General features: G+C 40.0%; 2 protein-coding genes and 1 pseudogene across 2 annotated transcripts; all 3 read right to left on the reverse strand.

The window, feature by feature from the left end:
- Positions 1–50,546: 50,546 nt before the first annotated feature.
- On the reverse strand, positions 50,547–196,632 carry SMOC2 (SPARC related modular calcium binding 2). Its single transcript, XM_075707679.1, has 13 exons — positions 196,558–196,632; positions 150,175–150,346; positions 135,441–135,547; positions 134,223–134,322; positions 126,616–126,663; positions 122,159–122,242; positions 121,258–121,332; positions 94,936–95,122; positions 87,750–87,832; positions 57,060–57,162; positions 55,872–56,146; positions 53,373–53,416; positions 50,547–50,570 (listed from the first exon to the last, which is right to left on the reverse strand). The coding sequence occupies exons 1-13, from the start codon at positions 196,630–196,632 to the stop codon at positions 50,547–50,549; spliced, it is 1,377 nt and encodes a 458-aa protein (XP_075563794.1).
- Positions 196,633–236,258: 39,626 nt separating this feature from the next.
- LOC104031875 (sulfotransferase 6B1-like) lies at positions 236,259–241,140 on the reverse strand (annotated as a pseudogene).
- A 6,671-nt stretch (positions 241,141–247,811) lies between these two features.
- LOC104025468 (sulfotransferase 6B1) lies at positions 247,812–254,480 on the reverse strand. The gene is made up of 7 exons (XM_075707860.1): positions 254,279–254,480; positions 252,662–252,801; positions 250,855–250,944; positions 250,100–250,226; positions 249,213–249,307; positions 248,537–248,693; positions 247,812–247,942 (listed from the first exon to the last, which is right to left on the reverse strand). Exons 1-7 carry the CDS (start codon positions 254,478–254,480, stop codon positions 247,812–247,814), a joined length of 942 nt encoding a protein of 313 aa, XP_075563975.1.
- Between the last annotated feature and the right edge of the window lie 23,339 nt (positions 254,481–277,819).

Consider the following 277,819-nt stretch of genomic DNA (forward strand, 5'->3'; position numbering starts at 1 on the left):
AATGAAGTACACATTTATCTCCCTTTCCATTTCATGTGAAAAGAGTTAATTGCATCATTCCTTTCTCCTGGACCACAGCCAGAGTTTGTTTCCTGGATTTCTGAGTTACAGTGTTGTCTTCTGTAGAAGAGCAAGACCAAGGGCAGTAGTTCTAATATAAAGATGCTCTATTCTGTGGGAAAGAAAAATGGAAAACACATTTAATCAAGACAATTCTAACTTGCTGTATCTGATATAGTATATGTGGCAATATGGCACAATGTTAGTTCTCAGTTGCTATCTCTATAAAACAGCCACACTAAATAAATGGTTATAAAATTTTGGTACTTCACCACAGATCATAATCTGTCTATATATTTTATTTTATATGAATGGATGTGCATATGTACTTATGTATTGCCAGACTTTCAGCATTTGACCAGTATGTTATCAAATAACTACTTATTTGGGGCAGTTGAATTTATGACACTTTCCACATACCTAATTTTCAGAATATGCTGAGCATCCAGCGTTCAAGGCTGTAAGGCAACATAATAAATTCAGCACTTAGAATTGCCAGTCACCTCTACAGATCTTAGCCATACATTACCAAAAGAAAGGCTTTTTTGTTGTTTTTTTTTTCTGACTGAGTGCAAATAAATAGTGTCAGCTGTAAAAACCCATTCCAGAGTGATTCCAAGGAGGAAATGGACACATGCACTTCTGTTTTGAAAACATAAGGATGTGAAAACTGATACTTACAAGGGATTTCTTGCAAAAGACTGAAATTTAGAAAATGATTGGAGCGTCTCTTACATAGTTACGAAAGAAGATTTTTGTAGGGCTCAGCTTTTTTTTCAGAATGACCAAATGTAAAAAACACTGACACATTGATTCACATATCCTGTTGTACAGCTGTCATTGGTTTTTTCCAGCTATGTTTTCTTGCTGGAGGAATAAAGATCTGGGTTTAAGCTGGCACTTAAATACATGTGCAGATGAGAGTTGCATATTACCTATCTCTTTCTCCTGTGTTTGAAACAGGACTTTAAATTGGTCTTATCCTTGTTGTGGACCCTTTGCTGCAAGAAGTATTTTGGTAAAGTTGTGCATCTTGCTAGGAAGACAGAAGACATGGCTGTCCAGGATTTAAATGCAAGTCCAGAGTTCAAGCCCATCTCTGTGTTTGCCTTTCCCCATCACACTACAGAGTCAATCAGACCCATAAATTTATGAGGCCATTCAGGCTTTGGTAAGGTTCTGTTTTATAGGTTCTTTTGTCTTTCTGGGAGAATTTAAAACAGATCAATTCTTTCCCTTCCCTTTGCTTCCCTTCCTTTGTTTTGGTTCTGTCAAATATACCATATTTAAAAAAAAACTTGGAGACAAAGCATATCACCATTTCACATTCTGGTAATTTTTATCAGAATGTGATTCACAGCACATCCAGATTTTTCTACACCTTAATTCTACATGCATGCTGTATAACTGGCCAGCTCTGGGAAGAGGCATTCCAGTGATGTTAGCTGGCTAAGTCCTAACAGCTGATTTAAAACATCAGTGAGGTAATGGCAGCCAAAAATCCCCCAGTAGGTTCCCTTTAAGCAGTTGCTTGCTATTGTCCACTGCTCCTCCTGAGCTGGTAGTGTGCTGAGAGCCAGCAACAGAGGTCCACAAAGGCATGGGTGCTGCCTGTGCTAGTGTCTCTGCACAGCCTATGTGCCATTGTACTGACTCTGCTGCTTCATTGTGCCTCCCACGTTCACTGACACCAAAGAAATTATGATATGGCCTGGTTTGGTCTAAATGGAACACCAGTAAGTGGGGGACAGGCTTGACAGTAAGGTTGGTTTTGTATCTGCCTAGGAATATCTTTCCACCTGCAGCAAGTATGTTCAAACTGTGCCTTGTACCTACTCACATGTGGATCCCATCTCCACAGACAACTAGCAGCAAAAGCAGCAGGAGGGGTGAGGCCAAAGGAGTGGTTGACTGGGTAGAAAAATGACCACAGCTGAAGAGCCTCTCTGCAATGAAGGACGGCAGGGTCATGATTTGACCTGCTTTTATTTCACTTGTTCAGTATTTTTGCCAGGTAGGTGAGCTCCCCCAGGCTCACAGACCCCCACAGCCTTTCTGGCGTTGAGGGCTTGATCTCAGACTGAGTCAAACCCCTTGTGTTCAGTCCTGGGGTTTAGCCCAAGCATTGCATAGCTGCAGAGCTGGCCAAAATGTGTAAAAAGAAATAATTAGCAGCTCAATGCACCTATGGGGATGCTTCTGAGCCCTTGAACAATGGAAGAAAAAAATATCCAAGCTTTGTTCTCCATGTATTGTATGTGTATTCTGGCAATAACTGTAGTACTATGACTGCTTTGATGGCTGAATGGGGTATTACAACAGCTACAAGGTAGCCTTAAAAATCTCTGCATGGGTCTGTATTACGGTAACTATTAAAGAGTTGACAGCATCTGTAGGAACAGGCTGTATTGGGGCAAAGGTTCCAGAATGCAGAGGGAAAAGTATGCAAATGTGCTCATTCCTGCACTTAATTTCTATATAACTCTTTTCAGGACTATCATAGGCTTTCCACTTTGGATTTAATTTCTGATCCACACGTGACATTACTCACATGTTAGTGAGCTGCAGACTACAGACAGAATTTCTTCACACAGCAATACCAGTGCATTCAGACAGCTTCCTCTAGACTTCGCATCTAAAGCCAGCTTGTCTGCAGTTGTATGTGAATTAAATTAGAGGAACCATCATAATTTCTGTTGCTTTCCTGTCTGGCCATGGTGTTCTTGCATTCCTCTCTTCAGTAAAATATAATGTAACCTGAGGGTCATCTTGGTGCTACTCTTGCCACAAATTCACTAGTGGCATTTTAACTGTGTGTCCCCAGATTCTGGTTCTCTACTCTGCATTCAATCATTTGCAGCTACTGTTACCCAAAGAGACAGTCTTTTCTAGTGATACCCCTGCTTAAAGGACAAGTATGTACTGTGTAGGAAAAAGGAGTTCTATTAAAAGGAGGAGGAAGATCATTGATTTGAGCCACATGATGAAATTGCTTATGAGGCTATTAACAAAGCATCCTCAGAATGTTCCACCAGCACCTATAACAATTACAAGGTCAAAAAGTTAGGGGAAAAAAATCTAGAGATAAAAATAAATTATTCTCACAGTACTCTAAAAAGTTGTGTTAACCCAAGCACCCAATACCTCATAGACACAAAGAGAATAAAATCCAAATTAGTGCTATATGGGGCTTTGACACTACCCCTTTCAGAAAGCTCAAAGAAGTTTTGAACAAGATCAGCTTGTAGGAATAATTTTAAGTAGAAAAGTATGAACAATAATTGGGAGTTGGTTAAGAATATTTTCATTTGTTAGTCAAGAAGCCGCAATCCCATAATCTGAAAGGAAGGCCACACTGTTTAGAAAAACAGCCTAACTGAGAGTGAAAAATTAAAGCAGCTTTTTAAAATATATCTAACTATTGGAAAATTAGGTAAATTGGCAGAAATTAAAGTAAACCGGAAATTAAGATTTGAAATTGATTAGGGAAACTAAATACTGGAATGAACAAACATAATCCGTGCAGTATTAATCCTTTTCTAGTTGTCAATGGTAGAATTGTTAATTGTAGTAATGAAAAGGATAGAACTTTTCAGGAAATATGCTATCAGGTAAAGCTTGAATAGAATATTAAAATGAGAATTTCAACATTTTTCCACATTCAGTACACAGGGGAAAAATAGAGGCTCTACTCATACTTTAGAGCTATCACAGAAAAATCATAGAAAAACATTTTGATGTGATCTTAAGAGGTTATCTAGTCCATTTCCTGACCCCCAAAATGCCTTTGTCTTTCATGACAGCTGTTTCTCTAATGTGTTTTTACAGACCTCCAGCACTGAAAACTCTGCAGTCTCTTTTGGCAATTTGTTCTAGTGTTCTACTATTCTTGCCCATACAAAGTTGTTTCCCATCTAACCTTTCCCAATATCTTTTATTTCTTGCTTCAGATTAAGCCCACTGTTTATTGTCCAATCCACCATGGTCATTGAGAACAGATTATTCCTTTCATCCTTGCAAAACTCTTTTACGCACTTGAGCACTGTTATTATGCTCACTTCAGTATTCTTTTTGTTAGGCGAGACAAATCCAGTTATTTCATTCTCTCATCATAGGTCATGTTTTCTAGACCTCTCATCATTTTCGTCACTCTGATTTGGGTTGCCTCCAATGTTTTCACATCTTTCTTGAAATGCACTGCTCGAAACAGGACTCCAGCTGAGGCTTTAACAGTGCTAAGTGGAGCAGAAGGATTATTTCATATGTCTTGTCTTGTTTATACATCCCACTGTGATGTTAGCCTTTCCACAGCATCAGAACATTTCTGACTTGTGTTCAACTTATGATTCACTCAAACCCACAGATGAGCTTCTAAAAAATGGCCACCATCCTGGGTTTTTGGTGTTTTTTTTGTTTTGTTTTCCCCCATCCTGTATCTCTGTGGCTGATTTTTTTTCTTACACTTGTTACTACTGAATTTCATCCAGTCTTTTTTTCAGACCATTTCTTCAGTTTACTAAGCTAATTTTGATTTCTCTTCCTATCCTTCTGGCCTCCACTCAACTGTAAACTTAATCAGCATGTTCTCTCTTCCCTCTTGAAAGTCAGTCAATCATGAAAATATTGAGCACACCTAGATCCAGGGCAGCACATGACTGGACATGTCCTGTCACTGACTGTGGACCATAACAACTGTCTGGAACTGTTATCCACCTGATTTGGTGTGCAGTTTTTAGTCAACACAAGATTTCCCTAGTATCCTCATCAGATGGTCAAAAACTTCATTAAAAGGAAAATATACCACATCTTCTGTGTATTCTCTGCTCTGTTACTGTGTTAGAGAAAGAAATCAGGCATGATTTGTTCTTGGCAAATCCCTATTAGCTCTTAGTCTGATGAAATAGTTTCCACTTTGACAGAAGATACTAAACAAAAACTACTAAAACTTGACATTTCAACCAGTGAATAGAGGTTAACTTGCATCCAAGATTTTAAAAACAGCTGGTTGAGTGTCCATTTAAATTGCGAATATTATTTTCCAGTAAGTTTGGAAAGAGGAGGGAAGTTCCAATAGAACAGAAAAATCCCAATGTTATGCCAGTATTCATCTAAGCTAAATAGGATGAACCATTTATAATCCTGGTCTTCCCAAACATTAGTCCAGCTAACTAAACAGTTGATGGAGTTCATTAATAAAGATTGAGAAGTGATAAAATAGAAGTCAATTAACATGGGTTTTATGCGATATTGTGTTTTCACAAAAACTTTGTAATTTAGCCATAGTAACATTTTGATTGATAAAAATTCAAGAATTCATACAATATTGTCAAACTTTTGTAAAATGTTTGACATGATAATGTGTTCCACTTTATTAAAAAAAAAAAACCAAACAAAAAAAACAAAAAGAGAAAACCATAATAGAAAACTAGTTAATTGAGTAGTAACTGAAATGTAATTGTTCACAGGAATTCCTCTCTGAGTGGGTAGGTTTCTGTGGGGGTCCAGAGAGGATGATCTGGCACTAAATTGTTTTCCATTTGTATTGCTTTTCTGGAGAAGCATGTGAAGTCATTTCTGACGAATTTTCAAATGATAATGGGAGTCCTGATAAGAAAGAAGGGATTGCCTATGAGCTGGGTGCAAGGAAACCATAAAACTTTTTAAAGATACTGCATATAAAATCATGCATTTAAGAGAAAAAATGTATCTCAGAATTATATCAACGTGCCAAATGTCTGATGAAGTCCTGACTTTGATCAGCTGGAAGCCATGGTGGTGAGCAGACCGTATTGCAAGACTATGGGTAAAGAATAGCATGTTCCATTACTGCATGAATAAGAATATATTGACCTGAAATAAGGAGGTTTTTATTTCTGCTCAAGGAATTCCTGTATTTGGCACAGTTCTAAAAATAGTGTGTCTGATTCTGGTCATTACAAGGTTGGTTAATGCATGGGGTGGGGAAACATGCCTTGTTCTTAGAGTCTCAACAATTTCTGAGATTTATTTTTACAAAGAGATAGTTCAGAAATCACTTGACTGGAGCAAAATGTTAAAAAAATCCCTACTCGCCTACAGTGCAGATTGTAAGATTATTATCCTTTGAACAACTTTGTCATGTTTCAGTGATTGCAGATGGCAGAAGGAAAAATGGAAATGTGTAAGTATATAAAATGTAAATATGTAAATAGTGTGTCTGCATACTAAGGGGAAACTGGCCAAACTTTTCATAGGTTTACAAAACTGGAAGAAAGTGGAGAAGATGAAAAACTCTACATTTATATTCCCTAAACTTTTGTGTTTTGTTATATAATGTGTAATAAGAAAGGCCTGAATTTCAGTCTCTGCAAAATGGAAATAACCTTTTATTTTCCCCATTTTTTTCTCCATATTACCTCCCTTTTTTTCAATGAGTTCTGCCACAGATTCCTACCCACTTTCTGATATTCTCTTTTACTGTTAACATAACTTAATTATCACAGGTTTATTTTGGTTTGTTTCTGCAGTTTCTCAGATGTGCCTGCAGAGAAGGGGAGAAAGCTGGCCAAGACACAAGCTCACTGGATGTATAATTTCTACGTCACTAATACATGTCTTGCACAATCTCACACAGAGTGAGCAATCAATCTCAAGTTGATTTTTGAGGCCCCTCAGAAATGAACTCCATGCCTACCTGTGAAAAAATAACTACAGGGATGAATAGTGATGGTATTTGCGCTCAACCTGTTAGCTCTTCAGGACAAGAATGGACAATAACACCACCTCTGATGAAACCACAAACAGTGCAGCCCATTTGTTTAAATAAACCACAATAAGTCATGTAGAGAAGTACATTCTTTGGAAACAAAAATGAGCTTGCAGTGTTTTCTAGCCTTTTGCAGACATAAACATTAGTCACTTTCCGAGATTTTCCTGTAATCTGTCCTAATTATATGTGTACAGTATGTTTTCATCATTAAGAATATGAACTAAACTTGCATAGAGGGTTTTTTAAGCTGCCAGTATTGAAACAAAACCACATTGATATACTGCGAGTGTTGTCTCTTTTGAATTCTACTTCAATGCTCTATTTATGAGGGGCATATTTTTATGAACACAACCTGCACAGGATTGTTGTTGTTCATTGTGACTTTTTCCTTTTGATAATTTAGAAGGGTATCAGTTGTCAATTTTTACAGTTTCCATCTCAACAGTTTTCTTATAAGACATGATACACCCAAAAGATACTTCTCTCATTTACAGAGAGCTTTAAAACCAATAGATGAAAAACACTGGTTCTCTTAGAACTCCCAAAGGTTGCTGAGCTGGCTATAGCTCTGGGAACAGGAGATATCATTGACTGATTAATCCAAAAGACAAGTGATGCATTTTCACAGCACAGATAATCCATTTCTGTGAATCATGAAAGAGGTATTAGGTTTTGTTTTCAAAGACAGCTGCAAAGGAGATGAAAGGAAAATGCAGGGTTGGGCTGACTGACAAGATGACAGTATTTCCTATGCTGCTTGAATAGCATCTCATAGCTGTAATGTTAATCTTGGGAGATCCCTCTAGTAATATGTTTGCAGTAGAGATGACAACAGAGTGCCAAATACATACCTTAAGTTAGGCAAAGCCTGCTGAAGCTAGTCCTTTATGGTGTCTATTCTTAATAGTTGATCATCCATCTAAAAACTGAAATCCATCAGCACAGAAACCCTAGAACAGGCAAGAAGATCTGACAGGAAATGTCTTCATTTTCACTACATCCAGGAGCTAAAATTCACCACAAAGTAATAGAAAATACTAAAAAATCTGGTTGTCTAGGCTTTGGTACCTCTGAGCTGTTCCAAATATTTTGAATGAAAATGAATGAACATGCACGCAGGTCATTTAAATGTACTTTCATATTCTGGTATGCCATGTTGGGTTATTCCCAAAAGATGCCTGACTGTTTTAGCAGATGAGAGGCTACATGATATATTTGCTGTTTGGGGAAATAGTGCATCTTTAATACATGCCTATCCTGGGATGTCTGATATACACTGTATTAGATTAAAAAAAAAAAAAAAAAGTTATTGCTAGTAGGTTATGACTTAGGTTGAAAAGTTAAATGCTAGGAAGCCAGGAAAAAGTAGATTTACACATGTCTACAGAACTTAATTCCCTTCACTTGCACATGTGAGGCACATAAATATGTTGCCATGTAATTAAAACCAATGTGTAATATGTATGTCCACGACAATACCGCTAACTTGACCATGCTGCTTTTGGTGCCTAGTCATACCTCCACATTATGCCATATGGATATATCACTTGCAGCTGTTGCTGGCCTGTGGCATTCTTTAGTACTGTCCATTCAATTTAGTATTTTTGTATTCTCATTCTCTTGCTGCTGATGCTTCTGCCTTAAAGCTTTGTCTGTTACAGTGCTGTGTTCTCTGACAGTGATCAGAAAAAAATTAGCATTGGGAGTTTAAGCTCAGTCTTATACATAACAATGATCAGGTTAACAAATGCAAGTGGTAAGAGGGACACAGAGCACTTCTATCTTGGAGATAACTCACTATCTTAACCTGGTCAGAAAGGGTCCCCCAAGCCCAGTGTCCATCAGACTCCAAACCTGACTAATGTCAGACAGCAGGTCATCCAGTTGTGCAATGAGTTTATAATCCACACCCACCCCTTTAAGACCTTTCACTTTTCAGAGAAACATTTTATTTTTTTAAGAGAACTGTTAGTTTATTCTGTGGAAACAGAAGGGGACCAAACAGCCCCTTCCTGCTTTGCTGAGCTGTCCCTGGGACAAGAGCAACAACTTACAAAGAGAACAGAGAGAGAAAGCAGGTGGCAGATGCCTCGTACTGCTACTGCCATCCCTTCCTTCTTCTCTAGCTATTGCAAGCAGAACATTTGAATTTCTGCTGTTTACTTAGTTTACATGGTACTCCAGTTTGGTTTGTCCACTTTAGATTGCATACTGTTATTCATTTCTCTCCTCTCCTCTCCTCTCCTCTCCTCTCCTCTCCTCTCCTCTCCTCTCCTCTCCTCTCCTCTCCTCTCCTCTCCTCTCCTCTCCTCTCCTCTCCTCTCCTCTCCTCTCCTCTCCTCTCTGTATTTTGGTTTCTACAGAAGCAGATCTCTACTATCCTCTCTCATAAACAACAATGAAAAAAGGCAAAGGTTTGTCTTATGAATAAAGAAAACATTTGCCTTTAGCTGTATGTCACCCTCTTTATTCCTGAATGAATTTTTGTAAACCAGAGCAAACAATTAACAGATTTTACAAAAAGTCCTTTCACGCCTACCCACAGGGCTAGACTGCTAGAAAAAATTTGTCAGCATGGTATTGTAAAGTACATTCCTGGAAGCTGCTGGGCCCCTAATCCCACCATTTAAAAGTACCAAACTGCAGGGCTGAAAGACTTGAATTAAACAGTTTAAAGTTGCAAGGTTTTAAATTGCTACAAACTAAAGTGCAACAACTGAAGAGAAAAAAAATCATCAAACCCTCCCTCTTCTGTTTACACCCTTCCTCATGCCCGTCTATGGCTCTTATCCACTACAATCTCCACATCTGTTAAAAAGGCTTTCTGAAAATGTCTGTACTGAATGACTTTCTACTGTAGAATACTTTCCACATTGAAAGGTATTTCTGATTTGAGCTAATCATATACATGCACATTTTCCGGAATGAACTTAAATATTGGCTATTAAAATGTTTCTGTTAAACTTTTTGTTTTCCAGATGCCTTTTTTATGTAAGACAGATTTTATTTTATTTTTTAGAAATAATTACACTTTTCAATACTTTCTCTCCTCAAAAGCGTAAAAACTTAGAACTACTGGATCAAATTTAATTTACAAATAAAAAATGATTCTTTAGCAAAAGAAAAAGGGGATGGGAGAGGTAGGATCACTGTGAAAAGCTGAAGAGAGGGTAGAGGGGAACGGAGGATGCAAGTTTGAGATCATCCCTGATTATTTTCTTTTGCTTGCATTTGAGTATTTTGAGATTTTGGCCAGGAAAGAAGTGCTGAAATGCCATGACCAAAACTGAAATTGTGAGTATTTTTGGACAGAGTGGAAACAAGAAGGATTAATAACCTTGTGAAACAGCTCTTTTCTCTTGAGACTTCCAGCTTAATTTTGTAGTTCCAAGTCACTATATTCTTTTCAGCTTGAAGATATACAAGACTGTTGAAAGACTATTTCATATTGCAAGTTAAAGCAATGCGGTTTTGCATAAGAACAATGCAAAACATATATGTTCTTACATGCCAGGGAGATGTGGCTGTGGTATGGCAAAGCTCTGAGAGGTTACATCTCAGCTCTAATTTGAGAGCACATGCCTACAGAGAAAAAGAAGCTGGCAGCTCATGGCTTAGAAGGGTGTACTCTTCGCTGGGTAAAAAACTGGCTGGGTGGCCAAGCCCAGAGAGTAGTAGTGAATGGAGTTAAATCCAGTTGGTGGCTAGTCATGAGCAGTGTTCCCCAGGGCTCTGTTTTGGGGCCAGCCTTGTTTAATATCTTTATCAACGATCTGGATGAGGGGATTGAGTGTGCCCTCAGTAAGTTTGCAGATGACACCAAGTTGGGTGGGAGTGTTGATCTGCTGGAGGGTAGGATGGCCCTGCAGAGGGACCTGGACAGGCTGGACCGATGGGCCAAGGCCAACTGTATGAAGTTCAACAAGGCCAAGTGCTGGGTCCTGCACTTGGGTCACAACAACCCCATGCAGAGCTACAGGCCTGGGGAAGAGTGGCTGTAAAGCTGCCTGGCTGAAAAGGATCTGGGGGTGTTGGTTGACAGCCGGCTGAACATGAGCCAGCAGTGTGCCCAGGTGGCCAAGAAGGCCAACAGCATCCTGGCTTGTGTCAGGAATAGTGTGGACAGCAGGAGCAGGGAGGTGATTGTACCCCTGTACTCGGCGCTGGTGAGGCCGCACCTGGAATCCTGTGTCCAGTTTTGGGCCCCTCACTACAAGGAAGACATTGAGGTGCTAGAGTGTGTCCAGAGAAGGGCAAGGAAGCTGGTGAAGGGTCTAGAGCACAGGCCTTATGAGGAGCGGCTGAGGGAACTGGGATTGTTTAGCCTGGAGAAGAGGAGGCTGAGGGGAGACCTTATTGCTCTCTACAACTACCTGAAAGGAGGTTGTAGTGAGGTGGGTCTTGGTCTCTTCTCCCAAGTAGTTAGTGATAGGACGAGAGGAGATGGGCTCAGGCTGCATCAGGGGAGGTTTAGATTGGATATTAGGAAAAATTTCTTCACAGAAAGGGTAGTCAAGCATTGGAACAGGCTGCCTAGAGAGATGGTGGAGTCACCATCCCTGGAAACGTTCAAGAAATGGGTAGACATGGCACTTTGGGACATGGTTTAGTCTAGTCTACCCTTAATTTGTTTAGTGTGGACTTGGTAATGTTACGTTCATGGTTGGACTGGGTGATCTTAAAGGTCTTTTCCAACCTAAATGATTCTATGATTGTATGATTCTATGAAATATTCAGGACTGCAAAAAGATGATCAGGTTTCACAGGGTCCTCAATGAACTACCACAAGAAGGTGAACTCTGCAGAAATTTTGCATCCTCAAGACTGGGAGAAGTTTGGGACTTCTTTCTCTCCAGCAATACTTATTTGACCCAATTGCTTATTTAGTCCCCAGGTCATGCCCGTACCATGCAGCACTCAGTTGTTGGAAGCCACCAAGAACTACGTGGAAAAGAATTAATTTCAAGGACACATGCATAAAAGTTTTCCTGAGCACATCCCTTCTTAAGATGTGTTGAAATCCACAGCTGAGGTTCTAGTTTTCATACATTTCTTTTACTCTTCTGGTCTCAATTTCTTGACTAGCTTTGTCCTTACAGCACTAGAGGGAATAACTCAGCTGCTGTGTTACCAGCCATTTTGCCCAGAGCTCCATCTGGTTTGACACAGCCTGGCTTGATATGTTGTGACACATCTAGGTGAACAGAGATTTGAAGATCCTCCTCTTCCCTGGACATGCAAAACCTTTGTGGTTACACGTGTATTAAAAAGTTAAAAACAGCTCGGGTCCATTCTCTGGCCCTGAGACCAAGCTGGCTAGACCAGCCGCTCCTATACTTCCAAAAACAGTCTGGCCACATCCAACCTGATTATTACTAATGGTTGCTGGCCTGTGCTTGCTTCTGACTGTGGCTAGTTATGTCCCAGGAACTGTTCTAACAATTTCACAGCACAGATGATCAAGGTCCAGAGCTTGTGCCTATCCTTGCCTACGCCTGTGTGATCTACCCTGTGTGTTCTTTCTTAAGAGCAGAAAGTACATCTGATGGAAATCAAAATGTCATCAATGCTAAATGATGGCATCTGCTACATGCATATAGTCATATGATTTAAGGAACTTTGGGGCAGCTGAAAAAAAAATTTAAATATATTTGGGTAAATGTTAAGAATTTTATTTGTTTGTTTCTTTGGGTTTTTAGATATCTGGGAAGATCAGAGGAAAAAAATTATCCCCATATATTTTTTAGTTCCGCTGGAAACAAAATGTTTTTTCTTCTGGGCACACTTAGTGAAAGCTAAAGATACAAGCTGCAAGAGAACTGAAGCACTTCTTACAGAATAGGTGTGCTCTCCCTTCCTTCCTTCGATAGCCCCAGTTAAAGAGATTTGGGTTCATCTTTCTTTGTTCTGTGATCAAGAATAGCAATATTTTTGAACTAAGGCTTGTCATGTGCTAGCAGGGTGCCTTTATCCAAGGCTGCTGAAGCTATTCCACCTATATACAACATTGAGATGTTTTGTTTAGGTCAGGGTGACTGTGAGCAACTGTGTTCTGGTTGTTAGGATAGACTTTGCTGTTAGGAAGGCCCAGTTTGGAGTCCCTGTTCCAGTTGGATATTGACATTTTAAAAAGGTTATTTTTGCAAATGTAATTCCTTTAAAAATGGATTACTAGTAATCCTTTGATGCAAAAAGTTTGCATTTGCATGAAATTACTTTTCTGGATTGAACACATTTCTTCTTAGCCCAATTTCATCTGAAGATAGAACCTGCAATAAAAGTCCTCCTGTTTGCTGTCTTAGACACCATTTCTTTTCACTTGCCTGGTCACACAACATCCCTGAAGGCACTGGAGCACTTGCTCATGTGAGAACCAATCTGGGTTTACTGTGGCGGGTGAGCAGGGGTAAAGGGGCCCAGGTGCCAAGTTATGAACATGGTGTACAATGTGGCAGGTGGCCCCAACTTGTTCCTTGTACCAGGATTCATCTCTGCTACTCTACATCACTGAATTACACATATATGTAGCTGTCTTTAATGCAGTGCAGCATTGGTAAACATGGGCAGTCAACAGCATGAGGCAGCAGCTCTCTGCAGACCACTCCCAGTGCATGGACCATAGTTTGGGAACCACTGAACTAGCCAATGGTTACAAAGGGCTCTGAAGAGGTAATTGCTATGTCAGTGTTAAGTATTATTATTTTTTTGCTAGCTAGCAAAACCCAAAAGATAATGATATGATACACAATACATCATACTATACGGGAAGACATACTTGTCCTTGGTTTTGGTTACAGTTTTGTGGAATCAGAAATGGAGGGGAGCCATATCTTTTACTGCCCATAAAATGAGAAGAGCAGAAAGAGGGTTCAGACCTAATATACAACTAGTAAAGAAACACACATGAAGATGTCAGGGGAAAGAACACTTGTGAACAGTACCTGACCAAGATTTGGATCCTACTGACCCTGGCTTGTCCTCCAACAGCACAGGACCTGGGGCATCCCCCATGCCCTCACATGCAGAAGCACTTGCAGAGAAAAGCCATGCTTGGGGAAACACACAATCTCTGTCTCCTCACATGGCTGCTCTTCACCCTGGAGACAGTGACCTTCACATTTACCAACGTATACTGGTATGCCAATTAAGTTAATAACTTCTGGATTTCTATTAGTTGCGTATAATTTCTATTCCCAGAGGATTCCTGCACCGGTAGGCTTCATACCTCAATCCTGCCTTGAACTATGTGAAACATGAATGGTCTACAAATCTCACTTTGCAGAAGAGGAATTGCACCACAGAAACAAAGCATGGATTTTCAAACTGGATTAGGTATCTCATTCTTTGCTGGATTCCAGTGGGTGTTAGGTGCTCACATATCCCTGAAACATGAGTAATGAGCTGGGGATCACACAGAAATCTACTGGGACCCCTTGGAATAGTTTCCAACTTTCCTAAATCCAGACTGAACAATCTAAGCAGTGGGATATCTTCACTGTTCCCAGCTTCTGATCTTTTAAATTCATATTAGTAAGCTTTTATTTGCAAGCAATAAGGCCAAGGAACTCACCAGTTTTGAAGATTGATAGCAATGATTTTACTGTAATCACAGAGCTGCATGCCCCAATGCTATAAGGAATATATAAAAAAAGGTATGACCTGTGATGAAATTATTAGTGTTGGCTCTGGATATGTGGATATACAGGGCAATATCAGAAATGCTGGTTAAATGTTGTTTGCATACTGCACCCCTCCCTTAAGCACCAACCTCTAATAATATATCACAAGACAGCAAGTCAGCATACAGATGTCTGATAATCAGTTATTTTGTGGGTTGTGCATGGCTTTGCTGAAAGTGGGTCCAATCCCACACAGGCAACACTAATCCTTGCAAATAAAGTCAGCATCTATTTGCAGATAAGGGCAGGAGAAGTCAGTACCAGTTCAGGTTTTTATGGTTATTTAAATACCCAACAAAGAATCTGTAATCCCAGTTCTGCAATTACCCTCACATGAATGGAATTCAGTAATAATACCTCATTCTAAAAGGATACTTTCCAGCAGTGCATCCTGAGTGGCTTTGCAAAGGGAGACACATATCTTCACCCTTTTTCGCAAGCTGGGAAACCAATGTACACAGAGATGCAAGAGTACAAAATGAAAAGCCAGGAGCCCAGACAGGAATAAACAGGCAACCTGAGCCTGATGAGCTCTTCTCCAGCTCATTGGGGGAGCTTTGAAGAGCCATGCAGGAGTGGAGTCATGGCTTCTGCTTTCAAATCCACCATAAAACCCATTGTATTCATAATAATTTCATTCTCTGTATCATATGGGCTCATTTATGTCACCAGGAATTGCTTTTCAATCAGCAGCTGTGAATGTATTTTACCTCACTTTTTCAAAATCTGCCTGTGGAAGAAAACAGCATTTACAGTTACAGAGACATCAGAAGTGGAGAGACCTGAGCTATTCCTTCCCTTACTCTTAGGCCCTGATTCTTCCCACATATGAGTAAGCTCATACACTTTATCAGGGTGTTTCATACTTCAAGCTAAGTCAGTGTATAAATGAGGAATATTCTTATAACTCTGCTTAAAACAGCATTCAAGTATTTCTGAAGTCACTCAAAATTAGGGGTACAAGATCTACTGGAATTTGGAAGCTGTGCTCATTAACACTTTTCCGCCATTTGTGTGTAAAAAAGCCACCCATGATTGCATACAAGGTGGAAGACCATGAATCATTTATTGGAATTATGTTTTGGGTGAGTAGATGTTTTGTCAAAGAGGTACTAAATAGTGACTTCTGAAAACCACATTCTCCTCCCCTGCCCCATGCCAATGTTACTAGGATTTCTTCCAATTGTCATTGTAATGTCTGAATGCTCAGGCTGGCTAAAAAAATTCAATGGGAGCTGAGTGGCTCAGACTCCAGGGAGAATGTAAGCTCTTATTAAAGTACTTAAATTGTAATCTTTTCTAGGACTTGGAAGCATTAGCTCTGACCCATTTCCCATGAAACTGGGATGAAAAGTCAGCTTTGTCTTGCACTTTTGCAGTGCCATCTAATCATCCCATGTCTCTTCTGTGCCCAGGACTGCAGATACAGTTTTTTGGTGATGGGCATCCTTCCACATCTGGCTGCATCTGTATTAGCTACATGGGTCAACTCATCCCACTCACAGGTGTCAGTTAACTCCACTCACACCACTTCTCCTCCCTCCCTTCCCATACCACATACCCGCAGCTGGAGGTTACTGCTACATCTAACCTTTTCCCCTGAGCTGGTTCAAAAAGGAGTGACCTTTTCAAGGAAAATGAATAGTTCTGGTTTAGGAGGTGTATATAGCTGTTCTTTGCCAGTACCTGACTGAAACAAGGCACAAGGCATTTACAGCCGTGCTGTCAGCACAGCTATGGAGTAATGGACTGGAGGCAGCAATTTTTTAGCCTGCACAAAATCAGCTGCAGGTCACCATTCCCTTGATACTTCACTTATCTGTTAGTCTCTGTTTTTCATATGTGTACAGTTTACATACATATATGCATGTGTATCTTTTATATATATATATAAAAGATATGTCTGTGTGTGTGTGTGTATATATATACACACGTATATAAAAAACATGTATATTATGTGTTTTTCAGTACACCAGTCAGGAAAGTTAGCCACAACAGAATTGTCTTTGCTTGATGAAAGGAAAAAAAATAAATTGAAAGAACTCAAAATTGCCAGGCAGAATGGAAAATCTCTTCAGAAGACAACACAAGTGCAAGCCCCCAAATAAAAGGGTGTGTTGCCAGGAAAAATTACCTTCGAGCCAATGTAACAATGACAACAACATGGAGAAAACCGAAAGAAAACAAATACAGAGAGAGTAAAAGACTCTAAAGACTCAGAAAGAATAAGGGTGCAAATAGAACTGAAAAGCTAACTGCTGTTTTGTAAACTTCTGAGGTGAATAATTCAAAGGTAAAACTGCTAAAAACTGCAGATGTTTTAGCATCAGTTCGTTAACCTCTCTTTCCACACACTCTGACAAAAGATACAGAACTAACCTTGCTCCCTAAATAACATGAATATCATCAGCTGCAGGGAGTATCTTAGGAAGACAGAGATAAAGAACAAAGCTGTGGTCGGATTCACTATCTTCTCTGTAGGCTGGAGGTAGCTAGCGCGTGGGACTTTACAACAGTCACCTTGCAGTGAGCTTTGAAAGAAGGGTAGCCAATGTTCAAAGATCACGCCTGAAGGGTCTACTGCAAAAGGGGGAAGTTCCTACAAGTCCCGCTGGTCTCGTACCCAGCTGGACGCTGCAGATGTCTCTCCAGAGGCATCTGAGCTTCAGTCCCAGTGGGCACTGAGAAATTGGTCTGGTAGCAGGGAAAAAAGTGGCAATGCTGGCAAAGAAATCAAGAGCACCTCTTATCATGGTGTGCTCCCTTCTCCCCACAGACAGGCTGTAGAGAGTTTGCCAAGCATCCTTATTGGCATGCTAACCTGACCAGCACGCTCAGGCCTGCAAGATCCTGTATGCTCTGGAGGGTGTGTTTAAGCCTCTCCCTGCACAGACTATGAGTCTGGCCAAGGTGATGCTGACCTATCCCCAGTATATTCCTTTTTTTTTTCCTTTCCCTTTTTTTTTTTTTGTGTGTGTGTGTGTGTGTGTGTGTGTGCTGTGAAGACTCTCCTGAGGGGCTACACAGAGGCTTAAAAGGTGTGCAGAAATACTGAGAGAATCTTCTGGAGCAACAGAGAGACTCAAGGGGAAAATTTATTCCTCAGGCACCAGCCAGAGCCAGTGAGGCCCAGCAGCTGGTGTCTATCCCCACAGACCCCTAAGCTCCAACAATGACTCTTCCAGAATTTCTGGCTTTTTCCATGCTGAAGCAAATACAAGCTCCAAAAAAAAATGAGGAAAAAGACAGCTGTTGAAAAACCCCAATAGGGGAGAATACAAGGTTTGGTATTCAGCTTTAGTCTGAAGAATTGTATCCTTATCTGAAAACCTTCTGAAGGGTCTAACCCTTTTGTGTCTGCACAGCTGGTCTGGAAAGCTCATCTGTTTTTTCATTAAAGTCTCAGGGATTCTTGCTTATCTCAGGCCTGCATACAACATGATGTTTCCTCATGAAACTGTACCCTTGTGTCAAATGTGTCGAATGCCTCCAAACCTCAATAGCTACTATTGGTTTTGGGCAAAATCCTTAGGGATGAGGGATAGAAAACCTCCAGTTTTCAACCTGAATTATCTCCCCACCAAATCCAAACTTCCCACAGCCTTCAGCCATTCAGCCGCTTGCTAAGCACAGCTTGCCTGCATCAATGCCCAGTTCATCCAGATTATTGTTATTTTCTGTTTGCTTTTTTCCAGACTAGTTTAGATTCTCCCCTTCTCTTAACCATACAAGCAGACTCTTTTTCCTTCATGTTTTGGTTGGCAAGTGGTATGGAAATCTTACACACCCAGCCGCTTCTGAGCAAGCCTCCAGGATAGGTTGTCGTTGCCACTGGTATTTAACTGTCAGTGACAAATACTATGGTGATACCTGAGGGACAGTACATACTTAATTTGACATAAAACTTTACTCCAGGAAGGTGCTTGACATTCTGGCCCCCTCTGTTTGTGCCCTGGTAGATGAAGGCCCTGCAGAATTCTATATTTTCCTTGGAGTTAGATTTAGGAAGAATGTCTGGCTCATAGGCTGATCCAGGCTTGTTTTCCAAAGTTAACTTCATGTCATTTGTAATATATTATTCAAAAAATCACTAGTCTGAGAGAAAGAGAGCCTGAGAATAATTAAATACTTTTAATAAAAGAAGACAAATAATGTGAGAAACTACCACTAGCTTAAATTTTACTATCCATTACATTTCATATTGTATGATTTAATTAATGAACTTGTCTGCAGCTAGTTCCACACAGAAAACGTCATGAGTTTCATTATTTATTTACTCATTGGTGTGGTTTCTTTGTTTTGATTTTGTTTTGTTTAATTTTGTTCTGTACCCCCAGCCTACTGAAGGCAAAGCATGATGTTCAAAAGACTGTTTATATTAAAAAACAACAACAAAGAAACAGACCAAAACCACAGTCCTGTGCTCATCTATAGCTAACAGTTAATAATAGATAAACAAGGTCTAATAAAATAAAAGCCTACATGGCCATTTGCCCAAAACATGGAACAGTCAGATTTGGAGGTTTGGAAAAGCTGAGTTGTTTATTCTTCTGAGCACACCTCTTGAGCTAATATAGTCACTAAGGAAGGGAAGTCACAGACCATATTTTGTAAAGAAAGTCATCCCACAAGATTCTTGAATCAGCCAGGAAAAAGCAGAACCGATTACCAAGCATACAAAAGAACAGCTATATATTTCTGTTAAATTACTTTGTATTTACCCTTAAGTTAAAAAATATTTTCAGAAGTAGCTAAGTGATGTCTTAATTACAAATAGGTAATCTGCTAAAATAAATTAAAGGTTAAATGTATGAAGACTGAAATCTCCAGGCCAATCTAATCTCTTCAGTCCATTTTTTGCAGAATACATTATATTTTGAGAATAGAAGCCTGGGAGTTGGCCTATATAAAGCCTGAATACTTATTTAGCTAAATCAGTCTAGAGTTTGTATGAGAAAAGTGAATCAAATAAATACCTATTCTGGAATAATTTCCATTAGAAATATTACTCTGAAATAAAAGCCTCTTTATTAAACAATCATTTGGATGCTGTTGAAGTGGAGGGTCCTGGTCGCATTCCTCAGTGCCAAAAAGCACTTAAAAACCTTACCTTGTAATGTGCAAGAAATGTGAATCAAGAGAAGTGGTTTATTGCTGAAGATCGAAGACAGATTGCAAACATCATTCTTTATTTGCCTGTTAACAGTTAATTGTCTATAAAAGTATCAAAATAATGAAAAATGTTCTATATTTTAATAGTTGTTGCTACATGGAATTGATATTGAGATGCAAACATACACTTCTCAGTCTTCAATACTAAGCCTAAACTGCTTCACTTCTAACATATAGAATTATGACAAGAGAGTCACAGAGATGCACATCCAAAACAGGGAACAGCTTAAACTGTCTCTACCAACATAATTAAACTGGTTCTGAAGCTGTGCATGAGGATGGTTGCTGTTGTGTTAGGAAATATGTGGTCTATTGTCACTGCTCCTGACTCGCTCTTGCTACTTCCGCTGACTTGTTCTTCAACCTTGGACTTCATACCTCAGTCTTCCTGTTTCATAAAAATGTACTTAACTGTATGAAATAGTTTAAAATTGCTATAGGAAAGATATTGCATTAGGACAAGGTAGTCCATATTATAAAATCTTCTTTTAGTAATAGCCTAGCCAAATGTCCTGAGAGTACTGTAATTTTTTCTTATTATTACACAGGGGTGCTGGGAGGGAGGGAAGTGTTTCTTAGCCCTGCTTATCTCAGCATTTCTGTTTTAATGCTACCTTGAAACAAAACAAAGGTGGCTGTGAGCCCAGGGATAAATGAAGCCAGACACAGACCATGGACAGTAGGTCAAGTCATGTCAAAGACCTGATAATAATAAATGCAGGAGAGAAGAGGATTTAACCTGTTCTAAAATACTTTACAATCCAACTCTAGGTTTGTATACTTTTGTCTCTGCAATGTGAACCACTGGGACCCATGTTCACGCCACCTCTATCCAGTTTCCTATTATTGATGTATTTACAGGGATGGTTTCTGAATGATACAAACCACCATAGAAATTACAGAGGAAAGAAGAAAAAGGACATGCCCTGTCCTTCCCCATCAGATGATGTTTCCACTATAATGTTATGGAGGTACTGCCTTTCTGTTAATTCACTTATTTTTTCATGTATATATGTCAAGGAATAGATTTTTTGCAGACAACAGCATGCTGAATTCATCAAAAAGTTATGCTGTGTAATGCAGCATTTAAAACTAGAAGCCTTAGGCTGTATATGAGGGACAAATATTTTGTGTGTAAGTTTTAGAACAAAGGTACACTCAGTCCTCCCTCATGCCCCAAGACTTCATTTGTCTTCGAAGTCATAACAAATAACAGTCAAAACCATCACTGCCATCTTTTGCAGTGGCACCAGAATTATTCAGGAAAATTCAATGAAATAATATAATTGTAGTAAAATATTGGAATATATTGTGCTGGAAAACTACCAGGTGAAGCCAGGAAGGGAAAATGTGAGAGGAAGAGAGAGAGAGGGGCATATCTTATACCGTATTCAGTGCATCATGATAAAAAGCGACATTCAGAGACCAATACAATTAATCTAAGATTATTAATCTCTAAGAAGAGATACCACTTATGGAAATAAGAAAGAAGTAAATATGCTTGGGACAAACAACACTAATTTTGACTCTATTAAAACCAATAGCAAAACTCTTATTGTCTTCCGTGGGTTTGCTTTTCATCCAAAACACTCTTCCATGTCTGCTAATGTGCAAACCACTTGGGCATGTAAAGAAAGCTGAACTAGCAGCCTGTCTTTCAACATTACAAAACTTATAGTCTTGCTGAAAGTGGAAGGCAGGTAAGATGAGAGGAAATGGCAATTAATTTTGGAGGAGGGACTAGTTAGAGGGAAATAAGAAGAGAAGGCAAAGTGGAAGAGGAATATTTAGTTATGATTTATGACAACACCATAAGTAGATAAGCAGCTCATGATGATGAAAATAAGGGGCTGGCAATACACAAAGTCTTCACTGAGAACAGAATTGTCGTGTGTGTGTGTTCAAATGACCTATTAATGAAAGTGTTAGAAGTCAGCACCTACAGTATCTGGTGTTCATGGTTTAAAACCAGTTTATCCATGGTGCCTCTTTCATATTGCCAGATTAGAAAAATGTCAAAGTGACATTTCTCAGATTTCTGTTTCCCAGCAGAAGCAAGCTTTGCCATATAAGCAGTCACCCAGACTCCAGAGTAGAAGGTAAGGAGGGTGGTTGAAATTGTTGTGAGCCACATAAAAAATTGTGGCAATGTTCACTGTTTGTGTCATCTGCAGACATCAAAATGCAATCAGACCTTTTCTGAGTCCTTTATCTTCATATGCTTCTTTAACAGCTCATAAATACTAGTCTGTACATGTGGATCCTCTGTGGAGGGCAGGCTTAGGGATGATGATGAGGAGTGAAATGAATGCATCTGAGTAATTCACAATAAACTTTGGGATCAGAGAGCTGGCTGTGATGGAGATGCCACAGTTCCCAAACCAAGGGGGAATTCTGCCTCTCACTGCCTCTCAACCAGGGTCAAGTTGGCTAAAAGAGACAGACCTATTTTGTATAAAGCCACAGTGCTGGCACAGTTTCCTTAATTCTGGATGAAATTTTCTCAGGAAATTTCACTGATGTGGACAAGCTCCCAAAACACAAAGGCCACACATTAAAATACCATCTGAAAAGTTAAGATTGGGCAAAGAAAGGAAGAATAAAGATGAGACACTTCCATTTGTCCTAAATGTATCCAAAGGTAGCTTTGGGTTTTTTTTTTGTTTTGGTTGGGGGTGGTTTTGGGGGAGAGGTGAAGGGGCAGATATTGAAGTATTTTATCTGTCCAGAAAAGACCAACTACAATTCAAGTCGCAAGTAAAAACACACTAGTTATAGCAGCCGTTGGGATGAACTAAGAACTTCTGTCTTTCCTGAATTTTTTCCATCATTGCAACTGATGGTTCAGCTCCTCTGATAGGAGCTCCATAACAGATATAATGCCACTTTACACTATGTGCAACAGTATCTCACTATGCTCAGAGGAAACAAGAATAGAAAAGATATTAAAGCTCCAGTCCCAGCCAGTGCTGTATCTACACTAGTACTCCAATGGTAGCACTATAATAAGAAAAAGAAAGAATTATTGGCGTAAAAAGCCCTTTGTCTACATAAACCCTTGGAGATTTCTGCATTGATGACATTTAGATGTGGTTCTGGAGACCACCAGCAATGCCAGTTCTGGAAACGGACCATATACCAATATGCAATAAGTTGCAGAAGCTGGAGACTGGGAGTCGAGTCAGATATGTTTGTTCAGGGGGAAAAAAAAAAAAGAAAAAATCTCAGCAGCCCCCAAAAGTTAAACTCTAACCATCTGAAAGATTAAAGAAAAACTTTCATACAATGGTAGAAAAAGAGGCTACAATGGAACGTGAAATGATGTTTGCTTCACCCGCTTGCCCAGGTGTAAATCACTCCTGCCTGATTCTTGTCTACAACATGTACAGTCTGCTCTTTAAGACCCTAAGCACTAGCCTCTCCTGCAATCTTTAGCACTTCACTGTCTCTACTACTGGAGAGGTTTTTGTAGTGCCAAACCTGAATCTTCCGTGCTACAGTTCAAACTCATAATTTCTGTTCCTTTCCTTGGTGGAAGCAAGAACAATGCTTTCCTCTGCAGCAACATTTTAAGTGTGCGAACATCATTACAGTGTCTCCCTCCATTTTTTTCTAGTCTCACAGTAAATACACACAATTCTATCAACCTTCCAGGCAATTTACAATCTAATCACTTTCATCTAAATGAGCTATAAGTAATTTCAGATACTACACTGATAAGGTATGCCAGACTTTTTTCTGATGGTTTTACATTCACATTTTCCCTATTGAAAATATTACAAGAATAACAAACCCCCTCTCCTTGTACTTTGGAAGGCCTACATAAACAAAAAAGAGAAATGACTAACTGATTATTCACACACAAAAAGAAAAAAACAGTTCAGCTGTCTCATTAAGTACTGTTGAGATGCAGGGAAAAGTCTTTAAAAGCCTTTTACATCATTTAATTGTTTCAAGTGGGCTTCAGATAGTGACTTCCCAGGTCTCTCGTGCACATGTCTGGACAGCAGTAACCCTGTTGCCTCCAAGCCTGCCTGTGTTGCAATGGGCAGGCTCACTGCTGCCAGGCACAGCAGATGGAGATGTCCTTCCATGCCCCTTTGACAGTTGAAGCTAGAAATGCCCAGGGCAGCAGCAAGAAATTGTGAACTTTGCAGTGGAGCAGAGTCTCTGGGCCATGGGAAAACAATGCTGCCACTGTGGTATTTAAACTGTCTGGGTCTCATACGTTACTCTGGTACCATATGAATTACTAAAATCTCCATTTCAGGCCTTTAAGAATCTATTTTTCAAAACCTGCTTTCTCCCTCAGGGTCCATATGTACCAGCACAGACAGCAAGTATGTGTGTGGCTTTTTTTAACTCTTTTGTGATTCTGTTTCAAGCATTCTCATTCCCAGGTCTTTACAGGCTGCTTTTGCCATGAATTCTCTGTTTCCCTTTAGAAACAAATATTGAACAACTCAGGTTGGAAGAAACCTGAGAAGATCATCTGGTCCAACGTTTAAACAACATTTCTTATTCCTCCCTTTACCATTTACCAGCATTTAACTGTCATTTTGCAAGCTGTCAAATGATTACGCAAATCCTAAAACCCCCCCTAAAAATTTCTGAAGGCTTTGTGGCATTTTAAATAGGTAGTGGAAAATTTGTGGCAACTTGACTATCTACCACTGTGCAAAAGGCAGTTACAATTCCAACTTTACTGATTGCTGCTGAAAGACTGGCCAAAAAACTTTCAAGTCCTCTAGCTCCTGGTCCCATTAACCCAGTTGGCAGTCTGTTAACACAGCAGTCAGTTGAAGAACAGCTTCTGGCAAGTGCCAGCACCTTCGCTACAGTACAGTAATTGTGCTTACCAGCTCTCAAAAATACTTGGCTTTATAAACAACTGCTTCACTAAATGCCTATAATTTCTTTATCTGAGTTTGGGCAGAAACGCATCTTTGCACACAAACTGTTGTCTCACATGACAGCTCAGAGCCCTATGTCATACAGGACAGGGCTTCATTTGGAAAAAGTCTTTCTCACTGTACCGTGCCCTGGCTAGGGACACCTTGCAATGAAGTGGTCAAGAGGAAGCTCATCTGTTAATATCCCCAGCCCCTATTTCGGTCCGAGCCTCCACCAGACCTGCAGTCAGCTGATAATTGCTGTTTGATTTCCTTGCTTAGACACTTCCAATGAAGCACACAACAGAGGTGACCATGGCTTTACTTGACACCTAAGGAAAAACAGTGTTAGGAGATCTTCTATGCTAATTTAGGGGTTTGTGACCTGATACCCTGGTCAGAACCATATCTGAACATACCCAAAGTTCAGCCTAAAGCCCAAACATGAGCCAATAGGTGCACAAAAATTCACTTGGATTTAGTTGAATGGAGGTAACTGTCCATACAGACTTGCGACCAAGATATTTCATAATATTTTTTATTTGTTTCTGATACAGGGAAGGCCTGATTTAGGCTGGATGGAAACCAAGTTTAAACCTGGAGCAGGACAGGAGATCCACAGACTGTGAGACCATAAACGCCAGAAGTCCATGTCGTCTGACTGAGCTTACACATTTTCAACAACAAAATCATACCTTCTGGAAAAGTCACCCAGGATTCATTTGAATACTACAAAAATAGAGGATATTCTACTTCTTGGGATGTACTGGGCCTGATCGCTCTTTCTGTTAAAACATGTGTCTTATTTCTCCATGTCAGCTTCCTAAGGAGCCATGACCTTACTCCTCCATGTCCTTGCCCACCCCCAGGACTCCCCCCACCCTGCCCACAGCCCAAGACCCCGTTTCAGCCCCCCAGGGCCATCAGCCCCTGCCCCTGCGATGCTGCAGCAGGGCTGGTCCCCAGTTCCCCTCAGCCCTGCCCTGCCCGGACACAGGTCCTGCAGAGCTGGGCCTACCTGCAGGCCTACATCCCAGCCCGGCCTCGGCCTGTCCCCATCCCCAGGGAGGTGTCCAGTGCCCGGGGCTGGGGCTGTGCCGGTGCCCGCAGCTGCCTTGCTCCTGTCTGGGGGTGGGACGGGCCCTGGCTGCCAGGCCCTGCCCCGACAGACACCCATGGGGAACCCCCACGGCCCTGCAGGGCCCTGACACTGGCAGATTCAACAGAGTAGTACTGGGCATTTTTTCCCCAGGAAGATACCCCATGCTCATTAAATTGCTTCTCTGTTTGATTATCTAAGCATATTGTACTGCTTAGTTTTCTCCTTGTAAGGTAATTTTATGAGCATTCAGCTCAAACTCTTTTCTGCACCACCTCCAGTTCTGAAAGCCTTTTCAAAGCTGTCAATACCCAAGCACACCCCTGCTTTCCTACAAACTGTATCCGTATCAGAAACAGACATAATATTACCTCTCTGTTCATCTTTGCAGGTAAGAAGCCAAAGGTCTTTTTGGAAATGGCTTCACCCAGAGGCTCATATTGGCCTGTTAGACCAAGGTAATAAATAACCACCCTGACATTCATGTATGCTTGAGTACTGTGGTTTGAAAGCCATATTGTTACATAAAAAGGTGCATTTTGCTGTGGAGACAAGGTCCAGACCTCCATTTTCAAGTCCCTTTTATTCTGATGATGCCTTTGTTAACTTTAATGGTGATGGCCTGAGGCTCCTAGACTGGGCAAACATGACCAGCTTTTCATCTTCATAAAAATGAGCTGAGATCGTTCACTGACTTTTCCATTGTTTATCAGCCCTAGTAAATATTTGTGGGTGTCCCTATCCGTAAACTATTTCATATTTGCAAAGGAGTCTTTCCAAAAAAAGAGAGGGGAAAAAAAAATGGGGGGTTATATTGGGAATGGTGGCAGTAGCAGCAGCCAGTGCAGTGAATGCAAGGCAACTGTAAAGTTCTCTGTGGTGGGTCCGCTGCGTCTTCCTATCCCATTCACATTGCGTTTTCTGTATCAAGGACAACACTGCCAATTAAAACAAAGCTTTTACCTTGCAGCTCTATTTGCAAACAGGGTTGACTGAAGTTTACTTCTGGAACAGTTTAAAGTAGCCAAGAAACAGGCAGACAATCCCAACTGTAGTAGATACTGTTTAAAGGCTGAGACACTTTTTCTTGGTCATGACCTTCCCATCACATAAAGGAGAGTTGAGCTGTTTCAAGAATATGCTTTTGTTTAGTATGGAGATTCACGAGTATGCCATTCATAGTATTCTAGTCTCTGATGGAAATTTGAAAGCACTGACACTGCCTTTGCCAAGGAAGCATCCAAAGAGTCCCTCAAGTCTATGCTCATTTCTATTTCTAGGGCCTTTTAGCTACAAAAGTGTTATGCTGTAGGTGGAAAGAGACAAAACAAGTGTTACACAAAGATTTGATGTTCAGTTTGGTCCAAAAATCCATAGTAAATGTGAATATTGTTGTTGGGAACTGTCATCTTGATGTATTATTTCTGATGTTTCATTTGCTTTCATCATTACTGGCCAGAATAGATCTCCAGAGCATAAAGTGGTATACATCATACAGGATCCCTCCCTCATGCTGCAGCCCTCATGTTGGCCAGGGAAGACCAAGGTACCTGAACCACAACACCTAAGTGGCAACAACTCCAAATCTGATCTTGCTGGATTTTTTTTAATAGAAAGTTCATTTTTCTGTGCAAAGCAGATGCTTTTGCTTCATCTGCTCCAGATCATTTCCCACCCGCACCCCCCTCCAAAAAAAAATTGTTCAAACAGAATATTTTCAGCTAGTCTCCACTCTTTGCAAAAACCATTATGCTTATGTTTATTCTTTTCTGGCAAATACAGCTAAACTTTGGGTAAATTTTTCCCCATTCCCTTTTGTCCGTGAAAATTTGTGTGACATTTCTTTTAGTTTCTATTTTTTAAAATTCTGCTTTTCTACCTATAAGATAGCTCCAAGGGGGAGGCCCACAAGAGTTTATAAAGCCAAACTAGTTTTGCCAGTCATTTTAAATCTTGGGTAGTTAAATTATTACTACTAAATTATTACTACTGTTTTAATTCATTTTAATAAAAATTAATCCCACCTATGGAAAACAAACTGCTAAAACAAAACCAAACAGAATAAGCTAGAAAGACCTTTCAAGAGGCAGTAATAGAAACCATTGTTACTTTTTTCCTCTTAACCTTCTGTCACTCAACAAAACCCCCACGATGTGGTGTTCAGCATTGGTCCATACTGTAAGTATGAGCACACTACTGCTACCAACTCCTTGGTAGCTCAAGTGGTTTAGGTTTATGCTACAGATTGAAAGATCTTGCATTCTTCCTTCTCATATTGTTCAAGTTGGATTCAGCATATTTTTCTTAGGTGGAAATGCAGTTTTCAGCTTGCTTTTACTGAACAAAAAGAAGTTGGAGATCCATGTGAAAAAAATAAGTACTCAAAGGATATAGCAAGTGTCAATCCCAGTGCACTCAGAATTAATTACTATCATGTCTTGACCATGGGACCGAACCATGGCCTTCTGTGCATACATGCACAATTACATGGTTTTACATGACAACACACATGTTGCTTCTTAGAAATCTGGTTTTATCCACTGCACAGACAGCAGGGTAGAAGAGAACGTATTAAAAATATATATGTAGATGTAAATGATATTTTTTATATAATATATAAATATTTATATTTTAAAGCACCGCTCTGGGACTCAGAGGAATTGGTTTTTCTCTCTGGCACTTCCACAAATGTCCTGTTCAGCAAGGCTGTAATAATGCCAGTGTTTGAGGACATCGGGGTAACAGGTTGCATACCAACCTCAACCACAGTATTTCCTGTTTTTTGCAATCTGTACGTGGTACTAATGCTTGGCATTTTTGCATGATTCTAGGGAAGGTGAGAAGGAGGGAGAGATATTGGGAGACAGAATTTTGGCAATAGGTGTGCAAACTCAAATTCAGGAAGGTAAAAATGAGAAGCCCCAAGTCCCACTGTGGGTCAGAATGGGAATAAAACACATGCATCCTATCCCTTTTCTATTTATGAAACAAATCTAAGTCTCACCTCTAGCTGCATACTCTGTCTGCTTGGGAATATAAATTATTGTCACAGCTTATGTTGGCTTAATATATTTTGGTTGCTCATGATGAAAGGAGTCTTTTTAAAGAAGCCTAGGTAATATTGCTCTTGTTCATTATGTTCTTCTCCAATCTCTTTCCCAAGATGATAATATTTGTAATAGAACAGTTGTCATTCTGAGTTTTTCATTACTTCCCTTGAGATAGCTGTCAATGCAAACAGCCAAAATCATGTAGCAGAAACTGCATTGCTGTTCTCCAAGAGATCCCAAGTTACCAGCATGTGGTTCTCATTTGGAAAGCCTGAGAAGGAGCAGTGTTCTCATAATAGAGCCAAACAAAAAGCATTTACTTGAAACTGAAGAGTACAGTGAGAGGTGATGTCCTCAGGAATACTTTTTTCCATTTTTAAGCCAAAACTGGTACAAAAAGATGCATTCATTTGCCAGCCTCAGTACCTGCCAAGATACATAGAGAGGACTCCTATATGACCTCAATTAATTGAAGCAGCACAACTGAAAATGGGAACATTTGCATCTGTGCATCATGGTATCAGGTTAAATCCATGTCCTGATTGAAAGTGAAGTGTATTTAAAGGTTGATAAATTCTAAAGCATTATTTAAGTTTAATATTTTCCAGGCTGCTGCCACACACAGCAACATTAAAACTATACTCATCTAATTGTCTTACCTACAGCCATGAAACCACCTACAACCTTCCCTGGTATCTAAACATGATGATAAAATCATAATAAATTTTATCATTCTAATACAATTGATTTTTTCTCTTTGACTTTATTGTTTATATGTAAAACATCAGCCATAATTCTGAAACATCTGCAACACTACTGTTTAGCATAAATGTAAATTCTCTCTGCTACGGAATATCATACGTACAAGTTTCATGTGCCTAATCCTTTTCTAGAATAACAAATATACATGGTCTGAGTTAAAAGGATTGTATTGGCCAGCGTCAACATCTGAAAGATTCAGGTCTCAGACCTAACTTGGCTTTGGTTTCCTCTTAAGTTATAGGACTTCGAAAGCAGAAATGATCTGACAGAGTAAGTAGGCAGAGAAGTTTATATCATAGGTAGCTTGCTTTTAATAGAAAAAAAACAGTGGCTGTGAAATCTCTTAAGGAAGTTTGGCTAAATAGGAGGAAGTGTAGATCAGAACAGATCATGGGAATTAAGTCTAGGACATACTACTGGTTTAAGCTTATGGCACTAGAATGTATGAAAGACATGGTCTTGCTGGACATGATATTATGATTTCCTGATAGCAAAAGACAGAATCATGGAGATATTAGAGGCGTAAAAGGAAAGATTTATAATATGTGGCAAACAGTCTGGCTTCTTATGAAGAAAAGGACTCCTGTCCTGGGGTAGAAGTAGAAGCAAGCCGTACTATTTTTTAAAAGAGCCAGATTTTCTGCCTTAAAAAATTTGGAAACTCAAAAAAATCTAACTTTTGTAAAGCAAGTTTGTGTTTCTGAGTAGGTGTCTCCTTCTGCATTGAAGTTAAGTTAATTTTTAATAAAGTCTTCTAATAAAAAAAAAACCAACCAGATCTGCCTTGAATGACTTAATAGTTTTTTTATTTTTTCCTTTCTCTGTGAAATTTCCCCCAATTGACCCAATAAAGGATAAGAGAGTTTAGAAAATCTCAACTTCTTCTTAGAGAAGAAAATTGTTTCCCATGCCATTTGTCTTCCATGTTTTTATTTTAATTTGGGTACTTTGTAGTTCTTTGATTATTCTGAAAAGGAAAGACTTTCAACTCGCACAAAGATCAGAATTTGAAGTGACCATGTTGCTATTTTTGTTAGCAGTATTGTTGGTTACTCAACTGATTAATCCCTTTTGGAACTAGTATAGGTTATTTCCCAGGGCCATAGCTTGAGACAGGGAGTCAGAGAAATCCATATATTCTCTATGACAGCAGGCGGGAAACCTCTTTTTCTTGTGTGGAGTTCCTAAAAGCAGGGACAAAAAATTGTACTCAAAAGCTTTCCTGAATGTGTTGAGGGAGGGTGCAGATTCAAGGACATCCCATGCAACTGAGATTGTCTAGTCAACCACCCAGAGTCTAACTTGCAGATGTCAGACTTGTAGATGTTTATGGGGAGTTAGGCACAGACAAGGGAAACAAGGCAGGTAGGGCAAATTAAAGCAGATCAGTAGCTACTCTGCCTACTCTGTGTTTGATTTAACTAAAACAAAGCTTGAAACACTACAGAACAGCTGTGCAAGAAATGAATTACTTTGAATATGAGAAAGTCCAGAATTTCACCCTTTAGATGGATTCAGTACAGTATTCCTTGGTCATTCAGGTAATTTTGCTTTTCAGGAATGCTGTAAACTATGACAATCATGCTACTAAACCATGTTTTTACTACTGAATTTTCTCTCAGTGTCTCAATGCAATGTACAGTCATGACTTTATTATGTTTCTGACACTCCATGAGACAGTATAAATTCAGTTATCCCGATGGCATACAAGGATGGGTACAGAAGGCACCTTCAGACTACTAGGCAGGTACTCAGAGGAGAAATCTGGGCAGAAGGAGCAAGAAGTACACATAACTAATTACAGTAATGATAAAAAACCAACCCTCTGCATAGGTTCCACTGGGAGGTAGAATAGGATGGGGTGGGAGTGGCAGCAGGGATTTCTGCCAGATGTGGAAAGCAGAGAGAGGACAATACTGGCTCACTGCAGGATGCCTGTTTTCCTCCTACCAGTTTTGAAAAACTGCCAGGGAAAGAGTATACTAAAGAATATCTCTCCCTCGAGTGCCTGTGTTCCTGATGAGTATGAAATATAGACAGGAGGGCTTGGCTATACCTTCAAAATGTGAAGCAGAACTAGACAAAAAGTTGAGTGTAATCTTTCTGCTAGTAAAGGGGATTTTGTCCAACAGTTATCATGAAAAATTGTCTAGTTATCTTGTTTTGAGTTTTCCAGCAGAAAGACAAAATAACAAATTAGGTCTCAAGGACTCCAAAGTAAAACTTTTTTTTTTTCTTTTTTTATTTTCTGGCCTAGTAAAATGTTTGCGATATTTTTTCCCTACCTTTTACTTTGTTTTTTTCTCCAGTGTGATTCCTCCTTTCTTTTGTTCTAGTAGTTGAAACAGCAAAAGGGAAATTAATTCAGTTTCCAGTCAGAAAGACTTTTTACATCACCTCCACTCCCAAAAAATCTTCAGATTAGAAAATAATGCTCCATTTTATTATTTGTAATATTTCAAGTGGAGAAAAACAACTCCCTAAGAAAGCAATGCTCTGACTAGAACAAGAGGAGCCAGATTGTCTGATTCTTCCTAATATCTGGAGAGCCCTCACAGGCTACCGGTGCTGTTGTGCCATTGCCTTGAAGGAGGGACTAGGAAAGCGACTGTGGCCTTTTCCCTCTTTCACACTCCTGCCACCCATGGTGCAGAGTTGAGTTAGGCATCTTCAAAGAAAAAAGGTTCAGACAGAGGAACCATAAATCTATCTGAAATTGCTCTCATGGTGGTAGATTGTTAGTCTACTGGCACGCCACTGGGTTTGGCTTTGTTTAACAACTTGGCATCCTACAAAAAAAAAAAAAATCAGGCCTTTAATTTAGATGCTAACTTTATGCCTTCAAGTTTCAATATTTTCATCCAAGACATGTAAAATGTGCCCATTATTTTTGCAGATCACACAATCAGATAGTACTAATAACAATACCACCTAATTGGCTTTTCTTTTGGCTAGAGCATATTTCTCTAGTCCTAATGTTTATAATAAAATATAATATAGAATAGAATCACAGAATCATAGAATCATTTAGGTTGGAAAAGACCTTTAAGATCATCCAGTCCAACCATTAACCTACTACTGCCAAGTCCACCACTAAACCATGTCCCTAAGAATCACATCTACATGTCTTTTAAATACCTTCAGGGTTGGGGACTCAACCGCTTCCCTGGGCAGCCTGTTCCAATGCTTCACTACCCTTTCAGTGAAAAAATTTTTCCTAATATCCAATCTAAACCTTCCCTGGCTCAACATGAAGCCATTTCCTCTTGTGCTATTGCTTGTTACTTGGGAGAAGAGACCAACACCCACCTCACTACAACCTCCTTTCAGGTAGTTGTAGAGAGCAATAAGGTCTCCCCTCAGCCTCCTCTTCTCCAGGCTAAACAACCCCAGTTCCCTCAGCCACTCCTCATAAGACCTGTGCTCCTGACCCTTCACCAGCTTCCTTGCCCTTCTCTGGACACGCTCCAGCACCTCAATGTCTTTCTTGTAGTGAGGGGCCCAAAACTGGACACAGTATTCAAGGTGCGGCCTCAGCAGTGCTGAATACAGGGGGACAATCTCTTCCCTAGTCCTGCTGTCCACACTATTCCTGAGACAAGCCAGGATGCCATTGGCCTTCTTGGCCACCTGGGCACACTGCTGGCTCATGTTCAGCCGGCTGTTGACCAACACCCCCAGGTCCTTTTTGTCCAGGCAGTTTTCCAGCCACACTTCCCCAAGCCTGTAGTGTTGCATGGGGTTGTTGTGACCAAAGTGCAGGACCCGGCACTTGGCCTTGTTGAACCTCATAAAATTGGCCATTGACCCAGCCTGCCCAGGTCTCTCTGTAGAGCTTTGTTATCCTCAAGCAGATCAACACTCCCACCCAGTTTGGTGTCATCTGCAAACTAACTGAGGGTGCACTCAATCCCCTCATCCAGATCATTGATAGAGGTATTAAACAGAACTGGCCCCAAAACGGAGCCCTGGGGAGCACCACTTGTGACCGACTGCCAACTGGATTTAACTCCATTCACAACAACTCTTTGAGCCTGGACATCCAACCAGTTTTTTACACAGTGAAGAGTGGGAATGTAGTATGTGCCAACTGTTACACAGGAAAAGAGTTAAAGAGCCTTAATACTGCAGTGGAGTTTTGTTCCTGCTTAGGTATGAAATTACTTATTCTGACACAAGTTTGTGGAGTTGGAGTTCAGTGTAGTCCCAATTAAATTAAACCTGCCATAACTTCAGCAGAGCAGTGTTTGCAAGTGACTGGCTTTTCTCCTTGGAGCAAACATGGAACAATGTTTCTCTCATACTCAAAGTCTGGATTTGACTCCCTATGGATCTGGTTTCTGTGGTTGTTGTATCAGGCCCGACTCTGACAGTAGCGAAAAATTCACATTCTGTGCTATATATGAATCATAGGTCTCAGATTAGACTGTATCTCTGTTCCTCATATAAGTGTATTGTATCTCCATGGGAACGTAACAATTCTTGGCAGATTAGTAATAAAAAACCACGCTGTGCATGAATCCCTCTCTAAATGTGTCCTGGGAGAAGACCTGGTAGTTAAGAGCAAACACACAACAGGAAAAGATTACCATCAGTATAATACCAATGCAGCTGGCATCTTTTCTTTGAGAAAATGCTATGCTCTTCACAGCACAAATGCAAACAAGTTCCTGAGCAGTTAATTTATTATAGTTCCAAAAAATTGTCTTAGCAGATTACAAACAGAACGACAACAGAAGAATTAGGGCAACTGTTCAACACAAGGTGTGGAAAGAAAGTATGGAGATCTTGGAAAGAATCATTTTGTTCATCATCCTTCTGTCCCAACAGAAGAAAGCTAGCATGCAATTTCTTGAAGCTTATTTTGGCTGGGAAAGAATAATTGTACTGTGTTCTCCATAGGCTGATTATGGTTTCAAATTAATTTTCATGTGTGTAATGCTCCCTAAACAAATATATTTACAGGAATTAAGCAAACCACACAGAAAATCTATTAATTAGAATTTGTCCAAGAATGAAGGTGATATTTTCTAGCTCCACTTAATTATTGAAATGTAATAAACATAGGCAGGGGGGGAGGAAGTTAAAGTGGACAAAAGAAAGCTAGGCTTCCATTTCATGGTCTCAGACTTATTCTTTGGGCAAATTCCATACCTACTTGTTCTTTGCTTCTGTACAGAGTGTAGCTATTCTCTTCATTGAATTCTGCTGAGGTGCTGCAGGGCTTAATTGTTTTTTTTAAATTTATTCAGATCTTCTGATGGTATTGCAGAATAGCATGTATTAAACTTGGTTTGGAAATGCATAAAAATACATACTCTCAGCTTACATGCACTCTGTCTTAAGACTGGAACTGTCTTAAGACTAGGCAAAATTTGGGAGTGAGGTGGACCTACCTCTTGGCAGATTCCAATTAAATTGTGCCAGTTAATGTCATGTCTGAATTTGGTCCACTGTATGCAGAGGCCTTCAGTACACTTGTCTAATTATATTACAAAGTCCTAAGAACAGCACCTTGTGTGTAATGCAGAACAGACCCACCCATCTTGGGGGATGCTGAACCATGCCATTAAATTTTGTTTGAGGTCTGGCCAGACCCACCTAACACAACTTAAACAGGTCTCACTATGAATTACACCTGGTTCTCCCTTTCCTGAGGGTCAAGCTTGTTGCCCTTCTACTCTTAAACATGGCAGTTTTGTGGGATAAATTGTCCTTAGTGCTCAGTGATGGAATGAAGCTTGGAAAAGAAAAGGAGAGACAAAAGCATAATTTATTTGTAGCAAGAAAACCATCATTAGGCAACTCAAGCACTAAAGTAGGTTTACTCCAAAGTGTTACAAAATACTCAGCTTTGAAGCCCAAATTAACATGTCCTTTCCAGGTGAAAAATCTCATGCCATGAATCAACTTGAAATTGCTACTTCTCTCTAGCCTCCTTTGCTTCTCTAGCAAAGTATGTTCTCAAATAGTCCTTACTGAAGGGACAAACACAAAGTGCAGGTGTTGTCATTTAAGAGAAATGACTAATTGCTATAGAGAAGATTCTCTCTCCACTGGAATGGGTGTGTTGCTAGAACAGATAGCAGACATAGGATCTATCCTTAGCATGGAGAGTTGACATTTCTTCTTCACAAATTGAATTAGATACAGAAGAGTGATCAGGCACTCCAATTAAAACTAAAACAAACCTAGCTCCGTAGGAGGTAAATCACTGTAACACTTAGCTGAATAGCTGAGTTCTGCTGCCTTCCAGTGGGTAGAAGACAATGGATCATTTCAAGTGAAAGAGTTTCTCATGTCACTGGCTCAGTACCTTTAACCAAAACTATAGTGGCATTGGGTGAATGTTTCTTAGAACTTAGCTGAGCAGATTCCCTTCACTCTGGTTTGAGAAACATCTTGTCAGCTACTAGGAAAGGTAACAGTGGCAGCGATGTTCTGGAAATGCTGTTATAGTCTAAATGCTCATTGATTTTTCAGGTCTGTGGGATGGTAGGACAACAGTCATTTCCACTAGCCTAACAAGAAAAGACTGTTATCTAGAACTGTTTACAGATTAACATACCAGAAGTAAACATGGAAGCCGTTTGTGTGGTGCGGTAGCTGAAGCACAAAAACGCCCCATCCAGCCAACTCCCTGATGAGTTCATTTCATAATTAACACAGGCAGGATTAGAAGCTAGATCTCACTCCGACTGAAACCAGTGATCATTTTATCTACTGAGCAAGAAAGACAATTAGCACAAGATGAAGACACTTAGCGCACAAGCTGAAACTCAGCTCTCTACAGGGCCAAGTGGAAGAGCTATGTTTAAGTCCTCATTGAAGCCTTATGGATTCTCATGAGATCAAAGTTGTTGATTTACATCCTGTCAGTCCTGAAATCCTTAAGCCTCAGACACAGAATCAGTCCGACTCTCCTGGGTGTAACACAGCATAAATTTGTAGATGTGAACAAAAGACTTGGCTCCATGAAAGTTAGGAAAGTTAGGTATCTTGTGCTCCTCATAATTATTCACAGTATGACAGTAACAACATAATGCTGCTGAGGTGGCTAAAGCCTCTCCAAGGAAGCCCTATGCAGTGGCCCCACTGCTGCCATGGGAGAAGAATGGGATATTCCATCAAACGGCTGGATATAAGGATGTCCATTCAGGTGATGTATAGAGAAAGTACACATCTAGGACACACTCATCTTTGGAGTCTTAACACTGAAGAAACGCATGCTACCGACAGCTTCTCTATTTTTAAGGGTAAAAAAGAGAAATACAAAGGATCCAAAATAACCATGCAATAACTTTGTAGAGGTTGCATTGAACAAAGCCGGGAAGGAATGTTTTATTAACCTAAACTGATCATTGTATGTCAGATGATGGGTAAGGAAAAGAGAAGAACAGAAAAGAAACTGCTTGATTTTTCTTTTTTTTGTTGAAAGGTAGAACATTGTATCTTAATATTGGTTAGGAAAAATAACTCACTTGAACAGTATATGATTGCTCCTAGCCAAAGACCAATAATAAAGTTTTTCTTTAGAACAACATATTTATTCCAGAGTTGCTAAGTAATCATTACAAACATCTCTGCAATTCTGATGTTTTAAAATAATAAGATACTAAGCAGCTTGAACACAGACTGAATTCTGAAGAACTGCTGTGTTACTGTCCCCCCTACAGTACTAACAGTAAGCTTGGATATAGTGCACAAGCCAGCTCTCATTTATTAGTCCTGTTTGGGAAATTATGCTTAATATTAATAAATGAAACAATAATCTAAACCACAGCAGTCTTCTGGTTTCATTTTACATAATAAAAATCCTTTGTGAGCTAGTGATAGTGTTTTATAGACAATGGGACAGCAGCGGGGGGACAGATGGTTCATCTGGAGGAAAGCTTTGAAAGATGCTATTATCAGCACTCTCTGGCTAGCTGAGCTTTGATATTTTGCTATAAAATCAGTCAGTGAATGTGAGTTATGCTTTGGGACAAAGAATTCATATTTGTGGTGCTAGGCACTGCAAGAAGAGACCTGATTTTTTTAAACAGTACTCAATCATGCCTTTTGCAGAAATGGTTAGAAAACCTGAGCATCACAGCATGTCTTTAGATAGTTGTTTTAAAGTGTCTAAGTTTAAAACTTTTTGTTCCTTCCTATGAATTGTTAGCCAGGTCTCCTAAGCAAGTGTGCTGTGTTTATGTGTATTCCTAATAAATTTTGAACTTCTTAGACAATTTCAGGACAAAGGAGTGAGGATTGTCAAGATACTCTTTCCACAAGTCTTTTTAAAGTTGTATCTTATTAGATACCAGGAAATTCAATCACACATGTCAAACCATCAGAAATCAGGCCCTATCTACTGCTCTTAGATACACTGGATTTTTTATAAGCCTCCTTCCAGTATTTACCTGGTTCTATGTCTATTTATACTACTAGCTTCATGAAACTTGTTTAAAATTCTCCATCAAATGTCAGGTCCTCATTGCATTCCTGGGAAATGCATAAACGAGTTAATGTAAGATGTGGGGTGAGATTCCAGCTAGACACACATGGGTGAGTCCAGATGTAGGATCCTGATTGTTTACATCTGCAAGCCCTTCCCAGAGTGTCTCACTTAGCAAGTGCTTCAGTAAATTTCTGTTTGGTTTGCTGAGTTGCAGTGATGGGCAGCTCTCAGTAGGGTCCAGGGCAACTTTGACTGCTTACAGACAGGGAGCAGAAGAACAAGCAGAGTTTCTTTGGCCACCTCCATCTCTGTTGGTCAGTAGGTCCAAGGCCAGTCTCTCGAAGCTTTCATTCCAACACAATTACATCTCATTGTGCAAAGGTAGATAAAATGAGAAGCAAACCTAAGATTCACAGTATCTGTCGGAACAAGAATGGTTAGTACTTGTTTTTCCTACTTCTAGCTTTCAGCTAACAAGAAAAAAAGTGCCATTGGGCTTTAGTAACAACCAAATGGCATGATACTGTGCAAACTTTTAATCTTTATTCACTTTAAAGAGAGGATGAAACAAACATGGAATCTAAAGTAGCATGCCTGAAACTAAATGTTGGAGCCAGTATTTCCCTCTGGAAAATAAACATCAGTAAAATTTGGCAGATCCAAGTCCTACAAGTTAATCTCACCTCTAATTAAAAGTTATGTTGAAAAGTTCATTTTAAATGAGTGGCATTAAAGGTACTTTACCTTTCTTCCTCTGTATTACACGTCTATTTTGAAATTCACAAGCTGTGAAAGCCAAGAAGAACCACATAATCCACAGTCTGACTTCCTGCTGTATGCATCTACACAGACCCTCGTTCAGTCACTACTGCTCCAGGCTCAGCGTTCTGGCTGAGTCAGTGAATACCTTCAGGGATACACCAACCTTGATTTGAGAAGTGAAATTCTGTCCCCACAGAAGCATATGGAAAGTCATCCTTGCCTATATAATTACTACCTAAACATTTGGCTATGAAAAATTTTCAGTAAATATGAAGCAATACAGAGGAATCTGGTGATACTTGCTTTGCACATCTCTGTGTTTGAGATCTGCAGTGATGTTATTTGATGAAGTGGTTGGTCTCTAGAGTTCTGAGTAATTTTTCATTTCACTATATGTGACCAGAGATTCAAAATGACATACAAACATACTGTAATCTAGGCAATCAGCAGTGCTGCTACAGATACTAAAACACAAACCAGCAAATTTACCAGGCTGCAGTATCAGTTAATTTGCAAACTGGGAGAATTCAGATTTTCCAATAGACCTCATAGCAGAACTGATTCTTTTCCAAGGTGCAAGAATAAGCATTAGCAGATGAAAATGAGAAACGAAAAAAATTTTAAAAAAGATTTACAAACTGAAAAAGGTTAGGAACTACTATTTTAGGAGCCTGTTGTCCTATTCCGTGCATTAACAAATAGGACAGTTGGATCCCTGAAAGAGAAGACAAGCTGAGACAAATGGAAAAGAAATTGAAACAAAAAAGAATTGAAACAAAACTTGCTTCAAGTCAGCTGAGACATAAGTTGATGATCCTTCATTTTTATTTTCTGGAAATATTTTTTTCTGTCTTCTGGTGGCTAACACTGTTTGTCAAACCTGACCAGAACTTGTGCATAGCTTTTTGGGGGCAAGTTTGCTATTCACCACCAACTTCACTGCAACTCTATGCAGTCAAAAAGCCTTATGGTAAGCCTTCAGTCTCTCTACTTTTGCTGAGAATTTCAGTATGAAACTGTTTTCAGAGTAACTAACTAAATTAAAGCTGAAAACCATTATAAAACAACCCATATTAATATTTTTTCTTCAGAATCAGTGCCCAAGGTTTTCCAGAACATGTGCAACCCAGTTCGTGAAGCAAACTGCAGATTTACCATGCTCCTGGAAACAGATGTTTGTATAGCCTGGGCTGCCAACCTTGTTCTGTTACTGGAAACAGGTTCTCAGAAGACTTGTACAAGGATGGTGAAACTCAACTAGGATATAAGCAGTGCACATAACTTCTGTGGCTCTATTCAGCAGGACAGATTTTATCCACTATTAGAAACAGTGGATAAACCTAATTTGCTGATTGACCCTTAAATTTTAGATTACGCACTTGCTCCTAACTCAACTTTCTTAAGATCCCTAACGTTAAAACTTACAATTTGCTGACTTTACACAATACATGGATCAACATTTTTTCTTTCTGATGATAGCCTAAACCATTACATCAGTACAGATGTCTGGATTACACATTAGATACTTTGATCCTAGCTTCACCCTTGAGAAAAAATAAAATTAAAATTAAAAAATGTATCTGGTCCATAAAACCAGCATTGCCATGTTCTTGAAATCCCTATCTTGGATTCACATACTCCTCGTTACTCAGAAAGTCAGCCAATAAGCACAGATACATTCCTTTGTATCTGGGGCCAACTATGCCCTTGTCTAAGGTCTTAGCGTGAATTAAAGTTGAACTAATGGTTGCCCTAACTTGGTGCTGGCAAACAACCATTTCTCCTCCCTGCTCATGGAAACTGGTCCTTGTGCACTTCAATACAGAGTAGGTCCCATCTGTTTCATCTGTTTATTCATGCCCATACTTATTAAGCCTGACGGAAAGGCTGCTCTGAGCCTGGCACCGTTTGTAGGGATGGTTCATGCTGGGGCTTGTCCAGAGTCTCGCTCAGTGTCTGAGCCCACAAGCCATGATCTGAAGCGACTAGAGCCCTGCTTTGAAATGGACCCAAGCACTACCTTTAAACCTGGCACCTAACCGCATGTGCATTTAGCCTGTCTAACAGCACCCTCCTGACAGGTTTTTAAGGCAAAGAGCATAAGGAGGAACTCCACAGTGAATGCAGTATCACAGAGTAACACACTGGCTGCACTGCAGGCTGAGATGGAAGGGAAATGGTAGCAGCACTTTGCAAACAGGTTAGCTCACAGCCTGCACGGGTTGCACTGTCAGCCCCTGGTTCTGGGGAACTAGGCATACTTGTATTTCAGAGCACCTTAACTCACTACCTGTGAGAGCATTTGTATGTTGACTCTCACAGGAACGAGACGTGATAAAGTGATGCTTCCATTCCCCTCTCAAATCTGTCTTACTCTTTAAATCCACACCATGCTCATTAGAGTCCCAGGCTCTGGTCTTGAAGGCTGGCTTAATGTTCCCAGGGAACCAGAGCACAGCTCTTCTGCACAGCATTTTAGAGAAAGGTAGGGATCTTTATGTGGGAACAGAAATCTGCCTGTGTGTTAGGTTGTCTGAATAAGCATAGGTTTTGCTATTAACCACAGCACTGAGTGTTTATTGGAGGCAATTCACAAAGGATATTAGACAGAGGACATTATCTTTATATGCAGAAACATCTGTATGCATCTTCCTGTAGCAAATGTATCATACTTCACTATCTATTAAATGTTGTTCTTTAAAAACAGTTGAAAGTTCACCAAAAGGCAAGCTTAAGAATAGCACAAGAAGGCATTTTACAAGTTTCTACATGTAGTTTTGCCTTTGCACTTCCACCTGGATCGTTTGTATTGCACCCCTTGCTATCTTTGAAACAAAGGCTGTCAGCCACATCCAATTATCTCATAGTTTTGTGATATACTACAACCACATGGGCATTAGGATGAAAATACTCAACTCCCTTATATTTATGGCAGACAGTCAAGCAATAGGAAACTCTTGTGAAATCCTGTAGCATGATAGAACCACGTAGTAGATCAGCACGAGCTGAGTTTTGCTTATGGAAATGTGTGTAAACGATAAACATCAATTAACCTTGTGATACAATGAATTCCCCGGCAGAATTTAATTTTGCTTTTGCTAAAATAGATGGATTTTTTTTGTTTTCATTGTTTCTTATTTTTTAATTTTTAATTAATAGAATTATGATGGAAGCTAAATATAATCTAAATGCATGAAGAGAAAAATGTGAAAATACCATCAGCAAAGCATTGTCACCAATATAGTGATGCTGCATGATCTGTCCTGTTAGGTCTCTCTCAACTGTGTTTTCTATTGTCCAGAAGAAAATTGGCAACACTATTCAATATAGATAGCAACTGGTACAAATGCGGTGTTCTGTGGTGTTTCATGGTTTGAAAAACTGTTTCAAGCCCATAAGAAAAAGAAAAACCCAAGATAAAATAATTAAATAAAAGATGCACTAACAGTTGCAATCAACCAAAGCTTCTCAAGTACCCATTACTTGCCTCTCCCCTGTGACAAGACCTATATACTAACAATGCAAACTAAAGCAAGACCTATAAGGGAAAACATCTCTGAAACTTACTTTTTCATTTCTGTGGTTCAGGCCATAGAAGTAATGATCATTTTCTTAAGAAAAATCCATCAAAAGTGATGTTGAAAATTAAAAGAAAAAAAAAGGAGGAGGGGCAGGATATGTGATGATTGCATCTCTGTGCTCCAGTATTCATTTATGTGTTTAGCTTCTAGTTAAAAACAATGCTCAATGCTTCTGACTAAACAGCTGTGGCATTTGGACCATTTCTTCACAGAGACACCTGGCTCATACTGGTGCCTTGATCCCTGTTTCTCACTGTGAAGAGGATGCTGAGTCCTGGGAAGCTGCATGTCATAGATTTCAGTAGATAATGAACCTTTCTTTCTATTTTAAAAAAGTAAAATGGAGTAGAGGCTCCAGAGTTTAAAACAATCTTTCTTTCACACATACGCACCCTCCTGTGTGTACTGTAAGCAACCAGTAAATCTGTGCCAGTTGCAAATTTCTTGCATTTTATAGCTGTACTGCCTGGCTTAATGTGAAAACCTTCCAGGCAGAAATTGTCCTGAGAACCACAATATGGACAGGCTACACTGCTTACTGCCAGGATGTAGGTTCTGGACAGCTAAAGGTCTCTGCACTTTAAGCGATGCAGCGGTAAGACAGGTTGGCTGGGCACCCTCAGGGTCAGCCTTCTCCTCTTCACCTTGTCCCTCTCCCCCATCCTCCTCCAAGCTGTGCGTGGACATGTGGCTTGCTCTCTCCCTCTCTCCCAGCTGTGCCCAGGTGAAGCCCCTTCACAGCCTCTCCTGAGAGCTGTCCCAGCCTGTGTCAGTTTGCTATTTGCATTATAACAGCATGTGATGAACTTGCTCCTTTAGCTTCTCTACTGGCCCACTGAAAATCTGAAGTGTGAGGCATTTCTTGTCATTAGCTATTTTCCAAGCCATTTTCCGGATGACTATTCAAGGCTAATGAAATCAAGCTTCTTGTTATCAGGTCATCACAACATTTGTTCCCTTGACTAGTCTGCTCCAAAGTTTTCTTGAACACATTTCTTGCACTCTGTTTCTCTGCCTTTTTCTCTCACACATAGAGATACAAACCTTTAGATTAAAGATTAAAGATTTTGAGAAGTATTTAAATAATTAGTTTTTAGCCACCCCAAGAGTGAACATAAAGGCAACCACAAAAAAAGACAATGAAAAGCCAGCACTCTCTTGTAATCCTTTGCCATCAATATGTTGATTAAAGAAAATACTGAACTGTGGGGTATCAGCCAAGCCTGTAGAGGATCTATTGGTACAATGAATGAAATCAAAAACTAAAAAAAAAAAAAGAATCTAATTACACTTTGCTTGCATCTTTACTGAATAAGAAATACAAAAGGAAATTTATCTTTGTTGTGGTTCAGATTTCCTCATCGGGCTCAAATCTGCACTTAATTTAGAAATATGCTGGTTTCTGCTTTCACATTTTCATTAAATGTTGCTTAGACTTCCTGGATCTAAACGAAACCTTGGGATTGGCCATGAAAACAAATGTCTCTTGGAACAAAGCGCTGGAGCCACTGGGATACAGAGGCCCAAATTCAGACCTTGTGCATGGACAGGGAACCAATCCAAGGGCAGGCTGGACCTCTTGTTCAGGTCAGAAAGTGATGCTGTGTGAGAGGGATGCTGTGCCCAGGAAGAGGAAATTTGAGGTCTCCTTTTCACCTGTGTCTTTTCTGTTCTTCCCTCCTGGGTCCCTCAGACTTTCCCTCCTCATGGAAGTCTTATAGACAGTTCTGTTTCTTTCTGTCTTTACCAGTTCTATCCTTGCTTTGTTTCCATTCCTCTCTCCTCTGTCATTCCTCCCTTTTTACCCTCTCCTCCCATTTCTACCTGCTATCTCTCCTTCCTTACTTGTTCTGTCTCTTTGTCTGCTCCTCCTTCACTCCCACATGTGGCTTTAGCACAGAGCTCTGACCACCCTCTTCACTTCCCCTGTGGTCTCTCAATGATCCTCCTTTCATTCCTCTCCTCTCTCTATTCCTCTGCTTCATTTATTCCTCTCTCTCTTTTTTAAAATTTGCAAGTTTTTTTTTAATTCCACTTCAGCACCTCATGCTTCATGTATTTTGTCTTGCAAAATATTTCTTGAAACCTATATAAAGCAGCAACAATACAACTCAGGCTCCTGAGATAACAGCAAGAGACGGGCTAGAGAACAAGCTTCCTCCCTCAATGCTGAGCATTTAACACAAAGAAATACACTACAGACTGAGAGAAGCACACCTCCCATCTGCAGAGCATTAAAGAGCTGATGTGTGCAGACACTGCTCCATCATATGGTGCTGAGCAGAAAGAGGAATTGTTAGGTGGGAGTTAACTGAGCACATGCATCTGTTGAGGGGTCACAGTATTTCTCAAATACTCCTTAGCTGACACTCACATTGACTCCCACTCAGTCGAAGCATGACATTCTGTCACTCGGTACTGAGTACGGATTTGATGGATTAAGAAGCAAGAAGTTAGGGTTTGTCATTGATGATACAGGGCAGGAGTTTTCAGTGGATCACAGCCCACCAGGGTAAAAAATCTGAGCTATGGAGTAATATCCTGTAATTTACAGTATCTGTCATTGTGGTTTTTCTTGTGTTCTTTGTTCTGGGTCTTGGTCCCACTGGTATCCCAGCCTGGGGTCTCAGAAGACTGAACCCAAGCTGTGGGTTCAGGAAGACTACCTGGGGAGCTACAAGCCAACAGAGCTAGAGCTGCTCCTCAGGTAGTGGTCAAAGTGGGGTTTGGCACACATCAGCCTTTGAGTGCAACGACTAGTAGAAGATAGAGATATGCTAGGATATTATTTCAGGTTTGAGGGTGTTTGCATTCAGTCCCATGGCAGGCTTGTTTTGCAAGCTGGAAAATTGCCCTATATATTTCTGCAGGTCACTAATTCACACTGCTTCAACTGTGCTGCATAAATACAAACTAGTATAAGTACCCTTACCCATATTGCAGTTTTCTTCATGTTCTGTGTGCATACAGTGCTAAATCCATCCATTCATCAGGTTCCAGTCCTGTTAAATGAAAATGTAGCATTTCTTTGCCTCATACAGGGATAGCAAGGTACTCAAAGACTGTAAAATGAGACTGAGATGAAGTATGACAAATTAATGTTTGGAAAACTGACTTCTTTCAAACAAATATAATTTTTTAAAAAAAGTTGGGGGAAGAGCAACCTTTCACAATATCTGGTTTTGGGATAAAACTGGTGTCAAAACGCCCCTTTTCAGTGTTGACACTTCATGCTTTTTAGATAAAGGAAAAGAAGTTTCAACATAAAAATAACCACTAAACTAAAAAATACTTTTAAAAGTGAAATTTAATGGAAACCCTCAATCACATGAAATTGGTCAGTCATGGTTTAGTGAAAACAATGTTCCTCACTGGAAACTTTATTCACCACCTTTTTTTTTTTTTTTTTTTCCCCCCCCCAACTACTTAAAAAAAATATAGGCATCTTCATGGAAGTTCTTCAGGTACTGAGTGGGCTTTATAAATCTTTATAAACTTTTATTTGTGGTGTAATAAAAAATTGTGGCCTTCCACCTACAGTCTCATAGACTGTGCTAATCTTTTATGAGTGTCCTGGTTTTGGCTAGAATAGAATTAATTTTCTCCCTAGCAGCAGGCATAGTGCTGTGTTTTGGACTTAGTAGGAGAAGAATGTTGATAACACACTGATGTTTTTAGTTGTTGCTAGGTAGGGCTTATGCTAGTCAAGGACTTGTCAGCTTCCCATGCTCTGCCAGGTACACAAGAAACTGGGAGGGGGCACAGCCAGAATAGTTGATCCAAACTGACCAAAGGGCTATTCCATACCATATGATGTCATGCTCAGTATATAAACTGGGGGGGGTTGGCTGGGAAGCAGCGATCGCTGCTCGGGAACTGTCTGGGTATCGGTCGGCGGGTGGTGAGCAATTGCATTGTGCATCACTTGCTTTGTATATTATTATCATTATTATATTGTTATTATTATCATTACTATCATACTTTATTTCAACTATTAAACTGTTCTTATCTCAACCCAGGAGTGCTTCTCACTCTTACTCTTCCGAATCTCTCCCCCATCCCATCAGGGCAGGGGGAGTGAGCGAGCGGCTGCGTGGTGCTTAGTTGCTGGCTGGGGCTAAACCACGACAATGAGTTTTCTTCATAAAGTATCCATCTAGCCAAGAATGGATTCCATGCCTCTTCAAAGAATTTTGTGTTTGATAAGAAGCAAGCAATCCTACCCATTGAATTGATTTCAAGCGTAAAGAGAGTGTCTAGGGAAAGGATGCCTCAGATGACTGTATTTGATGATAAAGATTGTTCACATGCACAGAATGCACCCTCATTTCATTATCTTCCCTTCCAATAGGCTTTGTACTCCATCAGTGACATTAGTCAGACAAGAAAGAGTATGACGAAATAGGGAAGATGAATGTAGGAAAAGCAAAATATTGCATATATTTTTATCCCTAACCTAGATAAAAACCAGGTAGACTTCTCTCCCTGTCACCTCCCTCATTGAATGTTCTAGAGAAATGTGTTTTTCTGAATGCTTTCCACATGCGCTTTTGTTTAAAGAAAAAAAACCCCATGTATTTTTTATGCTTTGCAAACAAAGGGCATATTTTCACTTATAAAACTTGAACTGAAACAATTAAATGGGACAAAGAGTACAGTTTGTATCAGTAGTTTACTATAATCATTCTAATGTTTCAGACATCAATAACCTTAGTTGCTTGGTATTTAATGTCAAAGTAATTACTCCAAAATGACATCAATTTGCCATCCTAAAGAAAACAAAAGTAATAAACCTTTCACTTTCTACATTAAAGACTCTTTCACACTAGTTTCTATAACCTAGTTATATAACACACTAGAGTAAATATTTAAAAGGGACAACTAAATTATCTTTGCCAGGGAAGATTTCTTAACCTCTATTAATCCATCTTTTATTACTACTGTAAAAGGAAAATATTAATTAAATCCATCAAATCTTGGACACACTTAAATGTCTTCAATGATGCAATCTATATTTTTGTTTCTCCTTCCAGCTTTGTAAGAATTCCTGCTTTCTCCATTGGCTTATGGCACTTATGAAGGGCAACAGCTGGGTCCAAGTTCAGCATATTCCTTGATTTATATTCTATGAGTATTTTGTTTAAGTCTTCTCCCTTACGCTCATATGAACTGATGTTTTTTTGCTCTCTTATTATCTGAAATGACATTAGCAAGAAAAATTGTAATTCTGAGCAATCATCAAGGTCCTAGTTTTGCAAAATGAGTATCTGAAAGTTAGGCATTTTGTTAGACTGGGAGAAGGCTGAGAATTAAGTGATTTTGGTAAAACTGGAACTATGAAGTTCGCCTACTTCTAGGGCTGGAAACAAGATGAGAAAGTTATCTAAAGTGTTGACAATATATGGAACATTTTTCACTGTGTGGCCTGTTGACTAATGGACATTGCAACAGTCTGGACAAATCATTGAATGCATACACATTTTTAAAACTTAATGGTCTTCTACTTACAACTTTATAAAAGCTCTAAATAAATCTGTTCAGCAATAGCTGGAACTAGAACAAATATTGGTCAATGAGCAGCAGAATATAAGTTGTGCATTCAATAAGAACAGAATTAAAATTGAAACTAAATTGTTGCACATGGAATAGGATAAAAACTAGAACTAACTAATTGCTGTGGAACTCAATAAACACTGGTACTGTAGTGGGAGCCTAAGGCCCTATCCACATGGATTCCTTTTTGGTATCAAGGCCATGCTTGGTTACAACTAGAAGGGCCAAGATTTATCCAAGTTTAACTATCCTGTGGATATATGGGAGATACAGGAACCCAAGGTGAATTTAGCAGGCTTTCAAGTGTGTTCCAGTCAGGGATCTGGACTCTAACTGGAACTATGAGAACTCAGTACTGCTTATAGCCAAGTGGTATAATGGCTGGAAATTGAAATGAACCATAAATGTGACGACACAGAAATATGTACAAAGATGGAATACCTCATGTTTCAGTCATTGTAGTCATTAAATTACTCTATGTTGTAGAAGCCTTTGGGTACCTAAGAGAATGCCTATAGCATTTATTTGTGTTTTGATACGCATTTAAGGCTATTCATTACATAATCAAGTGGCTAGTCCAAATTTGCCTCCCCACACACCCTCCCAGTTTAAATGGGCTGCCATTTCAAACCATGGACATGGCAAAATATTCGATTGCCTAAATTTATGTTGTCTCTGAAGGCCACAGTGATGAAATTAGATGCGTCTTACAAAATGTTGCTAATAACCATACTGTGCCCACCTAACCAGGGGCTGAGTATTCTCAGGGTTTGCCTCTCTTTCCTCATTATTTCCAGTCAGGTTGAAGGTTGCCCAGCAGCTCATACACCGAGGGGAAAAGGTGTGATCTCTATCTATGCCACGTTGCACTTTGCTGAGAAGAGGCGAGAGACCAAGCTGAAGCTATATGGAGATAGTAGCAACAAAGGATCTGGCCTCAAAACCACTATTTAGAGAAAGCAATGGTATGAATAAGGCATGAATGACCTTAGGAGAGAATTCAATAAAGGTGCAAGGAAAGAAAAGAAGACGGACACAATGTGAGATCATGAGGTTTCTTGTAAACTCGAGGCAGTGGTGAAGTCAGCACTGTGTGTACCTGCTTCCAAAAATGGCTATCTGTGTTGCAGAAGAAAAACCACCAGCATAGTTTGATAACATACTGATCTTTAATCTATAAAGAAGATAAAATTCGAAGTTTAACAGTGTAAAAGAATAACAAATACTTTTTAAAACAAAAATACAAGATAACACACAGTTGCATCTTGGTTCCTCCTGCTGCCAAAGCTTAGAGTACACAATTTCTGGGGTACAATTCCACTGCATACAGTGTTTCCTATCACTTCAGCATATGTTGAAATTGAAATGAAACATTTTTGTTTGCAAAAAAGCTTTTCCAAGTACAAGCTCAAGCCAGGTTGCTATTATGATTAGCTAGTCACATGTCAGATCCCACACGTTATTTAAACAAACCAGAATGAAATCACTGCTAGTTGCAACATTTCTGCCTTTTCATGTCAGTTCCTAGATGCCAGCAGTCCACCTACCACTGCATCGATCAACCCAGCTGCTTGTAACTCACAGTTGTTCAAGAACTGAACCTTTTTCACTTGGGTCCCCTGCTCTAAATTCACATCCGCAAGTTCTTATTCCCCTCAGGCACACATACAAAAAAGCACTGGGGGGAAAATGACAGAGAAGGTATGAAAACTTGTGAGAACTTCTTTCAGACAGCAAGGAAAAAGCCTCAGGCAGGGGTGATGTGAGTAGCCCCTCCTGATGGCAACTGTTCATAATTTGTTCAGCTTTACCTCTAGTGGACCCCAAGGCAAACCAAACAGTTGATGGGGGCAGCCAGGTGTAGGGGAAGAAAAGGTTGTTTAGCCTTCCCTGTCTCTTTATAGTTAGATTTACAATTCTGACCCATATAAACTCTGCTCCTGCTTTGCACTGACCACACATGCTTTTAGGCCCAGGCTGAACCAGACTGGAGTGACATTACAATCCACCTTACCCTTTGTTGGTTTGTTGTATTAATAACCCAAGTGAAACCAAACAGGGGAAAAAATCCTACCAGAACTTACAATGGAAGGCGCCTTAAAAATGGATAAAAGGTTACATTTTTTCTACAAATATCCCAATTGTTTTGAATCCATTAGTGGTTGCATTCTCATTGCATGATCTTTGGGAAGCATAATAATAACAATAAAAACAAGTGAAATAAAATATTGCCACCGATGAAAAATCTGTTCAGTTAAAAACTGCAAAACCAGGTAAACAGCAATTTACACACTTCCCTCAGTCTTGCAAACCTGAAACATCCAACACTGCTTGGACAAAACTGAGAATACAGTAGACTTTTCAGCTTAACTCTACTTAAATGAAAGTATTGATTAAGAAAAACAAAGCATACTATTGAAACCAAAATACATAGAATCAGGTTTCTATGCTACTCTTTGCCAAAAAGCTATTTTTTAAAAAATGGTTTAAATGCAAACTTTTACATCTCCAACACGTTTTACATATTTCAGACAACAAAAGAATACACATACATTGTATGTGATAATTTTTCAAAACTAGCCATTATATTTTCACAGATTAAAAAAAAGTCTGTTTAAATATTTCATTTCTACAAAGTGAATTTACATTTTTAAGTACAAAGTGCAAATACTACAGTTGTTTTTATTGCCTTTTGGTGAGGAAATCTCCCACGTCAACGGGATCTGCCTTGGATGAGTAAGCTGTTCAACCTTGCTTCTTAGAAACTTGCTGAAAGAAAGAAAGTTGGAAAAATGTGCATTATTAGTGATGTTTTCAAGCAATCAAGTATAAACATTTATTGATATTTTGCAGCAGTGTCCACATGCCACTATCAGAACTAGCGTTCTGCACAAATATGTATGAGGAATAAAAAAAAATCCCTTCCTGGTAGTCCTTCATGACATCTGCGAACAAGGGTATGAGCAACATCTTTACTATTTCTTACCTATGGCCTCTTTAAATTTATACCTGTCAAACACACAGTTTTAGCAACTGCCTGGGCAAGTCCCTGGTGCAATATACCTTTCTATGGCATGTGATGTATAAGGAATGGGCTGCTGGCCAAAGTCTTATGAACAATCTATAGTTCCTTGTAAACTTTTTGCTAGGCTGCAAAAGACCCTCTGGGTCTCATTGACAGCGTGTGTGCACATATGTGTATGTTTGTTGGACAGGGTGGAGCTGAGCAAGGGAAATATACCTGGCCACTACCCCAGTTCTGTCAGATCCATCATGTATTTGACCTCTTTTGGAGCAACCACAGCTCTCAGAGAGACTGAGTTAGCATATTAGTATATGTATCTATATCTACTTTCTTTCAGTAAGCTTGTATGTGTGTGTACACATACAGATATGCACATATGTAAAAAAAAAAATATGCAGGAGTACATGCCTAAGCACACATAAACATATATATAACTGAACTACCACAATAAACTAGCAGAAAATGAGCTCTTGAGTGCCCATCTCCTGAGTGGTGCAAATCTGATCACTCTTTCTTAGATGAGTAGTTTCCTTTGAGTGGCTCCTACCCAGCCCAGTTGCTCTTCAATAACTTTCTTTCAAGTGAAAACTTTGTGATGAAAGCCACCTTCTGCATTTGCAGCCTTGTATTGTTTGAGTATGAAACTGCCAACAGATGGTTTGCTGATCCAGCCTTAATTCAAGGCTATCATTTGTCAGCAACAGCTTTTAAAATAATTGGTGCTGAGTCAGCAAAATTATTGGACAAAATTAAAAAACATAGACTCTCTAGGACACTTTTATTACAGATTCTGCAAGTAAGGATCGGACTACAAGAAAGGAGAGAGGGCTTGCCATGCTTCAAGTGTAATGCACGTGTGCCAGTAATTGCCATTATATAATTAAAATAACCCCTTTGAATGTTTTTGAGTTCCGACAGGATAATTGTTTTCAGGCTGCCTTGTTTAAAGCATGTGATTTGTGGGGGGAACTTGAAAAGTTAAGACCACAAACATTTGTTTAAACAAACAGAAACTTATCACATCCCTCTAGCTGTAAGAATATTTCATATTCCATCAAAGGTATGTAGGAGGTCTCTGGTAGAACCCACAACCAATGTTGAACTTGCCTTAGGAAGTGTGAACCTAACATCAAACAAATCAGAGATAAAGTAAATTAACAAATTGACTAGCAACAATGAGAGGAAGATTTCTCTTGGCTTGTGGGGAGGTTCACCCTGGGTTAGTTTTTAACAAATTAATCTAGCTTTCTGATAGATGGGAAGACATTAACCACAACTATGGTTTTGGGATATTTTTAGCCAAATTCCTATTTTCCCAGCTGCAGGGTTACCTGAGCTGTTTTTATAATATGTTTATATGAATATATTTTTAAAAAATCATCATTTACTGATGCTTTTGTGGGAGTTAATAATTTAATTCCTCTAACTAATACAAAAGTGAGGCAAGAATGGTATGAAGATGATTCTTTTACTAGACCATTCAAACAACTAGCAGACTCACAAGTCCTTCTTCAGACTCATACAAAAGTGCCGGGAAGTTGTACTCATGTTGTCCAGAAAAGCGAATCTTTAGGATTAATGATTACAAAAATAGACATGCACAAATGAGAAGCTCTTTTTTAACCTTTTTCCTGAGCTTCCATTTGAATCCCTCCTTTTTCAATGTGTATCTTTCCTTGATATAAAAATTCTGCTTTTGTGCCTTTTGTAGCTCTAAATGCCTTGAGTAGCCAAAACGCCATGAATGACACACATTGGTGTTATTCAGAAAAAACAAAATCAAGGCTCTGCAGAAAATTGATGCAAAACCAAATCATGGATTATGTTGTCAGGGCACTTGACATTTTATTTGCTACAATCGTTCTGCAGACCTAACCAATTTTTGTTTTAACATACATCAGGAGACTGATGCAAATCCTAGTTCTCCAGCATCATTTTGTTCAGCCAACAAAGGCATTTGAAAATGACAGCTCTTTTCTCTACACTAAGATTTTAAAAGGTGTTTAAAACCACCATACAATAATTCAGTGGGGTTTGTGAAATGTATAGATTTTCACAGGGCATGGGAAATGCATGGCTTTTTTCACAAAGAGTAATTTCAATCGAAGTTTGTGTCTATAGTATGACCCACAGGAAAATTAATGGAATTCAGTTAAAGGTAAATACAGATAAAGCAGTGCACATTTAAAAGTGTATGGGAATGCCAGCATTCAGGAATGCAGAAGACTTGTTTGAGGGCTCAGTTACACTCATCTAATTATCACTAACCTAGATGCCAATTACACTTTACCAGGAAAATCCACATGCAGGCATAATCCACTTTGCATTTATGCACATTTACTCTGCACCTGTAGTTGACCAATTCAGCTTTCCTTAGATAGAACTTGAGTTAAAATTTGTTAATCAGGATGCTGCTCTGCATTTTCCTGGCAAGTCTGCAGAATAGCAGATGAATGTAGTTTGAAGATGCAAAGATAACTACTAAAACCCCAAGAAGTTCATCTGGACAAGACAGGAATGGAGATTTTGCTCTCCTCAGTGCTCACCTGCCTGCTGGATGAAGTGCTCTCAGTGTTGGTTTTAGGGCCTGCTAAAGGAGGGAAAAGAAAACATGAATATAGTTTGCAAGTTTTATGTAGCACCCTGAAGAACTGAAGCCTTCATCTGGTATTATTTAGAGCAAGGTAACTGCACAGCTTTCAAGAAATGAGATAAAATATTTATGATCTTTCATTGAAACATCTACTTTTTTCTTTCCTCAATACAGGTGTTGCTTCTGTCATATTGTATGGAAGTTGAATGACAACATTTCTTGCCAGTTAATACATGACATTTGCTTAGGACAGATTGCATCTAGTCAGCGTTGAGCATTTCAAACTTATTAAATCTGCAGCAGTAAATTTAGCCTATTATCCTTGGTGGAAAGAGGCATGGACAAACAGAGTGGAAAGCATTCACTTTGCTTGAAGACATTGCACAGGAACAGCTCTACCAGCCAAAGACATTGTTCGCATTTAATCTATAAAGCAACAAGATTATCTCTGGTTTTTAAGTTTTTTAGTGGCAAAGTCCAAGAGAGTGCTCTAAATGAAGGAAAAAAAAAAAAAAAAAAAAGCCAGCTACATGATCCTGCTGGCCCATTCAACTTCATAAGCAAACTTGGGAGCCTAGGGAGGAACTCACCCTCCCAGTTTTCCGTGTCAGTTTGTTAGTAAATCAAGCTGCACTGGGACAAAGGGGAACAAAACTGGACCTTGAAAAATACTGCAAAAACTACCATTCCCCTTGCTCTTATATTGCCTCAAATGATTCTCACAACACACCTGGGACTCACACAGAATGATAGCAAGCAGCCTCCTTATCTCAGGTTTCACACTTAAGGTGACAGGGTCTCACCTATTCCTAGAAATATAACTCTAGCTTTAGTGGAGTGGCAACTGATTTCTTTTATGCAAGTGAAAGGATTATCAGAAAGGAAATTTTAATTATCAAGCAGGAGAAACTAAACAGAATGCTGATATTCCAACAAAAGCAATTTTTATTGTCTTGTCTTTAAAAATATGTATTTCTAGGAAAGCAACCAAATGATTTAGTTTAGAATTTTTTTCCAATGCAAAAGTTCTGAGGTATTTTTTCCTTCCAAAAGTTAATTTTCTCGTTATTGACTACCTTGGGGTCTTTTTGAGAAGCTCTGTTAAAATTATCAGTTATGGACAACGTAATTTTTTCTTCAGATAAATCTATGTGTGATCTTCATATAATTTCATGCCTCTTACAACTTTCTTTTCTGAAACAGGCAGCTTATGTGAAGCAGGAGAATCCCAATCGTCCTTTTTTTCACTGAACTGGGCACAGGAAAAACTGGGTTTTGGGTTAAGCCTTGTTATAGCTTTCCTTTATATCTACAGTAAGACCAAGGAGTACCAGCAGACGTGTCTGGATGTTAACATACGGAGTGAACATAATGGCCTCTGCTTTAAGACACCAGTCTGCCAAACAGTGTAAACGAAAAAGGTGTTACACTTCAGTTTCTACATTTATAGCATAAAGATAACAACAGTTATCCACCTTCTTATACAGTTTTTTCACCTCTCTCACCTAAGTGAAAATTGCAAGGTATTCTTATTAGGTCCACAAAAAACCACAGAAAAAAACCAACCCCTGCATTTGATAAATTTATTTCAAGACATCTGTTTCTGTAAGACATAGACAATTTACTTTATTAGTACAATGTAGAGCTATTCCTTCTTTCTGCGGTATCCCCTTTCTAGGCTTGAATACAACCAATTTTGTGGAAACCATTTTATTTCTGACTGCATTTCCCACTTGACTTGCTTTTCATTTCCTATGACACCTTTGTTATTCTGCCCTGGTTTCATTTTAAGGTCCCAGGCAAACAAAACAATTTGCCTACATTCATGTTCTACAGCTTCTTACAGTATGGGGATCTACTGTTGTTGTTTACAATTTTTTTAAAAAATTCTTCTTAGTTTTCAGGAATTGTGTAATTGCACTCTGCAGGGACCATTACACGCTGTAATTAGTTGTTCCCCTTTCTACCAGTCTGGCAGCAAAGTAAGGTGGCTGTGTACCAGCAGTTGGTCCACCTGTTTGGCAGATGACCGCATTCCTCACTGTATTTCTAAACCACATTTGGGAAATGAGAAGTCATTAGAAAGCTCAACAATGTGCTTCCTTCTCAGCAGGAATTCAAAAAGCACAGGTGTGATTCTTCCACTCATTCAGGACATAGTACTGTAATAACATTAAACTGGCTTTTTGATGACTGTTAATGTTATCATATCCTCTTAGGTTTCCTACTGTAATACATTTAATGGTCAGAATCAACGGGAAGTTTTTGATTCTACTGGAGCAAAGTGATGATTTGCCTACACAGAAGCAGCTTTCCTGCCATCCGCCCTAAGCAACCGCTGCATTAGCTACAGACAGGTGTATTCTTTTATTTTGTATACTTCTGGCATATACAAATATCAGACTTCGTCAGTTTTGAAGAATCTAGTGAACAAGGTAGAAAAGATTCTTACTATGGCGTTTCTTTGTTTCTGCTTTACCTTCTTCTTTTGTTACTCCCAAGCAGCCCATTAATTCTTGAACCGATAAGGACTTATCGTTGTTCACATCACAGTATTCCACAAACTTCTTCACACATTTTTTTGGTTTTGATTTCTTTCTTAGGAATCTCTTAAATGGCTTGATTTCTTTCTTGCCAATGTCACCACTGGAATTTTTATCTAGCTGTTTGAAATACCAATGGACCACTCTCTCTTCCAGAGTATGATTTGGATCAGGCTCTGAAACCCTGAAACAGAAAAGAGTTTAGTCTTAATTCTGATACATAAGCCTCAGTTTATACCTTTATTTCAGACTAGTTAAATCACTGTCATATACTTTGTTACATAAATCTCCCTGCTTTTGGCCACTAGCTTCTTATAGTGAATCCTTCTTTTTTCACTTTGGCCAACTGTATCCTAAATTTTACACTAAGGGCTGGAATCTGCTCTTAGTTAACCCTCTGAAACTGTGTTGAGGTCAGCACCATACTCAGAAACAGTGCTTTCCCCTTCCATTTCCTGAAATAGAGAAAAGTGAAGAGAGAAATAAAAGAGAAACAGACAGTTTCATAGATGGCAGACACATTAAAATGCGTAATATACCCAACCAAAGTAGGTTAACAGTCAACATCACCAAATACCTAGGCTCCAATTACAACCCATGATGGATGCTTTTAGAGATAAAACACCTAAATGTACTGAACTACAGGGTAAGTTATACAATAAATGCCACCTCCTCTTCAGATGATAAGCACCTGACTTGCAGAGACACAAAGTTTGACAGCACTTACTCATTTTTAATTCTGCCTGTGACTGTTGATAGCATTGGTTTGGTTTACAAGCAACTAGGCAAAATATGAACCAGGAAGGTAGCATGCATTCATCAAGTAAAGCCTGAGAGGAGAACAAAGACTGAGACACAGTTGCACCAGCAGCTACAGATAAACTGTAAGCTGTGCTGCTGCTGAGAATTCAGCTATCAAGTGCATCTCTGTTTAACAGACATAGTCCACAGTGGTAACTTTGAAGTAAACTCTCCTAGATAGGCCTTGGAAATTTATCCTTTGTGAAGGCAGAAGAATTACTTCTCAAAGCCCTCAACAATTAATTCTCCACTGCCAGAATCCTTTTAAAGACACACAAAAAGGATCTGAAACCCACCGGCTAGAAGACAATGATGGATCAGAGACTGCATGCACCATATCCGTGGACAATGCATCCAAAACACTAGTCAGGAACTCATTCTTCTTGGCCCCAGGACAACCTAGAAAACCAGATTTTTTTCTTTTCTTGTTTCTTGTTTTTGCAGCATTTAAATTCCGACAATAGTTCAAACTTAGAGACAGATGTGACTCCCTGTACACAAATTCCCATAAATTGTGGAGAAGTTTATAACATAATTCAAAGACAAGTATCTAAATTCAGGTGCATATCTGTAACATAAAGCAGGAATAGAAAAATACACTTTTGAACTCAAGTAAGTGGGAATCTAATTTGCATACCTTGGGTCCCCTTCTTTCAGTTTTGACCATTATTTTTCCTTCTTTAAGATATTTTTTCCATGAGTGTCACAGTTTGAAAAAAACAGCTTTGAAACAACAGAAGTTTGTACGTGATACAGACCGTTGGAAACACGGCCTAGAAGCCCATAGTACACCATTCTTTCAGATTTCCATTTTTGCTTCTCTGAAGTACAGGGCTTTCTCAACACACATTGTTTCAGTGCATTGGTTTTCCTCTCTGTGAAATGGCAGTCAACTCCCTTCCTCTTTCACTTTTCTCTTCGACAGGGGTTAACTCTCACTATACAGCACCTAGCCGAATCAGATATTGCTAGTTGGTACTTTGGTTTGTACTGTGGGATCCTATGGTGATGCTAGATCATCCCCATAGTTACTTTCCCTATGCCATGAAGTTCTTCTCTGAAAGAAACTGACAGCACATTTCAGACAGGTAATACTTCAGATAAATATATACTCTTAGAGCAGAGCAGCTGGATCAGATAAATTCATCTGACAAGCGCATGGATGTTGACACATGGAGGTTTGCTTATACAATACACCTGCTTCCTCTCCTCTTCCCTAGAGCCCTGAGCCAAACACCAGGTCTTCCCTTAGCCCTGTAATAGCTCAGTTAGACTCTAGGATGATCCACGAGCAGTGACATAGAGATTACAAGCTTGAAGCTGGAGCCCATGGTATGACTTTCACAGACAATTCTGTGCTGGAGGCCCACTTACCCACAGGTCTGTTCTTAAGTGAAAAAGGGAAACACTTTGAAGCGTTGTGGAAAAGGAAGATTAGTCAATCAGTAGGGATTCGTTATTTCATTACACTTCTCAGCGACCTCTGGAGCAGCCAGTAGGACTATCTGAGCCTGAAAAGCCTCATCTTGCCCAGAAAATTATTTTTTAATACATCCCATGTTGATCCAAGGAAATGAACCTGTGTTACATTAGCCCTTAGCTGTGTTGCAGTAAGAATAGCTCTGCTATTATGTATAGCAGCAGCACCCACTACATATTATTGTCTAACACATTCACGCAGTTATGAGTTCCCTGTCTCTTATGTGTTTGCCTTCGGCACCAGGGACATTTTATTCCAGTAACTGTAAAAGGCATATAACAGGAATTCACTGAAGCAAGTTTCACTGCACTAAAAGTACACATCTGAAACCAGATGTCACTCTCCTAGATATGTTCTTCCCTTAGACTTTAACCATTTTTCTTTTCCTGTAACAACTGGGAAAAAAATAAAAAGAAAGGAAAAAAATCCCAACCCAACAGCTATGACTATAATCCTAAGTTTGAGTTCAGTGAGACAAGCACTTGAGCTTTCTCTGTAAGGCACAGAAATGAGAAGGGTGGCAATAGATTAACAGGACAGAAGACTATACCAACAGGTTCCTGGCAGCATTCAGTGTGTAATTCAAAAGTATATTCTCTAGAGCAAAGAGCTTGCTGGTAAATAAGGCTCAGACACTGTGACCGTGTAAGTAAATTGTGCATTGTGACTTAAATGAAGCCACGTAACTTTGCAAGTCACAAAAGCATGTTTTCCCAGAGATGAGCAAGCAGAGCCCAAGCAGTTCCCATGCAGAAGGCACATCCAGCCATGTTAGCATGACAACGTGCCTGAATCAAGCAACTGAGTCTCTGAGCAACCTGCCGAACTCAGCACTACATCTTGCTAGCAAGAATACTTGGCCTGTGGACTGGAGCTAGTTCTCTTCAAAAGACAGGCAAAAAGAGGTCTGTCTGAGGCTCTCCATGTAGACCTATCTTGAATGATACAAGCTTTAGCCATTTCATGATGACATTGTGTTACTGTCATCAGGCAGAAGGCTGAATCCTGCTCCAAACATGAGTTGTGAATTGATACAGGGCCCATGCAAAATGCAGACAATAATACCTCAGCATATAACAATGCAGTTCAACATGGAGACAAGATAATTTGACTTTTCTTTCTCTGTCCTTTTTTGGATAGATAATAACATTAATATCCAATTTGATTTAGGAGCTCCACCTGAATTTTTCATGTTAGTTATGAGTGTATTCCTGAAACATCTGGAAGAAACAAAAATGTATGCTTTAGGTAGTTTCCACTGCTGTCCAGGGAGCTGCTGAGTGTACATATGCTACGGATGTAGAGATCAGAATCATGACTTAGCTTGCTATTTATGAGATACAGCTAGGTAGGGGAAAGTATCAATTTCTAAATTCACAAGAAATCACAGGGAAAAAATCCCCTGGTTTAAAGCCTGTCTCTGACAATTTTCCCTAAGATTAAGAGAGGTTTCTAAATGTGTATTGCATAAAGTTGCAATAGCAGCTGACAGCAATAGAAATCTTCTCATAGAAAAGAACTCTTGCTGTTAAAACAAACACAATCGGTTGCTGTGAAACATTCTAAATTATAACTCTACTACTTCACGTAAAATGACACCCTACAAAATCTTCACTAGTTAAATACAGAGAAAATATTCAGTTTCTCCCAATTATAATTTTTGCTGATGTCTGGGCAATCATACAGCAATTTACCTCACAGTGAAATCGCTGTTCTTTGCAGGTGTTATTAACTCAGAATAATTCTCTGGAGGCTTCACGCTGAGCTTTAATTTTCAACAAACTTGCAGATGAAATGGCAAGACCTGGGGAGCTTTAGCATGATTGTAATGAATAATTCACTCTTCGTGGACTAAATACAGAAAGGGAAAAACCAGTCTGTTATGGGACACTTATGCTTCTCACTATGGTTTATGTGCTTCAGTTTCTTCTTGTGCAGCTGCCTGTCCTGTGTGGATTTGACAGCTTACATAAATAATCATTTGTTGTTAAAGGGTTGAAGTTGAAACCACATGGAGTTAACCTATAGGTTCAGAGATGTAACATAGAGTTGAGTGTTTGCTTTAAGGATAGTTTTACCCAGAGTAAACCTTAGACCAACAAATACATAGCACAAATGACGGGAATATACAAACACCTCATTTCAGCTATAATATAAAGGTAATCAAAGAATCATCATTATACATTATATATCTCATATGTACACGTCTCTCTATAAATATATCTACCTTTAGTACTAAGGATGGATTTTTGGAGTTAAATCTGTGGGGCAGCTGTCTGCAAGCCTTCTAATATATGCACCCAAGTGCCATGGAGCTCCCTGCTTGGTTGATAATAATCTACTACTGTCAATCTTGGAAGATTATCTTTTACAGCACATCTGAAGTCATGGCTAGAAAAGTATTTTGTTCATTTCTGTGAAAATGTGAATACAATAGATAAGATTACTCACTTTAAAAGGGAAGCTACATTAATCTTTCTGCAAGAGAGAAAACTGTCTTGAGTCAGTGACTCAAGTAATTAAAGGCATGATAACTTCCAATTAGCAAATCTAAAGCTTCTTTTTTATTCCCTATTTGTTAATATGAATATCAGGCTTAGCAGTGCACTCAAATAAAATGACCACTGAAATATCTCTGAAGAGTATAAATAAGTTTTGATCTGACAAAACTCAGAGTGATCAGAACTATTCATGTTTCTTTTGCAGCTTTGGCTTCACTGAAATATAGTGGTATACAGGAGAAAAGAATTTAACAAAGTTTGTCAATGCTACTGGTTATGCTGGGAGAGCAGACAATACAAGGAGAATATTTTTTCTTGGGCTTTTATTCTATACAAACATATATGTACAGTTCATGAGTTTATTTCTGTTGATCCATATAAATCACAAGTTTGTGTTTGTCTAGATATGCTGAGGGCCCTGCTCATTTTTTGGAAGACTTCCTGAGGTCTTCCTGAGCCCCATTCCAGAAAAAAAGCCCTTCAAAAGATGAGCCTGGGAACTGAAATTTGTAACTCTGCTGGAGACTAAAAATCATGGACTCAACAGAGTCAGTGGTTTTATGGCTCATTGCAGTTTTTCCCTCACTGCACCTCATGGTAACCTCTCACAAACAGTAATTATCTACCTCTTAGTCTCTAGGATAGAGGGGTTGAGGACTTCATCATCTCTCCTTGTTAGCATCTCTCAGGTATTACTCTTTTTTTTCTTTTTTTTTCTTTTTTCTCTCAGATATTCTTACCAATTAAAAGAATTAAGTTAAACTCAGTGCCAAAACCTCTTTTATCTGTGCTTACCCAAATTTCAGAAATAATAAAGTAGACTAGAACAGATGTTAGCTGGAGGGGAGCTACTTATCCATCGCTTTGTAGCCCCAGATCTCTATGTCTTACAGGGAAGAAGTATTATTTCTGGAGAAGGGTAGCAAGCAGATTTCAGTTCTCAACATAGGTTTAACTTTATATTTGCTACTATCTTAAAATGATCTTTCTGTTCTAATTTCAGGGTGGGAAAAAACAAAAGAGTTAATGAAGGATGGTCTTTCAAGGACCTACCCTTCAATCCCAGGCATTCATATCATACCAAAGTGCATTGAGTGGGATTTGTTGAACTTGAGCCTGCTGAAATGAGGTGTCTCACCCGTAACAGTTATTTAAGCTCAGTATAAAGGAACCCATTCAGAAGGCATTCATCCCAGCTACCTTAGATTTTTTCTTAGAATAGGATAGGATCTCTCTTAAAATGTATCTCTTCTTCCCCATTAACTACTGAGGAAGCCCAGACAGCTAATTTACACTCCCAGGTGGTGTAAAACTGCTTGAGATGAATTCTATATGTATCTGTTTTGTAAGTTCATTTAGGCTCAAACTACTCTGTTATTCTTTGGGTAAATGTGGTGGAAAGAAGGGATAATGTTCATAGCAGAAACACATATGATCCTATGAACAGTTTTCACAGGCAACTGAGTGGCAAAGTTAGGCTAGGGCATTTGTTGATGGGAAAAGCAGTTCATTACATTTATTTCAGTTCTTGTAATATTGTTAAGCAAGAAAAGGAGAATCAGAACATCACAGTATAACACAGGCAATGTGAAATTACTAACTTTTGATTAACACTTTTTCATTTGCTTTTTCCTCCATTGAGAGTTTGAAAGGGTTTTGAGAAACAAATTTGCAGCTAACAGTTCAGAGATGTCACTGTGAGAACAGGCAGGGCTGAACAAGCTAGAATACTGTAATCCTCTCAGATGCCATCCAAAACTCAAAGCAGAACTTGAGAAGGTCTATGGACCTTATTTGCCTTTTTTAAACATTCTCTTGTGGACTCTTACCTTTCTAGTTTTGACTGGGAAAAGGGAAAAGGTCTGAAAACTCAGATGATAAGGAGATCTTGCTCCCTTGCTGCCTAACTGGACACAAGGAAGCTGATGATTTTTTAGGTAGCCACTGCCTACACAGTATCTACCCCAGTTCTGGAGGCCAAAGACATTTCAGTATGTTGAGAAGAATCTGAAATTCTCACCATTTAGGTTCAGCTTGTGCCAATGCAAACTCCTAACCTTTAGAGGCTTGTCGCCTTATGTTTAACATGACCTGCAATATAGCCATGTGGGTTCAGCTCCAGTGTAAGAAACACAACGTATTTGTCTGAAGTGTGGGACAGTGACACAAGTCAATCAGGACACAGAGAGAAGAGTTTCAGGATTAAAAAGGGTCCCAAAAAAGTCCAGAGGAGAAAAACAACTGGATCTGATTTTCAAAAGGTTATACTTCTGCTTTACATACCATATTTCATGACCGCCTGTCCCTGAGATATACAGCTGGTACTTCTGACTGCAGTAACACTTTCAACAACAGCTTATTAAATTCAAATATTTTGGAATCAAGTTTTGTATAGTATGGCAGGTGTCTGAATTGCCACATTATCACTCTGAGGGTCTTAACAATTAACAACCAATATTACTTAGGGAGTCAAAATGCAGTCCTTTTTAGTCCATTTATTACTTCTAATTCACTTGTGTTTTCATCATGCTGTTACGTTTCCTCTCAGGAGATGGGTATGAAATAACCATATTCAATTACCTCCATTTAAATATCCATTAAAAAGGAAAAGCTATTACAAAAAATATATGTTGTTGCAATTATGGAAGTGACCTCAGAAATAAGGTGCATAGTTCTGGTCTCCTGCTGGAAAAATTGAACTATGGGGACTTGCTTAGTGGGGATGTTTTTTACATTACTTAATTAATCTAAGCAGCCTGCTTCTTGGAAAAGTGCATGAAAAACAGTCTTTTCTACAAACTGATGTTGATGATGATGATGTTCTGGATATCTCTTACTGAGACTTTTACCATTGGAGGCATCAGCTGAAAATCCCAAAAGCATCCACTCTCAACCCCAGCCACAAAAAAACCTCAGATACTAAGGACCAATGGTCATTAAAGCAAAAAGATGAAGTAAATTCAGAGCTAAGTTAGAAACTGCCAGCCCAGCAGCATACATTTATGTGAGAGCTATTTTCAAAGAGTCCCTGCCCACAGAGTGATACCAGGTTTTCAGAGAGAAGAATGGAACCTCATGCCAGTCTGTGGTACTTATACTGTCATAACACAGGATGGATGGAGATATAAAGCCAGCACTCCTTAAAGATACCTTTCAGCCCCTCAAAGGGTGTTACATACATGGTGGGTTTTTTCAAACGTACCTTTGAAACACTGTGCTTTTTTTTTTTTTTAAATCCAAATGTAGATGGTACAGAGCAACCCCAAGCTGTGGTGCACAAATGGGGAGTCCCACAGATGCAGTGACTTGGTGTCTCTCTATCCTGGAAATGAAAGCAGTGGCAGAACCACCAATTACGAAGCTAAGTCACTGCTACAAGGGCACAAAGCAGATTGTTGGATGGTGTAGGATGAGCTGGAAAAGGAGATGGGGAAGGAGGTGCAGAAAGGAGGCAGAAGAACTAGCTATATTGCTGCAAGCAATAAGGTGAAGTATTAGAATACTGACTCATGCTTTATTTTGCATGCATACCTACAAGCACTGAATTTGAATTAGAAGACAAATTTTCATCAATGTTATCTGATTATTTTCTCTCCCTCCCTCCCATAACAGGCAAATGAAAGATTTAGAAATTGGATTTCCAGCACAGAGGGGAGCTTGGAATAAGGGGAGGCGGGCATGGCTATTTCTTGGAACATTAACTACATACTGAATTTTAACTCAGAATGAGTTTTTACAGCAGTGATTAAAAGATGTTTATAAAATGGAAATTCTGGAAGTAACTGATGTGAAACAAGAGTCAGCAAGAACCACTAAAGCATTACTTGAACACTATGGAATGAACCAGTCCTTGGAAAACTGGCATCACAAAAATCTATCTCTCTTTATGTAGTATTTAATTCAGGATTGGCAGTTGCGTTACATTCCTGGACACCTTCCATTAAACATGACAGATTTCCTCTGCAAATACCATTTCAAATCTCACTGGATCATCCTTCGCTGAATAAAAAAGCTGTAAAATCACTAATACAAAAGCATAAATACAGCCTTACAATTGCTCAGTATGAAACTTTTACAAGGTATGATATTATGCAAGAATGAAACACCCTTAGTTCCTGCTGAAGGAAGTGGGCATACTATGACAGGCTGAAGGCTCAGGCCTTAATAATTAGACACTATTTATTTAGTTCAAAAATGAAGGTCTACTCCCAATTCACCATTACCAGCTCACTTCTCCAGGGCTGACAGAAAGACATCTCTGTAGCTACAGCAGGTTTCCAAACCAACTTTCTTTGCAAATTGACCTCTATTTGGAATGGATCCCCCAAGCTAAATATAATACTGTGTACCTCATTAAACCACAATAAACTGATGTTCAAGTAATGATGAGCTTGACTTCATCCCACAAAAAGCAGGGCAAGTCAGAGTTAATCATGCCACTCTTAATTTGCAATTTACAGTAAGCACTGAGGAAATGAACACATAGCACTTGGTAGCAAAGATCCTGGAATGACAGAAGCACAATGGAGTAAATTAAAGATAGAGATGAATGCAATTATGGTTCTAAAGTGTCTGTCAGGAAGGATGCAATGCAGCTGACTTCATGTAAAATAGTTTACAGCATGTGGTTTGATTACAAAGTGCCTTGGGTTGTTTTACAGCATGGAGATCCAATTACATGATAGCACTCCATTATGGATTATGAGGACGTTTTCCTGACTGGACCACTATAGTGTATGCTAGTTTCATTGTGTACAGTGTGGTCTGGTTTGCTCGTGTGCTGCACATCCTGCATTTGGTCAGGAACCCAGCTAGGAATATACTGCAGCCATGCCAAGGCCTGGATTTCCTTGTATTTGTGCAGAAGCCCACCCTGTCAACTTCAGCAGAAGTTGTGGAGTTTAATGCTAATCAAGTTGCCCAGAGTCAGTCACTTGTTGTTAATAGGGCTGAGGAGAGAGGTTATTGAAAAGTGAAAACCATCTCAGGCTTACTGAGCATGGGACTCAACAGGAAACAAAGAGATAGAGAAATACCCTATCATACCCCTCCAGCAGTCAGACTTGTTCTGCAAAAAACCTGAGCCCATTTTATACACAGGCTAATATGACATGGACTGCTGCAAGACTGAGTATGTGTACACAGTTATAGCAGCGTGTGTGTCATTTCTGGAGCAGGCCATGAAATCTCATTTGTTGATAACACAGCAAAAGCAACACATGATGGAGGTTCCCACATCCGCTGCTGTGTAAATGGAGAGAGACGGAAACAAGACATCATATTATATCTTTGTGCCCTGGGCATTGCAGGGGATAGGGGAAAATACCATCTGAATGTACAACAGCAGCATCCCAAATGCTCATACCCAGCAAAATTGAGTCCCTCTTGTGCATGTATAATAATCTGATTTCCAGCCATGCATTTTGCAACAGTAAGTGCTTGCCTGTTGGTGAATGGAACTGAAATAATTATTCTGATTATAATTCATACACCCCATATTTCCATTCTAACTCTGCTGTGAATACTTCTTTGGTATAAATATGCATACTCTAATGTTGATTTAGTAAAAGCAGTCATTTTCCATCCCAAGTGAATGACTATAAAGCACTCTTATTCAAAATTAGAGGTCCATGCTCCATACTTGGGAGATACCTAACACTGCAAATTCCAACAGACACAGACTTTCAGTCCATGAACTTTACATGACTAAACTAAGCCCTTTGCAGATGGCTACAAAAGGGTTCACATGCTAGATTGTCAAAAATCAATAGGTGGTCTACTGCTGGTTAAAATCAGAAGGCAGAAGAGAAGGTAATCAGAAAAAAGATCCTTCAACCTTTAAAAATGCCTGGGATTAGATTAAGAAATTCAATATGTATGTGTGGATTACAAGGACAAGATAAACAGTTTAAACCCATCCATTCCTGTCAACCGATATAAGCACATTCACAGAGGGTTTTGCAGCAGTGTTCAACTACGTGTGCCGTCACAAAGACCAAAGCTTAAACCAAAACAATTTCTTTGTGGGAAACAGAAGGACATGAATATATGGTAAGGGTAGTGAAAGGAGGAGACAAGCATGGAAACTAGAGAGAACTAGGTAGAAAGCCAAGGAAGAGAAGAGAGGCATGGAAACCAGTGGGGAAAAAAGCTGCTTGAAGCTTCAAGCAAACTCACACAGACAGCCTGTGCTCTGACACAGCCACCTCTGACAGCACCGACGCTGACAGAACATTAATCTTTCTCCTTCATTCTCCTCCAAACAAAACTGTAGTTCACTGAGATAGCTCTGGCGTTCACATGAGTAGGCTTCTGCTGGTTTTATTTTCTCTGCTTCTGCCAAAGCCATGTGGATAACATGGCCAAATATCTGCATCTTTAGCTGCATTTACAGAGACAGGATTTTTATATCTTCCTATTGCTTCTGGCACTCTCGGTATGTGACCATGAAGTAGCTCTCCCTAGGCCTGGCCAGGAAACAACCATTCCATCATGTTGAAAGTGTCAGGATTGGGTAATTCAGATTTTACCCTGGTGCAGAATGAGCTTTTTTTTGTCCTTTTTATTTTTTGTATGAACAAAACACCCCATCCCATCTTGGCCAAATAGCTCAGTGATGAGGGCACGCAGCTGAGAGGTGGGAGACTGAAGTTCAACTCCCTGATCCAAACCAGACAGAGCAGGGAGTTGAAACCTGCCTTGCAGTTATCCCAGCAAAGTACCCTAATCTCTGACACTAGAGAGTCACATTCAATTCCCTGCTCTGTCTGGTTTGGATCAGGGATTTGAACCTAGGTCCTTTCCTCTTCAGCTGAGTGCTCTAATCATCGAGCTATTGTGTCTCCACAGAAGGGTTCCTTTTGTTGTGAGCAAACTCTTCAGAACAGAGTGTCAGAAACCACTTCTATTGCTACATTAAAACATTTCTTCAGAAAAATAATAATAATAGCATCAGATTGGACAGCATGTTCTTTAAGTTAGGGCTTAATCCTGCATGGTGTAGAGAGATGCAACCAACATCTTCCAAAAAGCCTGGCAAGACAACAAACAGTGCTCTCACTAGATCAAATGAATTCATGAGCTTCAAGAAAAGCATGGGTTTCAGTGCTTTGCTGGATCAAGGCCACTGCACTTTGCACACTGAATAGTCAAATTCTCAGTAAAATAGGTTTTTTGCCTTGCATGTTTTGGACTCAAGGCTTTCTGCCTTATGAAACAACAGAGTTGTGGGAACTGATGCTTAAGCAGCACTTTATCATTCTGCCATACTATAAGCCACTGTTTAAACTTTTTTTCAGCAGTGCATATACACAAGAGAAGCCTGTTGTTTGATATAGGAACTCATTAAGTCTGTTGGATTTTATTTTCTAACTTTAAATCCATTCTATTTAAAACTGAGTATTTAACTTGTCTATTATTCAAGACAAATGCCTCACTTAGGAGACATAAAGAGAGTAGACAATACAACTTCCAGTGGGATAAAGTTGAATTCAGAGCACAGTGGAAAAAATAGGGGAGCTGGAGGGAATCAAACATTCAGACATCATGGGAAACAGCAAAAAGGAAAGATCATTCATAGGGGCAACAAAAAGCATAGGGTATTTCAGTGGTTCTGTCTCAATTTGATAGTTATATTTCCATTCACAACATAAAGCACAAGCTTCATTTCAGTCCCCTTTTTTTCTATTAATGAAAAAGCTTTCATTCAATTGTCTAAATTTTAAATGGAAAGGGAACTCAGGGTTCTCATGCAGTACCTTCAAAAACATCACCAAACTTTACGCTTAATGACATGACTTAGCAAAGCACCTAGGATTGTCTGTAATATTAAGTGTATCTTGGGTTTTTCTGATGCCTGTGATCTGCTGGAGCAGAATCAACATGATCTATGAATTTGATGGATGTATAAAAATAGAAACATCTATCAAGACAAGGGGAGAGGATGGGAGTTCCAAATTCAAGTTTTACAATAATTTTTCAGTGGCCTTTTTTTTCTGTTTTCTGATTTTTCTGCATGAAAAAGATCACTTTTCATCTCTCAAGTATTTGAGAGATTTCCTTAATGCTGCTGATGTGTTTTGAAATGGTTACCAGGAAACACTGCAAAAGAATATAACTGCCTAGCTATCAAAGTACATTTTAAGAATAAATTGCTCTTCTTTTATGACAGGCATTTATCTGTAGCCTCTACTGAAAATATAATCAGTATAGAATGTCCTCACTTTATCTGTCCTGTGTTACAGTGTTCTGCTTTATCTGTAAACAGAGATAAAACACAAAGAAGGCAACTAGGGGGGTAGAGGGGTTGGGGAATGAATCTTTTGCTGTTGAAGAAAGGAGTTAAAATTTTGGTTCGGTTACAAGCAAATTAACCCAATTAATTCCTACTTGTCTTCAAATTACAAAAGTTGCTAAGGGAAAGTGCTGAAGCTAAACAACTGAGAGGAAACAAATCTGTGAGGCGAAACTTGAGCCTATGCACAGGATGTGAATCCTTACTTTAATATAAAATACATTTGTAAATAAATACTTCAAAAAAACAAATTTACTCCTCAGTATTAGGACTGAAGATGGGCCCACTTACGAGTGCCATCTGAGATATAAGGCATAAAAGGTATCCTCCTCTTTCTGCACAGTTGAACAATTTTCTGAAATTCATTGTGGAAGGAGGGAAAACTTCAGCATCGAGACATTCACTGTACTCCACAATGAGATCTCTTTCTGTATATCAGCCATATCTTCCTTAATTAAGAAAATGGCATAACATTACAGTTAGAGTAAGATCCAGTGGGTCTAACGCGTTTTTTTTTCACTCTCCTTCCAGAAGACCAGGTTTGATGTGGAACAAGGAGTCCAGATTTAATAGAGTCATAGAACTATTGTTCTATGATAAGAAATGCATGCCTCCTCTCACATAAACCAGAATTTTCTGACTTGCTTCCCAGGGCAACTTTCCTTGGGCAGATTGTAAAGAATCAGAGCAGTGTGTATCTGTTCACATTCCTCCTCCCCGCCCCAGCCTTCCACATGAAGTGACTATCAAGTGAAGCCTGCCCACAAGATACCCCACAGCCAGATATGAACGAGAGCTAGCAACAACAAAGCATTCACCCAAATGCTTAGCTAGGTCTCCAAGCTTAAAGCTCAAGCAGCTGAGGAATTTGACAAAACAAGGTTTCACTGTAGAATAAACCATACAGTTTTTACTCTCCCAGAAGAGTCCTGCTTTCCCAAATAACCCTAGTTTCACCAAGCCACCTGCCTATGTCAGGGAAATTAATGAACTTCAAAAGTAAAAACAACTCGCGATGAACAGTGAGCACTGTTTTTCTAAACATCAGAAATGCCAGCACCACAGCAGTGTGCCTTCTTTTTTACCAAGCCATACAGGGAGCTGTAAATTAAAGTCTGATTCCCAGACCTTACATGTCCAGCCACTGCACTGCACATTAATCTTTTTCCTTGATTCAGTTGCCAAGTTTGCAGTAAGGTTGTGTGATGCGTGCCTTGAACCACAAGCTTGGCTCCAAGAGAATTGTGCACCCTGTTAATACAGGGGTCAAAATACCTGTCTTAAGAAATTGATTTTTTACATGAACTTCAAATGAGTGATCTTTTGTAATCCCTACTGGATTAAACTTTTCCTATTGACAAACACATCTAGTGAACAAAATGTTACATATAAATCCTGCACAGCTCATAGAATGAATGAAATGGGCTTGTAAACATATGACACACAGATGTTGTGGCTCTGTTTGCCTTGATTTTTTTAATCAAGAAGCAAGAACCAAAGAAAAAGAAACACAGAAGACAAAGGATGAAATCAGCATTGTGTCAAAGAAAGTGGGCATTCAAAACAGAGAACATGACTTCAAACCGCTCATAACAGACTGGCATTTTAATGTTTGCAAAAAAACAAACTTAGGCCAGCTTGCAATAGGAAAGCATTGGAGTTTCATGAAAAAATAGTAAAAATTAAAGTAATTCAGGAAACAAAGTCACTTTTGTTATGAGAGACTAGCATCCTTTGATTCAGTAGGAACCAGACTAAGTCCAGTCAGAGAAACGTACTTCCTTTCAAAATCTGACATCAGGACTGTATATCTAATATTAATTATTTTTATCCATGACTTTGGTTCAAATCAATATGGCAATGTCAATGACATCTACAGCATGAACTCTCTGTAGGTGTTGTTTACGTATTTTAAATAATCCTAGCCTCTACAGCCCAGCTGGTGTTCTAATTACACTAAAGTATGCTTTGCACAAGCAGATAGGAAAACTTGGATTCCACTAAACAATTAAGGAGGAAGAGAGATATTTACCAAAAGTTCATAATTAACTAAGTGTCCTGGCTTGCCAGGGCAAAAAAACTCATACTGTATACAGAAAGTAGTCCTTTGAAATATATACAGTATAAAATGCATCAATCATATTTTTTCAGAAGCAATCTTCTTGCTTTTCTAAGAGAAAAGATGTTGAGACACAGTTGTAAGGGCTAGAAAGTTAAATTTTCTCTCATGCTTAAGTAGACTCCAATTTGTTAATAGGTCTGAATGAGAAATCTAAAAGACCGGGGTGAAAAATGTGGCCATTTCTACGGGTGTACTTGGTAACCTACCACTCAGTAGCTTTAAGATGCATGGAAATCATTGATAAATGGAGAGTGTGGATACGTTCAAGGAGTAACTCTTCAGCCCTGGAGGAATATGTCACACAATAACCTCTAGGCAAACAATGCAGGCACATGTATGTGCCTACAGGAAAGGTGGGCTGGCCAGAGCGATTCATCCTACTTCTGGTAAGAAAATAGTTCAAAACCCCTGCTAGGTCTCACTGACAGGAAAAGATACAAAGAGTTCATTCGTCACATCTAGCCCCCAGCCCAGACTCATGCCTGAACAAGCTGGCCTCTGCCACATGTGGAAGGAGTTGATTGTCCCAACTCATCTCAGCACAGGGGTGCACACAGCTGGTGTCACCCCAGCCTCACCTCCCACAGCCCCTCTAAGGGGCATGTGAGCTGCCTTGCTCTGGAGCAGGAGAACAGAAGCATAGGAACGAACTTCCACTCAGATGTTGGGAGAGCAGAAGACATGACATCTACACTCCAGGTCCCAGCATCACTCTCCAGGAAAAGTTAGTATTGGTCAGAGGTACTTGGCTTGTAAGACTGACACTCCCTGAAACCTTCTAAGAACCCTTGCTACCGAACCTCACTTATTTCTTCCCTTCTGTGAAATAAAAAGCAATAAAAATACTAATGAAAATATCAGAGTTCTCTGTACTGACGTCTTTGTAGGATTTGGTAGGTATACTGTCCCAGTTACGAGTGTCATTTGTACCACTTTAAAACCTAACAGAACTGGTTACAATGAGATTATTTTCAATTCAAATCAATGAATTAGAAGCAGAATTTGAACCATATTTTTACAGATTAAATAAAATAAAAATCTTCTTTAGAGTAAGTAACTGCCAAGCATAGCAATAAACTATTATTTACTAAGTCAATTATAAAGCTACTTTCAAGCAGTTATCTTTATAATCATCTGGATGATATCAATTAACATTAGAGGAAGTATTGACATAATACGTATTTACTTTTTTTTCTTATTCTTAATAAAATGACACAACAAATTTTAAAATTCTGATAGCAAAACCACTGTTTTCTTAAATTTGAATAGTACACTCAACTTGAGTGAGGCAAAGGAAAATTGTAATTTGTTTCTCTAAAGTATGTCACAACAGTTCATTACAAACAGCAGAAATAGGATACAGCTCACTGAATGGGTTCAGTTCCATTCAATACATGAGAAAACTCTTTATTGAGCTGGCTTCAAGATATTCAGAAGTTTAAGACCCTTTCATAGGAGGGTGAGTTGAGAGGCATAAGAGGATCTCTGTGTGTATACATGTGCACATTGGTATAAACACAGCTTTACATTTAGGGCTATGTAAAGCTATAATTTAAAACTTTTAATCTGCATAAATCAGAAACACATTATTCCTGCATGGTGAAATTACAAGTGTACATCACTCCAAACAAACACCAGTAGAAACTATACCCCAATGTACCTTCACAAACTCTGTAGAAGCACATGTTATTTGGGGAAAAAAGAATCCCAAACTCTCTTGTATAAATATTTTAGAGAGTTTTAAAACATTTTATTAGGAATAATTTTTGCATCCTTCCGGCTCTTTCTTTGATACTGTGAATTCAGCTATACAGATCTCAGAGGGAGATAAAAGTTCTAACTAATAAAATATTTCTCTAAATAACTTAAAATTGACTTTCTGCATTCAAAGCCTAACGGATCAAGTACCAGATATGTTGAAAAAATTCCAAGGGTGGAAATATGTGCTACATATCTTAATGGAAAACCAGGAATCTTTTCAGTGGTTCAGAGGTCTTGTTTCATGATGATTTAAACATTACTTCTCCAAACTGAAATTAAGTGGATGGAAATCTCCATCATACATGAAGGAGTAACTCTTTTTAGTCACTGGTGATTATTTAGATGCACACATATACACATACATACACAACTAATGGAGCTTTTTATGATGCCTTCCTGCTTGAAATATTGAAAATGAGACACATACAGGAACAATGGCAAGTGGGATTGTAGAACTGAGTGCCAAATGCAATTTATGTGTTAAATCCAAAATGTAGTATATTCTTTTCACCACTAGATATATAGTATATATAATACAGCTAACTACATAGTTGAATGTGCCAGTCAATAGCTATGCCTAGATTTTGCTTTTCTCTTCAGAGAGCTAGCTGAATTTTTCAAACTCCATGTTTATTTTCTGTGAACAAATCTGCCCAGTTCTAGTGAACATTTTCTGTTATAACTGTGAATGGCTACAAAACCTAGGAACTCTTTGCTCATCGGTACTTTTCCCCATTATAGAGTTCACAGCACAGAAGTGTCTGTATTGATGAATAAGTCATAAAAAAAGCCAATGAATATTTGCTCTGATTCTTAAATGAATTTGATTCAATAACCTTTGCTTTGCATTTAACTGTGTTCCAAAGCTAATTTCAGGTTGGATCACTACCAGCAAATCTGGATTATGTACTCAAAGAACGCAAAATTCAGACTCATAAGGATGGATTCTGTAACTCTCCAGTTAGGGAATAGGAATGGTGCCCTGGGACTGAAAAACCCTGACTTTCCACAGGTTCTGAGTGCCTGCATCTCATTTAGCAATCAGAGACTACATAGCACATAGAATATCAAGGGTTATGGAACCAACCTAAACCTTTGTCCTACAAACACTTATGCCTGCGCTTAGCTTTACAACCACATGTAAAGGTTCCTTTGATTTTAGGGACTAATCACAAGAAGAATGTGAGTAAGTGTTTGCAGGATGAGGGTTCAGCAGGTCATGAATTGTATTTTAGGAATATTTACAATTAGTTGCTTGTGGAGGACTTACAGAGCAAGAGGCTTTACCAGAAGTCATTTCATGATAGCAAACAAATTCAAGAACTTCACAAGCATAAAGGTCAAAACTTTTGAATAATTTATTTCCCAAAATTATTCATGGATTTTTGCCATATGCTAACATCAGGAATCTATGAACAGTAGCATTCCTGCTGAGCGTAGAGAAGCGAATTTCTGAATCTTGTGAAGCATTCTGAAACCTTTGAAAGAATTGCCAGATGTTTGTACAGAGTAATTTCATTTCCTCCTTGAGGGTTTTCAGTTGTACAGGCCTACAGGTTGTATTGAACCCAAGGAATAACATCATGTATTTGAAAATCATTGAGATAGTCTTGTATACACTGGCAACTTTGTGAACAAGAATATTTGTTCTACATCTCTTCACTGAGCCCAGAGAAACACGTTCTCTGCTGTCCAAATACCTGATGCAAAAAGGGACCTGGAGGAAAGCCAGCTGGCTTAAGCTCAGCCAGTGTGAAACGGAGGTGACACGTGTTGGCAGACTGAAGCACTTTGAGGAACTGGCAGGAACTTTCACTGCCCCTTCAGTTGATGGCATCTGTCCACCCATTGTCCAAGTGGCTCTGCAATCAGCTAGACTGTAAATTTGCCAGGGATCAACTTGTTATTCTGTGTTTGCACAGTGCCCAGAACACTAGGATCCCAGACTCCTGCATGACTAGGAGGACATAACCTAGCATTACCTTTGAGCCTCAGCTGGAAACTCTGCTTAATAGTGATATTTTAATTTCTCAAATAAAATCAACCTCAGTGAGAGCATGCAACACTGATTTTGTCTCTTACACTGGTGACCAGTTCCACTGGTCTTTGCAGGTAAGCCATGCCAGTATCTAGAAAATGTGAGCATCAAATATACTCTCTGATTGTCAGAGATAGCCTTTTTCTCAGAAGTAAGTGACCGGAAAGATTAATGCAGCAAGCTAAAATCTAAATATTTTCTTCAGAAAAATATACCTACTGATGTGCGATCAGAATATCAACAATTTCTACTTCATCTTGCTCATTTTCCTTGACAAGTGATCTCAACTCATTGCTTGACACTTTCAGTCATTACTCAGCAGCCAAACCCACTGTTATTTCTGTATTATATATTAACTTTCTCAAAATGTTAGGAAGTGGGAAGTCTTGCACTGGCTTAATTTTTTCACAAGCCCTGACCTCATAACTCTGCCTGGATTTCAAAACATCACTATTTGATACCAAACAAAAATTACTAGAGTGGTTCATTATTGGTACAGGGTATTTTCAAAGCTCCTGGGAACTGAAAATCCCACTGAACTCACTGGCAACTAAGGGCTCATTTTGTTTGAAAACTGCAACACTTCTGCAAGTGATTAAATACAAAGAATAAATGCCTAACCATTGTTGTTCCCTCTTGAAAATATAGCTGCAGAATATACATTCATTCAGAAATGAAAATATTTACTTTTCCCTGCCCACAGATCAAACATGAGAGCCACTTCTGCCAGATAATCAAGGAGAACCTGTATCCAAGTATGAAAACACAACAAAGCAAGATATCCATTGTGCAGGGAACAGCCTTACAAATCAATGGCATGTTTTTATTCAGTTTATACTCTATCAGATGAAAAAGGAGAAGCCCCATACCATGCATCTCAGAGGAAACAGTGTCTTATTATGTGACTCCCACTGACTGTTATGATAAGGTTCAGGTGTCATTTTTCGTTATGATTACAGCCCTGACAAACTAAAAGATTTTCACCTTTTCCATGCAGTCATATGAGTTTTTCCTGACATCTTTCAGATTGTGAGATGATAATGATTGCAGACATTTGGGCAGAAAACACTGAGCTAATTCTACATCAATCTTCCCCTCTTCTTATGTTGTTTTTTCTACTCTTCACCCAAGAACTGCAATCCAGTTGCACCAAGTTATTATGAGATACCACTCCCATGTCTTCACTGTACCAGAAATTATTTCAAGATTTTTTTAAATGCATTTCTTGAAGCTTAGTATCTTTAGGAATACAGCATCAAAGTTTGTTCAATGAGGGCAAATATTTTAATCCCTTTTATGTGATCAAAGTTTCACTCTGCTTATGCTAGAATTTTCTAATGGGCACAGACAATACCTCAGTATCTATAGTCATGTACTTACAAGCAGCTGTTTAAAAAGGGTCTGAGGTATTTTCATTATAAACTTCAGACTTCTTTTAAAAGACAACAAGTATCTTGACTTTCTCAATACTCGCATATATTTTCTGCAGAGCCCTTGCTAAAAGAAACAAAGCTGTTTAACCTGCACTGTTTTGCACCTTCTTTTGGATTTTTTGATTAGGCTAATATCTGCATCAAAACATTTTACATAAATTCATTTTCTTCTTCTTTTTGGTATTAGAAAAAAAATAAAGAAAAAAGGATAGTGAATGTAATGTTCAGTAGAAAGGAAGGGCTCACAGCTCTCAATTCTAGAGCATCTCTGTTTAGCCCCAGGGAGAGCTAAATGCTACGTGCTTTTGCACAGCTGAATGCTGACTGACAGAAATCTCTTGAAGTACAGAGCGTTAGTCCACACACAGATGCTGGGGGCTTGTCATCAGTAAGCAGGGCTGAGCAGTCTACATGAAATGCTAGTTTAAGGAGAATTAAATTTCAGATTTCATTAGACTAAATTGGTTTCAGGGGGCCATTAGTCATTCCTCTTCCCCTCCCCCTGACCTGATATCCACAGTGTAGGTAATATTCCAAATACTTTTCTTAAGTGAGATAAAGGAGTATCTGAAAAAATGCCATTTTTCAAACAGATGCTCTCATACCCTATTAGTATTGTCAGACTTATTTCTCTGCTAAAAGCACTTCAGAGTGGAACAGTGCAAGAAAAAATGTTGCTTCATGATCCAGCTTCAGCTGAGTACCATTGACAACAGCAGAGACAAAACCAGGCTGTATCTCACTGCTTGTGGAATACCACAGCTGTTCATTTTCATGATCTGTTCAGGTGAGGTGGGAATTACATCATTTAACTTGAGCTATCAAAATACATTCAACTACTGATGTTAGTCATACTTGCTCCCTCTACAGTCAATGGAGACAGGCACTTCCAGAAAGAGATTCAACCTAAAACAGATACCAATGAGACACAGAGACATAACTCTAGCATAAGGATCTGAAATAATTGAATATTTATATATCAAAATCTCTATTCTACTTCTAGATATTGCAAAAATGACTATTTGCTTGAATGGGTAAGAATGAATACCTTGAGGATTTTTTTCCCCCTTTTTGGTGTGATGACTACAAGCCCATGACAGATTTTCCTACTCTGCTGAGTGTGGTTTGACTAGTAATGCACTCTGAGTTTCATCCAGGAGGGCTGCGTATTATATCTTCTTGTTACAGGCTAATCTGCTATGGCATTACAAAGTCTGCCCAAACTTTCACTGACTTGCAAGACAGCATTTGCTTTTAGGTAGGAAGATCACTGTTTTGATTGTTAATGGGTGGGCTCCTTCCTATAAGCATTTCAGAGATATCCAAGCAAAATTACACCATGTGAAGGTAGAGAACTGCTAAATATAAGCACAGATTTATAGAGCAGTTAGAAACTTTTCAGTAAAACACACAAAAAATATTAACCCTCTCTAAATCAGCTTCATGAGTTAATAATGCTCATGATAATGAGATTGTTATCCATGATGCCATTCTGCTTTTTAAAAGAAAAACATATGTGTTCATCCAAACCTTTTTCAATGCTGGATTTAGAACACTGTATGTATTAAATTATGGATTAAATGTATGGATTAAAATATATGGATAAAATAAAGGTAAGAATTAAAATATCTTTCTGAAATGTCTTTTTTCAGCTTTACTGAAGTTTTATGGTGGAACAGGCTTCACTTAGTTTATTACTTCTCACTGAGGGGAAAACAAATATGTGTATTTATATCTATATATGTATGTATATATACATTCACTCCAAAATAATCATTTCCCTAATAAAGATGGAAGAAAAGGGTCCATCTTTAACAGAACCAATGGCAAAATCATCAAGTGCAGGGGGCAGCTTTTGTCTACATATTTACACCATCGACGAGTGTAAACCAACACAGGTTCATGAGGGTCAGTGGAGGTTTTCTGTGCACTCAGACTTAGAAAAGGCATTTCTGGGGGAAAGCATTCTCTCACTTAATCATTCTTTGGCCCAGAAGAAAACAAAAACACAACCAGAAACCTATTTGGAGAGCGCTGGTACAGAGACAGTGACTATAGCTGCTGGGTGACAACCTCCCGGGAAGCCAGCCAGACACAGGAGAACATGCCTTTCGGGGCATGTGTCCCCTGGAGGTGTCCCACCGCAGGGACTTTCCCAGCTCCCACTGAGAGCAGGACCCAATGGCACAGAGCAGCACAGCAGGCAAGGCTGCTGTACTTAACAAGGGATTTGGCTGGAAAGGGAGGATGGCAACAAGTGAGGTGAGGAACAGAATTTATATTCTTTGGCATACCCTCCAGCATTTTTCTTAATGCTGAGAAGCAAATGAAGTCAGTGTTTATTAGTCTTAATATAGCCTTTTAAAATAAACATAAAATTATAGGTTAATATTAAATAGTGCAATGAATGAAAAGTTATTGCTGAGCCAGTAACATCACCTTTAATTAGCCAGCTTTTCTCTTTTGCTAGTTGTGACACAGCTGTGTCTTTCGCTGGTGCTTTGCTAGTAGCTCAAATGCTTTCACTGTAATTGTTTTAGACAAATTCACACATAACTGGAAGTTACAGCAGCTCTTAAGTTATGTGCTTGAGCATTTTTTTTTTGCCTTGGATATTAATATTTCTGCTTTAGGTCGGGGGGAAGATATTGTTTTGTTAAGAAATGACTACAAATGAGGCAAAAATAAAGCAATATGAAGAACTGTGGCCAGACCATCAGTAATTAAAGACAAGATGGGGAGATGGACAGAAGAGGGTGTGCCAGGAAATAAATGTGATCTGCAGAGCCTTGAAAAATAACTTGCAGGCCTGCCTTCCTCTGGAGCAAAACTGCCTGCTGGGAGACTACAATATAACCATGTAGCCAGACAGTAGGGTAACAATATTGAAGCTACTAAATCCAAAAGCCCAAGCAAATTGTTGTAGGTTAAGGAGACAGAGTCCTCTCTGGAGGTTCAGCTGCTCTGAAGCTATGGTAGTGGCCTCAGGACTTACTGCTGCAGACCTCCCTCTTTGTATGGAGGTTTGACAAGTAGACCTATAGAATCATAGAATCATTTAGGTTGGAAAAGACCTTTAAGATCATCCAGTCCAACCATTAACCTACACTACCAAGTCTACTCTAAGCCAATCAAGGGTAGACTACACTGAACCATGTCCCCAAGTGCCACATCTACCCGTTTTATGAACACTTCCAGGGACGGGGACTCCACCACCTCTCTGGGCAGCCTGTTCCAATGCTTGACTACCCTTCCCGTAAAGACATTTTTCCTAATTTCCAACCTAAAACTCCCCTGGCACAGCTTAAGCCCATTTCCTCTCGACCTATCGCTAACTACATGGGAGAAGAGACCAACACCCACCTCACTACTACCTCCTTTCAGGTAGTTGTAGAGAGCGATAAGGTCTCCCCTCAGCCTCCTCTTCTCCAGGCTAAACAACCCCAGTTCCCTCAGCCGCTCCTCATAAGGCCTGTGCTCCAGACCCTTCACCAGCCTTGTTGCCCTTCTCTGAACACACTCAAGCACCTCAATGTCTTTCTTGTATTGAGGGGCCCAAAACTGGACACAGTATTCCAGGTGCGGCCTCACCAGTGCCGAGTACAGGGGAACAATCACCTCCCTGTCATGACCTATGCAGTCGTGAGAAATACTGCCTTAGCCCAACATCCTCCCCAGGCCACCACTACTCAGCACTCAAATAACCTCTTGTGTTACAGTGTGGGCAGCCTGACTGAGATGGCGCTTGTGATACTGGCCTGTGTGCTGCGTGCACCTGCCTCTGCCCAGCCACCAAGGCGCTGGCATTGCATTAACCTTGCTGCACTGCGGACGCGCGGATCTCCTCTTTGACACCCACATCGTCGCCCAGTCGGCATGCCCCATGGCCACCGTCTCTGGCTGCCAGCACGGGATAATTGCGGTGGACTGTAACATGTGGAAAGAGGCCTTCGCCAAGCTGCCACTAACTTATATGAAGCCTACGGTATTGGAAAGGCATCCAGCTGCACAGGATAGCAGAGGGCTGGAAATTCGGGCTTCCTCCTGCAGCCCCGTGCATTAGAGGAGATAGCCACTGCTTTGGAGGGGGAAGCAGGCATTCCCCTGCCTCCCCCAGCACTACGGGGCTGAGGAGGAGCAAGCCTGGCCCTCCAGCACACCTCTGCACCTCACTGTCGAGCGTCACCTCTCCTGTCCTCCTTGTAGGCCCTGCCAGGCTCCAGGCAGGCCCCCTCCTTCATCCTTGCCGTGCAGCTATTCAGTTCTGCCATCGCTGCTGGGAAGGTTCACACCGGCTTTGCACCAACATTTCCTGGTCACAGTTCAAACATTTAACCAGGCCGGTCTCCTCCATAAAGAGCCTTTTTGCCAAGTATCTCTTGGTAAATAAAGCAGTATAGGGCTCAGGACAATAGTTACAGGCTCATTCAAAACAGCCGGCAACTTCAAATGGCTGTTTGACAACTTGGAACTTTAAGATTCAAAAGCAGAAAGGGATGTTTTAAATATTAGCTCATCAGCCAAAAAGCTGGTTACATCATAAAAATATAATCCTTTTAGATCACAGCTCAGTGGAGAAAGTTACATGCCAATTGACCTAACAATTTGAAGCTCATGGGAAGGCAGGCATATGTATATAATCTGCATTATGATCAGAAATACTCAATTACTTAACTGATACCTTTAAAAGCAATAAAGTTTTAGTCGTTCAAATGTTTAAGAATGTGTAGAAATGTAAGATTATTTTCTACTTGGTGCCGCTACCAGACTACACAGAGGAAAAGAAGAACTGTGTGAAAGTACAGTGAGCAAGACGAGGTAGACCAGTGGTGGTACCTCAGTGTTTTAGCTGAGAAATAGTCTGGTACCTTATGAAATCTGATGTGCTCATGGTCAAAAGCGGAGCAACTGTAAAAGTATAGTGGAACATACCTCAAACAGAAAAGCAGTTAAGCCTCTATCACCTTCTTTTTTTGAAAGATGCCTTTGAAGTAAGACACTTTACATGATGGCTGTTTGGCTGTGGGTCTTGCATCATCGTGGTTTGAGCATTTCCGATTATTTCTCTTTAACTTTGGAAAAAGAAGCTGCACTGCCAACAACCAAAAGCAAACTGTACTTATCCACACATAACTCACCCATAACTTAAATCATGAGTTTTGCCCCACAAAATATAAACTGTTCAGGGTCAGTGCTGGATTATCACATCAGAAACACAGTAAATAAAGTCATTACAATAGGAAGAAAATTGGGCAGTTAAATACTTTTGATTCTCTTAAGTAACACAAATATGAAATAAACAAATGAGTTAAACAGCTCTCATGCATGACTTCCAGGAGAAAATATTAACTGCTTGAATGCCAAGGTTAAACTAAGCTTATGAAGACCCATAGGATCAAAAAATAGCTGAGAACAGAGTCACTAGTAGTCTGTGAAATCAGAAAACAACCTCTAGTTCAACACAACCATATTTAAGGAAGACTTTCAAGGGAATTTTTTTGTTATTAAGCAAGTTGACTATACAAGGGGCATACCTCAAGACATTTCAATTAGGTAATATTTTAACATTCTTAGCTTGACTGAAACTGTAGACCATTACAGTACCAACACAGCTATCAGGAGAGCTTAAGCCCTGGATGGAAAGCACTGGTTTTTGGTTTTGGGTTGCAGGGAGGAAGGGACAATGGTCTATACTCTTGTCCAGACTGAGAATTCAAAATCTGCCTTATAGAAGCTGAGCAAACATGCCAATTTTTCTAATTTGGCTCCTTCTTGTGTCACTGAATAAACCCTAGACATTAAAAATGGAAATCTTTCAGATGCTTATTAACTCAGTGTTATCAAAACCACGAAATACTCATCTTTTTGGAGAAATGCTCTAGGATCAAAAATTGTAATGAGAAGCATCTGAAGTGAGGCTTTTCAGAGAGCTTCAGGATTGCCAGGAAGGACAAAAATAAGAGTGAAATTCTGATCTTATTTCACCAGTAGAAATCTACAGTAACTTCAATGCAATTGATGCATTCTACTGGATTCCAGCTGGGTTAACTGAGATCAGCATCTCAGGAAAAGGAAATGTTCAGCAGTGAAGAGCTATGCTATGTTGAGAAGATAGAAAGGGAGACTTTCAGGACTTTTAGTAGATGGACATACTGAATCTGCACATTCATCCAAGTCAGTAGATTGTATTACTGTTACAGTTTATAAGGTACTGTCATTTCTAAACTACAGTTTCCCCTCCCAAATTATCTTTTTGTATGAGAGGAAGTATCACAACCATAGGAACTTCAGAAAACATACTGTGCTAAAGAAAAAGAGAAACTTAAACAAACCAAAATGAAATGTAAACAAAATTAATGGTCTGACTTAAAGCCACAAAACCATAGAAACCCAGTAAAGTCTGAAAATCCAGCGTGACATTGCGTCCCTCTCTCAAGTTTGTGTGCCTTTTACTTAGTTGGATTTTTTCTTTTTTTTTTTTTTTCCTTCACAAAAGATAAGGGTAATTCTAGTTAAAGAATGTTGTGTGAGCAAAATTACATTTCCCATAATACTTTTCAAATTTTTCCATTTAATTTCAAATTTCAGGTCTTGGTAATGAAAATTATATCACAGAAAAAACAGATAAATTCCCAGGTTAAGTAAGAATACAAAAATCTTAAACTATACAAAGGATTATCCAAAGTTTATACAGCCCTCACACACAGCAGAGCCTAGAACAGAGCCTTCTTGCATTCAGTGCATACTTTTTAAATAAGAAAAAGATTTGCCCTTGAGGAAATTAGCTGAGTGGTCTGGCACTGTCTCAGTAAGCTATCATGTCTGCTCTTTTACATATCCAAGTCCCTTTCTTCCAGGTTGCTTATAGCAGAGGCAAGACTGGCTTTATGAACACATAGCTTATCCATTGTCTAAGGCACTGGTCTCCAAAGTGGGGTGCCTGTACCCCAAGGGAGGCACAAGACAATCAACTGGAGTGCAGCAAGAAAATATTTTTTGTACTATTAATAAATAAAATTTAAAAATTAAAATTGTGTTTATTTTATCCTTATTTCATCCTTTTTAATATCTAAATTTGGGTATATTTTACAATGTACTTAATATGTTAGTACAGTAGTACATCTATCTAATTTGTAAATAAATATACATCTATTGATGGTGTGTGCTGAAAAATATTTTACTGATTTTTAAAAACTAGTGAATACATATAATGCTTGAAAATACCTTCACCCATAGACCCAGCCTGAAAAAAATAGTTCCAGGGACTGATATTTTTTCAGCTTGGCTGAATTTGACCTATTGCCACTCATGATTTTAGGAAAATAGAGGGGCACATACACCTCATTCCATCATACTATAGGTTCAGCTTATCTAGCCTTCATGCTATACCCTTTTAAATACTCTTGACCAGTTTGTGTAGAAAACTGAATTTCTGTTTACGACAACAGTTATCCAGAAGTCTGAAATAAACCATTCAAGACTCTTTACAGAATATCTCGGTTCACCACAGGGCTTCCATTTTACTGTATAACACAGAGGAGAACAAAAGGTCAAAATACGAACATTTGAAAACTCCGACCATGAGAAAAGTAAAAAACCCTTCTGTTTCCCCATTATGTGACATTCTCTAGACGCCTTTTTGGGTTCATTTTCATTATCTCGCAATAACTAGTTTCTGGGAAGGATCAAAACCACAAATAACCTCAGAAAAATGCTTTGGCTTTAAAAAAAGGACTAGAAATCTAATGGGAAGAATTATTATTATATAACTTCCAGTCCAATCTCACAGATACAGGTGGCTTGGGTCATTCTTACAAACATTAGATTAGCCTTCAATTTCAGATGCTTTATATTAAGTTACCCTTAGGACGTGAGGATATATTCTTAGCTCAGTTTAAATCAGTGGGAATTTTGCCATAGACTCCAAGGGGCCCTTACCTTCTACAATTTTGCCTTAACAAGATATCAGTGTTTGCCAAAAACTGCATCTTGATTTATTTGCAAATTATTGCTAAAAATATTTGGATTAACATGCAATGGGTTCAAATTTTCAGGTGGTATAAATCAGCGTGGCTGCAGAACTATGCCAATTTAATCCACCTGAGGATGTACCACTGGGGTTTATCCTATTTAAGATCATTCATAGCAGTAAAGTAATTGTTTTAAAATCTTTCTGGTTTTATACTGCAAGCAGTCACAGCAGTTTCACCCAGGGCTACTGCATTTTTGTGTGTGTAAACTGCAAATCAAGCAAACCCATCCACTCAAAAATGTATTATTCCTTGAAAGTAAGTGTACAATTAACCTACATTTTTTTATTCAGTCCTGGCACCACTCAGCAATCAGGTGCTGTATTTAAATTTAGACAATACAAATGCAAGCATGCCTTTGCAACACTGCTTACAGTAGAGAAACTTTGAGTAACAGTGGTTCATTTCTACTAAAAAGTTGATTTGTATTAGCCATTTGTGCAATTTTACCTGTTACTTGTTAACAACTAGCCACACATGTGCAAGATCCTCTTTCAACCTCCTTTTTTCAAAGGCTATGTAAAGTAAACTCAAGTCATTTTTGCTTGATGTAATGTTTGTATGATAAGAGAAAAATATGCCAGTTGAGGACTTGAGCATTTAGTCGACTAGTCAAGAGAGAGAAAAGAGAAAGCCTTAAGAAACAGAAAGAAAAATAAACACTGTAACACAACTGCAACAGTGAAGCAACCTCTTCCCCCTGTTACTTCTATAGGCATGTACTTCATGCTGCTGCAGAGTGGAAAAGAAAGGTTTTTCTAGCTACCCCATAAGTATTTATGAAATGTTAGGAAATTTTGGTATTTGCCTTATTTTAAAATAACATAAAGCATTTGGAAGTCAAAGGTTAAGCAACGAGAGCAAATCCATGTCATATATAATAATTTATGATAAATATGAGCTCACATTGCTTCAGTGGGTTGTTGGACTAAAGCTCACATAATGCAAAATACCATCAAGTAGAAAGACAAAATCAAAAGACTGTTGCTTAACTTCATGAAAATGAATTTATCAGGCAGGAGTTTACAGCATGGGAAGTTCTTGCTAATTGTTTCACTGGCAAAGTATCTTGACTTTGGATAAATCTTTATTACTGTACTGTGCTACCAGTTTGGATAAGAAATAGAAAACTTAAAACCCTCCACCTGTCCATCCTCCCTCTAAGATTCCAGCTAGGAAATGCTTCTTCAAAATTTCTAGCAAAAGGTAGGAGTGACCAGCAAGTGATATCTCTTAGTGCAAAACTTGTTTTGTCAGCTTCCGCTCTGCTATACACTTTTCTGCAAGTTCTTTTCACTCAGAAAAAAACACACACAAAATCAAGTAATTATCCAAGTCTGTTCCTATGCAAGTGCTGTTTGAAATAAATTGTTGAAGATAGCCAACTTTCCATTGGCTTTCATGGAGTAAGGATTGTAAAATATGTCCCAAATTAACCCTGAAATACCTGCTAACTTCCCTGAAGTTATAACAGCAGTAAGTAACTTCAGTAAGCAAGTACTGAGTGACGAAATGATGGATAAACATCATCAGTTTGACTGTCAACAGAGGTGTATTTATGACTAAGTTTCACATATCTGAGGATTTATGTGGCACATATGGTTCTCGCTGAACTCTGTGAGCAGCTAAACAGCAAAACAGCAAGTCAGGCATGCTCCATCCCTTTTTTGTGAAGGAAGAGAAATGGAGACAGTTTGGTAAGAGCTGTGAAATTCGTGCTCCAAGGTGAATTTTTAGTGTGAATCAGCTTTCCGTCTCTTAGTATATATCATGTTCATTATCTTAAGTGATAAGCCATAATGTGGAGTACCTCACTCATTTGACCCTGTCTCCCGCTGTCTCTTTCATAAAGTAATCAAGATCTACCTAAAAAACTAACCAGATTTTCTTCTCCATTACTAGTTCTTTAGCAGGCTGTTGCCTCAGTGCTTTAATATTAGGAAACCACTTTACAGCTCCTGGGTGAAATTCATTCAGGGTAGTTAATATCTATTATTCTTGTGCCAAAATTGTCATGGAGGAAAACAGTTTCTCTTCCTCATGGTCTCAAAGGAACAATATCACCTCCAGACCTTGTCTTGTCTAAATGAAGCAAATGCTAGCTACCTTATCTTGGAAAGTTAGCTGTTTTCCCCGACTGACACGTTAGTGCTAGCTAACTTCTCCAGTGTATCCATTTTCCTGAACACAGATGACCAGAATTATACCCATGGTTTTAGATAAAATCCAGAAAAAATAATAGGGCTATCTAAAATGGCATGAATGTTTCCTTGCCTTCCTTCTCTGTCCTGTTCCTGTCTGTCTGCCCCATCATACTTAACCAGATATGGTTTTGGGTCACACTTGCCATTTTTACAGCCACAGTAATTGGACAGCTTACAGTTAATCCTATGATTGACTTCTTTCTATGTAGAACACAACATTTAATTATATATGGTATAATAACATTCATATTTCTTCTTTTTTTTTATTATACCTTGTAATTAAATTTGTTTCACGACAGAGCATTAATGTGTGCTTCATTCAATATGCATTTCAACACTGATGGGCATGTTTAGTTCAGAACTATTGTCTAGATGTTTCTCTGGGTGGCTAAACTGAAATATTTTTCATGAAACAAAAAATCTGCCCACATTATTTGCTTGTTTCTGGTTCTTTACTATAGCTGACAGTGATTCATAATTCCCTCATAACGTGCAATATCACTAAACCTGCTACACCTCAAGTTATTCAAACATATTAAAAGGCCATTTCATGAAGCAAGTCCACTGACTTCTGTGTAGCTCTACTATCCAGAGATAAGATCTCTCACATGCTTATAAGAAGTGTGAAAAAATGAAAAATCTAATAAACACTAAGGTTTGTTCCAACAACAAAGAAGAATAAAACAGTATTATTCGGAGGTAAACTGACAAGAGTACTTTTGGTAAAAAGTAAGTAGAAGATACATTTTTTAGACTGATTTGAAGATAGAGGCCAATTTCCCATGGATTTTTCTAGAACAAGGATTATAAAGTACAGGCCAAGTTATTCTGGACATATTTGCTGACTTCTCTGGTATCACAACAGCCAGGAATAATTGCAGTAAGTAAATGTGACTGCCTTTAAACTACTGAGAAAAAAGAACCTTACTTTCTCTGACAACATCCCAGGACCCATATTTACATACACTGGTCCAAAGTCAAGGACTTCAGTCAGTGGCAAATCAATACAGCGATATCTAAAAGATACATTGTTTTGATACCGGGTAAGAAATTGCTTCTAATTTATTGCAGCGAATAAACAAAGTATTGGAATGCATCAAACCAAACTTATCTATTTCACTGACCTTGAAGCTGGCGTCCTTTGTACAAATCCTTGGTTTTGGTTGGGTGAGCTCTGGCACCATTATCACACTTAGGTTGTTCATACCTGAAGAACAAACAGGGAGAGAATAAAACCAGCCAAGATTAATTTGATTTAGAACTCATTTATTTCCAATTTTGTAGTCCAAATTAAACTTCTATCTTCTTTTACGCAGGGAATAAGCTTGTTTTTCATTCAGAAGGGGCAATGCAAATTCATTTGCCTATTTTCCATTTACCTCAATGAGGCCAGCACATCTTTATTCTCCTGGGGATGACACCAAACTAAAAAATTATTATCTATTCCAAAGCCCATTTTACAGGGAGGAAAACTGAGGAAGGAGAAAACTGTGGGGAACTGCTATAAAATAATACATAATAAAAAATAATTTTGAAAAAAACACCAAAAAAACCATAAAACCAAAACCAAAGTCAGGCTCTCCTCCCACCTACCAAATCAAAAAGCCATAAACAATATGACAGATTCTGACATCTGACACAGTATTCATGTTGGGAAACACCAGAGAAGCAATTTCAAAATCACAGCAAGGCAGGAACTCTAGTTAGTTACTTCTGCAGCTCTAAAGCCATGTACTACTGTATCCTCTCCATAAAAACTGTTAGTTTACATAAGAAGGGCTAACCATGAACAGCTAACATTTTGAACAAGAGCAAAGAACTGACAGGGTTTCCAGAAGGAAGGGAATTGGGCTGGAGCAGTTTGAAATGGATTGGGAAAAAGACTGAATCCCCACCTGCTACTGGAATATTCTGGTTCCTCTGTGCTTTCTGAGTTTACTTAAAGCCACATTGTTAGTCCAGCTGCTAAGAAACTCCATGCTATTTGTACTTCTAACAAACATTGACTTATGCAACACTACTAGCAATATCTTTTATGCAAGATTGACTGGGAGGCATGGGAGGATCTGCTGCTGAATCTGTTCAATTTTCTTACAATCCCACTATCAATGCATGGTGGCTTTTCACTCAGCTTGACATAATTTCTTTCTGAGAAATTTTACTTTCTCATTCTCCTAAAGTAGCTTGAAGCTGCAGAATTTAGTGTGCAGCATTTCAGAGAAAGTTTCAATTCTCAGTTAAAAACCCTTAGTGATATGACTCGTGTCCACATACATGCATTTGCACACACATACCTGTTCACCGAATCTAGGTTCTTTCATATTTTATATAACTGCTCATCTTTCTTTGAAATTCTCCTATTCTAGGAGAATTCCCCAAAATGACATTTACTGAGTAGCATACTAAAATGTCTAATTAAAATACACTAATCCAAATTTTTGGAACAAAATATTCTTTTAAAAAGAATTAAATGGTAGCTATGTCCTGGGTCCAGGCCAGACTGCCCCTAAGAAAAATACTTAAGTATTCTGAACTTAATTACCAGGCAGGAGAAGAAAAAAAAAAAACAACTTCTTTTTCCTTTGAGTGCTTAATTTATTTCCACATCGTCTAATGAAACTGTCCACTGGCCCATCAAATTTTGGCTGCTTCAGGAAGGTCCAGTGCTGTTTCATGGACATGGGAGAGCTATAGGCAATTTTCTCCCTAAAGAATGGCAGGAAAAGAAGCTGCTTTGACAGCATGGGTTGGATTCAGATACCTGATGGATGACCACTTCAATCAGCCAAGAAAAGAGTGAAAGGGAAATCTCTGAGCAATACTCACTAATGCAGTATCTGGCAACCAGCCTGGTCCCCAATTAATCTGATACCTGACCTACCTCCCCCTCATCCTCTTCCACTATTGTTACTGCTCTGTGCCTACAGTTTCTGGTTTGGCCTCTACTTTTCTACCTTTTTGTCTTATATTTTTGTTACATACATATGTAGTTCATTGTGTACAAACTAATTCTATTAAAGCCCAATAGGTGTTAAAATGCTACAATGTGCAAAGTCCATGTTTAACTCTTTAAAGCAACTGAAGAAAGATGAAATGAATCATTAGAAATCTACCACACGGTCACAGCCATACTAAGAACTGATAAGGAAAACATATTTGCCTCAGTTTTCATGGGGAAAGAGTGGGAAAGGGATAGCATGTCAGAATGGAGCATTGTCAGGTTAAAAATAATGTAGTCAAAACACATCCCAAGTTACTCTCTTGAATTTTAAAGGGAAAGAACTCCTAGCAGTATATCTGAAGTCATCAAGAGGTTATGAAGGCTGCTTTATACCTCTGAGCAGTCTGCTGGGAAGCACTGAGATTTACTGAGGTGTACAAAGCAGTGGAGGATGGAGAGTTTCACAGGAATTCTACAGTGTAGGCAGCCTCATGAAGCAGCTGATTTATGTTCTTTTTTAAGTTTAGAGAATCTTGTGCAAGTGGATTGGGAATTACTTTGCCCATAATCCTAGCTGCTAAAAAGTTGCATGTGAGAACACAGACTTATGGCCTTGCTGAGCAAAAAGGCTGAGGGTTACACTATGTTGTCCATGAGGCATTGGGAGCCAGTTGGCAAGGACCATATCGATAGACTTTCAGGGGAATGGTTTTATAGCCTTTAAATGCATTACCTCCTTTTAGTCAAATGGATGTTTCCTCTAGGCTTTCATAAAACCCAGCTTTATAACACAATTTTGCCTATTTCTTGCCAGTTTTACTGTCTTAAATGTCCTAGAGTGGTGCTTCAGTCACAAATCTTTATTTTAACTTTAGAATGATACTTTTTTTGTGGAATACTTTCATTAACAAATGATTTATCTTTGCTTCAGATGACAGGACATTAGAAGGTCAATGAGTATTAATAACTTCCCTTTATTTTGGGCATCTAATTTAATGGGACTAATATTGTGGTATTCAGAGCCTGATGACATGACAAATTTCATCCTCATTAATGTATTCAAAACAAACAACATGCAAAATGCTAAGCTGTTCTGGCAACAGCTTCCCAGATCTGTCTATCCTTTCACTGTTGTCCCCTAGTGATTCAATGCAGATTTGCAGAACAGAGATTCCAGGATGAAATGCATCCATCTTGCTACCAGGAGTACTAATGCTATCGGTTCTTGCAGTAGAGTTTTAACAACTACTCTTCTCATTTGTATTTTGCAGTGGAAAGCTGGAAGATAGCATACACCAGTTTGCATGAGCCACTGGTTCTTTAAACTAGGAAAGATTCACATGTTCACTCTTTCCATTCTACAAGAAAGAATTAAAAAATGACAACTGCATATTTCTCATCATATTCTTATCCCCTATTACTTCCCCCTGCTAGGGGGAAAAAGGTTTAATTTTATCAATATAGACTAAAAAAAAAAATTAAAATCAAGAAACAATTAATGGGATTCCAGACCACCTAAATCTTTCCCAGAAATGAGGTCTAGACACTCCTCTTAAACTCCAGGCTGTAATCCCACCTGCTTGTTTACCAGGACTGCAGATTCCTAAATACACCAGTCATTCTTTACTTGGTATGAAACTCCTAAAACTGAGTACTCTGCTTACCCATCTGTGCTCAGAAAGGTCTTCTCTGGGGATATTATGAAATATTACTTCCTCAGAGCTCCATTGAGGACTCCCCATAAGTCCAGCAAAGCTGAACAAATTAGAAATGGTCAAGACCACAGCAGTTGATCTTTTGAATATTAGTCATCAGGCACAGCACTCATCAAGCAAAAGGAAGATTTGTGTCTAAATCATATATGTGAGATTGAATCCAACTTGTCAGCCTTCCAACTTTGGAGAAATGCAGTACAGTGAAAGAACTCCCTGCCACCTCTTCTCCCACAGCTGAGTTACTGCATACAAAAGGCCAGCAGACCAAAGAGGAAAAACAGAAGATGGAGACTGTGTCTAGATCCATAGGTGAGTCACCAAGGTGTTGGGAAGACCTAGAATTCCAGTTGGTGTGACAACGGAAGCCAAAATCATGTGCACTGCATGCACACTATAAATATGAATAGGAGAGCGAGCTGGTTGGTTTTCAAAGATCACGACTTCCAGTTTCATGAATGGTTCATTCCAATGTGCAGGATGTGGCAGGAAGCCTGCACAGATGAACAAAGAGCACCTCACAAAATTTGGATATAAAAAGGAAGCATACAAGAGGTGGAAGCAGGATCAAGAGATACAGGAGGAATGTGCAGACACTGTCCAAGTGTGCAGGGATGGCATTAGGAAAGCCAAAGCCCCCTGGAGCTAAATCTGGTAAGGAGCATCAAATGCAAGAAGAAGGCCTTCTTACACATATATCAGCAGCAAAAAGACTAGGGAAAATATGGGCCCGCTGCTGGGTGGGACAGGGGACCTTGTGACAAAGGACATGGAGAAGGCAGAAGTACTCAGTGCTGCTGCCTTCTTCATCTTTACTTGTAAAACCAGTCTTTAGGAATCCCAGGTCCCTGAGACCACTGGTAAAGTCTGGAGCAAGGAAGACTTACCCTCAGTGGAGGAAGGTCAAGTCAGGGATCGCTTGAACAAACGGGATATACGCAAATCCATGGGACTTTATGGGATGCACCCACAAGTGCTGAGGGAGCTGGCTGATGGCATTGCAAGGCCACTCTCAATTATATCTGAAAGATCATGGTGACTGAGGGAGGTTCCTTGGGACTGGAAGAAAGCAAAAGTCACTTCTATCTTCAAGAAGGGCAAGGAGGAGCTGAATAACAAGCCAGTCAGCCTTACCTCAATTCCTGGGAAGGTGATGAAGCAAATCCTCCTGGAAGCTATTTCAAAACATATGAAGGACAAGAAGGTATTGGGGAGTAGTCAGCATGGATTTATGAAGAGGAAATCATGCTTAGCCAAGCCTGCAGCCTTGTGTGATGAGATGATTTGCTCAGTGGATGAGCAGAGAGCAGCAGATACTGTTTATCTTAATTTTAGCAAGGCTTTTGACACTGTCTCTGATTACATTCTCATACACAAACTGATGAAGTATGGGTTAGATAAATGAACAGTGTTGAAAACCAGCTGAACTGCCAGTCTCAAAGAGTTGTGATGAGCAGCAAAAATTCCAGCTGGAAGCCAGTCACCAGTGGAGTGCCCCAGAGTTCAATACTACAGTCAATATTATTTAACATCTTCATTAATGACCAGGATGCTGGGACAGAGAACAATTTTAGCAAGTTTGCAGATGATACAAAATTCGGAGGAGTGGTTGATACACCAGAGCTGCCATTCAGAGGGACCTCAACAGGCTGGAGAAATGACCTGGCAGGAATCTCTTGAAGTTCAAAAAAAGGCAAATGCAAAATTCCCACATCTGGGGAAGATTAACCCCCTGCGCCAGCATGGGGTGGGGGCCAACCAGCTGGAAAGCAACTTTGCAGCAAGGGCCTGGGGTTTCTGATGGACACTAAGCTGAGTATGAGGCACCAATGTGCCCTTGCAGCAAAGGCGGCCAACAGCCTCCTGGGCTGCATTAGGAAGAGCATTGCCAGCAGGTCAAGGGAGGTGATTCTTCCCCTCTCCTTCACACTGGTGAGACATATCTGGAGTGCTCTGGGCTCCCCAAATGAGAGAGACACAGGCATACTGGAGTGGCTCTAGCAAAAAGCCATAAGTATTATTAAGGGACTGGAGTATTTGACATAATAAGGAAAGGGTGAGAGAACTGGGACAGTTCAGCCTGGGGAAGAGAAGGCTCAGGGAGGATCTTATTGATGTCTATATCTATTCAAAGGGGGGAAAATAAAGAAAATGGAGTCAGACTCTTCTCAGTGATGTCCAGTGACAGGAAAAGAGGCAATGGGCACAAAATGAAATACAGGAAATTTCATTTAAATGTAAGAGAAACTTTTTTTTTTTTTAACTGTGATGGTGATCAAACACCAGAGAGGCTGTGGGCTCTCCATCCTCAGAGATATTCAGAGCCCAACTGGATGGACATGGTCCTGAGCAATCTACTCTAGGTGACCTTGCTTTGAGTAGAGGGGCTGGACTAGAGAATCTCCAGAGGTCCCTGCCAATCTCAACTATTCTGTGATACTACAATAAAATAATACTCATAAAGAAGGACTACAAAAAAATCAGAAGTCCTATTGCTTGACGAGCACAAGAAGATGATTTGAACTCAAATTAGAGAATATGAACTAAGGCTCCATAAAATGATTTAAACTATAATTCAAAGAAGGATTAGCACTAAAAACAAGACACAGTGAACAAACCTAGGGGTGGGAGAACAGAGGAAGAGCAGAAAAGGGAGCCTCTGGAATCTCTAGAGGACATCTCTAGGTCCTCACACGGATCCCACAGTTTCAGGGCCAAATTTGGACTATTTTGTTTGTCGTGTTTATGGATTTCAACTTGCCAGAAACAGCAGATCAACAGTAACTTTAAGTCATGCTCACTTCAGCTGGTACTGTAATTGGCATGGTCTAGACTATGGTATAAACAGCCATCAGTAAATCAGCACTTGAAGAATACGTGAAAAACACTCCCCAGGAATATAATACTTTACAGCAAGTGGCTTATAATGTTTTTTCACAAACTCTATGCATATGATAAAAAATTATTTTGGCTTAAGATTGAAAAGATTTATGATTGCATCAAAAAACCCATACTACCCATCAGCTTTATATGAGCTTCTATAGCATTTCTTTGAGAGCCAAACCTCAATAACCAGCCTAAATAACATCTTTTGGAACATGATACTTGCCTTGCCTACATCTGCTCTATGTGGCTAACAACACTTTACCATGTATCCGGCTCAGCTGAGACGACTAACTCCAAGCTTCTATTAATAACACACTAAAATGATATTTCCTCTCCATGGGTTCCCAAGCAGTTGTTCCATCAAAGCCAGTCATATGAAATAGTTGAGGAGGTTTCTGGAAGAACAACTGAACATTTGGACGTGGTTTCTGTCATAGACCATCTTAGCTGGTTCTTCTATATCCAGGCTAAAGAGTGTGACGTTTCCTCTGGGCTTATTCATTATCTGCTCCAAGCCTTGGCTTCCCAGCACAAAATAGAAAGCAAAAAAGAGGACTGGGGGAGCAAACTGCCTGTGACATTGCAATGAAACCGTCTCTGGCTATCTGGTCGTAACTTCTGATGGCTCTTAGAAATATTTCACTTCATCTTCATAGTGGAAGAAACCTATATGATATAATTCCACCAGCGATAGAAATCTACATGCTAGTACATGCACACTAAGGCATCTTCTCACTACAGATTTTGAGCACTGAATGCATATTCCCTTACCTCGTTGATGTACCAGGGATGGGACGTCCTGTATCCACCAGAACACACCAGCAGTAGCCTGTGGAAGGATGGCACTGCACTGGTTTGTAGAGGCCGCCCTGAGCACACTCTGGAATGAACACATTGTCTTTCTGGGGTTGTTTAGCTTCCTCCAGGGCTGACTGAAGTTCTTGATCACATGATGATGCTTTTGGAAGGAAAAGAAAAAATACTGAAGCTATACGGAAAGGATCTACTAGATTTATCAAACAGTTTTTATATCTTTCTTTGATTGCATATAAAGATTGTATTTGAATCTCTTCTGGATGTCCTGGATTTTCTAGTGCATTTGTAACAAGTTTCATCTTCAGTCTAATCTCATTTACTCTTATCCACAGGGTTCAGAAAATGCTTTGCAAATTGTAGGCAAAAACTGACAGAAAGTCACTAGTTATGTCCAGAATGCTACTGCTCCTTGCCAGCTTCTTGCAAATGCAGATGACCAAAATCAGTAAGACTTCTGTTGCAGAGGAAAAGGTGGCAGGAAGTTAAACACCTTCTTACTTTAAATGACACACAATTCCATTTATACAACGGCCTGGTTTCCAAAACAGTGCATTTTGTCCCAATCCATGTAAAAGGTTTAAAAAACGAGCATGTCGCTTGCTAACCTGATTAGAAGGCATAGATGGAGTGTCTTTTCAGCTCTTTGGTTGATTTTTTTTTTTTTTGCCTCTTTTGTTTTATACAGTATTTGACCAGGACAGCTAGATAAATTGATTGATTTTGCATGTCTTTGTCTTGATCTACCCACTGTCACAGTCAGAGATTGAATAGCTCTGAAAGCACCGGTGTTTAGATAATAAACTGTACAGAATCAGTGTAGTAAGGACATAAAGGCTCCTTTATAAAAGGGAAATAGCTAATTATTTGCATGTTAAAACCTTCACAGAAATAGCTATGGTTTCACAAATTAGAAAGCGATCACCAACATCCTCTTAGATTCACCAAAATAAATCTTTCCCTTAGTGAATCTGGATTATGATGATTATCAAGTTACAAGGTACGACAACCCTGGAAAACACATCACTTAGCTTAGTAGTTCACTTTTTATGTTCTGTATATAATCAAGCAAACAGGAGCAAACGGGGTGAAGCAGCTGCAGTGAGAGGGAGGAAATCATTAGTCCTCTTTAAACTCCACTAAATTCTTTTCTCATTCATACTGATAAACCTTGGGACCATTCCATTAGCTACTGTGACCTTCTCTCATTTTACATCCTTGTAACTAGCAACATAATCTGGCAGATGTGCAGGTATTATTATCTCTTGCAAACCCAGAGAAGAAATACATTTTCATGCTCTCAGCTTTGTTTAGAAAATACATTGGCATATAGGGACTACATAGTCAGGTCATCCAGAGAGACAAAATGTTAACAGCACAGAGAAGGTGTGATGGAGAATTCCCAGTGCAGAAGCAGATATGGACTGTTTCAGCTGTGAGCATAAGCTACACCACCTAATTTCTGCACAGCTCTATTTTCCACTGATTGAAACAACCAGCAAAGGACTGCACTGCTGGCTCAAAACCACTGGAGTCATGGGGCAGTGCAGTCACCTGCACAGTGGTGATTTAGGAGCAGGTGTTACAGACCTAGACAGATCGTCTGCTCTCCTGAGTGACTTGCCAAGGCAAGGTTTTCTACAAGCTGCTGCTCAAGCTAGAAATTTGACTCTTGTGCACTGTCATGTTTGTTCTGGTCCTTCTTCTCCCTTATGTCTGGTTTTAAGTCTCAGAGGTACAGAGAAGTAGCATTATGGGAGAGATGTCAAAGGAGGGTTGCAAATGCGGCTTATGGCTGTAGGAGGGACAGTCAGAAGACTGGTGGAACTTAACATTGAAACTGAGAATGGAAACAGGACAGCCAGTGACAGTAATCAAAGGAAGGTTTAAAGATAAAAAGGAATGTTCTTAATGGCAAAAGCATGAAAAATAGACAAAAAAAACAGGATTCATATGAAATGCAAAAAAAAATATATAAAAGAAACTATGGTATTTTCAGGAAGGACTTCCCCCTTCTTGGAACCTTTAATTTCTTACTCTTCCCCTACAGATGGGAAACTGTAACAAGAGAAGTTTATTATTAGTTGTAAATAGTTGTCAGATAAAATGTAGATTATTTTTGACAAATTGGAAAGAATATAAATCAGTGTGATGGATGTTATGTCTATCAGTTCTCTGGCCAAATGACTGAGCCTTATCATGTATCTGCTGAACCCAGTTCATTCATTTTATTCACCAAAAGTACAGAATAGTTTATTATTTCCCTTCCTTACACGAAGGCTAATGAGCTATCAGGCAATATGCTTAGTGACTGCCCAGAAAAGTCATTTCTGAAGAGTCCAATGCTTTTGTACACTTTGGACATGACCATTTGTGCTACCATTACTACTTCCCTGTTTGCTTTCCCCACTAGAACACCATTCCTACATAAAGTAAATGAAAACTGCTCTAAAGTGCTTGCCTATAATCTTTCCTGCTTTTCCCAGAACCAGAATATTAGTCCTCTGTGTAATTTCCTCTCTGAGGGAAACATTCAAACTTTTATTTCAATTATTTAGAACAGGAGTACTGGAAAGATGAAATTGTAGCCTGTGATGACTCTTATCACAGAGCTACCATACTGCTGCAAATAATTGCCTTTGTAATGTCAGAAGAGCCATGGTTAACAAATGTTCATTTGCCAGGAGAACCAGTGATAAATGTCATTAACTTAGAAAATGCCTGACAGTTTGTCCAAACAATCTGACAACAACTATGATCTGGAACCATAACAGATGGATGCCAGAAGTTCATAAAGTGAACAGAACGGAAAAAGATCTATGTCACAATAAAAGCAGGATAAATACCTTAATCATTAAAATACATCAAACTTTCTATGGAATGTGTTACTACAATAACATTCCTTCTGGGAAGAGAAAAGTACTGACACTCCAGCTTCATCTTTTCAGGGAATATGTTCACACTATTGTTCTTTCACTCAGTTCCTTCAGTTTTATCCTGCTGGAAAAAAAAGAGATGCTTTTCCAAGTGTCTTAGTTCAATAAAGTAGTTAGACATGGCTGTAGTTAGATATGGCTGAAAAATCCTTTCCACATAGTCTACCATGTTAGCCAGCTACACTGTAGCTCAGTTGGGATTCTTCATCTCAGGTTGAAAGAACTTCCTGCAGTTTCTACCCAAAACTATATTTTATTCCAGGTTCATAAGCATTAGGGATTCAACACACAAATTTCAATCATGTAAGGAAATAGGTATATTTTGCTCAGTTTCACAAGAGCCTTGTACCACGCAATGACCACCTACTTACTCTGAAAAAGGAATTTCTGAATGAGAATGAGTGTAAAAACCTGCTTTAATGGTAATGTATGTTGCTTTTCCTATGTCATATTGCTATTCTATTTCTTCCCTTTTTAATTTAAATGTTAGTTACTAAATCTTGTTCAAGATTCCTTCGTAGTCCATTACAAATAACCAGCTGAAATGCTGCATCTTCTGTCAATGCAATACTCCAGCTAATGACAAACTGTGGATAAGTTTCATGTTTTGTATAAAAATCTTGTCAGTTCTTGTTGCTAATGATGAATTCTCCCTTAAAAAACAGTCTGCATTTCAATGTATCAAGTTAATTTACATGAACAGAAAAATACCTCAATAGTAGTAGGGTATAACACTTATTACAAAGTGTTATATTGTAAGTTTATAATGTATTTATTATAAATGAATCCTTATTTATGAAAAACTTCATTTATTAATCTCTGACAGGTTACTTAAACTGTTAATTAATGTTTACTAGGGGGTGTCCTGGAGGAGAAAAGGTGGCTTTTCTGAAAAAGTCATCCTGAACAAACTGTATAATGGTGCCTCTGTAGCATATCTGAAACACCAAGCACTGTATTATGTACATTATGATAATCATCTTGTTAGTGTTGTAGCAGGAGATGTTTTAGGCTCTTGTTTCAGAAATTCTGGCAGTTGTTGTGCTGTTTCTTAACACAGCTTCTCCCAACATGTGGCATTTTCATGATTACAAATAATTTTTTTTGTTGTTGCTTAAATGTGAATCACTGTATTTATGTCTAAATTTCACTGTGTTCCACAGAAACAAGTTTCTAAATCTGCAGAAAATTACAAAGGCGTCTGTATGCTACTTTAACATTTCCTGCCACTATACAAACATTTCCCTCCAATTTCTTCAACCCCACAATGTGCATATGACAAACAGAATCCATTCCAAGAAATTCTGGTTTTAGTTGGTTCTTTCTCCCTCCTTTTCTCATTACCATAATGGTCCATGAAAGGACAATTCAGACAGCCTGGTTTCCACAGTAAAGGGATCTTTTATTAGGGCTTGAAGCAAAATGTTCTCTATAGAAAGCAGGTAACAAGAAACCTGTGAACAAAAATACTCTGAAAATTGATATGCATGCTCTGGAGGAGTGCAGTCTAACATTAGAGACAGTTAATGCAGTCCTCCCATGTTTCTGAGAGGATATACAGACAGAATATATACATGTCCAAATTTCAGTATAGAGAGACTTAAATTGTATGACAATCTCTGCTAATTAAAATGTTATGTAAATCATCTGTCTGTCCTAGTAAATTTAGCCTAATTTAGGCACCCTTTCAGAAGACTTCAAATATTTATTTACACAAGCTCTGTGCTAGTTTATTTCAAAAGCATAATAATTAGGATGGATAAATAGTCATCCTATTAACACCCATGCAACCCTCCAACAAACTCATATCTCACGGGAATAAGAATTTGATCCATTTGCTTAGGATGAACCGTCCTTGAACCAGTGAAGTTAGTAGGCCCTGAGGAAACTGATTGCAATGTGTTTTTATATTTTCAATTAGTTTTCATAGTCTTCAAATTTCATTGAATGGATTTCCACTTACACTACACCAAATTGTATTTCCACATATGACCAAAATATTCACTTCAGAAAGGCAGTGGGAAATGGGATGATTTCTATTCAAGCTATGCTCTCCCTGCAGAAGAATTTACGTTGACAGGATGGCAAAATGATCCATTACAGCAGTGGCCCTGTTATTCCTAACTCCAGCAAACATGCACCTTCAAGGTAAACTAGCAGGTTCTTTACCTGTGAACCAGGTAACATGACCAATTTCATGACCCAGAATCCATCACATCTGTTCCTGCTATAAATGCAGCATCCAAGGAGGCATGTTAGCTAATATAAATGAAAAGAATTCCTTAAATTATTTCATTCTAGTGAAGGAGAGGTCTAACTCCATGGCTTCATATTCTTTCAGGGTTTCTAGCCTGAGTTTAGACCTTCTCTAGCATGACAGATTCCTTCTCTGAAGAGGTAGATGAGGTGGTATAATGTGGCTTAAGATGCCAACCTCATACCTTTTATGTACACAAAATTATTTTCTCATCCCTTATGGCCAGAGTATGGGCATCTCACACCAGTCTTACTTAAGAAGCCTTGTTCTTACAAGAATTTGCCTGCCTGCCCTCTCTTGACCATTTAAAATAAACTTCTCTCTGCTACAAATCAAGTGCAGCTCAATGCTACAAACAAATGCAGGAACAACTTTGCTCCTGCTACTAGCTTGTTATAAAGACTATTCATAACCTAAATCCAACAAAGAGTACTTCTGTGGCCCAATCTTCCCTCAGTAGAAATCCATGGAAAAATACCCACTAAATTCAATGGATAATACATCAGTCTTCAGCTGAATATATTCACATGCAAGTATGTTTCCAGTTAAGCCTAATATTTGCTCATGGACCAAGTACTGATTGTAAGGAATAGGTAACATTAATAAACACTCAACCTTAGTCCCAACATCTAGATGCAACCAAAACCTAACACTAAATTACAGTATTAATACTCATCTGGTGCCACATGTTTTGATTTACATTAGGTTCAGATACGCATCAGCATGAGGCTTCTCAAGGCCTGGAGAAAGCTGGCAACATTCCTACCCATACTTATTTTTGTTTGCGAAAACTTGTGGGAACTAAATATTTCAGGCCCCTTGTGTGCATTTGCAGAGTACTCTCAATGTACAGCTGATCACTATTTTGCACTTTTGGAGCTTGGGTAGATGATTGCGGCTAAACACAAAGCTCATGGCTCCAACACAGCCCTAAATATTAATTTATGTACTTTACTCCACTGAACAAAGCAGGATAAATCACAGACAGATGCTCTCATTTATCTATGTGGTTTCATATGCATAGACACTGCAATACACAAGGATGATCATCTGGAAACGCACTGAGCCCACTGAAACAAAGATCCAGAACACAGAGACCACCAGCTCCCATTTCACTTTACCTGAAAAGAACATGGCCACAGCCAATCCAATCTACCTGAATACACCAGGATTTTCTCAACTTTTACCCTGGGTTTGAATAGCTAAGTGGCACTAGTTCACATCAACATTTCTGCAATACACAAATTCTGGTTCTACCAACAGGCGAAAGTTTGGGGACCCATAAGACAAAGATCTCAGATAAAAATAGGATGACTTGCTCTTTAACCAAAATCCAAACCCACTTGTCTACTGGATTTTTTGAAAAAGTTTCTGGTTTAAGCAAGGTTTTGCACATACCTCTGCAATTTTCATTTTTCTTAGAACTTGAAATACTAGGAGTGCTGTAAGAAAGACTGTAACCACAACACTGTAAAATAAAACTGGTTTGCCACAAAAGCCTGCTATTTTAGCAAATTGTTTGTTTGCTTGCTTGTTTGTTTAATTTTTAGCCCAACTTCTTGGTTAAAGAGATGAGAAATATTATGTAAGTATTCAAATTTTTCTTCTCACAGAATTATAACTAATTTAAATTACTCATTTATTTATAATCTTTTTTCTCCTTCACTGAGCTCTCACACTGCCATTGTAGAGATTATAAGGGATGAAGTACCTGGTTTTAAACAAAATGGAATTCTAAATTTTGCCATTCTTATTTAGATTGAATAAACCAGTAGTGTGAGATCTGTCCACTGACTTGATGAAAACTCAGAGAGGCTAGTCTTCACTTACAAGTGTGACAGAATCTGGCTCTAAATATTTAAGTATTAGCATTTACTCCACCTGTAGATAACTAACATGAAATTAGTATAAATTAGATTCTAAATCTGAGTTATTTCAAAGATGCATTTTGCATTAGAGCCAAAATGTATATCTTGAACATCCTGAATCAAACATTTATTATACCATCTATGAAATGTGAGAAAACAGTGAACCAAGAGTAGCACATTTTTGTTAAATATTTAACAGCAGTGTGTGAAAATGATAGCAAGCCTTTGCAAAGTGGATTGCATTAGCCAGACTTGATCCAAGAACTGTTTACATCCTATCCTCTACACTGGATCTTTGAATGCAACCTTAATACAAATTAAAAATCCTTTTAAGCCAGTTGGTCAATCACATAGCATCAGGCTTCACAAACAGAGTGAAAAATCTTCTGGTCTTCTGAGGAGATGAGGTCCCTCATCCCCTTTTGTTCAATGAGTTGAGGACATTCACTCAATTACAAGGCTGAGCAGGGATGGATTATCATCTCCAGGTGCTCTTGCTTGACTGTGTTAACTTGGCTCCCCTAAAATGAGAGAGGATACTGCACAAAAGACTGCCCCATCCTGCAAGGATACAACTGAAAGCAGTTATTTGCCAAATGGAATTAAAACTGGTTTTCCTACATAAGAGGAATCGTCAGTTCCTATTATTGTTAGGTATGGCTGCCTCACCCTGCCAAAGCAGAGCAGCACCGTAGCGTTCAAACTGCAAGCCCAACCCAACAAAAAAGCCAGTACCCAAAATTACAGCAAATAAAAATCACTGACTTTTCCCAAACACAGTGGCTAGCTGGCCAGCTTGCTATAGCAATCTAAAGGCTCATTCATTAAACAAAATTGCACAAAGCTACCATTCTTGCTTTATGAGTATATTGACCAGCAAATGTCAGTCTTCTGCCAGTGGAAAAATCTCTCATTTTTAAAGACATATTTGAAATGAAAATAAAGCTTGTTCACTTTTTCCACAGAGCTGTGAAAATGAAAGTCTTTGCCAGGTGAGCTGAGGGTAAGTATTTGTTTGAATAGCTCTACTAAAAATTACAAAACAAAATGTGCAAGCTGGGGTGCCTAAATTCATACTTTGGCACTTAAATAAGCCAGCCAGCTTGCAGGAATGTTTATCTACCAAGCACTTCCCCTCACTGAAACAGGAGTTGTTTCTGTTCACTGTTTGGGAAACTGAGATACTTACATCAGTCCCTGGATATGACTTTGGATATCTGACCTTAGGAACCCAAGTATTTTTAATTTCAGAGGTGTACGGTGGCATCACTGGCTGCAGTTTGTGCCACATTCCTACCATTGGTCCACACAGCTAATTGTTGGCACCGTGCAGTGTTTTCCAGCCTTATTGCTTAACTCCTGCCTGAGATGGCTGCTCTCCATCTACACTATCTCCATCTACTACTACACATCTACATTTTCTAAGTTATCAGCTCATTTCCAACTGCCTAACCAACAGCTCCCCTCGATATATACTTACTCAAGTTGTAAACAAGATTAGCATAAGAATCAAGCTGGTTTTTTTAATTCACATATTTTTTTCTTTTTTTCATAATTCATGTAATTGTTGCATAATTCATGAATTTGTTTCATTACACCATCTACTGTGGCTGTGGTTCTTGTGACGTGGGCTGCACAGTCAGTCCACAAAACGGCAATCTCAGCTCCCTGTGTTGTCATGTGAGACACAAGTTGCTTCCTCATGCCATGCCAGGACACCTGATTGCTCAGGTGAGCCCTGGGAAAACACAAGCAAAGTACCTATTGCTATGATCTGCCACAGTTTCTCCACAGAAGAAGGAGTGTAACTCTAGCCTGAGCTAGACTTCCCTAGGTTCCCCACTCACAGGGCTTGCCCTGTGCAGGCATCCCCTGCAACCTGCTCATGCACTCTGCAGCCCGTCCATGTGTGTCCCACAGAGTGTCTCATTTCAGTGGTGCTGGTGGAAGGCTCAGTGATAAAGTGTAGTGCTACTCCTGATCGTTATATCCTTTCAGATTTCACTGTAATAATCTCAGACCACAGGGACATGAACCCTGGCTACTGTCGCAGAAGCCAGCAGGAGCCAGGAGGACTTCTGATTGGTTTACGGGAATGTGATCTGAGGTGCACAGTTAAAAAATACATAGATATATTGAAAAATAAAAGAACGTTGTGTTGCGTTTAGGTAGTTCTCCTTTACGTGTCTCAGAGTATCTTACAAAATGGTCAATATAGTATGCACCTCCGTCTAGCTCATAGCAGACTGGATGGACATTACAAAATGGTAAGGATTTGGCCCTCTGACACTGAGCGAGAATACAGAGATTGAACAGGCTGTTGAAACAGAGATTCTCTTTTCTTCCTCAGTGTTTCAGGGAGTGTTACTTTGACAGCCATAATGCAAAAGTTTATGCTACCATCATTCTCACTTGTCTCTTTGGCCAAGCAGAATGATTCCACCTCTAGGGCTCTCAGATATGTACCCTTCAAACCTACTTGATTTAAAAAACCCCATCATTCAAAAATCATACTAATGCTCAGAATATAATTGCACCCTTAAAAGCTAATTAATGACACATGAATTAAAAACTGCCCACTTTTATACTGACTTGCTCTTCTTCATCTTGTCAAAGAGAAGGCAGGAAGCAGGTGAAAAATGAGCATGCATATTATTGCTCATGCCTCTAATTACAAGAACTGTGTTGTGCAATGAAAGGTCTTCTAGCAGAGCAAGAAGCAAATTCTGTAAAGTGCCATCATCTGTTGAGTCACACTGCTCCTGGAATGCATTAACTCTTGTCCTCAGTATGAGATTCAACAAATAACGTGAACATGAACCCTCGTGAAAAGGTAACTGCACTGCTTTAACCCTGCACAAATCCGAAGGCCCATCTTAGATTAAATACTGTTCAGGCCTTTCACCCTTGGCACATTATATCCAAAACACACTATTTATATAGCATGTAAGAAGTCAGCATTCATAACAGAGAGGTACAGGATTCAGATAGAAGACCGTTTACTGATTTTGGCCAAGTTTTGTGTGCAATAAAGAGGATGAGCCAAAGAAGAGTAAAAGGCAATAGGAATATTCTAATACTATTTCTTTCAGCTCCAACAACTTCTTAATATATTTTTATGTAGCTCGCACTTTTTTTTTTCCTTTTCTCATATGGCCATGGTTAAACAGCTCAGCTTGTGCTTTGGTTTCAAGAGCAAAGCCAAATCTTTGGTTTGGCTCTACCTTCAAACTTTGGAGAAAAACAAGGGCAATGTGAGTTAAAAATAAAAATGATAATTCCACCCCACTTTAATCTCTGTTTTCAAATAGAAATAGTTCTCTGAAGTGTAGATAATGATCATTATGGTGTGAAATAACCCCATGCTTCTGAAGGATCGAAGACCCCCTATCATAATGAAAATCCGAGGCCACAATTTCTGCTCCTGTAAACAGGAACAATTCCACTGTACACAGCAGGGATCACCAACAGAAAAATCAGTTCCTAGCATACCCAGAACAATTTTAAACGCTTCTTACATGATGCATAGTAGCAAAGACTTTTTGAACCAGTAAAATTAGATGTGTAAACTGTGACTAATGATCCTTAATCCTTTACAACCCAGTGTCATATGGTTACCTTAAGTGCTCAGAAGATTATTAGTTTTAAGTGTTTAACGTACCACAAAAATGACCTGTATCAATGGGAAAAGCCTCACTTCCCAACAATCCATTGCAGAGAGTATAGAACAGGTTTCAGAAAGTGTTATTTTTTGAAGTGTTTTCTTACCGTGTTGCCCACAAATATTTTCAATCCTTTCAGACCTGCTCCCATCCTGTCTCCCTGCACACAAATGCACATCTACCTCAGGCCTCATTTATTCTGAAGCTCTCTACAACAAACAGAGAAAATCCAAAGGACTGTTTTTGGCAGAACTGTTCAAATAAAACAGATTCTAAATATTTAACTTTTCCAGATAACCAGCATCACAGGAAACAGCAATGTTGGCATTCAGTCACCTAATAAGGAAACATTTTTGTTATAGCTCATGTGAAGAAAGTTCTGTTGTTTTTTCTACATATTATACATTGTATGCTTTGTTTTCTTTTTAATTTGGGAAGATTAAAGGTTGTTTGAAAATAACGCAAAAGGAAGCTCAGTGCATGATGGTCCCAGGAGGTTGTGAAGCTGTTGCAACCAGAGCTGTTGCTGATTAAATCTGTCTATTGTTATAAAGCATTCTGGGCCAAACCAATCAACCACTGGCATAATTAATGAAGTCCACAAGGGCCTTTAGTGGGACTTGTTTTCATCAATCAGGAGGAACAAACACAGGCCAAAGCAGAGCAGAAAAGCCTGTGTATTTACAAACCTGTTTGCCTTGGGTCACACTTGTGAATAACTACAGAACAGTCCCATAGCAAGTACCACCGATTACTAGAAATTCTGCCTCATACATTTAGGCTCATTTACATAAGGATAACATAGGGGTGAAGACACAGGTTGCACCAAAGTCACAGGCATCCTCTTTTTGCTTTTGTTCTACATATATATTTATTGCAACTATGCAATGGCAGCTACAGTTTGCAGATAGGAGGGGAGGAATCTTTGAAGTTGTCAGTCAGTTGCAAGGAAAAAGGGTGAAAATCCAATGTCATTATTTATGTGACTGAAACAAAGAAACCAACAAACAAAACAAAAAGGCAGGAAGCCTAGATGCAAAACTGAAACTGAGAGAAAGGGTTTAGGTTGAGTCTTTTCATTTAGAGAAATGCAACTATTTCTACTACTCAGGACAACAGATTTTTCTTCACTTCCATCTCCTATATTATATGTCTGTAAAGCTCCTTGTCATATTCAATAGTCCTAGACACTATCTCAACCATCTCTCTGCTGAAACTTTTGCTTTTTCTTGCATTGATCTGTCCAGACTGCAGCAGCCCTCCCAGAAGCAGAGCCAGGGTTAGAGCCCTGGAGTTCCTGGCTAGCTGCCCCAAATGTAAGCAATGAAACCACACTGTCTCTCTGCACTAGCTGACGTCAGATGCTTTAGAATACAATACTTTGTAGGCTGCTTAAGTCTCCCCAGTGACATCCTGAGGAAGTAAAATTGGCACAGAATGTAGGCCAAGAATCTGAGCACTGGTCATTCAGACTAACAGTTGATCTTATGACACTTACATTGAGTTTTATTTGAAAAATACAAATGAACTTGCACAGCCTTGACTACAGAAACATTCTTACCTAGAAAAGCACTGGATTAATGCCAAAAATATAACTCCGCTAGCTTTAGGATCAAGCACCTAGCTGCTCCCCCCCATTTGGTATCCTTCAGTGTCCTGTAGTGTAGATACCATAACTGGACAAGGTAACCCTGAAATGGCTTCTGAAATCCTACATAGACAGGTAATGACACCTTTCCATGCTTACTCAATCTAGGAATCAAACTCTCTCTCCTATCCATTGCGTTATTCAACTGGTTGCTCCTAAGAACTCTCAGCTTGGTTTTGGAGTCACTGCATTTTCAGAATACAGCCTGCAAATTCATAGCATGATCTACAGCCTTTATTCCTTTGTTATTCTCCTCATAAGACTTCCAGTTTATGCCTTTGACTGCAATAGTCAAATACAGAATGTGGAAAAATAGAGAAATGAGACGTCAGTGTTACAAGAAAAGTCTAACACAGCAGCATTTGAGATTGAAGAATGATACCTAGGCAAAAATCAAGAAATATGCAGTGAAAATCAGCTATTGACAGAAGAGAAAGCAGACTGCAAAGAAAGGACTGGAAACAGAACAGGGAATTCTATGTGTGCAACCAACAGTGAGGATGATTAATTATGCTAGAGATAACAGAGACTGTGATAAAATTGCACAAGGCTCCAATAAAAGCAAGTATGAAAAAAGGTGAATTAAGCTTACATATAGTATTCTGGCCCGCAAACTTTCTTACTCAGTTATATGGGGGACAAAAAGATCTGAAGCAAGGCATTTTTCCTCTAGCCTTGCTGTGGACAGGGGACGATCCCTATAAAAGTCACACAGGGTCATTTTGACAAGTGTATTGAAAAGGTGACTGCACCATGACACCCTTGAGGCTAGCACTGTGGTTAGTTATGTGATATTATATTCTCAGACATGCATAAAGGTAGTCATGAATATTCAGTGCTTCTGAATATGACTTCAATGTGCAAAACACATCACCTCATCTGAAGAGAAAGAAGTTGTACAGAAAGGTAATAAAGAGAAAAAACTTTGTTCACTCTTTCAGCTGGCAATACAAGAGGAGTAGCTGAGCCCTTGTGCTGACAGCACATCCATTAAGGTTGAGAGGAATTCCAGCTATGCAATAGCAGCAGGACTGGGGTCAACTGTCCTATTATCATTGATCCAGCAGACTGATATACCATATACTAGCTACTTAAAGAAATGAGTGTGCACTGTGTTTCCAAGAGAGGCAGTAATACCATCATCAGTCCTGTACCACTAATGTCCCCATTTAGAGGAAAATTGAAAGAAAACTAAAAAAACCCCTCCAGGTCTGATTCTCTTCTCTCCTCATAAAGCTTCTGGTGGCATTACCCTTCTAACTGCAGTGGAGTCCCTCCTATTTACACTGCTCTGAGTAAAATGAGGCTTCATGCCTGCTGAAACTAAACCATCTCCTCCTACAGTCATTTGCTATTATTATATTAGACTGTTTAGTTAAAGGCCTGAACTACAGCATGTGTGACTGCATTAGAAGTCACTGTTTCATACTTGGGATGTTGATAAGGAGAGGGGGAGAAGTGACCTTTCAAACCACTGACATTTATACTGATATTTTTTGGCTTTGCTGCTTCTCTGTTGTATCAACTCAAAGGAACTAAAAATCATGTCCTAAAAATGATCTTAAATTGCTTTTTAAACCTGATTAGAAACCACAAGAACACTGAAATGGTAAGTGCCTTAAGCTAGGCGGCATGTAGCCTTTATTCAGCCAAACGGAAGAGCAATGAGAGTAATGATTCTGTCATTACCTTCAGGCAGTAAGGGCTATTGAGATTATGGTTTTAGCTACATGGTAGAAGTTTTGGCAAAGTCCAGGAGGAAACATCCGAGATCAGAAGTTACTTACATTTCTGCTCCCCAAACCAATTAGGTAAGTAAACCAACAGAAACGATCCCTACCTCTTTGCCAGCCTGAATAACTGGGCACAGTGCTGTTGTGAAAGAAGGGTGAACTGCACCATGACAGGGTGCGATGGTCATGAACCTCTGCAACTAATCACACCCCTGCCTCTGTTAAGAGTCTCTATTGTAAAGGAATCTGTGGATGAATTCACTAAATAACAAGTAAACATAATCAAACAAGATCAACCCTTGTCAGCCCTTACATTGATGGGAGTTTGCCTCAATACAGGCCTGCAAATTTGGCCTAATGACTGAGAGGGAGCATTGCAGATACTCAACCCTTCCTACAATTTGAACCTGGACAGATCTTGCAATCCTGAAATATTTTCTACTTTCTTGCCAAAACTGTATCTCAGCTTTTGGGGGCACAAGAGATGTTAATTTGAGTTTGTACTCCTCTGCTCCCAGACCAAACACCAACCAGTCTGTTGCCCTTATCTAACTGAGTGCACTGGAAAACAATTCAAGGGCATTACAGGTCACCCACATTTGAGGACTTTATGTATTTATAATGCATTCTAGTCCAACAAAAAATGCATCTAAGCAGTCATCCAAATAGAGGGCAATAAAAGTCTTTTCATTTTAATAAGCTGTCTTTACTCACTGAAGGACAATAGAAGTGGTAAGTTTAAGATCTCACTGGAAAACAATGGGACAAGGTAACTCACTGTTTAAGTGGCGACAAGGTAATTTTTTTCATAACTTGTTATGACTGTAATAGGATTGGTTGAAAAATTTCATTGTGACTGTCTTTGTTGGAAAAACAGGTCTTTAAATGAAAAGATGTTTTTCATTCAAAGTGTTTGTTTTTCATAAAAAACCATGATTTTTAATGACAACAAAACAAAAACCCACAACAAGTTGTTTCTTTGTGATGAACTTCCCAGAGAACCACAAAATCCAAGATGCTTACAAGTCCTCAGATATGAGGTATGAGGGTACCTCAGAAATGAGGTACCTCTGAGTTTTTAAAAAGGAGAGACCATTATTTCCTGCATGTACAGTCAGCCTAAGGACCCTAGCCCCTGAAAAAGAAGGAACTAATGAAGTTGCAAAATTACAGGTCCCACAAGGCATTACAATGGCCATTCAAGATGTTGAATTTTGAGCAAAAACTATTCAGCTTTTTGAAGTTTTTTTCCGTTGTTTGAATTTTCATCGGGAAAATACAATTTTTTAGCTGAAAATGCATATCTTTTCAAAAAAGTTCCCTAAGAAGTCAGTTTTTCCAGAGAAGGCTGTGTTTTCAACCAGTTTAGTATATTAAGATTTGCCCTCTCTTTCCTCTTGTGTTTTGTAATGTACCAAGAGAATTTAAGATTTGAAATTTAATTTACAGCCTTAATCTTATTTAAACATAGTTTTATTTGTGGTTGAATGCAGATACTTGGCCTGCCGTTCTTAAACTAAAACAGGTATTAAAAACAGCTTAATGAAAAACAGTGGTCTGTCTCTTCCACCACTGCTTCTCCAGTAACACAGAAATCTAGTGCATTATGGCAACAATAGTTGATGTTATTTCTAATATTAGGCAGCACAGAGTGCAGGGAAAATACAGTGTCCAGCATTTATCTGGAACAGTCTGTTATGAAAGAGGACAGAGCATGATGGACAGGGTGGAGTGAAGAGGAAAACAAGCCAGTAATAAAACAGTACTTGGGGTATATACAGCATCTTGCAGATGAAAAGATCTCAAAGTGGTTTTACATACTTTAGCAATGTAATTTGACTAGAACAAGTTCCCTTGTGCCAATTATAACCCTTGGTGTGGCTTTTCATGGAAAGGAGACTCTACACTGGTCCCAAACAGAAAAGCCAGTGTATTGCATTAAGGGCAGGCTAGGGGAAAGGATCCATGGATGACAGCATTAAACTGGGACCTTAACAGTCCGGAAAAGCAGACACTGCAGTAAAGGCTTGGACTGATGCAATAGCTGCATTGCAGACATGTGGCCAACGCACAGGTTTTGGAGTGAATTCTACTCCTCCCACAGAAGTCCCTGTAGGAGTTTAATTTCACTTGCTTTTGTATCAAATGGAAAATGCTTGATGAAGCCTCAAAAAGTTCCTGCATCACATGGCAATTTTTTCAAGAATTAAAGGAAAAAGCCAAGAATTTATTGGAAAATAATAAAGCCATGCATGAGCTGTAACACAAACTGTCAATCTTTTCAGGGAGTTTCTTCAGAGATACATCGTTTGGCAAATAAGAATGTTGGAAGTCATATGTGATAAATCATCCCATTAAAAATCCTTCCAAATTTAAACCACTGTGACTGCTAATAACCTGATCTACCAGGGAACATCTAGAAATTAATTCAGGCTGTCAGAAATGTGCATGTCAGGAAACTAAGGTAAAACTTTGACTCCAGCCACCGGGGCTCATTCACATTACATGGCTACTGGTCCTCCCATGGTCCATATTTCCATTAACAGCAGTCAGAGTTTTTTGTGCAGAACATGGCCAGATCAAGCAGTAGAATTCCACAGTTCACATAAGACATTAACAGGGGAATATTTTGCCAGAACTGGTTTTGGTTTTTTTTATAACACTTCTTACTCAATTATTGGAAAGGTGGACAGTTGGTCATTTGACTTAACCTCAGGAAAGAAAGAGAAAATTGCTTTCCTCAGAACAGTCTAGTCTGTCTTATAAAAACAGAATAATCTTTCCAGAACAGCTCACTGGATGACTCTGATTAAAATTAAGAGCGAAACTTAAAATTTGGTTTTCTTAACACTAGCACTTTCAAGAGTTTTTATCAGCTCACAGATGAAGACATAAGGAGTTCTTAACCTTGCAAAATGTTGGAGAGAGATTGGTGGATATCCTTGGAGTGATGGAGTAACTTTCTTCACCATCTATATTCCAAACAGGGTTTCTTCTTGTTCAAGAGCATAATCACCAATTTACTGAAGTTTTAAAAATATGAGTCTCAGACCTCTCTGACATTGCAGGTATTTCTTTCATTTTGTAATATATTTTTTTACTGGCTTGACCTCAAGAGTAGTATTGGATTCTTAGTATTTCAGAAAAAAACAGGACAATTGTTTAGATGCCAGTTTGCAAATTTAGATGCCTAATTCTATATGCTCACACTTGACCTGGGCCTCTTGCCCAAGAAAGTGCATCAGAATCAAGAAAAATTTTGCCTTTACTGTATTAACAAAGATATGCAAATGTTACTATCTACGCACATTGCTTTTAGGGTTGTTAGCTGGGAGGGGGTGGGCAGGGAAGGGAAGGCATCTCTGCATGGTACATGAATATTTTCTCCTAACTATCAGGTCATTGGGATGACGATGGAAGGCCTGGAAGCTCTTACTGTCAACCCTGCTAACTTCTAATTGCCTCCAAAATTTGAAAGACCTATGTTCTCTATACCACCCAGCAATCATAGTATAGACATAGCCAGATCCATACTATCTTGACTGGAAGATTTATCTATTTCCCAGAAAGATTATGTCTTTATATATAACCCAGTCCAATATGTTTCTGCGCATTAACATGATTTACATGATTTTTTTTGCATCTACCATTAAAATATAGACTGTTAGCCTGACATCCCTCTTAGGATTAATGAAGCTTATTGATGCTGTCATGATTATGCAATCTGATGTCTGGTAAACTGTAGAAAGCTACGGGTAGGTGGAGGAGTGCATGTCTAAAAACTAAAGGAGAACTTCAAGCAGGACTGTTGTGTCATTTACTTGCTGCAGAAAGTAATGTGATATAATTAAAAATAGTCAGGAAAGATTACTATCTTTTGGCATCAAATTTTAACACATGCAGTAAAATAGAAATTATCAACGTTGCATAAAACAGATCTTTTTTTTTTTCTTTTTTTCTTCTTTTTTTTTTCCCCACAGTGGGGGTCCAATAAAACCTTGGAACATCCTGAGCATAAAGAACATCAATTGGATGTAAAGCAGAACTCCATTTTTTTAACGGTTTAGGATGGGAGGATCTTCCCTTGTAGTGGGAAGAAAAAACTGGAAATGTCAGTGCTTGATCTTTATAAAGATTTTGAACTAAAATGTAAAATTAAAATTCAAATAAATGGAAATGCTTGTGAAAAGGATTATTAAAGATAGGACAGTACTATAATAAGCATGACCCAGCAGCCTGCAAATGAAGAATGTATCATAATATACAAGCACTGTGGGGAGGTCTGGAAAGTTTTATCTTCTTGGAAGAAGCTGAAAGAACTGAAAGAAAACTGTAGTTTTCCTTTACCAATTTAGGACAGGCAAGGCAAGGCGAGGCAAGAGGCCCAAAGAGTATGAAGAGTGATTTTCTTCACAGGTGAAGAGGGTGGTGAGTACTGTTCTCTCTTTGTCTAATAGCTAAATCAAGACTAGGATATCAGTAAAAATTGCTACTGAAAAGTAAGACAAAGTTCTCTATTAGGAACTAAGTCAACCACTTACTGATTGGCCCTAATGGTGTGAACAATCAGTAGTTTCAAACCCACCAGTTTTTCAGCTGCCAAGGAGTATCTTGAAACCAGTATTCTAAAAGAATACTACTTTGAAACTATTTCTGAAACAGAAAAATAACAAAAAATGGAAGAGGAGAACTACCTCCTACTCTTCAAAATATTTAAAAATAAAACAGTAGGGGATATAACAAGATGTGACAGTGCTTCACACATGTCCCTCCCCCACAGTTCTTAACTATGCTGGTTTTATAGTAAAATACAAATCTCAAATTATAGTTCACTCCAAATAATTGAGTTCATTCAGGAAATCTAAAGGGAGCATTTAGTGAATTAACAACCAGAGCCATTCCAAAGAGTCTGAAGAGGCCATAAGACTGTTGGCCTGGAAGCTTCCAGTCCTCCTCTGTATCAGCTTTTCTTACTTAACTTCCTCACAATGTTTTCTCTTTATCTTCCATGCACAACTTGCTGCAATAATAGGCCAAACAACAAATATTCTACCAGCTGATGTCTTCTAGCACCCACAAATTTTACAAGGCCCAAAATCCAGATCTGTGGCCATCACAAAACATTCAGACTTCAGCTATAGATGTCATAAAAAAAATGCTAGTGCCTTTTCTTGTGTAGGGAACTGACCTGCAGATGAGTCCAACCTACAAAGTTCACATTAAAAATATCTGGATTTGAGCTTGTCCAAAATTTGGCAGAGACTGACTGCCCATCTGTAATAGACTGTGCTCCCATTGACAGAATCCTTGTGTGGACTTAACAGCCAATTTATATGTTTGAAGAGTCATTTCAAATTAATAGTTCTGCCTTCTACTTTCCTTTCATGTATTGAATTGATGTTCTTAGGGCTCAGTTCAATGGCACTTCAGGTACTCTGGACTATCAAACTGACATGCCAGAACATCACAGACTTCCAGCAGGCTGTCATATCTCCTAGCCCATGCAGATATCAGATACCCTAAGCCATATGAAGGCACAAGATGCCTGTATTTCAGCAACTTATTCCCATGCTCTTGGTTTTTCCAGCTACAGCTAATGGCTGTATTTACAACACAAGTTTGGGAATGTAAATCCTATCTTTGGGTGTGGCTGATACCTCACCAATTGTTGGAAGGAAACACTGTCTTTAGGGCTGAAATTAGGTAATAATGAGGGAAAAAAACACTGTTTTTCCTATGTAATTCAGTAATTTGAAATTAATGAACCACTCCTATTCAGGCTATTTTCCTATGCAAATCTACTTTATATATTCAGTTAAACCCAATTTCTGAGTGTCCAATATAGGTGTAATCCATTTAGAGTGAGTAGGACCCTTTGGACATAATGTGCACATTCTGCTCTAAAGTCCTCACCTGCTCCTCATTTAATGCTGAATACAAGCAAATTTGAGAATAGAAGATTGGCCAGGGTTCTGCAGGCCAATACACAACTTACTAGGAATCCCTGTTTTAAAATGGAGGCAACAAGCTTTTAGAACACTTTTTCCCCCCTCTTCCCTGTGTTCTTTTGTCGGTTTGTTATATCCATTTTGATTTCTGTCTGATATAACTGGTTTCATATCTCAAATCTTCACATTGCAAAATAAGCATAATTCAAAATAGTTCTAGAAAACTTCTAATTAATTTGTAATAAATATGTAACTGGGAACATGCGACTGGATCTTATTTTTTTCTTGCTATCTCACACATCTTCAACTGCATGTAATTTATCTTCAGTCAATGTTAAAAGCAACATCTGGAAAATGCAACAATTAATGAGAATAAATACAAAGTCACTGAGCTGTTACTCATTTTCCTGTCTGTAAGTTACTCATTTTCCTATGCTTAGAGAGGAACAGCTCTTCGAATTGATGTGATTGGGCAGACACACAAACTCTTACGTTTATTTCCTTTGAAAGAAAATGCTACTTTTGTTTTTTCATGAAGGCTTTTTTAACTTCAGGGCTGAGTTTTGCCAGGATAGGCATAGCAGGAGGACATTAACCAGCTTCAGTTTGAAATGAACGTGAGCATTGGAGTATGGAACAAGGTTTGTCTTGGTCCTTTGTAAGAAGGTGACTTTCAGGGAATAATCAGTGCACAGGAATCCCACTGAAACAATTAGCTCTGAGAAACAAAACTAAGCAATCTGACAACCAACATAGTTTCCATGTGAGAAAAACTTCTATGTACAAATACTTTAAATCAGTCAGATGACAAGGCGATAAAAACTGCATTCAAATCTTAGAATGTCACTCTGTCACATTCGTCAGTCTCACTGGTAGACTTTGCCAACAGGTTCAGACTACACGGACATATAAATGCAAGCTGTTTGGTATAGATACAGACACATAATTGCTGGATACATTATCACTTTACATTCCCTATTTCAGTGTATTAAGAAAGTATTCACAGTAGACGTTATACTGACTGTTTTCATTTGCAGTCAGTCTATACTACATTACTGTATGTGCACGTCAGTGTTCTCCCAGATGGTGTTTTGAGAATGAAACTCCTGTTGGACTGAGTCCTCTGGGGCTAATTGATAACATCTTGTAACAGATTTTTAAAGCCTTGAAACTGATGGTCTGTAGTAAAATGGCAGCAATAAAACACTACTCTGTTGTGTCAGAAAATTAAATAAAAAGCTATGTGTTCCTTTCATGTGCGCACAGCCAAATCCAAAAATGAAACTGAAGATGATTCTACATTACCAGAATATCCAGGTACAGTGGCTGAAATCTGGGCACTCCTGAAGTCACTAAAGCCGTAGTTTGAAGAGGCAATGAATTCTGATTTAGGATTCTCCGTTCTGGATGAAAAATGTCATGATCACATGATCCACTACTTTTTGCATAGATGTGTCAAGAATTTTGACAGCCTGACCCTGCCTCATCAGGCTTTATGCCAGAACAGGGTTTCCTCTGGGCTGACCCTATTTTATGCTGGATCATGTATGGCTTGTCCTCTAGCACCTGCTTAAAGCATATAAGCCTAAAGCTGGCAGAAAGCATGAAGCTGGCACAAGCACTACATCATGTGTCTGTGTCTGATCCAGATGAAATGTGAACTACTGGGTGAACTAGTAGCACATAGTCAGAGTATGAATGGCTGCTCAACCGCTGTCTGGGAGTTCTGCCATTGACTGACAGGGGCCCTAAATGTCTACCCACACATTTCATGTGTTTAAAATTTAACACATGAATCAAAGTCTAGTTCAGTGAAGTACCAAGAAATGCAACAACTTCTTCCTGTCTTCTATTTTGCCAGTCATACTGGATTATCAACAAAACAAACACGTTTTTCAATCACTTTACAATGCTCATTAAATGAACTACACAACTGATCAATGAACATATAAATCATTAGTGTTAACAATACCACACTATTCAATCTTTAAGGAAACAGAATAAAAAATTATTAATAATAAGAGAATAGAACTGAATAGTAAATACATGAAAATGTCCTGTGTCTTAGCCAATGAGACGTTCTTTGACCCTGGCTCTTTTAACTTGAATTATATTATCACCAGAATCTCTAAAGACCTTAAGCACATATGTAAGTATATTCCAGATTATGGAGGACTTTTTGCATCCTGCATTTGCAAAATTAATGAAATTTTATACTGACTGTTATTTATTCTCATTTGTGTGGTGTACAAATTGCACTTAGAAATTACTCAGTACCTTAACAATTTTTTTGAACATTAACAATATTGTCAGTGAAACTCACCCTACTTATTTTTCATGAAAGTGCTCCCACAACAAACTATTAAAAAAATTTGGCTTTCAGATTCAAGCTAACAAAATGAATCCTAAACTTCACTGGCCACTGTGAAAAGGATTAAACTACCTTTCCTTTGTCTATACTTAAACTCAAAAAATGGCATACACCCTCTGAAAAATGTTGCACTTGGTTCCCAAGAATCCCGCAGGGATATAAACTGCTGGTAGAGCACATGTAGCAAGGAGAACCTAAGAGATCTACACTCCAACCTGAGCTCTCCTCAGAGAACTGCATTTTCCATGTTATGTGATGGGAAAGTATCTGCGCTGTCACATAGTGTTGTCCACCCACACCAAGGCTGCACCTAGCCCTGAAGCTACAGTAACTGGCAACGGCTGAGGACACAGTCCAAAATATCCAGTTTCTTCAAGGCAAAAAACTTTCTGTCCTCTGGTCTTTACAAAACATAAAAGCTCTAAAAGAATACTACCTGGATTTTAAACTGATACTGGGGTGGGATAAAGTTCATCTAAAGCACAGATATCTTCATATAGGCTAGAGAGCTAAACTAGTCACGGCACTCAGTAAGGTCCAGTTATCTAGTTAGCTGGCCAAGGGCAGGTGTCAGCTTTATGATGAGGTGGGCTGCTCTCTAGGCTCCACTGACCACACTGACTGCATCTCCACAAACTACAGCAGGAGTTTAGACACTGAGTTCACATACAGACAGCAGCATGTAGGCTGCCACATTTTGATGTCTTAATCAGAACCCATACAGTTCAGTGTTTTCAATGCATTTCTGTTGATTTTTGATAGCTGTTGCTATAATTATTTTTTGTCAGTCTGTAGCAAACCCACAATATTTTCTGTGAAAGGGAGGAAGAATTGAGGAGTGCGGGGGTAAAAAGAAATCCAGAGGAAACAAAAAATTCACAAAATACTTGCAAAGGCACCAAGGCATATGTAGTGTATGTATAAAACATAATCTTAGCAAACACTATGTTATTTTAGCAACGGGATGCATACTTTTTTTCTAATTCTGGAAAGAAAAAGTATTTTAGAATTTTTTGAAAATCATCTTCAACATACAAAAAGAGCTAAAATAGAGATGTTTCTACCCAAATCCACTACTCTAAACAGAGCTATTATTACATGACCCGATGTTGATGGGGTTTTTGCCAGCAGTAGCATTTTGTCGTCAAAAGCTGATAGGTTAAATACCACTCTACAAATGCCTTTAGTGAGCAGCAAGGGCTTATTTCTCTGAACCAACAAAAAGAATATGCCCTAGAAGTCATTACAGAGCATGAATATAATGAATATATAATCCAGTGATTTCATGCCCTGCATCTGTAAGTCTCCCAAATGGCATTACTCTGTGCTAAATTAATTTAGGCTGATTTAATCAAATGAAAGTACTGGATAACTAATATAAACTAGAATTTTCTGAGCCATTATTTTCTATCTTCCAAAACCTAAAAGCTTATGCTGATTTTACTGGCTAATTGTAACATTATTAGCATTATGATTATTTTTCTTTACTTATTTTCTACAGGCAGGGTTAGGTCATAGCGTTATTTGCACCTGAAGAATTTCTTTGAAACCACTTGGGTTACTATAGAGCAACAAACGAAAATTTAGCCCATTATCAATAAACTGGATTTCATCTTTGGTTTTATAAACACAGTTCATATGCAGACATAAATTCTCCTCATTTTACTCAGACAAATACATTTCAATAAGCTTTCTGGTGTTTCTATGACCAAGTCTGAATCAGAGTTTGCTAAGCAAACTGAGTAAAGAAGACATCTGTATTTATGCCTTATATTAAACCCTGGGTGTCCAAAGGTGGTTAGTTTACAATGCAGTGGATTCAGTCACGAGGTCCTTCCTATTCTGTACACATAGCAGCCTAGAGTCCATTCTCCATGGATGGTCCCAAAAGCCTTGGCACCACTCCAAGAGGTAATAAAAGGAAAATCTAACCCTTCAAGACCTTAAAAGACCTGTTTACAGAATATCAGCGAGGCCCAGCCATCAAAACAACTTACAAATATACAGTCACTGGCACACATATTTTTGGAGTCTGGAAGAGAGATACTGCCCAGAACAACTGGTGAAGACACTGGTTTTAGCACCTAGATTCATCTTGATTGATTATGTTGTATTACATACACAAGAGAAGTTAGAGCAGAGAGAGCAGTGGTCCTTTCTGGCGCATCAGGTACACCTACAAATTAAAGCAAAACTGGCTATGTAGTGTCTGCTGACTTACTTCTGCTAGTCTGGGTATGGCACCACAGACTGTAGGATGTGCTAGCCCTCCAGAGATCCCCCGCACATAGTACAGTTGTGAGAAAGTCTTGTTAGCAAATCCAACACAATCATCCTTTTGATGTTAATGTACCATGGGCTAGCAATCATAAGACAGGTAGACTACGTTTCTGGTTTCTCTTCCTTTGTAAATATGTCTTTAGATGGACAGGAGGTTACAAATTTCCAGTAATAAACCCAACTTTTCTTGGGTGTTTTTCTAATTTGTCTGTGTGTGTGTGTGTGTTGAAGCTTTGGCTTCCAGCAGCTGCACTGCAAACTCAAGAATTCTTACTTAAGATCTAGTCTCTAGCACTGTAAAAATTAAATAAACACTCCTAAAAGTGACATATTTCTATACATGTATTTTACACAACAGAAATCCCAAAGGAATTCTGTTCTTGCTAACACTGACTACACAAATGAGAAAATAAATCTCCAGCACAGAAAGTGTTTGCTTCAAACTCTTGTTTACACTCTGTTTAAGGTCCTTTCCTTAAGTGCCTGCTGGAGCATCAAAGAGAGGAAAAAGCATTAATAATTATTGCTTTGATGTTAAAAATAGCTTATATAAAGGAATCTGTAAACCTCTTAGTAAGAATATGTCTGTCTGTCTCTCTTATAGTGATTGCTTGTCTTTTTAAAACCTTTTGGGCCTCAATTCAGTAAAATACTTAAGCACAGTACTTAATGTAAAGCACAACCTCAGTTTTCACTGGATCTGAAGTGTGCTTTTGGGTGATTTACTGAGTCATAGCCTGTATAATTAATGTTTCCTTTCAAATTAAACATTTTTCCAGAGAAGAAGAAACCAGGAAGCTCAAGAAGATTCTCTAAAGTTTATTCCACTGAAAGGAAGGAACAGTGAGGAAGGCATCAAAACTTATAGTCCACCAAAGCACTGAATGTATCTGAATATTTTAGTCTTAGGACATTCGCCTGACACTCCTAGTCCAGGTTTACAAAGCTCAATTCTTAAGAGTGGTGGAAAAAAGTAAAGCCAAAATTCAACAATTATAAAAAAAGCAACATAATTAATTCACACTAATTGGCAATCAGTCTGTAAGTAGCAGATGAGTGATGTAGCAAACAGCAGGTAACACTGTCTTTCCAATTTCCCGTTACCTGACAGCTGTTTTCTGATGGGAGATTGCTTCTTTTCAGGTTTGCCTCCTAAGATTTACCACCAAACATATGTAACCCACACTGTCATTTTTCAAGCACCTTCTTGCTACACATCACCCAAAAAAAAAGAAAATACAAGTAGATAACAAAGAGGCAGAGAATTAAAGAGGATGCAAAAAATAAATGTCAGATTCACTCACAGCTGCAAACACATGTGAGCCAGAGACCTTAGTGGAGTAATGTCAATTTACACCTAGTAAATCCTGGACAAAAATATTTCCATATAAAAGGACCATATGACATATGAGCCTACAAAATCATCACAATGCAAATCACTAAGTTGCTATCATATGATGAGAGTGGAAGCATTATGGTTATTAAAACGTCTTTCATTTAGATGGCTTCAGTTACAACAAGGCTTAATGCATGTCTTCACAGGAGCTTTGCAAAGTAAGGACAACACAAATTCTTACCTGAGCTTTTATTGGTTTTGTTTTGTCTACTCTTTACTTGCTCAGTCCATAATGTAGGATAACGAGAAGCTATATCTAGAAAAAAACCAACAGAACAAATTTTGTAAATGTTACCATTTTTTTTTAAAGTTACTATCAGCTGAATAGTAAGTGGTTAGTTTTAGAGATACATGGATCTAAAAAAGAAAAGGGCACATTCTTTTCTATTAGGACAGTTAAAATCTTTATTCATGTAAAGGCATGAATAGTTTGTTCCTTATCCCATTCTTATAAAAAGTTGAAATAAATATTTTTTGTTATAGTGTGTATATATAATAAAGACTAAAATTATGTTTAATCAGAATAAAAATCTCCCAGTACAGACCCAAAATATGTAATAACTTCTGATCAGATTCTGTGAGATTTGCAGTGAGTGGTAAGGCAGCCACAATATAGGACTATCACTGCATGTAGGCCTTGAGCTTTCCATTTACAGAGGACTGAACTTCCCCAGAGGCAAATAAGTGTGACAAAATATCGACCTTAACATTACTAGGCAATATGCTGAGGACAGTATTTACCCTTTAACTTCCTTATTTGGCCATACAGTTTTAATCTGCGCTCTGGCTCAAGTTTATAACCTCTCTCTGCCCTGAGTAGTGACAATTAAAATTGCTAATGTCAGACTCCAAAGCTACAGCGTCACCTCAAAGCTATCACATGAAATTCATTGCTTGTAAGTAAAGACTCTATTGTGTTTGTTGTCTTTATCTGGAAAGAGGTACAGATGCTTTCAATTTCTTGCAATTACTTGCAACTGCTCCAGCAGTTGCCCTAACTCTAAAGTAGCATTTGACGTTGTGAGATACAGTCCATACTGCATAGTTCAGTACCACTCTGTTAAATTCCTTTTGATGCTCACCTTCTTCATCACCTTGAGGCTGAGTCTCCAGTGCGGGAGCTGAGGCATCATCTGAATTCAGAATGGAAAAGATTTGCAAGGAGACTACAATTATGAGAGTAAGCTAAATAAGTGTACATACGTGATTGATACTAATGATTTGCACATAGCCCCGGCCGGTAAACAAACAATAATTTAAGCATTATTTATAGGTACTACACAGCATAGATATATTACATCTACAGACTAGGGATTATAAGTGGATGGCTTTTGAGGTTATGGCCAGTGAAACGATTGCAGGGTCTTTGATGAGGCATGAAGTGATCAGGTCGCTCCGTGGACAGTAAATCCTTCATTTTGAATGCTGTACATTGATACCTATAGATTATAACTGATCAAATCAGCATTTCTAAAGAAGTAATTACATAAATGTATAGAAAGGGTAAGACCTGTGAAAGCAAAAGCAGTCTGGGCCAAATGAGTGGCTGCAGATACATTGACACCTTAAAATGAAAAGAAAGTTTCTTTCGGCACAGCAGGATCTATTTAAGAGTCAGGCTGATTTTATAAGCAAGATTCACAGACTAAAGAACGAGAATATTGTTTGTGTAATTCTTATCCTCCAGTCAGCCATCTCCATCCTTCCACTACCAACTGTTACTGCAAGAAAAGAGGGAGCAAAATTTACAGAAATGGTAAGAAGATGCGGGTAATTTTAGGTTCAGTAAAACACAGTGGAAGAAGTGCTGGAAAAGAAAAATTCAAGATGAAAAATTATTTGTTAGCATTCTGTAAGAAAGAGCAGTACCCAAAGGCCTATCTTTACCTTATTAAGTTTTTGTTATTTAAACTTATTTCAGATATTGGTTAAATATAACTTAGTAGGCCTTGCTAGTACATATTTTCCAGTCATTGCTGTTTCCTGTAGCATGGAGCTAACTCCAAGACCAAGATGTCCCGCAGTAAACAGCAACTTTCATGTAAGGGTTTTATTAGGATTTGTTGCAGTTTCACAACTGGATCTCAGACCAACATAGTTTCCAGATTCTTTTCCTGGCATTTTCATAGGAACTAGAACTGAAGGTAATGAGAAGCTTCCTCTTGCATGTGGCTCTACCAGGGTAACAGCAGCTTTAAGGTTAACACAATACTTGTTTCCATTTCTTCTTGCTACTGCAATTCAAAACAGCCACCTCCTGTTCTCTTTGTTGTCACCATCACAGGTTTTTTTGGAAATCTTTATTGTCTTTATGCAAATCAAGCAGAGGATTTGGAGGCACTCTGACCTTCACTGCTCGAGGCCACAGCGTAGTTCACAGCAAATACAGATACCAAGTAAATACTGATAGCAGGTAAAATCAAATTTGCAGCCACAGAACACTAACCTCCATGCTTTTTACAAAACCAAAGCAACAGCAATAGAAACAGCAAAGAAATATTTTCACTGCAAAATGTTTTAACCAAAGCATAAGGAGACTTCTTTTAAGAGTGCTCATTCTTCATGTCCATGCAATGACAAGATACTTTGCTCCAATGTCATAACAGACTGTCACTTCTCATTAGTTTTTCTGGCATTCTTGTGGTGTCCTCTGGGTGGTGGAATAAGACCATCGATTAATTTCAAAGAGCCATCAAGTATCCTAGTGTACTGAGAATCAAGACATACATTTAGATCATCAATCAGTATGTGATTCAGAAAACCCAGAATTTCAGAGGGTATTTCAAGGTAGGTAAATATTACCAAGAGCCTAGTCAGAAACTTGATTTTGGGTTTAAATGACATTTTCCTAATCATCTTTTTGTACACTATTTCAGTTTGTGACATATTTGATTTTATGTTATTACCTGAAATTCAGATATAATGCTGCAACTTTAGCAATTATCAGTCCAAACAAAACTAGCCTCTTAACTTTGTTCAAGCAGCATTTAAAAGTTGTTTTTTTTTTTTTAAAAGAAAAAATCAACAGATGTTTAACGGTTGAGTAATAAAACTGGCCTCACATCCCCTCCACACAAAAGAAAGAAAGAGGTTTGGTTTTGGTTATCAATGAATCAAACATTTGGAACAGGATATCTGTATAATCTAAAAGGTATCCACTTCACTCCAGAACTGGAGGATATACAACAGCTCCTGAGCTGCCCTTAATCTGTAGGAAGACACCCACATTTCTTTTCTGTTTGCACTCTGTCAGGTACATCATCTTTCCATAAAAACCTTTTGTGTTAAGAATGAAGAGGCATGTGACATTTCATCGTTAAAACAACATTCAATAGAGAGTCACAACCATAGAGCAGTTCATCTTCATGTTAATTGGATATCTTACAGGTTAACTTCACAAGTCTTCCTGGCGGCTGCATACATACCAGTGCATATGTGCATACATTTAAAGAGAAACCATTCTGTTTTCTACCAGAGTTCAGTCACCAAGAACATAGTCCTGCAGTCAGCTAAGAATCAGAAAAAAAGGGATGTGATCCCATATCTGACACCTGTGCTTTTCAGATAGTCTGAATATTTGCTTGGATAGAGGAGGGAACTGGGGGACCGGGGAAGATACATTATTGATTATCTTTTAAGCTTTGTTCCTGTTCGATATAATGTGCAAATTTGTGAATGGAGCTCCTGGCCTCCAAAGTCTGCAGCTGGAAATTTTCTTTCAGTATTGGAACAGCTGGAGAAAGTGGACTGCACAACTGCAACAGATATGGCCTGCCAGGTGATCTCCTGTGAGTCTGTGTGGGACATCTTGGATAAGAGGCTATCTCAGGCTAAGTCTGTGCTGTCTCTTGATTAGAGTCCTCAAGACCACACTTGGAGGTCTGGAGCATGTCCTCTGCGGCATTGAGAACGTGGTGAACCTACCTAAGCTTGCTGGGTTACAATACGGGCAGGTACCCCCATGCAGGCACCCCTGGTTATTCCACAGGAACATGCAGAGGAAAGATGAGCAGGGAGTTTTATGGTTATTTTGAAAACTACTGCTGTGCCCTTTCAAGCTGAGCTACAAAATATTTTTACTACACTGACCGTGAAGCCAAAGCACAGCTCTTTAATTCAGACAGCTGATCCTGTTCACTACTCTGTGATGGTCTCTAAATAGGTTGTGATGTCTCTGACAACATTACTTTAAATAAAGCATACAGCAGCAACTGGCTGGAAGAAGGGTCGGGAGATGAAGTTAGCAGCATCTGAGAAGAGCCAGGGACCACCTGGGAACCAGGTCAGTGGCCCTTTGTGCTGCAGGCTTGCACTGGAGAATAAAAACAGGGCATGAGTAAAATGCAACCATGTCACTTTAGACACGAATATATGTGATGCGATGGGAGACTTGATAAGTTGTGTTCATTTAAGCTCCTTGTTCTATGATTGTTCATTCAGGGTTCAGCAGCTCAGCCGCCACAGTCACAAACAAAAATGAAGGATTCCAGATCAGTTTTATATATGGGATAGTTCATTCAGTTCAAAGCTAAAAATGAAAGTCCTGATCTAAAGCAAATGGATAACTTAAGGTTAGTGGAACCCACAGTTTGTCTGGAAATACATGAAGGAAAAATTTTTCAGTACTTTGTAATTATTAGCCTTTAAAGAAGAACTGATTTTCTTAACCTAACAGCACACATGTTGGCCATACTACAATGCTGCAAAAGTTCCTGTAAAAAAATATTTCAGTTATATTTACAGTGGACCAAACTGACAGTCATTAACGTTAGCACAAATATAAGTAACTTCTTTAAAATTAATTTATGCCACTGTAACTGACAGCGACATTCAGTACATTATTTTCAGCTGAATTTAGAATTCTTTTAAGTGTTTGGAGAGTGTAAGCTTTAATTTTGTTTAAACCATAGACATCTCCCTCATTTAAATCTACCAGCTTTGTTGGAGTCACATCGGATTTTGTCCTGCCAACAAGATATACACCATGATCTATCTCTAACAACAACCATCTGGCCATGAATGCAAGCCATCAGATGAATTAATCACAATATAGAGCAAAGTGCTGGGTCCAAGATGACTCAAGCACTGATTGCTATAGAAATAAAGTGAGGACTCCAGTTGCTGAGATTTTGAGGCTGGAGAATGCTGCCTTTATCAAACAGACAGAATAATCTGTCCTCCAGGGCAAGCAAACAGTATGGGAAAATATTTCAGAGTATAGCTATAGGAAAAAAAGTTATTTTCCAAACAACACAGAATAGCTAAGTCTGTAGGGCTGAGACTAGAAAAATACAATGTCTATGCATATATAGACAAATACATGCATACCTACTTATATACATTTGTACTCATAAGTTTACTAAATATCTACAATACAGACATAAAATGAATAGCATGTATGCATGTATACATATTATATATGCATATATAATACATGATGAATATATAATGATTATTTAAACCTATGGAAAATTACAGTGGTGTATCCCACAGCGATTTAAAGGCCATTTTCCATTTAAAGGCCAACTGAGATATTTACCTGTTTTTCCTGCACCTTCTCGTTGTGGCAGCTTCTCACTCACTGAACCTGCAATTGGAAAAAGGAATTAACCAGAAAAATATTATTTTCACTTTTAATATGTTTTCTAAGTAACACAATTCAGCTTTAATGATCCATTTTTGTTTATTACAGCAATAAATATCAGCAAATTCTTCCCTTGCAAACCAAAGATTTTAGCTTTGCCTGACTTCTGCATTTGTATACTATTGATTTACTGTCAGATGCTACTTGGCCACTGCAGGACCTGAGAAAGAGATAACATTAAACACTACATGGACACAAGTGCAAGAACACCCTCACATGCTGCAGAGTCACCATCTCCCTTCCCCACTGACCCAGCGAGGACAGGTCCTGCAATAAGATGCATCGCCCCGGCGCTGCTTCCTCGCCGTTCATTGGGTAGGGCAGCACCCTTCCTACACACGGAGCCTTGCCCATGCACCTCAGCTGCTCTGTGGGGCTTCTTCAGCCTCTAGCCCCATCCCGATTAAAAAATCTGAGCCCAGCTCAGATTAAAAACTGCCCCTTTCTGCTTTAAATACCTCATACAAGGCCCTCCAGAAACCCTATGCTAGTGTGGAAAAGTGTGAGTGTTGGGGGAGGCAGGGACAGTGCCTAATTCTGAGTCTGAGCCTGAACTGGTTGCAGGAGATGTCCTCAGAGCTGTGGCTCTTACGAAAGCAGACAGCAGTGGTGGGAAAGGAGTTAAGAAGTTCACAGGAGGTGAGTTTTAACAGCTTATTCTACCAGACTGGGCTCCAACCCAACCCAGCATCCAGTCTCGATTTCAAGAAATGGAGAATCTGCTGGTTTTCTTAGTAGTTTTTACAGGACGTAGTTGTCCTTAGGGTTTAAAATAGAAATACTTCCTTATTTCTTGTTTATGTCTCATTATTACAACCATCTGTATGATTCTAACTTCTAGCCGCTTCTCATCAACATATCTATCTCTGCTGCATTAAAAAACACTTTTAAATGTGGTAGCTTTGTCTCTGAAGAGCCACATGGAGTGATCAAAAATTAAAAAGCATGTCTACCAATTCTTACCACATCGTCTCTTCTTACATATACCTGTTTTAATGAAAAAAAAAAAAAAACCAAAACCCAAAACCCCATATCTGGGAGACGCTCAGAAATGTGTGAAATAATTTGGTTGCCTTAATTTTCTTATTTCCTTCTGGAATAACTAAATACCTTTGGTTTAAAACAAACAAACAAACAAGAACCCCAAACCTTGCAGCACAATAAATCTGTTCTAAAAGGACAATTTAAATAAGAGAACCCATTAAATCACAGGCCTTGTTTACCATGCTGAACTGATGGTTACTTCAGCATGAAGTTTAGACACAGGAGTCTGGCAGAGGGAAGAAAACCAACATCACAAATCTGGCATGCTGATTTTAAAGCCTCCATAAAACACTGCATGGCAATGCAGCCAAGCTGGTGTTACCTTCTGAAGGATTCAGCTTTTAATACAGCTTTTATACATCCATATAAAAATATTCTAGTTTAGACTTGTTTCCTTTTTTGGTGGTAGTGTATTTTTATTGTATCATGTTTGAATCACCAGAAACTCAATATACTCAGTGATCCATCAGTATTAATTCAGACAGGAAAAATAAAACCATTATCACTGTAGGAATTATATCCAAGGGTGTTTGGGACAGCTTGCTCTAAATACATGGCAATACTGATCTGTGTTGTCCACTCTGAAGAGGAGGCAGATTGTTGCATTTATGCTAGCCGAAGCCAGAAGATCTGAGCTTTTTGGTACTTGGCTTGAATTTGATAAGAGGCTCAGCTTGAACTCAAATAAGATGTTCCAGTTTTAGGAAGTACTGCATACAAAATTACAGGTTTTTCTAATTGCACTAAATACCAGTGATCCAGTCTTTCCTCAAATTTCATCCAGTTACAATTAACTCTGTAGTTTCTCAATTTAATTTTGATGCACAAGAGTATAATAATAATTCTCTTGCAAATACAGAGATTTTAAGTCTGACTCTCATCCACACTAAAGTGTTTTACACCAATTTGTGAGTAGAAATGAGGTCTCAGCATGGGGAATGTGTACGATGAACTGCCACTGGTAGCCCCTTTGCACTAAAAAGAGTGTTAAGTAAAGCCTCAGTTTGACACCAGTGTTGTCTGTCTATATACATTCAGAACCACTATTATAAATTAAACTTAAAATTCAGTTTACACCCAAGTAATTTAACACATTGGTGAAATTTATATAATATTTCACATCTTAAACCAAAAGCAGAAAAATCTTTCCAGATTTCATTAACACCAAGATACCTTCAGATTACTCCAGCTGTATGTGAAATGGTGAGAAATAATGACTACATGATATTCATGTACAGCCAGGGAGAACTGAATTCTTTTTTATATGCTTTGCTTTTTTTTACCCTAAATTTTGATGGAAAATTGATGGATGGAGGAAGAGAGTGGCATTTACAAAGGCTAATTTTATCATAGTGAATCTAATTTCACTATAAAATTAGATGAATGCTAGGAAAATTAGGTTCACTGGGTTAATATTTATTTTTTTAATAGTCTTAGGAAGCTAACAAATATATTCACAGAATTTCCTACAAAGGGAAATCTGCATCCTTCACATAGTTTCACCCGAAATTTTCAATTTATGCAGCAGAAACTTTTCTTGTTGTCTCCAAGCTGGAGGTAAGGAGGGGTTATTGAGCTTGTATCAGTTTTTTCTACAATTTTCTAAATATATTTGAGGTAGAATCACTTCTAGCTTACGTAGTGACAGGAAGTTGTATTTGCAAGTTTTTAGGAAATTGTATCTTCAATACTCACAATGAATGTTCACATTTTCAGCTAGGCAAGAAATAGAAATAGCAATTTATAACTTATCTAAAAGTTAGGCAATACAATCAGCTTCTAAGTTTTCAGTGCACTGTAAACAACTGAATCACCACATAAAAATACTTATGGGAGAGAGCAAGGAGATATATTAGGTTCAGCAGCATTTTAACAAGAAGAATTTAGTACCATTCTAGCTTGTATCTTTCCTTAGCCATCTATACATTTACGGTTTTGATGAATTAAAAAAAAAATGCAGAAATACACCTTAGTTTATTGCAAAACCCACAATTCTGCCCGGTCTCAGCCTAACAGCTTCTGAGGCACAATAAATCTTCCAAGGAATTTGATGCGAGTTTTGTGGTTTGTGATTTTAGCATATCCATGTCTATAGTTCTGATCATATGCAACTGGGCTTTAAAGGAGAACATGAAAGTCTACTATTATCCAGTTTAGATAATGATTTCTGATCTCCTGCTAAAGAATATTTGCTATGTAATCACTGAATGAAAATATCAAGAAACAGGACAGTAAACTTCCCATGCTGTTCTATATTTCACATATGCATGTATCTGACTGTGTATTTGTAGGGAAAGTACTATGTACTGGGACAGAAGAACTAGATAATTCATGGATGAATATTTTTCCCAGCTAATAAAAGCAATATAATGTAAACTAAAAAAGTTCACTGCCTTCCCAAATATATTAATTTTCATCATTGATGATAATACTATACAGACAGGAAGACTTCCGAATTTTTAAAAGTCCTGGCATTTTGGCTTTAAAAGATGATCATGGCATCTTAATTGTAAGGTAGCAAAACTACTTCACAGGATAATAAAACATGTGTCCATACCTCTGCAATCTCACTGGCAGAAGACCGGAAGTGTTAATATGGCATAAAACCCCTACAATAGGTGAACACTGTATTTTCCAATGATAATTTAACACCTGCTTCTCAATTTCTGCCCCATTTCCCAGGACTCCATGCCTGTGGAATTTCTGCAGTTCCCTGCAGTGCTGGTAACAGAGATGGGGAGTTGTAAAAATGTCTTTCTTATGTCTGGTGTTCTTTAGTGAAAGTATTGGGGGACATTCATCATTTTTAAGAAGGTTTCTTTTTAATGCTGTCATGGGAATGTGTTTGATTTACTGTCCTTCTCACCACTGCTCCTGCAACAGTAGAGATTATTTCCATGGAGCGGAATGGCATTTGGAGATTTATCATGTGTGTTTTAGCAGTACCAAGTGTTGGTGTGGGAATAACTGGAAATGATTGAAGAAGAGCCTCTTTCAGGTAAAGATGTAGTAACTGAAGCGAAGGTTTTACATAAATCAGTTGGACAGTCCTGCATTTTTTAATGCTGCTTGTAACCTTCATCTTTCCACACCTTGTGTCTCTAGCAAATAAGACAGCTCCAATAAGAGCAACCAGAACAACACAATGAGCACAAAATTGCTCATACAGCTATTGTAGATACATAAAAAATATACACGTGACACTTTTCTGTCCCAGGACCTGCGATAACTTTAGGAAGCATCACGTTATGCAGCTAACCTATATTAACAGTTAGATAAACTTAGAGGTTGATTGTTTGACCTATCTAATATTGTGATAATGCCAAGTAAAGGTGAAGCACAGATAGGGAATAGAATCGAGAAACCAAACTCCTAACTGCCCATCCTAAATTCTGTTCCATATTTCCATTATTAAAATCCAAGTTCTTCCAGGCTGCCATGCTCTTCTTTCCTATTTCTGGATATTCCCCAAAGTCAAAGGTGGTTCTACTGGGAGAAAATGAAAGGCAAGAAATTATCCCATAATTTAGGAACAGCACAGTTGATTAGACATTTATTCAAACCTTATCTGAAGTTACTGAAGAACTAACCTAGAATTTAAAAGAAACACTGAACATTTTCATTAAAAAGAGAAATTTTCACACATTCCATGGTATCACATTTCCTATAAGAAAATCATTGCAAAAGCATGTTCACAATTGACTCTACCTGCCATCTTGATTGTCTGTGCACGCTCTGCTCTAAAGGGAAAAGGTGGCAAAGGTGATCCTGGGATAAAAAAGTCTGGCACATGCAAACTGAGAAATCTGCATAAATGTCTTTGAAATAACTATAGCATCATGCCTGCAGAATACACAGAAGCAAGTGAAAGAACATAAACATGCTGATGTCAGGATGCCACCGCTGCAGGAGATCTGCCTGCAGTATCAAAAAATAGCAAGGCAATGCCTGCAACAAGGTTAACAAGGACACGATGCATTAGACTGACTGGGGACAATAGTGTTGAAAGAAATGGCATCCCTGAAATACTAGTTAAGACAGGGGTACATCTACTTAACTTCAGTATACCCACCAGTATTTTGATCATAATTCCTGTGCATAGTGGTACTAAAGAAAAAGTGTATAAGAGAATCAATGGTGATCTGGAAAACATCAACAGTCCTGGGGGAAAAAAACCTGTGTTATCCTAAACAGATGGCAATTTTGAAGATATACTGGGAAATGGGAGAGGGGTGCAGTTGTGCTTCAGGCTTTCATTCTGCAATATAAGAGCAAAGATTTGCCTTATTATACCACATAACTTTCTGAGAAAATCTGTAGATGCCTTCTCTGCTGAATGAGATTGTTTCTCCAAGACGTCTTAAAACCGAGGCCTTAGCCACTACTACTGCAAAATACCCTAGCACTTCAAATCTATTTCCAAACTTTGCTGTGGCTGGACTTGTTTCTTGAGGGACAAAGGAGAAGTGGTGAGCAGTAAAACATGAGAGCACTGACACAAGCAGCGGAGGAAATGTGTAGAGATAATCCCAAAGGGTTTCATAACAGTTGGAAAATTACCCACGATCTTCCAGGGAGCAAAATCAGATTGCATCCTCACCTGGGCCCTGGAGCAGTCTATTTACCTCTGAGCTCCTAAATTAAAATCGAGTGCTATTCTCACCTTCTCCTTAGCATTTCTGTAAAACTAACTTCCCTTCCCACTCCTCCAAAAATGAGCTGAAGCAGTCTGGCAGTTTATCTGCTAGGCACATGAATATACCTTTGAGAGGAACTAGGGTTTGGTTCTATGGAGATAGAATAATTCTCGTATTAATCTATTAATTAACCTGGAACTACACTGCAGCTTCTCCTTGACAATACTGAATACAAATAGAAAAAGTGAAAGTACAGTAACTAACTCAGTAACATTTTGAGCCAAACATAATTCCATATGTTGTAACACATCTGCCAAACAATTACTCGTTGAACTTTCAGCACCAACATAACCCCTTTTTCACTGATGTCAGTGAAAGAGAGGAAGCTACAAATTGATATTGCAGAGAAAGCAATGAAGATTTCAGGGAAGCCCGGGCTGTGGACATGCAAAAGCACCTCTATTCAAGAATACATTGAAGCACATAAATGCTATCCTAACCATGTGCCTTCTGAAGATGTGATCCAGTTATAAACAATAAATACATTAAAATGAATGCACATTTTTCTCTATTTTAAGGCTTCTGAACATTTTATATTACTTTTCACACTTGACTGTCATTCTACAGTGACTTTTCAGACTGGATCAAACGGATTAGTCTGAAGAGTACTTCCTGGCTGAAGTTCATCTACAGGCAAGATGCATGGAAGATTCTGCATCTCATTTAAACCAGACAGACCTTAAAAGTGGAATTAAATTTTTATAATTTTTATTGAGGCTTTCTCAGTGTTTTCTTCCTTTCTCCATCTATTTATTAAAAACACCAGTATTGTGCTTGAATGATTGAAGTAGATCAAACCAGGTGAATTCCCTCAAAGGCTCTAATTCACTTTTTTTCAGCTTCATTTATGTTACAGGGTTAGTTTTTAAAGCTATTTGTTCCACTCTGACAGAGAACAGTGCTGCAGCACAAACAAAAATGCAATACATAAGCTCAAGTATTTCTGTGCAATTCTGTCGGCCTCAAGGAAGGTGAATAGCAATTCTGATAACCGTTCATATACTGGGGATTTATATTTATTATCAATGTCAATAAAATAGGGTCAGAAGCAAATTCCTAAAAAACGGTGAACCTGTTAATTGTCCTGATAAAAGATACATGGCAATGAATTTGATTTGCCAATTAAGTTATACAGACAATGATCTCATTTTCTTAATGTTTTGTTTCATTTTTATTTCTCCTCTGGATTTGGTCATTCATGGGATTTGCTGTGGGAGTTCTTTCACTGGGCTATGTTACAAATCAGGACAGTCACACTTCATATTTTGGTGGGGGGGGTCTATACTCTAAATACTTAAAATAGGGAAAAGGCAAAGCCCTCTGAAATTTTTTGCAATGAGTTTACGTGCAAGAGAGTTTCAACAAAAAGAAAGGACTACCTCAGCAAGTCAGTTGCACAGGCTTATATATTAACACTTAAATATCATACAAATAGCCACTACAGAAAACCCCTTCAACAGCTAGATTATAGTACAAATAATGTAGATGGATCATAGAATCACAGGAATGTTTAGGGTGGCAGTGACCTCAGAACTCATGCAGGGCTAGCTTAAAAGCTAGGCCAACTTTCTCAGAGCCTCATCCAGTTGAGTTTTGCAAATCCCCAAGGATGGGGAGCCCACAGCTTCCACCAGCACCTGTTTCTGGGCTGAACCACTCTTCCTGTGAAGAATTTTTTTCCTCAAGTCTACTCAGATGCCACAGATAAACTCTACTGTTCATGAGACAATCTCATAACCTGGCCAGCCAAACAAGTCTTACCTGGACACCGGGGAGTTTTGTGGGCCACAGCAGTACCACTGATAGGACGACCGTTGGGAGTGACACACCAGCAGTATCCAGTGTAACTATGGCACTGAACCTATCGGAAATGACATGAACCATGTGTAGTTTGTCAGACATATGTCTGTTACCCCACAGCATTCATGACATGAGTACAAAAGACTAATCCAGCAGACTATATTGGCAAAAGCTAGAACAATAAACCATAATGGACCTAATCTCAGTCCTACATATGGTTCTTCAGCATAAATAAGAGTTTATTTCAAGCAAAATGTGGTAGGTTCTTCAGAATCCAATGGAAGAAAAAGCTATTGAAATATGTGGTTGTTTACTCCCTATTTCAGAAGAGTGAGGTGCAGGTGTTACAAAAACCTCACAACGAAGTTCCTCAAGGGACACATAAACTCTTCCTGAAGCAAGCAATCTCGAGTTTTTTTTCCACATAGAGAACATATTGTTCCACCCACTGAAGGAGCAGGACAGAGTGCTTCTGCCAGCATTATTCATATCCCAAGCTGTCAGAAAGGAAACTCTTGGAATTCCTCTTAGAAATCAATTGCATTGTATTTCCTGAAGGCCAATTATCACTTCCCTCACCATGCTTAAAACGAGAAGGATTGTCTTCTGCACAACTCCACAACTGAAACACAGTACAGAGGTGGCAGAAGGTGATCTTGATTGGGATATATATCACAGAATAAGCTTCTAACTGTATCCCTTCTGAATTCCATGATCTAACCTAAGTAAACAAGTCTCGGACCATATGCTTGTGCAGAAATTCAGCTGAGAATAGGGAAGAATCCTGTATGATTCATGCTTTAGCACTAAGATATGGACTCTGGTCACAAGATTTCTGGTTGGGATCAGGAACAGATCAGAAATTCCAAGCATTTTACCATCTGATGAGTATTCAGGGGGCTACAAGAATGACCCAGCTGCCTCAGCCTAGAACAGGGAGTGTATCACATGAACAATGGTAATGTTTGGCTCTTTTGCTGGCCAACTCTGAAAAAAAGAACAAGGACTGGGCACAAAACATGAATTTTCCTTCCATTTTTTAACATGAGTGTTAGCACAAATTATATTTCATTTTGAAATTACATTTCCCTTCATTACATTTGTCTCCTCTTCATCCCCTGCAAACACACATATTCTGACTTTCCAGTCAGGCAAGATACTGAATGAAAAATTTTCAACCTGACTATATGTGCCATCATCATTGCATTCTGGGATGAACACTTGTTGAAATTCCTTGCGAGCTTGTTCCTGGGTATACTTCCTCTCAGCCACACATCTGGAAACATCTAGAGAAAGAGAGAAGACAATGCAATGGATGGTGCAATATAAAGAAAAGACAGATGATAACCTAAATTAAGAAAAAGGAAGAAGGCTCTGAGACCCACATAAAGAGAACCAGAACTGTAATCAGGGAAAATGTACAATCACTTGCATTTTTTTTAGGAAACAAAAACAATGGAAGACAATAACTTCAATATTGTCCTAATTCAACTCATTCACCTGCATGATAGCAACTTTTTTTGCCAATTATCATGTGTGAATCTCTAGTAAAATCATGTTCTTCCAACCTTTGACTGCTTGTCTAACCTGTGAGTCCTTTTGGTTCACTCAAATGTGCTCATGCTACCAAGCAGAGTAAACAACACTTTTTTAAACAAAATAAAAAATTTTGTTTAGTAAACAAAAATTTTGCTACCTCAAAGATGAGAAGCCACAAAGTGAAGCACAGAGGGGAAAGACAGAACTGGGAGATGTGATAGAGAGATACTTGGAGAGACAACCTTGCTGCTCCAGCTGCTGCCAAAGGGCAGAAGGCCAAAGCAGGCTTCTCCTATCAATTTACCACAGCAGTAGCTGCCACTTTGTGCCCCACAGTATTCTTTCAGTGCCGGTGGCAGCACTAGCTTTCTCGTGCTTCAGGAAAGGCAAAGCAGGCAGCAGGAGTATAGCTGCCTTGTATTTCCTACTGTGAGTTTACATGCCATTTACTTCAGTTAGGCACCAATCTCAGTTGTGACTACAGATATGCCGACCAGGCTGGTAAAAAAAATAAAATAAAATATACTGTACAGCAGAGTGGCTTGTGAGGGAGGTGATTCAAGAGTAATTTTGGACTTGGTTAATTCATGTTATGCTAACATTTACTGTAACAGTTTATGATTTAGACGTGGCACAAGTCAAAGCCTACCACATGGTCCTTTTTTGTCCACTATGTGGTTTCTTGCACCATCTCCAGTGTTACTTGGTACTGGTCTCCATCCAAGACAAGGTAGCAAACTATACAGCTTTAATTCAGTAGAATTTCTATAGTTTAATATGTCATATTGTCTAATATATATGCTACATTTCAATTAGGCAGCCAAAGGGTGAGAAAAGACACCTACCATCTACTTTTTTTTGTTTAAAGCCACCAAAAATTTTAGCATGTTGCTGATGCAGAATCAATACTTCAGGATCTGCTTGAGCTAAGCAATTTCAGGACAAATGAGAATACCAGGCAAGCCTAAGGTAGTATTAATGATTTCAAGATGCGACTGTAACATCTGAATTAGAATGATCTCAAGCATAGAAGCAGAGAAATTTGCTGCTTCTGATCCCTGCTTTGTTTAAAGACTGTTTCACAGTAACTGGCTAGTTCCTTTCTAGGGCTAACACTGTCCAGCGATTACCTGTGAGACAGGGGTGTTGTGCTGATTCATGAATGTGCAGTTCTTAGAAAGCACGGGGATAGGCTTTCTCGTCCATGCAAGTTGCACATTGAACAGAATCTGAACACTGAGGTAACAACACTTTTATTTCCCTATTTGATACCAGTGTATCTTGACAGGGCTTTGGCATCTAACAATCCTCAGGAGCATACAGGTGAGCCACATAAGTTCCCAGTCCCCCAAGCACCTTCTCTGTGCCAGTATCATCCAGACATACATGCACAGAACCAGCACGGAAGCTTGGGGCAACTGCAGAAGTCCTTTGTACAGGATGAATCCTTCATTGGGCATCTCTACCAAGCTTTGGACAACTCACCTGGCAACATTAGCATAAAAAATTCCCTTCAAGTCCTAGGCAATCTGTTGTGGAAGTGTAGCATAATGAGGACAGAAACTGGTCCTCAGCATCTGCATCCTGAAAACAAAATTGGGGCCCCTTAATTCTCATCTTTGTATTGATTTCCCTTCTGGTCTTGGATTCATGTGCACTACTTCTGTGCCTTAGTTTACTCTTCTCACAGGAGCATTATGAGAATTCATGTTGGTAAAATGCCCAAAACACAAGTTGTTTCGCTTTGAAAAACTATTTCAGTCTTAACAACCTTAATCGCATTATGCTGTGTCAGGAGGGATATCCACAGAGATGCAATGTTACCTAAAATGGACAGAAAAGTTCAACCATCCAGAAATGTGAGAAAAATAATAAGGAACTGAATTAATTTGTACTCTACTACTTTAATAACTTGTTTCGTCAAGGGAAAATTATAGCCAATGTACTGTGCAGCTCAGGTAAAGTCTCTTAATGTATGCACTGCCAAAGTTTTTTGGGGAAAAAAAAAAAAAGAAACATTTTAAGCAAGCTTTAGTGTTGTAAGCCTTCTTCTGAGCATGGTTTGGTTATACAGTACTTAATAACATGTGGTTTTAATGTAGCTAGTATTTTAACTGAAAATAAATCACTCCTTTGTTGGACCTCTGTCCTCGTTTTTCTAGAATGACATGTGGTTTAAATGTCTAAAAGGAAAAGTGATATAAATTCCATCACATAAGGTCTCTGGTATAGTACCAGCAGGGTTGTAAATTATCTCCAATATTTGAATTATCATAAAAACATGCCAAGGAGAAAGAGAAGTTCTCCAAAACTGTCCACCACTTGTTGTTAAACAGCCTGATGCTCTAAAGGCCTCCTATTTGTAGATGATCTAATATACTTTAAAATCAACAATGACCAAATTTAGCAGAATATAGAATTCACGTTTGAAGCCTTATTTTGTTTTATATAACCATGGGAATATTTTAAAGCTGTTGGGAATTACTGTGCTTCAGTATACACAAAATAAACCCATGAGGAGTATTTCTTATCAAGTTAAGCATCTGAAACTGTGTATAGTCAAAACATTATTCCTAGTTCTGTTTTTTTTATTTCACCAAGGTACCACAGGGGAATAACTATGACACAGAGATGTGGTCCAAACCTGATAGAAGAAATCTAATAGGGTGGTCCAGATAAAAAGAAGACATATAAAAACATTCTTCCTCAGAATACTAATGAACATTAGATTATTAATTTGGAGAACCTAAGTTGCTTCCAAATAAAACATGACTGAAGCCAAAAGAAGTTATAATATTTTTTACAGTAAATTTATAAGATTACACCATCTGAGCATCTGCCTCTGTGTCCTGGTTGCAATACCTTCTAAATCTATTGTCCAATTTCAAACAATTTTTCCAAAGAAAAAGAAGTAGTCAAGAGATTTAAGTGCTAGACATTTATGTAAAATAACAGCTGAAAAAGGACAAGAAAATTAATTCTTGCCATGATTGGGAGAAAGGCTGAAACAGAGGCTCACATCAAAATATCAGTCATGAGATAGATGTAGGGAGACCTTGCAGCTCCTAACAGGCAAAAGTCAGTGATGAGTAAGATCCTAATCCACAGGGAAATGAACCTTCCACATGGCCATTGCTCACGCTCACTAAGTGAAGCCAAATCTGGGACTTACTGTGCAAAGTCCTGTGAGTGCACCTAGACAATTCTTGTCTACGGGTCCCTCTGTGCACCTTGCACAAGTGTAACTAATGAAGATGGCTCACACGAATCTCAGCTTAGTAGAATGAGTCCAGGCTTAAGTGTCTTGCCAGAAGGAGGTTTATAGGAATACCAACATCTAAGGGGATACCAGTGAAATCTCTCACATACAGATTCAACTTTCCTCTTCATCTAGAGCAGGAATAATTCAGATCAGGAAGGATGCTAATTATTTTGAAATGAAGACCGAGAATGAAAGGTGGTGGAACTTCCTGGTACCTCTGTGGTGATTAATCAACCCACAGCTTTGCTTTTGATCATCATGAACCCTGACCAAAGCAGGCCAAACTCTTTTGGGATGAATGGCATCACACCGGTGACAAACAATCTGAGAGCACAAGGGCCTCCAAGTCTGCAAGGTGTTGGAAGGATGAAAAGCACTGTGCAAAGCTGTGCATCACTGGAATAAGTCAGCCATGTTTCACTGCTGTTATACTGGATTTCTAGCTCAAAAAAAAAGTTGGTTTTTTTTCTTTAAAAAAATCTGGTTTTGTTTAAACTTTTGGAACCATCTAGCAGAAAAATAAGGGGCTTGAAACTTACTGGTTTCTGACTAGAATTCCCACTACACTTCTCTCCCTAGCTTAAGTATTAATAAGGGAGCCAGCAGGCTCAAGCTGGAATCTGGTATATGACCTGGTGAAAAGACCATTTGGTTCTAAGACCTGTAAAAAGCTGACTGAAATGAGGCCTTATTTGCCTATACTCAGACAATGGGAAAAACTAATTTTGCAGATATGTATGCCCAGCTGTAATTCTGAATTATGTCAATGACTGACTCAGCGAGACTTTATCGTCTCAACTCCAGGGAAATGGGCTTTTACATCCCAGAAGCTTGCTGGGAAAAAAAATTCTCCTGGTATATAAACTGAGCATGAAGATGCATGAGTTTACCTTAAATTAGCTCACTTGGACTATATTAGTTGTCAAACTGTGTTCGTACAGCGCTCGATGCATTTTAGCACAGTACATCAGGGTTGATTGTACCACTGTGACTTAGCACCAGGACTGCAAAGGCAGCTAGAGGTTTAAGACAAATACATCTTGGGGTGTATAATTGAAGACATAAATGGGTGCATGGGAGTGGACAGAAATCCACAGAACTGAGGAGATTACAGAGTTGTAGCTGTTTGGGCAGGTCTGTCTGAATTTCTCTGGTGACAATTCTAGCTTCCAGAGGAGACCAGTGTCTGGAAGGCACAGGTGAAATATAAAGCCATCTTAATTCTGTGCTAAGCTTCGATATGCCATAGGCAAGACTTTCATCTATGAAGCGAAGTGATGCCGGTACACCACTGCAGGATCCAGAACCAGATTCTGTCATACATGGCACCTGGGAGCACAGGACTTCCTGCAATAGCACTGAAGTCAACAGGAAATTGCAGTACCCAAGGAAATTCTGGAAACAGAATTAGGGTCACAAACAGCACAGGACTGACTTGGAACTAATCTCATTTTATGCCTTATTTCCAACAGTACAGCACTGAAAACACTGAGCTTCGGAAAAAAAAAGAAAACATCCATCAATTTCAACTCTGCTGGCTAATGCTTGAATAATATATCACACAGAGAGAAGTTTATTGCTGCAAAGTAGAAGTTTATCTTTAAAACAATGACACAAACTCATCAAGGGTGTAAACACCATCTCTAAAGTGACATTTAATACAATTGAATTTACAGCAACTTTGGGGCTCCAGCAGGGAGACCTAACCCAGATTCTCTCATGGAAAAGTACATAGCTTGCCAAAAGAATAGATAAATCTCCTGCAAAGATTTTGATTTAGTTCATCCGGTATTTCTTGGTTTGCTATATATTTCAGTGAGACTAAAAGTACCTTTCCCAGTCCCAATACACTGAGCAGTCTTTGCTTGCTTTCAAAGAGATTACTGTGTGTGACACGGGCTTGTTATGTATTTATGCATAAAATGCACTTCACAGTTTATTTTGTTATTTTATTAAAGATGGAATATCCTGCTGAACAGATCAGAAACATTTACCACTTTGTTAAAACTACTTATAAAGTGGTTAAACTTAATCATTTGAAGAAAAAGTTCCCTTGAGGGCTTTCCACAGATACTTAGCTGTTCTTACACTAAAGAGAAAGCTTTTCTAAAGTCACATAGATGTGAACAAGCAGACCTAGTATAGACACACATAATCCAAATACGTCTCACTCTTTCTCTGTAGGTTTCCCTAATTGTCCCCCCATTATGCCAGAATACCTATATACACTAACTTGTCCTTAAATTTAGGAATAAACAGTACAACAAGCTGTTTAAAGTTAGCTATCCACCTGAACACTTTACTGAATTGTCTTAACAATGAACCAGAATGTTTTTCTACTTCTGTGTTTCCTTCCTACTGCTATAACCTTTTGCTAGCTGGTAATGATATGATAAAAGTCAAATGGTCTTAATTAGTAGTTAACTTAGCATGAAAAATGTTTTATTCAGAGCACAAGACACCATTTGGTTTATATGACATAAACTACTCATAACATGAAAATTTTCTATGATATTTGACCTAGTTCAATGTATGTTCCAAAGAACTGATCATGTCTACCAACAAAGTATATAAATAGCTGTAGCCTCTAGTGATAGGAAACACATAGCAAGCTATACGTGCTCAAAGTTTCAGTTTCAAAGATGCAGATTATTAGCCTCTTGGGTTGGAAGGGATGTCTGCACAGACATTTAGCCTGACACAGCCATAAAATAAAGACTTGCTGCTTCGTGACCAGGGCTGGCTGACTCTTTCACTATTTATTTTTATTGCTGCATTCTGGATTCAAACAAAACAGCAGAACAATCTTAGCCTAAACTCTCCTCTATTGGCATCTAACGGAGGCAGGCAGCGTGGGGTTTCTTTGTTGTTTTCTGGGTTTTTTTCACATTTTGCAACCACCCAGCAATTTAGATAGCTAAGCTTTAAGATAAAATAAGGAATGCTGTGCTGGATTCCTTCTTGGCACAATAATATTTCTCTCAATTTGCTAACAGTCACATTTGGAGAGATACAGTCTGACTAGAACTGAATCAAATATTTGCAAGAAAAACTAAAGCTACAGCTTTCCGATTTTTTACATACCAAAGGCCAGACTAGGTTTTCTGAGCCAAACAGAGATTTGATAAAAAGTTTGGAGAAGTCTAACATGGGCCAGTTTATAATTCTTTCACTGAAAATCTGAGAAGGCTTTCAACTATTTGTGGTTCCTAGTCTTCGGTGCAGTATTATTGCTTTAGCACTAGTAGTTTCCACTTCGCTTGCTTTAAGATGTTCATTTTATATTAAACCTGAAATTTAAATTGAAAAATATATAAGCAGAAATGAAAACTCCACAAAATGAAAAAATATTACTTTCATACAATTGCAATAGTGCACATTTGATTCTAAAACAATACCTTTTTTGTGCCTAAGAATGCTCTTTATGCCTTGTTTCAGTGCAGCTGGCTTTGGCAAATTTTGCTTGGAGAAACATTATCAAGAAATATTTAGTATTTTAAAAAGAGATAAATACCACCTCCAGCAAATTATGGATATTATTTCAATGTTACTTGTCCTGTGTTCCAGGTACCAGTAGACACATTTAAGAGAGCAAAGGATATTCCACAAAAAATATTCCAAACATACTTAAAACTTTATCCACCCCTGTTAAATACCTAACAGAAAGTATAATCAGAAGTCAACTCCTCTTGCTTTCAGAGTCTACCTAAATTATAACTTCTGTATGTAGACATCTTTTATTCACAAAGATGTTGACTATTTTGTTTCTCAGATTAACACTATTACCACAGTGTAACACATAACATAAATGAAGACTCAAAAACAAAATGAGGTTGAGGCTGAACAGTGTGTCTATCAGGATTGCCAGCATTACAGTCTAGAAACTTGCAGTCATCCTACAGATTAAATGCAGTGTCTAGCTAAAAGTACTTTAAGATAAAAATCTGCCTTATAATAATTTTTCCCAGAAAGTTTATTTTCAATAAAACCCCAACTGATACCACTTGTCAATACATTCTCATTTTAACATATTTTTTCCCAAATAATTAAAAAAAACCCTGTGTCCCTCTTTTTTTTTCCGTTTTTCTTTTTCCTCGTAAAATATGAGGAAAAAGAACAGGGACAGGAGAAAAAGGAGAGGTGATGAGGACAGGTGAAAACTGTTCTGCTTTCAATCTGCAGACAGTGCAAGCTCTCAGTGTACGTTCAGGTTTATTTTATAGACTCACACCTTGATCCAGTCCTACTTTCACTCATTTCAGTTAGGAAAAGAACCAAACCTACTCCCTCTGTCTTTCTCTCTCCAAACGAAATACCTTGGGAGCATGTTCTGCCTCCCAAACACAGCCCACAGGGCTGCCTTCCAGGCAGCAGGTGGAGCGGCCAAGCCAATGTCCCTGCCCACACGCTGACCTAAGGGATGTGCTCAGACACCGCGAGCACACATCAAGCTCACACCCGGCTCGCAGGCAAACCTGAGCTTGAGGGCAGCCTCTGTGGGCATAGAGGATAAGGTGTGCACTCAGAAACCATGTCCAGCATTTACAACCCAGTTCTTTACCTAAGTAGAGGCAACAGTAACATTTCCCCAAAGGATGCTTAGATTCATGAATTATGGGACCAAGATTAATTTATGAGCCCAAGATTAATTTATGAGCCCAAAACAACTACTGCCCAGCAATGTCCTCCTTTCTCTTCACAAAGGGAAAATCACATCAGCATGTTTATCCAAGGACAGAAAGGTACCTTAATTCATATCATTTCAAATTATTCAAGCACATCCTTAATACATTCATTAACTCATTGTACTAACAGTTCAAATGAGTGAAACTTTTCACTATTGCTGAAAGCCCCATTTTAATGAAACAAATGCTGGGTGTTTCTCTCTTTAAGGAAAGTAAATAGCAAATAGTAAAATACCTCTTTATGGGAAATTCCACTCATATTTTGATGTGCTTCAGTTCTTTATGTGAATTGTGAGAATGAAGATAGTACCTTTTGTTATGTCTATGATAGCCCATAAAAGAATGGCGTTTTTAAACAGCCAGGCTCTTTAAGATACCATAAATGAATTAAGCTAAACATGAGCTATCTAGGGTTTCTAATGGAGAAAGGGGATCTACATAGTTATAGAATAACAACGACACTACTGTGTGTGATGGCTATCCCTGGTGTGCTCACAGAACAGCAAGGCCCTGCCGGAGCCACCTCTGCAAATACTAAATATGTACTCTGAGTGCCAGCCAGACTAAATGCCAAGCCAGTCACAAACTAAATATCACTCCATGTTAAGCTCCTTACATTGCCATTTTGAGTATGGACCACTCAGAGTTGTGTCCCAAGTCCAGTTTAACAGTTCACTGTAAACCCAGGTTGCTGCTACATGATAACAGTGAAGTAAGGAAATGTGATGTGAGTTGGCAGTTGCAATTTTACAGTGATCAACAATTTGTATCAAACCTCCAGCCATTAGAGAAGCCTTATTTCAGTGAAGTAGTGGTAGAGAAGCCAAGAAATCCAAGCACCTCAGTTGGGATGTTTCAAGAACTTTATGTTAGGGCAGAGGTATGCTGGCAGGGCTGTACAAGTGAATGTGTTTTTCCATTGATCACAATGTCAGAATACCAAATATTATTACTGAGCCACTTGCTTAATACGTTCAGAATATTAGTCTCCAATGCCCCAACTATGGGTCTGGTACATTCACTTAAAAGCAAAAAGAGAAAGGGAACAAGTATTCTTAATGTTATTTAAGGAACAAGAAGAGAAAAAGAAAAAAAGAAAAAGGTATATTTGAGTGCATTATCCTGCAATGCCTGCAGACCACTTTCAAGGCAAACTTTAGTTAAACCAAGAGGAGCTCCTCTTAGCTAACTCTAAGATGTACATCTCCATGGGAGATGGAGACTTTATTGTTCATGTGAAACATTCCCAGTAGCCACAGACATCCAAAATTCAGTCACAGGCATTGCACATGCTCTTCATCTTCCTCCTGACAAGTTGCCTAAATCTCGGCAAATATTCATATGAAGATCTTAATGCCCAAATAAAGTTCAAACTACCCCAGATGAACTACAGTGCCCGTGCCACCTGTTCCAATTCACCCTTACACCACCAGCAAAACTGCTAATTGAACTGCTGTTGGCCACCAGTCACTGTTCGCTTGATGGTCCCTAAGAGAGAAAAACTGTGGTCTCTCCACTAGACACAACGTTGCAGATATTGCTCGCTTTGAACAAGATGGCAATCACCCAGCAGACTTTCTACGCTTGGGACCTCAGGGTGATGTTATTTACTGTCGTAGAAAACTACTTGAAAAGCCTAACATTATTTGAAAACTGCTGCAGGAAAAATATGAGTTCACATTTACAAAGTTCATGGGGAAAAAACTTGTTCAGTAGTGGGGAATAAATAGGGTAGCTAACCTGATAGAAAAGTTCTGTTGATTTTAGCATAGGGGAAACTGATAGGAGTTTGCAGAAATGAGGTGAAGCATGCTCTCATAATTTTTGTATTTCTAATGCAAAATTTTCATGACAATAGAAAATGTGAATATTCTTTGTACAATGCCATTCTACAGTGATAAGACTAAATTTTACAGAGTAATTGTAAACACTTATAGGAAAAAAAAAAATCAACAACAACAAACCAGACTTCTTCATATGAGAGGTACAAGATGCTCCATGAAAAAAACAAAACAATTAGTTTCAGGTAGTCCCATCTGCTGTGATTCATGACAGATATTCAACCTTACATTTATAAGATAAAGGATATATCTTCACTTAGCAATGCCTCTCCTGTTTCTGCTGCAGAAGATGCTTTTAGCTGATGTCTTGTGCATTTCAGTTTCCATACAAGCACAACCTTTTGGAGTAACCTATACCATGTTCCAAATCATGTAAAATCACCATTATATCTAAAACTGTAGCTACTGGCCCTACAGGATACTGCAGTGCTGGGCAACACTCCCTACCCATAATGGGCAGCCGCATTGTTCAGGGATATAAACGAAAGGGGTTTTTTTGGGTTTTGGGGTTTTTTTTTTTTTTTTTTTTTGGTAGACGTGGTACTTCTGCATGGTTGGTCTTATTTTCAAAACTAAGAAACTTCAACTTCTATTTTTCATATGCACTGACAAAGAGTATCAAAGGCTCAGTTCTGTAAGTTACAAAGCCTTCCTGTGTGACATCCAGAGCCCTCCAGTCCCATCCTCACCAGCTGTAGTGGGGGGAACAAGGCTGAGTGCTAAAGGACTCATGTCCAAATTTACATTAGTCATTGGAATAGATCTACCTGGCATGTATCAGGGCAGACCTGTAAGAGTAGTTAGGTTCAGTTCTCAGGTTGAACAGTCTTAAACCCCTAAAAGAAGGCAGCTCTGTGCATGCTGCCTACTGGGAACAGTCCCTGGACCATCTAACCCTTGAGCCACGCAGATAGTGTCCCAGGGAAAGTGCTAGCTGGCCCACGCACAAAGTGCAATAGGGAGCACTCTACCAGCTTACCTGTGTAGGCAGGCATACTGTGTCCTGTCACTACTTAATTAATTAGCGTAGACATAGCCTCTGCGTCTTTCTGACCAGCTTAAAAGTAATCATATTGCTTTTCCACTTCTTGTATGTTTTGTTTCTTTGGTTATGCTGGGCCAGATTTACTGTGAAAAATTTGCGTGTGTGTGTGTGTAGTGGATCCCCATCACAGCTGATACTTTAACTGTCCCCCTAATACAAATAATATTCCTCAGCTATCAACATATATTTATTTATTAGATTCATAATCTTACTGCACAGTAAATGCCTGTGCCAAGCAAGTGGCAAACCTCCAGAACTTCAGAGTTCAGATTTTGTTTGGAAAAGTATCCAAAAATGTGGATGTTCATCTACAGTGTATGCAGATTATTTGAGATCTTTGAAACTGCAAAAGCAGGCTGGAAATTTTACAAGATGTAAATTCTTATGGCATTTCCAAGCTTAGTAATGGATTCCAGCACTGCCTGGAAGTGGACTGCAAAAAAAAAGAAATATTATAAAACTTTGTAAGGTCGTTAAAAAAGCCCACTACCAGAACAGACTACTTTGATGCCTTTTTTTTTTTTTTTTTTGTCAAAGGTGAGTTGTTTTTCAGAACTGAGAGGAAGGTTCAGGGTTTGTTCATTTTTGGGTTTGTTTAAGCTGTTTCGGTCTCTGCTACAGCCATCAGAAGCTAGAAGGACAGGAGTGCAAGAAAAGAAAAATATATAAATTCTGCCACTGTTTTCCGTTACTTTAGCTTTAAGATCCAGGCCCTAAAAATGGTTTCTTTTGCAATGCTAAAGAATTACCTGAGCTGACCACTCTTGCTGTGAATGAACCTTGAATTAAGAAAGGAAAGGAAGCATATTTAAAGCATACTATCCCTTTATAATTTTAACATTTAAATCATCAAAAACAAATAGAGCCAACGAATACTGAGAATAAGTAAAGAAGAGAAAAGATAGTCAATCCAAATTTGGTTTTCTCAAGAAAAAAGACACAGAGAAAGCACCCATCAGTCTGGTAGTGATTCAAATGCCCTTACGAATGTAAAAAGAAATCATAGTTCTGAATATATAAACAAGAAATGATGACTCAAAATTATTCCAAAAGGTTGTCAACATAAACTGTCAAGGTGTTTAGATTTCTAGTGAATAGACTGAACTGAAGAAAAAGATGGTCACCATGTTTTCAACTAATTAAAATGGTACCTGGAAGTATTTAATTTTCAGACAAGATTTTTGTGAGGTGAACAGGGATTTTTACCTGAGAAGAAGACAGGAGAAGACAGACACAGACTTAAGACTGCCTTTTCTGATCAATGATAGATGAATATCAGACACAGATTTAAAGTTGTAAATTCTATACCAGGAATCATCTCTTTTATCCCTTCATAACTTCCACATGCAAACATGCATGTTTCTTTCACTTTTTCTGCATTAGCAACCTCAAAACTTGCTTCAAAACCAATGTTTTAATGGGAGGGTGGGGGTGGGATGGGGTGTCTGTGTTTTTAGGGGGATAGATGAACACTTCCAAGATGATTTGCTTTCATTGTGACACAGAATGAAAACAAATTCTGAAACCTTGAAAGTTGCTGTGAAATTGAACCATCACTTTTTGGTTAGCCCTACTAAAACAACCCTCTGCTCTTTGGTCAAGCATCACCTGCAACAACAAATTTCACCACTCAAAAGCAACTGGCTCAAAAGATTTCTTAATCTGAGGACTTCCTTAGCTCTTTCAGAAGAATGTTTGATGGGACTATCAAACGTAGCTCTAGCAATGCTGAAACTGAAACTGCAGCGAGGCCAAAGAATCCTTTTTTTCTTCTCTAAAACTTGTTTTTACAGCTTGAAATATTTCTCATGATTGCAGCCATGGGTAGGAATAAAGACATTGGTCACTTCAAAATTTAAGACTGCTTTGATTGAATAAGACTATGAAAATGTAAAATTAAAAGAGCACTGGTCTCTTGCTGATATTGCCCAAGTATATTATTGGCAATCATGTGACTACTGCCAAAGAAAAAAATATTTAAACATTAGAGTGATATTTGCATTCATTTAATTGAAAGATTAAAAGCATCTGATTGATGAGGGCATGATGTGTACTTGCTATTAGCAATACTTAAGCTGCCTAAGGTCTCCAATTCCAAGCCTACAATTGTACTGACACACTACTCATTAATAAATAAACAGAAAGTGAGCACTTCTCCAAATAGTAGTTGCTGACTGCAGAAAAATTTGCCAGCATTGCCAGGGACACCTTTGGTAGGGCAAGTCAATGCATCTTTGTGGAAAAAATTTCTTGCAGATGACATTGTCAATATGGTAAAAGGAAAAAACAATAAAGGAAAACATTCTGTAAAACTAATTTCCATAAAAGTGTATAATGCTGTAATGTATAAAATGAACAAACACAACGTGTACAATAATCTTTTCTGTCATTCATGAGTGTAACAAAAGCTTTGGCTCAGGTAGCTTCATTGCGTTATCCTTGTTCGCAAAAGTAAATAGATCCATCAGCTAATACAATGGCTTATTATGAAAGGGCTGAAGAATGCGCATAGTGTTTCATCTAGCTAGAAGATGAGACAGAATGTCTCTTTGAAGCAGTCTTGATGCTACAGAGGTTTGCTGGAGCTAATGGAGAGAGATGATGTGGACAATTGCCTCCTAGAGGTTGAATCGGTGTGGTCCCTGGGGGTTTTGGACAGAGGGAAAGGGAAAGTAAATCTTTACGACCACTGCTATTCTTACAGTTTAAAAAGAAGATCATTGTGTTGGGAATCACCCTGCACTTCAGTAAGGAATTATGTCGCATGACAACTGCATTCTCTAGCACCAAGCTACTCTAAAAGTGAAAAGATTTAACTGTGAATACCTTGTAAGTTCTGGAACTGAAGTGCTAGGGTTGCATGTTGCACAGTTTCTCTAAACAGCAGTTGGAAGTAAAAGAGTGGATGAGGTAGATAGGAACGGCCTGTGAGGGCTCTAAGCATTACAAACCATTTCACTGAATTTCAGAATTACACTATTTGAGGGTTTACACAACTTTCAGTTATGAAAAAAAAAAAATCCTACAGTTTCTACATACTTATGTTGGAGGATTACATTTTAAAACAAATAAAAACAACAGTAACCAGTCAGATCTTTTTTTTTTTTTTTCTCTTCCTTTTCTTTTCCCTCCTAACTAAATGATTGCAGTTAGGAAAGACAAGACTGGATTTGACCATCTCTAACTCAAAATACCAAACTGCAGTAGACAAGAAGCCTCAGGAGATAACAATCTTGAGAGTTATACTGACCCTGCCAATGATAGAGTCCTTCAGAACAAGGACCTAACCTTACAATTTCCTTAATAGTGACTTCTTATAGTGTAAATGTGTGGGGGAGTCATATTTTTGCTGATGGATAAAGATTAATTTATCTTTATGTAGCCTATTGCTATAGAATTAACAGGATGGATTTCAACCCACTTGCTTTTAGACAACTCTTCAGGTATAGCACTCCTTAGTTTTCAACACACAGACATTTTCAAAAACTATTTAAAGTCTATTATTTTTCTTTATGGTCAAGAGAAACTTTGATTTGCTCACCTTTGCAGTTGCCCCGGTAGGCTATTTCCAGCTGAGGGTCTTTGCATTTTGCTCGTTGAAATTCACACCGGGACAGAAAAGTTCTCCCATCAGATGCACAGAGTGATTTCTGAGGGGAACCTGCACAGTCCAGGCTGCATTCTCTGTCTTTGTCTTGGTCCACTCTCAAAAACTAGAAAAAACAAATTAATGCTGTAGAAATGCTATTCCCATGTGAAAACTGCTCTGTGATCCCCTTCCTCAGGGAACACATGCAAATATTACCCAAAACTGAAAAGAAAGCTCTGTCTTTTTAGCCTATTCAAATAATAGTTGATTCACCATATCTGGGGTTATTCAGCTGCTGCTTTGAAATGGTAGCAATTGCAACATTTCTGTAACATACACTAAATCCACCATCACAATTAGGAAATCTCTGAATCTCCTTCAACAGCTATGAAGCTGAAAACAGCAGCTTTGAGTCTTTAGAGCAAAAACGGTGATGGCAGAAACATTCTTCACAACAAAAATGAGACAGCAATGGAAACTTGTCTGTTTTATTACCTATGCACTAACTAGCCTACAATAACAAGCTGAAAAGTCTGTTCTAAGATTCAAATAGGATTTTTAACATCAATACTCATCTAAAATTCTAACCATAATATGTCCAATAGCCTCAGTACAAGAGGCCTGAAGAGAAAATGAGGTAGGAATGAAGCACCTTATGAAACACAACAGATCATTTATTTTTGCAATGCCCATATTCAAAATCTAAAGACTTCTCAACAAAACAAAAGTTTCAGATATATTTTATAGAAATATTTGTATTTCTGTATATGCTTTCCTATAAAAATACATGCCAAGATTGAAGAGGAAAATATTATAACTTGCAGTTTTTCCAGTGAGACCATTCTTATAACATCCACGATGGAGTCTCAGCTGCCATTCCAAAGTGCCCCACCATGGGTGAGCAGAAAAGACAAAACCTGAACCAGGCTGTGTGTTGTGTGCAAGAGTCTTGAGTCAAACAATTTTTTTAATTTGTTACCAACCAACAAAAACTTCTGACTGCTGTTTTGAGCATGTTCTGAGCACTGGCATGGGTTGCCCATGGCTGCGATCCCGCAGGGGTGTCCCTGCCCCAGCATGGGTTGACCATGGGCCACAGTCCCTGGGGATTGCCCTTGCACCGGTGTAGGTCACCTGTGGGATACAGCGTTTTTCTTCTGGACTGGCACAGGGCTGTTCGTGACCTTCTCTCACACTGGAGAGCCCTTCAAGGCCCCTGCTTCTCAAACCCTGTCAGTTCTGCCCATTGCATCACACATTCTCCCTCCAGAATACAGTGAGTGGGTACAGGCTGACAGAAGTAATTTAGATTGTTCCCATTACGAATTTCAACAGATGCTCCCTTTGCTAGTTCTGCCACAAAGCCACACTGAACCTGGTCTAACTGTTCATCCCTCCACCCCCAAGAATGCAGGCACAGCTGATGAGTTTGGCATCGTCCTCAGCACTGAGAAAAGCAGGAGCTCCTCACCCTGAAACATGCTGCCAAAAAAATAATTGGTTCTGATGCCGCTGCATGCCAACCAAATCCAAAGATAGTACTTTATCTTCTAGGCTCCTGAAAAGCAGAGACTAGGGAGGAGGTGAACTCAGTCCTCTGACAAATTTCTCTATCATTTTGCTGTTTCTCAATGAGCACAAGATTAAGCAAGGCATATAGCTACCAGGAGATAATAATTCTCCTAAGCATTAGGAGACCTGAGAAAAGGTCTTGATCCAGCTGAAGCACTGTTTTCATTGGTGCTACTTCGCCATCGTAAACCTCAGGTACAGAAAATTTTGAACCTCAGATTAGAAACTGAGACTACTAGGAGGAAAATTTCAAGCAAAACAAGAGGACAAAGAGCAGTATTTGAACAGAAAAGAGTAGCACAAGCTAAAAAATTCAGAACACATTTGCTACATATAGTTTCCCTGCATTTTATTACACACAAAAAAAACGTACAGAGAGAGTCATAAATCTCCATAATCTTCATACTTAAACTGTGGTCTATATGCATTTCCTATCACTTAATGTGAGGAAATACAGACGCCTTTCTGGAGATTATGTCTGAAAATGGACAGACAATCTCAAAGGTATCACTTTAAAATAATAGTCATGTAGTTGGATTTTGACCAGCTTTTTTATGTTTTAGTGGCACACTAACGTAAAAAGGAAAGCTTCCTTTTCCTGATGTTTTTGAGCAATTTTTCATTTTTAACAATAATTAGTTTCAGAAGCAAATTACTCACAAATTACACATAAACCCCAAACCTTTATTCCTAGAATTTAGCTACAGAGCTCCAGAAGTGGGGAAGAGATATTCCTTCCCTGCCTCCCTCCAGTGCTATTTTGCAGGTCCTTTTTGCTGACAGAAATTAATAATTAGCTGAGCTGAGTGGGAAGGGAGAAAAACTGAAGTCATCTCCCTTTACCTGCAAAATGAGCAATAGTGAAGGCATTCCATGACTCCAACCAGTCTCCAAATTATGGTGGTCTCCAGGGCCTGACCAGGTACCCTGATGAGCTGCAGCATCGGGGGGGCCTGGTGAGGTCCTCCAAGCCTCCTCCCTTTCTTGCCTGGGAGGCATCTGCACGACACCAGTTTTAGACCTAGCTAGGACTGTGAAAAGTACTTTTCAAGGAAAAATGGACCACATGGGGCCTCTGGCAGAAAAATTGGACCCAGTCCACTGCTCTGCCTCAGACTTCCCCTGTGGATTTGGTGATGGCAAGTCAAGTGATCTCTCTCTTCCTATTTTGTAAAGAAGGATCTCAGTACAGCCTTTCTGTGTGTATAAGACTACTCCTCTATAATGGCTAGGCACCTTGCCACACTTAATTTATCCTCAGCAACATCCCTGTTGAGCAGAGAATTATTTTTCAAAAGCACAGGAAGGCTTCATGACCCACAGAAAATCATGTGGTAGATCAGGGAACAGAACCCAGGCATCAGAAAAAAAAATCACACAGAGCAACAGTCTAGCCTCTGTCCCGTTTTTCTCCCAGACTTTCCTCATCTTTTCTGTTTTGAGTTGTTGCAGGAGTTAAGATGAGTATGCCTGATCGCAGTGGACAAACCACAGTAACACAGTGGACAGAAAATCCCCTTAATCATCTGAGGAACAAAATCCACTCCCTTGAGAGCATGATAGTTCACAGATAAAGCTATATTTTAAAGGGCATTTATCCAAAGAGTTTTATTTAAATATTTTATTATTTCAAAGCCTTAGAGGGGATTAGGGTAAATTATGGGTTCAAGAATATTCAAGCAACCTGGAAAAGCAGAGGATGAAGACATACCCTGGAGACAAAACCACTTGAATAGCTTGTTGGTTAGCTAAACCTCACTGGAGAATGTGGGTTGTATATTTAAACAATTTCCACCAAGCTAGTGTAACTGAGAGATTTAAGAGCAGGAAGGGCAAAATGGCGAGCAACTGCAAGAAAAGATTGCATACAAGAGAGACTAACAAATGTACTTATAAAAAGAAGTATGTGATTGACATTTGGAAAATACTCCATTGTCATCTTTGCTACAGCAGCATAAGATAATACAAGCCCAAACGTGCATTGCTTACTCACATGTAGCCAAAGGAATCGATAAATATGTCAGAACTAATAAAAATGCTGAAATAAGCAAGGGCTATGCGATTTCTCATGGGATTTGGTATTTGCTTAAACAGGAACAAGCAGAGTCAGTGACACAAAAACTGGGATCATACTGATGTGCATCTTAGAGCTGTACTTTCCTGTGAAAATATTCCTTTTGATTAAAATAGGATAGTTTAGAGAGAGAGAAAGGTGGTTCTAAATGGACCAGAAGGTGACTCACCCTGAATACTGGCTCATATATTTCTGTCTTTAAGTTCATTTAACAAACAAATCTGTTACTGTACAAACATGTGATTCACTGAAAGACAAGCTTAAAACAGCCTTTTTGTTGAATGCTGGTAGCAACTGAGATAAAGCCAATAGTTGACCAACCTGAGGTGGAACTATTTTGAACCACCAGCAAAAACTGGACAATTATGGTTAAACCCTATTAAAAAGCAAACCACTTTTAAGAGAGGTGTTCCTGCCCCTAATAACACAGAAACCAGCCTAGTCAAGTTTCAGAAAATTGTTTTCAACTACAAATTTGAGCTTATGCTACAGATTAACAGGCATGACTCCTCAACTGGAGTTGCTTTAACTTATCTTCTGCTTTACATTTTAATATCATAAAAAAATTTTACAGCCTTCAATTTATTTCAGCCTTTCCAAAGCATTATATTTTACAACACCCAATTTCTAAGGGGCCTACTCTTCTATACTAGGCACTGCTTTAAATTCTCATGTAGTATTTCTGAGAAGAAAGAATGATAATGGGACTATATCAGAAAAAATCCTGCTTATTAAGTTTACCTCAGTTAATAAAACCAAAAGTCACTATAAACTGCATGTACCCACTTGACAAATGTAAGCATTGATAAAATATTATTTACTGTCATGTGTTTCAGGCATCACGGAATTCCAGTATTTTTCTTCACTGTCTCACACGCCAAAGGCTCTGAATACTGGTTGAAATGTGCCCCCCTGTAGCACCAGTGGTCCCAGTGATTTTTCATCCCTCTGTTACTGGAGTTTGGTAACACTAGAACTGTCAGAGTATGAAGTAGTAGATACCTGAAACCTTGCTTATACTGGGGAAAAGTATTCCTACTCTCTTTTCTGCTCTGTTTTCTGCTCTGCTTTATCTTTCAGCTTTGTTCTTGTCACTGGTCCCACATCTGGGCTGTGGACAGTCAGGATGCTTATTTCCTTAACCACAACCAACATGTTGCAGTCCATGAGAAAATTTTTCCAGTACCTCGAGAGTAGGCATTTGATGGTTTCTTTACACTACTATTAAACCATTTATCAAGATAACATGTCCATAAACTTGTTCACTGCTATGGCATAACACGTTATCTTCTCTTTACCTTACACGATCCACTCTTATGCAGGGATTCAGTGTCATTCCCTCTGGTCTACATCCTGCCTCCACATCAGCACGAGGGCAGAAAAGATCTTCAGATGAAACTGAGGAACGGGCACATGTGTGCATTTCCAATGCACAAATCTGTGATCCCACCATCTATAGTGCAGAGCAACTCTCTCTCCACCCAAGCAGATCACAGAGTATGGTGGGAGAAAAATGGTGCATGGCCAGGCAGTTCACAAATGGAAACATCTACAAGCCAAACTGACAGTGCAAGAAAGCAGAAGAGTCGAGACCAGTGTTACAGTCTGGTCATGGGGAGCGCAGACATCTCTCTCCATTAGAGGAAAAGCTGACGACAGATGCACTTAGGCTGAGGCGTAAAGATTAGTTATTGAATCTGGCTCGCAGCCTTTTAAACAGTAATGGGAAACGCTCTATATTGCACAATATAATGCACAGCTGTAGATTGTCTTTGGTCAGAGGCCACTGTCTGATTAATCTGAGCAAGGCAGGGGAGTGTTCCCCCACTTTTTTTTATTATTATTATTTCTTTTTGGGCCAGCTTAACTCTTAGAAAGTTTACTTGCAGTCCTGTAGAGACAACCTTAATACAAACAGGCTGCACACAAAATGTAACTCATAACTATGCTAAACTTATTTTACTTCGCCCTAATGTAAGTTTTCCTACTACAGCTGAAGACCCAGAAACTACTTCTTTTCTGTCTGTGGAGAGAAGCTCCATTCTCTTCTGTGAGACCAGGTTGGAGTCTGTGCACTAGGAAAAAGAAAGACCTTCAAGTTCATGATTTAGATTGTTCATCAGAGGTTTTCAAACTTTCTTCAATTTATAGACCCCTTCAATTTCCCCTGGACCTATATACCCTCCACTGACACTAAGTATTTAAACACACTGACAACAGGTTTTTATTCTGTTACCTTTTGTGGACCCCTTTTAACTCATATACAGAATTTCCCTCTGACCAAGTGAAAACTACTACTTCAGAATCTAAAATGAAGTTCAAGCCTGCTTGCAAAACAGGAGAATAACACCTTCTGTTGAGGGGCTGAGGGCCAAAAATGTCTGAAAAACAAGCAGAAGAGAAAAGATGGATGCTAGACATCACTGTTTTGCTTGGAAAAGCCTAGTGCAGACTACAGCTTTGAAAGGCAATTTCTTTATCCTGCATCTGGTTACTGTAAGATGTTGAATAGAACGATCTGACTTCCCTGCTGCTGGCATGGGAGGTCTGCGAACAAGCTATGGAGCAGCACGCTCTAAAGTGGCTCTGTGCTTAGGGCTTTGCGCTGTTGAAAAATGTGCTGATTTACAGTGATTTATGTAGCCATGCTGTTTCTGTCTGATAGCTGCCTGAAGGGCAGATGTGGAAATCTCCAAGCTAGGAATATTTTATTCCCTCCAGGCTCATCTACAATGGGAAAATGATTTAGACAACAGTAATACATATATATGTGTGTGTGTGTGTATATATATATGTATATATGTACATATGTACCTGTGTATATATATCCACACATGCAGGCTATAATATATAAAGTCATATTCCCATGTCTCTTTCAGACAAAGGCAACAATGTTTAAATATCAACATGCTACAATCTGCCTTAGAGAGCACTCTAACCAGCTAGTCTGTCTCAGTTAATCTGCTTTATTAAAACACCATTCATTTTTTCAATATTTATTTCATTTTTCTGTCAAGGAATGAAGCAGAAGGTACACTTACAGAATAAACCCTGCTCTCATCCCAATGCCACAGAAAAGCATTCAACCCTAGTACTGAAACATATGGAAAACCTAAGTTCTCCTTATCCTTCTTATTGAGTTATTTAGGACAGTACCAGAATATACCCCTCAAAACAACAACTCTGTATAACTGCTGTACTTAACCTATCTTTAAGAGATTAATTCACCTTGTGCTGTCCCACCAAAGCAGAACAGTCCTTCATGACTGTTCCAGGACAAGCCCAGAGCTGCCTACTTCAAATTGTGACCTCCTCCTTTGTCCAGATGTACAGGACATCACCATCAGCTTAAGCTTGCATGGAAGAAAGCCATCACACGCAGGACTAATCAGATACTATTCTGATGAGCTAGAATGTGCCCATTCCTGTTATTATAGTGGGCAAGGCCGTTTGCACTTACAACAAAGAACTTCATCAAAACATTTCCCTGCTTCTTCTCAATGGCAAAGGTTCTTGGTGTAAATCAGAATTTTTCCATTATATTTCACTATCAGACAAGTGAACAGACTACTGACTTCAATGAGGTTCTCTCAGATATCGATAAATGAACTTTGTTCTTGAAAGTTCATTTATCCCTGTTCACACAAAAAATTATTCCAGCCACAATACTGCAGAACTCTCCGGGGCAGCAAGCCATGATGATGGTTTAATAACATGAAGCTAGTTGCATAGACTAAAGAAACTAGAAATTGGCACCTTTAGGATAAGATTCACCTGACTTATGATAAGATGGATCACATGCTAGAAATGTCTCTTCCACTTTATGAACTGGGAATTCTGATCAGCTAGCTCTCCTGTAAATGGCTGAAGTCCTATGATGTTAACCCAGACCATAGTATCAAAGAAAAACAAAGGTGAAGAAACATGCAAAGTCCCAGGTTCCAGATGACTAAAACAGAAGTGGGCTCTAGGTTTCAAAATGAATTTTATCAAAGGTCTCCAATAGGTGTCTGTGCATCTGCAGGGGGGGCACAGAGGGAGAATTGTCTCTAATGCCAGTAAGACATTGTTTTATTGAAAAAGACCCTGTTAAACCTCTGAACACACACACACACACACTTTGCCTCATTATATTTCATGAAACTCTTCCTGTGTAATTTATGACATCAGATCTCTTTCCATGTAAACTTTAGCAAGGATGGTTGAAAGAAACAGCTAGAGTACACAATTTCACTGAGTAGGAAGGTGGGGTTTGGGTTTGTTGGGTTTTGTTGTTGTAGTGTTGGTGGTGTTTGGTATTTTTTAATCACTCTTGGGTCAGTACCCAAAGCCAGCTCCAAATTATTTATCAATTAGGACTGTGTTGTGCTTTACTCCCTCAGTGCCTGGAGTGCAGTGGTGCTCTTGGAGACTCATTCACAAAACTACAGTATCATCTTGTTACAACCAGCACAGAAAATTGACTATTAAACAATAGTTGTGCTTTGATTGATATGTTTTGCTTTGACATGTTATTTTTTAAATATTTATTGCTTTAACAGGTATTATTTTTAGGTGAGCTCTACTTTGCTGTATTGATGGAGGGATGACGGGGCTGAATGTCAGCACATCCATCACTTTTTTACTGCTGCTTCACAAATGACTAAAAAAAGGCAAAACACCTCAGTTGTGCAACCATGTAAACTAGGAAGGACTGAGCTGAAACTGAAGCAAACTGAGTGATACACATTCTCTCCTGCTCTGAAGAAAGGACAGACATCAATTTATTACACATACAATCCCAAGTTTCACCATTACCTTATCACAGAAAAAGTTCCTCCCAACAGCTCACCAACTTAAAGAGATTTCAGGTGATTTGGTGGCTCAGCAGTATTTCAGTATTTCTAATCTACCGTGAAGGAATTATTTTGGGGGTTGGGGAGGCAGGGAACTACAATCAATTTAGAGAAGGGTTGGGAGGTGAGGAGGGAATGGACTCTTTAATGGGTTCAAAAGTGCCAGTTGAAAAGATTTTTCTTCTGTGTATTATGGTTTTGATCAAAAATGAGCTGAACTGCTTTGGTCTCTGGAGGCATAGGGGAAGTTACAGCAAAAGAGCATTCTGTGCTGTTTAAGCATTCTGAGTATAGTATACCAGGAAATCTGATGAAACAGTACAAAAACAAGGGGTCCAAATCTTCTCTTTTTTCTCTCAATTTGGCTTTGTCTTGAAAAGAAACTTCAAGGTAGTGCAATCATACCTCTTGAAGGGCTATTCTCTTGAATAGCTTAATTCTAGGATCTGGTTCCATCCCTACTAAGGTAAATACACAGACTTCAATAGGAGCAGGCTTGGGCTCCTATTGAGTAGCACTCAGCCCTGGTGAACTACCCTTTCAGAAGGACCTTTCACTGATTCATTTGAATGCTCCTACAATATAGTCTTTGGAAACACAAAGCACTCACTCCAAATGAGTCATGCCAGAAGCTGCAAAGTCAAAGCATCAGAAACAATGTATGAACGATTTGTTGGCATTGACCTTGTATAGCTAAAAATGAACTAATGATCTTAATCTTCAAGACACAATAAACACTGCCAGTGACACTAAAACACCCATTATCTGACTACACTCATTCAGCTCCAAGATTAGGAGTGCTCCATATTTCACAAAACCACTCATTTTTGCAAACTGAGCCTAATGTATTCACTATAGATGAAAACTGCCTACACATTTAATACTGTAGGTATTTAGAAGTAGTAAAAGTGCATCACAGCAAGGACAAACAAAAAATAGTTTACCTGGCTTTTCAGGGATCAAAAAAACCATCTTCCTGTGATTTTTATTCTAGTTAGTTTGAACTCCAGTTTAACATAAACAGCTGGTTTCTTTCACTTTGGACCATCAAAAAAAATTAAATGGTATCCAGACTTAGGGTATGAGCTTGCTATATGTGTTGCCTGAAAACTGAACTGTAGATTTGGATGGAAAGCATGACAGTTTTAAGCACAGTGCTGAAAGCAGCACTGTTAAAAATGTGGTAAAGAAAAAAGACAACTCTTATCAGGAAGGTGGTGTCCTTTGTATGTATGTACAACTGCTAATTAGAGAGGTCTCAGCCTTTTTATGTCCTCAGTAAATAATTTTTTTTTCTTGCTTTATGTCCAGTGGCATTACTTTTGGTTTTGGAGTATTACCATCAAAGCATAGGGGTTCAACAGAGTCAAAAAACACGTATGGATAAACAGACCTTGGGTTACCAGAGACAAAATAACTTACCATAATTTTATACTGAAACTCAAATTGAAAGGGTTTCTAATCAGAAGGTATTCTGTTCTGCATGTACTGCAATCCACTAGTTTCTAAATGTGTCATGTGTCCAGTGTTCTGCATTTTTCCCAAGTCACTGGTAACTTTATGCCCTTCATTCTTGTGGTATTGTTATTCATAATCTTTTCTTTGGCGGGTTGCTGTCATTTATAGTGTTTCTTCTCAGCTGCCAGAAGTCACACAGGGAGAAAATAAACAGAGAAACAGTGGGATGCATTGTCTATGTATTGAATTATCCTCTAGTTTACTTAAGCTTTTCATGAGTACTGACCCAACTTTCAGAATATAAGTGAGCTAGCATAACCATCCTGTTAGCCAGTTTCCTCACACGCAACTAATCTGCTTGGTTGGTGTCTTTAATAAACACAGCTACAATGTGGGAAAATAAACACATTTTACTTTTTAATCTTGTTCAAAGGCTGCTCACATGAAAAATATTTTGGCTTTTAAAATGTTGAAAAGCTATTTTAAAATGCAAATAAAATCTAATCCAGATCAACTTTTCTATATTTGAGGGTTTTATTTTAGGATTAAAGAATATCAACACACATCCTTAAAGTGTCTGAGGTAGCTTGAAATAATAAAACTAAGAGCAATGACCTATAACTCAAAATAAGAAGCATTAGGTTGAACCTCTGTCACAAAGGCCAGAAACCTCCTCATCCACTGGTACAGCACACAGGACATGCAAAACCCTGAAAATGAGCTTCTAGATGGTATCAAACAGTTGTCTCCACAGCGAGGTATTGCCATCCTCACTGTTCCCTGGAATCACGAAAGGAAGACCTCCTTCCCAGCTTACCTCTACACTCTTCCCACCACATGCCCAAGCAGCCACCAGCTCTCCATACCAGTCCAGCAGCAATTACGCTGGGGGATGTCAAAAAGACAGCCTCATAAGAAGTTGTTACCTTAGTGAAAAAGAAACAATTTATTAAAGGAATAGGGGGACCCCCTCAAAAGCCATAGTGAAACAGTACTGGATGTTGTGTTACAGGCTTGTAGGGAACAATCTCTCTTTGTGGGGGGACAGAAAGGCTCAGCTAAACAGGGCTTTTCTATATCTGAGTTTCTATGCAACTCTAATGCCTATCATGATCAGCAGGCAACTGGCCACTCTCCATATGGCTGGTTGCCTTCTCTTCCTGGGGAACTAAAGAACACGAAGGGCATCTCAAATGACGAAGACACAGTATGAGCATTTATTTTATCACAACACAGCATTTCTTTTTATAACTTAAATCAAGTAAGCAACTGATTCACACAGGGCAGAAACTTGATAAGACATCAAAGGTCTAATCCCCAACCCATAAAGCTAACTTGCTGACAATAACTGCAGAGCTCTAACTCTCTTACATTTATCACTGCCATCAGCTTCTTCAGAACAAAGTATTTTGAAAGGAAGGCAGGCAGCTGAGTCTGGGAGGCAGATTTTGCTCTTGTTAAACTGTTGATCTTAAAACAACATGTTGGTAGGTTTAAATACTGTCATCTTTAAAAGGAGAAATCATGCTAAAAGCAAACAGTTAAATAGCACACATTTGGAATATACAAGGGTTTAACAAGCCAGTCTAAGGAGAAAAAAAAAACACTTTCCATAGGGATGCAATAACCTGGCTGTGGTTTTCTCAAACCACTGGCAGTTCTACTTCCTCCCAGCTTTGGGGTTTTATGGAACTCTTGTATGTTTGTTTGTATGCTGGGCAAAAACATTTTTCCTTTAATTTAAACCATTGTTTTCCAAGGAAAAAAGTCATTAGGAGTCCATTTATTTCTAATTATTATGAGGACTTTTGCAAAAGAAAAACCCTTGAATATGAAAAACAAAATTTTGTGTGTATCTAGAAGTGGGTGGAAGGGGTCAACAAACTATGATCCAAACCAGGCAATTTACCAGAATAAAAAAGAATTTTTCCAAGTTCTGTGTCACATTTTAAGTGGCCTCTGCTTTCTTTGTAACAGAAAACATTTTCCTTGCTGTTCTTTGCCTTCTACACACCAGTTAGCCAGTAGCTTTTAAATCTGTCCTAAAAGATTATGCAGCAATACCAGAGAATGTTAAAGAATCGTCATACCAGCAGTGCAATCCATCAGTCCCTTTCCGCCATGGACCCTTATGTGTGAGATTTCTCGATAACAAAAGGAATTATTAGGGATGAGAAACCTGATGGAGGAGAATTTGCAGAGTTTTCATTTGAGTTCAGTGAGCAAAGACGCCACCATACTAGGTGCTGTACCAAAAAAATCCCCAAAGAAGCTGTAATGACAGTCATGCATACTGTATTGTGGATGAAGAATCAACAATAGAAGAGGCTACTGTACTCCAGAAGTAAAAAAAACTAACACTGTTTGTAAATGCAGTGGAGCAGAGAACAGACAGAAGAGTGTATCAGTTAATTGTGATCCTGTCATAAAAATCACCTATATCACAGATTTTTTTGAGATTTTTTTTTTTTTAAATGGGATGCAATCAGAACTGATTCTTACATACTTAAGGAAGCCTAGACTCTGTACTAGTGATAAGAAAACTCTTCCAAGCACTTTGAAAATACAACAAATAAAAAAACCAGAGCTGTAAAGAACAGGTAGTTCATTTTAATCAGACTTTCTTGCACTCCCTGAAGTGGAAGAATTGAAGTCCAGCAAGTTCCAGCTCTTACCAAGAACTTATCTAAACATCGTATTTCTACTACCCAAGAGTGAAGATTTCTGGAGTCCAAAGTCTCTCATGCAGTATTTTATATTTGTGTCTTCTAGTCATACTAGAAAAATCAGAGAATCTTATTGCCTCAGATTATTTTTGTTGGAAGCATATAATTACTCCATGTTACAGATATTGTTTATATGCAGTGGCACTGACCAACAAAATATGGACAGGGGTGGGACCTATGAAATATTTTCCTATTTCACTGTGGAAAATAGCTCCCTGATACAGTTTTGCACAGATTACAGCATTTGGAAGAATACTTAACAGAGTCCATTCCCTTCCAACAGACATACCCATCCCACCAAGTTGACATTCTCTTCCTCCCGTGTACAAGTTGTTGTCTTTCTTGGAGCCTGAGACCTGGCTTTTGCAAATCATATTTTGTCTTTGGTGCTTGTGAGCTCAAGCAGAACAACCATAGCCACAGCTTTGTTTCTCTGTTGTGTGCAGTGGCCTGGAAAGCCAGCAGTGAGATGGCTAATTTTGTCCTAACTTCATTGGCACAGGAGGAAGAAAAGAAATAGTAACGTCATTTTTAAAAAAAGCTTAATCTTTGTTCCCTGCCCTCTGCCTCACAGAGAGAAGGAAGGGTAGACGCCACAGCAGTTGCTAAGGCATTCTCACCTCCTCTTGTGCTGCAGCCTGAGGAAAAGGAGCATTAGGTGACTGGCCGAAGGGTAATTGCTCATTTGCCTCCCTTCCCTGTAGGGAGAATTTTTTGAGATTGGCCAAGCACCTAAGCAGAATCACAAACTGCCCACCACAGGCTACTGATGCTCTCTGTGGACAGTGTTTGACCACATTAAAAAGCAATCTGGATAAATAGGGCAAATGTCAATCTAAACATACTCAGCCATGAATATGGCTTGGACTAGATGAACAAGAGGATTTTTCAGGCTCCTTGGCAAATGTAACTCATTGTTTAAGTGTTCAGAAATAGAAGACCGATGGTTTTACGTGAATTCAGTGTGCCCATATTTACTGCTGGAGAAGCCATCTTCCAGTTAAGATGGAGGCCTGGGAACCTAAAGAATTTGTCCACCATCAGGTCTAGCACAGATTGTCTTTGATACATCAACTAAATTATTCTTCTGTCATTGCACAGTCTACCATGTGACCTTTTGGATGTCATCCACTAGGCTGATATCCCTAGCCATATCTTACAGCACCTGAGGGCAAGGCTTTCCTGGTTTATTAAAGTTCCCTAGGTCTATCACTATTGCAATCTACACCACAGCTCCAGCCACAAATTATTCATTAGTTGACTCTGACACATTTGCCATAGGTTTGCTGTCACTGTCTTGGACTCAGGCTCCCAGGTAAGGAAGTATGTTCAGCGGTGAAGCTGTCTGACAGAAAGAGGTGCCAAAGTACCACAGACTGCCGATACAAATGACTCCAATTACTTTGTGGCATTTTCCCATTATTGAGACAGTCCATAGAAAATAGACACACCTTTAAATACTTCTTTTGGATTCACACATTTTAGAAAGTTAAAAATCTAAGTCCTCTGCAGCTGCATTTGATACCTAAACATATATTCTCACAACTTGCCTCTGAAGAAGAAAAACTCCACTAGCATCAGCTTACAGCCAGTGAATTTAGTCACAGAGATGTGGTGACTTGTCCAAAGTCACAGAGGAAGTCTGTGGCAATGCTGGGAATTAAACCCAAGGCTCCAGAAACTCATTCCTGTTTTTTAACCACATGCATCATCCTTCCAAACGTTCTTTCCTACAAAAAGATTTAGTCATGGCTGAAAAAGGCCCGGCTCATTAACAAAGTAAGGACACAGCAAGAGAAACTGTATGAATCCTTCAAAACTGGCATGTGGATTTTCTTGTTAAAAACATTGGAGAATGCTTTATAAACTAAATTATGACCTTCTTTGTTTCCATTAAAAAAATCTTTGCTGAAGGTCATTTTTAATGGGATCTAGGATGATGTTCCAAGGGAAAAGCATGGGCTGAGCTGTTTTGGCTCTGCACGCCATTAGTTCTCTCAAGTTTTAAAAAACAGTGTGGTATGGATTGGGTTTTTTAGCTCTTTCAGAGCAAGTCCTGAATTCAAGATCTCACACAGTTCTCCACTTCTGGGCCTAGAGGAACAGAGGAGAGCAATAACACAGTTTGTAAGAGGTTTATACATGCAGTGTTCCTTCCTTAAAAGAACCAGGTCTAACTAAAAATCAAGGCAATATTTGGAGTCAGGACTCCACCCTTTCTATCTACAATGAACTGACTAAATCACAGACAAGCCATTTTATCTCTTGGTGCTTCTTTAGTCCTCACACAAAAAATCAGACTATTATTACTTGTCTTTGTAAAGCATTTCATAAACCACGAATGAAAAATGCAATATAAGAGCAAAACATTAACTAAGTGCCAAAGCCACAAGATCAGGCTCTGAATGAGGCCACAGACTTGACTTTCACTTTAGTTCTCTTGGGCTTATTTATTGTTGAACATAGATTACTTGGATTTTCTATGACAGTTTAGCATAGCGTTTTATTTAGTTATGGGTTTTTCAGCTTTAGGAACACCTCAGTTTTTAGATACTACTTTGATGTAGCTGTCAGACATGTAGAAACAATGACAGCATTGTTAACGTATCCATTAAAACAAAAAATAGGTGTAATACATTAATGTTTCTATAGAGAACTGTTACTGTTAAGGCAGAGGTGTATTTTTCAAGGTTTTTCTAAACATTGTTGTTTACCACTAATTTGTCTAAAAGGTGTACCATATTGCTTCTCAACGGCAATATTTCAACCAAATTACAAGTTTACCCCAGAAAAATCACAAATACTCTAGTCAAGAAGGATATTTAGTGTGGCCAGCAGGAACAGGGAAGTGATCGCCCCCCTGTACTCGGCACTGGTGAGGCTGCACCTCGAATACTGTGTCCAGTTTTGGGTCCCTCAATACAAGAAAGACATTGAGGTGCTGGAGCATGTCCAGAGAAGGGCAAGGAAGCTGATGAAGGGTCTAGAGCACAGGCCTTATGAGGAGCAGCTGAGGGAACTGGGGTTGTTTAGTCTGGAGAAGAGGAGGCTGAGGGGAGACCTTATCGCTCTCTAAAACTACCTGAAAGGAGGTTGTAGTGAGGTGGGTGTTGGTCTCTTCTCCCATGTAGTTAGTGATAGGACGAGAGGAAATGGTCTCAAGTTGCATCAGGGGAGGTTTAGATTGGATATTAAGAAAAATTTCTTCATGGAAGGAGTTGTCAAGCATTGGAACAGGCTGCCCAGAGAGGCGGTGGAGTCACCATCCCTGGAGGTGTCCAAAAAATATGTAGATGTGGTACTTAGGGACATGGTTTAGTAGGCATGGTGGTGTTGGATTGACGGTTGGACTGATGATCTTAGAGGTCCTTTCATTAATGATTCCTGGTTTTACTTTCATTAAAAATAATCCAGCCACCAAGCCAGGAAGCATGAAATTCATTATTACTCTACCCTTTATTGGTTTAGTGGTGGACTTGGTACTGTTAGGTTAACGATTGGACTTGATGATCTTAAAGGTCTTTTCCAACCTAAACGATTCTATGATTCTGTTCTATGTCCCTTAGCATGGCTTCCATACCCAAATACTTTAATCTTTTCTTCTCCCAGTTGGAAAAGCAGAGAGGATTAGCACAAAAAGGAGTTGATACTATGATCTGCTGCATACTATGCTATTAATATTACAACATCTATCAGATAATAAAAATAAATGACAGTGGAAAGCCTTGAACACAGAGTATGCAAGATGTATGTCTGTTAGCTGCTCTAAGAGGAATGCAACTGTAAATTGGCTAAACTGTTTGCTCTCCTTGCACTAAAAGTTTTATTAAGAAAACTGGACTCTGCTTGAAGTTGAGGACGTTTTGTTTCTGTAAAACATTGTTGAACCACAAGAGGATCTAAGCTAACTAAATATGGATCAAGAAATGTTTTTGTATACCAGCCCAAAATATTCTGTTACTGATTCATTGGTAACTTATGACTGGTTTGAATATAATCTTAACCAACAATCATTGGTTTTGGGAGGTGAAATGACATGAGTCAATTGAAATTAATATGATAAAGAACAGCTCACTCTTACTGCTTAAGTAAGTCCAGTCAAAGCTTTGCTTCTTGCAACAGTGTTCCAGTCCTAATCTTTGAGAAAAGGCAAATACAAAGAGGCATAGCAAGCTCCTTGTATCATATGATTCCTTTCTCCCGAGCTCAAGAACATAATGGCCTCGTACAGATGGAAATGAAACATAATATCATGTTTTCACATGTACAGAACACCCAAAGAAACAATAGACAAATGCAGTATTTTTCCATACACAGCTTCATAAAGTGTTGCTGCTTGTTACCAAACATCCTTCTTTCTTCTTCTTATTTCTAAGCCTAAAAATCTGGTCCATCAAGAGATGATCCAAGCTCTTTCAGCAAGGCTGACACAACCCTGCACAAGAATTCAATTAAGATCTTGTTCTTTGGCTACAGTAAAGTCACACCCAGAAAATATTAAAACTTAAACTCTGGAAGTGACAGAGAACTACTTAAAATAGAGAAAAATGCTATGAATAAATTTAGCCAGTGAATTTTAAGACTATATCTAATAATCCCCGCAGAACTAGTACAGACAAATGTGAGATTTTAAGCTGAATCTTGAACTCCAGATAAAGGAACAGGTGACCTGGTGCCAATAGAAAGAAGAGAGATTCCAGGAGTTAACTACTGTTAAGCATATAGAAAATTCCAGCAGAGAAAGTGAGTGATAAGTCTGGGGGAAACATGGTTCTCAGCAATGAAGAGTCTTCTAATTTAAACCTTTAAGCCCTAACTTGGATTGCCTTAGTTATCAGTGTGAGAGAATACACACTGTTATCTAACCACTATAAAAGCACCTAGCTTTAAAGCTTTAGGGTTGTATGAGTTTCCCCAATCACCCTGTAGGTTGCCTTTTACCTTTGAGTTTTCCCCAGTTCTGCTATCCTTTTGTTTATGTGTAATATGTAAGCTGAACACTTTTTAAATATATTTGTGTTCTGGCACAGCATAAACAGATATCAGTTTGAATATGATCCACCTCTGATGAATCATATATGATGTATCATGGATATCACAAAAACTAGAGCCAAAACAGACTTGCTTTTTCTATGATATCTGTTTAAGCTGTTCTGAAGAGATTGAAACAACAACTGATAATTGCTACAAAATCTGCCTATGTTCTCAAAAGGCTTTAACTAGTCATGTATTTTACATACATGAAAAGAAGATCCCCGCTGTTCCTTAAAGGATTCACACTGTCTGCAAGCTTTGAAATAGTGCCATTCTCAAGGGGAGGCAGTCTATGATTGCTCATCCTTGCCTGCCACAAAGTTACAAACTTGAATGGCAACTTAAAAGGAGGTGTCAGGATTTGTATGTTCCTTAGCCAAGACCCAATACTTTGCTGAAGATGGAATCATCTTTTTGCATTCTGTTTTCTTACTGGCCCAGAGCTCTCTGAAGCACCAGTTTCTTCTATCTGATAGAGTATGCAACATGACATTTCATGGGCCTCACTATTTTCTCTCTTGCTTCCTTAGTGGATTATATTTTCATGTTATTTTCATTTACTGAACTGGTAACTGCATGGATCTTACCCTTGATTCACCCTGGTTTATATTGTTTTTGGCTAGAAGAGGTAAGAATGAACAACCCCCAATGAGAAGTCCGACCATCTTCCTCCAGGGGAATTGCAGCTGTGCAGAGACCACATACCATCTTTGGAAAATAAAAATCTGTAAGGCAGTTTCTCCTTGCTGGTGTAATATGGTACAAGTCAGACCATTTTCACTAGGACAGATAAGCCAAGCCCCCTCCTTTGATGAAACAGAAAAATAGCAATTGCATCCAAATAAAGACACAAGTAAAGGAATGGTAATTTATTTACATCCAGTGTGAATCTGAGAACACACAAAGATTAGATTCAGCAAGCCTGGAAAACTACACAGGAACACTCAACAAAAGGATTTTGCAGCAATGCTTCCAGGAGTTCCTGCTTCTGGCCAAGACAAGAAATACCACAAGAACAGCCACAGTTTAATCCAGAACTGGTTATGCATGCAAGAATAATGAAGATGGAGGGAGGGGGAATGACAGACACAAAACCAGAGGACTTTTGCAAGCTCTGTCCAACCTAAAGAAAAGCTTGGGTTTCTTTACAGCTCAGGTTAGGTTGAAACCTTTATGTAATTCAATAGGGAAAGCTGGAGTGGAAATCAGTACTTGATCCAGCTCTAATATTCTCTTTACCTCAAATACTTGTATAATGGTGGTTCCTAATTGCTGATGAGTTTGCCTCTCACCTTTAAGGCTATAAAGGCATAATAATAAACCCAGTGCCCTGACAAGGTGCAGCAGGACATAGCTATAGAAGGTGTGAGAAGGCGGCATTGGTGGTAGCAGAGCCTGGAAGAAATCAGTGAGGTGGGGGGAAGACAGCAATGAGGATACAGCAATGGCACTGAGGCCTACCTTAAAAGAAAGATCTCAAATGGCCATTGTAGAGAGCTGCCATTCCAACTCCTTTCTATTTTGTGTTTGCTACCATATCTGCATGATATTCACGCACATGCAAAGACTTGCAGACAGATGCAAAGAATACATGTCATTTCTATATTATGAGCATACAGAGACATCATATGGAAAGCACAGACCTTTCCTCACACATCATCTACTGGCACCAGTTGCATTGACTTTAGTGAAGTTACCCCTGATTTACATCTGTGTAAAAATAAGTCCAATATGTTCAAGGAAATACTCTGCACAGCTGGGACAGCTTAGACACATGAAATAGATGTTTGTAACACCATGTGATTAAAGAAAAACCCAGACCACAGAGTTTAGATCTGAATCCAAATCCTCCTCAAGCTTGGTGTGTTTTAGATCCAAGATTTTGATTCAGACCCTTGTCCATATAAATTGTAGCAATTCAAAATTTGCTGTGATTTTAACTAATATATCATACTGAATATATCATACTGAATAGATCAGCACCTACTTTGGATTTTACAGGCTTTGTGGTAACTGGTAAATTAAGTTGTGAAACATGAACAGTAATGAATACTGGTCTAGAACAAAAAAGAAACATGGAAAATAAACATGTTAACAGGCAAGTGCCAACTTATGTTCCACTGAAATTATAATTTCCATTGTCCATACACAGATGTGAACATTAATTTGCTATATCAGCAAATATCTGATAATCAGAAGAACTCATTCCAGAGTTAAGCAACAGGGACACCTATGAGAGAATCCAACAATTTCCAGCATAAAAAAAAAAAAAAATTATGGCTCCAAAACCAGTTTCTGCTTAAAGTTAGAACTTTATTTCTATGAAGATTATCCATCCACCTTAGCTGTCTTCTTGCTCAAATATTTGTGGGAGGGATTAAACTCTGTTAATGTCATTAATAGCAGCAATCTCATTTCCTTCCATAGGACAAGTCACTGACCACTTACACATTAGAAAGCAGAACTTACCTATTCTGAAAACATTGGAAATGCAAACAAACTTTACAGACAGTATTAAACAAGCAAAATATCTTTCTCATTCAAGGGGTCTGCCTTAACTTCCAGCAAAGGCAAAGATCCAATAACTTGAAGCTGAAGTTAGAAAACTTCAAAACACAAATAAGATTCAGCTTTTAAAAAGAAAGACAGTTTATCAGATGGATTTACATACTCATTAGTATGAATGAGAACAGCAGTGACCCATCTATGAATATGTACATACTTAATACTTCCTTCCCTAATAGCTTATTTTCTGAATTTGATAGTGTGCATTTTTAAAATGTATATTCTTGAGCTGGTTGTATAACAAGTAATTAACCCAGTCATAAAATGAACTCATCTTCCCACTCTTGCGAATCAGTGCCCAAACCAAAATATGTCAACTATGCAGTTAGTTGTGGGAAAGAGGTTTCTTTCCTAGAGTCTAGGCCGGGAATCCCAAGTTTGAGAAAGTGTTTTCCAATTAAGTTAAAGGTCTACTGACTCCAGCCACAGATGTTTTCTCTCAGAGGTGGTATATGCTGCCAACCAAGTTGACAATTCAGAAATATTGGGAATATGCAGAAAAAGCCTTCATTTCCCCTTTCACTCTGAGCTACGATAATCCAGTCATTTGAAGAGTTTTCATAGTACTGTAGACAGCTTCACATCATCTTCTTCAGCGAGCACTACTGAAGAATAAAAATGCAAAATTCAAGCTCTGTGCTGGATGTTACTACTTACAGTTACCAGATGACTGCTTTTTTCTCAATGCAACATTTTCACAACTAATCAGTATTTCATCTTTTCCCAATGTAAGAATATCCTACCCACTTGCTCCCATCCAGCCGCTTACACCTTTTCCATATATTTCCCTGGTGTAGCAAAAGGAACAAGTGTCAGTGTGTAAGATAGCAACTTCTGAAGCAGATCGCAGATCCCTAACCTCATGCCAGCCAGAAAAACAGCACCACTTACAAGGACATGAACTAATTTTGTCAGCCCCAGCTGGACAATCTTATATGACAAAACCATGTATTTTAATCAAAATCAAGTAGTGCTATGCCTCTTGCTGTCATCTGAGCACTAAACATGAAGAAGGTGAACAGAAATATGGTTTCCTGAGTCTCCACATCAACAGTAACACCATTCATTAGAAGAAAACTACCAAAGCTGTACTTGTTTCCAAACATCCATAAATTATCTCCAATGCCTCAAAGTGATCCACACCGCAACACCTGTCACAACCAGATGTTTTTGTTTGCTTTTGCAGCAGCAAGCTCAATGCTTTCACAAGTTGGAAAGACTGTTTTGGTGTTTTTGTTTAAATAGGGGATTTTGATACAGAAGTCTGTTTATGCGTATATCTGCATACTTATCTACCTCTTCAGAATTAGCTTACATGTGAAATCACAGTCTGTTGGTGGGTTTGGGGTTTTTTTTGTTTTCAGGGGTTTTTGGGGTTTTTTTGGTTTTTTGTTTTTATACAAACCCTGTGCCCTCCTACAGTTATGTTTTTCAGTACCTCACCAAAAAACACTGAGCCTAGAAAGATTTGGGGATTGTACTATTTCAGTTAAAGGGTATCTGAATTAAGGCCACTTTGTCAAGGGAAATTTGCTTTACTACTGCTCCTCCTTTGAGTCTTATATTAAATACAAGAAAAGCATACAAACTCAGATTGATAGAAAAATTAGATTATTTCAGTGACTTAGGTATGCTGTTGTTCAGTTCCAGTAAAAAACAGATTGTTTACTATGGGAGCAGGGAGGGAAGGTATGGTTTTACCCAGAGAGTTCAGTAAACTGAATTAATTATCACTATCTTTCTTCAAATGGGTAGCTAGAAAGTAGGAAGTAACTTTACATCCAATTAGGCAGGAGTGGGAATTCACCTATATGTGATTTATAGCAGCAAGTAACACTTTGAGCTTGATTAAAAACTTCAAGTCAATACTGAAATAACTGGGAAAATGTCAACTGTTTCCACAAAGACCAGGCCACCCTTTGACATCCCAGCTGTATCTTAAAAGAATACACTCAGATAAAATACAGGCTTCTGGAAGTAGTTGATTTTGATTTTTCTGACCTCCGACTGCTTGGAATTTTCTTTCTACATTCAAGGGTGATAAGCATTCCTTATAAAAACCCAAGCAAGCTTGTCTGTAATGATTCTTCACTCTGGCACACATGGAGACTCTTAACTGCTTTTGTGTGAACTCACACATGAACAGTAACTGACTGAGCAAAAATTTCTACGGTCTTTTATTGTGGCTCAGAGGATCAGGGAACTGGAGTTCCAGGTATGTCTGTGACTGATGGGCGCAAATCACAATTTTTCCAAAACTCAGTGTACCATCTGCAAGAACACAAACATGAAGTGGAATAGTCCATAGTTATAGTTATTCTGCATGGAGAAGAGCGTTATACACTGCAGCTACCTTTTAGACTCAGAAGACCCATCTCTATCTAAATGTCAGTGATCTTTTTGGCTATTTGTCAAGTGAAATAATTTAATACACTTGGAATATTTTTTCCAAATAACTGACTAATTTCAGATTTTCTGTTAAATCTAGGTTTTGGACTCTGTACCAAGCTACCATAAACTACATCAGCATCTGCAGCTATTGCTTTTTCTTCCAAGTTACATAATTCAGATCAGTGGTATTGAAAATAACCCTCCAGATCTGAACATTTTACTCTAGTAAATTGACAACCTTCCCTACACTGTGTTAATGTCTCAGTGGGAATATAACTACCTACCAGATAGAGTTAGAGAGATTTGCAGCTTGTGTTTTAAACTCAGTTGACTCGATAAAGTGTAAATCATTAGCTAGGTTCATCAGTATGTTCATGGGACATATTCACTGGGATAAACAAAAGAGAAATAAACATCCCTTTTTCAGGGCTGGTAACTCAAGGACATTTCTTTCCAGAACCAAGAGTGGAAAGTTTCCAGGCGAGATCAGTATCCAAGATTATTTTGCCCAACCAGTGGTTACTTGTTGTACTTAATAGGGAAAAGCATTAGCAACACTCACTGCACTTGTGGAAAATCAGACCTGAACACAATGAATTATGCATCATTTTATTTTAAGATTTAAACCTCCTCTGAACTGTAGATTCATCATGGACAGGTATCCCCATCTACTTTTTGTTGCTCTTCTAGTAACTCATATGAAAATCCTCTTTGCCTTTATTTTGCAATTTGCTATTGCTAAAAGCCAGGCATCACCTGGGATTTTTATGAACTGTAAGCCTACCCAGGGAAGCTGTAAATTACTTAAGATATATTATGGCATTTCAGTTGGTGTGTTTCGGTGTAGGTGACAGAATTTGTGCTGAAAATGCTTAGCTTCCAGAATTTTCCTCACAGCCTAAGAGACTAAGAAACAATTTACTACTTTATCCTGTGCTTTGTCCTTTTTAGATTCCATTAATAGAAAAGCTCCATGGTCACAATCTTAGTGTTTTTCTGAACTAATGAACTCAATCCAGTTTACAGGAGTCAGTAAAGTGCTGCTAACAATAGTGCCTTTCTTCTCAAACAGGTAGGATCTTCATGCTTTCAGGAGCCAGTTGGATGTGGATCTCCTCCGTTATTAAGACAAGAAAACTGTATTACATTTGTAATACAACCTTCAGTAGCATTTATTCTCCCAATCCTAAAATGAGCACAGACTGGAAAGTGTTATGTCTTTCCTGAAGACATCCATCTTTCAGGAAAGGTGCATATTTCATCCTCAGACATCTTAGAATATTGTACATTTTTCCTGTGGTCAAAGTCCCTATTCAAGGATCTTCTAGGGTGTTTTAATTATTTTTAGTTTCATTCTTGTAGCTGAACAGTTTGACTACTAGCTGAATAATACAGGCACATCAAGAATCACTGAAGAATGCTGCCTATCATCACTAAACACAGCGGCATCTCACAGAAGACAAAATAAATAGCACATGTCACTGAGCCATCACTGTGAATACCATAGGTCCAACTCTTCCAAGTTGCAGCTGTGCAACCACTTCCATTTAAATAAAGATTCACTGCTATAACAGGGAATAATTTTCCTCATGTTATCTAATGTACATATACAGCAGCTTTTATCACAACAGTACAATAAAAGGTGGGAGGCTTGAGGGGTGTAGAGGGGCTGGCATTCAGCAGAATCTCCCAGAGTTCCCTTTTGGGAGATGTGCTGCAAATTCACCGATACAGGATGCCTCAGTGTTCAACAAGGACTATGTAACTTAAATACACAGCAGTAGCTTTAGCTAAGAATATTGGCACTGTGTCCACAGCAATTTTGTGTGAACTCACAGAAACATACACAGGGGATATAATGGCTTGAGCTGTAACTCTTCCTTTTTCCATTGTTTCTGTTATGTGGTTTAGGGAACATCTTTTCAACATTCTTCACATGCTCCCCTTCCCACCATCCCCAGAAAGGATGGTGACATTTAGTCCTCCAACCATGAAGTTGTGGAACAAATCCCACACAGCACTAGTGCAGGAAAATTCCATCTTCCGAGAGCAACCACAAAGCTCTGAGCGCCAAGGTTATGTTATAGCATGCAAGCTGGCATCAAGTCCATCCTAAAGTTCAGCTTCATGGTCTTTTTCACCTCACCACCATGTAAGATTTTCCTGGTGGTTGCTCAAATTGAGTGACACAATCACCTGCCTAACAAATCCTCTGCTCCATCCCACGGAGGTGGCTGCAATGGTTCTGCAGAGGAAGCTGCTCCCCTCTGAAGCCTCACTGCATGGGAGGCCTTCCCTTTAGGTAGCACAAAGCAAGAAGCACTCAGGCTGTAGCCACATGATTAAATAACTACTCAATGCTTGTTCAGTAATGGCAGCAAAGAAGGGACTGAGGCCACCAAAACTGACATTCTCCTCAGGGAGACCACTGCACAGTAAAGAAAGACACTAAATGGCATCATGAGAAGAAAGAGTTTAGTTCCCAGAGAGGATATCAATCTATATTTTAAAGGCTCCAGCAGGATAGAAATATTATGCTTTTTTGACCCTCCCAATTACCTCCCTGTTGCCACCTTGAGTTGATGAGTTAAATCGTTTCTTGAATTACAGTTTCCTAGTGCTGTACAACAGATCATAGACAGGACATACAAGGTAAAACAGGAACAGGAGACTACTCCTATTCAGAGCTGCAGTACCCAGGTTGCTTCCAGCTCCAGAGAGCAGAGGGAGGGCACTTACTCCTTTCCTATTAGGCAAAAAATTATTTTAAAGCCACATTGAGAAGAGCCACCACCTTAAGAACAGCCTTCATTAAGTATAGTCTCTCCACTAGATTTCATTTCTAGCCTGAACACTTAGCTCAAACCAGAACATATCAAATATTGCCTTGATTATTTAGGTAACAAGCACTACCCACTCAAATTGGCACCAAAAGAAGCTGTTCCCTTAGCAAATATAAGCTGCCAGTTACAGAGAAGCAACCCATTAAAAGCCTACCTGAGAAATCCTAGTCTGTTCTGTCATCAGCAGCATTATGCAAAACAGCAACTGAGAGCCAAAACCCCACACAGATTTAGGCAAACATGCATTTATAGACTAGCCCCTTCCCTACACTTCAGCTCTACCAACAGCTCATCCAGATGTCTCCCAGGCTAATCTATCAGACTCCCTAGCACCACCACCTATAAAAAGGCCAGGGAAAGGGCTAGCTAGTTGCACAGCTGCAGCGGATCTCCATGAAATGGAACTGGTGCAAATGGGAAATAGGTTTTATTCCTCCCTTCCCCCATTAAATCCATATCGTCACTCCATTTGATACGTTACCCAAAAGTGTGTGTTGATAAAAAGGTATAGCTCTAACTACATTATGTTAAAAAACAAGGCTATTGTAATGAGGTGACAAGATCTGCACTGCTTAAGGAGAATCTCAGTAAGGAACTGGATGAATCTCTCAAGGTTAATACATTTATTGTGAAGGCAGATAGGACTTACTGATGCAATTTTGTCCTCACATATACTCTTACCAAGTGGCTCCTGTATAAAACCTTTAATCATTTCATGAGCTAATGCCTATCCATGGCTAATGCCATGATAACACAGTTATGTTGAGCTATGTGGTCTCCTACAACTCGGGATTGCTTGCACAATACTCAGCTGTGCAGTGCAGAAACAGTCACAAAGCATAATGCCTATCCCCAGGAAAGACACCAAAGGATGTCAAACAAGACTTCTGCACCAAAAAAATTCAGTTAGCAATGAAAATTTCCAAGACAACTGCAAGATTGTTGCAGTTAAGATATAATTTTATTCACTCAAGTTGTTCAAAAAGATTAACTATGAACAGAAAATCTTCTACAGATCCTGAAACTGAGTTTGATTTATTGTCCACCCTTATGGCCAGATATGACAGTAACACAAATGACTTTGCAAATGCTTTCAGTGTAAAGGGTTCTCCTAAAGTCCAGAAAAAAATCCTGATATGATAAAGTAAGAATGCAAAAGTAAAAATATTTCTGTTAGAGCAAGAAATGAGAAATGAATACTTGTTTCTTTTTTTCTTTCTCCAATGAGGAGGAAGTGTCCTTCAGAGTTTTCTTGTTGTCTCAGAAAAGCTGATGCTGGCAAGCACCTTTTGTTTCATAACTGCAAATACAAGGCATGAAATTTGATCTTTCATCAACACAAGATCAGTGCTTGTGGTCCCACAGCTATTTCTGACCAGACCTTGCAAGATAATAGAAACTGATTTCACTAAGGCATTTCTGGGCTGAACATTTGAAGGCAAGTCACATGTCTTTTAGTTACCTGCAACTTGCTTACTCAGTTTAGTCTTCTGAAATTTGAAAACATTGAAAAATGTATCTGATGATTACAAGCGTAGTAATCTATGGCATCCCTGCACCACCTGGTGCAGAACTGTACTGCCACATTAGTGTTGATGTAGGTGGGTATGTTTACTCAAGGTTGCATGGCTCTGAAAGCCATAGCAGCTTGGGTGCTGTGCCATGATAACAGTTACGTTGAGCTATGCGGTCTCCTACAACTCAGGAGTGTTTGCTCAATACTCAGCTGTGCAGCACAGAAACCGTCACAAAGCATCCATCCTGCTTCCTTCACCCATACACACGTCCACAGGGCATGCATGCAGACAGACACAGACATGTCCCCTTTGCAGCTTCTGTCTCTGGCAGCCTACCGATGCTTTCACAAGGTTTACTTGCACTTTTGAGTTTACATGGTGTGGAAAGCAGGGAAAGCAATGTGGAAAGCAATTTATTCATTTCCTGTTGTAGCTCGCTCCAGCTCACACCCGAGGAGATTGCGGATGGGGGAACTTTGTCTGCATGCTGGCTATCATGTCAGATATATTAACATGAGTCATCAACAGACTAGGAACTGCTGTCTTGCAAAAATATCCAATGTGATGTGGGAACCTACAAAGACTAGTGCTCTCTAGACATACTGGGCAATGAGCTGTAAGACTGCTGGACGCACGTTGCTTCCACAGTCTGAGACAGTCCTCTATGCAGATGGTTGCATTTTTCTACAGTTCCTTACACTCACATCATAGGGATTCGTTTCCCCAGATTCTCCCTTCAGTCTGTTTTCATGACTTAGAGCATGATGGGATCCTTAGGTTTGGTATTGTGCTTATCTTCTTGTTTGTGACTCTCCTTCTCTGAGGGAAAGGTCTTCACTCATGATTAACAAAGGAACTTCAGCATAGCATATGTGATTAAATCAGAGGTTTATTTTCTCTATTGCCTGTGTATTTCATAGTAATTTAAAGCTATAAAATCTGTATTATACAAAGTACAATGCTACACAATGCCAACTAGAATGAAGAGGTGGTTTACTGGTGTTCTTACACTGCCACCAACCAACACAGTTTCTGCCCTGTGAAAGTGGAAACAACAGCTTGGCCTCTGCTTAAGTTGGTTTCTGTCACCTTTCCCAGATCAAAAATCTGATTGCTAGGATTTTTCATTGGAAAAATGATTTCGCAGATTATACAGCTATTTTTTAGGGTGCCTTCTTGATTGTAGCACTTAAACGCTATGTCGGATTGTTGTGTATGTGTCCCAAGAGCATGCCCTTCAAAAAGGTTTGGCTGCCTGGGCTCCGGGCCGATGGAGAGACAGGACAGCTGCAGCAGCCCCCTTCTTCTGGTGTCCCTGGGGAGAGGCTGCCAGGCAGTGCTGCAGGGGGACAACCCAGATGGAGCTGGCCCCTACCCATGGGAGCTGCTTTTCAGCCAAAATTTTGCTGCTTGGCCTCCACCTGATCCACTGTTCCCACTGTGCTGCAGCTTCACCACGGGCTCTGCACGTCCAGACCCAGACCCCAACCTATGGGTGACTTCCCAGCTTGACATCAGCCTAGCCCCAGGGAGGTGCATAGTGCCCAGGGTTTGGGCTGCCCTGGTCCCCCCTGGCTGCTCTGCTCCTGGCTGGGGGGTGGGACAGGCTCTGGCTGCCCTCAGGAAGCCCCCACTGCTCCCAATCCCTGGTCCTCACAGTGCCGGACAATAATGTAGACTGCTTGCTTTTTACATTACATTTTTTACCATATTAAGAGGGTTTTGGCAGTTGTGGTGGTTCAAGCAGAAAGGAACTGGTCCCCTGAGAGGGATGTGTAATGATTTGCTTTGGACTGAGGAAGGGGAATTCATTTTTAATTGAATAATATGAGAAAAAAAGGCATACATGTGCTAATTTGTTGGATTCAAATGTATTTAGACTGGGTTATAGGGATGTTTTGACATTGGGTAATTAGGGTAATTAGAGAAGACAGTTGTAAGGTTGGACTATTTTGACACTAAATATTTTGATATCGGTAAGGTCACTGTGACACTAAGATCATGCAAGTGATATAAATGTAAAGGAACTGTTGCTTACCCAATGAAACCAGCAACCTGAAAAGTAATTTTCTATATAATACCAAAGATATCTTTAAAAAATACATAAATTAAATAGCTTAGGATTTTTCAAAGGCATGTTTGAAGAATGGATCTTTGGAGACATCCCCCAAATCATATATTTAAACTTCTATAGATAATCCTATCTGCCATGCAAAGAAGATTGAGAATATGAAACAGATTAAAAAAAAGTGAGAATAAAGTAAACTAATTTCTTCAATAAGAGTTTGTCTTTGATGATAAGTATATGAGAATATTTTTTTCTTCCCTATTTCTGCAGGAGACAATCTGCAGCTGTCTGTGACCATTTTAATATGCCTGGTCAGAAACAAAGTTAGCAAAAGTAACAATCAACAATTCAACCTTTCTTATCTCAGTCTCTTGTCATGCTAAATAATGATTCAAAATTGAAATTACAATTTTGCCCATACTTCAGATGTACTTGAGGGATTTTCCTGTATTGACACCACCTCAGTTAAACAGTATTTATTATGCCTTCAAATGCTTCATGAATAGAGACTGGTTTTATAGGCTCTTTCAAGGCTGAAAAATATTCTGTAAAACCCGCAAAATCCTTGGACATTTTTGCTACTCTGTATTGAAGGCTATGGATTTATGAACAGCGGGCTTGATAGACTGGTTTTTAAATGAGCCACATTTTTTATATCACCAAATCTTTTATCAGAAATGTATATTCTCATATTAAAAATGGTAGAGGAACTCTCAAAAGGAGAAAGGGTAATTGCAAAAAAAGGCAATAATGAGTACTTCTATATTGTCTTCAATATAGAAATAAGATGGCGTGATTGCTAACAAGGAGCTAAGAGAAATTGAAGAATTTGCAAATTTTGCAGAATATCTTTCAGGTTAGAAAAGGTTCACAGAAGTGGACTCAGTTCATGAAACTTTTAAAACTGTATTAGCTCCTGTTTACCTATGCTTACTACACCACAAAACTATACACATAAATATCGTAACCTGTAGTTGCATCCATGGTACACTATGTGTGAAATACCACAGCTGCTTGAAGTTCTTTCTGATTAAAAACCCCTTCTGCTCAAAAATTGCTAAATTTCCTGCACTTTTATCTTCTGTCAGCTCTTTCAGGAAACAGAACTCCTTTGCATTACTGCACATTTCTAGAGTACAATATAATGACTACTTCTCCATCTCTTTAAGAACACAAAGTTTATAGAAAACTTTCAAACAGAAGAACCATTTATTACAAAATGTTCTCTTTAAAAATGCAACACTTCATAGGCAAATTGCCTTTTAAAAAAACTTATAAAAACTTTACTCAAATTTTTCTGTTCCTTCCCTCTTTATGCTAATATGGTTTTTAATCACTTGTAGCTTTGCTGACTTAATTCTTATCATGAAAGAAAACATTTAGCCATTCAGCTAATCAGATTGGCTAGCAGAGGTTTCACTTGTTTTGTTATTGATAACAATTATTTTTAAATCTCAGATAACGAAAAGCCATCTAGCCATAAAGGAAGGAAATCCGTTAAAAACAAACAAAAAAAACCAAAACCAAAGGAGTCAGTACCTGCATGTGCATGACTTGGGCAAGAGGGGAGCATTTTCTCTAGACTGCCTGGAGCTAGATGGCTATCTTGTATATGATATTGATTAAAACATTCTTCTCTTGTGCTTTTCTTTTTTGACCCTTTGAATACATATGCACCTATCTTTGGATATATGTGACTCTTCTCTCCCCATTTTTTCATCCCATCTTATAGCTGATATCTTTTTTGGCCTCTCACAAATACTCTTTTAGCAGGTGAGGGTACCATACTTTTCACCAGCTCAGTTTCCACTGGCTCCTTAAAGAACTAGGCTTTACAGAGATGATGATAAATAAACAGAAACAACTGGGCAACTGTAACTGTGTCTCATGTGTGAGCTTGTTCTTAGTCTCAGCCATCAATCAGAAACACAGCAGTGATTTACCAGTCACCTAGGAATAAAACAGAAATATTTGCCCATTTTTTTTGAACCAAACCTGTCTTCTCTGGTTCCAAGAGGCATTGTAGGCACATTGTCACCAATTTGGCCATTACCAGAGCTTCAGGACTAGCTCCCAAGCCCTAATATACACTTTTTAGGAGGAAGGAGTCACCAGACAAATTCCCAAATGACCTACTACGTACAGTGGAACTGCACTTCTCCACCAGACAGATCTGCCACCCTCTGCAGGAAAAGGGAAATGTCCATAATGAAGCTCAGTGTCGCTGATTAATTATCCCTAGGGTAACAAAGTACTGGGTATATATTTTATTAGGCGATGAGCAGAAGAAGGATAACATCTGGATTCACAGTCCATCAGGCTAAATCCGGCAAGTGTTTGATTCAAGTTATAGTGCATTTGAACAACACCATAACAGTTAAATGGATTCCCATGGCACAGATCCTAATACAATTTGGAAAAAGAAATAGCAATAGTGCAATGGTGTTCACCTTTGACATGAAAAGCATGACCCCGTACACTGAAAGACCAACCCTTCATTGCATAGCACCATCCACAGCTCCAAGTTAATGGACATGAGGGACTGCTGGTCACATTAACGGAAAGTAGCAACATTAATTATTTTCATGCATGATACAGTCGCTAAGACGGGGCTGACTGTTGAAAATACAAACTCTCACGTTGCATGCTTTCACATGCAATCTCCAGGAGTTTTAAGACGATGTACAAGCACTTCTGGCAGATTCTCAGCTAAGGTAGCAGCAGGTAAGCAGCAGGAGCCTCACCTTATGTATTAAAATCAAGCTTGGGCAGTATTCCAGGCCATGAGGGGACAGCAGGACTGATGGAGAGGTGTGAGCTTGGAAAACAAAGTGCTTCATGAAACCAGTACACACTGAACGTGCTTGCCTATATAATGCAGTCAGAATGAATAACAGGTACATTAGCGCTCCCAGTTCCATAAGTTTTCTTCATGATTGCGTTGATGAACAATATACATACATGGCCTTAGCTCTAATTTAACAGAGTCATATATGCAGATAAATGATGTGACTCTGATGTAATATGAAACCTTTAGAGATTGCCTTATAGCTTGCTTGTAAGAAAAGAACTTTATAAAAATGAGTCCATTTTATTTATAGCCTGTTTTATTTATAGCTCATTTTATTTTGGAAAAATATACCGTTGGGGCGGGGAGGGGGGGGGGGGAACAGTGAGACTTAAGTTTTTTCTTCCTGCACTTTTGGGATGAGCACAGTTTCCCATTCTGCTGACCTTGATCACTGCCTCTTCCAGGTTCTGTTCACCTATTCTATTTCACCCGAGCCAGTGTCTCCACCACTTCCAAATACCTTTCAACCAGTCTTTGGCTCTCAGAACAGTTTTTGGAGGCTTCATAGAGCATGTCATTTAAGAATGGCTGTGTCTCAGAAGAGATTCTTCCCTTGCTGCCAAGATCAAAACTGTGATTTTCACCAAAAAAAATGGATCAACAGTCTTATAATAACGGTTTTGGTGGATGTGGGATTTAGCTCCAGCTTATCACCTTCCTATCAAGACAGTGAGCTATATTTGCCAAAGCGAAAGGCAGACAGTATTTTAACAAGTTTTATTTCACAAATTAGTGGCTGTTTCAGTGGAACTTTAGTTTCTGTAGTTATATGCATTTGACAACAATGTGTAAGAAGCACAAATATGATGACAAGGTTGATTCAAGAAAGTAAACACCGCTCAGTAGCAACAGACAGCAGGGTAAGGTGATTTTGTGCCATTGCTCTGTACAGTGTATGCCCAGTGATATCCTTCTGTTGATCACCTTCTGCCTGTATGTGCAAAAAGCTGACAACAAGTTTCTGTTTTATTGGAGGGGCATGGATATGAACAGTCTGACCACCCAGACACGTACAGACTGACAGAGACTTTATCACCTCTCTGAGGCTTCGCATTGAAACATGCTCATCGACAGTATCAGTTTCAGATATTGCAATGATCTCCAAGCTCCTCTGCATGCTCCTGCCCTTGTAGGGGAGACCCATAGTCAATTTTATTCTCCTCCATTCCTTTCAGAAGAGCAAATAAAGTTTCCTTTGCACCAGATTCAAGAGGACAGTCACATGTCCAACTTTGCCTTGCTCAAACTCCCACTGGATTCAGGAGGATGTAGTGCAGAAGGTTGGACACATCCATTATAAAGAGTATGGAATATTTGAATTGTCATCATACAAACCCTCTGGCACCCATGTACAGCTGCACCTGCAGCTCCTCTATCCATGACACACAGGACACAATTGGAAAGCTCCAAACTTACTTCTATTGAGTGCCTGTCTCAGGCACTTCTGCTCTCCAAGTCACATGAGGGTCCACAAAAGCAAACTGAGATTCCAGAGGGCCAAGACAGAAGCTGCGATTGTGACACCCCACCCCACCCCACACCCCTTTATTGGGAAGGACTGCAGCATGGTGAGGCAGAATCATTTCTGATCTCTCAAAACAGTGTACTATGGGGGTAAACCATCTCACTTCCCCTCACCCACGATTCTCCACTATTTGAACTGCCTTGCAGACACCTGGCACACATCCCACCACTTTTCAAACAATGCAGGACACAGAATGTGTGGATGTGACACATGCAGCCCTCAGGCCATTTTACAGTGACAAAGAACCGATAGGAAATTAAGTAATCAGCTCCAATTATACTTTGTTAACAACTTCTAAATGTCACTCCACTACACAGTAGTGTTCTAGCAAAACCAGAAACAATAAAAAATAATCACAAAGGTTTAAAAGGTGGTGACCTATATTCAAACAAGAAACATCAGGTATGACAAATAGAAAGCATCTATTTCTGCCTCTCTCAGACACACACGCACACCTGCTTTGCTGTTGCTGACAGCAGATAGCTGCGGGGCTCTTCCTGAGAAACATCCTGCATACCACAAAATAGCTGTAGAATATGAACTGTGACCCCCTTCAGCTTTGATAAACTTGTCATTTGTCTCAAGCTTTTCCATCCATCATGCACACCCTTTCTAATGTTTAACTCATTTATATGAAGATCCCTTGAGGGAATTTCATTGCATCTCTGACACTGGTTTAATTGCTGTCAGGTGGAAATAGTGAGTTTTTACATGTGATTAGTCCTATTTGTAACCAACTAATTTCATTGAACACTTCTGGTTGCTTCTTACTTGTATTAAATGAGTGTGATTTCCTGACATGGTTGTAAAATGAATGTCACTTTAGAGTTTCCTCAGCCCCAGGTGTGCGGAGAAGACTCAGGATAGCAGTTTTAAAGAAATAATTTATTTTTGTGTCAAGGAGGGAAACTGTGTAACTTTTTGATTGTTCCTGTCACAATAAGCAATTCAAGCAGTAAAAGCTCTCTCTATTCTCTCATCATTTAGGATGATAGTCAAGATAGCTACTAAAATAAAACCAACTGTTGCCTGAGGCAGTTCCTGAAGCGGACCTGATCTGAGACTTGAAGGGAGATGGTGTTCTTTTCAGTCTTTAGAACACAAATGTATCAACTATGAAACACAGCTGCCCTGCAGCATCTCCAACACAGTCAAAACCTAACAACTTAGAAATCTTGTCAAATAAAAACTAACGCTAAACTCCTATGCATCATCCCCTTTCTTAGACCAAAACACATAAACAAACAAAAAAATTTCAGATCAAAGTGGTCAGATTAAATTGCATAAACTTCAGAAAAAAAAAAAATCTGAAATTCTGATTATTAACACCAAGGGAACTTTAGGCTTTTATGGGGGTTTTCCAATCATCACTGGAAAACAAAAGGAAGAAAAGCATTGCATGGGAATGTATATAGTCCACCCCTGCATACACATATATGACTGACATGGGTAGTCTTCAGATAGGAGATGGCAATCTAGAGAATTTTTTGCAGCTGATGGATAACACTTTGAAGCCCCAGGTAGCCTATAGGAAGAAGATCCATGCTCCTAGATAATGCTTGACACCTCTTTGAAGTTGTCAAGAGAGCCTTTGGGCCAGGTTTCCCAGAGGGTTCTTGGTGCTGCTGCTATAGAAAAAGACAGTACGTTCAAGAGGTGGTGAATGTAGCAGCAAGAACAGCTCTCAGCTCTTTGGTCTGCATCCACAAGATGGAAGAATCTTGCATCCACACTCATCTTCTTTTCTCCCTCAGGAAAAGGTAGGGAAGGGCAGTGGTTAGAAAAGCTTCCACCTCTGTGCTGAGCTAAATGCAAAAATAGGAAGATGCATCCAAGCATTCCCTTTATTCTTTGCGGAAAAGACCAGGCTGCATTGGTTCAGAGCTTTTTTTCCTTTAGGGGAAAAAGAGTTTTGCACCACGAAAGGAAGCACATACCACAGCCTGAGAACCCCAGCTTTAGGGCAATGATAAGGTTGAAACACTAAGCTCCCACAAGTCAGGAAATACCAAGCAGATGACACTTGGCCCTCTGCACTATGCAGATCCCCCTTGGCCAGCAGCATGACAAGACCAGGGAATAGACCCTTTTGCTCATCTCTTCCTGTAGTGCTGAATTGATTGCTCCAATTATTTACAAAAGGTAGACTCTGTTCAAAAAAACCCCAGGAAAGTCAATACAAAGCAGCCAGCTTGGTTACTATGCAGAGGACATAAAGAAAGAGACTGTGGCCACCACTGCCTGATTAACTCTGCTATGCGTATAACCTCCATTATTTCTGTTTAGCCTTGTCTGTAAGCAGGTGTCATTCAAGATTTACTCTTATTTATTATTGAACTTGATAACAATGGTAGACCAAGAGGGCCAACCGAGAATGAGGCTCTTCTGCCAAAACATGGTACAAACCCAAAGAGCTTGCAGTCTGTAAATAGGCAAGCCATGCAAACACTGGGGAAGAAGACGGACTAAGGCAGAAAGGTCAACAGTATGGGGAAGGAGAAGGTTGGAGTAAAATCTGCAGAGGACAGAGACAGCGCAGTCAAAATTATGAGTCACAGAGGATGCCAGCTTTGAGGTCCTCTGGGCTCGCTCCTGCCAGCAGGGTTTCTGCTAGCTTTTTTCTTTGGTTTTACCTCAATGCCACATGTATTGTGAAACTGTGATTATCTCACCAGTTACTTCATCAAACCAGCAGTGCTGCACTTCTGTGGGTTTGCCACCAGCCACCAGATGCATAAAGCATTCTCTATCAGCAACATTCAAGCCATTTCATCTTTGTGTCAGATCTGGCTTTCCCATCTAGTAGGAAATACTCTGACTATATCACTGTCTATACGGAAGAAATTTTTTACAATGAGGGTGGTGAAGCACAGGAACCGGTTGCCCAGAGAGGTAGTGGAGGCCCCATCCCTAGAAACATTCAAGGTCAGGTTGGATGGGGCTCTGAGCAACCTGATCTGGTTAAAGCTGTCCCTGCTCACTGCAGGGGTTTAGGCTAGATGACCTCTAAAGGTCCCTTCCCACCCAAAGCATTCTATGATTCTATGATTGCCTTGCATTTCTCTTGGTCTTGTGTGTAGTGAATGTAACACACTGCCATTTCAGAAGAGTAGCACTCTATACCCATTTTGCAATGGAGAAAATTACTGCACTAGGTGCAGACAAATACATATTTGAGCTCTGCTTTTTGCCATTTTTCCTTCAGAAAGAAATCAATTATCAGTGCATGAATATTGCCTTGTAATTTTATTGCAAACTAATGGAAGTCCATCACCAAGCAATGACAGAACTTTTGCTCTGGGAGTCATTCAGCACCTGGAAAGGGGAAACTTAAACAGAACAGCAATTTACCAAATGAACACTTCTTTCAAAAAATCTTTCCCTTTCTCTCAGAAACGTAATTTATGGAACCTTTCAAGGAGGAAACAAGATGGAAAGATAAAACCTGCTGTACAAAGTTCAGATTTGCAAGTAAATCCACTTAGGCTGAAATCCATCAAAAATTTGACGTGCTTGAAAACTGCCTTCCCAGGAGGATGCAGTCTGAAACATAATCCCATTAAATATAGTGTGGAAAATAAGTTGTCCACTTTGTTTTGTCTTGCTCACCAGAATTCATGTAATAAATAGTGTAAAAAGAACCAGTATAGATACATGCAATGAAATGAACAGGCCATATGCTTTCTGCAGGCTGAACCCCTCCTGGTGTCCCACAGTCAAGAGTAGCTCATATGTTAGGCCATATTTTCCCTCTCATCCACACCAGCCTTCTCTGAGCTCTCACCAGTGCTAATGATTAATCCGTGTCAAGGCAAGCCATGTCATTACAGACACTTTCTTTTTACAGAACTGTATTCCACCTTTCAGTAGTTTCTGTTGACAGTTTTTCCATTTGCGATTTTTCCCATTTGAAGGACCTATCTGATGGACAAAGGAGTGGCAAGTGCTGAAAAATGAAGGTGGCCAGTTTTCCCCCTCCTCCCCTCCAGACTTACCCACCTGGGTAGAGAAACAAGGGCTTCCCCTGCTTTCAGCCCTTCCCAGAGTGCAGACCGTGCTGCTCTTGCACTCCCTCCGGTGGTGGATCCCTAAAGCGTCACAAAAGGAGACAGGTGACCTCCCTGGGGATGCTGTGTATTTGCAACGGAATGGACAGGAGGAGAAAAGAAGAAAGATCTGTATCGACCTCGTCTCTGCTGTTTGTCTTACGTCTCTGACGTCTTTGATGGCTGCCTCCCAAAAGTAAGCCATCCTACAGACCAGAGACAATTTACTAAATAAATAAACATACGGTCAAGGGAGAGTCTTCTTTAGTTTCTTTCTTGCCAGCCTTTTCCATTTCTGTACCCTCTTTTGGGGACAAAGGTGTCTTCAGAATTTGTGCTATCCTCTGCTACAACATAGCATACATGGGACCCCCAGTTTCACTTAATTGATATCATTTATTTGATAGAAATTTTTACTTTAAAAAGTGACATTTGCTACATTGTTTTTTTCACTCTAACAGGCAAATCAGTCCACATGATGGCTACTTTCTGGCCTTGAACAGTGATATACAGCACTATTGTCATAAAAAAGTGGCACACAGTGACTGCAACACTTGACAAATACGATCTCACAGAGCCTGGGTCAGCTTCACTGGCACCCCCTTGGCTGCACTATGTGGCATCAATGTGGATGCTAAAGTGAATGAGAACTTATTAAAACACTGTGATTAAATGCATTAAATAATTCTTCACCCACACAGATGGATGTGAGGACAAGCACATTAACTGAGGCAACTGAACCAGAGCCAGTTTGGAAGCCGTGTTCGTCGTGTCCTTATGATACCTGCCTCTGATAGTAACTGCTTTTAAGACCATTAGGTTCCCCTTGCGGTCCCAAATAGGAATCCAGCATGTTTGGATGCCTACATAAAGTCAGGATGAAGGCAAGCACACTGCAGCCAGCATGGCACGCACATATCAGCCTCACTGAGAAGAGATTCTCACATTTTAATATCACTGCCTTTCTGATATGCTGCCAGTGCTGTATTTCCACCTTGTATTCTCCAAAAAGGGGTCCCAGACCCTAAGCTCTACCGTTAGCAGAAAGATGCCACTGTAAAGACCAGCACCTAGCAGAGAAAAAGGTTTGGGAATCAATTCTCTAGATTGCATGATCTAGATCCCAGGCAGATCACACACTTTGTGCTCTGTGATATTTTAGGATGCATGGTCTGGTTTAACAGCATTTCTGTTCACATAGTCATATTACGGTTAAAATATGGTTAAATGGTTTGTGTGTTCACCAAAATGTCAGCCTCCCTTCTCTCCCTCCTTCAAAGTAGCAATGAGACTCAATGGCAGACTTTTACTCAGACTAAATTCCACCACTCCTCCGCTTTATTCCAGATAAAAGCAGGAGAAAGATAATGAAACTGAGTCATTGCCTTCCCTCCCTGACATCCACGCATGCCCGTAATCTGCAGGTTTTCTCTGTTCTGCAGCTTGCTATATGGATCATAGTGAGTCCATCCTGATTAGCATTAAAATGATTCATTATTTGACATTATTTTCATTTCAAAAAATGTACAGACTTCTCCTGAGCATTTACCTGCTTATTCACTGTCAGTATCTTGCTTTAATACTGAACAAAGGTCAGAATATTGATAAATGTATGATAAATCTAGCCTGAACAAAAGACTGTGAGCACTTATGGCAGCAATTGTATCCTAAAAAAATCTGTAAAATACCACATGCAGCCATGGCATAAATAAAGAAAGAGCATTCCAGAGCAATTAAATTTTTCTTTGTTTTCAAGTACCCTTTAGGTGCTCTAGGACAGAGAGTCAAAGATTTATAGCACATGTATGACACCTAATTTGTATACAGTTTAAAAATGAACACCTAAAAGCCAGGAAAGTATACTATTACATCCTCAGAGCAAATTTCAGGTAACACAAAAGAAAAACAGGTCTTTACTCAGTGACTCAGAAGATGACAGAACAAGCAGCCTAAAGTAAATGAAGAAAAAAAGCTAGGTTTTGGATAGGTATGAGGTAAACATTCTTGAGCAAGTTTTCTAGCGGCATACTGAGCAAGTCAGGGAGAGAGCTGGAAAGGATTGCCTTCAGGAAATGTTTTCTCTTTCTGTCCCGACAAGAATTCTAGGACATATTCTCTATTAGCCTGGGTTTTCAGCAGCTGATGAAATACTTAGTGGTCATTTTTAAAAGCTAATAAATTAGAAAGGGGAAAAAAAATTAACTGAAGGGCAGTTTCTAATTCATCAAGGCAGTTTCTTCTGCAAGGACTGGCTAAAACTTCAGTTTGGGGGACTGACTCCACACAAACTTAATTCACAGGTTCTGTGGTAAGACGTGGCACTACATTAACTTTGCTTCTTAGAAGACCATTCATAATTTGGTAAAGTCATATTAAGTAACCCTCTGATACTAAGTGTTACCACACCAATCTAAACACCAGTCCATACGCTTTTGGGTGGCTTTCATCTCCCATAACCAAAGTTTGTATCCTTGTATCCCATGCACACCATTGCACTACAGCAATGACTGTAATTCAGACCAATTCCCTATGTAGATGGGGCAACTACGCAAAGATCGAAAAAGTGCAGGAAAAACTGCAGTTATTTATGCTATACCTGCTCTACTCTGCTCAGTTCTTTTCCTGAATGGAATTACTAGGTATTGCTTATGGCCAATTTCTTGCTACATCTGAAGCTGTCTCTCCTTTTCCTTTGGCACAAATTATTCTGTGTAACATCAGCATATTGTAAACTGTAAGCTTTTTCCTGAAGCTTTTCCTCTTTTCTGACTTACAGCCAGTGTTGCACTGGAAAGTGTTTTATCTACCACTACAGATAAATACGAAGGCAGTGATTATCAATTAATAACCAGAAGTGTATAGAGAAATTTCAACAGAAACATATCCCATGAGAATACGTGGGGCCATTGAGACCAAAATGATTGGCATCACCAGAATTTTATTGTATAAAACAGTAGGGGGCAGAGGAGGGGAGGCCAGTATTCACACAGTCAAAAAACTATTTTGACTATATTCTTTCTGAAGAAAGCATTCCAACTTCTCACTGTGAAATGACCTTCATTGCAAATCTTTCATCTGGACTTCCTAAAAATCTACCTCAAAACACAATATTGAATCAACCAGAAAATTAAGAAGCATTTGGGTTTTGATCCTAGAGAAAACACAAAATGTTGTGAAATCCCGGAGTCGTTTGCAAAATGTAACCTCCATTCACCCTGCAGCTTCCCCAAGAACGTATGAATTTTTTCAGATAAAAAATGCTGCTCCTGAACCAAACTCAGACCTTCATTTGCCGTTCAAAAATAGGTCTTTGATCCCCACTCTTTCTTACTCAGTTTTTAATTTTCAGGCGCCTCTGCACTTCCTGGTCTCGGGCCTGACAGGAAATGGAAGTACCAAAATACCATGAAAATGGCTGCGCCTGTGGTGAGGCTGGTCTGGCTGAAGAAATGGAAACACTAGCAAAGTCCTGAGCGAGCCAGATCTTGAAAAGATTCATAGCCTGATTTCCAAACCAACATGGTTCAGATAGGTTTTGGATAGCAGCTAAACCTTTGGAGGCTTCTCAAAATGAACCAAACCCCGAGGTTTGCCAACTGTCAAGGAATACACACGGCTGTCCTCGAGGTATTCAGTGGGCAATAGGGGACGGCCGAAAGCATCACAACTGGCTAAAATATGCATGATCTACTTCTTTTTGTTTCCCCTAGCCTGCTCTTCCCTCCCCACCCACATTCACTTCTACTCTTTGCTTCTAGTTTTAAAATCTTATGGGTGTGCAGTCAACTTGCCATCTCCGTTATGTCTTTCACATTATAAGGTACAGTTTATGTTGGCTGCATGCAGAAAAATTACCTCTAACCATTGATCAAAATTTTTGCTGACTCTTTCAACAATAACCCTCACAGGTTTTGTTTTGGTTTCTTTAGTGAGAAGTGTCTTGAGAGTTTATTGCAAGGAAGCATTGTTGAAAGTGCTTTATTTTCAGAGCTGATGTACCCTTGGTTGTACCAATGCCCATTTGCAGTAACAATGCTGTTAGGATCTGGAGCCACTTACAGTTTTATTTATGGTCTTGGTTTTGGAGTCACAATTAGAGTAACTTTTCCAAATGTTTGGGTTTGCAGGCGCCATCCAAATGGGTCCTTAACTTGGAAAGCTTTGATTGTGTTTAGCTTCCCTTTACTGAACTACCTTAGTGGTCCATCTTATATTGGTGAGTGTTGTGGAAGCTATCCAGCGCATTAAATGCTATTGAATACCAACAAAGCATGTGCCAAGGGAGAAAAAGAAAACAATTGTTCCCTGAAATATTCAGCCTCTGATGAAAGGAACTTTTAACAGGCAGAGGTGTTCATTTCAAGAAGCGATTTCGAGCAAACTTTCTTCTTTTGTAAGATCTAAGATCAATATTGTATTGAGAAGGACACATGGTTCAGCAAGGCTTTGAAAGAATAAAATTAAATAGTTTGTGGTATGTCATAAGTCATCAAGATTTTAAAATAAGAAACACTTGTGTCCTATTGTTTGTACATGCACACACACAACATCGCAACTGAGATAAAAGCTAAACTGATGGTTCCAAAAATACAGTGTAAACAATGCCAAAGTAAGTGTGGTGTAAGGGCAGCGATCATAAACTTACTTATTTGAGGAACAAAATGAACTTTCTTCAGAACATTGTATTTCAAAACAAAAGTACCTGTATCCTTAAGATATGACTATTCCCCTAATACAATATGCCAATAAGGCTCAGCTCTCATCAGTTTCATACCGATACAGAAAGAATGGGTGCATCTCACAGAGCAGAATAAAAATACCATGTTGCAAAAATGTTCCAACAATGTGTTACATGAATTGCAGACTATTACCTACCTTTCCATAAACAAGGTGAAAGGACAAGGCTACTTAAGATATTTTCTGGAATGTAAGAATGTTTTACATTAGTCTTTGACACAAGGGGAGGAAAAAACAGGAGCAGCCAAATTGGCTACAGTCCCTCCAGATCTCATGGTTTCTTATGAGACAGCTCTCAGACTACCTTCCCAGAATGAAAGCCATTGTTCTGTTGCCAATGTTTGTTTATTTGAAATAACAATAAATATAAATAATATTAAATAATGCTCTCCTCCCCCATGCATCCCTGTGGCTCAGTTAGCAATTCAGAACTGGAATATTACGTTTCCCCTCACTCTGCCTATTATTGCAATATGCTCTTACTCAGCAGACAAGAGTCCAGGAGCAACTTTAGCAAAGAGTATTTTCTGATGACAAGAGGCCAAGATTGGTACTAACTCAAAGTAGCTTTGGGCTATCTCTAACCCTGTGAACCCACGAGAACTTTGAAACTCTTGGACCCTGGTGTACATCCTGGGTCCCCAATAAAGATGCAGGTGTGCATCAGCCCACCTCTGATGTTCCTCCTCTACCCTGGCACACAGACAGGGATTCAAGTGAGTTCTGGCTGGATCCACAGTTTGGGCAGAGAGGGACACGTTACAACACTCATACGCTCACTTTAGATACAGCCATGAAGACCAGGGGACCAGACTTTAGACTGCCTGATGCATCTCAACTACCTGCTGACTATCCTGATGCATCTACCTGCCAGAAACTGTCCTGATGGCTATTATCAAGGTTGTAGGAAGCCATATGCTCATCAGTCCCTCCAGACCTGCAGTCACATAAGACTGTTAGGCAATCAGAAATCTCTTGGAGGTGTTATTTATGTGAAAACTCTGTAATTGCTTGCTATTGGACTATTGCAAAGTTTCCAACATCTGAAAATCACGTATCACCTGAACTATAGACATAGCTGGTTGTTGTCGGGTTTTCTGCTCAAGGGAAATCTAATGCAAAAATATCATTCCTAATTAAATGGGGATACAGCTCTGTAAACTACTGGAAGTCTTCTCTGAAAGTAATACTTGCTCTGCTTCTGGAACTAGCAAGGACATAAAGTTAAAACAGCCCAGACATCTGTTTAGACAGATGAAAAACATAAAGACAGATGCTGATACCCCCTTCCCTGCCCGGCCATCATCCAGTTTGTTGCTTAGAACACAGAGCTGCTCAAAACGCAGGCAAGGAAAAAAAAACTCTGATCCATGTAGTCATCTTTTGAAAAACGACCTTAACTTTAGAGTTGCTTTTGCTAGAGGGAACTTGAATTTCATTATTACGAGGTTGCTAAGGTTCATCTTATGGCAGATTTACCACTGCGGTTAAGGATACTGTGCCCTGATATCACCACCACCTGGCAAGCTCCATCTATCCATGACAGCATGATACCATCAGCAATGCGCACACTCTCCCTGTAGTCATCCCTCAATTTTCATGAAACTCAGGTCCACAGTGAAACATGCTCTCTGTCCCCGTGGCCTCTGGTTATTTATGAAAATGTTGGTCTTTCTTTGTTATTCTTCCAACCACAAATAAAAAGAAAATCTTCATCTGATGTGTAGAAAAGAATGGTAGTTCTCTGTCATCACACGATGGCACAGCAGGTGAAAAAAAAGTCATATATTTTCTTGGTCTTTCTACACAGCCCAAGTTTTGTTTTTCCTTATAATTATGCAGATACTATCCATGAATATTTGAGAAAGGTACATGTGGGAAGGGGTTATACAGTCTGTGAGCTATAAGCAAAATTACTGCAGGAGTAAAGAATGATTTAGTGCTGTGGTCTTTGTTGCTGTAATAGCATTGTGGTTTTTTGGTTTAAATAGGGAAGTACACAAATAGTAGAAATCAACCTGCCTCACTGAAAGTTTAGTCGTGTGGGAAGATGTAAAAAGTATGTGTGCATGAGTGTGTGTGTGTGCGGCGTTTTCTTCCTACGGGTGTCTGACTCGTCGTTACCCATTTTACGGACAGATTTCTAATGTAGGTTAATATTCATAAGGGCTAGCCATCTCTGTAAGAAGAGCACAGGCAGCAGAAAAACTAGCATGGGCTCGACACCTACAGTCCCCTACTAACAAGGCTAGCTACCCCTACCAAAATGTTCAAGTTTAATTCAGTCCAAAAGCTTAAAGTCTCCAAAGCCATTACTTTTTTGGTAGCAGAGGGTGGGGATTCCACCAGGATTGACTTTTCTGGTCGTGGTTCCTAAAGATGCACACTACTACAAGATAGAGAAATGAACAATACACACTCTGGATGGGTGAAAAGAGGGAACAGAGGGACTTCAGACATCTCTCAGCTAACAGTGAAGACAAATACATCTGCATGAGTCTATGACACTTAATTTTTAAAGAGTTTGCCCAAGTGCCCTTGGTCAGATTTTTCTTCCATTTTTTGAGACAGGCAGCTGCTCACTGAATGACAGTTACATTCAGCAGTGATTTACATACATCTATTAAAAGGCTTTGGCATCATTTGAGTCATGTATCATTTAAAGATGATACGACAGTCACAATCACTCTTACTTTATATTTGGACAAATTATGTTTTGGTACCATTTCCAGTTTACTTCCATGCTAATATTTAGAACTTTTTTTTATGTACAGAAGAAAGAATATAACATATAATCTCTCATAAATTCTGTTCACACATTTGTGAAAGTGAACTTAGAATTAAATTGCAATGTTAACCTGTTAACTAGAATAGTATATATCACCTGACAGTCTAAGGGTGCTTCAAATGAGGTTCTTAAAAAGTAAGATGAGAATCACTTGAGGTTATCTGTCCCACACTTTCAAATGCCCTACACTATAAAATTCATGGAGCAAATTCATCCCTTCAAGGTTTTTAATTAGCAGCTTCTAACCTACAAATCATTTCCAAAAAAACTAGATTGGAAGACAAAACTTTTTCTGAAGAATTTAGACAAAACTTTTTCTGAAGAATTTCAGGTATGAACAGCTCAGCCATCCCCCACCACCGCTTCTCCTTGAGCTGTCCCTATCCCCCTACTCAAAAAAAAAAAAAAAAAAAAGAAAAAGAAAAAGAAAAAGAAAGGAAAAACCCCAACTCTCAGTATTTGACAGAAATTTTCTGAAAGACCGAGACAAAAATAGGGTCTATTTCACTTTGCAACCGCCTGTAACTTTAGCATAATAAACTCTAAAGGGCACAGCCCTCACCAAAACACTTAAAAACAGCTTGAAAGGGGTACTCGCTGCCCGTTATGTTTACTCAAGCACTTGTTTAAAAACACATTTAAGGAAAATGTTTTTATTTCTACAGATTGCATTAATTATAGCTTTGCAAACACTGCAAGCTCCACAAGAAGCCTGAACTGAGCTATTAGCTGCAAACCTCAGGTCTTGGCTAGAGAAGTGGTTATGGCTTATTTAGCAAGCCTAATGAATTGGCTTACCCATCTCTGCGCAGAGTTCCATGTTTAGCACCATGGAGCCTGGAATAGCCAAAGAGGCTTGCTTCACGTCGCTTTATAAATAAAAATAAAGTCAAATCGGTCAAGCCAAGACGGCCCAAAAGCAGACCTCACTGCAGCACTATTCCTCTTCGGGAAAATAAAAGCATTAACACGGGCATTAACGTTGGCCCGCAGCTCCGCGGAGACCCGCAGCAAACTTCCACTACAGCCGCCAAGGGCCGCGCTCTCCCCGGCAAAAACGCGGCGGGGCGGCGGGGCCGGCTGCCCAGCGCGCCCCGCGTTGCCGGACGAGCCGCGGCGGGGCTCCCCGCCTGGGCTGGGGGCTCCATCCTCCGCCCGCAGCGGGGAGCAGCCCCTGCCCGGCGGCGGAGGGGCGCGGGGCGGCCAGGGGCCGCCCGGGGGGAGCGCCTCGGCCGCTCAGGTGCGCCCCGGGGACCGGCCCGCCGGGCGCCCGGCGCCCAGCGCCCAGCGGCGGGGCGGCCTTACCGTGAGGGCGGAGAGCTTCTGGGCCGGCACGGCGGGGAGCAGCTCCGGCAGCAGCAGCAGCAGCGGCACCCACATCCTGAGGCGGCGGCGGCGGCGGCGGCGGCGGCGGCGGGCACGCAGCGGCTCCGGGAAGCGGAGGAGGGGGACTCTCCTTGGGATGTCGCTCCCCCCCCCCCCCGACGCCTGCTTTGGCTCCTTTTCAAGCGCTCCCGCTGGGAGGTCCCAGCGTAGGTCCTCTATTTTCTTTTTCCCCACCCCGCCCCTTGAAATTTGGGGACGGGAGTACGGCAGAGAGGCGGCAGTTTCTCCCTCTCCCTGGCCCTCCCTCGCTCCTGGGGAGTCAGCCCCGGCTCGGAGATGCTCCCCAGCCTCTCCTCGCCCGGCGCCCTCCCGCCGCGCAGGCACTGCCGGGGGGATCCGCCGGACCCCGCCGCCTCCCCCGGGGCGCCGCGCCTCCCTCCGCCTCCGACGGGCTGCTGCTAGCCCTGGGGGTCGCTCGCCTTCCCCTCCAGCCTCGTCTCCCCCGTGGCGGGGGAAGCGGGAGGAAAAGATCGGGACGGGGAGGTCGGACCCTCCCACACCACCCCTCCGGTGTCCGCCGCCGGCGGGGGGCCGCGGGAAGGCACTGCCGCGGCTGCGGAGGCTGGCGGTGTGCGACCTCACCCAGCCGCTCTTCCCCTTTTCCTCTCTCTTATCCTCCCCCCTCCCCAGCCCGGCCTCCGCTTTCTCCTCCCAGACCCGCAGATCCTCGCCGATTAACCCTCCCCGGTGCTCCCGGGGGGACGCCGGCCTGCTCCCCCCGCAGGGCTCATTCCCCCCCCCCCCGCCTCCTGCTGAATCAACACGTACAAATGTCGACAGCCCCCGCCGGGACGGGGGCAGAGGCGCCCGGACCCCCGGCCCGCTGCACCCCTGCCCCCCCCCCCCCCCCCCCCGCTGCGCCCCGACCCTGGCCCCGCCGCCCGCCGGGCCCCGCACGGGGCGGGGTGCGAGGGCCGAGGCAGCCAGGTTCTGGCGGGGGCAAAAGCCGGGCAGCAGCGCCCCGTGGGGCGGGGGCGGCAGCCGGGCGTCGCTGGGGGCTGCCGGGGCCGCGGGCACGGCGGGGAGCGGGCACCCCGCTTTGCCCGGGGAGGAGTAGCCCGGGGAGATGCGGGTCGCTGCGGGGCTGCCGCTACGCCCGCAGTAAATGCCAGGTGAAGCCCGCCTGCCGACAGTTCTGCGCTTTTCTCGCTTATCTTTTAGGAGCCAAATAGAGGTATTTTATTATTTCCTCACTGTGAACCGCCAGAGGATCGCCGCCCCCCGCCTGCCTGGAAGAAACCCTTTTACTGCAATTTTGTCAACGGAGGAGTCCCCTGCTCCTCCCCAGAGACCCGCGGCTCGGTGCCAGCCTGCAGAGATCCCCACGGTTCGGCGGTGCGGCCAGGGAGCCTGAAGCTATCAGGGCTGGCTTTATCCTTAGGGTGTGCGCACAGTTGGAGAGGAGCCGGGCGCGAAAAGGCTGGCAGGGAGGCTGCAAAGTGGCACGCTCCCAGCACACAAGTGACAATTTCCCCAAGCGTCCAGATCTGACCTTGCAGGCTTGTCACACCTTGGCAGTCACACACCGCCTCAGCCAGGGCTCGGGATGGAGCCCGCTCTCTGGAGCAGTAGCTGCACGCACGGTGAACCGAGGTGGAGAGAAGTAGATAGTAATTACAGACAGACTTGGGTGCCCTGCTTGAGACACCTACCGCTGACTTTTCCAGACCCTATGATGTTCGAGGCATGCAGCCAACAAACTAGCCACAGCTTCTCCAGGTCTCAGCTGAGCACCCAGAGTCACAAGAATGTGGAAAGCCCCCTTTTCAAAAAGTTTGGTTTAAACAACTCAATTATTGACACAAAGTATGTGACTGCATGTGTGGGTGGGTGGCCCGTAATATCTCCTGGGCTTTTTAAATGGGAAAAAGAAAATAAAAGAAAGCTATCGTATGGCATTGCCCAGGCCAGAGCTTGTGTGGGACCCTTCACTGCACCACACAGACCTCCATCGGTCTCAAATTAGCAGCATCTCACATAGAGAGAGCAGATTCCCATTTGCTACAGTAGGCAGCGCAGGACTTTTTGCCAGCTTCACAGCCCTTTCCTCTCAGCTGGGAGGTGGTGAAACTTGGCACCATTGATGTCTCCGTCAGAGCCAGAACGAATTTTTATTCTTGTGACCGTGACTCCAGCCTCCTTCATACCTTGAAGTCACCCTCCACATGTACCTAGTCCCATTTTCCCCTCGTCAAACATCTCACTCCCATTGCCTTGTCGATGCAGTCAGTCTCACCTCTCCAGAATCATCTTCCCAGTCTTCTCCCTTCTCTGCCAGTTCGTCCTAGTCTGTCTCCCAGTTTGTGTCCAGGCCCCCTTCATCACCAAGCAGCCCCAATGCCTGCTTTCCCTTCTGCCCCACTCTTTGCAGCTTGCTAAGCCCAGCATCGCCTACACCTCGGTGTCCTCCTGAGCACTGCCAGCGTGCAGCTGGGCAAAGGTGATTCACGGCAGACAGTCCTGTTGCTCTCAGTTTTATCTGTCAGAACCTACTAAATGGCACCGTAGTTTGGATTTGACTTTGCAGGAAAAAATCCGTGCTCAGAACAGATGAGAAATTTATCTAATAAAAACAAGCTGCAGGTTTTTGAGGGTTTATAACTTAGTAAAATTTGAGTGGATTTCCACAGAGTTGGCAATAGCCACAAGGCCAAAACTCTGCAAAAAGGGAAGTCTAGAGTCCAGAAACTGGTGGCATTATGTTTTTAAAATAAAGATGCCTTGCCAAAATATACACTATTATTTTGTCTACTGTCATTTCCCTAGCTTTTTTTCTCAGACTTGACTATGCCGCTTAATATTTCTTCTCCCCTTTCTTTGCCCCCCATCCCAGAAGATAATTCAGCCTAAACTAAATATTTTTAAAGGAAAATGTGAGACCAAATGATAAAAAATTGGCAAGGTTTAAACAAATGAAAATAGTGGTTTATAATGTAAAAGACAGAGTGATTTTAAGTAAAAGACAGAGTGATTTTAACAGGCAGAGCTTCCAGCCACCACCGTAGTGGTAAGAAACCTACCTACCTCCAAGAACTTACAGTCTGATCAGATAAGGGATATAAAAAGGGAAAGAAATGTTTTTCCTCATTATAGCTGGGGAAGGCCTATGAGAGAGTCACATCAGTATTCCTTACAGGTGTTGATCTCCCATTTAAAAAGGAGACAGATTTCCAGAAGGCCTCATGGGTCTATTCTCAACAATCCATTGTGAGTGTCCCCTCTGCATAGATGCCACTGAAGGAAAATTCCGGTTTACATTACTTGCTGTAGTTTGTCAGTGGTGGGTTTATCCTGAGAGCAGCCCTCGCCCCCCACGGCCAGACATGTTTTGGGTCATGTGCCAGGGTCAGTTTTGTCCTAGCTGCCATCTTACACCAGGACCATGTCCAGACTTGATCTGTGCTATATTAGGAATTGTACCCAAATTTCCTGAGGTCCTACACTTCTGCTCTTGTAATGAGACCCACGTTTTCTCGTCTTCCCCCAAGTCTTTCTAGAACTGTTGTAGAAAGCAACTCGTGTTGCTCAGATGAGTGAGCCTCATGGAACAATCCTCTACAGTCTAACAGCAGTGGATCCAAATATACAGGAAATACTGGGCAGAATTTACTAGAGCATGACTGCTTTCTTTTCATGCTTTTGATCAGGTCAGAAAAAGCAAAAGGGAATTATCTCTCTGCTATAGAATTATGCAGGCTACTTTAAAATCCTGTGGACTCTTGACCATCCTGCATTAAATTCAACAGGATTGTTCCCATAAGGGTCTTGGAAATCCTAACTGTGAGAAAGGAAGAATTATCTGGCTCTTAACTATCAAGGCTACAGAAAGTAAATCCTCTTAGGTTTCAATGCAGTACTGTAACAACAGGGATGGACCACTAGATCCAAGACGTGTTTCTTGGCTGGGGTATGTAAGTGTTCAGGAGCCTGCTTCTCATAGCAGGATCAGGTGTTGTTTGGCAGACAATAATGCAATTCTTAGAAAGAGATTCTTTTTCTCCTATGGATTCCTGGCACTCTCTTTTAAAGAATTGCCCTGAGCTCTTACCTGCTTTTCAAGTTCACTGTTTCTTAAGCAGCAAATGCATTCTGCAGCCTCTTTTGAGGTATATGAAATGCTTGATTCATTTTTAAAGTTTGAAAAAATAATGGGAAATAATATTAAAAGTCAAGCAAGCAGTTCTGTAATACCTAGGGAATATACAGGCACTTACAGACGTGCAAACAAGTACAGAACAGTTATTTGTATGCTGTGTGGCTAGGGCCTACCTTCCTTCCTTATGTTTCTACATTACTGAGCAACATGAAGTCCTGGTCAGTGACAGAGACTGGGCCTGTAGCAGATAATAACAAAACAGAAGCAATTAATTTTTTAACTTGTAAAGCATTATCATTCAGCTTCTTATGAACAAAGGTACTAAATCAAAACCAACTGACATCAATGGCAAGTCTCCCATGAATATGAATATTAATATGAATATGAATGAAAAGCTCACAAACAGCAGTCTGAGACTCCAGCCCTACCGTACTTGTGGTATCATTAAACTGTACTCACAGGTTTTCGTACTTGATATGGGTGATATCCCATATATATCATGTGTTCAGTTTAATGGAATAACAAAACCCTCTGCTGCCTTACTTCTTCGTGTTTGTTGTGAGTAGTAGGGAATCTGGAGTCCAAGAAATAAGTAGGAGGTTGTGAGACTTCTTAATCAAAAATAAAAATGACCCATTCATTTAATTATTTTTTAAAGTAGAAAATGGTCTTTGTAAACTTCTTTAATGTGCAGTTTGTTTTAACACAGCTATGAGCAAGCAGCTGATGACTGACCTGTGCCCTGTGCCACATGAAACATGGAGTGGAATTTTTAAAAGTGTTTATGGGAACCAAGGGTCGAGATCCTGGTTTTTGAGACCTACACAGGTGAGCCAAACCCTCATCCCAAAACACCAAGGTCCACGCATTATTTGACTATGAAAAATAAAGTTATCAAACCGGCCTTTTAGAAAGGGAATACAATGTAGAGGTAAAGTCAAAATTGTGGAGGAACAGGCCCATGTGTGGCTGGTTGTCCTTGGGAAACACAGATAGCTTTGAAAAGCATCATCCTTCAGTTACGCTTTCCAGTTTCAGCATGTTGCATTTTTCATGATTAGAGCTTACTGTGTGGAGTCTGATCACACTTTAGTGAGCAGTCAGTATGAGGAAGAGGACTTAATCCTTCAGAGCAACAACAACAAAAGCCCTTCTCTGTGTCTTGTGGGATGAGAGCAGAGCAGAGCTGGTACCTTTCCCATCTCTCAGAGATGCACTTCTGCCACTGTATCCCCACCTGACGCCAGCACGCTCTTTAGACTTCTCAGAAGGAGGTTGCTTGTTGCAACGCAGACAGAGGCATCACTTCTGACTCACTCACTCACTCGCCTTGCATTAAATCACCCTCCTGGATCGCAACAGCTCTGTGGCCAGAGGCTCTCCTCTTTCGCCCAAATGTAGAACTTGGGACGGTGTAGTTGGGAGCAGGAGCAAACCCTGAAAAAATGACTGGCTCCTGAGTTAAAGGAGCACCTGGGATGGCAAGCGGGAAGAAAGAAAAAGAGAAAAAAAATAGCCTTTTGGAAATGTTGCTGACAAACTCAGTCTGCTGCCTGATCATCTGGAAACAGCCACGGGATGCTGCACGATTTTTGGAGCCTTGGAAACAAACCATAGTGTGGAGAATGTCAGCAGGAGGAGCTCTGTCTAGGGAGGGATAAATTCATCCCCAATGCTTGTAACTAGATTTGCACCAACCGCGAAAATCATATAGGAAAACAGCTATTACATGAAGTGAAATACTGGCTGTAAAATGCTTTTCTGAGAGCCAGTGGGGTAGCTGAAATGACATTGGATGCAGTAGAAAATAAGAACACAGAATAACACCAGGACGTGATAAATGGCTTTAAAATAAATTGAGCATAAATAGCTTCCAAATCATTGGGCACAACAGTAGAACATGCTTATCTCTTATTATTATTATTATTCCCTGTCCTTGGCCATACTTATTTTGCTGTCACTACCTGTTTGCTGTATGGCTCATCATCTTCCACAGGAAGTTATTTATGCTTGCAAATAAAAGAAGGAGCAAACAGTTTGACTGTGAAGATGTAGGAAGTCGTCTTACTGGGAAGATCCAGGGCAGCTGTCAGAGATGTGCTGCTTCAGCATCCCATATACATTGCTTCTCAGAAGAAGAGGAAGAGGTCTGTTGTGGAGTTAATGGAAATGCTTCCACAGGAAAAGTGTGGTATTTTGCCAGTGGAAATTTCATGCAATCCTAAATGTGGAATAAAAAGCTAGGTAAAGTGTGTGAATAATTCTTATTTCCAGTCCCCAGCATTGACATTTGTATCGTGTACCAGCTTGCTATTTCAGATTTGTAAATCCATAGTAACCCAAAACTCATTATGTTCTCATGCCTCTTCCTCAGCCTTGTGTAAAGCAAGCTCCATTGCCCCAAGCCAGCCGCCTGTGGGCACGAGGTGTTTGCAAAGCCTCCACCACACCGAGCAATCTCAGCCCAGATGCCAAGGCCTAAATGGGTGCAGTGCCAGAGCCACACCATCACCACTAACAGAGATCAACCCAGCACGGAGGTGAAGCCGCCTGAGCACGCAGGGCAGCCACCCTTGTCCCTTCCTGCACCGTTCCTGCCTTGTGCGTAAACGGAGGGCTTCAGCCTCCAGGGCTGTTACTGTGGCACCTTGCACAGAGATTAATGCCTTTTAAGAAATTAGGAAGTAGAAAGCAAACAGGCAGAAGCTAGTTGTTCCTCACCCTTTCTCCCCTTCCTTCCTACCCCCTCCTCATAACGGGCACACAGGGAAGAAAAGTGCATTTTCTCCTTTTTGCCTTCAATGATTGTCCAAGGAAAGCCAGAACAAATCTTCTGTGCTAAGTGGGAAAATATAACTCATGACTACAAACAACAGCCTCATCTGCAGGGGTGAAATACTGGAAAAGTAAGCAAGATGGTGGGGAGGACCCTGCAATTGGGGGTGAGCAGGAACTGCTGCCCAGCAGGCCTTATGGGCGGTGCAGGTCTGCAACAGATGCCCTCAGCCAGTTTTTGGTTGCCTCTGGCAGAGGTTGCCTTTGGCAGAGGAGCAGGCACTTCTGGTGGGAAAGTGCATTATCAGCATGCTGCAATCTGTGCAAAAATTATTATGCTTGACCTAACCAAAGTCTGCTTTACAATGGGTAGCAGTGGCTTTTAGTCCACTGAGAGTCATCTTTTCTTACCAAGCTCCGTTCAGAAAGAGGAAAAAATTGACAAATAATGCAAGAAGCTCACTTAAACCTTTGAGAAAAAAATACTGCAGTTTGAAGAGAATGCCCTTTTCTCTTCATGTTTATGATTTTCATTAGCTGGTTTTGCCCAGCTGGTAAGTACAGGTACATTCTCATAGACATGGTGGCAGCAGTGAAACAGCAGGTTATCATGGCAGTGGACATGGCTGCATTTCTGCTTTTAATTGGTTCTCTCCTTTTGGATTTATTCAGTATTTCAGAGGCTGTGATTTTCATGAGCTTCCCATTGCCTTACCAAAAGCCACTGGTTGCACCTCCTGCAACCAGGTTTTTTTTTTTACTTTTGCTGACTACTAAACTAATTAAGTGTCATACATTTTGGAGAACATGTTGATAAGTGCCAAGGTTTCTTCAAAACCCTTAGAAAAGCCTGTAGTGTAATGTCAAGAACTCATTTGGGCATGTGTTGCTTTACCACTTTAGAGAAAAGACAATATTATTTTTTTGTTTTAAAGCGAGGCAAAAAGCAGCAAGTTTTATGGGTTTTGGCAGACTGGTCTTTGTTGCTAGCATTTCCCCCTAGGGTGAGTTAGTGGTGAGCTGCTGGCTCTGTGTGTCTCTGAGGCACACTGAGGTACAGTGTAAAGAGGGTGGCAAAGAGACAAATTTATAGCAAAAACTAAGTGGAAAGACATCACGAACAATTGAATAAGGACCTGTCTGCTTAGACAAACAACCTGCCAGGGCTTTTTCAGCGTGGGGCTGATGTTAGACAAAAAGTTCGTTTCTCAGAGCTGAAGAAACCCTTTCTTTCTCATTGTGGTTTTAAATCTCTGACAGGCTCCATAAACATTAATCCATAAGGTGTTTAAAATTTTGTGCCTCAGCAAAGATTTGTGCAGGTTCTGTGGTTTGTATTTATTTCTACGGAGTGACTATGGCATGAGAAGAAAGATCTTGCTTTTGAAGTGTAAACACTGGCCCATTTGAGAGACTGAGATATGAATTACACTAAATATTTAGTAAATGATTGGTTTCCACTGGGAGAACAAAGTATTTTGCATTGGAAGAGATACAGAAAAAAGTAGGGGGAAAAAATCCAGTAGTTTCATAACTATTTTTCTAAGAAAGAATGTGAAACCCTATCTGTAACTGGCACCTTGTAACCCTTAGGTCATTTGGCCTTTCCTGAGCTCACAGCAAGAGCTGATCAGAAATTCTTCAGTGAAATACGGTTTTGCATGGGCTTGTGTCAGAAAACAGCAACTTTTAAAAAGCTGCGCTCTTCACGGAGGCACATCAGTTGCAAAAAAATCCTTGTCAGGAAAGATTTCTTGGGCCCCAACAAGAGCTTCTGCTGAAAAGCAGGCCAAGCTCTGCCCCTGAGGCTCGCCGAAAGGCTGGCGTTTGAGCTGTCCGGCAGTACAGGAGACCCCGCTTCGAGCTCCCGTGTTGCCTGACTGACACCCAGCTCTCCCACCTCCCATCCTAACCTGAAGCGGCTCTGACAGATGAGCACAGAGGAATGAAGTGATCTTTTGGCAGCCAGCAGGGCCAGGGCTGGGGAAATGTTTTGCTAGAAGAGGGTCTCAGATTTGATGCAGCTGCTTTGGACAAAGCAGGGACGTGCACCTTTGTCTCCTGCATGACACGTGAGCATCCCAAGCAGCTGGCTAACACGGAGTCCGTGCTTGGTTTCTCAGGAGAAACTTTTGCTGGTATTCTGTCTCAGCAAAAAAAATGCCTTGCAGCTCCGCTGGCAAAAACCACTCGGGTTGCCAGGATGTGTTATTTCATCCTTGGAACCAGTGTGCTGCCGGGAGGTGCACCACCCCTCAGGGGTTTATTGATATAAAAATTCCAGCACAGTTATATTTGCAAGCTCTTCCTAGTGTACACTATGCCTGTGAAAAAGACTATTTGAGAATATTTGGCATTAACGGATTTTTTTTTTTTACACATTTTTACAGAAACATGGGATAAACAGAAAAAATAAGTTAGGCTAACAAATTCAGTGCCTAAGCAAATATTATAGGGTGCTTTGTTAGACTGAGGCTGATATTGGAGTTAGGGAAGAAAAACAAACAACAGTGTTACTTTTCTTTGAGATTTGTCTGTGGCCAGCCCTATTAGCTGCAACTAAGATCTAAATGTCATCTCAAAAAAAGAACAAACCATGTGCTGTCCTTAATTCCTGTAAATCATACCGGCTTCAGCTGCATTCCTCTGGTGTAACTGAGAGAAGAATTTGGCCAAAAGGTATTAGTACTGCTCTTTTGCCCACAGGTTTTACATATTTCATGTGGAGATGTCTAACTAAATATCAGATAGCTGATCATCTGCCACCTTGGCAGTCAGCATAGATCACGAAGGCCAGACTTGATGTTATTGATCTCAGTACTACAAACCAGAGGGAAAATGTGCAGAGATAATCTGAAGAGAGCAACAGAGGGCAGGCCTGGCTTCTCAGGTGTCATTATGACCGTCTGGACCATACAGGTGTCCGCTGGCAGCATGGGCACCTTGCCTTCAGCGGAGTGCCTGAAAATCTACATTTGCCCCATGGTTTGGTACATCGGTGTCTAATCCACACCATTAGGATGGCTCCAGAGAGCAAACTCATGCTCACAGTGCCCAGGAATCTCATCTGTCCTTGAGCCATCCTTTGTGCCCCAGCCATTATGCAACTTTTCCTGTTTTCCTCCTACGCAGCTCTGAGCTATTACTTTTTCTCAACTGTGCCTCCCTCTGGCTGGGAGGCAGGACTTGGCTTTTCTCTCTGAGATGCCTCACTGCTGCAGGTGCCATTATAAATGTTTTATTAGTTCATTTTCAGAAACCTGGAGAGCAAAAGAATCTGAGGTAGAACTGAACACTGCTTTGCAAATGCTCTGGAAGGTATGTCCAACTTGGCACTGAGCTTAGCCATCCCAGCTGGCAGGAGAGCAGAAAGTCCTTTTCCCTCTCAAAGATTAAATCTGTATGTCTGCCAACTCCCTGTAATTACAAGCCCCAAAGTGTGTCTACCCCAGTGTAACTAGAGATCTATGGGCTTTGGCATTTCATGTATCAGTTACTACTTAGTGCTACATCACCAGGCCGAGATGGGAATTCCCTTTGTGGGGAGACCTCTTTTACTAATAAAATACGAATCACATTCATTCTCTGACATCAATCTCAGCTGGCTAATTTCTTTTCTGTCCCCCAATACGGATCTCCAGTTGAACACTCCTGGGGAGTATCCCTTCTCTCTTGCCTGTCTCTTTGCCTGTGTTTAATTCTGCATCAGTATACACAGTCATCCTTTTTCCCCTGTGCAGCTAATTCCCATTCCAAAACAATGAAGACCCTTTCTGAACAGCCTCTTAAGGTCACTATGGGTTGAACCAAGGTTCAGACTCCTGGGCTTTGCCATGCCTGCCCATGACTACCAGCACCTCAAAGTCACACCTGACCATATAGTCACACCCATAGCATGTGGCAGTGAGATTTCAGGGGGCTCCTGACTCCTGACCAGCTGCCTGCAGGCTGAACCTGAATGAGTATAAAATTTTCAAAACCTGTTGAGAAGCTGTTAAACACTCAGATGGCTAGCCTGTCCTGAATGCTGTCCTGTCTGCACCATACAGCAGGTGGCAACCAAAATGGCTTTAAGCTGGAGTGTTGGTGACATAGATGTACAGGTTGTGTCTGAAAATTGATTCACCAGGTATTACGGGAGAACTCTGACTTTCATGGGCCCTTATGGAATAGTCCTCAGAGGCTCAGAGGCTCATATAATGCAGATAATTACTGCCCTTCATGCATTCACCTTTCTCTATTCCTGCCACTATCAGGTATGGATCCACTGCTGGAAGACAAGTCTTTTTCTGCCTGTGACTGAAATGTTATCACAGGAGATTAAGAGAGAGGAAGATTATGAAGAACATTTTGCCAGTCTTCTGGTCCCCAGAAGGAATCAGTGAATCTTGGGGAGGGCTTCAGCCTCACTAGGGTCTTACATGATACTATCGGAGCAGTGACTGCTGCAGACACTGGGAATATGTTTAATTTTTTACTTCATGGGTGGAAACACTGTGGAATAAAGAATTTCTGGAAGGTGAAGGAGAAAGCAATCAGCAGCGGTTACAAAACTACCTGACTGCCCAAATCCCTGCATACACAGGGGCATTTGCTCAGCTCCTGTTCTTTAACTTTTCTCTCAAGATGAAGCCAAAGGAGAGCAAAGTGAAAAAACCACAATATTAGAGGAAAGCTGAGAGTGAGCAGAGGTTCTTTCCCCAAACCGCCAATGTTGTTCAGTAAGCAGCAGACTCTGCCTCTGGCCTCAATTCTGCAGCTGAAATACCCCACATCTGGTAAGCTGTGAGTTCCAGCCACAGCTTTCCCTGCTGTTGGTACATGCACCACGGGTCTCACCTCTTTAGTGTCTCTGGTGTCAGGTGATGCAGTCTATCTCCCACTGCAGCTCTCCTGTGCCTCTGAGCCTCTCTCCAGAACCTGGGTAGTGACATTCCCAGGGCATTTAGGACCACTGTCTCTCTAAGCCTCTAGTGCCCTGTCAGCTTGGGCTGGAGTTAGCCACAGGCATAGGGAGATTGAAAGGGCTGGGAAATACAGTGATATTATATAAATCTTGTTTCCTTATGAAGAACTTCAAAAAATTGTATTCACATAAGCCAAAAGTATGGAGAAACAGTGATATTATATAAATCTTGTTTCCTTATGAACAACTTCAAAAAATTGTATTCAAATAAACCAAAAGTATGGAGAAACAGCCTTCATGTGTTTGCCACTTGCCAGTTAGAAACCTCTATGTGCAGTGATTTATAGTTTATTGCTAACCACACTCGTATTGAGACTTGAAATTATTTCACACCAGAAGGTTTTTGCAGATTTTGAAAACATTTTGGTTTTGGTCTGATGGGACTTCTGAATGTTTTGGGGGGTTGTTGGCTTTTGTTCCTTTGGTTTAGAATTTCAAGCCCCATCCCTTCCTTTAACCTCCCTCACCACTTGTTCTCATTATTTATGAAAATAGGAATATTATTTTCCATGCTTATAAACAATTTTTCTTTTTATGAACCATAATCAGAAGGGATTTCTCTGGCCTTTGAGGAGTCAGCCTAGGTGGGTTTTGGGCCTCTGTACTGGAGCCTGAGGTCCATAGCTAATTTCGAACAGTTGAAAATTAGAAGGAGAGTGCAGCTAAAGTTTCAGTTGGTTTGGTTTTTGAAGCAATCACAGATAGGCTCAAAAATCTAGTCTAAACTAATTTAAGAAATCCCAAAATCTTTGTTCCCACCCCTGTGCTACATCTCACAGCCCATTTGCTTGTGCTAGGATCTGTTGATGGGACCACACTGTATTTATCAGCACATTGACCTGAATGAGAAATTATGTTGGTGAGGGAAGACTTAATTTTAACTAGATAAGTTTCCTGATCTGCTTTCAGCATCTTCTAGAAAAAATTCAGATTGGAACAACTGACAGGGCAGTGAATTGCAGTACACAGGCAGGGACAAGCAGATGGGATGGGCAGGAGTCCTTAAACTGATGTCACCAGCAAACCATGTCACTGAACTGCACCTCAGAGATGCACCCTCTCTGTGCTCAGTGCTTCACAGTAGTACCTCCCTGCACACTAAAAAAATGCCACATTGCAAAATATGTGTGAAAAATAGGAGAAAGGAATTGTAGTGATTCCCTCTGCGGAGTGGGGACCCAGAGGCGCTAAAAGTAAATGACTCACTGAAAGTGGATCCAACAGCAGTAATAGAGCAAATCTGAGTGCAAATGCCCTGCATCTTGATTAGAAAGCCCATTCTTTTTCCCATCCTGCAGTACACATTTTAGATACCTTTCCAACTATTTTCACTCTTTCCACATCTAAAACAGCTTTGGCTCCACTCTGATTGAAATTTCCTGTGACTGAGATGCTGCAGGTGCCCTAGAGAAGACTGGGGAACAAGCTGTAATTTTACAGAGATCAGGGAGTCATGTATGGCACAGGAGTATGAAACTAAAGCAGGGCAGTTTGCTTGGAAAAGAATTTATTTTTGTGTGCACTTAAACTCCCACAAAGAAAAGAAGGAGTCTTTGAAATAATTATCTCCATATATGTTGCCATTACTACAAAATGCTCACATTAAAAACTATGAGAACAGTCGAGAGTAGCCTCCTGGTGAGTATGTCATTATTGTGTCGGTCTTGTGAAAGGAGCTTCATATGTGTCCCTGAGGGTCTCTCTGGAAGAGTGAGGATCTAGGCTGCATGCCTGTTTGACACAGTACTTTGTAAAGATACTCCTTCAAACATTTAGAAAAAGTTTTTCATGTTGCTGGAGATCTGAAGGAACGGATCTTATCTTTCTATTTCCTGTGTTTCATTTTTTCTGGATTTTTTTTTTTTTTAATATATATTTTTAAAATTTTCTTTAAATTCAGCTAGATGTCCACATTTTTTCAGAGGTGACTCTAGGGTCACTTTTGTGTGTTTTAGTGGTTATGCATAGTTGTCTGCCTGTCAGCAGCATTTTCCGAGAGTTTTTGACAGAGAAGTGCTTGTATGGCAGCAGCATAAAGCAGTTCTCCTCTTTTTCCTTATCCCATCCCCAAGTGAAAAACAAACAAAAAAAACCCCAAACCCCCAAAAAACCCAGAGAGACAAATGCTGAATCATTCATCATCACTACAATATGCTGTTGACTAGGAGGTGTATTCTTCTTGGGAAGGGGAGTGCTTTCCCCTGACATCAAAATGACAACTCTAATTACCCCATGCATTTGTGATTTGCTTTGGAAACTTATTTTGACACATGCAGAGCCAGAAATTGGAATAGCTTAAGGGAGAAAGGAAACCTGTCACAGATGTGAGTGGCAGAGCAAGAACAAAAGATTGTGAGTTTCCTCTTTGCCACCACAGATCTCTGGGTTGCCATCTTTTTTCACAGCAAACTGGGAAAGAAAAATTCCTGAAAGCGAAGCTTTGTCTTATCAAGTGTGATAACATCTGACAAACTGTACAGATCTTCCCTTCTCCCTTCCCCTCTCTTTTGCAAAGGCTGGGGCTAGGCCAACGGCAGAGTAGCAGGTCATTGACCTATTAGCCCCTGCGATCATTTTACCCCAGGCCCTGAATGATGTCTGCAGACAGGTCCATTGGGAAAGAGAGGCAATAAGGTCACCACCTCCCCATTTCCTTTTCACCACTATCTCTGCAGCAGCAGCTTCTCCAGGCTTGACTTCTCCATGAGTAATTGATGTGTTGAAAGTTAAGCTTGTGCTTAAGTGCTTTGCTGGAGTGGGGCCAGCATGTGCAGCACCTGGCAAGGTCTCGTCCCAGGCAAAGGAGGGGCTGGCTCAGAGCAGCTGCCCGTATGTCCCCATGAAGCTGCTGAGATGATGGGCTTGAAAACCACCATTTACCTTGGACTTCTCCTTGCCAGCCCAGCCCAGGGAACTATATGCTACCCATGCAAAATCTACAGAAATCCAAACTCTTTTAAAGTATAACAGGATAGCTGGTTTTCTCTCTGGTATAATAAAGAAATGAGACATTTCTCATGATCTGCATATGTCCGGTCATGTCTCACCACTCTTCCTGCCCCATCTCCTTTGAATCCATTGATCAATTTGATAGAGGAATAGAAATCTCTGAGAAAATTAAGATCCTCCAAATTTTATTAAAGTAGGTGGCCAGATATTGATGCTAAGATGGAGAAAGAGCCAAGGGATCCTCCAACTGCTGAAATATCCGAATCGTCTTCAATGATATGACATGTTATTGGGGAGCCAGGCAGTGTTAGTTAGCCTTAGTGCTTCCAAAACAACTTCAAGGTCCTGTGTGCCTTTAATCAGAGTGCGTCATATATTGACCTGACTCTTAGAGCTGGGACTTCTGGGAAAGAAAACTAAGAAAAAGGTACCTCCTCAATTCCCCAAAGGTCCCAATAAAGCTGGAAGGTACCACTGGTATTAATAAGCAAAGCAAAACAAAGGGGGAAAAAAGTATATAAATTCTTCCACTTTGACCAGCCCTCAGCAATATTGTGCAAACCAGGGTAGTTCTTTGCGTTTTGCTAATTGAACAGCTTTTCTGAGTTTGAGTAAGGATTATATACATATTTTGTGTTAAGGAAACAAACCAACTAAAAGATTCCTTTAAGACTTTATTTTAAAAATTGAACATACCCTACGTGATTCATTCAAGTGCTCTTCTAGCAGGCTGAAAAACACCAAAAAGAATAATAGAAAGATTGAAGTTGCTTCTACTGTAAAGCAGACTTGAAAATAGCTTCACTGATCTTTTAATTATGGAAATTGCTATGCAATACAAACTCCTTGATGCTCCTGAAAACAAAAGGAGTATTTTATACCTCTTTGAACAGCTCAAATGCAAACTCAAAGTCTGAGTTACTAGAAATTGACAGTCAAGTACTTATATTGTTCTCGTATTGTCCCTTGTTAGAGAGAAAATACTCAGAATGGTTTTGCCCACCTTACAACTTAGGCTTTCCATGGAAGTACATTAATATTAATAGTGTGAATGTCAAACAAAGGGAATCAAAGAAGCTTTGGGAATTTCAAGAGATGGAGTAGTGATATTTGATGCCTCTGCTGTCTCACATGGAGCAGTACGTCACAGCCACCCTTCCTGTTACAGCCACCAGCAGCATCACCATGTTTAGATACATTTCTGTGAAAGGCCAAGTGCAAGGCTTTGAAGGCCATGTAAGACTCCAGGTGCTCCTGCAGACACCAAGTACAGTCCAAGAGCCAGTACTGTGCCTCAGCAACATCTGTGTAACGTTATCTGTACCAAAGAGCAGGGATTCACTCAACCACTTGGTCTGTGGAGCAAAAAGACAGGAGCGAAAAGCTTCCATTTTCTACAGTTTGCTGAGCACAAAGCGTGCTTGAAATAAACTGTAACTTGTAGCTGTTGATTTTACTTTTAATTGCAGATGTACTGAAATGAGCAGCTACCTCTCTTTCTGTTGAAAGGGAGGCAGAAGTGGAAGCAAACATAATGGCGTTTTCTTTTAATGTTACTTTTAGATTCCTCGGCTATACAGATAAGCCAGGCTCAGACTCTGGTTTCATGGCTAGGAGCCAAGGGAGCCAGAGCTCTAAGGTAGATACAGACTTGATCTAAAGTCCACTGAAGTCAGTGGCAGCACTTCCACTGACCATGGTGAATTTTAGATCAGATTGCATAGCTATAAATATGAAGATTCACTTGAAGATGAAATATCAAATTTCATGTGAAGTTAGTAAGCATAAAAGGAGAAGGTGAAACTAAATGGCATTATCATTACCTCATGTAGTATTAACAGGAACTTTTTTAAAGCAATGTTTTTTTCTAATTTTTCCCTCTGCATTGTGCCGCTCTGCAGAGCACACATGGCACACTGCTATGATTATGTGTCTTAAGCCTCTGGTACCACTCACTGACTGATAAAGAGGTCAGAGGGGGAGTCTGGGTGATGATAGTGGAGAGAAATGTTCCAGAAGAAGCCTTACAAAGGGCTGTGAACTGTGGAAATTCACTCTCTCACTGTCACCAGCTATTAGCAGGGCCATTAATAACACAACATCCAATGTATAGGTGCATTAGCTGTTGTCATGCTCTAGTAATGGACCTTCTACAGGAAGGAGTGATGGGTGTCTTTATACTAAAGGATAGCAATAGCCCTGTGCTAACTTCCCTCTTCCCTTCACTCTGACTTGCAGAGGGAGAAGAGGTAGATCACACACACTTTTCTGAAGCAATAATTCCTGAGAGGATTTTTTAACTCTTTTATGCAACAGTCTTCCATGTTGTTTGTGGCAAGTGCTGTACCCTGTAATTTTAACACTCCTACTTTCAATGTTAACATACTAAATGTTCTCCATTTTGGAATTTGTAAATGTTCACTGCTGAGTTACTTTGGTTTGAAACCGAGTCATCAATATTGTATAATTTGCACTTGCCCACACAGTGGACACTTCTCTACATGATTGTGATATTTCAGCCTAAGACTTGCAAATGGGCCGATTTCAAGCTTCTCAGCAGAACACCCACTTTTAAAATTTTAAAGCTTGGATTATGTGAACTGGCAACACTACCAAGTGTCTGATATGTTGACTTGGATAGAAAATTGCTATCAAATTCAAGTGAACATTTAAATTTTTTTTTTCATTATTTATTTTAGTTCATAATTCAAGGTATATCCTGTTCACAGATGATAGTCCATTCTCAAATCAAAGCAGGTATTTTTTTATTATCATTATAATTCTTTCTTTTGATAGGTTTTAAAAGGTTCTGATGAGAAGTATGTTTTCCTTATAAGAGAAAATTGTCATTTGGCCTCTAGAAAGAAAGAGAAATAAGCAAATTGGAATGAGGTAATGATAAAATGTAAATTTGTGGTTAAAATACAGAGATGTTTGGCATATTTCTTTGTATGTCTAGTGAACTCAGCAGAAAACCAATCAGTCTTTAAAATACCCATGGCATTCCTATTTCTGTCCTACAGATTCTAGTGCTGATAACCTGAGCTGAAACATGAAGCTCTGATGAAATCTGTGAGGATAAATTACATTTTTGTGAGCAACTAAAACAAGATTTTGTTCTTTGTGGGCATATACAAATTCATGAATCTATTTAAAATTCCAGAAGATCAGAACTGAAAAAATAATCCAAGAATCTTCTGTAACTGCAAGGAAATGTATATGCTTATGCCATTGTCTATGTCCCTTTGACATTTCAATCTTTCCTTAAACATTGAAGTGATCACATTTCACTGGCATGAATTCCCGGAGAAAAGGAATTAGTAAAGTTGGTTGAATATTCTTCTATGAGACTATTACAAAAAATGCATGTGCAACAATTCTTGCAGGAAATGCTTTCCTGTTTATCAAACCCAGATAGCAGAAATGATATCACATGGTGCCACAAGCCTGTCATAACCAGGCTCAAATTTTGCAGATAGGCAATTTATGGAATACAAATTTTGAAGAAAGTATATTCAGGGGAAAGTATCAGTATGAAAACTTTGGTGTTTCTGTGGATTGTCTGAGAATTGGAGATGGTGTCCACAGCGATAAATACTTTATATCTTGAATTGTTGGCAAGGGTCTAAAAACACAGAGTGACAGAGGAAACACTTGCAGGAACTTTTTCAGAGCCTTTCCATGATGGATTGCTCCACATGCATGCCTGGAGCACATGTGCAAACCTTATTGTCACTGTAGTTTCAATCTATCATAAATACTGGGAATATCATGTTTGGCCATGGCAAAGGCATGGGATTGGTGCACACTCTTAACCTCTCCCTGCAGCACTCATCACAAAGCACCATGGCAAGACAAGGCAGCAAACAGAATTTGTATGACTAAAAGCAGAGGAAGCCTTATGGCACAGCATATACAACACATAAAGCTTTTGTGGCTCTTAGGGAGGTCTAGGATTTGATAAGGGGGAGCTAAACACTTCCGGTCATATTTTCATTAGATGAGTCTTATTTGGACTTCTTCCCTTGACCAAGTGCCTCAGAAGAAACTTCCCATGTGTTGTTTAAAATGGATCCAAATAAGCAAGACAAAGATATAGGTCTGGTGACCTGATGGGTAGAGAAAAAAGAGACAGGGATGTGTCTGGAAGGAGGTGTCTCCTGACAGGAAGTCAGTGGAAAGATGGTACATGTATGTGCTAGTGCCTGCTCTTTTTGGAGCTCATTGGGCACCTCTCTAGCTCTAGCACCTCTCCATTATGGAAAGCCATGGAGAAGAACCTGCTGAGATTGCAAGTTTATTTCCTCTGAATTTTAGCTCAAGCAGGTAATACTGATGACAGTGTCTTTTTTCTTGGGAAAGTTAGCATGGCAGGCTCTGTTCATTCCTTCTTTTAGAGAAGAAGCCATTACAGAACCACATCTGTCTCACTCCACTTGATCTAGATCTTCTCTTCTTAGCTGCTGTTCTATATGTTGTTGAAAAGGCATAGGTTAAATACTTTACCATGTATAGTGCATGACAGTGCTCAAGTGACTGCTGTCTGAGGGCTAGAAAGAGACTATACATCTGGATTACTACTTTATAGCCAAAATCGAGCTCCGTATTTTGATTCATCATATGATTCTCCTACCTAATAAGAAAGGAGAGCTCTGTTGTGCTCCAGGCTAGAGGAAAGAAGACAAATATTTTCCCTCTTATCCTGGCAGAGAAGTAGGCAGTGTCTTTCCACATGGTTTCTTTAACCTTTGCTGTTCACCTTTTGGTCCCTAAGCTTATTATAAAAGCTCAATGCCTTTTATGAAATCACTGTCTTATGTCTTCTGTTTGTCTGGACCTGTGTCATGTCAGGTCCTTTGACACTGGCTCTCAGGCTGGCCAGGGTGAAATCAAATCACAGCTTTCTCAAGCTACTAGCTCAGACTCTCTGGCTTGTATAGCTGCCATTAAATAACCATTCTTTGTGAGGTTGCTAGTCCAGTATCAGTGGCTGGGGAAAATCAAAACAAAATAACAGCAAGTCCTGCGGTTGTGGAATGACATCACATGTGTTTGGTGTCATGCTGGGCATGTTGAGTGGCAGTCTGTTTCCTTTTGAGCGCCTTCTTTGGCTGTCATGATGCTCTGATGAGCTGTTGGAAACTGTTGTTCAAGAGAAGTCTGTGGAGATGATATTAATGAGTGATTCAGCAAGACGCAGATATTTACAGAGTTGGCCCTTGTGAAAGAGAGCTTGTGTTTAAGGAGAGGAGAAAAATGAAGAAAGCACATGAAGTTTGTGGAAAAGACATGAGCATGACCAGATGAAAGAAAATAAACTGAGAAGTAGTACAGGACAGAAACCAGAAGAAGGAAGGAGAATGACGGGATGGCACCAAATGTACCAAGAGCATGAAGACTGGCATAGAAACAGTAGACCTTGCTGTCACTGAGTTAGTCAGAAGAAAGCAGCATACCCATACTCTATAGTAATGATGTGAGAAGGAGAATTCAGCAAAACGTTCAGTTTCCAGTTGTTTGTGAGACATTCATCTTACTCAGGGAACTGGATTCTGAATCTAGGCCTTGACATAAAACAGCACAACCAATTACCAAAAACATTATTTAAAGCTAAATTCATGTTAACTATATGATCTTCCCTCCCAGTAATGATGTATACAGTTGTTAAACCCTAAAAACCAAATCCAACAACCCAAAACTTTCCAGTTTACTTCAGCTCACCTTTAAATCAATTTTTTTTACAACATCAATAAGGAAAAGGCATCATCTGATATTAGCTGTGTGTCACACATCTTGTTATTCACAGCTTATGAATAATTGCCTGTCATTTGCCAGCTTACCTCAGTTATGGTCTGGACACCTATAGGGTTGATAGATTGTCCTGTTGGCAGCCCGTGTGGCTTGTAAGTGCCTCTCATCAGGCTTGACTGAGGAGATCTATGTTTATCAGTCTGCAGCTCTTTAACCTGCTAACACCCATTCGGGAAAATTTTGCGCTTGAAGTAGCTTGAAGTAGCTGGATGAAAATAGATGAAGTTTCTAAACTAAACTAGAGCAAATTCGGTAAGCCACCATGAGGTCACATTCTTTTCTTAGAGTGCTTTGATCCTACTACAACGTCTTTGAACTCACTGTTTTTTCTCCTCCGCAAAGGTGTAAACCAGAATCACTTCTCTGCCTTTTCTCTGTAACATAAGTTATGAGCCTAGGAATTAGAAATGGAAAAGACTTTCTGGATCATAGCATAGCTGAGGTGGGAAGGGGACCTCTAGAGGTCTCTAGTTCAGCCCCCCCCTACTCAAAGCAGGCTCAAGAGCACTCGCTCAGGGCCTTGAGTCTGTATCCTTTCCTTGCAACTGCAATCAACAGCCCCATCCTTTGAGCTTCACCCCTGCAAAGAACCTTTGTGGATGCATAATTACACACCCATTTCAGTGGAAAGTAATCCTATCAGTGGGTGATTGAAGAACTCAGCTTTGAGCCCACCGCTGGGAGAAGGCATCGCAGATATCAGACGACTTCCTGAGCCCCCCTCTCTTTCTTTGCAGAAGGTCAGCAGGGATATTCTTTTACCTGTCATTCTTAGCAGGGGCATTTCAGCATGGAAATGCCTCCTACCTACTCACTGGTAGAAGGTCTGTCTACCTGTGAATTTAATTTCCTCCATTGGTCTGCCATTATCCCAGCCTGTTGATTTTTTGGGCAGGATGCACAGCTCATCTGTTTGCTCAGGACCTTGCCTGAGGACGTGGTGGCAAACATGTCTAGTTTATCCTGGAGGGGATACTGAGCTGACACAGATCAACAAGCCGTCTGTTTTATTTGCAAATTTGTAATGGTAGCCAGAGGCTGTCTGGGCACATTTAATAAATAAAAAAGTAAATAAAAAGCCGCTACATTTCATTTGAACTTAATTGGCACAGGAAGAACTCACAAGGGAGCTATGTAAGGGTTTATGGGGGGTTATTTTGACAGAAGCCATCATTTGTTAAAAGACAGAAAAAAGAAAAAAAAAAACATTGCCAGAACTTTGTTTCTCATTCACGCTGCTCTTCTACATTACAAATCAGCAAATGATGAAATCCAGACATGAAGAAATACAAGGATTCATTGGCTCTGAGTATAAATTTGTATTTCTTACTTGTCACTCTCATTTTTCCAACTCACAAAGTCTGCAATTGTTTCAGAACACATTTAGATCGGAAGAGTACAGGAGATAAGGATATTTAGGATGCAAAGGGAAAGGAATAGGGAGAAAGGTTAAAAAGTTTAAGAAAGATGAGTGAACAAGGAAATTTGAGGTGTTGGAGAGGTAGGGATATTTTCCCATAGGCTTGTTTCTGTTTTAGTATGTTCTGTACTTACATATTGTCATTCCCTAATCTCTTGTGCCCCACTTGTCTTAAATTGTGTGAAATTAATAGATCAGTTACCTAAAATTGCTGCTAATTAGGGAAATAACATTGAGCAGTTTCAGTACAGCAGACCTTTTCGAGACGGGAGTCTTCGGCTGAAACAAGATGAGGGGTCTATCACTGTGTGCTAAAAAATATGATCCAGGAATAGACTTCAATTTGCCGTACAAATTATCTGTTTCCCTTCTGAATAAAAGATGCTATCCACATAAAATTTGTATTATATATTTATACTTACATCTGTATTTATAACATGATTGTCTTTTTCTTTTATTTCTTTGCCACCATCAAAACCTACTTTTTCTCAAATGCAAAAATAAAAATTACTTTTTCCCTGGCTATTGCTGGGGCCCTTGAGATGATGCCTTTCCCTTGGACTGCAGTGACACCTAGTGCTCATATCCTTTAAGCAAGAACAGCCTGTGCTTTTGACTTGTCAGGTTTTGCATATTTTCTCATTATTACGCAATGCCAAATAACAGTGCCAAGATCGTTAATGTAGTCAAACCACTGTATTTATAGTGTCTTGGATCTGCAGGGGTTTGAGGGAGTCCCTTTATCGTGAACATTTGTATGATTTGTATGTGGGATTCGCCATGTGCTTGGTGAAGATTTTGCTGCCACTATATATGGTCAGAGACTGGCCAGTCAGGAGCCTCACAAAAAGCAGGGCACCACTAATCAGTTGGTGTCCTCTACCTTGCATCTGTGTAATGCACAAGCACTCCTGAGCAACCACAGCCCTCAGTGCGGTGAGACTAACGTTTGCACCGCTCCAGCCCAGCGCATACATTTCTGCAGTTTAACTTTCTGCTTGTTTCTGCAGTCCCTGCAGTGCTGCCATGCAGTGCTGTGCAAGCCACTGGGAATCTGCTCAGAGAAGGCAAAAACCAGCAGTTTCTCTACTCTTCTTCCAAAACCACCACAAACAAAATCAGGAGTGCCCCACCGCTTGCTGCCTTAATTTCCTGGGATTAACAGCTGGCTGACATCCTAAAGATGGGTAAGGCAGGAGAACTGTAACCTGTATGCAAAATCATATAGCCACAGAGATCCCATAGCAAGCATCTTTTTCTGTCAGAGCTGGAAAGTCGCTCTGCAGGGCACTGTCTTTTCCCAATGGGACTGCAGGCATTTACCTTGCCAAGCTCTACCTCTTTCATAGAATAGTTTGGGTTGGAAGGGACCTTTAAAGGTTTTCCTTCCATAGAAACAAAATCTCAGTGTAACATGTTATCTCCAATGGTTAGGTGCCATTTCCTCTGATTCTGTTGGGTTTTGGAATGACAAACAATTCCCCTCCACAAAACTCCCCCTAAAGAATTGGTGTAACTGGTAGCTTACTTAATTAGTAATTTTTGATAATGCAGCAGTGTATAGAAATTGGGTATTGTCCCTTCAAATTGATTGTGAACCTAGTATCTGCTCTTGCATTATCTGCCCATACTTCACAGGAGAAACCATGTGTGCCTGTTGCCAGACATTGTTTGTAAAACTCACCTGTGCTCAGACCATTTGCTCATACCCCTAGCACTGTGAGAAAGGTGCTCACTAACCCACATCCAAAACAGGGCTCAGCCCTTCAGGAGGTTTTTTTTTTTTTTGCCCCACACTTTGACCACTGGCTCCATAAAGCTGTTCTGGGTTTGTAACCACCTTCTCTCAGCTAGCTTGAGATGGTGCCGTTTGCTGGTGGTCGACTTGAGAAGGACCTGGGGGGCTGTTGGCCCATCATGGTTATTCTGGAGTGTCAGGTGTCCCTGGAACCCATCCACCACTGCCATGATCCTCTTGGCCCCAACCGTGCGATCTCCCGCCCCAGCTGCCCATTCCCCCACCACACATGTGTAGAGATGTATCTCGATTCAGACAGACATCCCCCACCACTCTGCCCCACCGCCGTTCATCCTTGCAGCAAGGGTAAAACCGAACACAACTGTGTGAAGCACGCAGGTACTCCACATCTTTCACCTTCAACTGATACACCACATCAACACATCTGTGAGACCATTCCTTCCCATGCAGGAAGACCACCACATCTATTCATAGATGTTTGACACTGTTTCAGGTGTCAAAAGATTCAAAACAAATTTGAAAGCCTTTTTATTATTATGATACTTTAAAAAATCTGTTTCTTCTTAACAGCCTCAAAGCTGAGGCTAGGATCTGGAAGGCAGGCTGCATTCCCCTGAGTCTGAGACTCCCTTTCCTAAACGTTTGGCAGGGCACTCGCTGCTCTCGTGTTAACCAGCGCTACTCAGTGTCTGGTTGCCTCTGTGCATCTCCAGGCAATAGTGAGGGTTGCACAGGTGTGATAAGGCACAACTTTTACATATGGAGCAGCAGCAATTGATTCACTAAAGTCATGTAAACTACATCAAAATGGTGGTACTGGGAAGCCTTGGACCTCCTGAATGGGGTCCTCAAGCCATATTAGAGGGAAACTTTTCTTCCAGCCGTCACTGGCCCCTGAGCACTGCAGTGTCTGCCAGGGCAGGGGGGACTGCCGTGCACATGGGAGATGTCTCCAGCCTGGTCAGTCAGTAGACCACAACCCAGAGACCTGCATCGAACATCCTAGCTGGAAGTGTTAACAGCTATGTGATCTGAGGGCAGCAGAAAGATCCTGTTCTCTTTCCATGTTGCTCATGAAGAGACATGGATGTTTTAAAACTTTATTCTGCTCACCAAAGGAAGCAAAAATGATACTGAGCCAGGTGGTTATGACAACCCTTACAGAAATCGCCTTTTTCAGAAAACCCCAGTGCCTTTCTGAAAGGGATTTCAGCTTTCATTCTCAACAATAGTGATGCTTCTAATTCCAGTGGTTGTGGAGGAAAGCTAAAAATATATTTTAAGTGTATCATACAGAATCAGAAACTAGAAGGCAAAAGAGAGAAATACCCTTTGAAAAGGAAGCACACAACCTTTAAAACAATCTCCTCCTTTTTGAAGCCAGAATAATGAATTACATGAATTTATGCCTTGTGTGCTTAGAATCAGCAATTGCTATTAGGTGCCTGTGAGAAGGAGATCTGATAAGAATGTGTTTTCCTTCTCATTTTATTGCTATAAAGCATAATACTAACCATGAACTGTTGTTTGCCATCTCCTCCAAATTAGAAACAGTAGTTCCACAAAATGGTGTTACGGAAAATAAGAGATGGACAGGTTTACTGCTTGACTTGCTTGGGTTCTGCTTCATTCTGGGGAATAAAATATTTTTGTTTCCCAAGGGCTAATTGCTTATCTTTTCTGTGCCAATCTTCCTAGCCATAAACTGGGGATAATAATGCACCCATGCTGTGAAGCAAATTCCATGTAACAATATTTACAGAGCTCATGAAATCTTCCTTGAGCACCACAGATGTTCAAATTTGTGTAAAATACATTGAACATTTTCATACATTTGGCCGTGTTCCTTTAGATTGTCATACTTTGGCCTCAAAGGTCTTCGTCTGAGCTGTGGCGAGGACTTGTCACAGAGAACATCTGGAGATGAAACAACATCCATGATGTTCTTTCTTAGCTCTTGGCTGAACAGGCTGTACAAATGGCAGGCTCCATCTATGGGGTGAGAGCCACCAGCCGCCAAGGGTACAAGTCCGACTTGGAGGAAACTGGTTTCACCCCTAAAGAACCCCTGGTTTAGGTACTTTCGATATATAAAGCACTGCATTTTCTGTCATCTAATGCTACATAAGATAATCACATGCGGCCACGATTTTTCCTCACATGTACCCTCCAGTATGAGATTGAAAAATCATGGCTGATATTTTACATTTTCCATTTCTACCACAGAATCAGTCATTCTTGGTGATAATAATAGCACAGAAGAGTCCCCTCGGTTCTTTTGGCACAGGAAATCCTACCCACATGTTGCACTGCAATGCAGAAGACAATGGGAGAATATATCCAAAAGCCTCTCCAACATTTCTTTTTGCAGAGTACCCAGAAATGTGAGTAGCTATGCTGTCTGTTCACAGCTGCCTTGAGGGAAAAAAGAAAACATTTGAAAAAAAGGTATGTTAAATACTTAGTGAGGTTAGTAAAAATAGAAAAATCTGCGATTGCTACACTTGACAAAATTACAAAGGGAAAACGTACTCCTCCTTCTTTCCTCCTAAGGCTATTTAAAGCTGCCTGATTGTTTATCAAGATGTATCTAACAAGCGTTTTCATAGTCATGTGATTCCTTTGCCGTGGAACTACATTTATCACACCGCTTTTTGCATTTTGCATTTTTAACATTTTGTATGGATTACCCTTGCGCTAAATAAAGAAAGAAGCATTTGTTCACTTTGGGAGGTACCATCTGGTTTGAGTTTAGTCAGGAGGAGGGGGACCAGCCTCCAGCACAACGGTGCAGAAGGAGCCAGAGCCCCAGGTCGGGTGAGGCCTGGCCACGCAAAGCAACCCCACCAGCCCCGCCAGCCCCACCCAAAACACAGCTCACACCTGGGCAAAGGACATGCAGGGCCCTGCATCCCCGCTCCCGCTAGCCTGGCTCTGAGAAGCTGTTGATAATTTTGCCCTCTGGTGTCCTTTTTGAAACACTGCAGCAAACAGTTTAAGAACATAGGAATGTCTCTTAAGAGTATCGACAACTATGCATGGTTATTTTGCTACTGCTAGAGCACAGCAGAGGCAAGGCTTTACTGAAATCAAAATGCCAGCAGCTTATCAAAGGATCTGGAAGCTATGCTGAAGGCCTCTGTCTTTTTGAAAGTAATGCAGATCTCTGAGACACAAATGAGTATTGTCTATTGGTAGAGTACAAACAAGAGTCATATCCACTAGATTCAATAACTATCACCTGACCGAAAGCTTGAGCCAGTCATTTTAATGGGCTATTTCCCCAGTGTGCTTGTGCCCTCATTACTGTCAGTGTTGATGGGAGTTGTATATGCATAGCACAACTGAAAAATCTATTACTTTTCTACATTTTGTCTAACTTGAGAAAGTCTTAAAGATTTTTTCTGCAAGTATTTAATAGGAATTTCTGGTCTTACTACAGAATTCAATAGGGCTGACTTTTTAACAAACAGCAAAGACTCTGGAAAGTATATATTTCCCTATGTGTTTACAAGAACTCTTATAACTCCCGTTTAGCTTAGGGAACCTTTTTAGTTTCATCCCTATCAAACTCTATGAACACTTTCTATATTCAGTCAGTGCCATCATCTTTTAAAACTGAGATAAAATGAAAACTGCATTGCCGAAATATTCCATCCATCTCTGCTAATAAATGGATTTATTAATACCATAAAAGCTCTCAACTGATAAGCTTAGTAATAGCATCAACAAAATGAAACACACCTGGAAAAACTGAAAAGAGGTATTTCTAAAACTAGTTTAAAAATATTAATACCACAGAAGGACTGTAGAGACTACATAGTGTGGTTCATCTTATCTGTGTATGTGTGGGATCGCAGAACATGTTAAAACAGTCAAGTGGGGCTAGCAGAGTATTCCCAGGCCTTTTATTCCAGCTGGGAGTCCCAAGTGACATCTTCAACTGCATAAGATTAAGTTACCAAGCTGGCTCCAGCACACGCTCCAGCACAATTCCACCCCTTGCCAAACACTATTCAGTGATGCACAGAGACATGTACGTCCTGGGGTGAATTAATCTTGTCCATTGCATAATGATGCTATAGCAGCAGAGATTTTCTGTGTCTAAGGCAGGAAACAAGCCCTTCCTCTCTGAATACGCTGCCTGTAAGGACCTTATGCCCCTTGTTAGCTGGAAGTGCAGGCACGCATGACAAGCAGACTTGCAGAGGCTGTACAGATTAAGTGCCCCTAAAGTAGAATGAAGCACAGACGAGCTGCGATGTCTGACAACACACGTGCATCTGGAAGCACACTAAATGTTTTCAAAGAAAGTTTACCAGGGGTGAAGGTGCAGGTGCAGCAGTGCAAAACCTGCCCATTTCTAAAGAAAGGTTCTTGAGGTAATATGTTCCAACTGATTCTTCAGCTGAGTTTACTTGTCTTTGACAGTCTTTTTGCTCCATGCATGCGTGTATGTATATCACACAGGCTGAACTGTGTGACTCCCCCTGATCTGGTATGCAGCTGGGAGCCATCATTGACCATCTGCTGAAGCCTGAAGAATGTTTCACCTGTTCCTTTCTTCCTCACAAAATGGCAGAAAACTAGGAGAGAACATTTCTAATTGTAAGCTGAAAATATCTTAGTAGATGCTGGTGAGAGAGTGACTCTGTGCTGCTGCAGGACAGGTCCATACCACCTGAGAAGTTGAGAATAAGCATATGAATGATAAGATTTGCTCTAAGTGATGTGTTCTCAGAGGTAAGTTGCAGCAAAAGGCACACAGGAAGATGGGAAAACAAAGATGTATAGAGGGTGTAGCCTTTACTGCTAGATACAGCTTGGACCTCTGGTCCTCTGACAGCAAAATACCCAGAGATCTCCCTCCTATACATTGGAGGCCTGATTGCTTTCCCTTTCACCCCAGCAGTTTAAACCCACTCAATTCAGAATCACTTATTCATAGTGGGATGAAGACAGGGCAAGCCCAGTGCTGCTACAGAGTACAGTTTGACACAATTCATTCCCATCTTCATCCACATCTGCAGCATCTCAAGTAGGAACACAGTTGCTGTAGTGCCAGTGAAGGCTAAAAGTTGATTCAATCCATCTAAAATCAGACTCAACCTTTGCCAGTCAAGGGGATTTACTGCTTTCCAGTAACTATAGTGAGGGCTTAGGATGCTGCCCCAAGTGCATATTAGTCAGATAATCTTTAAATGGCACGAAACTGGAACTCCTGTGTGGAACTGCCCAGCACCTTCTGCATGCCAGACAAGGAACAGCTGAAAAATTGTGCTCAGACACATCTCTGTGTAAAATGTAGGCTGGCATTCATAATGTCATAAAGATTTAAGTGGCCTTTAAATTAAGTTTCTGTGGAAGTCTGTAAACTTAGGTTCAGGGAAGAGAAGCTGCTAGAAATGGGAATTTCTTTTTTTTTTCCTTGAATCTTTCTGCAGAGAACACCTATAATTATGTTGTGCTATATTAACCAACATATATACACTATTTTATATGCCATTGGCTTTCAAATGCCTTCCCAACAGTGCCTTCACCTCCTGCCAATGTTTCCCCTCAGGCCACCAGAAGACCCTGCTTCCCAGGTTGGCACACTTCTCCTTAGACCAATGCCAAGAATTCCAAGCTGGGTTGCACTTACCAGAAGAGCTGTTGTGAGCCATTCAGCCTGCAAGTAATTCTGAGGTGAAGAAAGCATTTTAAAAGTGACAAGCTAAAAATAAAATTTTAGTAAAACCAAGATCGTTCTTTTGGGCTTGTGTAGGCAGACCAGTATTACCAAGTATTTTATTGTACTGAACGCTGTTCTGGAGAATCAACACTACGTGCTCTAGCTTTGCAAAAGGTTTGTAAAAATGATTAGCATTTTCAGCTGTTACCATCTGGAGAGGCCCAGATGGAGGCTCATAAAGAGCCCTCATATTCCAAAAGTGCTGAGTATGAGGGAAAGATGAGATCTAACCATGAAGTTCAAACGAGCTGTACATAGTTTCAAGAAGCCCCAGGGCTCAGAGCCTGTTAAGACAGAAGAGTTCTTGGACATGTCTTGAAGCAGAGTTTGGGTGTCTAGAGACCTTTAAGACAAAAATGGAGTCATTTCACCTCTGGGGTTAGGCAGCACGTGAGCTGTCGTTTACAGGATGAAAAATGTTGCATTTGTGTACTTTAATTCTTGCTTAAACTCAAATCAAGATATTAAATCCTTCTTCATGTCCAATAAGTCACATACAGCTTCATCTAAAAGAAAACATAACATTCGTGGTGTTAATGGAATTTCTCACCAGGTTATAAAAATCCAAGTGATTTTTTTTTTCTTCACGGAAACTTTGTGTCATATTTACCAGTAAACAAAATTGTAAGATTTCAGCTCATTCTGCTGAGCTCAAATGGGTCACCCATTTGCTTAGCCTTGGTGAGGAAAACCTAGGATTGATATCATGAGGAGTGTGCAATAATTGATCAGTATTGCTCAGCTGACAAGCTATGATTCACATTTTTTTTTAATATGGCCCATTTTCCCATAACATAACCCTCCAATAGCTTATTCTTAAATAAGCGGTAAATAAATTGTTTTATTTTTGAATGAGATTTCCTCAGAGGGTAAAACAGTCTCAGGGAAGAATGGGTACCTCAGAAGATAACACATGAAGACAGATGTCTAACGATAATGAACTTTCCACTGGAAGCATTTACCTCTCTCCATTAGGAAGATACCTAGACCACTAGCCTAACTTAGATATCTAACTTTTAGGTAGCTGAACTTAGGTAACCTCAATGCTACTTTGCATCATTCTGTAAATGCATCCACACATTTTTCTGTATAACATGAGCTATCTAAGCACAATTGTGATAGATATTATTAGTACTAAGAACTGGAATGGATTTTTTTTTTTACATCTGCCTACAAAGAATTGACAGCTCACCTTTTCTGAAAAAGCATTCACAAATATTTTGGGGTTTCTGAGGAGCTTTCATAGCTTTGAAACTGGTCATCTTTGCAGTTGCTTCAATCTCCATAGTCAAGGAGACTCAGGGAATTCAGCTACCCTTCTCATTCCCAGCATATGATTCTGATACAGAGTTTCTACAGAATTATATTTTGGCGGTACCTTTGGCAGAGTTATAGCAGTGTTTCTGTAAGCTTCACAGTTTTCCCTGAGTGGGCTTGCTGTGAAAAGCCTTTGGGTCCCAGCTCCACTGAGGAAATCTAAGAGGCAGAACACATAGGGAAGCAGTGGGCAAAGGCTCCTCCCCATGCAAGGCTGTTTTGCCCATACAATATGATGCACATGGGACACAATGCATTACCTTTAACTTCCAGGACACTATGGTAGGTTCGTTGACACAGCTTATCAGTCCATATTTGTAAGAGTGAGTGTGCTGGGAAGATACAGGGGAACCAGCCCCAGTGGATGGGAAGATACTGAGCTAAGGAAGCAGGCTGGCTGATGGCAGGATAGCATCACCTACCTGCCTGCCTATTTCAGACATTTTGAAGAAGACATTTAGAAGATATTTTTCATCTGAAGTAAGACCAATGGGAGAGGACAACATGTAAGCAGTAGTTAAACGCTTTTGCCAAATATGTAATGTTTCATGTTACTGCCATGCAGCTTTCAATTCCATCTATAGAATACATATCTTACAGTTAACTCCTCAGTTCAGTCTTAGGCAGTTTAAATTCCATGATGACATATTGGACTTTTTTTTTTTCCTTAATTTTGCCATATCGGGCAAAATTTCCCTCCAAAGTACCTTTATGTATCTTTTTGATGATGTTAACTGGTCTGATTTTAAGAGCTATTCCATGCTATCACCATCTATTGATACCCATGAGAAATAAATGCTCTGTAATTTTGAAAATGAGGTCACTGCTTCTATTCATACATGGTCAGCATCATCCAGACAACTTAGGAACAAAAATGAACCTCTAAGAGTTGTCCTGATTTTGCTGGAAGACCGAGGATTTACATATTTGTGCAGATGTGCATACTTTTGCCTGCTGAGGATCGTTATGGAGAGCCCAGAACATAAGTCTTGTTCATACAAAAGTGCTTTTGTTTGTGAAGGTTAGCTGCTTTAGCACATTTTTGTTCAAAGCTGGCAAAATTTCTCCTGCGCAAAATTATTTCACTAGAAGTATGTCATATCGAAACCCAATTTTTAGTGCTTCAAAATGCATTTCAATGTATATGGAAGGAGCTCCTCCCAAAATGTTTTCCAAAAAGAAAAGGGTTTTTTCACTGGATAGAAAATTTTATGTTAAATGTTTCACTTTTTTCCAAAACTATGTTTTGGTATTTCAGGTTTCAATAAAACCCAGCAAGTGTACTGCATAAATATACAGTATTTGAATTTCACTTGCAGGAACAACGATTTCCCGACCATTTCTGGTTTGAAGCATCATTGAACTGATCTTAATGGGTCATTATGACCTGTTGTACATGATTTCATTAGTATTTTTACAACTGTTTTTACCTGTACACACTATTAATCAGAATATCTTCCCAGACAATGGAAAGTACCTCTCCCATTCATAAAGCTGTGAAGTACTTATTCCAGGAGTAGAAGTAAAAGTAGAAGATGGCTGCATCTTTGATATTCTGGATCTTTTCTGAAAAAAACCTGCCATAATTATGCAACTGAGTGGCCAGGAACAGAGCTGTTAAATACTCAGAAAATCCATATTTTTAACATATGCCAAGATTGTCAATTGTATTTGAAAAATAATTATCATATACCTTTGCTAGCAAGCCATTTCTTGATAGCAAAGGTGTACATTCATTATTTTTCAAATAATTAATTAATTTCTTGCTAAAACAACCAGAGGGAATGCAAGAAACCTTAAATAATTGCCACTGGATTTTAGGTCTAAAGTTCCCTTTGCAGAAACATGACCAATTTCCCCCCAGCCTAAAAGGCTATAACATCTAGCATATCTCCAACCAGTCAGCACTGCTGCCCCTTCCCAGGTATGAGGGAGAGGGATGCTGTCTGTCAGTGCATGTACAGAGTGTCGTGTCTACCCTGTTCCCTTTCAGTGGCCGGGCAGGGGGTTGCCCGTTTGCCTTGTTGTGCCTGCTCTACTCTGGGTGAAGGAGAGCCCTGAGCTAGGAAAGCCATCTGGAGTGTGGGTGCATGACCCAGCAGACAGGAAGCCTGTGGCGAGGGCAGATACTAGGAGATGCCTGAAAGAAGCAGAAAATGACAGAGCCAAGCCTCTGAAGCAACAGAAAAATTCTTTCTTAGAGACCCAGAGGCACCAGGGGTGAGGTTGTGCAAGACAGCTGGGGCAATCTGACAGCTTGCTGCCACCAAAAGTGAGTGTTTCATGCTGTTTCAAAAAGCTGGGGTTGTCAGACAAGCACAAGAGCTCATGCAAAAGAAGGAGCAGACAACTACAGTCAGCAGAGGGAAGTAAGCCTAGCCTTTGGGGCAGCCACTAGCTCAAATTTCTCAGGAATATTCAGCCTGTGTGGAGCCTGCTGCAACCCAAAATGCCATGATATTTTGCTGGACTGAGGCAAAAAACTGTGAGGAGAAAGGAGATTTACGTAAAAGGTCTGTTACATTATTATGTTCTCACTCAGAAAAAACTGAGTTTCTGTATTTAAAATGTCCTTGTTTAGCTGAACTTAAATGTAGCCTTTAGAAGTTTACGGTCCTCTGGGTGATTATGGTGTGTCCACTGTAAAGAAAAGGTCCAGGTAGGCTCACCTATAAACTTTGGATGACTCAAGGTCCTTTCACAGTTAGTTTAAAGTGATCGTAGTCTGGATTATTTGGGATGAAAGAGGACAGGGAGCAGCTCACCTAGGAAATTTGAGGGAGCAGTTGTCTTTGGCAGGGATGAGCTGAATGCATCAATAGCCTATGGAGCCATTATAGTTGCAGCTGCAAGACAATGTGTGTCCAGTCTCTGTAAACAGCACTTTACCACTTCACATTTGGAAATGTATAATTATCCCTCTAAAGCCCACATACAATCTCAGAAAAGACATTTTACACAGGAAATGGAAAAAATAATCTGTATGAAAATGCTATTAATAACAGTAGTTTCAGACTGAATCAAAAGGAAGATTCACTTTAACCTTGCTTTGGAAAAGCATGAGTGGAGCAGGACATGACGTTGATATCATTCTTCTGGAAGAGAATTTTTTCATTCTTTTTAATGGGATTGGAAACAAGTACAAAATAAATATTTTACTAGAAATAGATAATTCCATGGACTATAGATAAAACTAAAAAAACAAGCAAGAAAAAATATTAAGATCTGTGAGGCTTAGGAAGGGGCTGTTTTATTATAGCCAAGGTTTTCAGCCAGTACACCCATAAGGATACATAGACTGAGAGGTCTGGAGAAGGAAATCCTTTAAGTAGGGTTAGGTAACATCAGTTGGGAAACTATAAGATATCACAAATCAGAAAAGACTGGTGATGGTGTCTGTAGAAACAAATGCAAAACAGGCTGGGATGACGACTTAGTCAAAAGGAAATATAATTCATCAATTTCTAAAAAGAAAATTTTAAAAAATTGGAGAAATCAGTTAAAAGTAACAATCTTCACAGACTAAAAGGATTTAGGTCCCATCCAAGGTTTTTACTGCTTTTCAGAGGTGTTTGTGTGCAACTATTACATTACCTCCTAATGACCTAATCCAGTTTTAGCTTTTTAACCAGCAGGAGAGTCTGAGCTCATCTCTCCAAGTCGTATTTCTATAATTTCTGTGAGAAATGCTGTTTTAGAAGCCAGAAGCCCTTTCCCCCTGTTGAGCTGAAAGTTAGGCTGCATCTCTCTCATCTTACTCATCATTCACCATCACACCAGCTAATTAAGTGGGTCAAATCTTGGCCACATCACATTTTAAAGGAGTCACATAAAGCATTTTCTAACACAGTTCTTTTAAGATTGGTTGTAACTTCGAGATGTTATGACTCAAATGTCAAATGATATCTAAAATACTTCTGATATTTACATGAGACCTCACAATTTTATACCTTTCCTGTCTGAGAAACAAAAAAAAAAAACCAGGTTGAGCATGAAGCAGATGTAATGCAGACCAAACATCACCTCCTCTTTTTTTCTTCAAATGACCTGTTAAGATAAATCTCTAAGTGATTAGGAGAAAACATGAAGGTATCTGGTAATCCCAAATGTTGGGATTGAAGGGCATGGGAAAGGAGAGGAAAAAGGTCCAAGAGTCTGGGTGGCAGGTGTGCCTGTACCACCACCCAGCACACAGGAATGGCCTACGTCCAGCAGTGGAGGAGGTCTATGGAAACACCAGTCCTCCTGCCCTCCTCCACGGAACAAGCCCTGCTCCTGTGCCTCCACAGCAGGCTGAAGTCATCATTAACCTGTCATGGGTGTTATTGCTGTGTTATGTGCAGTCACACACTTCTGGACTGCAGCAGTGGACTCTTCATCATGCAAGCAAGACTCACCCATTTTAGGAAAGATGATGAGAATCACATCATCACTCCTGGTTTCAAAGGATTTTAGAGCTTCCAAAGTTTCTGAGCTGCTAAGAGCTCTTAGGCTACAAAATACCTTTGCAGGAAAAAAACGAACAGATCTTGAGATGCCATCTTTTCACCTTACTAAAGGCCTTTTGAATATTTCAGCAAGTGCTTCCCCATTTCAGGATTGTTCCCTTGTTCAACTCCTTGCAGACGCTGAGATCCACACTGCATTCTGTTATCTAGATAGCTTTTGATATCACTATGTATGTGTGCAGCATACATGCATCCAGCTCTGGAGTCCTCAGTTCAGAAAAGACAGAGACCTGTTGGAGAGGGTCCAGAGGAGGGCCACGAAAACGATCAGAGGGATGGAACACCTATCCTGTGAGGAAAGGCTGAGAGAATTGGGGTTGTTCAGCCTGGAGAAGAGAAGGCACTGGGGAGACCTTATTGTGGCCTTTCAATATTTAAAGGGGGCTTATAAGAAAGATGGGGCCAAACTTTATAGTAGGGCCTGTTGTGATAGGACAAGGGATAATGTTTTTAAACTAAAAGAGGGTATATTTAGACTAGATATAAGGAAGAAATTTTTTACAACGAGGGTGATGAAACACTGGAACAGGTTGCCCAAGAGAGGTGGTAGATGCCCTGTCCCTGGAAACATTCAAGGTCAGGCTGGACGGGGCTCTGAGCAGCCTGATCTAGTTGAAGATGTCCCTGCTCATTGCAGGGCGGTTGGACTAGCTGACCTTTAAAGATCCTTTCCAACCCAAATGATTCTATGATTCTACATAAGAAATAGTAAAGGGCATGTATTAAGGGGTAGATTAAAATGTTGTCAATTCCAAAATTATGGGGCATGGTGGTTTGTCTCTTTTCATCCATGGAAGACCACAGAATTAGATGAAGTTCTACTCTTCTGGGAATGAACACCTACAAGCCTGGAATCATCAGGTTCAAGCAAACACACCTCTTCATGCAGAGCAAATTCATGTGGGCAGCTCTTGCACAGAAGTTTACGAAATCTGACTGAGAAGCAGGCTATGAGTGGACCATCAGAGCCTTGGATTTCTCTTTCACAGCTTCATTGTGCAGCAGGAAAACTATGATATAGTTGCCATCATGGAAACATGGTGGGATGACTCACACAACTGGAGTGCTGCAATGGATGGCTATAAATTCTTCACAAGGGATATGTAAGGAAGGAGAGGCAGTGGGGTAGCCCTGTATGTTAGGGAGTGTTTTGATTGTCTGGAGCTTAATGATGGTGATGAGTTTTATGGGTAAGAATCAGGGGGAAGACCAACAAGGCAGACACCATGGTAGGAGTCTGTTATAAACAACCCAACCAGGATGAAGAGGCAGACAAAATACCCCATAAGCAGCTGGGAGAAGTCTCACAATTGCTAGTCCTTGTTCTTGTGGGGGACTTCAACCTACCAGATGTCTGCTGGATATATAATACAGCAGAAAGAGTGTAGGAGGTTGCTGGAGAGTGTCAAGATAACTTCCTGACACAGCTGGTGAGTGAGCCAACTAGGGAAGGGACACTGCTGGACCTGTTGTTTGTGAACAGAGAAGGACTTGTGGGTGATGTGACGGTTGGAGGCTGTCTTGGGCACAGCGATCACAAAATGATAGAGTTTTTGATTCTTGGAGAGGTAAGGAGGTGGGTCAGCAGAACTGCTGCCTTGGACTTCCAGAGGGCAGACTTTGGCCTGTTTAGGAGGCTGGTTGACAGAATCGCTTGGGAGGCAGTCCTGAAGGGCAAAGGAGTCCAGGAAGGCTGGGTATTCTTCAAGAGGGAGATCATAGAATCATAGAATCGTTAAGGTTGGAAAAGGCCTTTAAGATTATCCAGACCAACCATTAACCTAACACTACCAAGTCCACCACTAAACCAATTAAGGGTAGAGAAGTAATTTCATGTTTCCTACCTTGGTGGATGAATTATTTTTTAATGAAAGTAAAAACTAGGAAACATTAAGGTTGGAAAGGATCTCTAAGATCATCAGTCCAACCATCAACCCAACACCACCATGCCCACTAAACCATGTCCCAAAGTGCCACATCTACATGTTTTTTGAACGCTTCCAGGGATGGTGACTCCACCACCTCTCTGGGCAGCCTGTTCCAATGTTTGACCACTCTTTCTGTGAAGAAATTTTTCTTAATATCCAATCTAAATCTCCCCTGATGCAGCTTGAGGCCATAGTCTTAAAGGCGCAGGAGCAGGCCATCCCCATGTGCCAAAACACGAGCCGGCGGGGGATAAGCCTGGCCTGGCTGAACAGAGAGCTTTGTCTGGAACTCAGGAAAAAAAGGAGAGTTTATGAGCTTTGGAAGAAGGGGCAGACCACTCAGGAGGTCTACAAGGATGTTGTGAGGTTATGCAGGGAGAAAATTAGAAGGGCCAAAGCCCAACTAGAAATTAATCTGGCTACTGCTGTAAAAGACAATTAAAAATGTTTCTATAAATCCATTAGCATGAAAAGGAGGGCTAAGGAGAATCTCCATCCTTTATTGGATGCGGGGGGGAAACATAGTGAGAAAGGTTGCGGAAAAGGCTGAGGTACTTAATGCCATCTTTGTGTCAGTCTTTAATAGTAAGACCAGTTGTTCTCTGGGTAGCCAGCCCCCTGAGCTGGAAGACAGAGATGGGGAGCAGAATGAAGCCCCCATAATCCTAGGGAAAATGGTTAGTGACCTGCTACACCACTTAGACACACACAAGCCTATGGGGCTGGATGGGATCCACCAAAGGGTACTGAGGGAGCTGGTGGAAGTGCTCACCAAGCCCCTTTCAATCCTTTATCAGCAGTCCTGGCTAACCGGGGAGGTCCCAGTTGACTAGAAGTTAGCAAGTGTGATGCCCATCTACAGAAAGGGCCAGAAGGAGGTTCCGGGAAACTACAGGCCTGTGAGTGTGACCTCAGTGCTGGGGAAGGTCATGGAGCACATCATCTTGAGTGCCATCACATGGCACATACAGGACAACTAGGTGATCAGGCCCCGTCAGCATGCGTTTATGAAAGGCAGGTCCTGCTTGACTAACCTGACCTCCTTCTATGACAAGGTGACCCACTTAGTCAATGAGCGAAAGGCTGTGGATGTTAGTGGACTAGTTAGTGGATCTAGTTAAAGCAGTCCCTGCTCACTGCAGGGGGGTTGGGCTAGATGGCCTCTAAAGGTGCCTTCCAACCCAAAGCATTCTATGATTCTATGATTCTATGTTGTCTACCTAGACTTTAGTACAGCCTCTGACACTGTTTCCCACAGCATTCTTCTGGAGAAACTGGCCTCTCATGGCTTGGATGGGCATATTCTTCGCTGGGTGAAAAACTGGCTGGATGGCCAGGCCCAAAGAGTTGTGGTGATTGGAGTTAAATCCGGTTGGCGGCCAGTCACAAATGTTGCTCCCCAGGGGTCAATATTTGGGCCAGTTCTCTTTAATATCAATGATGTGGACGAGGGGATCGAGTGCACCCTCAGTAAGTTTGCAGATGACACCAAGTTGGGCAGGAGTGCTGATCTGCTTGAGGGTAAGAAAGGTCTAGAGGGATCTGGACAGCTGGGTCGATGGGCCGAGGCCAATTGTTTGAGGTTCAACAAGGCCAGGTGCCGGGTCCTGCACTTGGGTCACAACAACGCCAACAGTGCTGCAGGCTTGGGGAAGAGTGGCTGGAAAGCTGCCTGGCGGAAAAGGACCTGGGGGTGCTGGTCAACAGCTGCCTGAATATGAGCCAGCAGTGTGCCCAGGTGGCCAAGAAGGCCAACAGCATCCTGGCTTGCATCAGGAATAGTGTGGCCAGCAGGAGCAGGGAAGAGATTGTTCTCCTGTACTTGGCACTGGTGAGGCCACACCTCGAATACTGTGTTCAGTTTTGGGCCACTCACAACAAGAAAGGTATTGAAGTGCTGGAGTGTGTCCAGAGAGGGGCAACAAAGCTGGTGAAGGGTCTGGAGCACAGGTCTTACAAGGAGAAGCTGAGGGAACTGGGGTTGTTTAGCCTGGAGAAGAGGAGGCTGAAGGGAGACCTTATCGCTCTCTACAGCTACCTGAAAGGAGGTTGTAGCGAGGTGGGTGTTGGTCCCTTCTCCTAAGTAACAAGCGATAGGACAAAAGGAAATGGCCTCAAGTTGTGCCAGGGGAGGTTAGACTGGGTATTAGGAAAAATTTCTTCACTGAAAGGGTTGCCAAGCATTGGAACAGGCTGCCCAGGGAAGTGGCTGAGTGCCCATCCCTGGAGGTATTTAAAAGACATGTAGATGTGGTTCTTAGGGACTTGGTTTAGTGGTGGACTTGGCATTGCTAGGTTAATGGTTGGATTTGATGATCTTAAAGGTCTTTTCCAACCTAAGCGATTCTATGATGATTCTATGATGGTTCTATGAAACTGATCATCTTGGCAATTCTGGGAAAATCTTCCTCACACAAGGAGAATCCAAAGAAGGCAGCAATCTTTTTCATTCCCAGTATCTAATCCTGGCCAAAGGAACATAGCACAGAGGTGAAACCAAAAGATTTGACACCATGGCTGTGGCATGGAGACAGCACATGTTGGGAAGCCCAGCAGAGGAGGCTGCCTCCCACAGTGTCACGAAGGAATTCTAAGAGCTCTAACAGAGATGCAGCCCACACATGCTGGCCTCAGCTTCAAGGCATTTTCTTCTCTCCCCAAAACAACTGTGCCTGTGCCAGATATGTTTCCTTCCACTAACAGGCAAGGCTTTCCTCTTCCTAACCCCATGGGCCTCCCCCAGACATAAAAGTAGCTCAGAAAGCCACACCCTTCTAAAAGGGCAGACAGGCTTGACCCAAGCGTTTCTTCTTCCCCACAGCCATACATATCAGGAGGGGTGCAGAGTGCACCTGTAAAGGAATTGGTGAGTGAGGTGCCACAGCTTTTTGAGTTCCTCATAGCTTATCACCATGATCCTCTCGTGGCCAGTGTATTTGTTTCATTCCACTAAGTGGTCAAAGTAGGATCCCCAGGCCACTGCAAACAAAGAAGAAACCTAGCTGTGCAGAGTATTGCCCACAACAGGCACTTACCAAATCAGAGGAGTCAGCCCAGACAGCTCTCTAAGCATGGCACCAGGATGGTAAAGTGGGGATCAGCTCAACATGTCTGTTCTTTTGGCTGAGGTCAGTGCAGGATCCCCTAGTTCTGGCCACTAGGTTGCACCAAACCACAAGCTCTACTGTGGGGACAGAAAAGTCAGGCTAAAGGTCTCTCATGATCTCTCCATTCAGAGTTAGAGACAAAAGAAAATCTGATTCTCTGATACTCCCTGTTTCAGCCATAACATGGGCCTGTCTGTCTGTCCTGGGAGTGCCTTGGTAAGTTATGTTGGGGTAGGATTCCCATGCAGAGGGTCCTGTGTATGCCCCTCATGTAATAAGGAATGCCAGAGGATGCAGGGCAAAGTACATTTCCCATTCATGAAGGCTGCAAAGTGCTCATCCCAGGAGGCAAAGGATGGCAGCCCTGGCATGTTGTTGTAGAAGTGGTAACAGGAGACAGCCATGTCTTTGGGATTCCAAACTAGAACAAGGATCTGGAGGAAGAAAACACATAATTTGGTTCTGATTTGGTGACAGACCAAAATGCCATCTCCTCAACACATCACATGTCCACTAACACCCACCAGACTGTACAATGCTGATCTAATTCCTTTTGTTGAGCAAGAACTCGGCGCTTTGGCAGGCCACTTGCTGTTAATGTGAGCTTCAGGGTGAAAACAAGAAGCTTTTCAGTGATGCCCCTGGGACATTGCTCTGAGCTAGCTCCAATCCAGAGAAATGAGCTCATGGGCTACTGAACAGGAGACCCACAAGCAGCCTGTGGGTGCACCCTTGCTTCTCTCTGAAGAAATTCCCATTGAAGACTTTCTCAGCCCCAGCCTGTGGTGGGCTTTCCACAGGTACCCTGGTCTTGGGGGCAAGCTAAAGCAAATGGAATAACTGCTTGCCCTGCTCAGTTTTCTGACACAAACCTGGAAGCATCTTTCTGAAGGAGATCTGAACGGGTAGTGACACCCAGCAACAAGCCCACTGACAGTAACCTCTTGAGACAGCAAAGCTGCTGCTGGGAGGGGATGTTTGTTCACAGCCTCAACACAGAGCGCTCTGCCTGTTCAGCCTTGGAAATGTGCCTGTGCATTGACCAGCCCATGTGAAAGCACAGAAAATACATCTCGTGCCGACAGAGGAAAGCTAATTTGGGCTGGAAAAGCTTTTGTGGTGTGATGCAAAAAGAAGATGCACCTTAGCCTTGCTTTGGAGAATGAATGGGGGCAGGAGATGAGGTGGCAGATGGTTTAGTATAATTGTTCTGGAAGGCAGTTTCTTCATTGTCTGTAAAGCAAGTGGAGAGAAATGTGACAGGACAGAAGTAGCTTATTCAGTGACATATGCCTTTTCAGGAATTGTGGGTAATAAGAGAAGGTGAGACCAGAGAAGAGGGATCTTATCCTTTGAAAAACCCACAAGAGATGCACAGCCTCTGCCACAGAACACCATTCATTTCACATAAGACAGGCCTCAGGACAGGACCCCCAACTCATATATTCCAGGATCTCCAAATTCTAGACATGGAAATGTCTCTAGCTTCTTCTCAGCATTTATTCTGTCTTTCATTTCTTCTTCTGTATGTTTGGTATCTGCAACTCCCTCACCATTTAGTCAAGCCAGTTGGTTCCTGAAATGATAAAGACAGTAGCACATCCATTCTGGACTGCACATTTGCACTTTTTCATGTCAGCCTGGCTGACAGGATATCCTGACAAATTGGTTCATATTTGTGAACCAGTGTGGCTCTATATCATACCTTAGCCTGTCAACAGGTGGGTGTGCTGGTTTTGGCTGGGGTCGAGTTAATTTTCTTCAGAGTAGTGAGTATGGGGCTATGTTTTGGATTTTTGCTGGAAACAGTGTTGATAATACAGGGATGTTTTCATTACTGCTGAGCAGTGCTTACACAGAGTCAAGGCTTTGTCTGCTTCTCACCCCCCCCCCCCAACAGCAAGTAGGCTGGGGGTGCACAAGAAGTTGGGAGGGGACACAGCCGGGACAGCTGACCCCAACTGACCAAAGGGGTATTTCACACCATATGACATCACGCTCAGCATATAAAGCTGGGGGAAGAAGGAAGGGGGGACATTCAGAGTGCTGGCATTTGTCTTCCCAAGTAACTGTTATATGTGATGGAGCCCTGCTTTCCTGTAGATGGCTGAACACCTGCCTGCTGATGGGAAGTAGTGAATGAATTCCTTATTTTGCTTTGCTTGCACAGATGGCTTTTGCTTTACCTATTAAACTCTTTGTTTCAACCCATGACTTTTCTCACTTTTACCATTCTGTTTCTCTCCCCCATTCCCACTGGGGAGGAATGAGCAAGTGGCTGTGTGGGGCTTAGTTGCTGGCTGAGGTTAAACAACAACACTGGGCAATAATCAGCAAGGGTATGCCAAAAGCCAACACGGACAGAGCTGTACGCCAGACATTGCCGAGTGCTACCCTGCTTGCTTCAGAAGCACACCCCATTCCTCAGTGGAAACAGAAGCAAACCTCTATTGCTCTTTCCAGCTCTGGCATTTTTGGTCACCTCAGACTACTCCCTGTGGAAATTACTCAAGAGCAGTGGAGCTCCCAGCACAGGGTCAACTGAGTTGTCCCTTGGCTGTTTCTGCTCTCCTTTCACAGTGCTGTCTTTGGGAACATTCTTTTTCCCTCCTCCTGACCAGCTTCAGTTTACAGTCTCTTCATGATCAGTTTGGCCTCGTTCCCAGGCCCCAGCTAGGCTTCCATAACTGGCAGCAGAAGGGGTCATAAACCAAACCACCAGACCGTCAAGCTCCTGTCACCATCTCTGCACCAGGCTTAGCTGTCTTGGCCTGTGCAACCTAGCAAAAGCGGTGTGTGAAGGACTGGGCTTGGGAGAGCCAAGTCTCAGTTTTCAACTAGCATCTTCTGGGATGTGTAGGTGAACCTCACACCTTTAAACCATTTTGGCCTGTGCACAGCTTTACAGGCTGCACACAAAAGGGATGTGAGAAGGATCAACAATTCCTCTTTTTCTGCAAATGGCCTATTAAAATATTTCTATAAAGTGAATAGGGAAAAAATGAAGGAATCTAAAATGTCCATAGCGAAAGAGAGAGGAAATAATCCAAGAGTCCTGGTGGCATTCATGTCTTTCCCTCCATTTAGATACATGCGAATCACCTGCATTCTGCAATGCAGTAATTCTATGAAAACAGCAGTTCTTCTGCCCTCATTAGCAGGATATATTTCCTGTATTGCCCTTGCAGCAAGTAGAGTAACAACATACTTTCCTGTATTAGCAAGAGTGGTCAGAATATCAAGGGATGTGATTATCCTGTTTTACCAAACGTTGGTGAATTCACAACTAGAATGCTGTGTGCAGTTCCTGGACTGAAGCACAAGTGATTTTGAGAATCTGAAAAGAGCACTGCTGAACTTCCATGAAATCACTGGGAGCTGGAGCAAATGAAATGTGTAAAATTACTTGGTTTGCTCAGGCTGAACTAAAAAATAAGGCATGAGGGAATCTCACTGCAGTCTTCCACTACTGGAGGTTATAATGAAGACAGAGCCCACTCTTCTGAAAATTGGCCAGGAAATGACAAAAGGGGCATATTACAAATCACAACAAGGGGATGTCTGACTGCATAGAAGTAAACAAACCAACCAACCAACCAAAAAACAACCCCCCAAAAAACACTATAATGGGAAAACACTGCAACAGATTTCCAGTGGGTGGTGAATCTCCACCCTCAAAGTTTTAAAACTCTTCTGGACAAAGCCTTGAGCAAGCAAACCTAACTTTGAAGGTTAGGTCTTTCTCCTGCTTTGAGCAGGAGATTGTATTATTTGACCTCCAGAGATGCCTTACAATGTAAATTCATGATCTTATGAAGTCTGATGTCACCATAAGCTTTTTTCAGGTATTATTGCTGTGTGAAATGATGGCACAAACTTCTGGATTGCAGCATTGTGTACTTGACTACTTATTAAGAAAACGATACTCACCTGTTTTAGGATAGCCTGCTAGAATCATATCGTCGCTCCTGGTTTCAAAGGATTTCAGAGTTTCCAAAGCTTCTGGGTGGCTAAGTGTAGCAGGGTATAAAATACCTCTGTAGGAAAACAGCATGCCTTCTGGGAGAATCTTTTCACTCTGTGAAAAAGAATTTTCCACTATTTCAATGATTTTTTCCCTGTTTCTGCTCATGTTTGTATCCCTGTGGAACTCTGTGCAAACAAACAGATACAGGCTGTCTTTCCACAATGCAGAAAAACTTTGTGCAACATATTAGCAAATCGGATAGCGTGTTCACTCAGGAATGAAGGTGCAAGTCACTGATTAACCCTGTACTCTGTTAACTCCTTTTGAAATTGCAGAACTGGAGACTGACAATAGTGGCATAGAGTCTTTGCTGCAGCTGATACTAGGAGCAGGAATCTATTGGGACAACAACTATTAGCATTCAAAATGTTAAATGAAACCACAGAAAGACCTATAAAGGATATTCCCCGAAATATTTTTAACTGATGAGCAATGCAGTGCAATTTGTAAACCGGACAACCAGCACATAGTGGACATGTGGATAGTGGATCTCAACCTAGCTTGCTATTGACTCCACTAATGGATATATATCCAAGGGTGCAAGCTTCCTTCCAGATGGTGCCTCTATCCTGCAGTCAATCACTGTAACATCATCACTTCTCATACTTATGTTCTGCATTAACATGAATCAGATTCTACCTGTATGATTTCAGGTCTATTTCTCTCTGCACATGTCTGTAATTTAATCTTTGGGTGAAATTGTTCTTGATGCGGAAGTTATTGGTATTCTGGCTGATGCCTTTTCAGAAGATAAGGACTACTGAGATGGAGAAACAGGTATCTCCACAGGTCATCCCAACAAAGACATGCAATACAGGAAGGCTGACTTACCCTGTAGAGTGGCCTTTCACTCTTTCTTTCTTTTGCGCCCTTGAATATAGTATGGGTCTTATTCACTATTCATATACCAAACCCACAGAGAGCTCCACACTGCTGTGCATCGCATCCTTGTCTCTTTCTTCATAAATGGATGTTAGACACTTAATAAACCTATACACAAGCTTAATTAAGCATGAGGAGGTGTCAAATCAAAAGCATAACTGTAAGACCTGGAAGATTGCTTACAGTTACCTACAAAGAATAATTTAAAATTATTTTTCTGCTCTCGCAAAATGCAGAACCATCAAAATAGACCATTTTATTGGAAATATTTTCTCTAGCAGTGCTATTCTACTCATAAAAACTGGAGACACCATTCATATATTATGCCTTCATTGTTTTCAGTTTGCTGTTGTATTGGGTCTAGCTGAGATGCAGTTAATCTTCCCCACAGCAGCCCTCATAGTGCTGTGCTTTGTATTGGTAGCTAGAAAGGTGTTGGTACCACACCAGTGTTTTAGCTACTGCTGAGCACTGCTCGCACAGCATCAAGGCTGTCTCTCCAATATTTGCCCCTGCCTCACCAGTAGGCTGGGGGTGGGCAAGATCTTGGAACCCAAACTGACCAAAGGGATATTCCATACCACATGACGTCTGCTCAGCAATAAAAACTAAGAGAAAGGAGGAGGAAGCGGGGGCATTAGTTATTTACATTTGTCTTCTGGAGCAACCGCTATGTGTACCGAAGCCCTCTTTCCCAGGAAGTGGCTGGACATCACCTGCTGATGGGAAGTAGAGAATAAAATCTTTGTTTTTCTTTTTTCCACGGCTTTTGCTTTTGCTTTTTTTTTATTAAACTGCCTTTATCTTGACCCATGAGGGTTTTTTTCCATCTCATTTTCTCCTTGCCTGTCCTGCTGAGGAAGGGAGTGATAGAGTGGCTTGGTGGCACCTGGCGTCCAGCCAAGGTCAACTCACCACATCTGTCCATGTGTTTACTCTGAGTTGCAAAGGAAAGTCACCTCCCGTTTGCCAATACTAAAGAGTAAGAGCACCAAGAAATTAGCATTTTTCCTCCTGCCTCTAGAGCCAGCTGCCTGAATCCTGAGGGAGCCAGATCACTGTAACACCTCAACATGAAATCTAACAAGCTGCCACCTGAGCCACTGGGGACATGGGTGCCTCCTGGTCCTTTAACCCTTGGACCCTGATCTCTGCTCATGAGTGAGGCCCACGATGCTGTCACAACCAGCTGGCAGGCTGCTCAGGAGCTACAGAGGTGAGGGCTCAGAGCAGCCCTGTCTCTCTGGAGAGGCTCAGGGGAACCAGGTGTCCTGAGGGTACTGGGAGTCCCAGTCCCAGCGCTGTCTGCCCAGCAGCCGAGTGTCTCAGGGTAAGCAGGTGACCCCGCAGGGAGGCTGTACAACTGTGGCACAGCTCACATGGTCCCCAGGGAAAACTCCAAGTTGTTCAATTCATCTACATGAAAATCTGCCTTTGGTGGAAATGCTGTTAGCAGGAGCATTTGCAGTACAACACAAAGAGAAGAGTCACCTTAGCCTTGTTTTGGAATATGGACTAGGGGAAGGACATGAGGTGGGAGATGGGTTAGTATAGTTTCTCTGGTTTCTTCATCCTCCATAAAGCAAATAGACAGAAATAAAATGTAAGCATCCTCTTCAGTGGAAATATATCAGGAATCATAGGTAAAAAGAAGACTAGACCAGAAAGAAAGATATTTTTCTTTTTGGACAATTGGTAAGTATCTAGCAATTATAAAGTTTGAAAACCACTGCTATTGTGTCAGTCAGCTATGTCTTACCTTAAAAAGAGATTCCCAAGTTTTTCTGGATTGATTTTCACACTCACTGCCTTCACCTCTGCTTACTTTTCACCCCCTCAAAATGTTACTCACCCATCAAGTCTCCTTGCCTACATTCTTTTTCTGACATGGCAGCTTGCCTTTTCCATCTTCCCCTCTCCCACCTCCTTACCCCACCGAATGCAAGGGCCCACAGAGTGTCTCTAATGGAGCAAAAGCATGTAAGGTGTTACTGCTCTGAATAGCTCTGTCCTTCAGGGTGAGATTTTAAGGGCAGAAAGGGACAGAACCTATAGCCTTGGGATGACACAGAAGAGGGTAAACATCAGAAACAGGTCATGGTCTGGTTTTCCATCAGATCAGTATGTCTACTGTTTATTTTAGTTTAGGTGTTCTCCAACTAGTTTTAATATAATTAGTTCAATAGAGTAGTGGTGATGTAATATTATTATCTGAAGAATTATCTGAAGAATTACTGACAGAGCTTGTGTTTCCCTTGTAAGCAGCATAGCACCCAGTCTTTGCAGAGATTGTTCTCACACTCAATAACAACTCAATAACAACTCAATAATAACTACCTACATAAATCTCTCATCCAAAAGTGCTGCAAAGGTAACAGGTTTTGAAGATCAGCTATTTCCCCTTCTTAACTAAAGTAAATGTGCTACTCACATTTACTTCTCAAAGCCCAGTGTACCTGGAAAGACTCACTGTAAGTGAAGGCTCTTGTGCAGTATTGGTGTCTGAAAACTCAAAAGCTGTCATGAAATTGCGACAGGATTCAGCCAGTGAGAGTGCAGAATGTAACTAAAATCTGGTGTGGATCTAATTGGGGAAAAAATATCATATAAGGAAGTCAGACCTGGTAGAGTCTTGCCTGTTTCATAAACTGGAGTGTTGGGTGACAATTTAATTAATGCAAGGAGACTTAACACAGACAGGGGATCAGTAAGAACATGGAAAGCTGGTCTGCTGTATTCCAAGATGCCTACAAGTATAGATCTAGAAGGGACTTAATGTGACTTTCTCGTCCCCCCGCTATACTGCTAAAGTATCCTCCCTACCAGATGTTTCCTTAAATTTCTCTGCAGCCTTCCTAAGCAGCATTCTCCAGTTTAGACTGACCTGCAACCACAGGCTGTAATAATTATTGCCTGTGTCTTGGGTATGATCCTCCTGTTACTGTAGACCAGAATAAGACTTGACCTTTTTCATTCCATCACTGTCACCATGTTAGCCCTTGTTGAGTGTGATTCCTCAGGTCTTTTCATGCCAACTGCTGCTTGACTGGTTTGCCCCCATTAAGAACTTGTGCCTTTGGTTTCTCTTTTCTAAATGTAGCATTTTACATTTACCTTTACTGAACTTCATGTTTGCCAACCTTCTTCTCAATTTGTAACGATGTTTTGAATTTTTTCCCCATTTTCCCCAGTCCTTTCAGCCCTTTGTTCTAATCTCCAGACTTAAAAGTCAATCGTATATGATACAGAAATTAATCTGTCCACCAGTGTTAAGAACAATGTCGGATATGACTAGGACTCACCACTAAAGGATATTGCTTTAATTGTCCTCATAATTTTGCTGTCATCCAGGATATGCACTTTGACCATGAGCACACTATTGCAACCAAGCTCATAACAGCCATGTAACCAAGTGGATATTCCTGAAAGTACTGCTGCTGATGACCCTGCTTCTGGATGCCTTTCATCACTGTTGTATGAATCTCTAGGAACACAAATCTATTTTCAGTACTGTAATTTCATTTCTATAACCACATTTGTTAGTTGCCACCTCCACATATGAAGCCATAAATTCGTTGATCCAGGTTGTGTCTCTTTTGTTATATACTTTCAGAACATCTCTGATGCTGTCATCTACTGATCTTCTGTCTATGGCGTATTCAAGAGGTAAGTTATCTTCTAAAGAAGGAACACAAACATCTTTGTGTTGGTTTATACTTATGACCTTATTATCCTCAAAATGTTACATGATTGATGCTTGGTCATCTTTGCTAGTAAATTTCCAGGTATCAAGTTAGGGTGACTGCTCTATTTTGATTCTTCTTTCTCACATTTTTAAACACTCCTGTTATGTATGTCCTCCTCCAGGCATCTGCTACCTTTCTGCGATCTTATGGATAATTTCTAGTGGTTCAAAGATGGCTTGTGTCAGGACTTTCAGATGCTCTGCTTTTGAATCCATTCAGTTTTTCTAAATATTTTAAGTTCTCTTTCTAGCATTCCTATTTCTTTGCAAAACTCTGCATTCCTACCAGTCCAGACAGAATTAACCAGCTTTAGAATAATGAAGCAAAAACTCATTGAATACTTTATTCTTTCCTAGTGTATCTTTTCTTTATAATTCTTATCTGTTTAGGTGATGGATCTATAAATTGGGTGTGGGTTTTTCCTGTTTTTCATTCAACTATGTTTAAAGAACCTTATTTTGCTGTTTTTCCAGAACAGGTGGCTGAAGTGCAGTTGGTCCTTGGACAGGTCTGAAATACAGTGTCCACAGTGCCAAATACCAATGCCAGTACAAAATAGCTGAGTATAGTAATGTCTCGCACCATCACCCTTGACAATCCCAGTTTCTCAATAGAGCCAGTTTCAGCAAATTTTGGCATCTTCAGTTTCAGGGAATTTCCAGTTATGGAAATTAATCTATTTCAGTGTTTAAGTATTAATTTAAGTTAAAGCTTAACTGTAGGCACATATGTAAATCAAGAATGAACAGAGGGAATACTAACGGTAGCTTTGTGGTAAAAGTGATCCACTGGCATTCATGGTGGGAAACATCATCTTCTGTATTCACTACATTTTCTTTTCCTATTTTATGCTGGAGCATGGAAAACATAAAACCTGTTCTTAGAAGTGTCATGTAGGTCTATAGATTAAGGATTCTCTTTAAACACAAGAAAAAGACATGAACTTCATGATTTTGCTTTTTACTAACCTTTATACAGGTAGAAACATGGTCTTCAGTGGAGCAAGTGAAAATTTATATGATATTAAAAATAAAACTATTTGGGATTTTTGTGATACAAAGAGAGAATTATTCATGGTTATACATAATGCAGCACTTCTCAGACTGCACCTGGAGTACTGTGTCCAGTTGTGGTCACCACAATTCAAGAAAGACACAGACAGACTGGAGGGGGTCCAAAGGAGGACCACAAAGATGAGAAGGCTCAGGGAGGACCTCATCACAGTATTCCAGTACTTAAAGGGCAGCTACAAAGAAAACAGAGGCTCTCTATTCACAAGGAGCCACATGGAGAAGACAATGGGCAATGGGTACAAGTAGCACCAGCAGAGGTTTCCTCTCGACATAAAAAATAAATTCTTTACAGTGAGAACAATCATTCACTGGAGCAACCTCCCCAGGAATATGGTAGAGTCCTCATCACTGGAGGTTTTCAAGATGCAATAATCTCATCTAGGCTCCCTTTCCCATGAAAGGTCGGAGCAGATGATCTTCAGAGGTCCCTTCCAACCTGTGCTCTTCCATGATTCTATAAAAGCAGTACCTCTGAGTGGATCTTGCCTGTTAACACCAGCCCATAATCTGAAATCCATCTTGAAATTCTGCATTCAGACAGATTAAAATCCCTAAGAATGCTGATCCCCATTCCCCTTCATTCTCCTCCCTCTAGTTTTGATCCAGTTTGTGCTGAATTCATGGGGAAGATATCCTTTGTCATTAATTAAGGTTGTGTCAGATAATTTTGGTAGTGATCTTTTCTGTGAAGATGTTGCCTGATTTGAAACATTTAAAAAAAAAAATCTACATACTAAATAATTATAAGTAGTCTAGAAAGACTGAATTTGGCTAGAAAGAGAAAAGGGGCATTTTATTCCAGGTGACAGCCACTGAAACAGGGCTGTTAAGTTTATCTGAATATGGTTAGTTGCCATCTTATTCAGCAAATGAGTGTAGCCAAAGCAAGCCAAAGATCTCGCTTTTAAAACAAAAGCCCACTATGCATCATTGTCACTGTAAAGGCCACTGCAATGTGATTATTACAGTAATTCTAAGGTGCTTGGATCATTTGATCTAGTTTTCTAGCACATAGCATTTAGATGATCTGCGAGTGCATTGGAAAGCTCTTGCTCTAACGACATTTCATTAGTCTTCAGGCTTTGCAGTACAGTTCATACTTCAACCTTGTTCCCAGTTTAGTTCCTCCTATATGTTCTTGAAATGCTTTGTCCATTTTCTCATTCTGATCTTCAGTGAAAAGATTCTTCCAGTCACTTACGCCACCTTCAAAGAAGAAAAGAAACTCTTGAAAAACAAGAGATTTTATTATTTTTTATTCTATTGATCTGTCATTCTTGTTCCATTTTACACTATATGGGGTTGATCCATTTTTCAAGATAAAACTTCACTCCTTTTTGCACCAATATAATTTTGTGAAGTCAGTGGAGCTACAGATCTGTCAAACTGCTATAATGCAAAAGTACGTACTCCTTTCCAGGTGACTATGTCCAAAAAAAGCAGCCTAAAGTCCTGTTTCCCTGCAGCTCTCTACTCCAGTCTGTTATGACTGACAAGGTGGAAGATCATAAAGGCTTGATTAAGAATCATCTGGCAGGAGTCAGAGCTGGGTTTCTGCTCCCTTGGCAGCTTGAGATTTTATCCAGTGACTTTCTGTGCTGGCTGCAGCCTGCTGCCAGAGCCTTGCTGGGTCCCTTCCTCACAAGTGCTCCTTGACTAGTCTTCTCAAGCATAACAGCGATAACCTGCTTGATACTAATCTGTAATGCTAATATGCATGCAAAATTGAAGCAAATGATGGGTGGCCCAAGTTCTTGAGAGTGTGATATTTCTACCTCTGGACCTCTTGGGGCTTCCTACCTTTGCGAAAAAGAACATCGCCAAATGCCCCATGGGTCTTCTGTGAGTTCTTCTTCATTGACTGGAAGCTGCTCCTCTCTACCACAGTCTGAACCTCTTTCTCAGTCAGGGAAATCCCAAGGAAAGCAGCTATGTTTTTCACACCCAGGACTGGATTCTGAAAAGAGAAATGTAACATACCACATGACATTCGAACAAATCACAGTGCTTTCTGAGGTATTTGCACTTCCCTACATCTCTCTGCTGGCTACATATATAGAATATTCATAGAGTTCAGTAGGACTGGACTGGTACATAGTGTTTCTCTTCCCTATAATTATTTCAGAGGAGATATGAGCTGTCTTCCTACAGATCACAAAAGATTGTACATGACTTACAGTTGAGCAAAATCTACACTGTTGAATATATAAAAGCTCCCCCCAAAAAATTACTGGGGATTTTGAGTTACAGTGATTTGGGCTTATATCACAGCTAAAGAGAAAACAAGAATAATTTTCACAAACAAAATTTTAAAAAGGCTTTTAAGTTTGAATTTCACCTTTCCTTCCCTTAAAACAAAACTCTATCTCATACAGTATCACGCAATTTGAATACACTACATGAATATAATGATTAATTGGTTTTGGAACAAATGGTCTTTGAAGTATAAAATATTTGTAACTATTGGTATCCTCACCTCTTTCAGCTCTTCATAAGTTATTGTCATAACATTTTCATCATCAGCGTATTTGTTCCATTTGGAAAGGTATTCAAAGTAGCATCCCCAGGGCACTAAATAAAACAAAAGAATCCTAAAATGAAGCACAAATGAAGATTAGGCACGTTCCTTATGAAATAAACCAATTTTTACTCCTTAAGTTGATCGCTCAGCCATGGGCTGAGCCCTTAACTATGTCTATGCCAGAGTTTACACCCTTCTATGGGAATTACGGGATTTTGCTCCAGGTTATTCTGGCACGTGCACATCTCAGGCATATGATACAATTTGTAAGTAGGTACACTAAAACTCATTAGTATTTCAAGAAGAGATGTGAGTCCACCAAAGAGCTATCAGTACTCAAACCATCTTGCAGACTCTTAATCCAGTTTAAAACCTTGTTTAACCCTCCCTTCTGCTGTCCATGTGATGCCAGACTGAAGAACTTACACAACTTTAAACTAGTGGGATTATTTTCTTTCTTTTTTAATGCACCAGACTTAGTCCAAATAATTCCGCTGGTCCAATTTGGCATGTAGGTGCTCCGACATCTGTGTGGGCACAAGATGATGGACATTGGAGAGAAGGGGTGAAAGGGATCCAAGATAGAGATAAGGAGGAACTGCTTCTTCCAGAGAAAATACCAGTTTGTGCAAGTTAAAGCAGCGTGTGGAACTGCAGTTTTGATAAGGATTTATCCCCAGGCAGTAAAACAAGTACTGTAAACTTTAGTTCAAATTTCTAACTTTCTGTCTTTAATCTCTGCTTTTGTGCTGTAAAAATCCTAGAGAAGCTGATTTACAAAGCGCAAGGTTTTTAGACAAAGTCAAAGCATTGAATAATTCACACAGAAGAATATACTGTACTTTTCTTGGTCATGAAAGCTATGAAGAAATCATCCCAGGTCTCATAGGAGGGAAGAGGAGACATTGCATTGGAAAAATGGTAAAAAGATGTAGCTATATCTTTTGGATTGCGAAGCAGCAACAATATCTAGAAAAAAAAAATTATTTTATTTGTAGAGAAAGACATAACAGACAACAGTATGAAAAAAACAATAATCTACTTTATAATTGCAGTTTGGAGAATTCCTAGTATCTTGTATACTACTTGCAGAAGTAGCAATTTCATTCTAAATTCAGAAGGTGAAGTATTTCACTTTGCTTCAGTGCCTTGTGAAGATGATTGCCTGTAATGATTAAAACATCTTTTACAGATTAATCAAATCAATTATGCAGACTCTAAGTATGTTTTGCTTGATACAAGCATCATTCATCATTTAGGTAGTGGGGAAAGATCACAAAAATACAAGTTGTCTCTGAAACTTGACACACTGAAGCCCTCACTTGTGACACCACCATAAAATGACTCCCATAGCAAATTGTGTCAAAATACATTTTACTGCTGGAGGATTTGTTCCACCCCCCCATCTCACTTGTGGAGACTGACACAAAGGTATCAATAAGGATGAACTGAGATTATGTGAGATGAATGGCAGTACTTAAACAGGCATGTAGAAATGGCCAGGTTTAAATATAAGAGTGATTCTGAGAACTGGCAGAATTGGCTTTAAAAAATCTGTTGGAGTGTTTGCTTTCAAGACATTAAAATCAGCACTCACCTTGGGTTTACTTTTGAAGATAGACCTGGGAAGATTTTCAGGAAGGAGATGAGTACATATAACTCTTCGAGAAGGTAATTTGTTCATTCGCTTTAAGAATTGGAAGGAGGAAATTGGGCAGTTCAGTTAGTACAACTATTCTTTTCATCAGCCTGTGATAAAATATTGCCTTGCTAAACTTATCAACAGTTATTGGCTGAAGTACTTATTTTTTGTCAGTGTTATCCTGGGATCTTAGTGGACTTCTCTAAGTAGCTCTAATCTTCAAAAGCCCCTGAGAATAAGCGACTGGAAAAAGATTATCCATTGCTAATTCTCTTCAGTGATAATGAATTTAACATGTTCTGTTAGACAAGGGATCAAATCTAAAGGTAAGATGCAGACTGTAACTGGGGATATGTGAAAGCTGAAGGATCTCAAGGAGAGAAAGAATCATAGAATCATAGAATCATTTAGGTTGGAAAAGACGTTTAAGATCACCAACTCCAACCATTAACCTACACTACCAAGTCCACCACTAAACCAATTAAGGGCAGAGTAGCAATTTCATGCTTCCTGGCTTGGTGGCTGGATTATTTTTAATGGAAATAAAAACTAGGAATCATTAAGGTTGGAAAGGACCTCTAAGATCATCAGTCCAACCATCAACCCAACACCACCATGCCCACTAAACCATGTCCCAAAGTGCCACATCTACCCGTTTTTTGAACACTTCCAAGGATGGTGACTCCACCACCTCTCTGGGCAGCCTGTTCCAATGCTTGACCACTCTTTCTGTGAAGAAATTTTTCCTAATATCCAATCTAAATCTCCCGTGGCGCAGCTTGAGGCCATTTCCTCTCGTCCTATCACTTCTTACTTGGGAGAAGAGACCAAGACCCACCTCACTACAACCTCCTTTCAGGTAGTTGTAGAGAGCAGTAAGGTCTCCCCTCAGCCTCTTATTCTCCAGGCTAAACAATCCCAGTTCCCTCAGCCGCTCCTCATAAGGCCTGTTCTCCCGACCCTTCACCAGCTTCGTTGCCCTTCTCTGGACATGCTCCAGCACCTCAATGCCTTTCTTGTATTGAGGGGCCCAAAACTGGACACAGTATTCCAGGTGCAGCCTCAGCAGCACCGAGTACAGGGGGACAATCACCTCCCTGCTCCTGCTGGCCACACTATTCCTGATGCAAGCCAGGATGCTGTTGGCCTTCTTGGCCACCTGGGCACACTGCTGGCTCATGTTCAGCCGGCTGTCTACCAACACCCCCAGGTCCTTTTCAGCCAGGCAGCTTTCCAGCCACTCTTCCCCAAGCCTGTAGCATTGCATGGGGTTGTTGCGACCCAAGTGCAGGACCTGACACTTGGCCTTGTTGAACCTCATCCAGTTGGCCTCGGCCCATCGGTCCAGCCTGTCCAGGTCCCTCTGCAGGGCCATCCTACCCTCCAGCAGATCGACACTCCCACCCAGCTTGGTGTCATCTGCAAACTTACTGAGGGCACACTCAATCCCCCCATCCAGAGCAAGAGACAAAAGCCATTATTTCAGTATTTGGCATTTCATGAAACTCTTCTTAAATACAAAACATGCTACATTTAATTTCTGCAGTTCTTGAGTATCTAATGAGCGTGTGCTCCTCTCAAGCCCTCTGATGCATCCATTTATCCCTCAGCATTTGGCAATGCAGAAGAGATTCGTCCTGACCAGATGCCACATACAGAGAAGTGGGAGAGTTCTTATCAAACAGTGGAATATTTCACACACCATATATTCAGTATTTGAAGCACAAATTTTTGACAACTTTCATATGTATTCTGTGCCCACCTCATATTTCCCAGCATCTCCAATTTCCAGGTAGGGGAATTCTTCTAGTTCTTCATCATTCATGGTGCTTTCTTTATTCTGTGTTTTCTTTTCAAATATGGCTATCAGATCATTTAAGATTTGACCTACCCAGTTTGTGCCTGAAAGGGGAAAAATACAGAATTGTTTGTAAAACCTTTAGAATAAACAAAAATGGATTTGCCAGGAAAGCCAAGAGGTAGATAGTACTACCAGGTGAGTTGCCTGGTCTCCTTTCATGTGATACAATCACAGGTGACTATCTGGACAATTGCCTCTCAGGGTCCTACCTTTGCTCTTTATAAGGATACATTTCTCCTACTCAAATAGCTCAGTACATCATAAATTAACTTGTATATTGTAAATTAACTAATAAAGGAGAAGAACCACTAAGATTCAAATAGGAAAATATGCATTAATGTAATAAAGTTTTATAGTGACAAATACAAGGGGGATTGCGGTGGTGAACCTGTACCTCAAAACCTGGTATATTATATATGTTTTCTGACGTGCTGCACGGGATTCTCTTGGGAGGAAATATGGGTCACAGAACTGCAACACAGGAGGAGAACTAGATCTGAAAATTGTACTGTATGTGCTCATTTTCTTCACCAATAGGCAAAAATCTCTGAAGTGACATTTCCTATACACATTTATTATATTTTTATCCAAAACATTAAAAAGAGCCTGTAGAGAACTACCATCTTTAGTTTGCCATTTCCTGACTTCTGGACACTGGGTTCCTACATCTTTGTCACTACAGTCTTAATAACTGTGTTCTGGTGCATAGCATTTCTTCAAAAAGAAAACATGACAAAAAAGTAAAAACTTTACAGTCCTGTCAGCTGTGACTATCTCCTGTAAGACAGTGTGAATCCAATTGCTGGAGGACAGAAACAGCTACATTAAAATGGATATGAGACACAACTAATCCAATCCTGTAGCTCTGATATGGGCCAGTATAGGGTGCTTTCAGGCAGAAGGAGCAAAGTTATAGGGTAAACTTGCAACCCTAGCAGGGATCTCCTCTTGATTTCCCAATGGCAAAGATCAGTGTGATCATTTCAAGTGTTACAAAAATAATTTTTTGATAGTTATGGATTTCAGATATTCTTGACATCTATGTGAAATAAACTAAAGAATATGCTGCATGGCATGTGAAGGTACCAAAAGCTCCATTCTGTGTAAAAATATCAAGCTATTAAGTTTACAAATATAAATGTGAGAGCAGATCTTGCAATATCAGGAGATCTAGTTATTTCTGGTGTGAGAACTGTATTTTAATTCTCTCTAATTTGTGCATTTGACTTCATAACTATAAAAAGTAAAGATAAAAAAACCCTTTACATGCTATAGAAAAGAAAATCAGATGTCTTTTTCTGTCATTTGAAAAATTGCCTATATAAAATCTTCGTAATTAGCTTTGTTGTGCTTTTTGAGAACAAAATTAGTTCTACAAAAATTTGTGAAAATTTTAAATACTGTTATTTAGTATAATATAAATATTATATGTCATATAACATATTATATATATTTAGTACAAACCTACTCATTTGCCATTACATAACTTTATTTATGAAGAAAGCAAACTATATTCACCAGATTTAGGGTATCCTGCCAAAATGATATCATCACTTCTGCCTTCAAGGGACTCCATGGCTCTGAATGCTTCAGGACTGCAAAAAGTAGCAGGGTAGAGAATCCCCTTGTAAGAAAAAAGCAGTTCGTCACGATCCATTGTGTTAGCAGCAACCATTGCATTATCTACGATATCAGCAAATTTCTTCCTGGACTTCTCCATTCTTCTCTCTCTCTCTCTCACACACAGGCTCCGTCACAGTGTGAAATGCTATGCGGAAAAAGAGAGCCACAGATTACCCTTTAATAGGGGGTGGGTTGGGGTATTTTTTGACCCTGTGAGCAATAATTTACTACTCTTTCTGAAACCATAAAGAAATACGCAACTCCAGTCAAAGACCTTAAGTCATTTGAACCTTTTGAAATCAACAGAAGTTGAACATAAGCAAACAAGAAAAACAAGAAAATGCAATCGCTTTCTAGGTTAAAGGACTTAACTAGCTTCAAAGTATGCCAAAAAATCTTTAATTACAGCACAGAATTTATAAACAAAATATATCAAAATAGAACAACATGAATTGCAGGCTGGTGTTTAAATGGCACAATCACGTTCCTCATAGCAGTTCTGCTCTTTCCAGTACTCACTCTGCTGAGATTTTGTTGTTGTTGTTCTATCACTCATCATTCTCATCGAAAGGGGATCAAACTTGTTGGGATTGGGAGAGAAAATGTTTACTGATCTAGTGACTGAGCTGGGGACTGTCCCGTGAGGGTGGCTGACTGCTCCCTCCAGCTGGTGCCCAGGAGGGCACGTGGACACACACTCTCTTTGGCCATTGTTTGGACTGCAGTACAGCATTCTGGCTTTCTGGTTGTTACATGGAAATAACTAATTTATATGTGTTCTTTCCTTAATGAGCTCAACCATTGTTAAACAACTGATCAGTCATTACTGAGTTGGTAATAATATAACCTCAGCTACAATGATTAGCATTTAAAATGCACTTCAGGTGTTGAGCTTCTGACTGCACTGACCTCAGTAGAAAAATTGAAGTTAGGCCCAGGTCTAATCTTCAAGTCTCTGGCAAGAGGATGGGTCACAAGGAACAAGAAAATAGTTCCCTCAAAAAGTTCATGCCAAGCATCTAAATACCATTCCTTCTTATCTCCTTCTTTTGAATGCTGCCTGTTGGGCACTTGGAGCAGGAGGACCAGTGACTGCAGACCTGTATGCTTTTGCCATTTGCTTGCCCTGAGGGATTCACACCTGGTCCCTGAGGCATGCTGCAGTGCTCGCGGGATGACCTAGCCCTACGTTTTGACATAGGTTTTGTTCAGTCCATGGAAATCTTTTGCTTTTCCCTTTATCGCCTCTTTTCTGTAGAACTATGTCAATATAGAAAGACTACCTATGTGCAGGCGTCCTTTGAACCAAGTGGACGTCATATGACTCGTCCTCAATCCATTTGTTGAGTGAGATCTGTGCCAAAGTGCAGCCAGTTGGCACTGCCTGCATCACTTCACTGATGTTAGCTAAAAATTGCTGTACCACAAAATAGCACCTTTGCTGATTCTTGAAGTGTAACCAACCACCCTAGTGAAACAAAAGAGCAGCTTGCCTTAATTTTTTTCCTTTACCTTCCCTTGGCATTAAACCATCATGGACTGAAGCTAAGAAAATGTGTTTAATTGATATTTTTACCTGCTGGCAAAAAAAAGGGTTGGGACAGTACGCGTTCCCTAAGGAAGGAAAAAGGGGAAAAATGGTATGTAAATTATTAATGTATCTCATGCAATAGTTTAGTGTTGGAATAGGATTTGCATGATAGAAAGAGAGGTCATTTCACTCCTACACTTCACTCATCACAGAATAGCCCAAAGAAACTTTGACAGAGAAAATCCAGAGGATTTCCAGTGTATTTTTGCCAGAGAAGGCAGTCAGGCAAATTATTCCTTGGATGCATTTTTATCCTTAGGAACAAAAAAACCCCAGTATTAGTGGAGAAAAAACAATTAGAAGATGTAAGTCATGAGGAGGGATTTTGAGGGGAGTCAAATTTCTTGGAAAAAAAAAAAAAGCAGGATCAAGATTTAGTAATGTGAGCCTTTGATACAGCCATCTGCCATGACACCTGAGACGGGAGCTGGCAGGAGTGTACCTTGCACCATACATGTTACACAAGAAGACCCTCTGATCCTGCCAAATACCGAACCCAGAGGCTGATGGAAAACATCAGTTGATTTAAAGTTTCTAAGAAGCAGCTTTAAAAACATGGAGATTAAAAACAGATTAAAGGTTTTGGTAATCTCCAGATTAATGGTATTTGTTGTTCAGGCCACCAGTGTCTCTAAAGGTTTCTAACTTCCCATACTTATCAGACCTGGTATATCCTGATTGTGGAGCTTTGCAGAAAGAGGCTGGTGACCTTATCTGTGATAGCTGGCAGGACACTGCCAGCTGGCAATTGCCTAGTGGACTGATCTGTTTATGCAGATCCATTCCCTGTTAAATGAAACAACAAAGCAATACCCTCAAAACTTGTGCTCTCAGGTGGTAAATGAGAAGACCTGGGTTTCTATAACTGTTCCTATGTTCTGCATTAATCTCAGTAGAACTCTGGAGAAGGCTTCCATAAATTAGTCCTCCAAAATGACCTAATAAGATTTAAGATGGATCCATTAAAATTGATCCATTCATGGAGATACCCTAAATCTCCCTGATCATTCATCTGCAAAAAAAACCTCAGGGGGGAGGGGCATTCCCTGGGACCCTATGAATGAGTCCAAGAAAAGTAGAGCTTAAAGTAGAATTGTCTCTACAATGGAAACGCCATATGCGGCATTTTTCCCTTTGAATAATGTAGCATGTGCCTGATCAGAGGGGAGTCAAAGCCTCCAAACAGAGATCAGGATGGTAGGATGTCTTAGGTTATGTGATAAAAGCTTGACTGTACACCCACAAAGGAGCACAGAGAAACAATGGAGGGGGAGCCCAAATAATACCCTGCTCAGATACTCCCAGGCCCATCACAGTAGCCACCAGCTCATCAAAGGCCTGTCTACACAAGCCCAGAGGAGCACAGGGAGACAAAGGCAGGTAGGAACCCAAGTGAAGGACTCAGCCAAAGGGACACCCTGTCCAGGCCCCTTCTAGGGCTGTCCCAGGCAAGCTTCAGCCCCAGTGTCCAGGTATGAACATGACCCATCAAGATGATCAGTGCTGGAGCACCTTTTGAAGACTGGCAGAGGCTGCTGCCTGGGCGTATAGGCACATTGAGGAATGCAGGGGAAGAGCCTTTCATGATTGCACAGCACTTATTATGTCAGGAGTACATGGCAGTTGTGAGACAACTGCCACAAAACAAATGGTTTACCAGCCTGCATAACGCTATTGTTATTTACTTAAAAATACAGGAAATACTGAAACAGAGAAGAAAAATAATTAATCCTCAGTACATCATCCGGGCTCATTTTCTTGACTACTCTAAAAAACTGTTTGAGCTGGGGTCTAATCTGTTGTAAAATTTTCTAAGATCCTCTTTCATCTTTTGTTTTATTCCTGAATTGTAGTCTTCTTCATGATGGTCACCTTCCCTAACCAGGACAAAGCCCATCACAACATCAGATTAGACCACTATCCCTTGTCTACAGAAGTATACCCAGTTCTGTCTTTCCGCTACCCAAAATTTCCCACATGGCTCTTCTAAACTTTCCTCTCACAGCTTTTTTTCAGCCTCAGCTTTGCTGTCTCTGGAGAGTTTCCACTCTTTTAATACCCTCTCTGGAACAAGGTAGGAAATGAGCAATTTTCCACAGCTTTCATCATCTCTATTAATGTACTGGCTAGTTGCCAAAGTACAGATGCAAAGGTTAACTGCCCTCTCCCTCCTGTTAATACTCCACTAGGTAATAAGACCTTTACATGCCAGTAAATACAGAGAATTTCATGACACACAATGCTGGGGAAATCATCTTCTTATAGCAACCTGAAGATGTCAGCTGTATGTTGACAGAATCCTCAAGCCATCACCAAAAGAGATTTATTTCTTTGCTTGTTTGTTTTATCTGACCTTTCTCAACAGTATTGGTGAAATTAATTTAAAAAGTGGGAAGTCTCTGACTAGAACTTTGTTACCAAATAAATGTGCAGATGGAGGAGTCAGGCCAGTGAGCTCAAGAAGTCACCTGTTGCCTCATTGTGTATCTATACAACCTGATATTAAAAGAGGAAGGGGAAGAATCAGGAAGGAGGGAGCAAAGAATGAAGTCACAAAGCACTCACTGATGTTATGGGGGACTTTCTGATTCTTGCTAACGTGCTAAATGTCCTATTTCCTGCAAACCTGTCATTTATCCCATTATGATCTATGCCCCTGAAATAGTCAAAGTTCTGGAGCCTTTAGTACGGAAGTAATTATGTTGTACAAACCAAGTGAAATGTGGCAATACAAATGAGGCCAAATATAAAATGCAAATGTAAAGCATGCTAAATAAAGATGATTAAAGAGGTATCTTGAAATGGGTTATTCAGAGGCATTAAAAAAATTAGTCCTGTCACATTCTTTGCAAAAATATAATTGCAATTTTAATTTTCAGTATATGAATTTGAATGCACAAATCAGGATTATCAAAGCAAATGCAACTTGCTTAGTAGAACATATGAGACGTCAGTGGATATATTCCTATAGAAGCTGGAAGTGTGCAGGTTGGGTCTGAAGCATACAGTAAAAACTATTTACACAGAGAGAAGATAAATTAAGTCCTTGTCTGAAGATCATATTTTAACTGTTTTTTCACTTAACTTATCAAAGACATTTAGTTTTATTCAAATAGTGTAGCATTAGGACTGGAATGTCATGCAAAAAGAACTACAGAGTGTTTTTCTCTGTTTTTTTTTTTTTTTTTAAATATGTTTCTCCATGGAGTTTGTTGAATCCCAGTCATGACACTGTAAATTAATCCTTTAGAAAGTTTAAAGAAGAACTGCCAGCTAATGGCCTGTGGGCTAATTCAGATGCTGACTAGCTGGCTACCAGGCCAATGTGGCTACCACCAGTAACAACCTATTTACTCTTGGCCCATGATCTACAACTTTCTTTAACCTCCTGCTGCCCTCTGAAGGACTAAGCGAGCTGACTGAGCTCCACGTGGTGCGTTGTGGAGGAGGACGAGGGCTCTAGTGTGTACTGCTGGAAGCAAGTTGGCACATGGGAGGAAGACAGGAGGAAGACATAGGGCTTTGTATCCATACCCTGCTACCCTCATAGGGTATGGAGATGAGGGTACAAGAGAGATGAGTTGATGTAAGGGAATAGAGAAGGAAACAGTAATCTGAGCATCTCTTCCCTATAAATACCCAGTTCACAACTATCTATGGGCAGTTTAGCCAGACTGAAGATTACTGATAGCTAGTGCAGGAACAAGAGCTAAAAGCTCAGAAAATACTGTGGGGTAAGTGCTTTTCTGCTGCTTCCAGGGTAAACTTAGCAGCATAGCTCTTTTTGGTAGCATCACCTCTAACAAACCCTGAGAAACACAAGATGGCTCCATGCAGAGCTTCTCCAGATGTGTGTGCTGCATTTCCTAGTGCTCTGAGTGCAGTGCTGGACCCAGGCTGGCTTTGTGCTGCACTGAGCGTTAGCAAACAATTTTTCCTAGAAGAAGCACATGGAGACCCCCGTGCAAAGACACCTAACCACTTCCTCAGGGACCAAGCTGATGTCGAACAGGCAATTCAAGCCCTGCAAGACACAGGCTAACAAAGCCACTGCCTCAGTACTGGGCTTCCCAGTATGTCTTCTGGTAGCCATATAATCAGACTTTCCCAGTCGGAACACAGATGTCTCATAACTGCCTGTCTTTCCTCCCCTACTTCATGCAGCATCTCATCATTTACAAATGACAAAATTCCTGCATTGCATTTTCTTCCCAAGCAAACCAATGCTCATGAATAAGGAACTATTTCTGCAAAGATATATGTGCCAGACTAGCTGACATTCCCCTGCAGTGCCCAGGCAATGTGCATCAGCCTTAATGAGGCGGAAAAACCTAAAGCCAAGCAGTGAGTCCATCTGTGCAGTTGCTCAGCTCCTGGCCTGCCTCCTGGGAGTGCTCTGCTACTTTCTACTGAGAGACTCTGCTGAAGAGCTTTCACCACAGGCCAAATGTCAACTGCTCACCATAAAGTTTCTCTCCATCCTCCTTTTTCCATGTTCTACCATTTTCTTACTTTACTGATCCTTTACAAGATAAAAAAAATAAAAAAACCTTTTCTTATCCCCTCATGATTTTCTCTTCCTTTCTTCATATGGTCAGCAGGTTTGATTCATTTTGCCAATTAATTTTTTTGAGCTCCAGCAGGACCGCTTTGCTCTCATCTTCTCTAATTAGATTCCATTCAATACCTCCAGATTCATTCCTAGAGGGGAAAGGTGAACTCATATTTCACTTGAGGTACCTGATACTGGACAATTGTCTCTTCAAATCTCCAATCTGAGGAACTTTTAGGACTTAATCAAAATACACAGTCCCCTTTGATCTCAGGAAAAACACAGATACAAAAACATGAAAGCTTCTCCCTCTTTCTATTTCACCCTACTTCTTTCTTAGTCTCAATGCTCCCTCACCTTCACCACTCCCCTTTTTGATCCTAACACAATTCCTCAGCTTTCATCTTTCTTTACACATTCCCTAGGTCAAGTCCATTCCATATATTGAGATTTGCTTCTTTGTGTAAAGAATAAGGGATTTTATATCCAAAACAAGATAAAAATAGTCAGCAGTAGCACAGCTCACCAGACTTACTAATCTGTCCATGAAATACATTTCTACATGTGGCTCAGAAAAGGCAAAACTTCTGTGTCTTTTTATTTTTAGGTGAGTAATTTATCTTATTTAAGTCTTTTTCTGCCAATAATTATGTCTGTTCTACATCATAGTAACCCCACAGTTCTGCCTTTGAAGAGTGAAAACAGATAGTTAATGACAAAACTCCTAAATACCCGCAGCTTTTACCATCCTGATTTAAAGTATCCTTAAACTGATGGTATTTTCCTTGATGTACCAGGGATACCATTCAGGAACTGCTTCTGAAGCTCAGTCCTCCAGGCCTTACTTTGTCTCCCCCACTACCTCCAGCCAGAGATGGAGTCGTCCTTCATGATGGTAATGTAGGGTAGACGACTGGGACTGGTCCAGTTTCAAGTCTATCTCACCATATGGCCTGAAACCTGTGTTTCCCATTTTTAATAGCAATTTTGTAACAGCTGTAACTTCAGACTTTATCAGAATTGCTGGGATTTAAAAGTCAGTGCAGCAAGACAACAAAAAGGCTCCTGTTAGTGTGGAGTGCCAAGTTAGTAAATTATTTTTCACTCTTGATTAGTTCCAGTGCTGTTCCCACACTTACTCTGTCTTGTGATCAGCCACAGAAGCTATTCGGTAACCGGGATCCTAGAATCCCTATAGAAAGGAGTGAGGTCACCAACCAGAGGCCACAGACTAGCTTTGCTGGATCACCCTATTCCTCAATGAATCAATGACATCCTTAAGGTTTAAGGTTATAAATAGATTTTACTTGAAGGAGACTAGAATAAGAATGATGACTAAATCATACAAAAGTTCAGATTGAATAGCACAACTTTTTAGTGAAAGCCTTATTACACACAGACCAGATCATATTTTGGGAAACTATCGTTTCACTAGTTAGGTTTTAGCCCCCACACATACCTTTCTTACCAGTTGAGTTCCTACTAACCTTTGGTAGCTGCTGGCTTGGAAAAGAGTGATCTCCAGTTAAGGTGACACATACCAAGTAAAAGCAAGCTGTGGAAGAAAAGTGGTAGAAATGCAAAAAATGTCCTTTTCCCCAAACCTGAGTACTATCAGGTTGGAGAACTGCAGGGTGAGGGAGAAATGGAGAACATTGCTTTGAAGAGAGGGATAAAGAGCTGCTCTGAGGAAGTGCCCCCGTGAGAGAGGCAATGGCTTTTATATATTAAAACACCCTTATATTGATAAGTATTCATATTTTTACGAGTACTGAATCGTTAATTAGTTGATTTGTGAACTGTATTTACTCCACAAATTGTTAATGTCACACCTGCAAAGAGCAGGTAGCAAAAGCGGTCAGCTGGTATGTGGGGAACTGACTATTGCAGAAGAAAACTTGCATAAATGCATTGCAGATTTCTTGGAAGCACTCTCTCCTAGTCTGGAGGCTTAGAAGTTATTAAAAATAATCCCCTTCCCCACCCCCACCCCGCCCTTTTTTCTAAGTCCAGCATTTGCACTCCCCATATCTGAACTATGCAATTTTCTTCCCTCACTGCTTGGGAACCAGCAGGAGAAAAGCATTCCTGGGACCAACAGGCAAGACAGAGTTTCCATATTCAGGCTCAGTGCCTCGTCCTATCATGGTCTGCAGCAGCCAGTAGCAGGGGAAAAAATCTGTCTCAGAGCTTTTTTAATCCTGGTCTGGAGGAAAATGGTACTGCTCAGTCACTGCATGAGCATGGGACATGTTGAATTCTGGTAGGTGCATAAGACTGCAGAGATGTTCCATCACTCCCCAGGGAAGGCATACACATTGACTCCAATGTGCATGAGGACCTCAGAAAAGCAGGTGAACACAGAGGTGTCCTTTGGGTCAGCACATCGACTTCATGGCACAAGTGACTGTTACAAGCAGTTCTGTGCTCAGGCAGGCTGGGCTTGTGGAAGAGTAGCTGAAGTTTAGCTGGAAAGTTTCTTCTGAGCTTCTATGAAAGTCCCAGAGGCTAACACCCTGAGCAGACCTCAGCAGACTTCCACAGTTAGAGCAAAGACACATCCGTCCCACAGAAACTATCTACCTACCACAGACATGGCATAGCAGGTTGCCTTGAGCTCCCAGGAGCCCTCAGGTGAAAGTCTCAAAGTTTGGGACCAGGGCTTCACTTTTTACTTCAGAGCAGACCTGAGCAAAGAGAAAAAGTAGCCAAGACCCAAGTCTGGGGTAGGAACATCTACCTATCACTTTTCTATATCCGTGCCAGTCCGGTAAATATCTGTGCCCAGTCTGTTCCTTACAGCAGTGGATTAACACATAAAGCAACCACTAGTGATTACAAATATTCAAAAAACTGTTACCTGTAGGTAACTAAATGACGCCACTCAGTGATGTAACCAGCAAATTTATGGCTAAGGGTCCACCTCTTACTTCTCTGACCAGGACCGGGCCTCACAGCAAGGCAGGTCTGGGACGTATTAGAAATCCATGAAACAAAGTCAAAGGCAGCTGTAAACTGTAGCTTTAATGTATTGAGACTAGCCCAATAATAAAAGCAGTGTCTAGGAATGACACACGTAAACATGATCTGTTCAGTTTATGACAACCATTTTCATTAGGCTAAAAAAAGAAATCAGGAGGCTCAAGCTGACATGTTATGTGTTCATAAGATTCAGATTTCTGCTGAGGCATACTTGCAAAAAAGCACAAGGTCTGGCAGAGAATTTACAGAGCAAACTTTGCTAGTAGATGCATCAAAATTACCCAAAGTTATGGAGACAGAGGCTGATATTCTGCCTATAAAAAGATAACTATACTTTAAACAGATATTGATCTGTCTATATTGACAGATTAAACAGATATTGATCAGTCAGATATTGAGCTATTGATCTGTCTAAGAGCCTCTTTTTTATCAGTGTTTAATGCAGATTTAATTAAATTTCCTGTTAAGTCAAAGAAAATATTCCATTGGTTTGAATTATAATTAGATGAGAGCTTAACTATGGCAAAAATCTTTTTGCCATGAAGTAACCTGAATTGATAACCTTTAGAAAGGTCTCTAGGTATCAAATATCCTTAAGCACTCTAGAAAGACTGAGAGAATTCATTAATAAAAGGGGAAATAGAATATTCCTTTAAGAAGGCATATTGTGAAGCAGGGCTGTTAGATTCCTCTATATGTGATCAATTATAATACTGTTCAGTAAATTAACAACTTCTCAGTATGCCAGAGGTGTTACCTTTAGCATTAACATCTGATATACACTGCATTAACATCTGATATACACTGCAATCACTATAAAGGCAGCTACAGTCTGAATATTTCAACACTTATCTGCAACATCAGCTTTTGTCCTGAGTATCATGCAACTGCATTCCTGATCAGAGTTCAGGAAATGATTGCTTTAACAGCTCTGTTTTATCTCTCAGGTTTTGCAATACACATCCTATTTTAACCTGGAGTGGTTGCTGCTAAGCGTTCCTTGTACATTTTCTCCATTTCCAAACTATGTTTTTCCTCAAAAAGATTCCTCCGCTTACTAACACCACCTACAAAGAGCCCTTATTGACACTGTAAGATGTAATGCACAGGTTTTAGTACTCAGGAAGCATTATTTATTTCCCTCTATATGGTAAGTGAGGTGTTTTTCCTTGCTTTTTAAAATTATTATTGGATTTGATTCCTTTCCAGACCTGAGCACTTCTGCTAGTTGGCAGAGATCCAGTGGGTGAAGTCAATCTGTGGCCAGTTTTCTGCTTCACTTATCCAATAAATTGCCCCAGTCTTGGGGCAGGGATGAGTGAAGAGCCACAGATTAACTCCTGTGTTGTTATATGGGTGAAATAAAGTTAACTGGCCTCATTTTTTGTTCACTTTAATACACTAGCTGGGTGGCAATTACACTTCAAGAACTATTCACCAGCTGCTTAGTTATTCCTGTCATGAAGGCTGTAACTCTAGAGTTACTTCAGTATAAGATGGCACTGATGGTCTGGAGGAAAAGGCTTACAGACACTCAGAAAAAACCAAATATTTTCTTTCCAGAAAGCCAATGGCTCCTCAAAAAGCTCCCATAGCTTTTTCAAAGAAAAAAAAAAAAGCAAATGCCTCTTCAGAAGAAGGACTTAGTGGTCTTAATCGCTAGACAAGCTCTGTCATGCTGTCATCTAATACCTAACATCCTTTTAGCCACAGAGGAGGAAAGAACTCATTGCCACATCACCAACAGTCTGGCTCTTCCCATCTCAGGTTAGCTGACTTTGGTGTGTCAGATGCACACAGTTTTAAAAGAGGAAAGGTGTCCAAAAAGCTGTGTGCCAAGCCAGTTGTAATACAGTTGTGTAATAAACCTTAAACCTAGGAAATTTATTGAATTTTTCACCATTGTGCACTGTGAATATTCAGCTAATATTCATGGAAGAAAAATTATGCTAATGAAGCTGGGAGTAGCACACCTAACAATAGCAAGGCCAAGAACAGTGTCTTCAGAATGACTGAAAAATCAACTTTACAGAAGAGAACATCACCAAACACCCCATGAGTGTCCTTAGAGGTCTTCTTCACAGGTTGGAAGCTACTCCTCTATACAACAGCATGAATGTCTTCTTCATTCGAAGGGAACCCAAAAATATTCAACAATTTTTTTCACTCCTAAATACTTATTGTCTTAGGAAAAAAAATAATGCACTGGATAATATCCAAGGAAACAGCATTTCCTCCCTCTAGCCTTCTAACTCTCAGGGTATCTCTTTTCACACCAGGTTGATGACAAGGTAAAGACAGTGATGCACACAGCTGTTCCCAGGACTAATTCAACTAATTACTCAAATCAGGCTCTGTATAGTTGAAGTCCTGCGATAACGAGCAGAGTCCATTTACAGAAACAGTGATGAAGGCATGCATGTTCCATTCAGAAAGACAGTTGAAATAGGATGCCCGCAGCACTGGGTAAAAGCAAAGCACATAATAAGGTAATAATTATATGATGAAATATTATTGAAGACTGAGTGCATGCTTTCCCATCTTGAATCCCCGTTGGAACTACAGACAGAGCTCCTTTCCAGGTAAAATCATGTGCTGCTTCTACAAGAAAAGGCTTTAGAAATTAATGTCTCTTGACTGCCCAGGAAATGCAGCCAAGAAGATTAGCTCAGGTCATTGTTCTAAGAAATAACTAGGTTCATTTGATCCACTGAATATGTTGTTCTGGAAATAACTATCACACTTCAGCCATAAAACAGAGTTAGACATGCAATACTTGTGTTTAACTGAGTTTTTATTATCACTGCTGTTATCATTGCTTTCTTATCCTTAACCATGCTGTTATTAAATGCCAGTATTACTTTCATGTTTGAAAATAATGGGCAAATACCCTTTAATAACTAAAAGCCATAGGGAGTAGTGAAGGCTCCCTTACTAGCTCTAGAGTTTTCCCAAAGGTATGTCTTCACTGCTGAGCTGAGCTGGATGAACTGCAGGAGGTCCTCAGAAGTAGGGGTAGCCTAGCCAAACAGAGAGCATCATCGAAGAAAATCCATTTCTCTTTACTGGACTGTGAGAGCATTGCAGTAGGCATTTGCTTATGCACATCTATGTGCAACAATCCTCTAGTAATTATTCCCAGTCAGCTGAGGCAACTGAAGAGCAATTTATGAGAAGGCCATTTTGAAGGGAAGATTGTGTTTGTATCAGAGACTGTTCTACATTGGTGGTCAAGACAGTGAGAGTAAACCAGTAACCATGAGTGAATGCATCCATTAAAAAAGAATACAATACCTCTTCCAGCTGTGAAGTCTTTGAAGAAACTATCCCAAGATTCATAAGATGGAAAAGGAAAAAAGACTAGGGAAAAACGATGTAATATATCACTAAATCTTTTGGATTTTGGAGCAATAGCAGTATCTGAAAGATATAAACTAAAATACATATACAGGTGTTAGAAAAGGGCTGTAATGGAAAAATAGCAATGTTCATTTTAAGTACCACAGCAAAGATTTCTTTGACCATGTACATTAATCTTGAAGTACTGATTTCACATTATAAGCAGAATTCAAATTATTTCACTTTCTTTCACCTTGAGTAAAGTTTAAAAAATGTATTTATTGAGCACATGTAAATCAATTATATAGAATCTAAGTGTGTTTCACTTGGTATGAAGTTTTTCAGATATTTATGGTGAACAGTGGTTTTATTAAAATAGACCAGATAAAACAATGAAATAATCAAGGGTCACATTTGGGTAAAATGCTAGTATTCTTTGCAAGATGACTTGCACTCAGAGTCCAGCCTCTTGCAACACAAGTAAATGGTCCCAGTGGGAGACTAGTAAAAAAACTCTGAATTGGCTTGAAAATCCATCGAAGTCAGTACATCTATAAATCATTAAAAAAGCACTCACTTTAGCTTTGTTCTTGAAAAATGGACTCAGGTAAATTTTGAGGAGCCATACAAGTCTTCTTGGGAGTAATTTCTTCACCTGCATCAATAAAATTCAGAGAACAGAGAGAGAAGAAAGCATAGTTAACATAACATTAGTATTTTGAAACCCTTTGCTTATGCAAAGGGTTTCAAAACCCTTAGCAAAAATTTCAGCTGGGAAAGGAGAGATTATTAAGCTTTTTCCTGGGACCAAATACTGTCTGTTTTCAGTAACCCTAACCTAAAAGCTCTTAATAACGATTGTTTAGGGAGAAAAATTGTCCTCTGACCCATTTCAAAATATAAGTTCATGTTTCTTCTTTATGTGATGAGAGAAATCTAAAAGTAATGGGTGGGATCTTGGTGGGGGAGGTGAGAATGATGCATCCTTTTGGAGTCAAAATGGAGGAGCCTGTTGAGACTAAGAGGAGATGGGTGTGTCTGAAGGCATCAGGAGAAACAGCAGAAGAAGGGTTAAGAGGATGACCTGTATGGATAAGGAAGAAGACTGTTCACAGCAATGCAACTGAGGAATGTGTTCCTTATGTCAAGCCCAGGAGGCCTGTGCTCTGGTAAGAACACAGCATCACAACTTCTCAGCAGAACACCCTGCACTGTGACAGGAGGGTGGCAACAAGGTTATGGCATGCAGCAGACTTGTCTAACATTTATAGAGGCTGAAGCAAGCAAAATTTGGGACCCAAAGCATCACACTGAACTAGTAATCACCCCCTATGGGGTAAAAAACAGCTGTCCAAAAAATGGTTTGTCACCACTAATCAAGAACAACCCAAGATATACGATAAGAATTCAACTTATCCTTCGTGTCATGCACCGTAAGTGACGCTGGCTGCACCATTCAAACACAAACAGCTTGCTGCTTGGAAGTATATAGGTGTGAGAGAATGAATGCAAATAGATATAATAAACTTACTTTGATTTTTTTGTAAAACAGATATCACCTTCCCCTCCCTGAGGTCTTGCACTGATTTTTGTTACACTGATTTCCTACAAACACACATACATGGGAAAGATGTTTTCGATGTGGGATAGGCTATATTAAGCAATTAGAAAAATGAAGGATAGAATGTAAAATTCTGGAAAAACAGATGTCCTTCAAAAATGTTTATTCATTTAATTCCAGTAACTCTGAATATGCCCGAAATCCATGTACACGTCCCTTTTCAGTCTGAGTTCCTGTGGAGTCTATGGTTTCCTAAGATAAAAAATGCTAAGATTTGTATTTTTGTAGGATGGAAATATCTCACATAGTTTATAGGAAGAGGAAAGAAGTCTACAACATACAGTATTGCATGTGAAAAGAAAATAGATAGGTTTATGCCAAAATTGTGTTGTTTTTTTTTTTTTTTAATTTGCAAATAGGAATGTCACTTTCTCATTCAACTCAAACAAAACCTGAAATAAATATTTCATAGTTCTAAATGCAACACCATAATTACATTAGTAGGAGCAATTACTATTATTATTGTTGTTGTTACTGTTGTTATTGTTACTGATATTGTTACACCTGTTCTGATTATCAGCATTATTATGGCAACCTCTTTTGTGCAGCAAGAAAAACATACCTAATTTAGGAAAGCTTGCTAGGATAACATCATCTCTTCTAGCTTCAGAGGATTCCATAGTTTTGAATATTTCAGGATTGCAAAGAGTAGTGGGGCAGACAGTCCCCCTATAGCTAAAGATCAGGTCTTCATGTTCCAGTCTGTCAGCAGCAATCATCAATTTTTCCAACACATCAGCTAAAGCTGCTTTAGACTTTTCTATTCCTTTCTCTTCCCTTTTGCTTTCCAAAAGTTCCTGTTGATGTGTAATCATGGGCAGCAGAGGCAGGTACAAGTTATCTATTTATCAGTTATTTTTGTCAGAGCATGTTTCTTAACTCATCCCTTCCTAGCCCTTTGCAGAAAAAGATCCTGAACTAGCTTCAACTGGGTCATTTAAAACTGCCTCATTGACCTCACTGAGAAATAAGTAGACTACAGAGGAAATATAAAGGAATCTATTTGTTTTTAATGATGACTCAAAGGACAGCTAACACATAACCTACATCTTCAGGTGTTTATTCCAATTTCATCATTGTTAATATGGCCTCTGGCCTATGTTCATTGGATGTGAGGTAATTAAGAGTAATTAACCCTCATACTTTGACTATAAATGAATATGATAACATGGTTGACTAATCCTGGGAGAATGTAGACTTTTTTCCAAATAATCTGGAGGAAGAAGATTTAGAATACCCAAATTTGGCAAACAATGCAAGACTGCCTGTGATGGTAGGGTTTCAGTTGACTTTGGCAACACCAGAGCTTTGGCCTGGGTATGCAGATCAAGGTATAGAGGGTCCAGAAGACAGCAGGGAATGCAGCAGGAATATCAGCATATTGACAGGACCCTGAAAAGAAATTTGATGACTGATAGACTGGACACTCATTGCAGTGTCACTGAGGGTCAGATCAGTGGGCTCAGTGTGATAAAGGGAGTAGATCAATGGTCTCTAAGGAAAGTGCACATTGTGCTTTTTCAGACATCTGCCTTTCCCTAAAAAGTAAGATCTGCTGGAACAACTTGGGTGTTGGACTAGATGATCTTTAAAGGCCCCTTCCAACCCAAACCACTCTATGAACTAGTCAACATTTTATCACCACTTTGGCGATAATATGTTCCTGCTTGGCATGGAATGGTGCTGGCAGGTCTGATATACAAGAATGGGTAAGTGTATCAGCAGTACTTTGATCCTAAAGGTAAACTAAAATGTTTATGTTCTGTAAATAATGGTCCATACATAAGTGTTTTAAATGGTGAGCTAAAGATTTGGACTAGAATTTTATCATTCCAAGTGTTACATAAATGAGGAACTACCACGCGAGAAGCAAGAGGAGCCATAGCTCTTGATTCATCCTAAAACTACCTAACCTGTTCAAGCAAAACCCTGCTACAGGATACTGTGGTACTGAAAGCTAAGAAGCTTTCAAAGCGCAGCAACAACCTCACAGAAGAGAAATTCTGGGCTAAATACCAGTACTTCCAGATTCAGGGTGTCTTTGGGTCACAGATTGTTGGAGACTGGGAAACTATTTTGAGGAATTATCATTATATGCTGGATATTCTGTTGGCCACACCTGTACATAGCACACACAGCTAAATGCAACTTTGGTCCATTCTAGGATGGGACATTAAGGTCTCATTCTTTAAGGACCTCATTTTAACTTGGCCTCATGTCACAGGAGTCTAGCCAGAATCAATATTTATCCTGTAATGGATAAATAAAATATCTGGTCTAAAATATGGCTTGAGCTTCAATATATGTTATATAATGCAATGTTTGTTTAAAGTACACAGTTAAGCTCGTTCTCAGGTTACAGTTGGTGAAAGGATCAGTTTCAGTCTTTTATTTCACTGATCTGTTTGCTTAGCTGACAATTATACCTAAAAATAGAGGGGTTTAGCCTACTCTAGATGGATGTACTTGTAGGGTCTGTGAGTATGGTTTCATATTATTATATGAAGAATGAATCATGTCAATTCTGTCAATCATCCCAAAGCCTTTCAGTCTAAGAATTTGACTTGTTGCCAAAGGCTATATTTTTATTACATTTTGAGTGAAAATGATATTGCTACTTTTAAGTATGAGAAAAATTGTTGGGAAAATAGTTTCTTCCCTCCTTTTTATGGCCATTATGATTAGGACTTAGTTACTGAAGTCATGACTCAAGCCGTGCCTTAGTTAGAGCTTTAATAGGCATGGTATAATTCATATGGGTTTTGCCCAGTTGTATTTTCTTCTGCATGCTCAAAAGAGTAAGATAAAATAAAGATTTTCCTCTACAGGAAATGTTATCGTTACTTATTATATAAATGATACAACATTACCAGAATGGAAACCACAGTTACCACCAGCCCACTGTTGCCTTACTTGCATAGGTAGCTGAGCTGAAGTACATCACTGGGGTAAGGAGTAGAAATCTGACCTCGTTATTTGCCATTGAACACAGAGCATTGCATAAAAGCCCAGATCACTGCAGAGCATGGGAGCAGCCAGGAGCAGAAAGCTGAGTCCTGTCTCCCACTAATGTTGGGCAGAGTTGCAATCCAATCAGAAGTAAAATCTTGTCACATATTTGGTTCTTAACATCAAAATGGAGACCTTTTCAACAGTTCAGCTACTGAAATAGCCAGGTAGAAGCCATACGGGAGCAGTGACACAGCCTTTTTGTTATGGCAGATATTTAAGCACATTCAATAGAGGAGATTATCTTTAGCCAGCTTTGCCCACTCTATCACAGAAACACAGTGTGGCTGAGGTTGGAGAAGGCCCCTGGAGATCATTTAGTCCAACTCCACTGCAGTCACCTAGAGCAGGTTGCCCAGGACTGTGTCCAGATGGCTTCTGAATATCACCAAGGAGAGAGATTTCCCAGATCACACCTTCACCATATGATAACTACAAAGCATACTTGAAATATGATATGATGAACACTGTCTTGTCACTTAGGTAGTCTTACTGACATGAGTCTGTGCGGAATGACTCAATGTTTATAGGAGATCTAGAATGTGCACCACTGAATGTATATATATTTTATTTATGACACCCAGTTTGGAACACAGGAACAATTTGGAATGAAATTAGTGACTTGGTATTAGTGAATTTGTATGCAAAGATACAGAGGAAATACTATTCTTATAAGATTGCTCTGGAGCATTTCAGAGTATTTTCTGATCAAACTTTGTTTCATCAGAAAAGTTCTCATCAGCTATACTGCTGATACCTAAAAGAAAAGAATAGATTATGGATGACACATGACATGAATCTTGTGCTCTGAGAGAGCAGATCAACCCAGTGTCCTCCCTACTGAAGACTATGAGGTTGGAGAAAGTTTCAGGCACTTTGATTTTAAAGATAAGCAAAATGGACTAGGACTGAGAATACTGCCTGGTCCCAAAGATAAAATTCTAATGAATGTATTTTTACGGGAATGGAATAATTTTATTAGACCCTGCTGATATAATTAGGCTTAGAGTTCTTTCACTGCATTCTGGAAACCAAATCAGTTGAATGATTGTTTGATCCCATTATTGCCCTGAAGATGATATTGAGGAAAAACAAGGACAAAATATTTATGAAAAAACCCACAACTGTTTCAGCATTAAGTAAATAAAGGATTTTAGGTTCTTTGCTTTCTTATTTTTTGTCATTTTTGCCCTGAGACCAGAAGTTTATTCCACTTTATATGGTGATCCAATACAAGGCCTTCTTCTAACAAACATTCTTCATCTATATATCTAGAACACCTAAATAACAAGACTACTACCGGTCTTTTCAAAATTCCACATCTATTAATTAAATACCATCCCAAAAACTTGAATTTCATTAACTTCTTCGCAGTTTACATCACATGTTCAAGAAGACATTTTACTGGTATTCATCGACAGTTTTATCTTTGGTAATTTGTCTTTGAAGAGGGAATGTTGTTTTCCATTGACTTTTTTTTCCAAGACCAAAGTCACTATTTTTGACAATTATTTGAACACCTTTCCCTGCTACTAAGAACTCAAAAAATTCAACTATTTTTTTAACCCTCTGGATCTGGTTCTGAAAAGTAATAGGTGATACACTGCAAGCTACTAGCATCGAACCTATTTTTTCTTGGTCTTTGGACCAGTGTGATGCTGGAAATGTCTTTAACAAAGTTATGGGAAATTCAGATAGACTTCCCAAAACATTTTCAAGTAGTTTGAATGTTCTTATTTGATATCCCTGCTTTCATAACTGTGCAAACAGAAGCTCCAAGATATTAACCAGACTGCAGCTCAGAAGTGCAGAGCACACAGAGTGTTTGTTTGCTTCACTGGAAATCACAGAGTGCCAGTACAGTTCTCACAAATGTCTCATGAATGACAGGATTTTGGCAAGGTAGACACTGCCTTTATATCGTGTAAAGTCCTTTCTAAATAGTTGCTAGTCCACTATCTTTTTTTTTTTTGGACTGAAGCAACAATTCAGGAATTTTCAAAGCTTATCCCATTTTACCCCAACCTCTTCAGGAACAAAACAAGGTTTTCCACCAGCAGAGAAAGTGCAGAAGAAAACACACACTGGACATCCAGGGAAACTTTGGTTTCCTGTTTCTTCCAACAATAAAATGAATGGCTGTCTTGCCTTTTTCTAATTTTCTGGTATCATCTAAGTTGGAAGTGGGACGAGGGAAACCTCTGTAGCAGCCTGGGTTGGTCTCAGAGTTAAGAGGGTGCAGACAATAATTGCATCTGTGAAACTGAACTCAAGAACTGAGGGAAGGAAGAGAATAGCTGATACTAGCAATGGAGACAGAGATGGCGAGTTTTCATGAGCAGTCTGGGAAAACACAGATACTGCAGAGCAAACACCTAGGCCGATGACTGCAGGAAGGAAGAAATGGAACAGAAGCAGTGAAACAACTTCTTAATAAAGATTTTGCTATCAACAAAAATGGCTATGTTGATCTATGAGATATATCCATTAGTTAATACTGCTGTATCTGGCAATGTACAAAAAAATGACTGTAGTTCCTTCAAACTATGAGACCTCTGATAGGCCAGAGCTGCCACACAAGTGCACGTTTTCCCTCCATACTGAGTTGGACTCATTACACTCAAGGCTTTCTTTGTAAAATAAAGTTGCTATTTATCCCAGCTTTAAGAAGCAGGCACTAGGATTCATTTCAGCTGATGTCCTTATGAAGAGCTATAGCATGGCCAGAGCTCTATATGTGATTTAGTGCTGCAAGGACTCCATTATAGTCAGTGAAGAGATGTAATCACTGTCAGGGCATCATTCTCCTCATCCTGTAACATAACTAAAATGAGTCACACGAATTGCCTCCCTGAATTACCAATGTCTCTTGGCACACTTGTGGAACAGAATAGCCATTAACTACTCAAGAGCATGTCTCCATCTGAAGAGCCTTCAGCCACCAGCATAAGCCTGTCTCAGGGCTAGCAAAGAGGCACATTTGCTGTCATTTGTGCTCAAGAAATGCAAAAGTAGCTTTCACTCTTGGTGGTGTAGTGGATGGGGATGTTCAAAGAAAGGCAGAGTGCTTGTAATAATGTGGGACTTCCCTGGATGTCCCAGTTCAAGATATTAATACTCTGTCTTTTTCTTTATCATATTTCATTTTTTCACCTGTCACCTCTTTGTTTTTCCTTGCAGCTACTGCAACTATGTCCTACAATATCTAGAAAATGCAATGATTCTGTGAAACAGGTAAGAAATGGCTTTAAAAAAAAACACCATTGAGCAACTGCATCACCTTGTGCTGAACTTTTTGAAGAGTCTCCAAAGGGAAAAGAAAAATATCTGACTTTTTTTCTATATAAATGGGTTATGAAAAAAAAAGGAGAAAGAAGAAATTATAGAAGAAGTATAAAAAAAAAGGTAGAAAGAAGAATGATCTTGGCTGTTGCTACCTGGAGTATATCCTTCCAATCCCTATCACAAATAGCTGTTGCAAACAGCTTGAAAGATGGATGAATCAGGGGAAAAGAAAAGAAAAGAAGGGAAAACAAATGTGGGCAACACTGGAATAGATTTTGAGTCTTTGCAATGGATTCAATCATGCTGAAGCTTACATATTGGACATTTAATCTATGATAATGCTTGCATCTGCTGAGAAATTTCTTCCTGCTGTGCAGCACAGCTACATGTAAGTACCTGATGAGAGCACTTGCCCTTCTTTGGAATTAATGAACTTCCTATCAGTGAACTTTCCATACTGTACCAAACACACAGGGAGGCTGAATTTTGCACTATTAACAGTGGTAGCTCTGTGTAATAGAGGAGAACATGACTCTGCAGACATTTTCAAAGATAAGTCAGCTGTTTCGTCAAATGTAGAATGTCTTCGAAGACAATGTCATACGTTAAAGTTACCAATTTTTGCATTATTATTTCTATGTTAGTGTATTCCATCTCATTCTTCTGAATTTCTTGCTACACTATGACACAGTGCTCTGGCTAACATTACATTTCTGTATCTGCTGCTGCCTCCAGTGGAGAACTCTTTCTGGTCTTTCCCCCTCTGGGCAAGTCTTGCTAAAGCAGGTTCAGATGCAAAGTTCTGAGACTCCTGAAGAGCAGGATCTTCAAATGCAAGAAGAATAATTTTCAAAAATAATGAAACCAAAAATGAACACCATAAGATAGATTTCCACAGTGACGTGTTCATATGCCCCATGGTCTCACATGGGAATTATGGTACAAGCTGTCAAACAGAAAATGCCTCTCAGAGCTCTAAGACTGACTGTTACAATTGCATCAACCCCCGAGTCCCATCCTTTATGTCTCGGAGCTCTCATTGTATTTTAGCCTAGAATACAAAGCTAGAATTTTTTTTTTTAACCTCACATACAGACACCAGCCAAATATCTGGGGGCTATTATTTTGATGTTCAGATGTGCATTGTGCTGTTTAGCATACGGTTTTTCTTTATAATCAGCACACACCCAACATTTCCTCTCCAGATGGTAATGGGAAAAACCCTAAAACAACTGTTATTAGTTACCTCATTTATCACTCACTTTGGAAGACACTTAGTTATCCTGCCAAGGGGCATAGAATGAGACCCAAAGAACAGCCTTTCTCCTCTTGCTGACAACTGAAGTTATTAGATGTAGAACCCCAGAAGAAAGATTTTTGAAAAGCCCAAAGAAATAGGGTGAAAAATTCCCATTAAAAAAAAAAAAGAGAGAGAGAAATGTGAATCTCCCATTTTATGGACTATATAATCCTCACTACTTATGCAAATGTTGTATAATGAGAATTATTTTGTATTACTTTTACTATTGGATTTGCATGTTCCTTTCTTAACCCCCTTTAAGTGTACAAATTCATAATCACAGCATTATACTAACAAAGCTTTTATGTTTTTTTATTCTGGAGAGAAAGAAAAATAGAAATGTATATCTGATTAGCCACTTGGCTTTCTCTGTGTTTTGTTTTATAACTCATTTTTCTTCCAGTTTTATGTCACACTGGATAATCCATATTTTGACCTTTGCTAACACCTGACATCTTGATTTTGTTTTCTCAACGAGAAAAGAGATCACTAATATTTGTGCTGTTACCTAACAATCTGTGCAAGTTAATGTTTAATACTAATTTTAAAGTTGCATTAAGTAAGCAGTAATATTTGAAAACTTCTCTTTGTTACATGAAATATCAAGACTCCATTTCTACAAATACTTCAAACAGTGAAAAATGCTCTTCACTCCAGTCAGATAACCATTTTGAAATGAGATTGCCACCTTCTACACTTGTGTGCACTTGTCCTAAAAACTGCTTTTAATGGGGAGAATGATGGCCTCCCATTCATGTAGAGAGCAATAAGGTCTCCCCTCAGCCTCCTCTTCTCCAGGCTAAACAACCCCAGTTCCCTCAGCTTCTCCTCGTAAGACCTGTGCTCCAGACCCTTCACCAGCTTTGTTGCCCCTCTCTGGACACACTCCAGCACTTCAATACCTTTCTTGTTGTGAGTGGCCCAAAACTGAACACAGTATTCGAGGTGTGGCCTCACCAGTGCCAAGTACAGGAGAACAATCTCTTCCCTAGTCCCGCTGGCCACACTATTTCTGATACAAGCCAGGATACTATTGGCCTTCTTGGCCACCTGGGCACACTGCTGGCTCATATTCAGGCAGCTGTTGACCAGCACCCCCAGGTCCTTTTCCGCCAGGCAGCTTTCCAGCCACTCTTCCCCAAGCCTGCAGCACTGTTGGCGTTGTTGTGACCCAAGTGCAGGACCCGGCACCTGGCCTTGTTGAACCTCAAACAATTGGCCTCGGCCCATCGACCCAGCTGTCCAGATCCCTCTAGACCTTTCTTACCCTCAAGCAGATCAGCACTCCTGCCCAACTTGGTGTCGTCTGCAAACTTACTGAGGGTGCACTCAATCCCCTCGTCCACATCATTGATATTAAAGAGAACTGGCCCAAATACTGACCCCTGGGGAGCAACACTTGTGACTGGCCACCAACTGGATTTAACTCCATTCACCACAACTCTTTGGGCCCGGCCATCCAGCCAGTTTTTCACCCAGCGAAGAATATGCCCATCCAAGCCATGAGAGGCCAGTTTCTCCAGAAGAATGCTGTGGGAAACAGTGTCAGAGGCTGTACTAAAGTCTAGGTAGACAACATAGAATCATAGAATGCTTTGGGTTGGAAGGCACCTTTAGAGGCCATCTAGCCCAACCCCCCTGCAGTGAGCAGGGACTGCTTTAACTAGATCCACTAACTAGTCCACTAACATCCACAGCCTTTCGCTCATTGACTAAGTGGGTCACCTTGTCATAGAAGGAGGTCAGGTTAGTCAAGC

This window comes from Pelecanus crispus, chromosome 3, assembly GCF_030463565.1.
Source record: "Pelecanus crispus isolate bPelCri1 chromosome 3, bPelCri1.pri, whole genome shotgun sequence".
NCBI lineage: Eukaryota > Metazoa > Chordata > Aves > Pelecaniformes > Pelecanidae > Pelecanus > Pelecanus crispus.

Bases quoted from the DNA above. Each gene is read 5' to 3' on its own strand.
- SMOC2 (XM_075707679.1), bottom strand. From the start codon at position 196,632: ATGTGGGTGCCGCTGCTGCTGCTGCTGCCGGAGCTGCTCCCCGCCGTG. The intron at 135,548-150,174 runs GTGAGCAAATCA...CTCTTTCTCTAG, and splicing joins CTACCGGGGCAACTGCAAAG to ATGTTTCCAGATGTGTGGCT. The intron at 95,123-121,257 runs GTAAGAATTTGT...TCCTTCCAAAAG, and splicing joins CAAAACCAATAAAAGCTCAG to CATCATCATGTGATCAAGAA.
- LOC104025468 (XM_075707860.1), bottom strand. From the start codon at position 254,480: ATGGAGAAGTCCAGGAAGAAATTTGCTGATATCGTAGATAATGCAATG. The intron at 250,945-252,661 runs GTGGGCACAGAA...CAATTCTTAAAG, and splicing joins GAGATGCTGGGAAATATGAG to CGAATGAACAAATTACCTTC. The intron at 247,943-248,536 runs GTAGGAAGCCCC...TCTTCTTTGAAG, and splicing joins CGATGTTCTTTTTCGCAAAG to GTGGCGTAAGTGACTGGAAG.